The sequence below is a fragment of the Eschrichtius robustus genome, chromosome 10, assembly GCF_028021215.1.
Source record: "Eschrichtius robustus isolate mEscRob2 chromosome 10, mEscRob2.pri, whole genome shotgun sequence".
NCBI classification, from domain to species: domain Eukaryota; kingdom Metazoa; phylum Chordata; class Mammalia; order Artiodactyla; family Eschrichtiidae; genus Eschrichtius; species Eschrichtius robustus.
Genome location: NC_090833.1, coordinates 904124 through 1172969, shown reverse-complemented (window position 1 = coordinate 1172969; position 268846 = coordinate 904124). Strand labels below are relative to the sequence as shown.

The following is a 268846-nucleotide window of genomic DNA, read 5'->3' as shown; positions in this document are numbered from 1 at the left end:
TGAAGTGGACCTCCAGAGGCAGTTCCAGCCTCACCTGTACCCCCGCCATTATACAGTGAGGCCCGAAACCGCTGCCTCTCCCAGGAGCTCAAATAAAACTCTGAGCATTTGATCTCGATTTCAAAGGGGTCTTTGTCCCTTGCCCGCTGGCAAGTAGGCCTGGCCGCTCCTGACTCACCTGTCCCTCCCCGGAGCCAGGCAGGGCAGGCCCGGGAGCAGGTGTGGCCTGGCCCTGGCCCCTCCCCTGGACGGGCAGCCTTGTCCTGGGTTGGGGGGGTGGGGTGCGGCTGGCCGGCCCCTCTCCTGTTCCACTCAGTCTCTCTCCCCCAGCCTCTCTCTCATCCACCCTCTCCCAGCACGGCCTGCTCCCTGGGAAACCAGAAGCCGCGGGGTCTCCTCGGTCGGTCGGGGGCACAAATGCCAAATGGGCCGAGGCTGTCTTCTCGGCGGGGGGCGGGGGGGGGGGTGAGGCCCGACAGCTGGGCAGCAGCCTCAGCAAATGGTGTACGAGGTTAGGCCTCCCCGCCCCCCGTCCCCCGCCCCCCGCCCCACACAAGCTCCTCCTGGGGGGCCGGAAAGGCATGCCGCCGGCTTCCCCTTGGGCTGCAGCGGGCTGCGGGCACGGAGACAGAGTCAGGCCCGGTGCCAGGCAGGCCCGATGGTGCCCCCGCCCTGAGGAGGGGGTCCTGCGGATGGGCGGGTTCGCCACGCCTGGATGGAGCCCATTGCCTGCCCCACTGTGGGAAGCCCAAGGCCTCCCGGGCAGGGCCAGGCCCCTTCCTGCAGCTGCCCTCTCCCCCTACCCTGGGCTGGCCTCGCCCCAGCCCCGCTCCCAGCTCCCCGTCCTCTTGGTGCAGTGGCCCCAAACGCACACGCCCATCCCTTCTTGGAGCCTTCTCCCCTCTGAGGGGCCTTTCTTCGCGGGGCCTCTCGCCACCCACCACCCGGGGCGCCTGAACCGTGTGCTGGCCCTGGGCTTGGGGGTGACGGCACGGGGACCAGCTCCGCCCCAGGGGAACCACCCTCGGGGACACGGCGGGGCTCTGGGGCCCGGGCACCAGGAGGTTGCCCTTCACTCAGCAAGTCTCTTCTGAGCGTCCGCTCTGTTGGGCCTCTCGTGAGGCGCGGGCAAGCCAAGGCGACTGGGCACTCTGTCCCCACGGGGCTCTGAGTTGGGGTGGTGGCCACCCTGACAGGCCTGGAAGCACACAGGGTGCAGGGGGTGACGAACAGCGGTCGGAACCACCAGAAGTCTGCTGTCCCCGCGCACGGGGTCCCGGGGGTCTCCGGTCTCTGCCTTGGGAGGAACAGATGGCATTTGGGGTTTGCACCTCTCCCCCGCAACCCGAGCTGTGGCCTCAGCTGCGCATGCCTCCTCACAAGGCTTCACCCGGGGAACTGTCGAAACCTGACCCCACGGACAGCTGAGGGGCAGGGTGCCATCCTGCCCCGAGCCCGCCAGAAGGCTCAGCTGGTGTGGGCGACTCCACCAGCCCTCGGAGGTTTCCGGGGACCCAGAGGCCAGGGTGCCTGGCATGTCCCTCTGGCCGTTTACCACCTCCCTGGAGACCACCTGGGGCAGGGACGGCGGTTTCTAGGAAGCGAGTGGGCAGACGGTGCTGCCCAAAGGGTCACCGGCGCTTCCTGCGGGGGCGGGGCCACAGCTCAGCCCAGCCAGGGCAGGGCGGCGAGGGTCCCTCCCCGTGAGCGCGGCGTCCGGGCCTGGGCGCCCCCCATCCCGGCGTCCCCAGCACCCGCCAGTGTCATCCAGGGGGCAGCAAGCGGACCGAGTGTGGGCCACCGGGGGCCAGGGCGGGCAGGGGGCTCCCGCAGGACCAGGGAGGCCAGGCAGAAAGGAAGCGGCAGCGGGGGCAGGGGCCTCACCCTGTGCGTGTCCACAGGAGCCTGGGGGGGGAGGGGAGAGCCCAGGGGGCCGTGGACCACAGCCGGGCGGCCACTCACGGGCTGGCCATGGTGACGCAGGGAGCCCTGGGGGCCACGAGGGCCCTCCAGTACCTCATGCCTGAGTGTGCTTTGGTCCCGGGCTCTCTGGCTTCGGGCCCAATGGCCGGCTCGAGCCCGGGCCAGGTGAAGCGTGGGGCTCGGGTACGGGGTGAGTGGTGGGGGAACCAGTGCTCCTCGAACTCCTGCCTCGCCCAGAAGGCTGGAGAACGCTGCCCAGCGAGGGGCGGGCCAGGCGGCCTGCGCCCCCATGCCTGGGGCCCCCACTCGAGGCGGGCCATCTTTCCCAGCCCGTGCGCTCCTGCGAAATGGGGACCCGGCCTTCCTGCCTGCCAGGGCTGACCCTCCTCGGACCAGTCTCACGGGCGTCTAGTGACCGCCGGTGCGTGTGCGTGTCGGGCCCTCCTCGCGCTCACACCAGCCACCAGCTGGGCCGCCCGCGGAAGGAGAGGAGCCCAGATTGTCCAGGGAAGGCTGGTGAGCGGGTGGAGAAATCAGAACCACAGGCACCAGTGCTGGGAATGTGACATGGGGCAGCTGCTCGGAAATCAGGTGGCAGCTCCTCGGGGGATTAAACACAGAGCTGCCAGCTGGCCTGGCAGGTCCACTCCTGGGTGGACACATACCCAGGAGAAATGACAGCATGTCCACACAACACCTGGACACATACGTTCACAGCAGCCAGAAGCCAAGTGTCCGTCAACAGATAAACATGTGGTCCATCCAGACGGTGGAACATCATTCAGCCACGAAGAGGAGTGAGTACAGACACGGGCTCAACCTGGATGAGGCTGGAGACGTCATGCTGAGTGAGAGGCCAGCCTCAAAGACCACGTCGCGTACGATTCCACTCACGGGAAACACCCAGAACTGAGGAGTCCACGGAAGCAGAAAAAGGCTTCCTTAGGGTGGAGGGGGACTTGGCGGGGGTGGGGGGACACGTAAACGATGAGGGGTTTCTCCTGAAGGTGATGAAAATGTTCTAAGATTGATCGTGGTGACGGCCGCCGGTATTTGTGAATGCACTGAAAACCGTTGAATTATACAATTTAAATGGGTAGAGTGGATGGCACGTGAATTCTACCCCAAGCACGCCCTTAAAACAAAGACTTGCCCAGGGTCCCCAGCCGGGCAGGGTGCCAGCCCGGACTCCACACAAAGGAGCAGTGGCTGTGCCTTCTGCCACTGCTGTGTCCCCTGCCGCGGATGAGGGCGGGTAGCCACGGGGGCCAAATGGGATTGGGAAGCGGAGGCCCAGGCCTGGCTCCGGGCTGCCGTGGGTCTAGAGCTGTTTGTTCAGGAGGCCTGGGCCCTGCTCCTGACCTGCCCAGAGCCCTCCTCCCCTCCCACCCCTGTCGGACCTTCCCAGAAGGATGTTTTTCCAGGGACCTGCTGAGCAAATGGCATTTAGTCTCAGGCCTGGAAGCCTCATGGGGACGGATCTCATATCCCACCCCCGTTCAGCAGCCGCCTGTTTCCTCCGGACAACCCAGACCTGGCCAGAACCTGCTCTGCCGCTTCTCAGCCTCTCTGAGCCGGGGGATCCCTGGGGTGCTAGGCTCATCGGCTCTCCTGGGCCTGACGTCCCCCACCCCAAGTGTGTGTGGTCTTTTTTTTTTTTTTTTTTTTATCATTAGGATAAAAATGGCTGCGGAGGCCCGGGCAGCTCAGCCTCAGCATGGCAGCTCGGGGAGCACAGCCCAGTTGCCTAGGAGGGTGGGAGGCGTCCCAACAAGCATCTCATCCCTGTCCCGGGCCCAGTTCCCTTCCCCCAGACCCCGGCCCCTAATCACAACCACATTTCCCACAGCTGGCCCCCGCGCGGCCAAGCCCTGCGCCATCAGATCTGGTGGGGGGGGGGGCAGTTTTCCCAGAAACGGCACCGTGAGTCACCAGCCAGCCCAGGAAGTGGCTGCCTCCTGTCCAGCACCACCAGCTGACCACTGGGCCTCAGCTTGAACCACAGAGCAAGCCGTTCACGCATGACCTCAGCGTTGACCGAGTGCCTCCTGCACCCTGACCTGAGAGGCTCGGGGCTCGGTGGGCGGGGCTCGGTGGGCAGGTCCCCCATCAGCAGCCAACAGAACCCTCACTGAACTGGAGGGGTGACAGGAGCTCTGGGGAGGCGGGGGTCGCTGGGCCTGGGGCAGGAGGAGGGAGGCCCCTTGGGGACCTGTGTGGCAGGAAGGGCCTTCCCAGAGGGAGCAGCTGGTGGGGAGCCCTGAGGTCAGAGCAGACAGACAAGCCTGGAAAGGAGGCTGGGCGGCTGAGCTAGCAGGAGGGGCCAGGCTGGGCCTCGGAGCTCAAAGTGGCCACAGGACTGAGAACAAGGGCTTCCCAGGTGCCAAGGGTGCACCCCAGGAAGCCAAGAGGAGGCAGGGGAGAAGCAGCTTGTAATCCCCTAACCACTCAACTGGCCCCCCACTACGGCCTTGGACGTGAGTGCCAAAGGGACCAGAGAGGGGAAGCAGGTGGCTCAAGGCCACACAGCAACCTAGGATCAGGCCCCATGAATCTAAATCCCATCCAGCAGCTTCCAGGCCCCTCTCCTGCCAGCGTGCTGGAATCTTCCGGGGAGCAGAAGATGCCAGCTGAGGGGTATTTTCAGGAGAGGCAAGCAGGAAAACCCAGGTCCTTGAAAAATGAGGCTCCTCCGCCTTCTGGGGGTTGGCCCAGGCTGTGAGCAGGGCCCGAACACCGCGCTAAGCAGGCCGGATGACACTGGCCCTGCTGATCCCTGTAACGGCTGGGGGTCTGGGGAAGGGGCCTTGGGGACAAGGCTGGGCCTGGCAGGCTTTGTCCTGAGTGGGGAGAGGTGTACCCTGGGTCCAGCATTCTCACCCTCTGGCACCAGCTGCCCAGCCTGAGATGCAGGGGCCACCAGGGCGGAGCCTGGGACCCCTCCCCTGCCAGCAGCTGCTCTTGGCAGACGCAGGGTGTGAGGGGAGTTGAGGGCACTTCGTCGGCTCAGGAGAGTCGAGCAGCGCACAGGCCCTGCCTTCCCGGCATTCCCTCCACTCCTGCCATCTGGCTGAGCTTCCCCAGACCTTCTTCACCCAGTCCCACCTCTGAGCCTTTGTCTCGCCACCCCTCCCTGGGAACACATCCGCCCCGCAGGCCAGTGCCCACCGGCTCCACCTCAGCCCTGGCTTTGTTCTACCTCTCTGTGTCCGCCTCCGCTCTGGGATCCGGGACCGTCTGGGAAGTCGGCCACTGCGGGCTGTGGGACCTTGGAGAAGTTACCCAACCTCTCTGAGCTGAGACGTCCTGTGGTAGGATGGAGCTGTTTGCCTCGAAATGCCACTTAGAGGATGAACAGGGCACGGGCAGCGCCTGCCGTGGTGGGAGCATTAGGGTCACCCACAAGCTCCTCCCTGCCCGGCCACAGCAGGTGCTCAGGAAATGCAGCCCCTGGGCTGTCAGAGCCGGAGGGACCTCAGAGGCTCTTGGAACAAAGCTCCCGTTGAGCCAGGAGAGGCTGGGGCCAGTGGGGGCCGGGGTGCCAGCCTGGCTACCTCCCTCACCTGCCCCTGCGGACGCCCTCCCTGGCAGAGACCCCGCCTCCTCAGCCTACTCCGATCCCACCCACCCCCACCTCCTCCGGGGGCCTGTCCTGCCCCTGCTCAGCCCAGGGACCCCAGTCACCACCACGGCCCCTGCCTCCTCTTGGGAAGGGACATCAAGTCACCTGTCAGCCCTGCCGTGAGCCCGTATCAGGACTGTCCCTGCCCTGAGAAGACAGCGGCTGGTTGGGCTGTGTCTTGTCCGGGGCAGCAGGGGATGCCAGCTTCGGGGTCGCCCCCAGTCAGGGCAGAAGGCATGCCTGGCCTGCATCATACCCGAGGGTGGGCTGCGTGGGCCTTGTCACCAGACCAGGAGACAGAGGTCACACTGCTTACCGTCTCCCCACAGGGACCTGGCCCCACTGGGGCAAGGTGAGCCCTGAGCGCCCACAGAGGTCTCGAGCCTGCAGGGAACTCTGTGTGCCCAGGGGAAACCGAGGCACAGCAGGTCAGAGTGGCTGTCACACGGTGAACGCCCTCCAGCCCTATCGGACTGGCCTCTGCCCGCCTCCCCAGCGCAGGCACAGGCGGGTGCTGGGTCCCGGCTGGGGGGGGGGTAGTGCAGGGTCGTTCACATCTTCCCCTGAGCAGCCCTACTCCCTGCTGCTTTCCAGAGCCCCGGCCTTGGGAAGCGGGGGCGGCCCAGGAGCCCCTCTGTCTGCCCACACCCCGGGGCCAAGAGCAGAAGTTTCCCAGCCACACAGCTGTTGACATGTGTCCGTCCCGGCTCTCCTGCCGGGGGAAGGGCGGTGAGGAAGATGCGGGGGGGGGGGGGGGAGCGTTCGTTCTTGGGTCACAGAAACGTTGCCTCCTGCCAGCATCTTCCTGTGGAGGGAGTGCTCCTGGATCCTGGCTGACAGCCAACTCCAGAGCCTTCTCCGGAGCCCGTCCATCCCCCCAACCCCACCGCGGCCCCGGGGGTGCTCCTCCACCTCCAGCTGAGTGATGCTTCCCTGACGGAGGTGACTTCCTCTGCTTGGCCTCCTCCCATGTTCGCTTCCAAAAAGACTAATTAAAAATGAAATGGGGCCAGGCCGCGGGCTGGCTCTGGCCCTCCCAGCTGTCTAAACACCCCGTGCCTGCAGGGTGACCTGGACGGGGGAGGCTGCTTGACCCAGCTCCCAAACTGGGGGCTCAGGGACCCATCCTGCCCGGGAGCCCCCGCCAGTCCTGTTGTTTCAGGGGTTTGTCACCGCTGTTGGACTTTAAGAGGTAGCCGGAGAGGGTGGTCTGGGGAGACCCTCAGGGTTGCCAGGGTGGTGGACGCTGAGAGACGTCAGGGAGCCGTGGGCCACCACGGGGGTGCGGGGGAAGGGGAAGGATGGGAGGGTTTGGGAGTGAGTCTCAGCCTTGAGGTCCAACAGGCTCTGAGGGTGGGGACCTAGCCGAGCCCTGGGTCTGGGCCCAGACAGGTCCAGGAGACACAACTGCCAGAGCGGGGAGGCCAGAAGTGGTGAGGGGGGCGTGGCTCTGAGCTCAGGACGGTCCCTGAGGCGGAGAGTACACGTGGCCCGGGGCTGTGGATCTGGGTGGGGAATGGAGTCCTCACCAAGGCGAATTGGTGCAGAAGTACGTCAGCAGGCACCTGGGCCAGAGGGCTTGTCCTGTCTGGGAGGGGTAGGCTTGGGGCAAGGAGTGGGGGAACCCAAGGTGCCAGGACAGGAGGTTCCTGAGCCAAAGGCCAGGGAGGGGACAGGGCAGCTGGGACGTTCGGGGGTGGGGTGGCAGGGAGAGGTCGCCCCAGGGCAGCCCGGCTGGCCAGGTTCCCAGCCCGTGGCATCGGGCCCCGCTGCAGGCCTGCTGTGGGATGGCCCTGCGCCCGACGGCCCAGCTGCAAGGGGCGAGCCCAAGGGCCCAGTGCGTCTGTCAAGGTGCTTTTCGGGGAGGTGGGGCCCCCGCTGGACCGTAGGGCTTTGGTGTGAGTCTCAGTGCAGAGGCGCCGGTGGGGAGGGCTCCCGAGAGGAGGCAGCCCCGCCCAGCCAGGGGATCTCAGGCAAGTCTCTGCCTCGCTGGTGCTGAGAGCCTCGCCTGGGAGCTGGAAAGGAAAGGAGACTGTGGATGAGAAGAGGCACCTTGGGAGCGGCTGCGAGGGAGTTACCAGATTTGGGGTGATCAGGAGCCTGGGCCCCGGCACTCACCTGCTCCGTGGGTGCCCTGGGTGGGGAGGGCGGCAGAGGCCTCCTGGACAGCTGCAGAGACAGGCAGGCCAGGGCTAGAACCTGTACTTCAGGGCAATAAACTCCCCACCAGCCGAAACCAGGAGAGAGGGATGAGAGAGAGGAGATACGACGCCCAGGCCTGCTCGGCCCCGAGCGATGCCATTATGGGGCAGCCCCGCCCACCCTGGAGCCCACAGGCGGCGTGGGGGGTCGGGGGGTGGGGGGTGGTTGCTGTCGGGGCTCCCAGGTAGGACAGGGCAGGCGGGAGGGCAGAGAGCATGGGGGCACTGGCGCTGCCTGGCCAATTACTCCAGGGAGAAGCCTGAGTAGGGCCTGGTTTGAACGAGGATTCAACCTTCTAAAGGACAAGATGATGTGAACCCAGTTTTATTGTCAGGCAAGATGTGCAGGACCTGCCATAGGATGGGGAAAAGGCAGCGGGCTGTGAAGTGTCCCTTCCAGGGTGGCTCTGGCTCTGTGAGAACCGTCTGGGTTGGGGGGAGGAGGGGGCCCGAGCGGCCATCAGTGCCCACAGAGCGGAGCTCCAGGCCCGCCCGCCCGACCACGTTTTTTCCTTTCTTGCCTACCCGTGCATCTGCCAGTCTGTCTGCATTGAGCAGTACGGCCTGCCTGTTTTGTAAACAAGGCACCCTTTGCTGGAGGGCAGGCCGAGCCCCACCCAGCACTACCTGTCCTGCTTCAGCCGCAGGCCGGCGCCAGCCACCCCTCCCCTTGAGGGCTCAGGGCTCAACAAGCCTTGGCTCCTGGACCAGAGCCTTCCCCCTGCACCCCAGCCTGGCTGGGGCCTGGCCTCAGTGGGCGCCCATGGCTCACAGACGGGCATAGCCCTTGAGGGAAGCCATCACCCCTTCCACAGGTAAAGAAACTGAGGCAATCAGCAAACATTTAGGGACCACTTAATGTGTGCTGAGGCCAGTGGAGGAAAAAGAGAAAGAGCTGGACGAACACACTGTCCCTGAGCAGCCCGAAAGGGGCCACTGCTGGACACGGGAGGGCCCAGGGGTGGCTGTGAGTTGGGTGGGGGGGGGGGGGTAGCAGCAGGTAGGGCAGGACTCCCTGTTGCCTAAGGAGGCTGAGACCCCTTCTAGGTGCAGTAGTCCAGGAAGACTTCCTGGAGGAGGAAGAAGAATTTCAGGGGCCCTTGGAGGCTAGGCACTTCTCTTGACATCAGTTTCCCCTGCTTGGTGAAATGGAGAGAAGATGCTTGTCTCGTTGGCTGAACAGATTTTTGTTTGTTTGTTTTTCTCAGAAAAGAGCAGATGAGCTCACGGACAAGAAGATATTAGGGCTTCTGCTCCCTCTGTGTGCCTCTGTTTCCTGTTTGCACAATGGGCCCAAGAGTCGTCGTGTTCCCGGGTTCACTGGTAAGCCCTGGTGACCTGGATGCTGAGCCCTGGGTGGACCGAGGCCGGTCCGTGCTCTGCACGCTCCCCCCACTCCCGTCTCAGGAGCCCAGGAAGCAGCTTCTGGGACCTGCCAAGGGCTCGGAGGTCCACACCCTCCCGGCCAGGAGAGCCGCTGACCCTCTGGGTGGCTGTCAGCAGAGCAAAGAGGAAGCCAGGCTGGGAACCTAGTGGTGCAACCCGTCCGTGGTGCCGACGACCTCGTGAGCTTGTGCAATGGACCTGGGGTCCGGAAAGCTGGCTGCCTGTGGCCGCACGCAACGGGTAGGCCAAGGGGTCACCCAGGAGGCGGCCCTCTAGCCCAGGTGGCCCGGGCAAGCCACGACCACAGGTCACCCCCGCCTGAGCCGGCCAATGGGACCCCAGCCGCCACTGCCCTTCCGGACACTGAGGCCCACACTTAACGTCCCCCCGACGACCCAGCTCCAGTGCCTTCTCCCTGGGGGCTCCCAGGGGCAAGGCCACCCTCCCCCCCCCCACGCATACGTGGCCACTGTCCTCCCTCCAAGGGTGCCTGTCCAAGCCCAGTCCCTGTCCTGTTGCCCTTTGGGCCCTCGATCCCCCGGGACAGAGCAGGAGGCCTGGCCCTCAGTCGGAGCCAGGCCCTGGTCTCTGAGCGGCCCTAGGTTGGAGTCCTGCAGCCCCGGGACTGCCCTAGGGGCTGCGTCCGGAGAGGAGGGCCGGGAGGGGGTCAGGCGTGTCTCTGGGTGGACCGGGCATGGGAGGAGCCACAGGGGCCACTGCAGGCCAAGGGGGCCACGGGCAAAGGCCAGGGCAGCAGGAGACGGGCCCAGGTGAGGAATCGGCCTGCCTCGGCCCAGCGTGTGCCGGGGAAGGCCGGGCTGCGGGAGGCCCGGGGGTGGCGATGTGGGGATGACAGGGCGGCTCTTCCCACAGCTCCTGGCGGCAGCCCGCCCCCCAGCACACGCAGGCCCAGGCCGGCTCGGATCCGGGGTTGGGAGGGGCTGGTCGGACCCTGGCTATCTCGGCTCCCCTGACAGGGCGCTGGACACAGAGCCCAGGGCCCCCAGCCAGGCCGGTTATCAGGGGCCACGGAGAAGGGAGTGGGGAGGTGGCCCCGGACCCGGTGGGTCGGCTCAGCGCAGCGAGCGCTGTTGGGTCCCGCTGGAGAGGAAACTGAGGGCGCGGACTGCCTGGCGCCCACGTGTGTCTGAGCAGAGCCTAGACTGGGGCTCGGGCTCCGGCCTCCCGCCCACAGTGCCCTCCTCCTGGGACCCTCAGATGGCCTCTGCCATGCAGGCCACGCGGTCTGCAGGCCTGGCCGCGTGCTCTCCACTCGGGAGGGAGCTGAGGGACCGAGGGGATGTGCTCGCCGCCACGGGCGCGCCCTGCACAGGGCTCCCGGGGCTGCACGGCCCCGCCAGGGACCTGCCGGCCCGAGCCCGTGCCCCAGGCAGGGGCTACCCTGTGCCAGGCCCAGCGCGTGGCTTGTGGCCTGGGGCGGGGGGCGGAAGGAGACACCTGTTCACGCCCGCCCGGGGCCCTGGGGCCCGGCCTGGGCCTCGCGAGGGCAGAGGGGTTCCTGGGAGAACGGGATCCCAGAAAGCCCCTCTTCCCACACGAAGGGCCTTCCAGGGCCCCCACCCCAGGCCCACCCAGCGCCCGCGGCCAGCCTTCCTGCCAGCTCTTGCAACACTGCGTGAGGGCTGCGCAGAAACCCGATCTCGGGCTCAGGCCCTGACGTGCCCCTGCCGCCCGTCCCACTAAGCTCTTCTCCGTGGCGGGGCCACCGGTCCCAGACCCCGTGGAGACCCATGGCTCGTGCCTGCGGGTTCTCAGGAGGGCAGCGGTGGGCACTGTCCCGGCCCTGCCTCCCAGGTAAGGGGACTCCGAGACGGGACCCCCTGCACGGAGCCGTCCAGCAAAGGCCTCTGTCCCACCAGCCGGCCAGGGCTGCGGAAGAAACCAGCCCCTGGCCCTCTGGCAGCTGGGCAAGTCCGCCCACTCCCCGCACCTCAGTTTCCCCATCCGGGAATGGGACGCCTGCCCAAGACCCTCGTCAGATGCACCCCCAGCCCGGCCTCCTGCAGGAGAATGGGTGCCACGCTGCTCTCCAGGCGAGAGGGGCGAGCTCTCCTGATTCTGCCGGGAGCCCAGGGCTGCCCCGGGGCCGGGCGGGTGTTCGGGTCCTGCCTTCTCCAGCGCTGGCCCCACTCTTGTCTCCTGGGAGGAGGGGTTCCGTGAGGTCTGTGGGAAGGGAACCCTGGGTGCCACGGGGAGATGGTGGGTCCTGCTCAGGCACGCCCAGGCCTCAGGAAGCCTCTCCAGGACTGGCGTGGTCAGAGCTGGGAAGAAGCAGCAGGTCTGGGTGGGTGAGTGGGCACTGGGGGCCCCTAGATTCTAGCTGGACACCCCCAGGACTCGTCCAGCCTCAGGCCCAGCCTTCTTCCCCCCCTGCTCCTCTTGGGTGGTGGAGGGGTAGGCAGGCCGAGGGCAGGTGGGCAGGTGGCCTGATAGCCTTGGCTTCCTGTTCCCAGCACTGGCCACCGCAGTTGGGGCCTTCCTTCCTCTGCAGCAGATGGTGAAGGAGCAGTGGTGACGGGGGATAAACAAGCCATGGGCCTCCTCCCTGCGGGGAGCTGCCAGAGCAGGGTCCTCACAGGTGGGCTCAGTGGAGGAGGGGGCTGGCCCTGTGGCCAGAAGCCTCCTAGAGGCAGGCAATCTCCTCTCTGCACCAGGACCAGGCCCCTCTGGCTGCTCTCTACTCTGAAGCTGGCAGGGCCGCCCTGCCTGGGTGTGCAGGTTGGGCACTGCTCAAGGGGCTGTGAATCGTCAGGGCAGTGGTCCTGCTACACGAGGCATCTTCCTAAAGCTCGAATCGGAGCCCCTCCTCAAGTGCTGGCTTAAACCTGGAGCAACGCACCCTCTCATGCCCCCCCCCACCCCAAGGGATGAAGCTTGACTCCTCTGCCCCCGGCCCCCACCACGGCTCTCAGCTTGGGTCTCACTTTCCCTGCGAGCTCTGTGCTCCTGCTGCCTCTGCCCTCCCCATCGGCACCCTGGTCACACCATGCTGACACTTCCTGGTCCCTGGGACACCTTTCTCTCCACCATCCCGGCCCGTTGGTCTGTGGGTACTGCCAGGGCCGGAATCAAACCACTTTGGAATCCCACCGAGGTCTGTAGAAGGCAGGGGGGCGGGAGGGGCCTGGGGCCGTGGGAGATAGGCTTTCCTGGTAAGGCAACCCAGGACTGGGGCAGAGAGTACGCTGGCGGTAGGGAGCAGGTGGGTGCAGGGGAGCCTCTGGTCAGGGGCACGGTGCCAGGGCCAGCGAACTGAGGGAACCGTGTCCCTCTGTCAGCCCCCAGGACCCTTGCAGCCCCCAGTTGCCCCGCAGCCCTGAACCCCCTCCTTCCTGCCTCACACAAAGCCCAGGCTTTCCGGGCCTTACCCCTCCCTCTGTACAGGAGCCCAAGCCCCTCCACATCCCCCCGCCCAGGTAGCACCCCCAGCCGCTGGTGCAGCTGTGCCCCGTCCCTCAGGTGCGTCTCTGCTCCCGCGGCAGCTCAGTCCCCTTTGAAAGTCATGCTGGCATTCAAGGGCCACCCCCAGAGGTCCTGGGAAGATGGGAAGAGCCCGCATCTCCCCCTGCCTTGAGGGAGCCTTGAGGGGCCTCTGTGGGGCCCGGCTGGACCCTCGGGACATTTGAAACCCGGGACACTCAGGAGGCCCGTTAGGGGGGCCCACGCTCGCTGACCCCGCTGGGCATTTGGGTCTCCCCCATCCTGTTCCCACCAGGCAGCCCAAGGTGCTGAGAACCGGCACATGCCCGGGCAGGGCCCACTGCAGTTGGCGGCTCAGAGGATGGCACTCCTGCCCCGCCGCTGGCTCATGCCCCCTTGGGAGTCAGGGTCAGGGAGGTGCCCATCCACAGGTCACACCCTCCTGGCTCTGGGCCCCCGCTTCCTTCCTCCCTCCTTTCTCTCCGGCAAAGTAGAGACCCAGAAACCAGACCTCCATGAGCCCAGTGGACTGCTGGGGAGCCTGGTGACTCTGTCCTCCCCCATGCTGGGGAGCAATAGTCTCTCGAAGGGCCTCTGGGCGTCTCTCAGGCCTGTCCCCAAGGGCCGGCGCGGCTCGGGCTTCAGTGACCCTGAAGCAAGTGTTCCGGCAGCTCTCCTCTCTGCGGACCCCCACTGGCCACATGGCCAAGCTGCCCAACTGAGGCTCCTGCTAGAGACAACCGATGGGGCGGGAGGGAGCGGCAGCCAGGGGTCAGCCCTGGAGGGGCCAGTGGTGGGTGTGGTCTCCAGGCCAGTCCCGGGAAGGGCCAGGGAAGGGGCCAGAGGTGGCCTGGCCTCCTCTCGGGCAGCAGAAGGGTGGACACCAGCTGACACCCACACCCCGCTGCCTGCCACACCTTCCTCCTCGGCCCAGCGTTTTCTCACGCTCGGAGCTGGCATGGCGAACCCTGCTGTGCTGGGACTTGTCACCCCATCCCGGGAAGGTGGGCGAGGCTTTTCCTCTGGGCCTGGGGGCAGGGGCCACCGCAAGTCAAGACATGGCCTGGAGTGGCGGAGCCGGGTTGCGACACCGGCTGAGCAGCTGCAGGGGGCCCGGCCCACACCTGGCCCGTGTCCCAGTCCGTCCGCCTACCGTGGCACCTACCCTCCACTGGGGAGGGCAGAGAGCATGGGTGGGCTTGGGGAGGCGGGTTCCCATCCTTCCTAGAGGTGGGCCCAGGGGCTTGGGCCAAGGCCCTGCCCCGCTCTGGTCCCCAGTTGGAAACTGAGGAAACTGAGGATCATAACGGTCCGTCGGGACACCTATGTGCACCCACACGCTCGGCACCTTGTCGGAGCCTGGGGGTGTGGTCAGCAGTGTGACCTCAGTTTTCCCCTCTGGAGAGTGGGATGACAGGACAGCTACCTCAGGGCTGCTGGGAGGCTCCAACAAGAAATGCACACTTTGGGAGTCTTGGGTCTTGCAGCATCACGGCTGTGACTTCGGGACAGAAGGCCAGGAATTCCTAAGGGCCCCTGAGGCTGGTGCACTGCGGGGTCAGGGGCCTGATGGCCCCCGACTCCCAGGCCTCGCTCAGTCCCCGGACAAGACCTCGGATCTCTCTGGCCAGAGCTGGTGGGGCTCACTCTCCAGCTGAGAGCTGGGTGGAGGCCCCCCTCCAGCAGGGCCCCCACCTCCAGCCAGTTCCTTCAGGGGCTAAGCCTCTGGTGACAGACTCTGGCCCCTGAGCAAATCCATGTCATCTGAGGTCAGGTCGGCCTGTGGGTCTCCTCAACCCACCAGGCCCTGGAGTGGGCCTCTGGTTGTAAAGAAAAAACCGGATCTTCTCTGGGCACCACCCCTGTAGGGCTAGTGGGGACCCAGGCTGAGGGTGGTCCCCAGGAGGGTGGCATGAGTACCTGGCCTGTCCCATTTGCCTCAGCGAAATGGGGGGCGGGGGGTAGAGTGGGACATGGGACAGGCTGGAATGGCGCCCTGGACAGACCCTCCTCAGTTCTGTTGTCACATGGAGAAACTGAGGCCCAGGGAAGTGCAAGCCCACGGCTGGGTCCGTGAGCCAAGCTGGGCCCCCGGAGGCCCTGGGCCTTCCTGGCCTTGATGTGCAGGCCTTTCACTGGGCAGGAAGGAGGGCATGGGGCGCGGGGCTCTGGGGAAAGGGCCCCACAGCTTAAGAGCTCCTTCTGCAAGAGTCACCAGCTGCCGTTGGAGGCTGGGGAGATGGAGAGGCAGGCCCCCTGGGAGGCAGCCCCTCGACACCCTGGCAACCCCCCAGGCAGGCGTGGGAATGGGACTGGCGGGAACAGGGCCTCTCCCCCAGGAATCAGCAGCTGGGTGCCGGCCAAGGCCGGCCTGATCCAAAGAGGAAGCGAAGTTCAGCTGCTGCGGAGCAGATGAGCTGCTGGGGGCAGGCGCGCAGGCTGTGCGGACGGGGCTCCGGCCCCGGCACTGGCTGAGCCCTGATCCCAGGTGCAGATGCCCCAGACTGAGCCCTGACCCCAGGCCAAGCTGAGTCCTGAGCCCTGACACAGGCGTGAACTGAGCCCGCACCCCAGCCTTGGACCAACCCCCGACCCCAACCAGACCAGCCCCTGATCCAGGCACAGACCACCCCAGCTCCAAACAGACCAGCCTCATCTCTGCTGACCCCAAACTGCAGCTTTGCCCACCTCTGGCTCTTTGCTTCCTCAGCCCCCAGACCGAGAGCATCCTGGGTTGCATTAGCAGAGGCCAACCGCCAGGATCGGGAAGGTGACGGTCCACTCTGCTGGATGCTGTGTCCCTTCCTGGTCCTGCACTTTCAAAGGTCCACAGACCAGCTGGAGGGGATGCAGGAGGGAGACCAGAGTGCAGGCCTGGGGGCGCCGAGGGGGCCAAGGCTGGCTGGTGTGGAGGCAGGAGGCCTGGTCAGCCTGGTGGGACCCATGTCACCTCCGGCATGTGAGCCAGCGTGTCACCTCCACCACCTTGTCTTCCAGCCAGCCCTGAAAGGTGGAGCGTGCCCGCCCTGCTTTGTGGACGAGGAACCGGGCCGGACAGGGTCAGTGATACCCAAACGTACACAGCACGATCCGAGTCAGTCTGACCCGAAGCCCAGTCAGCTGTGCTGGGGACAGACCTCAGCCTGATCCCAACACCACCAGCCTATGGGGCGGGGGGAGACGTCAGGGGAGACGCAGGGGACCACCGAGCTGGGGTGTCGGAGCCGGATCTGGGCCCCCAGGTGGGAGGGGGGCCAGCCTGGGCTCTTGGGCCCCTGCAGCCACCAACTCGGGCTCCCTGAGCCTCCCAGGAGCTGAGGCTGGGCATCCCGAGCTTGGGGGAAAAGAAGCTGTGTTTATTCGGAGCTCTAATCTCTGGGCCTTATCGCCGCCTGTTTGCCCATTGAGAGTTCAAACATGGCTGGAGGTCACAACGGGGTGGGGAGGGGTTGACAATATTTGCCCGCTTCTCCCGGTGGTGTTATAAATAGTACGGAGCCTCTCAGCTCGGAGGGGTCTCCCGCGGGCACCAGATGCCAGCTGGTGCGCCTGTGGTGTTGACATTCCCCAGCTCCGAGTTTGGCTTCCGATAGCGGCGCACGAGGGCGTGGCCGGAGAAGCCCTTTCTCATAGGAAAGCCCGAGAAACAGCTGCGCAGCCCCCCGCGGGGCTTGGTTGCCCCCATGCTGTCCCAGCCCACACCTGGGACGTGGGAAAGTCCACCTGGAGTGTCCAGGGGCCGTGCTGGGGCTGGGGACAGCAAAGCCCCGCAGGAGGCCGGGCCCAGCCCCACGTCAGGGCCCACGGCGTGGTGCCCAGACCCTGCCCAAAGGAGGCAGTGTGGCCTAGTGGTTAAGGCACACGAAGGTTCCGTGCGCTTGGGCAGTGTGTGACTTGGGGAGCCCCAGTTTCCAGCTATTAAACGGGGTGCTCGTGAGTCCCACACCATAGAGTTGTGGGGAGACGGATGAGATGCTCAGCCCCACACACACACCACCGCCCGCCTCCGCACTGGGCCCAGTAGGGCCATCGGCCCCCCCTCACCCCACAGGCTGACCAGGCCCCAGGGAAGGCGGGCTTGGGCATGCCCTCCCACCCAGGTCCCAGGCCGTGAGCCTGGGGGACTGCTGGCCAGCAGGAGCCTCCCCAGCTCCCTCAGCCGCTCCCCGGTTGCTTCCAATGAGGGCCCGTTTCCTTTCTGGGTTTATTGGGGGCTAATCATCCTCATCACCCAGTTTACGGGACCTCTGGTTGCTTCAAAGCCCGCCTGGTACCAGCAGCCTGGATAATCCTCCAGCCCAGCCCCTGAGGATGGGAACCCACCTGCTGCTCCTGGGGGCCCTCGCGGGCTTTAGGGGGACGGGCCAGGAGGTGGCTGGTAGCCTTGGCCGCCTCGAGGGCCTCAGCGGGACAGCAGCACCCGGACGGTGCCGTCACCGTGTCCAGCCCAGGGGAGCCCGGGTCTAGGCAGGCAGGCTGGTCCCAGGCAAGGGTGCCAGCATGGCCGGCCCGGGGTCAGGTGGCTCCGGGACCAGGTTGCGGTGTGACCTGGGTGAGCCCAGGCCCTTTGTCTTCCCAAGTCCCTTCCTCCATAAAAAACAAAAAGAGTGAAAATTAGATCTTATGGCTGTGTTGGTCTAAAGACAAATACATTAATATTATATATGAAAGCATTTTCTTGTTCTTAAAAATTCAGTTTTTTCTCCTGATTTTAAAAGACATTAAAATACTTCCCTGAGCCTCTGAAAGTCTCCTGGTTCCTGGTCTCTGGGCCTGAAAGGGGAGTCGGTCTCTGGGGATTCAGGAGCCCAGAGAAGGGGCCTGACCTGGGCTGGGGGTCGGGGATGCGACTCAGAAAATGTGACACCAGAGCCCGGAACAGGACACAGGAGGAGCCAGCCAGAGAGGAGGGGCGGGGGAAGAGGCAGGAAGAGTCTGGGGCTCCTGGAGGTTGATGGAGCCAGGGTTCCAGCAGCCTCCAAGCGTGGAGGCGGGGCCTCCTGGAGGCGGGTGGGCGGGGCCTCTGGTGGGCGAGGGCTTGTCCTGAGCACCAAGAGGAACCACAGGAGGTTTACGCAGGAGTGGGGGGTGGGGGTAAGGTGCGGGGGGAGGGGCTGGAGCTGCAGCCCGGAATGTGGGGGAGACGCTGCTGCAGGTGTGGGGGGAGTCCCAGCAGGGAGCGATCCCAGCCTGGAGAGGTCCCAGCAGGGAGCGATCAGGAGGCTGGTTGGCCCTGGGCCTCGTTTCCCCACGTGCACAATGAAGGGTTGGGCTAAATGGTCTCCAGGGAAGTTCCTGAAGGCCAACGGAAGGCTTGGGGGAAAGGGGGCGTTCTACGGGTTGAGGGGTCCTCACCCAGCGCTCCAGGAGGGGAATAGGGTGGGGTGGGGCCGGGGCAGCTCCCTCCGCCGCCCTGCACTGCGGCCTCCCAGCTACAGAGCTCTGCCCATTGTCTGCCCCCCACTTCCCTCCTGGGACCACCTGCCTGGGGACCAGCAGCCCTTGCGGTCCCCCACCTGCGTGCAAGCGCCTCCCCTGCCCTCCGTCCGTCCCTCCATTGGTGGCTAAACTGCCATCAATCAGGGCAGCCACACCTGCTGCTTTCGAGTTCCCTCCTCCCTCCGCTGGCCCTGACAGCCCCTGCCACCCTCCTCTGGGCTTGAGGGGGGCCCAGGCACCCAGCGGCCCCTCAAGGACCCCGAGGCAGGACTGCTCAGACCTGAAGGCTGCAGCCCTCTGTCCTGTGAACCCCAAGAGAGCCCCCGACCAGAATACCTGCCAGGAGGAGCAAGGTCCTGCACAGCCTTCTCACCATCCAACAGGTGAGAAAACCGGGGCCCCCTCCCCTTAGCTTTGCACCGGAGAGGGGAGAGGGGCACAGGCGGGGACGGGGAGGGGGAACCAGGAACGGAGCCCCTCAGCTGCCTCCCCCATCACTCAGAAGACCCCCCCCCCCACCGTCATCTGTGTCAGGGATAGAGACCAGGGTCCTCCCCTGGCACTGCCCTGACCAGCGTCCTGCCCTGCAGCTCAGGCTCCCCAGGAGCACTTGGACCTGTGGCTCTGCACCAGGGATGGGACAGGCGCTGGGATGGGACAGGCCCTGGGGTGGGACAGGCGCTGGGGTGGGACAGGCGCTGGGGTGGGACAGGCCCTGGGGTGGGACAGGCCCTGGGGTGGGACAGGCGCTGGGATGGGACAGGCGCTGGGGTGGGACCTCCACAGCATCCCAGCCCTTTCTTGGCAAACAAAGGCCCTGCTGACCATATGCTGCTGCTCTGATTTGTCTGGGCTGGGGGGGGCCTGGGGGGCCTGGGGGGCCTGGCACACCCCACCCAGCCACCTTGGCACCACAGAAATGCCTCTTAGCCTGCCGGGCCCCTCCCTAATCAGGGGTCCCCCAGCCCCCCAACGCCCCCTCCCCCAACTCCGTCCCCACAGCTCTGGGACGGATGCCTCCGCTGCCCCAGCTGGGGCAGGCTGCCCATGTGTGGCGGTCCGCACGGGGCACCACAGCTCAGTCCCCAGAGGGCGGGAGAGGACTGGGGGGTCGCTGGGACAGACCAGAGGCCTGAGGGGATCCTACCCAGCTCCATACCAGGAGGTAGGGGGGAAGGGTCACCTCCTCCCCAGTGCCAAAGCCCCAGGCCCGTCCTGCTGCCCAACAGGCGCTGGCAGAGTGGGGTCCCGCCTGCTGTGCCCTGCCTCTCCTGAGCCCGAAGCCCCAGACTCCTCCCAGTTCCCCTCCCCCACGCCTCCCGCCACCCCCCCCACCCCACCCCCCGTTGGGCGGCATCCCACCGCTTCCCTCTGCGGGACCTCCGGGAAGGCCCGGTGCTCTGCCCCCACCTGCGGGACCACGCAGCTCACGGGGCTCAGCCCAGCATCCCCACCCCCAGGCCCCCCCCCCTCCCAGCCTCCCCTAGCCCCAGCGGCGATTAATAAATGAGGTGAACACTGAGCTCCGTGAGGCCTGGCAGTGCCCCCGCACTCCAGTGCAGCGCTTGGGGCTCAGCCGCAGCCCCGCGAGCCAGTCCAGCCTCACCCAGCAGAGCCCTCCCCCCTCCCCCCTCCCCCCCCCCACCCCCCACCTGCCCGCCCGGGTCAGTTCCCCAAGCTCCTGGCGCCACCTGCTGGGCCGAGTGGACGCTTGCGGTGCTTGACCGGCTCAACCACAGAGGCCCAGGTGGGAACTCAGACGGGGAGTGGCTCAGATGGGGAGGGGGCTCAGATAGGGAGGGTCAGAGAAGTCCTGTGAGACCTTGGGTGGCTTGAGGAGGGTTGGCGCGGGCACACACACACATTGTCTCTCTCTCTCTCTCTTTCTGTCGTTCACGCTGGCCGTTCCTGGGGCCGCACTGCCCCCCTGTGGCAGCAGGAGGCGCTGCAGGGAGCCCAGTCTCTGAGACCCTGGCAGGAATGCTGGTCCCTCAGCCACGTGTTGTACGGGGACCCTGAGGCCTGGGTGAGGGCAGAACCTGGCGAGCCGTGGACCCCTTGCTCTGCCCCCCAAGTCTCCGGGGACAGTCTGAGTCTGGTACTTGGAGCCCTGGGTTCCAGACCTAACAATCACCCACCCCTTCCCTAGTGCAGGAGGAAGGGGCTCCAAGACCGTTCTCCCTAGAGAACCGGGTCCAAAGTTAGGACACATGTCCCGGCACAGCCCTGCCCTTCCTGGGGACCCAGACTGCCTGGGCAGCCAAGCAGAGCTGCCAGACCCTGCCAAGGACTGCGGAAGAGGAAATTAAACCCCAAAGAAGTAGAAGAAATAATAAAGATAAGAGTAGATATGGATGAAATAGAAAATGTACAAATAATGGAGAAAATCAGTGAAACCCAAAGCTGGTTATTTGAAAAGATCAATCAAGTGGATAAATTTCCTGTTGGTGTGATCAAGAAAAATAAAAGGAAGAGACAAATGACCAATATCAGGAGTGAAAGAGAAGGTATCACTTCGTACCCTAAAGACATTACAAGAATAATATTTCAGTATTATCAATTGATGACCAAAAATTGGACAATTTAGGGCTTCCCTGGTGGCGCAGTGGTTAAGAATCCACCTGCCAACGCAGGGGACATGGGTTCGAGCCCTGGTCGGGGAAGATCCCACTTGCCGCAGGATAACTAAGCCCGTGTGCCACAACTACTGAGCCCACGTACCACAACTACTGAAGCCCGCACGCCTAGAGCCCGTGCTCTGCAACAAGAGAAGCCACCGCAATAAGCCTGTGCACCACAACAAAGAGTAGCCCCCTCTCACCACAACTAGAGAAAGCCTGCGTGCAACAATGAAGACCCAATGCAGCCAAAAATAAATTAATTAATTTTTAAAAAATTGGACAATTTAGATGAAATAGAAAAATTCCTTGAAAGACACAAATGATCAAAATAGGCACAAGAAGAAGTATGTAATCAGAATATTAAAGAAATTCCATTTATAATTTAAATTTTGCCACAAAGAAAGTTCCTGGCCCACACAGTTTCACTGGCAAATGCAACCAAACATTCAGGGAAAAAATGTCAATTCTACACAGACTCTTCCATAAAATAAGATTTTATGAGGCCACCATTATCTTGAGACCAAAATCAGACAAGATATCACAAAAGAAAATTATAGACCAATATCCCTCATAAACAAGGACACAAAAATCTTTTAACAAAATATTAGTAAATCCGGGCTTCCCCGGTGGCGCAGTGGTTGAGAATCTGCCTGCCAATGCAGGGGACACGGGTTCGAGCCCTGGTCTGGGAAGATCCCACATGCCGCGGAGCAACTAGGCCCGTGAGCCACAATTACTGAGCCTGCGCGTCTGGAGCCTGCGCTCCGCAACGGGAGAGGCCGCGATAGTGAAGAGGCCCGCGCACCGCGATGAAGAGTGGTCCCCGCTTGCGGCAACTAGAGAAAGCCCTCGCACAGAAACGAAGACCCAACACAGCCAAAAATAAATAAATACATACATAAATAAATAAATAAATAAAAGATTATTATTAAAAAATATATATATATTAGTAAATCCAATTGAGCAAAATGTAAGAGGAGACTACACCATGACCACGGGGAGTTTATCCCAGGAATGCAAGGCTGGTTTAACATTCTAAAATCAATCAACATAACACACCATATTAGCAGAGTGAACAAGAAAATCCATGTGATGACCTCAATAGAAGAAGCAAGGGGACTTCCCTGGTGATCCAGTGGGTAAGACTCCACGCTCCCAATGCAGGGGGCCCGGGTTCAATCCCTGGTTGGGGGACTAGATCCTGCATGCATGCTGCAACAAAGAGTTCACGTGCCACAACTAAGAAGCCTGCATGCCGCAACTAAGACACAGCCAAAATAAATAAATAAATAAATAAATATTTTTTGAAAAAATAGATGAGGCAAAAGCATTTGACAAAATTCAACCGCATTCATGATAAGAATGCTCAGCAAAGTGGGAATGGAATGGAACTCAACTTGATGTGAGCGTCTATATACAAAACCTATAGCTGAAGTCACGCATAACGGGGAAAAACTGAATGCTGCCCCCAATGGCAGGAGCAAGGCCAGGATGTCCAGTCTTGCTGCCTCCATTTAACCTTGTCCTGGAGGTCCTAGCCAGAGCAGGAAGGCAAGAAATAGAAATAGAAGACATACAGATTTAAAAGGGCAACATGGTCCTATGGTAGAAAATCCTTTTAAAATTTCAAAAGTAACTTCTAGAACTAATAAGTAAATTTAGCAAAGTTGAGGGATAAAGGGTAAATTTAGAAAAATCAACTATATTTCTATATGCTAGTATTGAAGCATTGGAGAAAAAAGCATTTTTTTTTGGCCACACTGCACGGCTTGCGGGATCTTATTTCCCCAACTAGGGATTGAATCCAGCCCATGCCAGAGTCCTAACCACTGGACCACCAAGGAATTCCCAGAAAATAAAATTCTTAAAAATTTACAATAGCATTAAAAACATCAAATAATCAAAATAATGAATAAAATATTAAGGAATCAAAATAATGAAAAAAATACAGAAGACTTTCAAAAAAAAGACTAGAAAACTTTGCTGAGAGTAACTAGGGAAGGTCTAAATAACGGGAGAGATATACTGTATTTGTAGACTAGAAAACTCAATATTTCTAAGGCACTCATTCTCTCCAAAATAATGTAGAGGTTCATTGCAAATTCTATCGAAATTCCATGAGGCTTTTTAAAAGGTTTTGACAAGATGATTCTAATTTGAGGGAATTCCCTGGTGGTCCAGTGATTAGGACTCCGTGCTTCCACTGCAGGGGGCTCAGGTTCCATCTCTGGTAGAGGAACTAAGATCCTGCATGCTGCGCAGCAAGGCCAAAAAAAAAAGGATGATTTTAATTTGAAATTGAATTGCAAAGGATCTAGAATAGCCAAGAGAATTTTGGAAAAGTTGAAGGGCCTACACTCTAAAGACTTACTATGAAGCTGTAGTAATTAAGACAGCATGGTACTGGCAGAAGGATAGACAAATGGGTTAATGGAAAACAGAACAGGAATCCAAGAATAGACTCCCAAACATATGGTCAATTGATTTTCAACTAAGATGCCAAATCAATTCAATAGGGAAAAAAATCTTTAATAGATGATGCTGAAACAACTGGATACACATAGAGAAAAAAATTGAACCTCAACATTTATTTCACTCTCTCCACAAAAATGAAATCTGAATGGATCAGAGGCCTAAACATAAAACCCAGAACTGGGCTTCCCTGGTGGCGTAGTGGTTAAGAATCCGCCTGACAATGCAGGGAACACAGGTTCGAGCCCTGCTCGGGGAAGATCCCACATGCCGTGGAGCAACTAAGCCCGTGTGCCGCAACTACTGAGCCCTGGCGCCACAACTACTGAAGCCTGCGTGCCTAGAGCCCGTGCTTTTCAACAAGACAAGCCACCGCAATGAGAAGCCCGCGCACCACAATGAAAAATAGTCCCCTCTCGCAGCAACTAGAGAAAGCCTGCGTGCAGCAACGAAGACCCAATGCAGCCAAAAAAAAGAAAAAAAACAAACAAACCCAGAACCTTCGGGAAGAAAACATAAGACAAAATCTTCATGACCTTGGAGTAGGCAAAGATTTCTTTCAGGTCACAAAAGCACCAGCCATACAAGAAAAAAATTGCCAAATTAGCTTTCATCAAAATCAAAATTTTCTTGTCGTGAAAAGACACCATTAACATAACTGAATCACTTTGCTGTACACCTGAAACTAACACAACATTGTAAATCAACTATACTTCAATTTTTTAAAATAAATTTATTTATTTATTTTTGGCTGTGTTGGGTCTTTGTTGCTGCGTGCAGGCTTTCTCTAGTTGCAGCAAGTGGGGGCTACTCTTCGTTGCGGCTCGCGGGCTTCTCATTGTGGTGGCTTCTCTTGTCGTAGAGCATGGACTCTAGGTGCGCAGGCTTCAGTAGTTGTGGCTTGCGGGCTCTAGAGCGCAGGCTCAATAGTTGTGGTGCATGGGCTTAGTGGTTCCAAGGCATGTGGGATCTTCCGTGACCAGGGCTCGAACCTGTGTCCCCTGCATTGTCAAGTGGATTCTTAATCACTGCGCCACCAAGGAAGTCCTACTTCAATTTTTTTTAAGAAGACACCATTAAGAAAATGAATAGGCAATCCACAAGCTGGAGAAAAAGTTCGCAGTACAATCTCTGATGAAGGATTTGTGTTCAGAATATGTAAAGAGCACCAATAAACAATGAAAATACAGACAACTCAATTTTTAAAATGGGCAAGATATTTGGAAAGGCATTTCACAAAAGAAGATGGACAAATGACCGATAACCCTGGAGAGGTACCCAACATCTGCAGACATCAGGGAAATGCAAGTTAAAATCACAGTGAGATACCAGTACACACCCATTGGAATGGCTACAATCCAAAGACTGATGACACCAAGTGTTATTAAGAACATTTAGCAACTGAAACTCTCCTACTTTGCCAGTGGGAATGTAAAACGATATAACCATTCAGAGAACTCTTGGGGAGTTTCTTATTAAGTTAAATACGCATCTGCCCTAAACCCCAGCAATTTGACTCTCAGGGATTTACCTGAAGGAAATGAAAACACATCACTGTATCAGTCATCTGTGGCTGTGTAACAAATCCCCACAAGCTTGGTGGCTTAAGAGAACACCCACTGATTAAATCATGAGTCTATAGGTCAGAAGTCTCTTGTGGCGTGGGTCTCATGATGCTGTGATCAAAGGTCAGTCAGACTGGGCTTGTCTGGAGGCTCAGGGACAAATCCAGTTCTTCATGTTGTAAGATCTGGTCCCCACTTCCTGCTGGCTGTCCCTCTGCTCCTAAAGTTACCCCTCATGCCCCCTCCATCTTTAAAGCAATAGCACAGTGTTCTTCTCCGACTCCCTCCCCACCTCCACTGGGGAAAACCCTCGCTTTTATTTTATTTTACTTTATTTTTATTTTTTAAATATGTATTTATTTATTTATTTGCCTGTGCCGGGTCTTAGTTGCGGCTCGCGAGATCTTAGTTGCGGCATACGGGATCTAGTTCCCTGACCAGGGATCAAACCCGGGCCCCCCTGCATTGGGAGCTTGGAGTCTTAACCACTGGACCACCAAGGAAGTCCCCCAAACCCTCTGCTTTTCAAGGATCATGTGATTAGGTCCTTCTCACCGCATGGTCTCCTGTTGCCAGACAACGTAACTTGATCTCAGGAGTAATAGCTGGCCATGTTCACAGGTCCCACTTGCTCGAAATGGAAGGGTAAAGTCATTAGGGCAGTCTTAGAATCTGCCTACCTCATTCACCGAAAAACCTGTATAGGAATGTTCCAGGTAGCCTCATTTGTAAGAGCCAAAACGCAGAAGCCAATCAGATGTCCATCAGCAGGTGAGTGGATCAGCCTCTTGTGCTGTAGCCATATGGTGGACATACTCTGCACTGAAAAGGAGCTACAGATGCGCATAACATGGATGATATCAAAACATTACAGTGATAAGATTGTTTCCCACAGGAGTGCAGGGTAGCAGTTCTGAACCCACTGTGCATGCATCTTGGAATGGCACATTTAAGTAAATGGATGGTGGGAACCAGTGTGTCACTGTTGGAGTGGGCGTTGCAGGTAAGCAGGGGAGGTGCTAGAATGGTCCTTGTGGTGGTGGATTCGAGTTGGAGGCATCAGTATGAACCCGTGATTAGCTTCACATAAATACAGAGGCTACATAGAGAAATATTTATGGATATGTGTGCATACATAGGTTCCAATATGCACATATGTTTCCTTGCTCTGACTGTGAGAGGGCTTAGACGCTATGACACCCCAAGGGCAATGAGCACCCCAGCACCCAGATCTTGGTTTCTAACACCATCCTCCAATGAAAGGATCCAGGGCTCTTTGGAGAAATAGCTGATTCTAGGGCTGGGGCAGGAAATACAGATGATGAGCCTGGAGCGTCTTGTGGTGCCAGAAAGTAAGGAACTGTTCAACCCCTTTCCCAGAAATAAACAAACCCACAGTGGTGGGGTGTATATCAAAGGGACACAAAAACCAACCCAAAAAAGCCCCATGGGCCAAAGCTGGAGAAATTTAAGCAACAAAATAATTTCTTATTGGATTCTAACCCACGGTGTAAAATAAATATCCAGGAGTCCATAGTGATACAAATAAATGATTGGCTCAGTAAGTAGAGGTAGTAGACAAACCTCTCATGCAGAAGAACTCCAAATGGTTTATGTAGATACCCCCTGGAGGGGGGGCATTATCCCCTCTCTTCAGGTGTATATGGGGATGTCCTTCCAGAGGACAGCAGGGAAGGTGTGGGGAGTAGCTTTACCGAGAACACCTGGAAGCACACCTCAGCCAGGTGGTCAAGGTCCACATCCTCGGTGATAAGTCATGTTGACAGCAAATGCCCCTGATACGATGTGATGAGAAGGGCACCTCGCCTCTGTGGTCTTCCCCCAAAACCCATCACTCCAGTCCTGAGGAAAAACATCAGACAAATCCCAATAGAGGGACATTCTATGAAATCCCTGGCCAGTCCTCCTTAAAACCATCAAGGTGCTCAAAAACCAGGAAGTCTGAGAAACTGTCACCGCCCAGAGGAGCCCCAGGAGACACGGCGACCAACTGTCTTGTGGGTCCTGGGACAGGAAAGGGACTTAGGGAAAAGCTAAGGAAATCTGAATAAGGTTCGGACCCCTAGTTAATGATCAATATTGTATCAATGTTGGGTCATTAGTTGTGACTCTCCTGAAGTAAGATGTTACTAATGCGGAAATGGGTGTGGGGTGTACGGCTACTTTCTGTACTATCTTTGATGTTTTGTGTAAGTCTGAATCTATCCTACAATTAAAAGTTTACTTAAAAACCCTTAAAATGTGGGCTGCAGACACATGGCAGGCAGAGAAGGGGGCAGATTGGTAAATCCAAACTCCATTCCTGGTAACTCAAAGCATATGCTATGGACAGAAACATCGAAATGAAACACAGTGGATGCCAAGGCCTGGTCTCACTTTCTAAAAATGCCCAGGACAGGATTCCAATCTGTTTTTAAAAACTGACCTTGTGCATCTGATCCCTGCTGGGGCCCGAGAAGCTGTCGGGTGTGTGGACATGGTCATCTGGTCCAGGAGGAGCCCACCTCCTCCCACGAACCTACCCTGCTGTCAGATCTCTGTCCCAATTCTTTCTTTCCCTCTACTAATTTATCTAAGTTTATCGGCTTAATCAAGTATAACTACCTCTTAATGGTATAAAACCCCTTTTTCAAAGTTTGAAATGGAGCACCTGAGAATAGTCCAGACGTCCATGTATTTTAAACAAGCTGTGATAGTAAAATTCAATATGTGATTTTCAATTTAAAAAAATTATGCTAAGCTACAGAAGTCAGATAAGGACAAGAACGGGCTGTCTGATTCCATTTACACGATGTCCAAAGCGCAAGCGCTGTCACAGCTGGTCTGTGGCAACAGGAATCAGAAAGTGATTGTGGGGCAGAGGTGGGGGGAGGGAGGGGATGTGGGAAGGGGCCTGAGGGAACTTGTTAGTGTAATGCCTTCCTGGTCTCTACTTTTTAAAAAATTATTATTTTTAATTGTAAAATACACATAAAATAAATCTACTATCTTAACCATTTTTTTTTTCCTTTGGCCATGCCCCACGGCTTGTGGGATCTTAGTTTCCCAACTAGGGATGGAACCTGTGCCCCCTGCAGTGGAAGCATGGAGTCTTAACCACTGGACCACCAGGGAAGTCCCTTAACAATTTTTAAGTGTAAATTTCAGGGGCATTAAGTACATTCACACTGTTGTGCAACTATCATCATCATGCATCCCCAGAACTTTTCATCTGGCAAGTAGAAAATTCTACAACCATTAAACACTAACTCCCCTTTCTGTTTCTGTGGATTTGACTACTCTAGGTCCCTTATGTAAATGGAATCATACAATATTTGTCCTTTTGTGTCTGGCTTATTTCACTCAACATAATGCCCTCAAGGTTCACCCATGTTGTAGCATGTGTCAGGATTCCTTCCTTTTTGAGGCTGAATAATATTCAATTGTATGGATAGAGGACATTTTCTTTATCCATTCATCCATCAGTGGACATCTGAGGTGCTTCTACCTCTTGGCTGCTGTGAAAGATGTTGGAGTAAATGTGGATGTGCAAATATCTCTTCTAAACCCTGCTTTCAGTTCTTTTGGGTATACAACTAGGAGTGAGATTGCTGGATCATATGGTAATTCTATTTTTTAAAATTTATTTAATATTTATGTATTTACTTATCTGGCTGCGTAGGGTCTTAGTTGTGGCACTCAGGATCTTTTGTTGTGATGCTCAGGCCCTTCACTGGAGCGCACGGGCTTCTCTAGTTGTAGCGCGCAGGCTTAGCTGCCCCGCGGCATGTGGGATCTTAGCTCCCCGACCAGGGATCGAACCCGCGTCCCCTGCATTGGAAGGCAGATTCTTAACCACTGGACCACCAGGGAAGTCCCTATTTTTAATTTTTTGAGAAAACTTCATACTATTTTCCACAGCAGCTGCACCATTTTACATTCCCACCAACAATGCACAAAGGTTGCAATTTCTCCACATCCTCACCAACACTTATTTTCTGTTTTTCTGATAGTGGTACCTCATCATGGTTCTACTTAACTTTTGAACATACAGAATTCAGCTATAATAACTGTTTCAATGTCTTCCTCTGCTGATTTGTGATAACATCTCTATCAACACTGGGGAGGTTTGGGGGGATTGGTTACTCTCATCATAGGTCGCGTTTCCGTGCTTCCTTGCATGTCTGGTAATTTCTGCTAGCATGCCAGTCATTGTGAGTTTTACCTCATTGAGTGCTGGATATTTTATATTCCTGCAAATCCTCTTGAACTTTGTTCTAGAATGCAGTTACATTACTTGGGAACAGTGTGATCCTTTTGATCCTCGACTTTATGATTTGTTAAGTGGGTCCAGAGCAGGGCTCAGTCTAGGACTAATTATTCTCCAACACAGAGGCAAGTCTGTCCAGAGGTCTGGCTGATGAGAGCAGCAGTCCCATGGGGCACTGTAGCTTCTAATCTTTCCAGATGACTCTTCACATGCCCCTTCCAAGGTAGGCATGGGCCAATCCTCCACTGGAAACTCCAGGGACCCTCTCAGCTCGCCTGGGTTCCCTGGGCAGCTCCCCCCTCTCTGACACTCTGTGTCATGTTGCTAGCGGCCTGACCTCCCCAGACTCTCACCCAGGGGATCCACTGGGACCATCTCGCCCCACTTCTCATGTCACAGCCTGGAAACTCCCTCAAGGCAGTGAGCTGGGGCAGGTCTAGGGCTCGCCTCACTTGCCCCCATCTCTCAGGGATCATTGTCCCATTTTGCCTCATATCCGGTGCCTTCAGAGCCATTGTTTCACGCATTTTGTCTGTTTTTTTTTTTTTTTAACGAAGCATTTTTATTTTATTTATTTATTTTTTGGCTGTGTTGGGTCTTCGTTTCTGTGCGAGGGCTTTCTCTAGTTGCGGCAAGCGGGGGCCACTCTTCATCGCGGTGCGCGGGCCTTTCACTGTCGCAGTCTCTCTTGTTGAGGGGCACAGGCTCCAGACGTGCAGGCTCAGTAGTTGTGGCTCATGGGCCTAGTTGCTCCACGGCATGTGGGATCTTCCCAGACCAGGGCTCGAACCCATGTCCCCTGCATTGGCAGGCAGATTCTCAACCACTGCGCCACCAGGGAAACCCTTGTCTGGTTTTGTGTTGTTTTTTGGTTGTTTCAAGTGGGAGGGTAAATTCTGCATCACATCTGGAAGGGGAAGTTTTTCCTACTGGAAATGTCCTAAGTCTGGTTTTGGATGGTGGCCACATAGGTGTATCCAACGGACAAAACTTATTGAACTCACTTGATCCGGCAGGTCCCCCTCTGAGCATAACCCTGGAAAACTGAAAGTAGGAATGCAGAGATTTGCTCAGAGGTGTTCACAGCTGCATCGTTCATGGTAGCCAAAGGTGGAAACAGCCCAAGTGTCCACAGACCAATGAAGGGTAAACAAGATGTGCTGTATCCATTCAACAGAATATTATTCAGCCTTAAAAAGGAAGGAAATGATGACACAGGCTACAACATGGATGAATCTTGAGGACATCATACTGAGTGAAATATGCCAGGTACCAAAGGACAAATCCTGTAGGATTCCACTTATATAAGTGTGATGGTTAATTTTATGTGTCCCCTTGACTGGGGCAAGGAGTACCCAATATTTGGTCAAACATTATTCTGCATGTTTCTGTGAGGGTTTTTTTTTTTTTTGTCTGAGATTAACATTTAAATCAGTAGACTGAGTAATGCAGATTTCCCTCCCTAATGTGGACGGGCCTCATCCAATCAGTTGATGACCTGAAAAGAACAAAACGCTGATCCTCCCCACCCCCCCCAATAAGAGAGAATTCTTCCTGCCTGAGGGCCTTCAAACTGAGACATTGATCTTTTTCTACCTTCAGACTCCAAATAAAGCCTTGGTTCCCCTGCATGTCGTGCCTGTGGACTCATCCTGCCAACCTTGGGACGTGTCAGCCTCCATAATCGCATGAGTCAATTCCTTGTAATAAATCTCTCTAAGACACACACACACACACCCTACTGGTTCTGTTTGTCTGGAGAACCCTGACTAATACAATGAGGGCCCTAGAGGAGTCAAATCCGTAGAGACAGAAAGTAGATGGCGGGGGCCTGGGGCTGGGGGAGGGGAGAAGGAGTGCGTGTCTAGTGGGAACAGCCGCTCAGTTTGGGACAAGGCAGGAGTTCTGTGGGTGATGGTGGTGATTGTGGCACAACAATGGAATGTGCTTAATGCCACTGAGCTGTGCACTTAAACATAAGGTTAGGATGGCAAATTTTATGTCATGTATATTTTACGACAAACATTGAACTGAACACCTCAGCTCTGTGCAGAGAGGGATGCCACCCAGAGCCACAGCCACACACCAGGGACCCGGAAGTCACTGCCACCACAGCCACAGCGCCGGTTGACCAGACTGAAGCCGGCAGCCGAGATAAGAGAGCCTCCGTGGCCTTCCCCGCCAGCAGCAGCCGTGACATGGCCTGGCCTCCTGAAGTTTGAACAAGATTTGCGAGCTGCATCCAACACAGTCTTTCAGTGTGGTTATAAAAATGGGGTTTGGGCTTCCCCGGTGGTGCAGTGGTTAAGAATCCACCTGCCAATGCAGGGGACATGGGTTCGAGCCCTGGTCTGGGAAGATCCCACGTGCCACACAGCAAATAAGCCCATGCGCCAGAGCTACTGAGCCTACGCTCCAGAGCCCGTGCTCTGCAACAAGAGAAGCCACCGCGATGAGAAGCTCGCGCACTGCAATGAAGAGTAGCCCCTGCTCGCTGCAACTAGAGAAAAGCCTGCACGCAGCAACAAAGACCCAATGCAACAATAAATAAATAAATAAATAAATAAATTTTTAAAAACAAACAAAACATGGGGTTTGCTCGAGTCCACTTTTTTCTCAAATGCCTGCCTCCTGGAGCCCTCTGTGCCCTGGAGCCCTCCGTGCCCCGTCCGCTCTCCACCGGCCACTCCTTAAGCCTGTGGCTCAGCTGTGATCCTGGTACCTCATCGTCACAGGAATGCCCCTGCGGGTCCCAGAGACTCCGGAGCCAGTCTGCCCCTACAAGGCTGTGCGCATCTGTCGCCCGTGAGGAATCTCCTCTCCAGCGGCAGAGCCAGGAGGCCAGGAGACCAGCTGCCTCACCAAGCGTTCAGCCCACAGCGCACCGGGCACCTCGGGGGAGCCCAGAAGAACACAAGCATCCAGGTGCCCGTCCAGCTCCTGCCCCTCCTGTTCCTACTGTGCCCCGAGGCCAGGCCTGGCACAGACCCAGCGGGATTCACCGCCCTGAGCGCTGCCACAGAGTGAGCGGACTGAAGGATGTGAGGAGCTCTGAGGGGCCAGCGCCAAGGGGCCCGGGGCGCGAGCCGGCGGCCCTGGCACCGCCCCCGCCCCCCACCTCCCACGCTGGGCTCCGGCTCCCGGCCCCGCTGGCCCCTTGCAGGCGGTGGGACCCTGGGCAGAGACACCTAGAGCGGGTCGGGGTCTGGCACGGGCGCTCGGGGGTGAAGCCTCTGCGTCGAAGCCTGGGGGCCGGAAGGTTCTCGCGGACGGAAGGAACGGCTTCATCACCGCTTGGTCTACTGACCCCTGTGCACCTGAAGCACCTTCGGGAGGAAACTATGCGCGGGTCGCCCTGGACATCTACCCACGTGGTCCGGGGAGTGTGCCCGCCCAAGCGGTCCACTCAGGGCCCCGCTGCCCAAAGCCCCGCCCAGGGTTTCCCCGGCGACTGGGGCCGGGCCACGCGGTGAACACTGCCGCCCGGTGGCCAGTGGGTGAACTGAACGGGGCCGGTGCCCTGCTCCTCTCCAAGCCAGTCTGCTGCCCGGAGGGAGGGGCGGTGGAACTGGTGGGGCTGAGGACCCTCGGCCGGCCTCGGGGCTCCCCCGTCCTGAGAGGCTTCCCCAGGCCTCCCTGCCCCACCCCTTCCTCCGGGCCTGGAGGGGACAGGGATGGGCGACAGATGTGCTGACCTCTCGCCAAGTAGGCCTTGGTGCCCCCCCCGTGCTAGGCCCTGTGTCTGGGGTGCGGGACACAGAGATGACCCCTGCCCCCAGGGAGCCCCCCAACCTGGAGGTGGGAGCCAGGTGTCACGGAGAGCAAGGCATCGGGGGCCATGCCTCAGAGGTGACAGGCATCAGGGGGCTGGCTGCAGGGCCCCAGTGCACCCCGGTGCTCCTGAAGCAGCCCAGGTGGGTGGGTCAACGAGGAAAGAGGCCATCAGGGACTTCCTCCGTCCTCTCTGGTCAGCAGAGGCAGGGCCTCCGGCCAGGCTGGGCCAGGGCCGAGTGTGGACGTGCTCTGGACACGACTGCTGACCCTCCTGTGGCCCCGAGCACGTCCCGTCCTGCAGCTCAGCAGGGCTGCCTCCAGGGCTGGGCCAAGCACTGCTCACGCTCCAAGCCTGGCCCCCTGTGACGGGGGCAACTGAGGCACGGCCAAGCCCAGCGTGACGATGGAGCTGGCAGCAGGATCCTGGCTGGGGCCTCGCCCTCTCGTCCTGTGAGCCACAGGCCCCAGCCAGGACCCATGGGAAGGACTCTCACAGCCAGACGCTGTGCCAGCACTGCCCACGGGGCACGGCCGTCACCCGATCTCAGGCGAGGACGCGGAGGCCACGTCCCACGGCAGACTCAGGACCTGAACCCTGGGCTGGGAGACTGGGCTCCCCATGTTTCCCAGAGATGCAAACAGGAACATTTGACCAGCCCCTCCCCACCCGCCTGCCCAACCACCCAGAGGAGAGCCCTTGGGTTATAGGGGCGAAGCATCTGGGGGCCTCTTCCATGGCCTTTCCTGCTCTCTGCAGAAACGGGGGCCCTGCGGAGGGCCCTGGGTGCCTTCCTGCACCCGGTGTCATCAAGGTAGACTGCATGACCACAAATGCCCCGTGGGGGGGGCGCGGGCACCAGGATACCGCTGCCCCGTCTGTGTCCTGCAGTTTGTCAGGGTCTCCCCCAGCCCCAGTGCCCTGTTCCACCCAAGAAAGGGTGGAACCCTGACCTCACACCAGCATCCCCGGGGGACGCTCTCAAAGTCTCCACTGCCCGGGCCCTGACCCCAGGGTCGAGAGGGGCCCACACAGGGGACTTGTAAGGGTTCCCCAGGTGCCAGGACTGAGAACCATTCCCCTTCTCTGTACCTCGTTCTCTTCATTTGGGAAATGGGAATAATCAAGCCAGTGGCAGTGGAGGTGGAGGCCATAAGCACCTGAGGGCCCTTTCAGATCAGGCCTCAGCCCGGGCAGCAGGGGGCATCCGGGAGAGACCCCTGCCCATTTTACAGAGGGGAAGCCTGAGGCTCAAGAGAGACCTGTCCAAAGTCTGTAGGGCAGAGCCCGGGACCTGGGGCCACTGTGGCCCAGGCTGGTGTGCTGGGGGGAGGGGCAGAGCGGTCATCACCCCCAACCCTGGGCTTAGTGCTGGGGTAAATAGTCACCCCAACTTTGGGTTTAATATGCTGGGGGGACAGTTGTACCCCCAGTACTGACAACCCCCAGAGGGCTGGCTGTGTTCCCCAGTGTCCCCACCTCCTCCCGTGTCCTCCCAAGGCTGGGAGGGAACAAATGTTGGAGCCCTGCTGGGAAAGCTGCCGGGCCAGGTCGCCCGCACGGGGCCCACGCTGAGGCCAATCCGCTCATGTGGCCTGGGGCTGGAGGTGCCCCTGGCCGCCCCTCCTCACAGCGGGGCAGCCCTCAGGCGGACCTCATGCCACAACCGATGGGCAGAAGGTGAGCACGAAGGGCCGCTGACCTGGCGGCTCTGGGTCCGCCGCCCCCACCAGCCCAGTCCTGCGAGCCTGCGCCTGCGGCCCCGCCCCGCCCACCAGGGGGCGGGGCCTGGAGGCGGGGCCTGCAGGGGCCGGGTGGTGGGAGGGGACAGGACCCCCACCGCCACGACCGACCGTTCCCTTGTAGGAAACCCACGGAGCCCCCCGCACCCACTGCCTGCGGCCACCTCCTCGTGTCTGTCCATCGAGACGCACTTTCTGTACACGGAATAACACGAGCGGCTCCTAAGTGTACAGTGTGGTTGTGACACGTGTGCTCCCCCGGGTCGTCCCCTCCCCTTCCAGCGTACTCCCAGCGGGCCCTGCAGAGCTCCGGGCGCCTGCCCCTCGCCCCCTCCCGGCGCTGCTGCTCTGGGCCTCAGTTTCCTCATCTGACAGATGGGGGAGAATTTTAGCTTCCACTTCCCAGCAGCAGAGTGAATAATGCTAATGCGTTACTCGAATTACAGCCCCAAACCCAGGCCAGGTGCCCCCCCCACCGCTGCCCCTCCCCCCCGGCTCCCCTGCCCTGCACAGTGCCTGGCCTGCGGTGTGGCCCGGCAATGGGCAGGAAGGCGGGCGGAGAGCAGTGTTTCCGCCGAGGCCCCGGGCCCAGCGAGTGCAGACCCTGATAAGGGCGCACATGGCCAGCCGCACGTCCGCCTTTTGTCCCCAGCTCCGGTCATTCTTTCCTGCCAGGACAGAAGGACTGAGCGCCTGGCGGTGGCCTTCCTCCCCTCCGCCTCCTCTCTGCCCCGGGCTCCGAGGTCCAGGGTCTGGGGGAGTTTGAGGCCCCAGGTGGCAGGGGCCCCAGGACCAGGCAGGAATCTGGACTGAGCTGACCAGGCTTCCTTCCTGCTGGGTCCCCTCCAGGGCCAGCACTCTGCTGGCTCAGTTCAGGGCAGTGGGGAAGCGGGGAGCGTTTGGCCAGGGAGACTCCAGGGGCTCAGGCCCGGCTCAGGCTCCCTCGGGAGCAGACACTGCCCCCTTCCCTGCCTGAGGTCCCAGGGAAGCACGGGCCTAGCTCAGCCGGACTCAGAACCCACCTCCTAGGCGGCTCATCTGTCCTAAAACGACCCGGTCCGCGTGAGCCCGACATCAAGCAGAGAGAGGGCTGTCCCCCCACCCCCACTGCCGACGTGCCCACAGGGATCTCTCCCACCCAGTGAACTCCAGGAGCTGCCCTTGGCTGAGGAAAGCGTGCCTAGCTCTAAGGGTGGGCGGTGGGCTGCAGCCAGAGCCCAGGAAGGCTGGGCTGGGTGTCTGTTTCCGGAACTCCCAAGAGAGTGGGAGAGAGGGCCTGGGACCCCTGGGGTGCTGCCTCCCCACTGGCTCCCTGGTCCCCCAAAAACATGTCCCCATACCTTGTGGGGTTGGTAGCAGGGCCTGGTGGGCAGACACTCGGGCTACCTGCTCGAGAAGCACTCTGGGGCATTTCTTTTTCTTTTACAACAGCTTCTTGAGGTGTAGTTCACATACCATGCAATTCACCCATTCAAAGTGTACAATTCAGTGAGTTTGGATATATTACACTATTAATTCTTTTACGTTGTGGTAACATATATCAATATATGACATAAAATTTGCCATTTTGACCGTTTTCAAGTGTACCATTCAGTGGAATTAATCACATCCACATTTGTATAACCACCACTGCTGTCTCTTCCCAGAACTTTTTCATTTTCCCAAACTGAAATTCTACATCCGTTAAACAGTAACTCCCCATTCCCTGCCCCCATCAGTCTAGTTTCTGTCTGTCTGGATTTGTCCATGCGGGACATTTCATACACATGAAATCATATGACATTTGCCTTTTTGAGCCTGGCCTCCTTCACTCAGCTTCACGTTTCCAAGGTTCATCCATGTTGTAACATGTGTCAGTGCTTCATTCCTTTTTATGGCTGGATAATGTTCCGTTGCCTGGCTGGACCACATGTGTGCTTCATGCATCATTCATCGGTGAATGGACATTCGGGTTGTTCCCCTCTTTTGGTTATTGTGAGTAATAATAGTCACGGGCTGTGGTGTCCCTGCTTTCAGGTCCTTTGTGTGCACACCTAGGAGCGGAATGGCTGGAGGTAGTTCTATGTTTACTTTTTGAGAAATGACGGGCCCCTTCATTTAAAATGTATTTGCGGGGCTTCCCTGGTGGCACAGTGGTTAAGAATCCGCCTGCCAATGCAGGGGACACAGGTTCCAGCCCTGGTCCGGGAAGATCCCACATGCCGCGGAGCGACTAAGCCCGTGCGCCACAACTACTGAGCCCGCGAGCCACAACTACTGAAGCCCGTGCGCCTAGAGCCTGTGCTCCACAACAAGAGAAGCCACCGCAATGAGAAGCCCGTGCGCCGCAACGAAGAGTAGCCCCCGCTCACTGCAACTAGAGAAAGCCCACGCGCAGCAACAAAGACCCAACGCAGCCAAAAATAAATTAAAATAAAATAGATTTTTAAAAGTAAATAAATAAAATAAAATGTATTTGCTATGAACTGTGGTCCACCCACACCGAGGGGTCCCGCTCAGCCACGGGCAGGAACATCACGGACCCACTCACAGCCAAGACCGTCTCTGAGGCCCGGAGCTGAGCGCAGGGCACTGCTGTGTGGTTCCAGGATGGCAGGGGCCAGCCGAGGGCATAGTCACCACAGGGGGGTGTGGGTGCGTCGGGGGATGGGTGGCCCCTCGGTCGATTGTGGTGGGGATTACAGGGGGATTACCTCTACCAAAATCATGAAACCATCCACGTAGAATGCGTGCATCTCAGAGGGTGTTTAGGGCAGTGAGGCTGCCCACATGAGCCCATATGGTGGGCACGCATCTTTACACCCCTGTCCATGTCCAAACCCAGGGGATGCACCATGCCAAGAGTGACCCCGGGCCGCACGATGGACTCTGCGTGGTCAGTGTGGCTTCGCCCCTGTAACAAGCGCACGGCTGGGAGGCATGTGGACGGCAGGGGCGGCTGCACGTTGGGGCGGGGGTCTGCGGGAACTCTCCCTACCTTCCTCTCAATATTGCCATGAACCCAAAGCTGTGCTAAAAATAGTCTATCTTTTATCCTGGCGCCCTCCGCCTGTAAGTGGCGGGCGGGGTGTTGCGGGAACACAGGGGCCCCCAGGACCCCAGGTGATGTGATGGAGGCATGGCGGTTTCTCTTTTATGCTTTTGGGCATCAAATCCAACTGGCTCTTTCAAAACGAGCACTTATTACTTCGTGGGCTGGACAACACGCACAAAAAATTGATTTTCATTTTGGAATCGTAAAATACAATATAAATAAGCAATCTTGGGCCCAGAGGGCCCTTCCTGTCCTGCCCCAGACACAGGCCCCTGGCGTCCCTGCCCCTGGAGGACTCGTGTCCTATCTGGCTCTGGGGTTGGTGGGGGGAGCGGGGGTACTCCTCCCCTTGCCCGTGTCCCTCTGTCCCTCCACAGCACAGCCCACAAGTTCCAGGGAGCCAGCCCAGCGAGGGGAGGCGGCTCTTTCCCTTCTGAATGTTGTTCCTTCAAATGGTGGGGGAGCCGAATGGGGTGAGGGCTGGGGCACCCCTGTGCCCCCCGAGTCAGACCCAATAAAACAGTCATGGTCGTCCGGATCGCATTCCTGAGCCCTCGAGCCGCTTTGCCCCATTAACCCAGCGGAGCCTGGAGCTGGGACTCGGTGGTGGTGGAGGTGAGCATCCTTCTCTGAAGCCTGGGGCGGGAGGGGGGGCCCGGGTACGACAGCCACCTGTACCCGCCTCCTGAGCCCTCCACCAGCCCGGGGCTCCGTGGGCAGCTGTCCACAGTCGGCCCCGAGACGACGGGCCCTCGGGGCTCCCAGTTCCACCTAGGGGGCCTGGGGCTCGTGCAGAGCAGCCTTCCCGCCTGTCCCAGGGCCGCTGGTGGCCTGCCTGGCCCGCAGCCTGAGCCTGGGGTTTCCGGCCATTGTCGGGGGTGGGGTGGGGGAGGGGTTTGGCTCAGGAAGCTGTGATCCCCAGGCGGGCCTGGCGGTGCTGGGTGGGAGGGGGAGGGGACATCCTGGCTGAGAGTCCAGCTGGCGTCCTCTGGGCCGGGATGGCAGCCCGTGGCAGCAGCACCAATACCCTAGATGTGGGGGTGATTCTCACACCTGGGTGCCTGCCGGGCCTGGGGAGGGGCCTGACCCGCATCCCCTCCCTCCCCGGGAAAGGACGCAGGGCCCCCTTCACAGGTCACACTCTGGCGCAAGTGGGGAATGCAGAGCCGTTCCCCAGAGCAGGATGTTTGGTGGAGAACTCACAGGGAGTCAGGAGACTCCAAGCACCGCTCACCTGGGACGTCTGGAATCCTAGACACAGGGCGGGGGAGGACGGGGGCAGGAAGGGGCAGCGAGAAAGCACTGGGTGGCCCGGATTCTAATCCTGGCTCTGCCACATGCCAGGTGGCCTGGAGGGGCAGTCGGCCTCTCTGAGCCTCAGTTCACTCCTGGCGCGGTGGGGGGGGGGCCGAGGAGGAAACCCAAGGTTTAGCCAAGGGGTCCTGAGTAATCATTGCCACGGAGGACACTGGGGCCCAGAGAAGATGGGGCTTGCCCAGGATCGCCCTGGACCCCGGGGGTCCTGAACACACAGCCCAGATCAGACCCCAGACTGCTGCTCTCCCCAAGCTGCTGGGGGCCCAGCCTTCCTGATCCTGGTCCCACATCCCTGGACTGGGGGCCAGGGAGGCGAGAACGGGGTCGGGCTGGGCCTGTAGGTGCTCCCCAGGCATCAGGGTGAGTGCCGGGGACCCCCTGCAACTCCCAGGGGCTCCAGTGGCTGAGTCCAGCACATCCAGGGGAGGGACAGGCTCCTGAGGGGTCCAATGTGACCCCTGGCTCACAGTTTGCAAGGAGGGGATGGCTCACGGGCCACGTGACGTCCCGTGAGCTTCAAGGGGCCTTGGTTCAGCTCCGAGCCCGGCCCAGAAAAGGCCACAAACTCTGGGTCCCACGTGTGCATTTCCTACTCCATCCGGGGGTCCCGGCAGGATCCGGCAGCAGCGCCTCCAGCCCTCCTGGGGTTAGCAGGGAGAGTGTGACCAACCACCACCAGCTTGGGCAGCTCCTCAGATGATAAAGCACAGAGGGACCTCTCGGCCCAGAAATCCCACTTCCAGATACGTTCCCGAGAGAAGGGAATACAGGCGTCCACACAAGAACTTGCACGTGCGTGCTCACAGCAGCCCGAATGCACATCAGCTGAGGAATGGACAACACATGTCCATCTGCATGGCGGAACGTTATTCGGCCGTAAAGAGGGACGAAGCACTGACTCACGTTACAATATGCGTGAATCTCAAAAACATGATGCTGGCGGGGGGATGGGATGAACTGGGAGATTGGGATTGACACGTATACACTAATATGCATAAACAGATAACTAATAAGAACCTGCTGTATAAAAATAAATAAATAAAATTTTTAAAAAACAAAGAAACAGGATGCTGAGTGAAAGAAGTCACACACACAAGCCCCCACATCGTAGGATTCCTGCTGTAGGAAACGTCCAGAACAGGCAAGTCCACAGAGACAGAAAGTAGATCGCTGGTTGCCCAGGGCTGGGAGGTGCGGGCCATGAGGGCTATGGGGAAGAGACAGCATAAGGACGCAGGTTTCTTTCAGGTGATGAAAATGTTCTAAAATTGACCGTGATGATGGCCACTCAAGTGACCGTACTGAAAGCCGTCGACTTGTGCGCTTTGAGCTGGTGGCTTGTGGGGTACGTCAATTACATCTCAATGGAGCTGTTATATTAACAAAAGAAACCACTGGCTGGCCCTCGGCTCTCACGGAGTGCCGGCCCGTCCCGGAGCTCTGGCTAAGGTCACACAGCTCTCGGGGCAGAGCCTGCTTGTTTGGAGCAGAGTTGCCTGCCGTGGGCAGGGGGGCTGAGCAGCTGGGGGCCGGGGGAGGCTTTCTCCTCCTCTCCTGGGCCTGGTGGGGGGGGGTCTCTGTCCCTGCACACGTGGGCCTCTCTGGAGACCTGTAGCCGCAACGGGATGGCCACGGCGCTCCAGCCCCACACCCCGCAGCCCCTGGGCCAGGCTCTGCTCTTCTCTGGGCCTCAGTTTACCCCGGTGTTCCCTAAGACCCCAGGAGCCCCGCACCCAGGGACGGAGGAGGGCCCTGCACCCCCTCGCCCAACCACGGGGCACGGGAGCTTTTCACCGGGAAAAGAACCCAGACTAAATTTACGCCCAGGCCCGTGCACAGCGGGGAGAGGTCAGGAGGTCCCCACCCCGGCCCCTTGACGCAGTTCCCTTTCCCCTCTGGAGGGGGTTTCTATTGTTCTCGAAGCCTGGCTCCCAATCTCCCGCACACTCACTTCCTGTTTCCTGGCTGAGAGGAAACAGAGATTTCTGGCCGGGTAGCCACCCCCACCCCACCCCTGCCTGTCTCTTTACATTTTTAAGGATATTAAATTGCAATGATCACAGGCGGTTTGGGAGCTGACTGTGAGGCCAGGGGGACCTCAGGGCCACCCACGGGGAGCTCTGCACTTGGGGGGCACGGGCCCCTTTGAGAACCTGGTGGAAGCTGTGAGCCCCTCCGCCCCCTCCCCCAGAAAGGGCTTGGGCGCAAGCTGTCCACCGTGACAGTGTTTAGAGACCCCCAGACCCCCCCCAGGGCTCCCCATCTGATCTGACAAGCGGGGAAACTGAGGCAGGACAGCTTCCAGCCTCTAACCTCCCTGACCTTTCCGGAGCCCACGGCCGCCCCACGGAGAGGCAGACCCTCCTGGCCACACGGTCTCCCTGCGGAGGGGACCCCCCCACTGCTCCCAGCAGCCCCCCTGGCCCCCCAGACGGATGGGATGATGGGCGGTCCGGACGTGGGGCCCGAGACCTGCCTGGGGGTGGGGGCCACCGTGCCCACCGCCCTGCAGACTGCTGGAGGTTGGAGGTCAGACTGCCCGTGACGGTCTTCGTGACCCTGAGAGGTCAGCCGTCCTCCACAAACGGGGTCAGATGGCAGAGTGAACCCCGCAGGGTGGGCCTGAGAGCCTGCGGGAGCCACATACACGCAGCACAGCAGCCCCAAGCTTCAGCCGTCCCTCTTGTTATTTTCTTCCCCGAAGGCCTCGGAGAGCCTGGCTCCTGGCTCTCCCTGAGTGGGCAGGGCGGGGAGGAGACAGGATGGCCCAAAATGGGGGCGCTGAACCGTGGCCCACCTCCATTAGCCTGCTCCCCCCTCCACATACACACGTCGGTTCTCTGGAACTTCCCTTTCCCTCCCGGGAGATAAAGTGTTTTTTCCCCTCCACGTTAACGGCCGCCCCATCCGTCAGGCTTGGCAAATTGCAGCCTGACCGTGAGTGGGGCTTCCGTCCAGGGTGCCAGGCAGGGAGCGCAAGCCTCCCTCCCTCAACCCCCACGACAGGGGGAGCTCTGAGGGGCTGGGGGCAGCGTGGGTTCCAGGCAAAGCCGGGCACTGGGACAAGCCCGGGCCATGGGGCTGAGGACCCGAGGATCAGGGCCTGGCCACAGCCCCAGGAGGGAGGGTGTCAGGCTCTGTCCTCGGCTCTCCCTGCTCAGCGAGGCTCCTGCAGGGGTCAGCCCGGACCACCACTGCCCACCTGCCAGCTTCCAGGCGGGACTGGGTGCCCAGCTCCTGGCCATAGTCAGCACCTTGACCTTGACCTTGACCCCGACCTGGCCAACAGCTCTAGAAACAAACATTTCATGGAGGCTCCTGGGAGCCGGGGATGCACTGCACACCCACAGCAGAAATTACGCCAGGGGACCCCCAAGCTTACTGCCCAGGGGTGGTCTCTCCTCTCTCCACTGCCCAGACCACTGGTGCCCTGGGACATTCACTGTGCCTGCATTTTACAGACCGTTCAGCAAAGCAGAGGCTCGGAGCTCGGCCCCCTCAGAGCTGCCCTGCTCCCCAAGTGCCCCCTGCCCGGCCCTCACCCGCACCCCGGTGTCTCCCCCATAAAATGAATCTGTCCCCAGGGAGGAAATCTGTTGTTCAAAAAATAAGATTTTCTCCATCTCCCTGTATTAAAGAAATAACAACACAGCAATACCCCTGCAAAATCATCAGAGTGGCTAAAGTGAAAGAGTGGAGAGCAATTAAGAGCTGACGAGGCTGCCAGGCACTGCGGGTGGGGGAGACCTGGAGAAACGTTGGGCAGTGGTTGGTTTCATGCCTCTCCTGGAAGCAGCGACTCTCCCAGGAGGTGTGGTGACCAGGATGGGTCAGTGGCAGAGCCCATGGAGACCCTCTGGGAACCGAGGTCGGGGGGCGGTGAAGGACATGTTCTGGGCCTCCGCCTGAGCAGCAGAAAGGTTGTGACAGCTGCGTGGGTGGTCCCCAGGGAGGGAGGACGGGGAGCAGCAAGGAGAAGAGGCCAAGGGTCCCCTGAGGGTCTCCTGCTGCCCAGGCACCCCTGGGCTCCACGACCAGAGCTTCCATTTCCCGCCAGCCGACCCTAGATGGTCATCTTGCCTTGCGAGCCTCAGCTACATCAGCTCAAGGGTAAGACGTGAGCCCTGCACACGCCGCACGGCCGTGGGCACTTCTAACAGATGTGCAAGGCAGGAGTCAGTGGGGGTTGGGGGGGAGGTGAAGACCCCCAGCTGCTGGACAGACCCCATTCTCCCTGTGGGACCTCTGGCTCCCTTTGGGGCCTGGCCCGGCACTGGAGACAGCTCACTGGACCCAGGGGAAGGCGAGCTCCCTTCCAGCCCCACTGGGGACGGGTCACTGGGCCAAGCGCCCGCGTCCCTTGATGAAGGGTCAGCCGCATCTGGCGTGAATCTGGCTGACAGAGCCATTCTGTCCCCGAGGCCAGCGGGCCACTCCGGGGGATAAACAGGAAGCCCCATCTCTCCCCTGCTCTGTCCGCTGGTCCTTCCCTCCTGCAGCCCGGCTCACACGCCGCGCCCGGCGCCCCTCAAGCCACCTCAGATGCCCACGCTGGCCTCTGCTGGGGGCTTGGTCCATCCACTCCTGGGCCTGTGGAGGCCAAAAGCCCGGCGGTGAGGGCTCCCAGGAAGGTCCCAGGAGGACCAGGAGACCCCGGCCGCCCCCGCCATGCCCCCGGCCTGACCAGCACGCTCTGGGAAGGTAAGGCAGCACGACTCACCTGCAGTCAACCTCAGCACGCCTGTAGACAGGCTGGGAGGCAGCTCCATCTCACCTACTGACCATGGAGCAGATGGGGAAACTGAGGCCCGCTGTGGCCAGAGGCTCCAGCCGTGCGAACCAAAGCTGGGACCAGAACACCAGCTTCCCGACCCCACTGGGGCCCTGCCTTGGACGCCACACCCAAGGCCAGCAAGGCTCCGGACCCGGGTCTCTGAGCCACCCAGGTGTGGACGGCCTGGACGGCCTGGAGGTCGCTGACCAATCCCACCAGGTGGCCACCTCCACGCTGGGCCTGTGGGGTGGGGGTAGCCGGCCAGAGGGGGGCCTGCCCTGCCCTCAGGGGAGGCACCAACTCCTTCCCGAACTGACTCCTGCTGTGTTGGTGTGCTGGATGATCTCGAACAGACTCCAGGGTCGGGCGGGTTGGGGGCGGCAGGGGGGCCTCCTTGAGGATGGGGGTAGTCCTGGCCCACCCCAGGTAGACTCCCCCTCCAGCCTGGACCACAGAGTGAGCTCCACCCACCCCAGCACCCGGGAAGGGGGCCCATGGGGCAGGAAGCACACCTGACCCCTCTGCCAGCCCCCAGGACCCTCCTGGAGTCTGAGAAGGTGCCAGCCAGCACCAGCCCACCCTCCTGTGCAGCCCCTCCCCGTCCCGGACCTGCCGCAGGTTAGAGCCGGACCCTAGCCCATCTCCCGCGTCTGTCTCTGAGGCTCTGGGACCTGAGAGTGGAGGGCACCGTGGGGTTTTAGGCGACAGGCCGGGCCAGGCTGGCGTGTGGAGCCAAAGCCTCCTTTCCTTGCCCTGGTTCTGGTCTCGGCCCAGGAGGGGCTGCGGGAGGGCAGAGCTTGTTGGGAGGGGGTCACAGAGCAGTGGGGGTCCCAGAACCAGTGGGCAGCAGCGGGGGAGCCAGGGCAGGGAAGACTGGGATGTGGAGGACCCGGGACTCCACCCTCCCCATACCTGTAATTCCACCATTCAACCCACCATTCTATCTCTGTGCTCTGGGCATCCTTCCAGAAAGTTCCCTAACAGGCTCATGCTTTAGAGGGAGGGGTGGCCCATTAACCGTTACACAAAGTTGGCTAATTAGCTACTCCCAGCCTCAGCCCGTCCCCTGGCAGGGATAGACCTGCCCCTGGAGTGGGGGCGCAGGAGGAACTGGGGGCTCACTGAGAAAAGAGAGAAAGGGGACAGCTTCTGTCCTGATCCGTCCCTGCTCACCTGAGGTGAGTCTCTTTCCTCCCTGGGCCTCAGTCTCCGCAGCCACACACAGAAGGCGCGGGGCCCAGCCAACACTGATGTCTGCTGTTTCTTCCACCCAGGGGCACAGAGCAGATCCCTGGGCCTAGAGCTAGGGTTAGGCTTAGGGTTAGGGTTAGGGTTAAGGGTTAGGGTTAAGGGTTAGGGTTAGGGTTAGGGTTACGGTTAGGGTTAGGGATAGGGTTAGGGTTAGAGTCTAGGTGATGTGGGCAGAGGGTCACCTCCTTGGTGGGAGCAAAGCCCAACCTGGCCCCTACACTCTCGAAAATACACTCAGCGGACATACTTAGTGTATGGTTAGGGAACCCTAACCCTTCTGGACAGATGTGCCCTCGGGTGGGAGAGCCAGGGGGGCGAGAGTGGGCCACGTGGGTTGGAGGGGAAGAGATGGGGGGATGCGTACCCCCCAGACCTCCTCCCGCTCAAACCAGCAACGTTTGACAGCCCGGAGCCTCCTCAGCCGTCACTACCACCTCACTGGCTGGCAGCTCTCTTGGCCCCATGGGACAGATGGGGAAACTGAGGCCCGGAGAAAAGAAGGCCCTGGGCTGACCCCAGCCTCATGCCTGCAAGAGACCCTCCCATGGCGGGGGGGAAGGGAGCAGTTCCTGCTGACCACTGAGACCCGCCAGAAAGGTGGGCAGACTTCCCTCCTGCTCTCAGCAGCATTCGGGGGGGGGCGGTGCGGGTTGGAATTTCCCAAGCTGCTCCGGCCTCCCTCTTGGCCCGGACATCCAGTTGGGTGGGGCCGGAGGGAGGTAGGGCTGAGCAGAGATGCTCAAGGCCAGAGAGTCGGAGAAGGTCCCACCTGTGGGTGGGTGAGTGCTGACCCCAGAGCAGGGCTTGGACCCGAGGACAATGGGGTTTGGGGGGCGCTGCTCACTCAGAGCCCTCAGCCAGGTGTGTCCTCAGTAGCTGCCCAGTTCCTTTGGGCACCCAGCCAACCAGCATCGCAGCAGCAGGTGTTCGGCCTGCGGGTCCCCAGCACCGCCTCAGTGAGGAAATTGAGGGTCCGAGCTGGGGACTGGACCACCTGGAGGAGCTGAAGGAGCGCCCCCTTTGGCCACCTAGAGGCTCCTGCCTCCCTCCCGCAATGCCCCCCTCAGCCTCTGGAAGCCAAGGGAGGAGGGGGGCCTGGGAACACGCTTTGCCCTCCTCCGAAGAGGACCCTGGAAGTAGGACTGGGGGCTTTCGCCCCTGCTCGCACACGCCCAGGAGTAGGGGGCCCACCGCCCCACTCCTAGAGAAGGCCTGAGCCTCTGAGCTGACGTCTGCCCCTCTCCGTCACCCCCACCATGGCCACTCTAGGCCCCAGGGCCTCACAGAGCAGGCTGTCCTCAGACCACCCAGCCTCCGGCCCCATCCCCAGCTCTCTTCTGGCCGCTCCCACCCCCGGGCCCTGGCACACACATCCGAGGGTGCCGGTGCACGCCCTGGGGGTCACAGGAAGAACGGGCCCCTCTGTGGAGCCGCGCTAATGTGGTCCCACCAGCTTGGTGGACCCATGGCCCTGGGAGGGCCCTGTGTGCCAGCCACGTCCTCTGTCACACACTGGGCCCAGCTGGGTCCCAGGGTCACCAGCCAGGCTGCAGCTGGGCCCAAGCACGGTCTCTGGCTGCTTCAGGGTTAGACTCTGAAGTCCCCGGGGACAGCTCCCCCACCCCTGCCCCAGCCGCTGGGCCCGGCCCCTCCCTCGGCGGCCCCCCACCGCCCCTCGGCCTCCTGTTTGTTCACTGACAGATCCCCGTTATCAGCGGACAGCACACACAGGAAGTCCGGCTGGGAAGGGCCCATCCCAATCCCGATTTACACGGGGACGGAGCATAAAAAGCCGCCCTTCCTCGCTCCGGGAGGAACCTCCCTGCCCCAAGTCCACCGTCCCCACGGCCGAGACGAGTCCACCGTCCCCATGGCCGAGACGGAGGCTCCAGCCGACGGGACAGGCAGGCGGCCTCGGGAGTTGCCTCAAGGCGGCCGGCGAGGGGTAGGGCCCAACCCTGGCCTGAGGGGGCAGCAGTGGTGGCCATGGCCGAGCCCGGCCCGCGGCGGCACCAGGTACGGCAGGGGCGGCCTTGGAGGGCAGGGAACGGGAAGAGCAGGACGAGCGCCCCTCTGCGGGCCCTGTGGACCGCGGGCCCCTGCGGGCTGAGCTCTGAGGGTCTGCACTCCGCTAGCTGGGGCCACCGCATCACCCCCCACTGGTGCCATCCTCACCTTGGCCAAGGGCACCCACTGGGGGTGGCACAGTCTGGATGCCAGTCTGGCCTGCCCGACCCTGACACTTACGCTGGGTGGCCCAGCCGCTGCTGTGACCCCTGGACGGAGAAGCCAGTGCAGCGGCCTCCCTGCCCCTCGCACGCCCTCCCGAGCCCACTCTGCTTTCCCGGGGAGGCCCCCGGGTTGGCAGTAAGGCCACCTCAGCTGGCCCCTCTTCTCTGCGACCTGCGTGTCCCGAGGGCATCATCCCCCAAGGGTGGGGGAGCACCCCGAGGGTGTCGGGGAGGGGCGCCGGTGGGGGGTGGGAACCCCAAAGCCAAATCTAGAGCCAGGAGGAGCCATGCAAGTGGGGGGCACTGAGCACAGCCCCAGGAGGAGCCCCCGTCTTCTGCCGCACCGGCTGGGGGGCGGGCAGAGGCACAGCTTGGGGCGGCGCAGCGTGGGCGCTCTCTTGGTTCCCCTTGCGCCCTAGGGGAGCCCCCCACCCAGAGCAGCCCAGGTCCCCGAGCGGGGGGGCCCTTCCTGGCCCCTGACGGTCTTGTTGTCACGTCCACCCCAGCAGTCTGTGTGACAAACACCCGCTTTCCAGATGAGAAAGCAGGTGCTAACGGGCCGCCCAGCTTAGCCGCGGAGTGAGGACCAGCCACCCAGCTCGCCAGGCTGCCCCTTCCTCTCAGGCCTGAGGTCAAAGGGTCAAGTGACCAGCTTCAGGGCCTGGATGGGGGCAGGGAAGAGGGCAGGGCAGCTCTCCCTCCAGTCCCCCTATGCCTGGCCCGTAACTCTTTACTGCCTGGGGCTGCCTGCTTGGGTTGCGGGGGGAAGAGACACCGCCACGCCAGGGACCCCCCCCCCCTTTCACAGTCACAGGCATCCCAGCCCCAGCCACCCCAGCCACCCTCAGGTCATCTTCCAGGGGCTGCCAGGGGCCCCCGGGCCAGGAAGGGGCTCCTGTCCAGCCTCCTGTGTCCCCTCCCTTCCTTTACCTCCTGTGCACCAAAGTAGGCCTGATCCGGATGCCCCCCGAGCTGAAGGCCCCCCTCCCCATGAACCTGCAGGATGCCCACCCAGCACCCCAGGCTTTGCAGAGCTTTCCATCCGGGGTCTCAGGACCCCCGGGCAACAGACACACCGAGGCTGAGGGTGTGGGCAGGCCTGAGAGGCCCGTTCGGCTCTGGCCGTCAGAGGGGTGGGGGTCTGTAGGCCAAGTGCAGGCCGAGCTCCCACAGCCGCATGGAGGCTGGCCCCGTCCCCCTCCCCAGCCCCTGGATGTCACGGTGACCAAGGCTGTGCGCTAACCCACACTGTGTCTCTGATCAGCAGACCCCGGCACAGGGGAGGAATGGGCGGCCCCCACCGCTCAGAAGAGCAGCTGCCACCAGTGTCCGGGGCATGAGGGAAGACTGCTTCTCCAGGTGAGTGCCACAGGTGGTGCTCTGGGCAGCAGCAGGGGGGCCTGGCTGGGCCTGGGCACGTTTTACACACGTGCACACACACACACACACACACACACACACGCACTTAGGCGAACAGGGCCTGGGCTCCAGTTCCAGGGCAGAAACTGCCAAGAGGTGCAGGCCCAGGGTCTCATGCACACTAATGGCTGTAACAACGCCGGTGCAGAAATGACGGAGCTCCCCAGGGGAGGAGGTGGTGGGGCACGGGGCACCTGGTTCCAGCTGTGCCGGCTGCTGTCTCTCAGTGGGCACTGCTGGCCACTCCACCACATGGGGCTGCTTTAGCCCATGTTGCAAATGTGGAGAGGGAGCCTGGAGACAGAGGAGAGGTGACTGGCCCAGGAGCCCCCAGTGGGGGACTCCTTGGAGGCCTGAGGAGCACTTAGGGGTGGTCCCAACTGTCCTGAACAAAGGGGGCACCAGGTGGGAGCGTGGCAGGCACCCCTAACCTGGCACACTGGCTGGGAGGGAGGCTTGGTGTCACATCTAGGACCCAGCTGGGCTCTGCCGAGCCCCGCCGCCACCTGTGTGATCTCTGGAAGTACCGCCTATGAGCCTGGGGATCACTGCCGTCCACCACACGTGTGGCCGCAGGGCAGCGGTCAGCTTTAGCCAGCCCCTAGTGCCTGGGGAGCTGGCCACCCGGTTGCTATGGCCATCCCCGGGAGTCGGTGCTCAGCCTGGGGGAGTCGAGAGCTAGCTACCCGCGGCCAGCGCGGGCTCCCCGTGCGGCCTCCGGGCACCTGGCTGCTGGCTCAGCCCTGCGTCCCCGCGAGCCGGCTGGGAGGGGCGGCAGCGCTCGGAGGCGGGTAGTGCGTCAGGAGACCCGGTTCCAGCTGACTCACTGCTCGGCCCCGGGGACGCCGTCCGCCGCGGGGCCTCAGTTTCCCAACCTGCGCAATGGGGGTGGGCGGGGGTTCGGAGCCCACCCAGGGTGAGGGCGGGCCGGGAGCGGGCCGGGAGGGGCGGGGCCGGGGTTGGCGGGCGGGCGGGGCCGGGGCCCCTCTGCGCGGTGGCGACAGCGGCGCGTGCGCGCCCCGGATCGGGCGGTGAGTGCGGAGGGAGCGGGGCGCCTGGCTGGGGGCGCGGGGACGGCCGCGGGCGGGGGGGCGTTCGCCGTTCGGGCTGGGGGCGGGGGCCTCGCCGCGCGCGGAGCTGGGGGGCGACGCAGCGCGACCGCGGGGAGCCCAAAGGTGAGCGGGCCGGGAGCGCCGGGCTCTGCCGCGCGGGCACCCGACCCCCAGCCCGGCCCCGGATCTCGCGGCTGGGTCCGGAGAATGGGCCCAGCGGCCTTGGGAAAGGGCGCCCCCTGCTGGTGACAGGTGACCCGGGCCGGGCCGCGCGGGGGGTCCGGGCGGGGACCCGGGCGGGGGAGGGGGGGGCGCCGCAGCCCCTCATCCCCCTATCCGGGCCCTGCGGCTCCCCCAGGGCCTGACTCAGAGCCTCGCGGGCCCCGGACCCCGCAGCCCAGGCCAGCCGTACCCTGCGGTGGCGGAGGGGGGGGAGGTGTCACCCCACCCTCGCTCCCACTCCCCACGGAGCCGGCCGTGCAGGGGGAAGGGGAGACATGGGGTGGGCGGTGGAGAGGGCGCACCCCCAGGGAATCAGTCTTGTAATCTCACTCCACCTCTCCGCATCCACCCCCGCCCATCCTAACGTCCAAAACACCCCTCACGGTGGAAGGGGGGAACCCAGGGCTATCGCCCTGCGGTGGAGTCTGGCCCCTCCCTCTGCCGACTGTCTCCCCGGGTGGGGGCAGCGAGGCGGCAGCCCGGGTCAGGTGGGAAGGAAGGTGGTGGCAGGGCTCGTGCAGACACTCAGAGGGGATGGGACATTATTGCTTATCATTCTGGAGGTACCACAGACCACCCTGCCCTGGCTCCCCCGCCCCAGCAGGGCTGTAACACCAAAGGGAAATGAGATTCTGCCAGCCCAGCACAGGCTGGTCAGCGCCATCGGCTTCCTCTGGCTTAGGGGGAAAAGCGTGACTTTCAAAAATCAACTCTCTTCTTTTAAAAAGCACATTTCCTTTCTAACCAGCTTCCGATAGGTAGGGGAGGTGCTTGGGGTGGGTGTTTGTGGAGGACAGTTACATTTGCATGAGATGCACCGCCCTCCAGGTGCCCGGTGTGGGAGAGCTCAGGGTTTGCGGAACCCCGGAGGCCCCTGCCCAGCCCTGCCAGCCCCCCGGCCCACCTCTGCCTTCCTGGGGCCCACTCCGCAGGGCCACCTGTCCCCACCATTTCACTTCTTGCCTGGACCACCACCAGGCCCTCTGCCTAACAGTGTGCCCCCCGCAGAGTTCATCTGCCGAGCCAGCTCTGACTGGCAGGACATGTCCCTGCTCAGAAACAGCTAGGAAGCACCCCCCCCACCCCAAAACTAAGTCCAACACCTCAGCTGCCCGCTGCAGCCTCTGCCTGCTCCGCCACCCAGCCCTCCCCTGTCAGGCCCGTGACAGAGAACAGGAGGTGCAGGAAAGCCCTCGTGCAGCTGCCTTCCTGCCCAGCCCAGGGCCACGTGGTGCCGTGGGAAGAGCACGGACCGAACACCCAGCTGAATCCCCGCATGGACCACGCGTGGCATCGCCTCCCTCTGGGTCGGCCTGGGCGGGCATCTAGGGTTCAGTAATGCTCATGGTGGTTTATGGGACTGACCATAAACCAGAGGAGCCAGAGGAGGGGCCTCCAAGACCCTAGTGGTGTCTTTGAGGAAACTGAGTCCCAGAGTCCCAGAGAGGGAGGTGACTGTACCCAGCCTCTGCTCCCCGCCCCCACCATACACACCAGTTCATCTCCTTCCTGTGCCCTTTCCTTCACGGGCGGGGGGAGGGGTCCCCTGCAGGGCCGGGCTCAGCCCACCTAGGGGAAACCTCTGATGGGGCGCCCGGAGCATGGGAGCAGAGAGCTCCCAGCTCCCCAGACCCTTGGCTGTGCACACGGATAGCAGCCCCGCCCCCGTCCCCTCTGCTTGTTGCAGACCATCAGTTCCCGGCTGGGGCTTCCCGGGAATCCCTCTCTGGGCCTCCCCAGCTCCCATCCACAGCCAGGGCAGGGACGGTGACCGGCTCCACCGGCGTGTGGGGCGGCTGCTCCAGTCCCCCCACCATCTGGGTGCCCAGTAGGGCCACTGTCTTGGGAGCCCTGGAGGCTGTCTGCACTACCGGTTTAGTCCCGGCAGGGGAGTGACCCCCCTCTTAAGTGCAGACCCCGGCCCCACCCTGAGGAGGACCATGGTGGCCCCTGCCCGCTGGGCACCTGCACCCCAGTGGACCCCCAAGCCACCACGGCTGGCTCCCCGTCTGGCATGTGAGGTCACTGAAGGCCTCAAGGGCCAAGCCAGCTGGGATGGGTTCCCGCCCTGCCACTAACACCCCAGTTGCAGACTGAGGTGGGGAGTACAAGCCCTGCCCTGTGGGAAGGGCACCAAACCCAGCCAGGGGACGGAGACGTGGTCCAGATGCCCGCCCTGGGCCCCCACCTTCCCCAGTGAACTTGACCAAGCCCAGCGCTGTCCAGGTGTCCCTCTCCCCAGGCGAGGGCTTCAGCGTCTGTTCCCAGACCCCGGATGTCGTGGCCCTTCTGTGGTCCCTGGGCGGGCTGTATACGGCTGGTGAGGGGCTGGCCTCCTTGTCCAGGTGGGATGGGGGTGGGGAGAGCTGGCACCGCCCGTGGAGGCTCTGCCGCGGCGGTGAGAGGTCCCAACAAAGTGGACGAGCTGGGCAGGTGTCACAGAGCCAAGAGGCCAGTCCCCACGAGGGGCACGGGCTCGAGGCGGGATCTGCAGAGGGACTTACAGGGTTGTGCTGTGTGCTCCAGGCCATCCTGAGGAGAAGGCCGTTCCATCCGGAAACACAGGCCATGTGGGGCTCCCAGGAGCTGCTTCTGCTTTGGTTCTTGGTGCTGGCGGCGGGCGGCACCGAGCACGTCTACCGGCCTGGGTGAGCCGGGGCTCGGGCCTCTGGGTGCTCGGGAAGTGGGGGTGTGCGGCCGGGAGCCCTCGGCCCCTCCCCAGGGCAGCCCCAATGTTTGAGGAGCCGTGGCTTCCCTGGGCTCCTGCTGACTGTCCTTCCCATGGTGACACTGGGAAATCCCTTCCCCACTTTCCGGCTCCCTTGGGTTCTGGGGCTGGGAGGGTCACAGCCCTGGGAGCCCCCCACTGACTTTCTGGCCCCCATCACCCCATAGCCGCAGGGTGTGTGTCATCGGGGCTCCCAGGGGCCCCGTGTCCGAGTCTTTTGTGCAGCGTGTGTACCAGCCCTTCCTCACCACCTGCGATGGGTACCGAGCCTGCAGCACCTACCGGTGAGCGCCGCCTGCCGCCGCAGGGCCCCATCTGCCATGCGAAAGCCCTGGGGCCGGGAGGGCAGTGCGCCCCAGAAGGGAAACCGAGGCCCAGAGCAGTGAAAGGACTCGCCGAGGCCACGTCTGAGTGGGTGGCGGAGACTGACACCTGTTGTAACCTGGGCAGTCCCGACTCGGGAAGTTACCGCCGTGACCTCAAGTATCAGCTACTACAAGGGCATCTGGCGCATCCGCTCCCCACCCTCATTTTAGAGGGGTCCCCCACCCTGTCTGCTCCCCTCCACTTTGGGGGCACTCCCACCCCCACCCAACATCGCTGGCTACAATCTCTCACCCGCTTGGCTGCCTGAAACCTTCCTCGTCCTGGCCCTGCCCTTGGGGCTCCAGAGGGCACCCCTCTCCCCATGGCAGCCCCCGACAGTTACAGATGGAGATCCTACCGCCCCCAGCACCTAAGATGTCCCAGTCTGTGCCAGTGAGAGGGGCGTGCATCTCTGGTTCTCTGCTGTGGGAATGTGGCTTTAAAAGATTTTATTTTCTGTGAGGTTCTTGAAGACCTCCCTGGTGGGGGATGGGAGATGGTGTGGCAAGCCCCTTCCCCTCAGGGCCTAGATCCCCGTCCCTAGAATAGGAGGCTGTCCCCCGGGGTGCCACCTCTGCTCCACGCCAGGCTCAGCCAGGCTTCCTTCCAAGCCTCGGGGTCCTGCTCAACACGGCAGGTTGGGCCGGGGAGGTGGCTTGTGCCGTACCCTGAGGGTGCCATCCCTGGGGGAGAGGATCTCTGGGGGAACACCTGGGTGACCTTGTCCACACTGGGGGAGACGGCTCATGTGGTTCTGGAGGGCATGGGGACGGAGCCAGCCTGGAAGGCAAGCGGATGGGGAAACCTTGGCTGGGCCCCTCTGAGCTGCCCCCACCCATCCCGCAGGACCGTCTACAGGACTGCCTACCGCCGCAGCCCTGGGCCGGCCCCCGCCCGGCCTCGCTATGCCTGCTGCCCCGGCTGGAAGAGGACCAGCGGGCTGCCCGGGTCCTGTGGAGCAGGTGAGGGCCCCTAGCGCCTGGGGTCAGTTAAAGTAGAACCCAGCGAGGGAGCGGTCCACCCCGCTCTCCAGACCCGGGGCCAAGCACCAGCTGCTTGTCTCTCAAAACCTGAGTGAGCATCTCCGGCACGGCACCCCTTCCCTGGCTGCCACCCCTGCGGGGCCCTGGGGACTCTCCTGAGTTGGTGACAGGCCTCCCCACCCACCCACAGCAGTATGCCAGCCACCATGCCAGAACGGAGGGAGCTGTGTCCAGCCCGGCCGCTGTCACTGCCCTGCAGGATGGCGGGGCGACACCTGCCAGACAGGTGAGGCTGGTTCCGCCCTCCCAGAGGGGGAGGGGCCTCCGGGCACCTCCTGTGTGTCCTGGGTAGCCCACCGATGGGTGGGTCTCGAGGGGGCTCAGGGTGGGCCCCCCTGCCTGACAACCCTTTCCCGCAGACGTGGATGAGTGCAGGGCTGGAGGGGGCGGCTGTCCCCAGCGCTGTGTCAATACCGCGGGCAGTTACTGGTGTCAGTGCCGGGAGGGGCACAGCCCATCTGTGGACGGGGCACTCTGCCTGCCCGAGAGAGGGGCCCCCAGGGTGGCCCCGAACCCCGCGACAGGTAAACGCCCCGCTTGCCCCCCTTGCTGATGCGCCTGGGGGGTGGGCAGGGAGGGCCCGGGGTGGTGGGGGTGACGGGCGCACTGGAGGGTGGATGGGTGATGGCTTCCCACGGGGACCGCGGGGAGGGCCTCAACTCAGCCCCGAGTGGAAGGAGGCGCCCACGCCGGGGTCCCGTTCGTGTCCCTGCCCAGGCAGCCTGGAGACACAGCACCTCCCTCCGCTGGTGACGGGACATTATTACTTTTGGTACGCGCTGTGACACTTCAAACTCGTACCGTGAGTAATAATGCGCCGTTGGCAGCCCGGCACCGAGAGCGAGAGCGCGGCACGGACCTCAGCCCGGACCACCTCAGCCCGGACCCCCTCAGCATGACGGGGACCCCAGCACCGAGGGGCGGGCGGGGTGAGGCTGCGTCTGCCCAGAGCCACCTCCCGGACCTGGAGGATGGCCTTGGTGGACGGCCAGCACCCAAGGTCGGGGGAGGACTCGCCACGACAGCTGGGGCGGGAACCCGGTGCCCAGGGCTGCGCCCCGCACCTGGAGCAGAGGCTGGAGGCCCCGCGTCGGGAGGCGAGGCCAGCCGCGGTGGGGTGCAGGGTGGGGAGCCCGGCGCCCCTGACTCAGCACCTGGCTCTCCCCAGGGGCGGACAGTGAGGTGAAGGCGGAAGTGCAGAGGCTTCAGTCCAGGATGGACGTGCTGGAGCAGGTGAGGGCTGGGCTGGGGCCCGGGGGCCTCGGCCTGGGGGCGAGGTTCAGTGGGGGATGGGAGATGGTGTGGGAGCCACAGCCTCCTGGGCGGGAGGCTTCCCGGCTGCTGACAGCCTAGGGTGCCCTTGGCCTGGGCGCCGTGCTGGGCAGGGGCAGCAGCCGGTGTCTGGGATGCCAGGACAAGAGGGGCGGGGCCACAGAGAGCGAGGACTTGGCCCAGCCCACCCCCGCCTTTGTCCCTGCAGGGACAGAGTGCCCCTGCGGCCTTTCCGCAGGGTCCTTGACCTGAGACCCCTCAGCCGCCCTGTCCACCCCTCCTAGCTCCTCCAACCAGGGGTCCCAGGCCTCAGGGACCATTGGCCAGGCTGGCCTGTGTGACATCCGTCTGTGCCGCCCCCTGCCCCGTCTCCTGGCGCAGAAGCTCCCTCTGGTGGACGTCCAGGGCCCTGCAGCTAGAACTGAGTCTGGGGGTTGGCGGTGCCCTTGCTGGCCACCCTATTATCCTTAAATCCTTGTGGAACAGAGAGGGTAAGGGGCTGGCCCAGGGTCACACAGGCCCTTCCCCACCGGGCCCTCTGCCTGCCCCGTAGAAGCTGCAGCTCGTGCTGACCCCGCTTCACAGCCTGGCCTCGCGGGCCCTGGAGCACGGGCTCCCGGACCCGGGCAGCCTCCTGGCCCACTCCCTCCAGCAGCTGGACCGCATTGACTCTCTGAGCGAGCAGATCTCCTTCCTGGAGGAGCAGCTGGGTTCCTGTGAGTGCCGTGGTCCCTGTGACCTCCCCACCCACAGAGTCCCCCTCTGGTAGCCTAGGACCCCCGAGGCTGGGGCCGGCTCCTGCCCAGAGAGGCCAGAGGGTGCAGGGGGCGGCAGCCACAGGCCGAGTGGGCAGATCTGGCTGGGCCGGAGGGTGGTGGGGAATGGAGACTGCTGACCCCAGCCCTGCCCCTTCCACCCATAGGTTCTTGCAAGAAGGAGGTGTGACAGTCTGACCCAGGCCCCCCGCTCTGGCTACCAAGAGCCCGAGGACACCGGCCCCACCCCGCCACCTCTCCGACCAGGAAGGCCCCCCTGCCCCACATGGGGAGGTGGGAGTGTGGGCCCTCCTGTGCGAATCCAGCCCCAGCCCAGCCAGCACTCTGGCCTTGTGAGCAGAGCCCGGCCAGACCCCTGCGCCCCCCGGCCGGCTCTGCAGGCCTGGTGGGCCCACGGCTGAGGAAGGTACAAGGGCTTCCTGCCCAGGGCCTGGCGCCTGTGCTGCTCACCAGGCAGCCCTGATCATTGTCAGAATAAAATGAGACTTGAGCCGCTGTGTCCGTGGATGGATTGCAGGAACATTCTGAACCTGACGGGCTTCCCCCTGGCCGACCACCACGTGCTGGGAGGGAGGAGGCTGCCAGCGTGCCCCCTGGGCCCTCCTAGGCAGGGTCGGGGTGCCCCCTCTCCAAAAGGGGCTGGAGCAGGTGGTTTCGTGAAGGTGACGCTGGCCACAGGGACAGCCCCCGCCTCCCCGCCCCCCCCCCAAGCTGGCCCCACCCCTAGCCAGCAGCCAAAGAGCAAATCTTCAGCCTCCTTCCCAAGTGCCTGCCTGACCCCTGGGCATGCCTGCCACCCCCAGTGGAAGAAAGTATTATAGGATGACCGTGGGCCCAGGCCCTGGCAGGGGGCACCACCAAGGGCGGAGGATGGCGCTCCCACACTCCTCCCGGGGGGGACGAGGCGAGGGCAGCCCTGCCCGCCCTGAGTGACCACAACTCACCAGGTACTTCCCAGAGTTCGTTTATAAAAAACAATGACGAGCGCAGTACCAATTCAGCAGACTTGCTCCCCAAGGCCGGTGGGAGCCACAGACCCTGCTTTCTGGGCCCCCTGAGGCCCAGGTGGCATGAGACCAGGCGTCCTGGCCCCCCAGAGCCCCGCCTCTCCCTGAGAGCCTGATGCAGGCCATGGCTGGGACCCCGGATCCAGCCTCTGCGCCCCCCAAGCCCAGGCAGGAGGGTGGGGGCCGGGCAGATTGGCCCCGCCCCATCAACCCATCGGGGCCCAGGCCCACTCCCACACCGGACCCCGGAGGCACAAGGGTGGGTGAGGCCCTGCCCTCAGAGCTTGGGGGGGCTCCAGGTGACTCTCCTTTGCAGGGACATCAGGGGCCTGGACCCGAGGCCAGTGACAGGAAGGGGTCCCTTGCTTCCAGGGCCTGAGGAAAGCTGGGGGAGTCGCGGGAGGGGACACAGTGATATTTGGTGGGCAGAGGTCCCTCTGTCCATCGTCTAGCCAGGTCCTGCCCCGCCCCAGGCCTCGGCTACTGGGATGCCTGGGCATCGGGCCCTGCGGGGGCCCCATTCTCCTGGCAGAGCTGGGATATGTGGAAGAAGGTGGTCCTCATGGCCTGCTGGCAGGTGTCCAAGAGCTCGGGGACGTCGGCGATAGTGAGGCCAGCGGTGGGGATGGCGTCCAGCACCTCCACCTTGATGGTTCCTGGTGGGGTGGGGGGGCGTCAGCAGCCTGAGGGGCTCTCCGGGGGGGCCCCTCCTCTCCTCGGCTGACCACCAGCCTCCCCCGCAGAGCCTCCCAAGGGGCTGGGCCGGGCTCTTCCCCGGACACCCTGGTCCCGGGTGGTTGGCTTTTAATTGAGAATAACCGACACACTCGTACACACGAGTCCCAAGTATGTTCTCAGTGGGTGTGGGCAAGTGTGTGCTCCCCCGTGAGGACCACCCAGGGTCCAGACGTTTCCTCCCCCAGAAGGTACCCACCCTCCCTTCCACTCCCACCCTCCACAGTGGTTCAGGCGGCCTCGGGGTCTCAGATGTGGGCGGAGGCAGCTTCTATCTTGGACCCCACTTCCCACCTGGGCACCAGGTGCCCTTGTGCAGGGTCTGGAGGGAAGGGCGGAGGGAGGTCCCAAGCTCCATGGCCGGGGGGCACGGGGGTGCCCGGGAGGCTGCTGCCCCTGAGAGTTAGGCCTGGATGCACTGGCTCAGAAGCCCACCCTGGCACAGGAAGGGGCCACCTCAAGGCCCCCGAGCCGTGTGCACGGCCCGGGCCTGTGTGTGTGAACTTGGGCACCCAGCCTACCTTCTGGGCACCTCGGCCTCCCCACAGCCCAAGGCGGAGACTCTAGACCCTTCCCTCCCTCCCTTCTTCCTTCCCCAAGCGGTCTCTGAGTAGCAGGGGTCTGTAGTGACCACCCAGAAACGGGAACTGTTCTCTTAGGAGCGCGGGTGTCGCAGTGACTGAGAACAGGCGGGCCGGCGGGTGCACAGGTTGGGGGTACCTGGGGTGAAGAGCTTCGTCTTGTAGTTGTAGAAGGAGGAGAAGCTGGAGTAAACCACGGGGATGATGGGCACCTGGGGACGGCAGACGTGGCAGCCTGAGGATGGACCGGAGCCCTCCCCCAGCCCAGCCTGATCCCCAAGGATGAGCTCTGGGGAGAGGCCTGCCTGGCCGCCAGCCTGCCCCCACCTTGGGGCTGTTCCCAGGAGTCCCTGTGGCCACATCCTGCCCCAGGGTGCTTCCACACACTGACCCCTGGGCCTCCACGCCCTGGGTGGCCCAGAGTCCATAAACTCATCCTGCACATCACCATTCAAGCATTCCCTTCTCCAGGAGGACTTCCTGGGTTGGCACGTATCCATCTGATGCACATCTGCATTCCCCACGGGGTCCTAAGATTACCCAGGGCCCTGTCCCGTTTAGCCAGAGGAGGTAACTGAGGTCTTTCTGCCCACCCCTCCCTTCCCAACCCCTCCCCCATCCCAGGGAAGATGGGGGCAGCTCCAGCCAGGGGAGGGGGCAGGGTATTCCTGGAAGACACCAGCCATCAAGTCCAATGGTGACTCCAATGGTGATGCCAATGTCGGAAATGGCACCTGGGGGTAATCATCAACCCGGGGCAGGGGAGAGGGGTGACAGCAAATGATGTCTGGTCTCCTGGCTGACACTCGCTGCCCCCGGCCCCCCAAAGCTCCTTCGGTATCTCATCTCTCCTCTTCCACGACCCCTTCTCCACCGGCGAAGGGAAGTGACCTCAGTCCCAGGCCTGTGGCGGGGGTGTCCTCCTCCTCTTGCTTGGGCAGGGCTGGGGTCAGAGCCCAGGCTCACGCCCCCATCCCCAAACGCCCACCGCCAGCTCGGGGCCCCTCCACCCCACGCTCCAGCTCCCACACCCGCCTGGCGCTGGCTGGGAGCTTCTGGAAGGAGTGCTCTCCCGTCCTTGCTCAGGACCACCAGGGGGTGCTAGAGGCCACCTGTCACAGGTGAAGGACAGGAGAAAAGCAAACCCCTGCCCAGCTGCCCCCCTGCCTTCCCCTACACAAGTCCCCCAGCACAGGAGACCCCACCCCATGGATGGATGTGCCCCAGCCTCTCCTGCCATCACCCCAGACCCCAGGACACCTCTAGGACAAACTGCATCCCTAGAAGTCAAGGACCAGAAAAACATCAAGCCCCGTGGAGGGCTCCCAGCTCACCTATCCTGGCCCATCGCCAGCTCCGGCCCGACCCTGCCTCATGCCGCAGGCCCCGCTCCCCCTGAGCCACTGCCCACTCCCCCGCCCAGCTGGGGGTGCTGGGGGCCTGAGCCTGGCACAGCCTTCCCAAGACAGCTCAGCCAGCAGGCCTCCTGCCTCCGCCTTGATGCCAACCCCAGCCTCCCTCCGCAGGTCCCTCGCCTGGCCAGCTAGAAAGCGGGGTGCTGGGGCTCCAGGCACAGGTACGGTGGTGGCGAGCATCACTCGAGCTGGCGCTGGGCCTGATCAGGTGCCAGCCTTAGCGCTCAGCGCGGGTAAAGCGGCCCTGCCCTCCTTAGCGGGTCAGGGCCAGGTGCTGGGGGCGGGGAGGCTCCGCCGCCTGCCCAGCGGGAGGCGGTCCGTGAGCGCCAGTGGCCTCGGCCTGGCCAGGAGCTCACCTTCAGCCTTAAGCCAACCTGGACGCGCTTCCCACCCCTGGCTGCGGCCCTGCCGTACCTGGGCCTGGATGGCCAGGTAGAAGGCACCTTTCTTGAAAGGCAGCAGATCCCCATTGTCATTCCGCGTGCCCTCGGGGTAGATCCACACTTTGAGCTGTTGGAGAGACAGGAGGCGGGTAGGGGGGCTGCCCCTGGGGGGCCACCCAGCCCCAAGGAGCCCCACTGCTCAGCGGAGAACACCACTGCTACCACCACTGACAGCCGAGGCACCGCGCCTGGCTTTTCTGTCTGCGGTTTACGGACACGCACCGATGATGCGTTTTCTTCTGCCAAAGGGAGTCACACGCGCGGGCTGTCCTGACAGCACAGAAGCGTTCACACCGCCAAGCAGGCCCCGGGCCCCAGGCGCTCACCTTCTCCCTGACCATGCGCTCGCCCACATCAGAGATCACGGTCATGGCCATCCTGGAGCGCTGCCGGTTGATGAAGAGAACGCCGCCCAGATACATGATAAGGCCCACGGGCCCCAGGAAGAGCAGCTCGCGCTTGGCAATCTGCACGCAGCGATCAGGGAGTACCTCCATGAGGCCTGAGCCCAGGTCGGGGGCCGGGGGAGACAGAGACAGAGCCCAGCCTCAGAGCCTCCCCGAGGAGGAGCGAGCTGACCCTCGGCCTCGGCCGCCAAGAGGCCTGGGCCAAGTCACGCCTTCCCGCTGGCTACCTGGGCATCACCTGGCCTCTGAGCCTCAGTTTCCCCTGCAGAGGGAAGGTGCTGAAGCAGGGCTCCCGTGCCCGGCGCCTTGTCTCCTGTTACCAGCCGGAGGCCTGTGTCTGCAGCGGGGCACAGGTCCCCGGTCCGCATCTGCCCCCTCACCTGCCAGCTCTTCCGGTCCCAGCCCCCACCAACTGAAGCAGCAATACCCCTCCTCCCCCTCCCCTCCAGGCAACTGGGAAGGGCCGGCCCTCCCGCCAAACCCTCCGCAGCCGGCCTACCCATCATGTCCAGGATGCTCTGGTGGTTGGAAATGATGACACAGGGGCGGTCCTCCTCCAGCTTCTGGCGGCCCTTTACCTCAAAGCGAAGGCCGTATAAGTACTTGAAGGACCGGATGAACCAACTGATGATGCTGAGGGGGGAGACGGGCCGTGAGCAGAGGCCACCCGCCCACCTTGTAACTCAGGCTCCGCCCGCAGACCTGGCCAGGGTCATCCCGGTGCAGAACCAGAGACAGACACAGCACGGGGACCCCCTGCCCGCCCTGGCAGGCTGGCCGCTGACCCTGAGCTCGCCTTCCCCTCGGAGAACCTTCAGGTCCTGTCCCTCAACCCCTCAACGGGATGGCGAGTGCCTCCCTGCCCCCCTGCTACCCCAGCCAGCGAGGGTAAGGTCACACAGGAGCAAGGCCTCGGGGGCCCGGACGCCCGGCAGGGGGGAGGGCGCCTCCTTCCGCGTCTGCGTTCCCAGGCCTGCACCTGCCACCCAGCCCTCACCCCACACCCCTGATCGTCAGCACAAGCGGGGCGGGGGCGGGTGGCCCAGCTGGACGGGGCTGAAGGCCGAGAGCCCCGGGGGCCGGGCTGGCTCCGTTTTCAGACGTGTCAGCGACCGAAGGACCCGACACGGAGAGGCCCCTGCAGAGGAGGCTGGGCCCCCACCCACGGGAAGTGACCGTCCCCTCAAGGCAGAGCCACACCGGGAAGAAAGCGTGGGTACCAAGCGGAGACCTTGTAAAGGAGCTGAAGGTTGCTTCCAGTCTCCACCGCTGGGGAGACCGGTCCGGCCAGGCATCACTCCTCCCCTGCGTCCTACAGAGCAGCGCCCCAGCCCCTTTCACAGACACACCCACGGTCACATGAGGATGGCAGTGGAGCCAGGATGTGTGTGCGCCCCGCTCCCAGCAGGAGGCTGCCCTGGGCACTCGTGACCTTGAGGGGCCTGGCCCAGCAGCACTCGACAGGCAGGCACGACCAGGCATGTCCCTGGGAACGGTGTCTGCAGGTGGCTGGCCGGCAGGGAGAAGGGTGACCCTGGCCCCCTGCTCTGTGGGAACACTGTACACACTTGGCAAGGGACAGGTGCCCGTGAGGGGTCAGCCTGCTCGGGGTGATGGAGCCCGAGGCTTGAGGTCACTCCTCTGCAACTCAGGCAGGTCCCCTGGGTCCTTCCCATCTGTGGGTGGCAGGGGGCTGAGGGTGGGCCCCAGTGACCCAAGGGTTCCTGACCCAGAACTGTTCCGCTTCTCCCAGAAGATTTGTGTGCGCGCGCACACACACACACCCACACCAGGGTCATTTGATCTCCCCACAGTCCTGACCGGAAGGGAGGGATTTCCCACTTTATCCAGAAGGGCCTGGGCTCAGAGCTGGCCCTCAATAGAGCAGAGACTCAGAGCTGGGCCCTTGACCCAAAGCCACACTCAGGTCTTTAAAACTGTGGTAAAATACACACGACATAAAATTTACCATCTTAACTCGTTTTAAGTTCAGTGGCATTAAGTGTACTCACATTGTTGTGCAACCGTCCCCCCCATCTGGGACTCTTTCATCTTCTCAGACTGCCACTCTGTCCCCATTAAACACTCACTTCCCCCGCCCCCCTTCCCCAGCCCCGGGCCCCACTGTCCACTTTCTGTCTCTATGGATCTGTCTCCACCAGGCCCTCACATGAGTGGACCCTGTCGGATTTTCCTCTTTGTGTCTGAAAGGCAGACTCGTATCCAGCTCACAAAGCCTAACTCCCCACGTTATCTCGTGGTGCAGATGGGGAAACTGAGGCTCCAGGAAGCAGCTGACCCTGAGCTGCTCTCACAATCAGACCGGCCTGCCTTCCCCGGATCTGGAAGCCAGGCCTTCTTCCTTAGCTTTGTAAGCCTCAGCCAGCTCGAGCCAGACCTTCCCGTTTGTCCCCATCCGGCTCAGGGGTTGCCAGGCTGGACACTCTCGGGAGAGCTGACTGGCGGTCTCAGCTGGGGAGCCTCGGGCATCTCAGCTGCAAAACACAGCTTCTCGGGTCATCTTGAGGGTTGAAGGGCACAGGGAGAGGGCCTGTGTGTCCAATAACACGGGGAAAACCCAATCTCACTGGCAAAGAAATGCAGGCTGAAACAAGAAACCCCGTCTTCATCCTTCAGATCGGCAGATGAAAGCCTGATAACAGGTGTTGGCCTGGTGTTAGGAAATGGCCCAAGGGCTGCTGGCAGAAGTCGGAGGCCACAGAGGTTTCTGGAGGGCAGGTTAGCAGCACTTGGCAAAAGCCCTTAACAAGACTATTCCCTTTGAGCTGCAATCCTCTTCCGGCCATGGATCCTAAAGCAGTTGTGAGGCAGGCATAGGCATGGTCTGAATTAGGAAAATCTGAAAACACCTCAACGTCCCCCGTGGGGAGAGGTAAAATAAACGGGGCTGCAGCAGAGGAAAATAGCAAAGATCTGTATTTATTTGCTGCCAGGGCTGTTCCCTTGACTTCTAATAACTACATATTGTTTCCATTTCCCTCCCAGGCCACATCTGGAAAGGACAGTGTTTCTCTCTGGTAGTGGCATCTGCTGGCTCCATTTTTCTTCTTTCTTAAAAATTGGGGTGAAATACACATAAAATTTATCATTTTAAACCATTTGTCAGTGTCCGGTTCAGTGGCACAGGTACATTCACATTGCTATGCAGCCATCCCCAACCATCCGTCTCCAGAACTTTTCTATATTTTCTTTTTGTATCTAATTTAAGGGATCAGTTGTATATGGGTAGGTTTTTTATTTTGTTTTGTTTGAACTATGAAAGATGCTGTGTATAAGACTCAGCTGAGAAGGGGCTCTCTGCAGCTGCTCTGCTGCTTGTTTCCCGCCTCGCCCACTCCGGCTGGGAGCCCAGGCCAAGGCAGAGCCCCCGCACCAAAGGCTCCAGGACGGACGGACAGGCCCAGGGCTGCCCCACAAGCTGCAGCAGACGGAGGCGCCCATGGCAACTCTCCACACATTTACAAATAATTGCTCTCAGACAAACTAAAAGATACAGCCGCCGGGTGAGTACAGGAAGCTGGGAAAGAAAGGTGCATCTCGGGAGTGGAAAGAGGCAACGGATGTTCCTCAAGGGGAGGGGACCGGTCACTCCCAGCAGGTGGCGTGCACGTGGGTGCCCACTTTTCCTTCTCCTAATGTCCCATATTTTCAAGGTTTTCTGTAAAAGTGGTGGGAAAGTACCTATTATCATTTTAACAGTGCTTCCTTGAAGAAGGAAGCAGACCGAGCTTTGCAGAGGCCCCTCCAGTGCCCAGGCAGGGAGAGCCGGTCTGTCCTGGCCTGGAGCGCAGCACGCTTCCAACCACGGGGACAGACACCCCACAGCCACGCCCAGCATCTCCTGAACGCTGCATGCCACGCCTGCGCCTAGAACAGACATGAACTGTCCTGTTTCGGCCAGACAATAACCCCACAAGGTCGTACACTCATTACACCCAGGTGAGGAAGTCAAGGCTCAGCAGAGCTAAGTGACTTGCCCAAAGTCACACAGCAGGGAGGCCAGGATGGGCCGGAGCCCACCTCGAAACCTGACTTTTGAAAAATGTGTGAAAAATGTCAAGCAGAGGGCCTGCTGGAGGTGGAGTGACGGCTCCAGGGTTGCCAGGTAGAGTCTCGAGCTCCTTTTGAGGCCTCCCCCTCCTCCCCTGGGGGGCTCTATGGCCCCCACCCCACCCCCAGCAGGGCTGCAAGTGGCTCTGTCATCCTCTCCCAGCAGGAAACTCAAAGCAGCCACCCTCCCCAGGCTGCCCTGCCTGCCCAGCCCAGGCCTCATCCTGAGCGCCGACACCCCCTGTGCCCCAACACCCACCTGACCCCAGCGCCCCACCCCTCGGCCGCAGGAGGCCCGGAGCTGCTCCCTCCTCTCCCCTACGGGGAGCAGGGCAGGAGTCACGGGTGCACGCCAGGGATGTGCCCGTCCCACACCCTCCAGCCCTGAACCCCACGTCCTGCCTCCCCTGGGGGTGGAGCTAAGGTTGCCTGAAGCCCAGGTGGCCCAGGGCTGGGTTGAGTGCATGGCACAAGGTTTCAGAAGCACTGCTGACAGCTGCCAGGTAGGTGATTGGTGCCAGCTTTCCATAGCAAGGCAGGTGGCCCCCAGGACAGGTTCCTTCCAAGTGCCCTTAAGCAGAGGGGATCTCCTGGCCCTTCCTGGGTCTTTCTCAGAAGCCCTCCACTTAACCCTGACCGGGGCCGCCGGCCTAGAAGTGAGCGTCATAAACGCTGCAGATTTTGGGGGGCCTGAGGCCGACCTCCTGTGCTCGCCCGAGGACACCTGGGCCCGGCCCAAGCTCAGGGTCAGACAGACCCTGACTCCCTCTCACCAGCTGTGACCTTGGGCAATGGACTTGACCTCCCTAAACTTCCATTTCCACTCGTGAAATGGGAAGGGTGTGGAGGGACTGAGCGAAATGAGGCTGGAACACCCGAGGGAGCCCTCCCCAAACAGCAGCTGTGTCGGCGGCGACAACACAGAACAGAAGAATCCAAAGTAAATGAAAGCAAGAGGATCCTCCCCCGGCCGGCACCTGCTCCAGGCGGCTGGGAAGCAGTTCAAGGTCAGGTCTGAGCTACCTGCTGACCTCTGCCCTCAGCCCCTGGACTCGGCGTAGGTGGCTCTGGGGAGACCTGGCAGCTGTTTCGGCCAAGAGGCGCCAGACCTCAGCCAGACCCCACGGGCTTTGCCCCGGAAAGGGAAGGGCTTGATGGGGTTTGTTCAGGGCGGCCCTGCCAGGAGGGCAGCACACACAGCCATTGATCTGCTCAGGGGACGGGAGGTCCTGGGAGGGCCACCTAGCAGAGCAGCAGTGTTTTCCAAGTGTCATGTGAGCTGGAGCACAGAGGGGGCCTGGAGCTGGGGGCTCCAGCCTGTTCAGGTGCCCAGAGGTGTTAAGAGGGGCCTGGAGGGAGGCGGGGCCGTGAGCAGAGTGTCCAGGGCTCTCGGGAGCTCTGCTTCCTGGGCCCGCAGCAGTACACCCAGAGGGGAGGCTCTGCCCCTCACTATCCCACCGCAAGCAAAGCCAGGGCAGACCTTCCTGCGAGACCAGGGCCCCAGGCCGGCCCCCAGGTGCTGCGGCTCCCCGACAGCGCTGTGTCTGCCTCCACGCATACCCCAGGGCCACGCAGTGGCTGGCAGTGCTGGGTTCAAACCCTGACCGGCATCGACAAACCACCCGCCCCTGGCTGCAGTGATGCCCGTCTTCGATGTTTCGAGCGGGGTCGGGGGTGGGGGGCGGCGGCTCCACCTGCCCTGCCCCCCACCCCACCCCGCAGCCTAGCTATGCCCCCCAGGTCCCGGCCACTAGGATGGACACAGAAGTGGGCAGTTCAGTCCCCAGAGGTCCTGCCTTAACAGTGGCATGCTGGACCCCGAGAACGGGGCGGCCACAGGCCAGAGGAGCCGGCAGCTTTCTGTGGCCCCAGGCTGCCCACCCTGGTCGCCTGTGATGCATGAAAAAGTAAACTCTCCGGGTTAAGCCGCTGTTGTTAGGTTTCCTGATCCTGCAGGGAACCCAATTCTAACACACACCGCTTCCCTGGGCCTCGCTCTCTTCTCTGTCGAATGGGTGTAATAAGGGCATGTGCCCCTGGGACGAGGAAACAGGACCTGCTACTCCAGCCTCACCCTGAACACGGGACCCTGCCACTCTGGGAGGGGTCCCTGGCCTCAGCCCACAGCCTGGTCAGAACAGAGCGTGCCTCTGCTTCTCAGTTCCCAGCACCATCATGGGGAGGGGCAGCTGCTCACGGGGAACATGGGAAAGTGAGGGGGGTGGGCGGAGTGGGGCTGCCCCTCCTGGAACTCAGGGATTCCCCCGAGCCTGGCCTCCAGCCCCAAAGCAGCCATGGCGCTGCCCCCAGCCCCTAATGCTGTGAGAGACAGAGGAAAAATGAAAAGCGTGCACTGTGGAGTCACTCTCAGTGGGTCTGCAGCCCGGGGCCCCCGTGTCCTAGCTCTGGGATCCCGCCAGCCATCTCCCCACTCCCCGCCTTGGAGGCCTGAGTTTCAAGCTGCTGCTCTGCAGACTCATCTGTAAAATGGAACACGTAATAATCCCTGTCCCCAAGCTTGAGGCATCCGCGGCGCACGGTGCGTGCTCAGGAGATGGAAGCAGAGGCTGGTGTCGAGGATGGTGGGCAGAGTGCTTCCGGAAGTTAGGGTGGGACTGGAGCGGGGAGCCAGCCAGGCACCCACGGTGCTCAGTGGTCCCAGCCCAGGAGGGGCCTGAAGCCTGTCCACACAGCACCCCAACCTCCACTTCCGTCCTCCTGGGCCCTGTCCCTGGACCTGCTACCTAGAGGTACAGGGCACCTCCTCATCCTCTGCATTTCCCAGGCCCCCACAGATGCACGCCTTGGGGAACTCGTGTTCACAAGGCACCCTGTCCCTACCCCCTCTCTTGGCCATCACTGGGGAGCCTTGGGGGTCATCACTGTGACCCACCTCGTGGGACCTGGGGGTGCAGGGGAAGGAGGCTGTGGGCTCCCAGGCCCACCCCTCTCTGGGGAGGACACAGCACCTCTGCTATGTCCTGGACTGGTCCCTCTGCAGAGCCTGAGTCGGGGGCTGCCCTGGGGAGGGAAGGGCAGCAGGAAGCTCCCTCCTGAGCACCATCAGGGCCTCCAGGGTCCTGAAGAGGATGCCCCAGTTGGCCAGAATCTTGGGGGAGGCTGGGGGCCAAGCCCGGCTCTGGGCTGAGGGGAGCGGGCCAGCAGACGCTGGAGGGCCGGGCTGGGCAGGGTGGGGCCGGAGCGCCAAGTGCTGGTCAGGCTGGCCTGCCAATCCAGCCACCGCGTCACAAAGGGCAGCTGGTGACTTCTGATCTGACGCCAGGAAGCAGCTTTGAAGCCCAGGCCTGGAAGAGCAAGTTGGGCCTTTGAAAGACAAGGAAGCGCCTTTGAAAGACAAGAGGCCACCTGATAATCCGGAGCCAGGGAGGGGGAGGGTCACCTCCAGGAACGCCTGTCACCTGCTGAAAACCTGCTCCAGCCTTGCTTCCCACCCGAGCCCAGGACAGCACCCCCTCCAGGGAGCCCACCAGCCCTTGCTACCTGAAGCCACCCCCTCCCCCTGCCCCTCCAGGCCGGTCCCCAGCAGGTGCTGAATGGAGACTCTGGCTGTGAGCCCACTGCCTGCAGGGGATCCTCAATCTCAGGCCAGGCCCTCAGAGATATATTTCTGGAAACAGGCCCTCCCCACCCCAGAGGGTTGGCTGCTTGAGAAGACAGCTGGAAGGGCAACAAGTGGGCCACCCCTGGGATCTGGGCTCCCTGGGACGCTGGCCTGGGCCATTTTGGGGGGGTACTAGAGACCCATGGCCCACCCACCAGGCTCCCCCGCTCCTACTCCACACTCCCACTCCTGGTGCCACAGGAGCCACAAACCCCTGAAAACAGGGCCCGGAGGACCCACTGAGTGTGGGCCAGTCCCGGCAGGATCAGCCCGCCCAGATGAACAAGGACAGGGACGGCAGAAAGCCAGGAACCCTCACCCACTGCCCTGTAAGCACGTGGGTGGCGAGGGCCTCGGGGACCACAGTATGCCCACACCAGGCCACAGCCAAGGGCCATCATTGCAAAAGCCGGTGAGGAACGCCAGCAACAGCCCCTCCCAATCGGAAACTGGGAGAAAGGGCAAGGAGCCCCCTCTCAGGCCACCGTGCCCCCGCCCAGCCTCTGACCCAGAGAGGCACCCCGACTCTTCTGCTCAGCCCAGCCTGACCCCTTACCCCAGCAACTCCAAGCTCCCCAGCTCTGGAGGGCGTCCCAGCCGCCACCCGTTCTTCCCGCCCAGAAGCCGGACCCCAAGGACTCCCGGCCCACCCTCCCCCGCGGAGCCACCACACCTTCCTAAGCGGAAGGAAAGGGAAGGGGAACCGGCCTGGTGCGCGAGCACCGGTGCGCTCATCGCCCGCGGCAGGTGGGCGCGAGGGGGTGGCGCAGAGAAGACGAGGAACGCCCCAGGCCCCGAGCGGAGGCGGGTCCGGGCGGGGCGGGGCGGGGCGGGGCACGGCGGGCGGCCCACCCTCCCCGCGGGGAAGCAGGACCGAGCCTCTGCCCGCTTGGCTCGGCCGCGTTCCTCTCGGGGCCGCCCGCACCCCGCACTCCCTGCGCGGCGCCGAGGGCGAGACCTGTTTAAACCCCTCCGTGCCTGCCCCTGGCCGGGGCCCCGGGGCAAGGGCGCGGGGACACTGTGACGCCGGCTCCGGGGACCCCGGCCCACCCTCGGCCGCCTCCCCAGCCGCGCTCTCCGACCCGCTCTCCCCTCGGCCGCTCCGAGAGCCCGGGAGAGGCGCGGGCAGGGCAAGAAGGAGGGAAAGGACACGGGAAAGTTAGGGAAGCGGAAGCGGGCGGCGGCGCGGCGCTGCCCCCGCCTCGGTGTCTCTCCCCACCCCGCCCGGCCCCCTTGCCTCATGTTCTCCACCGTCCGGCCGCCGTGGCGCAGCAGGCAGACGACCACGGCCACCGCGGAGACCGTGAAGCAGAGCACGCAGTACAGGCCGATCTTGGCGTAGAACTTGGCGGAGCGGCTCAGCTGCAGCAGCAGCAGCGCCAGCAGCAGCGCCGCGGTCAGCCACGGCCAGAGCTCCATGGCCGCGCCCCGAGCCCCGACGGCGCGGGCCTCCGGCTCCCTGCCCGGGCTCCGGCCGCGTGCTGGCGGCGGCGGCCCCTCCTCCTCGCCCTGACCCGCCCGCGCCCCTTATTGCGAGGGCGGGGGGCGGGGGGGGAGCGAGGGGGCGGGGCGGCCGGGGTGGCGAGCGGAGCTCGAGTGAGGAAGAGGCTAGGTGCGCCCCGCCCGCGACGTCCACACCCGCCGCTCGGTCACCGGCCCGGCGCCGCCCCCGCCCCGCCCCGCCCGCGACACTGCCCGTGCCCTGCCGCCAGGTCTCTGGCCCTGCGCCCCTCCCCAGCCCCCGCATCCCCGCAGCGGGTCGCCTGGGCCGTGGCACCCCGCAGGTCCCCACCGCCGGGCCGCCTTCCCCCCACCCGCGGGCACCGCCCCCGAGCCCTAGACCGCGGCTCCAAAGGCGGCCGAGGACGCGGCTGCCCTTGCCAGCCCGGTTGCCACACAAAGGGCCCTTGAACCGCGCCCGGTGACCGATGGGTAGCCTGCCGCTTCGGGTCCGCTCCAGCAATTGAGGGGAGACCCAGCCTTGTGCGGCCCAGTGGGCGCAAGGACTGAGGGGAGGGGGCTCTGAGTAGGCATGAGGCGTGTTTCTGGGCGGGGCTGGGAGCAACGGCTTTGGGTGCCAGGGCCTGCGTGTTATCTCCAGCGCTCCCGGTGCCAGGCCAGGGCCGGTATCAGGCGACTGTTCACCACATCAGCGGATGGGCCTGCGCTGGCCTTGGGGAGGAGCAGGGACCCTGCCCGGTGCTCCAGGTCACCCCCTGTGGGCACAGCCAACAGGCCTCAGAGCAGATCGAGGCTGTAAAACCAAGTTTCCTTTCTGCACAAGTGCCCTCCACCTGTGGCCTGGGTCCCGGGTTTGCTGCAACTTACCCATGGCCGCACGTGTGGAGCCCCAGGGGCCTTAAGAATGCTGTTATTGGCCTCTTCCCTTTTTCAGATGCTGAGGTGATCTGTTACTGAAATACTTCACTGAAGCCTCCCCCCTCCCCAAACTGCTATTTTGGCTGACAAGTACAAAATCTTCCATCATGGAGTGAATGGGGGTCTCAGGCCCAAAGGGAAGAGTGGTTTCCCTGCTGTGGGTGGAGCACCCCATTCACAGGTGTTCTTAGCTTTTCACAAAAGTGGAGCGTCCTTTCCTCTGCATTACACCTGTGGGCGATTTACAGTAAAACCTATGAGAGCATTCTCTAGTTCAGTCTTGCTCCAAATCCGTCTGGCCATCATTCTGCATCAGATAGAACAGCTTGTCTCTTTTTCCACTCTTGGAACAGGATACTGCTGCCCCCTCTAGAGGAGGCCTGAGAGCCCCCCGGGGAGGGGGTGCTCCTCCTCCCCCGGGGAGGGGGTGCTGTGTCAGGGCTGGCTGCAGGATTTGGGGCTCCCTGGACAGACCACAGCGAGACTCCAGAAAAGGCTCGTGGGTCAGGTGGGTGCACGACAGCCAGCAGTGCTGCAAGGAGCTGGGCATTGGGGCAGGAGGCCGGGTTCCAGGAGGGCTTCTCGGAGGGGGTGTAGAAATACGTTGAGCTGGAGGCCCCAGAGGGTCCTTACAGAGGAACGGAATCCCACGCTCACGACCACCACGGGCAGACAGAGTTGCTTTACCCAAGGGCTCCTTCTGGTCCTTTAGCTCCCAGCCCACCACCCTTGCCAAGGCAGCCCCACCCACCGCTCACATCCCTTCCCGGGCTTCACTCTTCCGAGCGCTTCCCAGGACTCAGTTACGCGTTCGTGGGTTTTCGTGTTCGTGGCCGTTCTCCCCCACCTCCCAGGGCTGCTCCACTGAGCCATGCCTGCTCTGGCATCTGACACCCAAGAGAATAATGCCTGACACACAGTAGGTGCTCCACAAATACTCCCCAGAGCAAACACCTCCCCATTTTACAGAGGTGACGGGGAGAAGCCGGCCCCCGTCCCCATATCCCACACCCACTGCCCCGGGAAGGCCGCTAGCGCCTGCTGCGCTGCCCTGTCTTCCTGCTCCCAGGGGCAGTGGTTCTGGACGCCGCTGTTTTGTCCTCAGACAGACAGACAGGCTGTTGCTCAATTTTGCCTCCTTTCCCAGTTCCTTCCTCCTCTGGGGAAGTGTTGAAAGAAAACGTCCACTTTTCCCCTGACAGGGAGGGGGAGGAGGAGGGGCCTCAGACTCCGCTGGGTCTGAAACAAATATTCAATATTCTCCTGTAATGCCCCATTTGGAAGGCTAACAATAACTCTTTTTGTTTCTTGAAAGTGAATCACCAGAGAATCTTCTGGGTTGGTGGAGATACCGAGACATGAAATTTTCCTCTAAAATGAGTGATTCATGACGAAGCAAGGCCTGGCGTGGGCTCTCTCCGGGCTCCTCCCACGTGGAGAATGCTACTTTAACAGGCAGGGATGTACCGGCGTCCTGCCTGACCCTCTTGGGTGCCCCGAGTCCCCACAAGCACCCAGGGAAGGTGCTGGGTGAGTTTGTTGCTAAGTCAGTCCCATCCCCTGCTGGACGACAGCTGAGAGCCCTCCTGGGCATTAGCTGGGACCTGCCCAGCCAGACAGCACCTGACAGCAGGTGACACAATCAGGGCTGAACCGGCACCGCCTCCTGAGGCCACAGGAGCCCGCAGCAGCCGAGGGGAGGGGCCCTGAGGTCCTTGTGTTTATCTGGGGTTGGGTGGGGTATCTGGAAGGAAGGGCCAAGCCTCTGCATTTCTGGAGGCCCAGATAAAGCACCCCTCCTCGCCATGTGGCTTTAGGGGCAGGGGCGGGATGCCCAGCCTTTGAACTCCAGAGAAATGGCTAAGCTCCAATATCCCCGAGCCTCAGTTTCCCTGTGGCCTGTTTCCAGGAGGCCAGCGGGAAGCAAGGCCACTCCTGACTTTGCCTCTGGCATCAGGAGGTGGATTCCTCTCCCTTCAAACCTGCCCAGGTAAAAGGCCAGGACGAGAAAGCCAGGGAGGGGACAAAGTCTCAGCAGTCGCTGGAGATCAGGGACCATTTAGATGGAGAGCAGCCAGTTGCATAGCTGGTCAGGGGCGCAGGGAGGAGCCCTACTCCCTCTGGGGAGGCATCTCCAGGAGTCTCATCTCCTGGGGAGAAGCTCCTTGGGAGGAAGGAAGGTGGGGAGAGCAGAGCAGGGCCCTGCAGAGGGAGGCACCTGGGCTGCCCCGGGGCACTCAGGTGAGCTTGCTGGGACCTGTGTTCTGGGACCTCTTGGTGGGTGTGCCACTAGGCACCAGTGCCATCCCACCACCAGTAAATAAAGTAGCCTGTGAATCTTTCATGGACTTGTGCTTAAAAATAGATGAGGTGACGCCTCTGGGCCTGATTCCCAGGCCTCTGCAGGGGGCGGTGCTGGGGCCACAAACTCCCCAGGGAGTGGCGAGAGGACTGTACGGCCGGGCTCCAGGGGTGCTGGCCAGGGCACAGGGAGCCAGTGACACGGAGCCCGGGCTCCGGGGTCAACAGGAAATCGCCATCTGGCTGTAATGTCAGGAGCTCCTGGGTCACAAGACCGGGGGGAGGGGCTGGGAGGGCAGAGCAGCTTTTCCTCCCAGAGAGGGTGTCTGGGCTGGGAGACAGAGGGCCGTAGGAGCGCAGGGAGCGACGGGGGAGTGGGGCAGATGCCGCTGGACAGAGCAGGGGAGACAAAAGCCCCAAGAGGAGCCAGAGCTGAAGGCCCCGGGGTGAGGCCCTTTCCGCAGCAGCCCCTCCCATCGCTGGAGAGCTGGGCCCCCCCGTCCCAGGTGGCGGCCCCCTCGCACAGCCCCTCGTGGCCACGACACACGTGTCTGAGTGCCAGGCTTGGGTGGGAGGGGGAGCAGGGGCAAGAGGGGCTGAAGGCAGAAAGCATCCAAGCAGAGGCCAAGCTGAGGCCCTGGAGCCGGCGCCCTAAGGGCCCCACCGGCCTCCCTGCCTCTGACATCAGCCGGTACCCCAGGTCTCCGATGGGTCCTCAGAGATGGCCTCACTCAGCCCCGCACTGGACAGACAGGGGCCCAGAAGGGCGAGAGGGCTCCCCCAGGGTCCCCGGCCAGCAAGATGGAGCAGGAGACAGGGTTTGGTGCCCAGGGTCGGACCCAGGCGTCCCTGTCCAGCCCCCTGGATAACCTCGGACCAGCCCTTCCTCTCTGGGCCTCAGTTTCCTCAGCTGTGTGTGGGGCCTGTGAGCTGAAGGGGGACAGGCTGGGTGGCGTGCCAGGCCTATCCTTGGGCAGCTGCCCTCAGCCGCCTCACCCCTGGCCCAGCTGGCATCAGACTCCGTCAGCTGCCCCGGCGCTCCGCAGGCCAGCCCGTGGTGCTGGACAGGCCTGGAGGCCAGACAGGTGGCCCGCTGCCTTACGCCACCCACTCCTGGCCTCGGCTGCTGCCCAAGGGGCTGCATCTCGGGCCATGGGGCCTCGGAGGTGCCCTGGTCCCTTCTGTCCTGCCTCACCACCGCAGAGGGAGGAGGCCACAGATACTAGGGAAGCCCCCCGCCCCAGGGCGGGTGGGGGCGTCCTCTCCACCGTGAAGGGGGAGGGAGGGGGAGGCAGGGGGAGGGAGGGGCCAGGGCTCTGCCCCACTGACCAGGCCTCCTTCACCCTCCCCTGCATGTGCTGAATTGAAATCCCAAATCGGCCTGCTCCCCTCACGCCCGCCACCCTGAGCTGACTGAGGTCAGGTGGGACGTCTGTCTGGTCCATTATGTGGTCGGGAAGGGCCTTTGGTGGCAGCTCTGCAAACCCACCCCGGAGACTCAGACTCTCCAGTTCAGGGAGCGGCTCTTCACTCTTCCTCAGGCGGCCCCTTGACCAGAGGAGGCGGAAGGTGGGAGGCTGGGCGCTCCACTCTGCAGAGACCCGGGCCTGGGTTCCGCCTGCCATCGCTGGCCGGTGGCCTTCCCCTGTGTGGGCCATCGTCCCTCCTGGTCCAGTGGGAATAACGGACCGGGGGAGGCAAGGCCCTCCCCGTGGGTTCCTTCTGCCACGTTTCCTCTCTGTCCCCGAGCTGCGCTGGGTGACCCATGGCTGCCACCCAGGGCCTCCAGGGAGCCCCCAATCCCCCTGCAGCCAGGCCAGGCCTGGGCCGTGGGGTGCTGTGTGCATGGGAAGGAGCCGGTGTCCCTGGGTCCCGCTGGCCCTGGGGCTCCGTGGGCAGAGGTAGGCGGCTTCCTGCCCCACCTCGCCACCGCCCGTTGGCTCAGTCCGGCTGTCCGGCCCCTGAGACCTCTCCACGCAGCTCCCTGCTCCATGGCCGGGGCCTCAACAGTTCACTGGTCAATGAACGAATGAGCGCGAGAGTGAGTGAGTGAAGGACTCCTCCCTTACAAGTCCAGAGAGGAGCACGCCTGCTGCCTGCAGCCTGCCAGCTCCCGGGCGGTCAGGGGACACTCGAGGCCCTGAACTGCTGAGCTGGGTCCACCACCCACAGAAAGGGACCGAGGGACTCGATCATCGGGGAAAAGCCACTGGCGGGAACGGCTGGCTTGCTTCTGTGCCAGGGATGGCCCTCCGGATAAGCAGACACAAGAAGGCACTGGTCATTGAAATGACCTGCACACAGGCCTCAGGTGCTGTTGCCGTTTCTGTCTGTCCTGCCCTCTCCGCCTTTCCCCGTGGAGACCCAGTCCCAGGAAGCGGGGTATCTGAGCTCTGGCTTCTGCCCCTCTGCGGCACTCACACACACCCACTCAAGCGAGCTGTGGAATGCTGGCCACGTGACACTAGGGCAGAGCAGCCCCAGGCGGATGGGAGAGTGAGTCAGAGCCCTTATCTCCGTTCATAAACCCAGTGAAACTCCAGGTGAATTCATGACCTAAATATGACCAAGGAAACTCCTGTGGGAGCACAGGGACCGTGGTGGGAGCAGAAGCCTGGCAGGTGGAGATGAGGGAGAGCCCCTGGGTGAAGAGGGAAACAGAGACACGGCCCAGGACCACCTGGCACAGTTACGCAGGTTGTGCACTGCACAAGTCTAGAGAGTTCCAACAACATGAACTACAGCAGCCGTCCCTTTCAGAGTGAGCAGACCCAGTTCTCTGGCCTTTGACCCTCACCACACCCTTCACCATTCAGAGGCCTAGATAAATGAGTCCCACGTCAAAGTCAATGGGTCCTGCTACCTCTGGGTAAGAGGTCAGAGGCAAGGTTCCAGAGCTCAGTCTAAGCCACCCGGCCCCGCCCAGCTCTGCCTGGATGTCAGCCAGCACCACTGCCAACATTCACCTGAGTCACCATGCAGGGCAGGTGCGGCCTCCTGGTGACCCATCCGGACATCAGTCACTGAGCTGATAAACTTGGAGCCGGGGCTGCAGCCCCACCCTGGACTCCTTCCCTGCACTTGCCTGTGCTGTCCCAGGAATGGTCAGCAGACCTAGCAAATAAAATAATAAAATACAGGGCACTCTGACTTCCCTGGTGGCACAGTGGTTAAGAATCTGCCTGCCAATGCAGGGGACACGGGTTCGAGCCCTGGTCCGAGAAGATCCCACATGCCACAGAGCAACTAAGCCCGCACACCATAACTATTTTTTTTTAAATAAATTTATTTATTTATTTATTTATTTATTTTTGGCTGCTTTGGGTCTTCATTGCTGCGCACAGGTTTTCTCTGGTTGTGGTGAGCAGGGGCTACTCTTTGTTGCAGTGTGCAGGCTTCTCATTGCGGTGGCTTCTCTTGTTGCGGAGCACGGCCTCTAGGCATGCGGGCTTCAGTAGTTGCAGCATACAGGCTCAGTAGTTGTGGCTCACGGGCTCTAGAGCGCAGGCTCAGTAGTTGTGGTGCACGGGCTTAGTTGCTCCACGGCATGTGGGATCTTCCCGGACCAGGGCTCAAACCCGTGTCCCCTGCATTGGCAGGCGGATTCTTAACCACTGCGCCACCAGGGAAGTCCCACCATAACTATTGAAGCCCCCGTGCCTAGAGCCCATGCTCAGCAACAAGAGAAGCCACAGCAATGAGAAGCCTGCGCACCGCAATGAAGAGTAGCCCCCGCTCGCCACAGCTACAGAGAAAGCTCGTGTGAGGAACGAAGACCCAGTGAAGCCAAAAAATAAATAAATAAAGTAAAATTACTTTAACAAAATAAATATCAGTAATAAAATATTTTTTAAAAATACAGGGCACTGGGCTTGCCTGTGGCTCAGTGTTCAGGAATCCGCCTGCCAGTGCAGGGGACACGGGTTCGATCCCTGGTCTGGGAAGATCCCACATGCCGCGGAGCAGCTAGGCCCGTGCGCCACAACTATTGAAGGCCGCGTGCCTAGAACACATGCTCCGCAACAAGAGAAGACACTGCAATGAGAGGCCTGCGCGCCGCAACTAGAGAAAGCCCGTACACAGCAACAAAGACCCAACGCAGCCAAAAATAAATAATAAATAAATAAATTTAAAAAAAAATACAGGGCACTGGGTAAGATCTGAATGGCAGATAAACAAGGAATACTTTTTTAGAACAAGTATGTCCCATACTAAAAAATGTCATTCGTTGTTTATCTGAAATGGAAATGTCACCAGGTGTCCTGTATTTTATCCGGTGACCCCTTCCCCAGAGTAGCGCCCCATCCTGTACCCCAGCCCCAATTCTCATCCTGGGCTGCACCTGCCAAGCCGGCCCGGCCTCCACCGACGGCTAAGCAGCACTGCCTTCTAGTGGAAGCAGCCCTGGCCGCAGGGCGGAGGAACGGAGGGAGGAGCTCCGGATTCCCGGGCCCGCCCCCCCCTTCCCGGGCCCCTCCGCTCCCCAGCGGGGCACAACCCCCTGAGAGTCAACCTGGCCCAGGGCTGGCTGCCCCGGCGCTGCACACAGTGGTTGGCCCTGGACGGCCGGCACTCTCGAGCTCTTGTTGGTGCCCACCCTATGGCCGAGATGGTGTCGGGGGTTGTGCAGGGTTTGGGGGGACTTCTCTCCTCCCACCCGCTGGAGCTCCGTTTGAGCTCCGTTCCCTTCCTCCGAACCCCGCCCACCTGTGCACCCGGCACAGGGTCGGAGCCCGGCGCAGGCCGTCTTCCCCTGTCTCCTCGGTGCGCACAGAGCGGGAGTGGCAGCGCCGGCCCACGCGCCCCTGCAGGCTGGGGGCAGCAGAGCTTGCCACCCGCCACCAAGGCTGTGGGCTCCCAGCTCTGGCTCCATGACTGTCCTCCCCCATCTCTCCCTCCCTCTCCTTCCCTCTCGCTCCCTAACCCTTCTCACCTTCGCCTCCCTGCTTTCCTCCCTAGCTCGGCACTGACAGGCCTCCGTCTCCGGTCCAGCGCCCCTGGTCCTCCCCACTGGGCCCAGGGTGGGTCCTCGACCCTTGGCCTCCGTGGGCTCCTTCCTCTGTGAAAACATTGAAGATTTGTTTTATGCCTGTGTTGTTATAAAAAGAACCCTAGGAGTTCTTCAGTATTTTTTCCTTCTGTTTCCTTTCTGATCTGAAAAGAGGTGAAAGCACTTCTGTGGGCCCCTAAAAGCCCGTGGGCCCAGGGTCCTGAGCTATGGGCCTGGCAGACAATGGCCCTGCTCGGGCTCCGTGTAGGGGTCCTGGGGGGTCACAGCAGCCATGAGCAGATGTGTGCGGCCCCGGACGTCCTGCAGCCTCTCCGTGCCCTGGGCCGTCCTAGCCGGCAGGTGGCTTTTCCTAGTTACCCTTGGGGGTCCTGACCCATGGGAGACCCCGGGCCTGGTCACCAGCTCTGCTTCCAGGTGGACCCAGCAATGCGGCAGCCACGACCCCTACGCGGACGGGCGCCGTGAGGGGGCAGGGGCTCCCGGGCAGATCCGCTCACCTCTGCCTGGCCCTGGGCCCCCCCACACCTGCCTCAGCCCCCAAAATCCCTCTAAGGCCAGCATCGGGGAGGCCCCGCCTGCTCTGTTGGGGCTGATGGCCCTGCCATCTGAATAGAATCCCCACTGAAGGCAGTGGCCGCTGTGGAGTGCTGGCTGGCTCGCTCCTGGCGCCACGGGCTCCCGGTGCACGGGCTGCGTGGGGTCAGTGGGGCACTGCCGCCCCAGACGGGAGGGATGTGTGCGGGGTCCACCCTGGCCAGGGCCTCCCCAGGGCATACGCGGAGTCCTCCCACCGCACTGTGCTGCCAGACGCAGCCAAGCCCAGCCGGTGTGGGGCCAGATCCTGGGCTCTGTCTCACCCCGAGTGTCCGTGAGAGCTCGGTCCCTGCCCCACGGCAGCCCAGGCAGCGCTGAAGGTGGATCTGTTTTCACACCACCCTCTTAATGCCTGGGCAGAAGCTCAGGCCTGCCCAGGGAAAATGGCCTGGCTGGCGAGACAGAGCGTAAAGAGGCCTGGCAGGCGCTCAGCGCCTGGCCCAGTGAGACCACAGCATCACAGGAGCCCGTCTTGAAGGCCACAGGGGTCCTGCAGGGTGCTGCCCACATGCTGCCCTCTGAGGAGGACCTGCCTTCAGAAGACTGAGCCCCGCAGGGCAGCCTCGAGGGAGAGGCCTCGCCCCCCAGGGCATGGCTTGTGGGTTCTGATCTGCTGTGGTCGTCCCGCAGAGCTGCCTCTAGGTAAACTCTTCCCTTCCTGTGCCCACCGGGCCCTGTCCCACAGAGAAAAAGTTGGGCAAGCTTCCCCTCCGTGTTTCTCTTAGAGGAGCACTGCACAAAGCGAGGCCAAGATGCCCTCACCGGGAGTCCACCCCAGCCCCCTTTGCCCTTTGGAGACCGGATCGAGCTGGCGTCCCACGGCGGGGCTGGCTGACGCCTTCTCCAGACCCTCAACGTGCGTGAACAGTCCCTGTATGTTTACACACGCACCTACACATGTGCACAGCTCCCCTTTCTTAGGGCCATGACATTTGTCCTTCTGTGACTGGAGTGGCACTGCGGGGTGTCTTCAAGTGTTGTAGACGTGAAAGAGCCCAGAGTGGAACACGAGCCGTTTTCATGATCTGTGTTGATAACAGTCCGAACTTTACCTCTTGCAGATCCTGACTGTCAGGTGAGCTGAAGCCCAAAAGCAGGTGGGGGTGGAGGAGAAAGGGAAGCAGGACGGGAGAGGGGAAGGAATTGGGAGAGAAAGTGGGGAAATGGCCCCTGCGGCTGACTCATTCCTTCTCACGGAAGGTCTTAGATGATCTTTGTAAAAGATACAGGTAAATGTGCATCCACTGATGAATGTATGTTTCTGTTCATGAATGGAATAATAGTCCATTGTACGTGGTCCATCCATACAATAGGATACTGTTCAGCCATGAGCAGGAACGAAGTTCTGACACATGCTACCACACAGATGAACATCAAAAGGTAATTTTAAGTGAAAGAAGCCAGACACAGAAAGGCATATATGGTACGATTCCACTTATATGAAATATCCAGAATAGAAAAATCTTTAGAGGCAGAATTCAGATTGGTGGGTGCCAGGGGCTGGAGGGAGGGAGGATGGGGAGTGATTGCTTATGAGGTCCGGGAATTTCCTTCTGGGGGGATGAAAATGTTCTGGGATTAGATAGAGATGCTGATTGCACAACATTGTGAATGTGCCAAATGCCACTGAATTCTGCGATTTAAAATGGCTAATTTTATGTTATGTGAATTTCACCTCAGTAAAAAAGATACAGGTGGGCAAGAATAAACAAAAGTCACCTGTACCCTCAACATCTAACCAGTGTTATCACTGTAGCATCTAAGTGTGTGGCTTTCCAGATTTTAGGATTTTTTATTATACGCACCCATCAGTATACCCCTGCATACCTGTGTGTAGTTCCCACAAATGGGGTCACACTCCCCCGACTTTTCTTTGCTCTGCTTTTCTCAGCAGAATTAGAGTCCTCAGCTATATTCTTGGGGATCCACAAATTCCAAGTGAAGTTTTTAAATGTTGTTTTTTCATTTGGATGACACGTAAAAGAACTTGTCTAAACGTCATCATAAAAATAAGCTTCCTTTTGGCATCAGAAAGACTTGTTTCTCCCCCAGATCGTGGACTTTTGAAGGCATTGAAGCAGGCTGTCGCCTCCCTGTGGGCGTGGGGCAGGCCCCCGGGCCCTGGAGAACGTGCATCGCTTGAGAAGCGCCCAGCGTTTGAGGGCCCAGGGCTGTAGCTCTGTTTTAAGGTTTGCACGATACTCTGTTGCCTGAACAGACCTCCATTTACGTAACCAGTCACCTCGACGGGGGCGTTTAGGGTGTTCTGAACTTTTCTCTTAGCAAGGCTGGTTGAGTGACCGGCGAAATCTGTGCCCCTTCCTTAATGATTAACTTAGGACGGGTTCCAGCAGGTGACATTTCTGGGTCAAAGGCTTTTAACCTGCTGCTTTCCACGGTAACACTGCATGGACCCCCCCACCCCGGGGTGGCTGAGGAAGAGACTCCACCGTCCCCTGTCCCCGGGCTGCTGCTGGGGGAGGGGGCAGGCCCTGGGCAGCGCTAGCTAACCGTGAGAACGTGGGGCCGCATTCCGGGGGGATTCAGCCTCCTACCTGCTTCCCTCGCTCCCTTCCGGGCAGCAGACTGTCCTTCCCGGTGATCCCACCCTCAGCACCCCCTCCCATTCTTCTTTCAGCCCCCGGAATGCGTCTGCTCTTTCCTGCCTCAGAGCCTTTTCCAATGCTGTTCCCTCTGCCGGGAGTTCCACCCATGCCACCTCCCCTCCACAGCAGGCCCCTTTGGGTGGGTCCCAGCCCAAACGACCCTCTCACAGAGGCCCTCCTGATCTGCCAGTCACTCAGGCCCCCTTAATGCTGGGCTTCCCCGTGGGACCCCCCTTCCATTCTCCCGGCAGTGTCAGGCTCTCCTCTGACCCTGAGGCCCCCGCAGCCGGGGCCGAGTCTGTCTCTGTCCGGCCCCGATCACTGGTGGATTCCTCATCCCAGCCCAGGGCTGGGCGTGCAGGCACCTGTGAACCTGCACGCGTGCACACACACACACGCGCACACACACACACATAAACACACACACACATACACACACACACACTCATACACACACACACAAACACAGACTCATACACACACACAGCAGGGCCCGGCCCAGGGCTGGGCATGCAGGCACCTGTGAGCCTGCACGCGCACACGCACACACACACGCACACTCACACGCACACTCATACACACGCACATACATAAACACACACACTCATACACACACACAAACACACACATAAACACACACTCATACACACACATAAACACACACTCATACACACACACACACACACATAAACACACACACACAGACTCATACACACACACAGCAGGGCCCGGCCCAGGGCTGGCTGACAGACGCGTGGCCCTGGGAACGCTCGTCAGGAGGGTGCAGGCTCGGGCCACTGAGACTGCGGCCCTTGCGCTGCCGAGTCCACGGTGCCCTCTGTCTCCCCGAGGCCGGCTGGACCTCGGCCTGGACCAAGACCTTGAAGGACAGTGACCTCTGCCTCCCTCCAGAAACAGCAAGGGGGTCAGGGTGGGGATGGAGGAGGTGGGGGGAGGGGGGATAGAGGGAGGGAGCGACAGAGAGGGGAGAGAGGACACCGGAGGGAGGGCGAGGGGGCCACACAATCTAAGGGCGTCAGGGGGCCTCACCCGGACAACAGGCCTGTGGCATAGGCCAAGACAGCAGGGGTGTCGGGGGGGAGGGGAAGGCTGAGGCAGAATCAGCGGATGGGATCCAATCCTGGCCCCATCACCGCAGCGCCTGGCTTCTCGACCCAGCTTGGCCATCTGTAGAGCGTGCAGGAACAGTCCTCCGTCTCAGGGCTCCTGTGAGAACCCTCTGGGAAATATACTGCATTGTTTGGTGTCACGCTAAGAAAGTTCTGTGCTGGGTCTAACCTCAGGGTCTCCTGCTGTGGCTTAATCCCCTTGTAGCCTCCCTGTAGACCTGACTCGTCCTTGGGGATGTGTAGTGTAGGCCCCCAGGAAACCCCAGGGACCCTCACTCCCGGCATAGGGAGGAGTGCTGGTGTGCAACTTCCAGGGACCGCGGCTCTGGCCTGGAGCTCAGATCGCTGGCCACCACGTTGTGAGGCTGCTCAGGCAGCCCCGCTGAGAGGTCAGCATGGCCGGGAACTGACCTCCAGCCAGCACCAACCTGGCCAGCATGTGGTCCTCCAGTCCCACTTAAGCCTTCAAAGGACCGAGAGGCCCGGCTGACGTTTTGACATCGATGTCATAGAGATCCTGGGTCAGAATCACATGGCTGAGCTGCTCCGGGATTCCTGACACACAGCACTGCTCGCTGTTCTGAGCTGCTGGGTTTGAGGTGCTTTGTTATACCGCAGTGGATCACTGATACGGGATGCTTTTGCAACTGGATGCGTGGAAAAGAATCCAAAAAAAGAATCCATAGGGAGAATATTCTGGAAAGAAGAAGAGCAAGGAGGAGCCCAAAAGGCATTTTGAAAAGAATCCCTGAGCGTCTGGAAAATAAGATCAGTCCAGACTCCGGGGCAGGAGCTGGAAGCCTCACAGGACCAGGCCCACCAGCCCCATCTGTTCAGGGCCCCTGCTGCAAGCCACATTCCAGACACGGAACTTTCTGGTTCTTGAAAGCACCGTCCGTAACAAATTACCACGAAGGGTGACTTAAAATGACAGAAATTTAGTCTCCCAGTTGTGGAGCCCAGAAGTCCAACATCCTGGTGTGGAGGGCCGCACTTCCTCGGAGGCTCCAGGGGAGGGCCCTCCCCTCTCCCAGCTCCTGCTGGCCAGCTGTTCCTCAGCTTGCAAGCCCGGCTCCTGCCTCTGCCCCGTCTTCTCCCCTGTGTCTGTCTCTCCTCTGCGAGTCTCCGATAAGGACACAGGTCATTGGATTTGCCCCCCACCCCCAAGGGTGGTCTCCTCTTCTCAAGATCTTAACTTAATGACATCTGCAAAGATCATTTTTCCAAATAAGGCCCCATTCACAGGGTCCAGGGGTGAGGATGTGAACACATCTCTTTTGGGGGCAACTATTCAGCTCACGGCAGGCAGTGCACTAGACACCCAAGGGACCCTCCCACTGCAAAAAAAAAAAAAAAACTTGGATTCTGGGATCTGAGAAGCGGAAGTCTCCCAAGACCTCTGACCTCTGTGGAGCAGGTGAGCGGTGAGCGGGCAGGAAGACCCCGGCCCCGAGGGCAGATGCCCGCAGCTGTGCCCTGAGCCCTGCACCTCCAGCTCTGCGGGGCCCCCACCTGCATAGGCGCAATCCCTCCCAGCACCCCGGATTTAGAGCTACGGGATTCCCATGGGTTAAAGTCAAGCAAACATGAGTTCAAGATCAGACTGACAAGCACGTGGTGGAGACGCAGCGCGAGTGAGAGAACGGGCCAACACACGTCGGATTGAGACCCCCAGGACCCTCAGACACCTGCCTAGACAGAACAGCGAAGTGTAAGTGCAGAGAGAGGCACGAGGGACTCACAGCCCCGCTGCTGCGTCACCTGAATCTGCCAACATCCATCGTGCAAAGTGCAGGTTCCATGTCTGCCCAGGGTCCACTGCCTCTGGGCCTCTGCAGGTTCTGTCCCTCTGCCTGGACTCCATCCTCCCCTTCCCTCCCCCTGCCCCCATCCTTTGGGTCTTAATGCAGACATCACATTCCCCAGGCCTGGGCTGGGCCTGAAGGCATCCACACCTCCCAAAACACCTGTCTGAAGGGAACTGCGTGACCCCTGACCTCAGTCCTAGGTCATCGGGGCCTGCGGCAGTGGGATGAGCTATGTCTGGAAGGGCAATGTGCCCAGGGCCCAAGTCTCCATTTCTCCATTTTCCCCGTGACATACTTGCGCCCGAGGCTGAGGGGTACCAGAAAAACCTGGAGTTTAGTTGAACACGTGGCTGCCCAGGAAAAAAAAGACTACATTTCCCTGCATGCTTTGCAGCAAGAAAGGTCATATGACTAATCTCTGGCCAATGGGATGTGAGCAGAAGAGAGATGCTTTTCTAGGTCTTGTCTTTAAAGGGAAAGTCATGCTCTTCACGTCCCTTTTGCTCTTCCTCCTTGCTGGAGTGTGGAGGTGATGTTTGGAACTGGAGCAGCCTTTCTGGACTGCCAGACAGAAACCAGGTGTTGAGGAAGTCCCTGAGAAAGTGCAGTCTCCATATCAGCCCTCGGACGCTTACACTCAGGGTGCGCCATGAAAGAGAAATACACTTTCCTCCTGATTAAGCCATTTCTATTTTGGGGTCCCTTGATAAAGCGTGTTATATTTTCACTGACTCTTGGGCCGTTTCCAATGATGTATCTGTGTGGTCTGTGTATTGGGTTGGATAGTGGCCCCCCCACCCCCGCCGGGTTCATGGTCACCCAGAACTTCAATTAGCAATAATTGCGCCTCGGATAAACCTCACTGGCTACCATACTGCCACTGCGCAAAGCTACACCCAGAACTTCAGAATGTGGCCCCTTGGGAAATAGGGTCTCTGAAGGTCATGTGAGGACACAAAGACAGAGAAGGCACAACATGGCTCTGAGCAGTGTCGTGCGTTTGGCTTCATTTGCAGCCTGATATGGTGCTTCTTTGTCACAAAAGCCGCCCCACAGTGGGCTGGCAGTCAAGGTGTCAGAGGCCCTTCCCCGCTTCCCAGTGCCCACAGCCGCTGGTGTCACAGAGCATTGGAATGGCCTCTCCAAAGTTCGCTTAGGAGATGTCTGCCTCTACCTCCATCCCCTCCTCCTGGCCCACACACCTTAGCCAGGCAGCTTGGTCTCTGAATGTGGCTGTCCCCAGAGAGGAGCACCTCTGTTTGGTCACCTTGGCAATGACCAGCATGAAAGGGTGGGGGTGGGGCTATGCAGATCCTTTGGAGATAATCAGGATTCTACCCCAACCCCCCTGAGCAGATGCTTCTCCCTTCTCCTAAGGGGACACTTTGGCCAGCCTGGATGGTCCACAAGGGGATCGAGGGGATGCAAACTTAATTCTGGTCCAGCCACCTGGACTCTCTTATGGGACCATCCTGGTCATCAATCCAAGTATAACGATCATTTGGTTGAGGACATTGGGTGCCTGCGGGTGGGCCACATGGTCCAAAGTGTGGGGTGTAGTGGGTCTCCATAAGTTTTATAAAAATGTCTATGTCAGGAATTCTCTGGTAGTCCAGTGGTTAGGACTCTGCGCTTTCACTGCCGAGGGCCCGGGTTCAAGCCCTGGTTGGGGAACTAGGATCCCGCAAGCCGTGCGGTGTGGCAAAAAAAATAAATAAAAATAAAAATGCCCATGTCCCTTTTGCACCGGACCTGTGTCAGTTGGGGTCCCATCAGGAGACAGAAGGCACATGGCAATCTCAACCGGGAAAGTTTGCTACAAGAATTACTAACTGTAACGGAGGATTGGAGTGAAGAACAGACACAAGAAGTAACCTGTAGGGAATTCCCTGGTGGTCCAGTGGTTAGGACTCCACGCTTTCACTGCCGAGGGCCCGGGTTGGATCCCTGGTCAGGGAATTAAGATCCCACAAGCTGTGCAGCAGAGCCAAAAAAAGAAGTAACCTGTAGGGCTGAGCTGGAACCCCTGCACCCAGGCTGAGATCTTGTTGGCAGAGCTCAGCTGTGGCTCTCGGGACAGCAAAGAAGTCACTGTGGTGTTGGCAGAATTGCAGGAAATCTGTCCTCCGGAACTTGCTGGAAAACCACTATCTGGGAGCTGGGGACGCTGCTTGCAGGGCAGTGTCTTGTTGGAGGCACTCCGCTACAAAACCATCCCAGGGCTCATCTGTTCAACAAATGTTCTGGAACGATTGGATATCCACGCAAAAAACCCCACAAACAAAAACCCCCAAACCCCAAACCAAAACACTGTCTTGACCCATACCTTGCACCATGTACAAAAATTAGCTCAAATTGAGTCACTGACCCAAATGTAAAACCTAATACTGTAAAACTTCTAGAAGAAAAACACAGAAGGAAATCTTTGTGCCCCTGGGTTGGGTTAAGCAAAGATAAGATTTCTTAGGGCTTCCCTGGTGGCGCAGTGGTTGAGAATCTGCCTGCCAATGCAGGGGACATGGGTTCGAGCCCTGGTCTGGGAAGATCCCACATGCCACGGAGCAACTGGGCCCGTGAGCCACAACTACTGAGCTTGCGCGTCTGGAGCCTGTGCTCCGCAACAAGAGAGGCCGCAATAGTGAGAGGCCCGCGCACTGCGATGAAGAGTGGCCCTCGCTCGCCGCAACTGGAGAAAGCCCTCGCACAGAAACGAAGACCCAACACAGTAAAAAATAAACAAATAAATTTATAAAAAAGCAAGCAAACAAACAAACAAAAAGATTTCTTAGACTGGACACGTGCAAATGAATAAAAGGAAAAAATGGACAAATTGGACCTCATCAAAATTAAGAACTTGTGCTCTTTGAAAAGCACTGTTAAGAAAAGAAAAGACAACCCGCAGACTGGGAGAAAATCTTTGCGAATCACATATTTGATAATGTACTGGTTTCCAGAAGATATAAAAGAATTCTCAAAACTCAACAACAAGGAAACAATACAAAAAAAGAAAAAGATGCGCAAAATTTTTGAATAGACTCTTTGCCAAAGATTATATACAGGTCGCAACTAAGTACATAAAAAATATTCAACATCGGGCTTCCCTGGTGGCACAGTGGTTAAGAATCTGCCTGCCAATGCAGGGGACATGGGTTCGAGCCCTGGTCTGGGAGGATCCCACATGCCGCGGAGCAACTAAGCCCTTGCGCCACAACTACTGAGCCCGCGCTCTAGAGCCCACGAGCCACAACTACTGAGCCCATTCACCTAGAGCCCATGCTCCACAACAAGAGAAGCCACAGCAATGAGAAGCCCGTGTGCCACAACGAAGAGTGGCCCCCACTCACTGCAACTGGAGAAAGTCCGCGCGCAGCAACAGACCCAACGCAGCCAAATAAATAAATAAATAAATAAATAAATTTATATAAAAAATATTCAACATCATTAGTTGTTAAGGAAATGCAAATAACAACCACAAAGAAACACCATTGCACACTCAGTAGAATGGCCAGAATTTTTTTTTTTAAGATTTTTTTTTTTTTTTGATGTGGACCGTTTTTAAAGTCTTTATTAAACTTGTTACAATATTGCTTCTGTTTTATGCTTTGGTTTTTTGACTGCGAGGCATGTGGGATCTTATCTCCCTGACGAGGGATCAAACCCGCACCCCCTACATTGGAAGGCGAAGTCTTAACCACAGAACCACCAGGGAAGTCCCGAATGGCCAGAATTTAAAAACGGACAATACCAAGTGCTACTGAGGATGTGGAGCAACCAGAACTCCCATACCCTGCGGTGGGATGTGAACGTGCAGCCAGAAAGCGTCCTGGCAACTCTGGAGGAAGTTAAACCTACCCTGACCACACCGCTCAGCATCCCTGCTCCGTATCACCCCAGTGAAAATGAATTTCCTTCACACAGAAACTCGAATGCAGACTTGATGGCCGCTCTGCTCCTGATCCCCCGAAGCCAGAACCAACTCTGAGGGCCTTCAGGTGGTGACTGGCTGATCAAGCTGGTGCCTGGTGCCGGGAGTGCCCCTGGCAAAGAGGGGGTGCTGAATTTCCAGGGCCCTCTGCCTAACGACAGAGGCCAGACCTGAAGGCTGTGGCTGCTTTATTCCATTTATGTGACGTGCAGGGGAAGAGCCCGAGCTCCCCAGGGCTGGGCCACGGGAGGGCTGGAAGGAAGAGGGGCCCCGGGGTCTTTCGGGAGGGGGGGGAAATGTTCTGTAGCCTGAAAGCGCTGGTGCCCACAGGGCTGTCTGTGTAAACACCGGCAGAGATGCACAGTGAAAGGGCGCATTTTCCTGTATTTCTTTACACAGTGGGAGAAAGAGGCAAACGCTGCCGCAGTGTCCACGGCCCCTCCAGGCCGGGTGGTTGGCGCGGGACCCCACTAGGGACCTAGCCGCGACACGCCCCGGTCCCTGGGCTCACCGCCCCTCCCGCGTCCCCGACCCTGCCCCGTGGGACCTCCTCAGGCCGCCCGGCTCCACCACCTGTCTCTTCTCTGCAGGGGCGTGCGCGACAGACCCGCCCGTGACAGTCCCCTCCCGTGACGGCCCCGCCGCTCAAGGGTGCGGGCTGGGGGCGCGGGTGGGCGGGGCCTCGGCGCCCTCCCCTTTCTCTCCGGGGCGGGGCGCTGGGAGGGGGGCGGTGGGGTGGAGGCGGGGCCGCGGGCACCTCCCACCAGCAGCGCCGCCGCGCCCCCGGCCCTCCCTCCCCCTCCCCTCCTCCCCCTCCCCTCCTCCCCCTCCCTTCCTCCCCCTCCCCTCTTCCCCCCTCCCCGCCGCGCGCCCCCGCACCGCCCCCTCGCGGCCACGCGCCCTCTCCCGCCTTCTGCTCCCCGCCCCCACCCCGCGCGCGTCCCCGCCGCGCCTCCCCTCCGCGCGCGCCCGCCCGGCCGTCAGAGGCCAGCGCTCCGGCGCGGACGCGGGGCGGGGAGGAGGCGCGGCGGCCGTTGCGGGCCGGCCCGCGGGGCTGAGGCCGAGCCGAGCCGAGCCGGGCCGGTGCACGGCCCGCGCCCACCATGCGGCGGCTGCGGCGCCTGGCGCACCTGGTGCTCTTCTGCCCCTTCTCCAAGGGCCTGCAGGTAGGCGCGCCCCCGCCCCGGCCCCGCCCCGCCCGCCGTGGGGCCCGGGCCTCGGCGGGGGCGCGCGGCGTCCAGCCTGGGGCCCGGGGCGGGTTCGGGACTCGAGGCCGATGAGCGCTGCGGTGCGTGGCCCCCGGGGAGGCTGGGGACAGGGAGGGCACTGGGGACTGGGGTGAGGGTTGACCATGCGGTGAGCGGAGCGGCCGGGCCCCGCGGATGCTGCAGGGTGGCACCCCTGCCTCTGGGGCTGAAGGAGGCCCCACCCCGCCGCGGGCTGGACCTGCTCCCGCAGGCCCAGAAGCCACACCAAGTCCGCTCCGCTTCCCTCGACTTAAAAGACCAGGTTTGTTTTTCTGTGATGGAAAACTTGGGACACACAGAACCACCCTAAGAAGGACATACCCTCCCCCCGGGCCATCCCCCAGCCAGCCCGAGATTAGGAGTGTGCCCTGACCCCACAGTGACCTTGGACGAATCACTGCCCCTCTCAGGACCCTGCCGTCTGCAGGGGAGGCCCAGGCTGCCTCAGGTGCCAGCTGTCAGGAACCCTGTCACCTCTGCTTTGGGTGACCTGAGCCAGGCCCACATCAGAGTCTCAGATCATCCAGGCCACAACTACGACCTCAGTGCCCTCCAGGACCCCAGCCCCTGGGCGGAAGGAGACAGCCCTGATCAGAGCCCAGGCCACGGTGTTCCCCTCTGGGGAGAAGGGTGGGAGCCAGGTAACCCGGTGCTTGTCTGCGCCAGAAGCCCTCCCTGCCCGCCTGGGGCCTTGGGTTCGTGGTGGTCCCCACCCAGCGCTGGGCAAGGTGGGAGCTGAGGGTCTGTGTCCACCCCCATGCTGGGAGGCAGGGGGTGCAGCAGCCCCCGTCCTGAGGGAAAGGCCTTGACCGAGCTGCCTCAGGGGAGGCCAGAGTCGCGGGTCCCGGACCCTGGGTGTCAGGCCTCTGAGCTCAGCCCGGGAACGGCAGACGGGCATGGACAGGAGAGGGGTTCTGGTGGGTTCCCAGTGGCTTGAGCCCAGGACCCCCCTTAATGTCAGGACACACCCTGAGCCTGAGCCTCAGTTTCCCTGCCTGTGAAGCACACTTCTGGGTTGGTAGTGAGGGTTGGAGGTCGTGGCGCATGTGGGTCCCTGGCCCCGAGTGACCCCCCCCCCCCCCAAGCGGCCTCACGAGGAGCCGGGCAGGCCCCAGTGGGGGAGCAGCTGCACAGGACCCACTGAGGAGCAAGGCCCTCCCTGTCCTGGGGGCGCACTCGCCCATGGGTGACAGGACCCACGGGGCCAGGGCAGGGACTACTCCTGGAGGAGGTGCCCACCTAAGATAAGGGCCCGGGGCTCGGTCACAGCTAGCCAAGTGCGGACGGTGTCCTGGGAGCGGGGCCGCCACGCAAAGGCCCGAGCTGGAGGGCGTCCGGCGGGACAGTGGGCAGTGTCCAGGGTGGGCCCTGCAGTCAGTCTGGGAAGATTGGGTCCGGCCCAGGGCAGCCCCTGGGTCCAGTGCAGGCTACAGCCTGCCCTCCTCCTGGCCATCCCCCCAGGACTCCCAGCGCTGGCCCCCCCCAGAGGCCCTGCCCACCTCCGCCTCGGGGCTTGGTTCACCAGCGGCTGGAAGTCCTCTGACCTCGTCCTGCCAGACAACAGCCCCAGCTCCCCGGCCCCCCACCCACTGTTCCTCTGCTTTCCTGTTTTTCCCTTTGAACAAAACTGGAGGAAACAGATGCAGTGGCAGGGACTAGTGGGCCTGAGAGCCAACCCTCTCCCTCTGCCCCAGGGCCACCCCAGGCCCCTGGAGCTCTCAGAGGTCCTCCTGCCTGCAGCCCCTCCCCGGCTGGCCAGCCGCGTGAGTCGGTGCTAGGGAAGCAGGAGGTGAGGACCCCGCCTCTCCTGGAAGAACCGTAAAAATGAGCACAGATGCCTGGGCTGGGCCTGCAGGCCCCTGCCCTGTCCTCAGTGGGGACCCGTTGGCCCCATTTCTGGGCCCCAGCCCCCAGGTGACTAGGACCCAGGACTAACCAGGACTGGAGCCGCTCCCTGGCCTGCGGGTGGCCGGGTGCGTGACCAGGGCTGGCAGTGGTTCTCCTCTGGGGCAGGCTGGCCTGAAGCCCCAGGCCCTCCTGCCCTCCTGCCCTCCTGGTCCCTGGGCCCGGGCCCTGTTCTCTGGGGCTCAGCTGCCTGGTCAAGGTGTCTGAGCTCTTGCACGGGACAGCGCCTGGTAACCCCATCCCATCAGCTGGCCGCCCCTGGACAGCAGCCAGTGAGGCCTGTGAATTACCAGGGTAGGGGTAGGGAAGGAAGTTGATGCCCCTGCAATCCCGGCTTGGGGGCTGGATGGGAGACAGTGCCCCCAGCTCCTGCAGGGCTCTGGGACCTTCCCACCCTGTGATTCTACCCGTCAGCTGGGGAAACCTGGCAGAGGGGCTGAGCCCTCCATAGAAGCAGTTCCCGGCCCACCCCAGACTTCTGGGAAAGAGCCTCTGGCAGCAGGGCCAGGGGCTGCATGTCTTAGTTATCTATTCTGTATCGTGGTAAATTATACATCACATAAATTTAGCATCTTAACCATTTTGAAATGCACGGTTCAGGGGCATTAAGCACATTCACATTGTTGTGCAGCCGTCACCATCTGTCTCTAGAACCCGTCTCATCTTCCCAAACTCAAACTCCGTCCCCCCCCTTTAAACACTCACTCCCCATCCTCCCCAGCCCCTGGCCCCCCCAACCCTTCCTGTCTCTGTGGATCTGACTCCTCGGGGCCCTCGCCTGGGTGGAATCACAGGATCTGTCTCGTGTCTGGCTCATTTCACTGGACATGATGTTCTCCAGAGTCACCGATGCTGTAGCCTGGGTCGGGATTCTCTGCCTTTTCGTGGCTGAATAATATTCCGTCGTGTGGATGGACCACATTTGGTTTATCCACTCATCTGTCAATAGACAAGCGGGCTGTATCCACCCTTTGGCTTCTGTGATCGTGGGTGGGTGAGGCCGTGTCTCTTAAAGGCTCACAGGGTGACCGTGCCTCCAACCCCACGCCACGTGCTAGCCCGGGTCCAGCCCGAAATCTCCACCAGCCAGGGGGACAGTGCGCGGGGGTGTGGGTGCTTCTCCCGCCTGACCTTGTGCAGAGGTTACATGTCACTATGAAATGCGGGCAGGACAGGAGGGAAAATTGTTCAAAATCTCTTTATTCAGCAAAATAAAGAGCGTCCACCCCATATCTCCCTCATTTTGGAATTTATTTTTACCTGCCCGTGAGATTTAAAGGTCTGGGAGACACCAGGCCCCGGCCCCACCCATAGTGGGTAGGCGGAGGGGGAGGGAGACGTTGGGCTGGGCGGGTGCTGGCCCTCGGAGGGGGGGCACCCCTCGGGAAGGCTGGGGTCTGGGACGTGGGGTCAGCACCCCAAATGCGGCGCTTCCTTATGGCCCCCTCCCCCGCAGGGCCGGCTCCCGGGCCTCAGGGTCAAGTACGTCTTCCTGGTCTGGCTGGGCGTCTTCGCGGGCAGCTGGCTGGCCTACGTGCACTACTCGTCCTACGCTGAGCTCTGCCGCGGGCACATCTGCCAGGTGGTCATCGTAAGTGTCACCTCGGGCCAGGCCTGTGGGCTCCTGGGCCAGTGCTTCTGCCGTGGCAGCTTAGAGATGTGGCTCAGAGGCGCCGGCTCAGCGGGTTTTAAGACACATCTGACTGTGCCGACTGCAGAGCTGCCCCCGGCGGGCCATGGGGGAGGCCAGAGAGGAATGCGGAGGCCAAGGGGAGGCTGCGCAGATGCGGGCGGCCGGGGACGGACAGATGGACGGAGCCAGCTGTAGAGGTGTCCGGGAGGGAGACACTTTAGCCCAGACGGGGACAGGCAGGCACTGGGGGCCTTGAGGGCCCCTCCTGGGGCCAGGAGTCCAGCAAAGGAGGCTGCAGGGCATGGTCTTCGGGGCCTCAGACGGGAGACAGCGCTAAGTCGCCACCGTGGCCTCTACAGCAAGGCCGTGCACGTGCACGTGAGGGCGCGTGAGCCTGCATGTGCTTGTCCACACGAGTGCTTGTGTGCCCACGAGCGTGCACACGGGGTGGCTCACTGCTCCTGCTGATGCCCTGTGACTGGCTGGAGGGCGAGGTGACGCCAGCCGAAGGGGCCCTGGCAAACCTCAGACTCTGATCCCCCGGCCGCCCTGCCTGGCCTCCCCGGGCAGGTTGGAGCCCTTGGCGAGCCGACCAGGGTTCTGAGGCCTCCATGCCACTTGGGGACGGACCTGGGAGGACCTGCCCTGCCCCAGCAGAGCTCCTGGGGTCTCGAAGGGGGAGCCGTGGGAGACGCCCGGCCTTGAACCCGTCTCCATTTGCCTCGCACCAGCCGGCGGCCTGGAGTTTCTCCTCCTCTGCAGGATGAGGGCATTCCTCCTGGGGGTCTGTGTGGCGCCCTGGAAGGGCTCAGCAGGCCTGTTCTGGGCAAGGTCCCGGGGGGGCCACACTTGGGAAAGTCCAGAGGTGGCGGTGGGAGGGGCACGGGGGTCCAGAGCGGGAGAGCCCATGCGTCGGGACTTGTAAGGGGCCCATTGATGGTTGGCTCAGGCCTCCTGGGGGCGGGGCTGCCACCAGGCACCGAGGGCACAGTCCCAGCTCAGAGGAGGCCTCGGGCCTCCCGGCCATTCTCAGGCAAGCAATGGCAAGCTCGTTTATTCCAGAAAGGCTCACTGGGGCCCTCCAGGGGCCGGCCCGAGCTGGGGGGCTGGGGAGACCCAGGGGCAGGCGTGTGTGGGGATGGAGCCCGTCCTCTGGGTTGGGGCGGGGAAAGGCCCTGCTCTGGGGACCCCTCGGGGGTCCGCCTGGTGCTGGCAGTGGGTGGAGGGGCCTTTGCGGGCAGCAAGACCTGGGAGGAGACGTGAGATGGGGTCTGGCCAGTGGCATGCAGTGAGCAGACGCTCAGAGCTGGCGGGTGTTTTCTGAGTACCTCCTGTGTGCCCCCAGCAGCCCCCCAACATGCAGAGGACTGGGGGGCCCTGGGGGAGCAGAGGAGGAACCTGCCCCTCCCAGCCAGAGGAGCTGCAGCTTCCGTTTTCCCAGTGCCCTGGCTGCTGGGCCCCACGCTCCTGAGGCCCGTCCCTGGCGCCGTGGGGACACCCTCTCCTTTCCAGAGGAGACCTGCCCGCCTCATGGGGGTATCAGCTGTCTCCGAGATATTCCACAGCTTGTCCAAGGCCACCCAGTGTGTGTGTGGGGAAGGCAGGACCAGGGGTCGCGGAGCCGGTGCCCATGGACCTCTGGGTGCTCGGCCGGGTCCCCACCACCGCCCAGTCTGCACACAGTAAACAGGCTGGGAGGGGAGATGTCTGATGGGTCGCAGGAACCCTGAGGCTGATGGACACACTGCCCACCTCAGCTTCCGTGGAAGCCCCTCCCCACACTGGTGGGCAGTGTGGCAGACAGGTCCCTTCCCCCGCCCTGGCCCAGCCCTGCCGCCCACGCTCCCTGGCAGACCGCCCCACGAAGGCCCTGTGGCCCTGGGGCTTTTCAGGGGTCAGAACAGACCCCTGTGGCGGAGGGCCTCCCTCCAAGGTGGCAGAATGAGTGTGTGGTCTCTTGGTTTTCCTCTTGAACGGCTGTCGTGGCCTCCTCCCTGGTTCCCATAGGTGAGTCCAGGGCCTCTGGCGCCTCCCGCCCCTCAGCACACTCTCTGCACCGCCCTTCCCTCTCCTTCCTCCAGGCCACCGAGGGCCTGGGCACCATGGCAAGGGTGATGCACATCCAGGAGTTCACCCCACACTCGCTCCAGACTCCACGGCTCCCCCCACCCCGGCCTCACCTTCCTGCTCAGGTCAGCCCAGACCCCCAGGGCTCAGGGGGCTGCAAGGCCTCCTCTAGAGCCGAGAAGGGGCCAGCGGGGGGCGGCAGCTGCTCCAGAGCCTGACCTAATTACTGCAGAAAGCTTCTCCCTGTGCATCTGGCTGAAGAAGGGGCCGGCGGGCGGGCAGGGCGAGCCCCCGCCCCCCAGGCCACTTCCTGCGTCTTCCTCTCCTCAGTGTGACCAGTACCGCAAGGGCATCATCTCAGGCTCCATCTGCCAGGACCTGTGCAACCTGCGCCAGGTAGAGTGGAGGACCTGCCTCTCCTCTGTCCCGGGCCAGCAGGTAAGCCCAGCAGGGTCGGGCCAGGGTCAGCCCCAGGGCTCAGACGCCCTCGGTGCAGCCAGAGGGGCACATCTGCACGGAGGGTCCCTGTGGTCCTGTGCAGGTGTACAGCGGGCTCTGGCAGGGCAAGGAGGTGACCATCAAGTGTGGCATTGAGGAGAGCCTGGACTCGAAGGCTGGGGCAGACATGGCCCCCCGGCGGGAGCTGGTGCTCTTTGACAAGCCCACCCGGGGCACCTCGATTAAGGAGTTCCAGGAGATGACCCTCAGCTTTCTCAAGGTCAGTTGGCCCTCCTGGGGCCAGTCAAGTTCATGCCCAGGGACGTGTGACAGGGCAGGAGGCAGGCCGGGTGGAGGCCACACAGGCCAGCCAGGTGCCTGGCTAGCCCCCCAGCTCCAAGCAGACCCTCCCTCAGGGAGCACCCACAGGCTTGAGGCCCCGCCCCAGGGGCATCTTTGGGGAGAGCAGGAGGAGGAGGAGGGGCAGATGAGAGGTGAATGGGCCCCACCCAGTGCTTCCACCTCTGTGCCGAGGGCCCCAGGCTCCGAGAGCGCTGGGGCAGAGACGACGCAGGTGGGCTTCCAGGAGTGGCGAGGGGGCCTCGCAGGTCCCCGGTTGTCCCCTCCGTCCTGTCGGCTGGAGGCGGGGCTCCCCCTGCCTGGCAGATGCGCGGGGTCCGGAGCGCAGCCTGCTGGCCGGCTGCCCGACGCCCTGGCCTCCTCTCTCCTGCTCCCAAACCTCAGGCAAACCTGGGAGACCTGCCCTCCCTGCCCGCGCTGGTCGGACAGGTCCTGCTCATGGCCGACTTCAACAAGGACCACAGGGTGTCCCTGGCCGAGGCCAAGTCAGTGTGGGCCCTGCTGCAGCGGAACGAGTTCCTGCTGCTGCTGTCGCTGCAGGAGAAGGAGCACGCCGCCCGCCTGCTGGGCTACTGCGGGGACCTGTACATCACCGAGGGGGTCCCGCACAGCTCCTGGCCCGGGGCTGCGCTCCCGCCCCTGCTGCGCCCGCTGCTGCCACCCGCCCTGCACGGGGCCCTGCAGCAGTGGCTGGGGCCCGCTTGGCCCTGGCGCGCCAAGATTGCCATCGGCCTGCTGGAGTTCGTGGAGGAGCTCTTCCACGGCGCCTACGGGACCTTCTACATGTGCGAGACCACGCTAGCCAACGTGGGCTACACAGCCAAGTACGACTTCAGGATGGCTGACCTGCAGCAGGTGGCGCCCGAGGCTGCCGTGCGCCGCTTCCTGCGGGGCCGCCACTGCGAGCACAGCGCGGACTGCACCTACGGGCGCGACTGCAGGGCGCCCTGCGACACGCTCCTGCGGCAGTGCAAGGGCGACCTGGTGCAGCCCAACCTGGCCAAGGTGTGCGAGCTGCTGCGGGACTACCTGCTGCCCGGCGCCCCTGCCGGCCTGCGCGCCGAGCTGGGCAAGCAGCTGCGCACGTGCACCACGCTGAGCGGGCTGGCCAGCCAGGTGGAGGCGCACCATTCGCTGGTGCTGAGCCACCTCAAGACCCTGCTCTGGAAGCAGATCTCCAACACCAAGTACGCCTGATGGCCGGCCGGGCCCTCCCGCTCTGCCCAAGAACCACTCCTGCCCTTGGCCCCCTCCCCCTTCCCGCCACCAAAGGACGGGGCTGCTCCAGGGTCCAGAGCCTGAGGGTCCCCAGAGCTCGGGCAGCCGTGGGGCTCCTGCCCCTAACCCCGACACCCCCAGGGTTTTCTAGGCTCCCAGACAGGACTGTTCAGCTGGAACAGGAGAGGGAAGGACCTAGAGCCTGAGCACCAAGGGCTGGCCGAGGGACCTGCCCAGACCAAGGTTTTGTTACTTTGGAGAACATGTGTGTAAATAAATAGATTTTCCGTGAGCACCCCGAGTCCCCACAGCCCACTCCAGACCCCAGCCTGACGGTCTGCTGGAGGGCGAGGGCAAGGTGGGGGGCAGCTACATCCTGGCAGTTGGTTGGTTGGGGTTACGGCTGGAGCCAAGGGCAAGGGCGCTGGAAGCTGAGCCCCCAAGCCGGATCCGGTGTGGTTCAGACGGGGATGTAAGGGTGGGCTGACAGAGGTTTCTTCTCCAGTTCTTCTCTCGTAAGAGCTTCTACACTAACTTCTCCCTGTACTGCTTGCTGCACAGAACAGTGCGGCCCAGCCTAGGAAGGCTTCTCCACTGATGCCAATGAGCCACGAGGTGTAACACCCACTGTCCAGGAAAAAGTCAAGGGTCCCCTTTTCCCTGTGCCCGCCTCCCCCCAAAACAGAAGCTGTGAGCCCAGGAGCCTGACCCTCTCACGCCCTCAACTCCTGCTGGGGCCTCAGCTGATCAGACAGAGAAACGCAAGTCAAGACAGTTTATTCAAGACCCATTTATTCTCTAGTTCTGCCCACATGGAGACACCCTCCTTGAAAAGGGGTTGAATCCTTCCGTTCACTTTAACACCCTGTGCTGAAAACATGTCTTCCGAGGTTTCAACCCCGAGATCCACAGTCTTAAAGCACTGATTCTTAAACCTCATCTAGATTTCTCCCCTTGGATGGGGGGAGATGACCCAAACACAGAGAAGAACAGCTCAGGACTGTGGGCTCTGCTCGCCCAGAAGACCTTGCAGCTCCCCTGACCAGCCGGCTGGAGCCAGGATTAGGGCCCTGAGACGAGGGGCGCCTGCTGGGCTGCTGCCACCGCAGATGGGCCACGCTGCCGTTGGGCGCCTTCCTGCCCCACCGCCTCCGGCCCCCAACTCCTGTCCTCTTCACTAGGCTGGCTGTCACCTTTAGTTTCCCTGGAGTCTGGGGATTCCAGACGGTCTCTGCTCACACTTCTGGATCACGACTGCTGCCTCAGAACTGCTGATTCACACTAGGGGGGAAAAGCACACAGAACTGCTTTTCAGCACACCAATGTTCCACACCAAAGTTATTTCATAAGCCCGCAGGTTCTTTTTCATCACAGGAGACTCCCAAGGCCATGACTTGCCCCGGCTGCCCACTGCCCTTGCCAGCAGACTGGATGTGCGTGGCCACGGTGCTGAGTTGGGCACACCCCCTGGCTCCCCTCCCGCGCTCTCCTGGAGAACTGAGGGCGGTGCCCTAGGCGCATCCGCAGGATTTGCAGACAGAAAACCGAGATGACCCACTAGCCGCGCCTCCCCGTGCTGGATGGACTGGACCACAGTCAAGCCTCCTCAGCAGAGCAACTGCTTCTGGAATGCAAGGTCACAGCTGCTTAAGCCTCTTCAGCCTCTCCTGCCAGACATGCCAAGCCCTGCTCCCCTCCTTCTGAACATTCCACCCAGTTTCTAGGGGAATTCAGCCAGGGAGGTTCTACCAAGTAGGATGGGACAGGAAACCCAGCTGCTGCCGGGCTCAAAGGTGGACCTACGGAGGTACCGCCACCTGCCACCCTCTCTGCTCAGCAAGTCTGCTTGCTTCCGGCAATTACACTGTCACCCCAACCCCACTCCAGTTGACAAGCCACAGCGCACGATACGAGGAAGCGGGCAAAAACTCTGGTAGCTGCTTAGTAGCGGCCAAGAGTAGCCAAATGTTCAAGATTCTCAAAAAAACAAAAAACAAAACACAACAAAATAAAGAGCACACTCCCAAAACTTGGATTAAGAGCCAACCAGACACATGCTGTGCAGGCAGCTCCCGCCCGCCCTATGGTCCCTCCCAAGGGCATCAGCATGAGGGCTGGCTCTGAGGCTGGGTCACACTAGCTCTGGAGGGAGCCAGCTGTCATGTCGTGAGGAGCCCCGGGCCCCTGCTAGCAGCCAGAGCACGCCGTTTTGGAAGTGCTTCTTCAGATGCTGCAGCCACAGCCACCCAGCCAGGCCGCCTGAGCCACAGGCCTGGCAATCTGCTGCCAACACGCCGTCTAACGGGGAGGTGGCCGAGGTCAGGCCACTGTCCTGCCTCACCACCAGTTCTGCCCACGGTGGCTTTCACTGTCAGCTACTTGGACATTCTCACCTCTCCTCAAAGCACACCCACAACTCATACCATGTGCTTGTATTAAAGGGTCCAAAAATTCTGTCAGACCCCCAGCCAGGCACCCCGCTCCCAACTTACCTGTCCTGAAGCCAGTCCTAGAGTGACAAGAGCCACACCTGCAGGTCTATTCCACTGACCAGACGCACAGGACCGAGCTGGGCCCACGGACCTGAGAAATGGAATCCAATCTGTGAATCCCTCCCAAATTATTTTCTGTAACAGCGTTTGTCAACCTCGACCCTATCAGCATTTGGGACCCTGTAGCTTTACTGTGGGGCCGTCCTGGGCACCACAGGACATGTAGCCACAGCCCTGGCCCCCACCAACTAGATGCCAGCAGCACCCCATCCCTTCCCTGCCCTGCAAGTTGCCACGTGCCCTGGGAGGGGGACAAACTGCCCTTAGTCGAGAGCCACTAACCTACAGCTTTTGTTCAACCCTCCAACTTAAAACATTTCAGGAAACAGCAAAATGCACTCTCCACCTGCAAGGAGACCAAGACACCCCTGGTTTGGGTGATCATTTTTTATAGGGTTACGGTCGGCCCGTCGAGGGGCTCCACAAAGGGGCCGGACTTCTGCCTCACCGAAAGGACAAAAGCCAGGAGCAAACCTCTGGCCTTCCTTCCAGAGTGACTCGTCTCAAGGTCCTCAGAGTACGCGCGCTCGTGGACCAGTGGCTCTGGGCCCCCCTCACCCCCACCTAGGGTCCTACTCTGAACAGGGCCTGGAAGCCCCACAGGGCCTTGATACCAGCTCAGTGGCCCTCAGCCAGGGATGCAGGTCAAACTTGCCCAAGGATTCCTAAAAACTCCTCGCCAGACAGACCAACAGAACAATCATTTCCAGTAAGGAGACGCTCTCCTGGTCAATCCCATTGTGCCCAAAGCTTGCCATACACCTGTACACGTATCTCATTTAATTCTCACAACGAGCTTTATTTTATAAAGAAAAAGAACATCACTGTCTTCAAGGGCCTGCGCACAGCTCCCACTGCAAGCGCACGTGGAAACAAGGTGCTCCCTCACGCAGCTTTTGGGGATGTCCGGCTACAAACCATTCTTAGTGCCCACTGTTCTGAGCACTGAGCGTAGAAATAGCCGCTTCCTCTCCGCCCCAACGTCACAGGTGCAGCAGGGCAGCCGCACCCGTGGTGCCGGCAAGTCCGGCATCTGCAGGGCAGTGTCCCCCCACACCCGCCCAGCAGGCCTCCAGGAGGAGCTCAGAAAAGCACTGCCTCTCACCTTGGTCTGGACTGTGTCGGCTGGTCATTCTTGCCTAGCTTCACAGGCCAACAGCCGCTGTCCTTCCTGTACTGAACAAAAGTGGTTGGCCCAGAATCAGAGTGCAAGAAAAGCTGGCTGCCGTTATCACTGTTGCCAGTATTTAAAACTAGTGAAGGCTGGGCTTCCCTGGTGGTGCAGTGGTTGAGAATCCGCCTGCCAATGCAGGGGACACGGGTTCGAGCCCTGGTCTGGGAAGATCCCACATGCCGCGGAGCAACTAAGCCCATGTGCCACAACTACTGAGCCTGCGCTCTAGAGCCCGCGAGCCACAACTACTGAAGCCCGTGCGCCTAGAGCCCCCGCTCGCCGCACCTAGAGAAAGCCCATGTGCAGCAACGCAGCCAAAAATAAATAAAATAAATAAACTTATATATAAAAAAGAACTAGTGAAGGCTGCTACTGACACATGAACCCTTCACCTTACACTGTCACCTTTCAGACCCGCAATGGGCAGCCCGAGGCAAAAATTAAAAAGGGCTGCCTATGCTGGCACCTGGCAGTAGGCTGGTGTGTGACAAACCCAGGGGATCACAGTGCAGCCAGGAGGGCCCTCCTTAGAAATCTCTGCACCCTCTCCCAGGGAGCTACTAGTGAGGTCCTAGATAGATCAACAGATCAAAGAAGTACACTAAACAAGGCAACACAGGAAACAGTTCTCTAGAATTTAGAAAAACCTCACATAAGGTAGCACAGCTGGCCTTCGGAATTGTCTCTGTAACGTTTAAACCTGGCAACTTTATTTCTAGAGTTTCTGGCTGCACAACCCATCATAAAATTTCTTTTAAGAGAGAGTAACTACCCATGGATCCACCCAAAATAAGTCAAATTATTTCAGATTCTTAGATGGTATTATTGAGCTCACGCTGGAAACGAAAATTCTAGTGCCACCCTTTTTTAATCCAATGTGACAAATCTTCAGCAAGTCAGCCTTACTGAAACCCACTCACCTTTCTTGCTCATCACTGCACCAGCGGGTCACTCCTACCTGCTGCCGTCACACACCTGGCAACCTTGTGTTCCGCGGCCAGCCAAGAACTAGGAGGGAATTAAAGTGCTTTTACATGATAGGCTTCAGGCTGCCAGTAAACACACACCCCTCCCCCCACCGTCAGCACACCGTCAAGTGTCAGACTATCAATCATCCAGATGTCCACGGGCCAGAACGCTGGGCAGAGTCAAGCCTCGCTTCTCTCCGCCCCCTAATGACACAAATGCGGCACAGCAGCCACATCTGCAACGCCTCTAGGGGCAGTGCCTACAGAAGATTAACTCAAGTTTTTATTCCCTGACCACATGGATGCCCTGGCCCCGTGCTTAGGATGTAACAAAAAAGGCATTCCACTAGCACAAAAATTCTTCTTCAGCGCAAACCTGTCCCAGCCCACGTGTCAACTCACCTGAGACCCCAGCAGGCCCCTAGTTCCCAGCAGGCAAACTCCCTAGAGAAAAAAAGAAACCCACGCTTTATAACAACCTTACAAGCCCACAAAAAGGCCCTTCACCCAGGCTTTGTTTTGCTGCATTTGACCTCCAGGCCTACACGTGTCTACATACCAAACCCAGATACCCTCCGTGTTTTACTCCCTGTGTAATTTGGGGGTGTGTGGAAATTGGAGGTTACAATACAGTGGTGCAGACCGCAGGTGATCAAGGGACCAGGCTATGAATGCAGCCACCCCTTCCACAAGGAGGCCACCGCATTCACACCCACTGTACTACACACACACACACTATAATTCGGAAACCGCCTCACTGTTAGAGCCCAGTAGCAGTGACAACCAGTCCGTTTAAAGACAAAACAGATGGCTAGGAGTATAAAGTGACTTCCTCAAGGTCGCAAGCAGGGAAAGCAGTGGCGCTGAAGGGGGGGGGTGGGCAATTTCTGAATGAAATGTCCCGACTCACCCATTAAACTACTGCTGCCTAGCCGTGTTCTCGAGGCTTCAGAGCCGGGAAAGTGCGGAGAGGATAGCAATCCGCGGCGCCCACAGCCCCAGACCCACGATGCTCCGCGAAGGCGCCGGAACCTCGCCGCACCCACCCGCGCCAACACAAAGGAGCTCTGCGCCCGCCTGTCCCGCGGACCCGGGCGCACACCCGACCATCGCGACCCACGATGGAGACGCGGAGGGCGGGGCTCGGCCGGCGGCGGGCGCTGGGGCGGGCGGGAACCCGGGCTCCGGCCCCGAGGCCGCGCAGACCCAGCGAGCCGCCCGCCCTCCCTCCCTCCCCACCCGCCGCCCGGAAAGGACGCGCGACTGCGCGCCGCGCCTTTTATAGCGCGGACGGCGGCCCGCGAGGCCCAACCCGCGCCCGCCCCGGGTTCGCCGCCGCCGCAGCGCCCTCTAGCGGACCCTCCAGGCTGCACCGCGCACGTGGCGCCTCCGGACCTCGGCCGAGCTCCCCGGCCGGGCCTCCTGGGCTCACCTATCGCGTCCACGGGCCCTTCCCGAGCCAGCCCCTCCCAGCTGTAAGAAAGTCCCGCCTTCCCGCCCGCGCGTATGGCCCGGACCCGTGGCCGGCGGGACAGCACCAGTCAGCTTCTGCGAAGCACTTAGAACAGGGCCAGGCACAGAGGCACTTGATAACGTCTCCCATAGTTACTGCCCCGACCCCACGAGCGTCCCTGAAGCTGGGGCCATCTCTTTGTTCCCTGCAGAAGGGCCTCCCGCTTTCTGGGGAGGCTTGGCTGAGCTGCTGTCTCTGCCGCAGCCCCCCTGGAGCCCCTGCCCCTCGGGCTGGGTCTGAGGCCCTGCTAAAGCCTTCACCTTTCCTACAGCGTAGGGAACTCTGCCTTCGCTCTCTCAGGAGGGCTCTCCTGGGTCCCATCTCTGACACGGGATAGGGGCTGCCAGGGGGCGCTGGGGAGCGACACTTTGCCCCCTTTGACAGGGAGACCTCTGAGGTGGGGTCAGGAAGGACCCACCATGAATTCATTAGTCCCCTGAGATTTCTCACACGCTAACAAGTTATTGCTGACTTGGGCTACACCCAGGGTAAGGTGTTGCCAACGAGGCAACAATCCTACAGGATTCTCTGTGGTTAGCAGCACCTGTCCTCGGAGCAGAGTGGGGAACCCCAGACCTGCCCCTCTGGGCAGCCCCTTTGGCCCCTTAGCCAAGAGCATTCCCAGCAGCACCCTGTCCCTGGGCAGGGGGGGTGCCCTCCGCTTGAAGCACGGTGCAGACAGAAGGAGCAATGGGGCGTGGTTTTGCGGGCACAGGCTTAGCTGGTTTGGGGAAGGAAGGACCCGTCCCCAACCACCCACCCACCCACCCAACAGCCTGGAGGAAGCTAAGTCCCAGCCAGAGGGACCAGCTGGCAAGCCAGAGACCCAATTCTCCAAGAACAAGAAGTTTCCAAAACCGGAGAGGGATTTCCCCTGCCCCTCTCACAGCATCCCTCGGCCACCCCCGGATCGAGTGCTCCACCACCCTGGCCCTGGCGCGGGCTGTCATGCTCCGGTCCCCGAGGCAGGTGGTGATGACGCAGTTGGCCACGCTGTTGAACTGGGCGACGGTGGCACGGACGGTGGGAGCCAGGTGCTCCTTGCCCCTCTCGTCCCGCTGGGACCAGATGGAGCCCAGGCAGTGGTAGGGCACCACCTTCTTGAACAGCTCCTGGGGGCAGGGGGAAGGTCACCCAGCTCTGCCTCACCCCAGCTCAACACCCACAGTCCTCCCCAGGCCCAGGCAGGGTCACTGGTCGGAGCTGGAGCTCTGGAAGCTGGGGATGTAGGGGGCGACCATCTTTGCTCCCGGCCCAACCCCAGCCTCTGGGGACTGCTCCCTGTGTGTCCAGCACAAACCTTGTCTCATACGCTCACGCCCACCCCCCACACAGCCCCGCCTCTGCTGCCCTTCCGGGGGTCTCAGCCCCAGAGTGTGGACCCCTGCTTTCCCAAACAAGGCTCAGAGTGGTCAAGGAGATCTCAGATGTTGGAAACTGTGACCAACGTTAAAATCATGTTTGCATTAGACCGAGTCTCTCCACTTCCAGGGATCTGTTCTAAACAAATGAAGATGTATGGATGCAGATGTTCCCTTCTGAAGGTGATGGGGGAGAAAAATAGGAAATGGACCCAACATCCACAGTAGGGGCTCTTCGGAAATTCTGATTCAGGGCCCCAGAAAATGCAAAAGAGGAAGAGGATGGACTGACCAGTGTCCACCAGGGGAAACCGGGTTCTGGAAGAGCACATGCCCCAGAATCCTCCCTGCCCGATTCCCGCAAAGGCACAGGCACACACAGAGGGGGAGGGCGGGAAATGGGGCACCACCTGCTAGAGTGGGAGGACTTTGTTCTTTACTTAATTCTTAAATCCTTTAGAATTCATTATTTCACATTTATTGTCCTTGGAGTAAAAACCTTTAAAAAATAAAAATGAAATAATGTACTTTACTCCATAGATGATTGCTAGATAACATACAACCCTCCAGGTCCTCCCGTCCTGTCTCACCTCGGCCTGTGGGTGGGCCGCCCCACAACGGCTCCCAGCCTCCCTGCCTCTGCCACACATGCCTGTGTCGTCCCTCCCCTGAGGGTGGGTGGGCTTTGGGACTGGGTTCAAACGAATAGATTTGGGCAAAAGGGATGGGCGGTTGTTTCCAAGACTGGTTTATGAAAAGTCTGTGAGTTTCTGCCTGGTTCCCTCCCTCCTGTGTTCATTCTCTCTCCCTGTCTCTGTCTCTCTGTCTCTGGTCCAATGTTCTAGAGAAGCAAGATCAGGTATTAACGAGCTGCCCTAAGAGGCTCCAGTGCAAAGAACCGACACTGGGTCCCGGCCCACAGACAGGAAAGACCCGAGCCCCCGTCCAAACTGAATCCCGCCAATAACCCGAGAATGATCTCAGAGACAGACCCCACCCTGACTGAGCCTCAGCTGAGACCACAGCCCAGCCTCCTGGGGGACCGCGGGGCAGAGGCTCCCAGCTGAGCTGAGCCTGCCTCCTGGTCACAGGCACTGAGAGGGGCAGTGTTTGTCCTTGTAAGCGCTAAGTTAGGGGATGCTGTCGCATGGCACAGACACCAGGACGTCCTTCCAGCCCCGGGTCTGGCCCTGCCTCCCCATCCCCCCACCTCCACTCCTCCCCGCTCTCTCCAGCCACACTGGCTCCTGTCTCACCTGCTCTCCGGCCAAATTCTCTTCTGCCTCCGAGTCTCTGCACCTTTGAGCTCCCCCCCAACTCACTGCTCACAGAGTGTGCAGGGCTGGCTGCTCTTGTCTTTCTGGTCCTGGCATCAGTGTCACCGTGGAGGCCTTTTAGACCCCCAGGGGCTCCCGGCCCTTCCTCCGGGGCCCTGACTCATTTCCCTAGAGCACTTGTTCTTCTCTCTCACGTGGATTTGCTTTCCTGCTCTTGTCCATCAGCCCCTCCAGGCCGTGAGCTCCTGCAGGGCAGGGACCATCTGTCATGTCAGCACCGCCCCCGGGCCTAACACAGCCCCTGCTCAGGGTGAGTGCAGGCGGGACAGTAGCTGAATGATCTATAGGGGGTCTCAGAGCCCCCTCCCGCCTCTGAGCAGCTCCCACTGTGTGTGGGCCTGGAGGCTAACAATAAAAGGTGCATGTTGGATCCCCGGCAGGGGGACGCCCAGAATGACCCCGGGTGTCCCTTCCCTGCTCCAGTTGCTCCATCCAGTAGAGTGTGCACAGCCCGCCCCCTGGTGGTCAGCCCCGGAACTGCAGCACCAGGCAGGAGACCAGAAAACTAACCACAGAACTTGTTGGGGGTCCTCAAGGCAGTGGTTCCACCGGGGCCGAGGGGGCAAAGGAGCAGGACCTGCCGGCTCCTGGGGGATGAGAGGGACCTCAGAGCCTCTCTTGCTTCCCTCGTTCCCTCCACTGTCCTGGTGTCCAGTTCACTCCGGAGGCCTCCTCATCCCAACCAGGGCAGTGACTCCACCCACTTCCAAATGAGGACCCCCCGGGCACCAACAAGGAGGGTCTTGACCCTGGTCCCCGATGGGTGGTCCAGTCTCTGCCACCTTCTGCAGCCCACGTCCCCAGTCCCCCAAGTCCCCAGGCTGTCCCCTGCTCAGAAGGGCCTCAGGGGATAGAAAGCACTTTCCAAGGACTCAGAGCACAGTGGGTCAGGGATGGAGAACCAAGGCCAGCAGACTCCTCTGCAAGCTTATGCGACCTTAGGGATCACCCCGTCTGTGCACCCACTTTACAGAGAAGTAAGCTGAGGCCTCCTCTCCTGTAGCCCCTCCACAGTAGGGAGGGGGTCTCCTCCAAGTGCCCGGTGCCCAGAGTAGTGGACACAGGGCCCAGACCCTGTCTTCTCCAGGCAGCTCTAGGGGTGGCCCAAGCTGGGAAGCCCCCTGGGCATCCTGGGGACCCACTGCCATCAGCCTGGCATCTCTCCCCTCCCCGTGCTATGGGACCAGGCATGTTGCTAGAGGGTCATTATCCCTGCCCCGTGGCAGAGCTGCCCCCAACCTCCTTCTCACCCCTCTCACCTTCCCCATATGCACTCCCCTCTGACCCCCAGCAGGGCAGTCCGTGTGTGAGTGTGTGTGTGTGTGTGTGCACCTGTGCCCTTGTGGGGAGGCCCAGAGGGATGGGCTCCGCATGGGAAGGGTGGGCAGGGGTCCTCCAGGATCTGAGGGACTCTTATCTCAGAGTAAACCCCATGGGAGGGTTGAAGTTGGCCAGGGATCAAATCTAGGACATGGCTGTTAAAGTGCAGACAGGCAACAAAACTCAATCCTGGCGCCACAGTGAGACACGTCCTCAGGGTACAGACCAAATCAAGATTGGGGTGCGATGTTTTTGTTGGACCTCTGGAAGAATTAAGGTGCCAGGGAGGTCCTCGAGGTGCACACAAGGGCCTCTAGGATGCTCGAGGCTGAGGGCCCCCAAATTCTAATCATCAAACCTGGAGAAAGAGGCACATTTCCTAAGGGACCCTGGGTGTGGCCCTGGGCACCTGGAGTACATTGGAGTCAAATGTACAGAAAACCCTCCAAGTGTCGGAAGCCCCGCGTGGCTGAGATGGGGGTGCGGCTGCCACGGGGCGACTTCTCCAGGCAGGAGACGGGCTGAACGCCTTGCACACATGGCGTATGTCCCGACGCCTCCTTCAGACGTGGCCGGAGCAAGTGAACACGTGAAACGGAAGCGTCTCAGAGGACAGAGCCAAGAGGACAACACACCGGAGCCGCAGAGCCAGTGCTTCAGGGACACCCACCCCCAGAGGGGGCCGCCCCTCCTCCTTCCTGGACAGGAGCTCCCGGGCAGCCATCCGCTCTTGGTCCACTGGGGATGCTGACCCCCGGGCTGGGGCCACTTCTCGTTTAGCTGGAAGGTGTGTGATGTAGCGGAGCCCCTGCAGGATGCAGACCACAGGGGTCCACGTTCCAGCGCCCCGGTTACAGGAGACTCGGGGGACCTGAGACACAAGGTGGAATGAAGACCCCTGACATGAGCTGTTGTGGCCGAAGTGAGGACCAGGCAGCGACTCAGAGGATGAGGCAAAGTGACGCTGTGCCCATTCTGAGCCTTCAAAGGGCCCCTGTTCCTTCCCGGCCTGTGTGCCTTCGTCACGGCCACGAGACAAGCGCCACAGCTGAAGCACAAGGAGAGCAGAGCCGGCCCAAATCAACCCACCTCCCGCCGACCCAAAACTGCCAGAACAAATGCAGCTGAGCTCCACAGCTGAGCCCAGCCTACATCAGCCAATCCCAAGCTGAGCCCCAGGCAGGGAAGCTAAATGCATTTGTAGGGGGGAGTTCCCTGGTGGTCCAGTGGTTAGGGCTCGGCACTTTCACTGCCCAGGTGGTTAGGACCAGTGGTTAGGACGTGGCACTTTCACTGCCCAGGTGAATCCCGGGTTCAATACCTGGTTGGGGTACTAAGAGCCCACAAGCCACATGGCATGGCCAAAAAAATAAAAATAAAAATACATTTGTGTGGTTGGTTGTTAAGCAGCAGGAGCTGACTGATTCAATCCTGTTGTTTTCTCCTTAGGTGATCTCATCCATGTGCAACCTCTGTCACCAAATAAATATCAGTCACTCCAAAATATCTGTCTCCCACCTTGACCTCTGCTCTAGACTCCCACTCCCTCAGGACACCTGCATCTGGGCAAACCCGAGCTGCTCCAAGCTCAGCCCCGGCCCTGCACCCATGCCCTCCCCTCCATCTCCACCACTCTGGGCTTTTTCAGACTGTTTCCTCTTCCAGGGAGGGCCTGCTCCCTCCCAGCCTCACCATAACTTTCTCAACCAGCACCGTCTTTCATTTCTCAGCTCAAACGTCACTTCCTCCAAGAAGCCCTCCCTGACCCCTCCTCCCGACCTGGAATAAGCCAGGCCCGCCGTGGTGCGCACTTGGCACCTCTGGACGTATTCCTGAGGGTCTGTGACTGTGTGCTTGGGTGACTGAGTCCGCGTCCGCCTCTCCTAAAGAGAGAACCACGGCTGCCCGTGGTCCCACTGCTCTCTCCCCAGCAGCCAGCACGATGCCCGCGACATGCATGTGGTGCGTATAAGCGCACGGCTTCCTGAGACAGTGTAGGGTGTCACGGGACGCAGAGGACAGTGGCAGAGACTCACTGCAGAGAAAGCACGTGGCACATTACACGGGACCTGTGGTCTATTTTGCAGCAGAAAAGGCCCAGCCGCATCTTTTTGGCGTGTAATCCAGAGGACACAGGCCGAAGGGGCCTGGCTTCTCATCCCCCGCCCGGTCAGCATGTGCCCCTCACCCCATCCCTCAGTGATCGTAAAGGACCCTGCTGGGCTACAGTCACGGGCCCCGGGTTCCACACCATCAGAGGCCTGGGATCCCCAAACCCCTCTCAACAACCAGTTGGATGTGAAGGCTTGCAATTTGGAACAACACTCCTGCGGTCTAGGTGGACCACAAGTCGAGCCTCAAAGGGAAGAGCAGGTGGGTGGCAGCTCTCTCTCATGGCAGGATGGTGTGTGCACAGGAAGCTGCGGGAGAGGAAAGAGACAGTGAAGGGGTGGAGGGCTGGCTCTCCTGGGGGCCTCGGGCACCGCAGAGGGCAAAGCCGTGCAGCCCCGGCGCCCAGCCACACGGCAGAGACCTGGCCAAGGCAGCATTTGTGCTCTGGGTGCCGCGGGCTCGCACACTTGGCCGTGCCTTCAAGGTGGCTTCAGATCTTTAACAAGTGCCCTTGTCACCGCTCCACCTCTCCGTCCCCCACGGGAGTCAGCGCCCCAGCGGGACGGGCATGGGGCCGGGAGCGGTGCTGCCCGAGCCCGAGCGCTTGCGGCCGCACTTTACCATCTTTCGGGAGAACTGTCACACTGCGGGTGAGCTCCAAAGCCTCACACACGTCTATGAACTTTCTCATACTCAGGAAGCTGGCCGTGCTCTGTCTGCCTGCGGTGGGGAAGCAGAGTCGTGGCATCAGCCGTGCGAGGTTGCACCTGCCCCCCAGCACGGGAACGCCCCCAGGCTTCGGGACAGACAAGCAAGGTGCGTGCGCTCAGGGGCAGGCGGCTACTGGTGGGTGACAGGAAGCGTCGGCCAGGGCGGGTCCCCAGAGAGCCTTGGGAGGTGGGGTCACCACACAGGGTCACCACGCAGGGCCCTCTAGTTCCTTCTGGCCAGTCTGGCCGCTGCCCCTCCCGCTGCATCCCTGGACGGGCCCACCCCGACGGAAACGCCCCAGGACCTCCTCCCGCCCTCTGTGTACCACCCACCCAACCCGGGGCAGAACCTCTTCCTGGTTCACCTCCTGCCCCCCAATCCTGCTGTCAGCCTGGGGGCCTCTGCATCCACATGGACAGCCCGCCCCCTCCTGGCCTCTGGCTTTCTGACCCCCCTCTGCAATGGCCTCCCCACTTGCCCCTGGGGGTACCTCCCAGACCCTCCCGCATGGTCTCCACGCAAAGGGTCCCGCGCTCTGCCCACCCACCCTCCCTCCCTCCACTCACATCGTCGGCCAGCCCTACCTCCCCACTTCACCCCTCCTGCCACGCTGCACCCCACAGGCCGTGACCGACCACTGTGGGCTACGTGTGTGTCCCCCAAATTCACGTGTTGAGTCCCCAACGGGGTGGTCATAGGAGGCCTTGGGAGGTGATCGGGGTAGCTGAGGTCGTGAGCGTGGGGCCCTCATGATGGAATTGGTGCCCTTACGAGAAGAGGACGAGACCAGAGCACCGCCTCAACCCCTGTGCGAGGACACAGCGAGAAGGCGGCCGTCTGCAAACCACCAGACCCCACAGGCTGGCACCCTGGACTGAGGGGTGAGTGCCCATCGTGTGGCCGCTGGTCTGGGTGTCCGTCACGACGCCCGCCCGGCCCCCACTCTCTGCCCCGCACGCCAGGCCGCTGGACTCACTGAGGAGCAGCAGGGTGTTGGTGGTCTGGCCCGCCCGGCGCAGGCGCAGGTAGACCACGCTGTCGCTGTAGTCAGTGGTCAGCACGTGGAAGCCCGCCACCCCCTTCACTGGACGGGAAGAGAAGCATGGAGTCGCCTGCTCACGCCTGGACGGTGGGCCCCGAACCCCTGACCCCGTCCGCCTGCACGGCGGGGGCGTCTGGAAGGGCCGCAGAGTCCCCTCCACCCGGGCCCCCGGGCACACGCCTGCCACGTCGGCTCTGGGCCATGGTGGCCTGACTGCGTGTCCTGGGCGTTCATTCCCACCGGCCCATGTTCTCGGGGGAGGACAGCTGGGGCCGGTGCGGTCGGTAGCCCAACCCTGGGTCCCGGTGGCCAGGAAGCCCTGGCCACCCCTCCCCCTGCTCTCCCGAGGGCCCAGCAGTTACGCACAGGTGTTCCTGAACACAGCCCTCTTCCTGTCTTTCCGCAGGATCAGCGAGTGTGCCTGGCACCCCTGTGACCTGGGGGGAGGTGGGCTGTGAGCTCGGGGCCAGGGAGCCCCTTCTGAGCTCTGCTGCCCTGGGACTTTCCAGCGTGGACCCGGGCCGGTCCCACAGCTCAGAGGAAATACTCCAAACACCCTCTGCCCGCTGAGCCCCTGGTGGACTGTGGGAGCCTCTCCCAAAAGCAGCCGTTTGAGTTTTAGGGGCAGAGAGTGATGGGTATTGGGGTTTCGGGGACAGTCCTTGTGGGATTTCCAGACTGACCCACGGGCCTGGTCTCCGCCCCCATCCCCCGGCTCCCTTTCCCCTCCCTGGGCTCAGGGGTTTGCAAAGGATGTGCTGGGACCCCTGCCCTGGTCCACTCACCGGTTAAAGACGAGGACCACCTTCAGCTGGCCCATTTTGTGAACCTTCACTACAGACGCCCCCAGCTTCCTCTTGTCTCTGGCCGGCAATAACCCCTGGGTGTCAGAGGCGATGGCAAGGATGTACCAGAACCCTGAAAACTGTGGAGAGGGTACTGGGGGCATGGGGTCTGGGCTGCCACACGGGTTCGGCCCCCAACCCAGGTCCCAGAGACCCCACAGGACAGGTGACCCTAGCCTGAGGCCCAGGGCACGTCCAGCACCCACAGGCTGGCACGGCCCCTGCCTTGGGGCCCCCACTGCCACCCCAGGCTGAGGATGCAGATGCCTGGCTGCTCTAGGGCCCGAGGCGGCACCAGGCAGGGCCCTGGGCACCGGCTGTCAGAGCTTCCTGCCCACGTGGGCCTCGTGGGGGCCCCTTCCCTCCCAGCTGGCCCCTGCACCCCATCCCACTGCTCTCCCTGCAGCAAAGCCCCTCCCAGACGCCCCCCAGTCTGCTCAGCCTGTGCCCATGGCCGCCCCCACAGGAACCTTCCACCCGGCCGGCGGCCTCATTATTCCAGGACGTGTCCTGCTCGTGCTGCCTCCCCTCTGCCCACCTGGCACCTCCGGGCCACCTCAGGCCACGCCTGTCTGGGGGCCTCTGCTACGGCCCCTCCTCGGGGCTCCTGGCATGTGGCCCACGGCCGTCAGCTGAGTTTTGAAGCCCCAGCCTGTCCCCAAAAGAGGCCATCGGCTGCCCCACGGGGCCAGCAGAAGCCTGTGCCAGAGCCCCCTGAAAGCCCGTCCAGCGGATTCTGGTGGCTCTAGGAAGATTTCCAGGGACCCCTCTTCCTGCTGCCCCTGCCCACCCTGGCCCCGGCGCCCGGCCAGTGGGCTGGGGGCACGAGACTCACCTTGACCCAGTTGAGGTTTTGAGACTCCCTGGGGAGCTGCTTCTGCGCCGGGGACCCCCCAGGCAGCTCCGGCACCAGGACCAGCACGGGCAACAGCCAGCCTGGCCCCATCCTGTCCCTCCCCCCAGCCGCCCGCCAGACGCCGCGCTTAAATGTCCCAGGCCACCAGCCCTGCGTGGGTGTCCGGCCAGCCTGCAGCCGCGAGCCAGCCTGGCGGGCCAATGGCGGGGAGGGAGCTTGGGGCCCTCCCTCCCCGCACGGAGGGCCAGCCCTACCCTCGGCCCTCGGAGCGGCACAGCTGCTGTCCCGGGATGCCCAAAAGATGGAGACCATGATGTTCCCGAGGTCACCTCCTGGGCCTCCGGTCACCACACGTCCCCTGGAGCCATTGCACCTGGCAGGCAGGCTCCTGGACCTCCTGTCCTAGCCCCCCGGGGAGAGAGGCAAAGGTCGGGACGTGGCATTGAGTCACTTCACAGGGACGAAAGTGAAGGACGTGAAGACGGGGCTCAGATGGTGCCGGCGCTGACGCGGGGGCTGCCTTCTCGATGCCCTTAGCAGGTACTGACGTGTTTGCATATGTGCACGTGCGTGTGCGTGAAGAGCGTGGCAGCCTGTGTGCACCTGACCTCACCTCAAGTGAGAGGCAGTCCCCACCCTGCTCCCAGCCCACCTCCCCTGACGACCTGTGCTCTGCCAGGACTTCAGGACACAGGAGGACCGACAGGCTCGAGCCCTCTGGGGTCCCTGCTCCCCCGCCCCCCCATCCGAGAGCTCCAGCCAGGAAAAGCCAATCTTTCACACCCTGGGCATCCCAGCCCAGCGCCCTGCCCACACTTCATCCAGATCACAGGGTCTTCTTCCAAATTGAGCGGACCAGCCTCCTGCCTGCCCGGGGCCGTCGTGAGCCCTGCGGGAGGAGCAGCTGCCTCCAGCCCAGCTCCCACCTCCGGGCCAGAGGGACCCTGCGGAGGGACGGGGCGGCAGGCCTGCACTCTCGTCCCCAAGCTGGCTCTGTGCTCTGTGCTCAGCCCTTGACAAGCCCACCCCGCCCATCCTCCTCTCCCTGCAGCCGCCCGGCCCCGAGGAGGCAGCTCCCTGTCGGCTCTTCTGTCTGCTCTCAGCCCAGGGCCCTGCTTGGACACAGGCGAGAGGCATGGCACAGGTTTGTGGAACCGCTTTATTTGAATCTGCATCGAGAGCCCCTGGGAGCAGCCGGCCCAAAGCCCAGCACCCGGGAGGCTGAGCAGGGAGGGTGGCGTCTGGCCAGCCTCCTCCGGTCCCCTGGGGGCTGCAGCATTCACTGGAAACCAAGAGGAACATTGGGGGACCCCGGGCTCGCCCGGAGAGGCAGCAGCTCCCCCAAGCCCCCAGCCCTGCACGGCGGAAGTAGAGCCACTGGGATGGAGGGGCCCCCAGGGCCCCCAGACTCCTCCCACCACACAGGAGCTCAGGGACGCTCACTCGGGAAGGCCGCTTACCTGGAAGACCTTGTGTGCACAGGTGACTGGGGGGGGAAAGCAAGACGGCGGTGAGGACGGGGCGGGGCTCCCTGCCCAGCCGGGCGCCTGGGACAGACTGTGGCCGCAGAGCACCCAGGGCCCTGCTGGGCCCTGCACACAGCCCCCCACCCCCCAGACGGGGGCCGTCCCCACAGGTCTGACTTTGGGCGGGGACTAGGTGACTCCTTGAAGACCCCCGAGCCCTGCCTGACTCCCTGAGGCCTGGAGGGTCCCCCAGTGCAGTGGAAGCCAGCCAATGGCCACCCGGTCCGTGCCCCTCAGCGCACGGTGGCGTCAGGCACGGCGACACTCACGGTCCTTCTGCAGCTTGGCCTGCTGCTGGGACCGGAAGCCCAGGCTCCTGCTCCACTTGGTGAAGAGGCCCATGGCCTCCTGGCTGGCCAGCTCCGTCCGGCCTGCAGGGGAGGTGCCCCCGAGAGCCGGTCTGGGGGACGGGGGCGGGCAGGGGGTCCACAGCAGGAATCAGACAGACGCCTGGGACCCTGCGCTCTTCTGACCCCAAGGCCCTTTACCACGTGCAGCTCCCACCCCGTCCCTCCCTCCAGGCAGGGTCACGTCTCCCACGGAGGACAAGTGCGGGGAGGGGGCGACAGGGAAAGAAGGCTCGGGGCCCCGGTGGGGACTTCATGCAGGGATGAGTGAGGAGCAGAGCGGCCGCCAGCCCGCTGGGCTCTTTCAAGGCCGGGACCCTGGGAGGACGGAGGCCCAGCCCGGCAGGGAGGCCACCGCGCCCGCAGCCGCACTCACTGTACAGCTCCACGGTGCTGAAGGCCTCGTCCTGGAGCTCCAGCTGCGTGAGCACTATGGCGTAGTCCCTGAAGTTGGTGCCCAGCACCCGGTACTCCAGCACACCCAGGGCTAGGAGACAGGTGCCGCCGGGGTGGGGTCAGACCTCGTGGGGGGCCCCCCAGCAGTCCGAGAGCCGCCCAGCTCTGCCCCCCCCGGTCCCTGACCCCCACCCGGCTCCGGCACACAGAGGCTTGCCGTAGCTGATGGACAGCAGGCGAGTCCCAGCTCCTCCTGGGGCGCCCTCCCACGATCCTGTCCCCACGGGGCAAGAGTGCCAGCTGCCCCACCCCCGCGCACTACAGTGGGAGGCCTGGGGTCCCAGCTGAGCCTGCCTGACACAGTCGAGTCCTCTGTCCTCAGGACTGGCACCAAACCTCTGACAAAATGAGGACCTTTCACTTCCCGGGGGAGAGCGCCACTGAAACCTGGGGTGGAGTCACCCCCTCCCCTTCCCTTCCTGCGTGCTGACCCTGCCTGCAGGGGCAGGGGGCCCAGGGCTGCCAGGGGCAGAACCCGGCCCCGAGGACGGTCAGGGAAATGGAGCCGCCCACACTGCCCGGAAGGACCACCGTGGCCGTCATCCTTACAGGGATTCCCGAACACCCATCTGGAATTTTGTTTCACCAGTTCCACAGCATGCAGGTGGCATCTCTCCAGCCTGGAAAAGAAAAGGATCTGTCATCACGCAGGGTCTGTATGCAGGGCAAGAGAAGACAGGTTTGGCCACCCAGACCCGGCCAGGGGCCAGCGTGGCTGCAGGGGGGATTCTGCCTCCCCCTCGGTGGCCCAAGTTACCCAGAAACCCTGCTCTTGACCAAAGCGAACCCCTCAGGGAAACGGGCCAGCTTGGGACCTGCAGAATGTGAATTTGCTCCGCCACCTCCCCAGAGACCCGCTCTGCCAGATCCGCACGGAGAAAACTGAGAAGTTTTGTATTGCTGCTGAGGGCACAAGAGGAGCATGAGACAAACAGGGGGTCTGCAGTTTTGTTTCTGTTGTTGTTGTTGTTAATTAATTAATTTATTTTTTAAATGTTTGGCTGCATTGGGTCTATCATTGCTGCGTGCGGGCTTTCTCTAGTTGTGTCAAGTGGGGGCTACTCTTCGTTGCGGTGCGCGGGCTTCTCATTGAGGTGGCTTCTCTTGTTGCGGAGCACGGGCTCTAGGCGTGTGGGCTTCAGTAGTTGTGGCACACGGGCTCCGTAGTTGTGGCTCGCGGGCTCTAGAGCGCAGGCTCAGTAGTTGTGGCTCACGGGCTTAGTTGCTCCGCGGCATGTGGGCTCCTCCCGGACCAGGACTCGAACCCGTGTCCCCTGCATTGGCAGGCGGATTCTTAACTACTGTGCCACCAGGGAAGCCCCAGGTCTGCAGTTTTGGATAAAGAGACTCAACACCAAAAGGGGCCAAATCCCCTAAGCCGCCAGTCCGTAGAATGAGCAGACCCACTTCTGTAAGTGCAGCAAGACCAGCTCACGGCCCAGTTCCGTGCAAGACACAGGAATAGCGAGGAAAAGCCTAAAAGGAAGTGTAACCAGCAAAAACAAGCCAGTAAACTGACAAGGCGTATTGTGGGGCCCTGAGAAGGAAAACAGTGGGACTTTTAGCACAGAAATAGACAAATCAAAGGAACAGAATAGAAAGCCCGAAAATAAAGCAAAACGCAGAGGAGGTTAGTGTGAGACAAAGTAGCATCTCAGTCAGTGGAGGAAGAGGGACCACTGGGTGAGTGGAGCTGGGCAACTGGGCCCTCCAGTGAGGGTCACAGCTCGCACATCCCCAGGCTCAGCCCCGAGCAGGTCAGAGGTCAGAGGCCCTCTCAGCTCCAGGGAGACAGAAAGACTTCTGAACACAAAACCCAGAAGCCCTGAAAGAAGCCAGGTGTTTACACCTGCACACAAACTAAAAGAGCCCTTCCTATCAACAACTCCTCGGTGGTATAAGAAAAATGACAAACTGGGAAATATATTTGCATCTAACTTTATCGCAGACAGTGGCTAAAATCCCTAATACTTAAGGGTTCTTGCACGTCAATAATAACCCACCCGAGGGAAAAATATGCAAAAGATATGAACAGACGTTGGGCTGGGAAGGAAACACAGAAGGAACAGGTACCGAGATGTCTCACTCCCTCGTGATCAGAGGAAGAAGCAAAAACTAACGTGGGGCAGTCTGTCGCCTATCAGAGCACAGAGGGAGCAACCTCTCCAGAAGGACAGACGCACTTCAGCTCCTAGGGATTTATCCCTCTGAGGCCAGTTCACCAGGGTCTACACCCCAAAGTGTGTTTCCAGTTGCAAAAGACTGGAGACCACTGTCTGCCCATCAGCAGAGCCCTGGAAGACAGCCCGGTAGAGCATTACCCAGCTATAAAAAATAGTTCCTCAAAAAATGTCACATAGAGTCACCATATGACCCAACAATCCCACACCTGGGTGTGTCCCCAAAAGAGTTGAAAGCAGGATCTCAAAGAGATATTCGCACACCCGTGTTTACAGCCATGTTATTCACAGTAGCCAAAAGCTGGAAGCAGCCCAAGTGTCCACTGACAGATGAACGGGAACAAGATGTGGTCCATCCATACAACGGGATATTTCTCAGCCTTAAAAAAGAAGGAAATTCCGACACAGGCTGCAAACTGGATGAACCTGGAGCCCGTTATGTTTCATGAAATAAGTCAGATGCAAGACAAATGTAGGACTCCCCCAGGTGAGGCCCTAGAAAAGTCAAATCCACAGGAAGTAGGTGGTAGGGCCTGGGGCTGGGGGAGGGGAGGAGGAGTGAGTATTTAGTGGGGACAGAGCTTCAGTTTAGGAAGATGAGAAGGTCCTGGAGGGACTTCCCTGGTGGCCCACTGGTTAAGAATCTACCTCCCAATGCAGGGGACGCGGGTTTGATCCCTGGTCGGGGAACTAAGATCCCACATGCCGCAGGGCAACTAAGCCCACATGCCTCAACGAAGAGTCCCGCGTGCCGCAACAAAGACCTGACGCAGCCAAAAATAAATAAATTAATTAAAAAAAAAAAAAAAAAAGAAAGTCCTGGAGATGGATGTGGTGATGGTTGCACAACGATGTGAATGGACTTAATGCCCCTGAACTGTACACTTAAAATGGTAAATTTTATGTTATGTTTATTTTACCACAGTCTTTTAAAACTTTAATAAAGACAAAAGAGAATAAAATTTTAAATGTTTCAAAAGAGGGCAGATTGCCTGGTGACGCAGTGGTTAAGAATCTGCCTGCCAATGCAGGGGACATGGGTTCGAGCCCTGGTCCGGGAAGATCCCACATGCCGCGGAGCAACTAAGCCCGTGCGCCACAACTACTGAGCCTGTGCTCTAGAGCCCACGAGCCACAACGACGGAGGCCGCGTGCCACAACTACTGAAGCCCGCGCGCCTAGAGCCCATGCTCTGCAGCAAGAGAAGACACCACAATAAGAAGCCCGTGCACTGCAACGAAGACCCAACTCAGCCAAAAATAAAATAAATGAAATAAATAAATTTATTAAAAAAAAAGAGGGCAGAGACCCCAGGGACTGACACAGAACGGCATTCGGCCCTCGTGTTTAAATGACGTGCGTGGGCCTGCACGTCCCTGAGGAGCTGCAGCAGATCAAAACCGTGGGCCACCTGTGGGGAGGGGGCCACTGGCTGAGGTGGGGGAGGAAGGACCCCGGCTTTCCACCCCTGGGGATTCTGAGTTTTCTTTTGGCTGTGCCACGCGGCTTACAAAATCTTAGTTCCCCAACCAGGGATCGAACCCATGCCCTCGGCAGTGAAAGCGCCGAGTGCCAACCACTGGACCGCCAGGGAATTCCCAGGGCACTCTGATTTTTTGAAACACGCAAATGTGTTTCCTGTTCAAATCCGGCAAATGAAGTTCACGTTAAATGACAAAATGAAACGGCTGCTTGCCTGTCCTGTAAGCCCTGGTCTGAGTGTGAGTCCTGCAGAGGGTCTGGCCGAGGTCCTCAGGCAGAGGCACCTTGACAGGGCTCAGAGCAAGGCCACTCACCAGCCACTACCACAAGCAGATGCCAGAAAGAGTGTCGGAGACCCCCCTCCCCCGCGATCGCCGTGGTCCTCTCCCCATCCACGGCTGTTGCACAGGGCCCAGGGCTCTGCAGAGGCCAAGTTTCCATATTCGGATTGTTTTCCCACCAGCCTCATCAGGACTCACCGAGCCATGTGGCTTTGGGGCTGCCACCCACGCCACGTGTGATCCCATGTCCACCCAACAGAGAGGGGCCCCCACCCCAGCACAGACCTCCTCTGTCCTTGCTTGTCCTCGGCCAGGCCGGCCCAGGTGGACGGCAGCCCCGCCATTTCCTGAAGGGCGTGAGGGCGCCTCGGGGAGCAGGGGAGAGAGTTCTCCTCTCAGGCCGCACGATGGCTCCAGATACAGGGTGGAAATGCCCGTGGTGCACCACCAGCTGGTGACTGCCTGGCCTTCCCCACGTGAAAGGTGGGTACGCTAAAACGACACCTCCCCCAGCACGCCATGCCCCCCGCCCCCTGCCTGGCTCCCCCCAGGTGTCCCAGTCAGCAAGGTCCCCCAGCAGCACGACCCCTCCTTCCAGCATCCCTTCCCCCAAGGTGTGCGTGGGGTCTGCTCCACTGGCCAAAATCAGCCAAGGCTCAGCCTGACACCACAAGTCCTGTCTGATAAATGACCTCAGTGACCACGTCTTCTGGGGGATTCATTTTCCGAGAGAACCAGGGGCTCGAAGCCACAGATGCACGGACCCACCTTAAGTAGCAGCTCAGAAGGGCCTTAAGCAAATAAGAGGCCTTTCCCGCTGACCAGAGACCCTGCCAAGCTAACCAAGGGCCTGGAACAGCAGGCGGGGCGGTCAGAAGCTGTGCCCGGCCCCGGTGGAGAAGGCTGAGTCCCACCCAGGGGTGCCCCAGCCGGCAGTCCAGGGATGCAGACCCCAGACGCCAGGCAGAGGGTGGCGCTCAGAGCAGAGCCCAGCGCGGAGGGAGGTGAGGGCGGGGCCCGCCGTCCAGACCCCAGCCCCACGCACCTGTGCCGGGAGGACAGCATCTTCAGGGTGTTATCTGGCGTGAGGGTCACCACGACCCCCTCGATGTTCTTTGTGGCCTTCTCCACCACAAAGTCCTTCTCCCCCGAGGCCACGGCGAGAATGTACCAGGACCCCAGGAGCTGACCGAGGAGGAGCAGGTGAGGGGGCCTGTCCCTCCAGCCCTGGCCCATCCTCTTGATCTGGGGGCCCTGACGCAGGTCAGCCCATCCACCCACAGCCCCCGTGGTCTGGGCTGGCACTGGGGGAGCCCAGAGGCTGTGCGGTCCCAAGGCATGTGCTGGCACCAGAGGGCTGTCACCTGCCGAGGGTCCAGCCTCCCCAGCCACGCGGCCCGGGCCGTGGGCACCAAGACCAAAGCCAGAAGGGCGGCGAGCAGCACACCCCTCATCCTCTCAGAGCTCTGCACACCAGCACACCTGCGCGGGGGCCCAAGGGTGAGCGAGCCCTCCAGCCCCTGGAAGCCTGTTTATATGGCTCTGAATGCACTGCTGTGGGCGGCCGCTAACCGCCGGGGCACCATCCTGGCCTCTCCTCTCACAAGGTGGCAAAAGTACCGGGTGGTGGGGGGGGCGGGGGAATTAATCCTCCAGACGCGCCGGAGAGTGGGCAGTGGGCCCTGGGGAGCGTGTGCGAAGCCCCTCCTACGTAGACACCTTCGCGCCATCCCCGCTTCTCTCACTTGGAAGGTTCCAGAAGGAGCATTCAGCCCTCAGCGGCACCATCCCCTCCCCCCCCACTCCTGGGAGCCAACAGTCTCTGGCTCAGTCTGGGCGGGCCAGGGACCCTGCCCTTGAACCCAGGCCAAGGTCATGTCTGAGGAGAGGAGCAAGAACAAGCAGCCCCTCCAGAAGCTGCAGCTTTGCGTATCTTTTGTTTTCATCCTTAAAAGTACAAAAAGTCCCCGCACAGTTTTTTGGAAAGCTCCCACCTCCTCCCAGCCCAGCAACCCTCCTGCTCTGCGGACGCGGGCTCCTGCCCCATCATGGCAACACCCAGCGGAATGCCCTGTTCCTTCCGCCTGCCGCCCACCCATCCAGACCTGCCCACTCTCTGGGCAGCCTCACCCTGCTGCCTCCTGCCCCTACTCACCATGACCCTGGCCAGGCCCCCAAGGCCGCATGGGAGCTCTGCCTGGGCCTGGGCTGCTCGCCCTGGGTCATCGGAGACCCTGCCTGGGAATGAAGGGCAGGGGGCTCGGCAGGATCTGTCTGAGGCCCCGAAACCCAGGCGGAAGTAACTGGGAAGATGCCTTGCCGGGGTGGGGGACCCTGCACGCCACAGCTCCCAGACCCCTCTGCTGGTTGGCTTCCAGGGGTGCTGCGGACACAGGACAGGCAGGGTTTGGAAGGTGAGGACAGATGAAGCCATCTGTCCTGCCGGGCCTTCCCAGGAGAGGAAAGCCACTCTGACTGCAAAACTCCAGTGGACACGGAGCGTCTGCCAGGACGGGACCATAGGGCAGCACCAGGCTCAGGAGGAAGCTTCAGAAAAGCGTCACTTCTGGGAGGGAGGAGTGCTAGAAAGGGCAAGGGTGCCTTTCCTCACTGGGTAGCAGGAGTTAAAAAAACGCCTGTAAACATAAGACCCTTCAAGGACTTCCCTGGTGGCACAGAGGTTAAGAATCCGCCTGCCAATGCAGGGGACACAGGTTCGGGCCCTGGTCCAGGAAGATACCACGTGCCATGGAGCAACTAAGCCCGTGCACCACAACTACTGAGCCTGCATGCCACAACTACTGAAGCCCGCACATCTGGAGCCTGTGCTCCGCAACAAGAGAAGCCACCGCAATGAGAAGCCCGCAAACCAGGACGAAGGGTAGCCCCCGCTCGCCGCAACTAGAGAAAGCCCACGTGCAGCAACGAAGACCCAATGCAGCCATAAATAAATAAATAAATAAATAAAATTTAAATAAACAAACAAAGACCCTTCAAGACAAAAGAGAACCAAACTTCACACACACACACACGCACACACACAACCCGGTACCCAAAATGCCATCCATTAAAGAGAATTTTCTGCACTCACGTTAGCAGATGCATATGAATTAGGAATCTTGTTAGTCACCCAAACTGCCAGCCCCATGCAGGAAATGAATAGACTTCAGTAGTCTTTATACTTTGCTCCTAGAAGAAGAAATCAAAATAAGAATGAAAACACTTCCTCTAATGGAAATCCCACCGAGGGGAAAGGGGGGTGCGTGGAAAGCAGAATAAAACTGTAACATAACGTTCCAAACGGAATTAAATATGCTGAAGGTTTGAAGGGCATTAAAGGAACATCTTGAATGAAGAATTTTTTTAATTAACTAAGAGCAGAAATGAGCAAAAACAGGAAAGAATTAAGTAAGAGCTAATTGTGTTCAGGAAACAATTTGACTATTAGACTTTACTGATAAAGAAAAATTCTTCAGGGTCTCCAGGCAAAATGATCAAATTACTTTCAAGGGTGAGAGACATAAGCTGGCATCAAACTTCCAAGAGCAAACTACCAGGCAAGGCAAACAGAATTACACTCACAGCAGATGTGCACACACCACTTCAACAAAGGCAGGGCTAATGGACCCACTGCAGGTGAGGATAAAGAAGCCCTAAAAAATCTAGGACAGGTCTTGAGGGTTTAACATATAATTGTACTCTTGATAACAGAGAATAAAACATGCACAAAATTTATTGGTCACAAAGAAAGCATCGATGAGTTCCACAAAGTAGAAATATTACAAACAATGTTCTCTGACCAAAACACAGTAAAACTGGGACTTTCCTGGCAGTCCCAGGGTTAAGACTCTGTGCTTCCAATGCAGGGCATGTGGGTTTGATCCCTGGTCGGGGAACTAAGATCCCACATGCCGTGCAGCACGGCCAAAAAAACCCCAGAAACATAACAAAATACAATAAAACTAGATTTTTTTTAACTTTCTATTTTAACAAATACTATTGGATGAAAGGAAAAATACAAACTGAAATTACAGGATTTATTTAAAATAAATATAATAAAAATACCATGTAATTCAGGGTCAGAGGAAACGTCATAACCTTAAACACACCATTAAAAATAAAAGAATGAAACTAAATGCATTAAATTCCCAACTCTAAGAGCTAGACAAAGAACAAGATAAACCGTAGGATGTCACGAGGAAGGAAATAATAGTGATAAAAGTGGGAAATAATAAATAGAGTATAGAGAACAGCAGATATAATTAATGAACCAAAGTCCTCATCCTTGGAAAAATGAACAGAATTTTTCTGTTAATTTGCAGAATTATTAACAAAATCATTAGTATTCTTTTTAAAAATAACAGAATTAACGAACATGAATAAGAAAAAACGGAGAGACCATAAATACATGAAGTAAGAAGTGACAAAAGGGTGGGAAATGACCTTTGGGACAGAAGAAAAAAGTGTTGCATCAACACAAAGTACTTTGCTGACCTCTAAGCAAATCACTTTGAAGTCCTCAATGAGATGGATAATTTTACAGGAAAATTCAGTTTGCCAAAATTTACCCTATTAGACAAAGAGCTAGATCTATAGATAGTAGATAGATGATAGATAGGTAGATAGATAGATAGATAGATAGATAGATAGATAGATAGATAGATAGATAGATATAGATAGATAGATAGATATAGATAGATAAAAGAGAAGCTATGAGGAAGGACTAGATTAATGGATGGCAGAATGGTACCCACGCGTGAGTAGACGGGACAGTGGAGCAGAGTAAAAGTTCAGAATGTAAAGGCTGCTTTAGACCTTCATCTTCCAAACTCAACTCTGGCTCTTCTCAGGATCACTTTTTATTAGCTTCTTTTTTTAACCATAGGTCGTATTTTCCTGTTTCTTTGTATGTGTAGTAACTTCTGTTACATCTGCTAGACGTTACTGATGCTGCATGGTAGAAGCCCTGGTCTCCATTATCACCCTCTGATTTGTGTCCCCCCCCCTCCAAGTTCCTGTGCTAAAGCCCTCATGACCCGATGTGGCCAAATTTGGCGTTAGGGCCTTTTAGGGGGTGATAAGCTTAAGTGAGGTCATAAGGGTAGGACCCTGATCCAGTAGGGCTAGCGTCCTCAGAAGAGGGAAGGGCACCAAAGATCTATCTCCGCGTGTGTGCAGAGAAGAGGCCAGCGGGGGACGCAGTGGGAAGGCCACCGTCCACAAGCCAACAAGGGGGTCTCATCAGACACCAGCCCTCTCAGCACCCTGATCTCAGGCTTCCAGCCTCCAGAAACCTGAGAAAGTAAACTCCTGTTGTTTCTGCACCACGCCCAGCAGGGTTCTGTGTTACGGAACCAAGCAGCCCAAGCCCAAGCAGACATCCTAGAATCTTCTATGGGGAAGTCCAGCTGAGGCAGACGACCATGCTCCCTCGAGCTCTGGCCTGACAGATCTGGGGAAAAGTGCAAGTATTCCCCAAGCACCTCGAATGTGTCAGAATTCGGTCTCCAAACATCTGCCCTGTGGGTCTGTTGGGACTCGGTTCAGGATTTGCTAAGGCGAGTCCCAGGTAGGTCCTCCCTCAGGGCTGGTCCTTACTCCTGCAGGGCTTACTGGTGGCTGGCTGGACACCTGAGGGTCAGCAGGGTCTCTCCTCCCTGGCTGGACCAGCACCCCAGCCCCCCAGCCGTGCTTGGAACCCGGTCACGCTGCTCTGCACGTGGGTAGGGGGCTGACACCCGCCCACATTCTCTACCCTGCCCCAGCCGATGGAAGGAGAGGCGGGGGATCACACATCACAGTGCAGGTCCTGGGGTGAGAGAATGCAGGGTGCCCCCAGGCACTGACGAAGGCTGGGCTGACCTGCGGGTGCGAGCCAGTGGGGGGCCAGAGGGCAGCCGTGGCTGAGGGCCTTGGACCCAATGCCCATGGATTTGAGTTCGGGGCAGTAGGGAGCCATGGGCGAAGGTAGACAGGCGCCGGCTGTGGTCACCTTTCATTTGAGAGGAGCTCTGCTCAGGGAGCCCAGCCTGGGGCTGCCTCTGGCTCTCAGGGACCAGAGAAGACCCTAGGAGTGTGGCAGATGGCTCCCCGTCCCCCTACCCCCTCACCGCCCCCAGGGCAGCCTGGCCTGCGGCTGACTGAGCCCCCTGCAGCGGGAGGTCCAGCCAGGGGTGGGACAGACGTGGTCACAGTAAACCCAGGCCATCTGGGAGTTGGGTTTGCTGTCCTTTTTAGGGCAGTCACAGAAAACACACCCTGCCACCCCCACCTGTCACCCCTCGGCCCCAGGAAAGACTCGGGGCAGCGGGTTTGGCAGTAGAGTTTATTCAGAGCAGGTGCAGGAGGGCCCCCCAGGGCTGGGCAGTCAGGGGAGGCCGGGTGGGCGGGGCTCTGAGCATCCTGGATGGGGGCGGGGGCTCCTCTAGATCAGCTCCTGTGACACAGAAGGCCAGGGCCTCAGGGCGCCGCCCGGCCTCCGAGGACCCCGGGGGGCAGCGGTTGTAGCCACGGCCAGAGTGGGTGTCCTAGCTGTGTGGCCTGGGCCTCAGTTTCTCTACCTGCAAAGCGGGGTAATAGTCCCAACCTCTCGGGGCCGTTGAGACAGAGGGGGTCGTGCAGCTGACGTGTTAGCACAGTGGGGGACCTGGGGATCCCGAGAAGGGGCCCACAGGGCCTGCGCCCAACCCCCTCCCCCCGGCAGGACCCTGCTGGATGGAAGTGGGGGACGAGGGCCAGCCTCCTCCCCTCCCCCGTCCAGCCCTGCCCTCCCCCCCCAGCCTCCAGGGTCCCCTCCTGGCAGCCTGATGTCACCACCCTGGAGGCCCAGGAACTAGAGGGAGCCGGGGCTCCCCTCAGGCTGGGACTCGGGTGGGGCTCAGACCGGGGCAACGGCTTACCTCCCGGTAGGACGAGACAGCGTGAGGGGCTGCAGGACAGGTGCCCGACCGCACTCTCAGCCCAGCCTCTGTGACCAGAGAAGGAGCTGGCCCAGAACAGACAGCTGACGGCCTCGACCCTCAGGCAGCCCCTCACGGCTCGGCCCACGGTCTGGACCTCGGCTCTGTCTGCCCCAGACAGCCCCACTGCCCCTCGGACCCCAGACTCCTCTTCCAGGCGTGATGGGAAGGCCTGGTGGGCGGAGCCCCAGCCTCAGAGTGGGGGCAGGACCTCACCACCTAGGGCAGCAAGTTCACGCAGGTCACTGTGGAGAAGAGAAGACGGTGACGCGGGGAGATGGGTGCCGGGAGAGAGGCCTGCCCGGGGCCCGGACACTCACGGTCCTTGGAGAGCAGCTGCACGCCCACTGCTGACAGCCCGTGCTCCAGGGCCTTTACGAGGAACCTGTCCATGGCTTTTTCGTTGTGTTCCACCATCCGGCCTGCGAGGAAGGGTTGCCGCTGGCTGGGGGGGCACAGGCGGAGACTGGAGCCACAGACACCCTCCCTGCCCTGTTCTGTGCCCCTTCCTGCCCTACCCCATCCCCCTCCCTGTCCTGTCCCTTTCCCTGCCTGTCCCGCCCATCCCATCCACCTCCGAGCCCTCTCCTGCCCCCTCTCTGGGCTGGGACAGGGCAGAGGTAGAGATTCCCCTCGTGGGCTCACTATAAAGTTTCAGGACACTTTGGGCCTTCCCTCCTTTGCGGAAGACAACGTTCATGATGGCATACGTCTTTCATTCCGTGGCCACCACAGTGACCTCTTTGCCTCCTGGGAAATGAACCAAACACAGGCCTGCCAGGCTCTGGGTGGGGACCTCCCACAGGCCACGCCCCTGGGCGCACCCCCACCTCGTAAATGACACACACACACGGTGGGCAGGGAACCCTGCTGACCAGGACAGGGAGACGCCCGATCAACACTGTCAGGGATTTCAGAGAGGAGGTCCTGCTCCACCATTACGGCCCCCATCTTCTTCGTCCAGGGCGAGCCCTGGGGCTCCAGGTTGGGAGCGAAGGCAATCTCGTACCAGATACCTGAAAACTGGGGGGATGGAGAGCTGGAGGGGGGCTGCCCCGGGGGAGCCGCAGCCAGGATCAAGGGCCACCCCTAACCACAGAGCAGGACAGTGGTCTGGGAAATTCCAGGGCCCCGCACGCTGTGGAGCTGGCAGGGGCTCCAGAGGCAGCAGGTCCTGCAGGGTCTCCCAGGCACGCCGGGGCGGGCCTGTCCCCCACGGCAGGCGCCCTGACCCGGCCACCTGGGCAAAGTCGAAGTCCTTCAGGCTCAGGTCCTCCACACCGGCCGCCAGCGCCACGAACAGCCCCAGCAGGGCTGCGAGCACCTCGCCCCTCATGTCTGGGAGGCAGGGGCTGGGGCCAGCTCCCCAAAGCCGCAGGACACGGGCCTCGGCACCAGTCCAGGCTTATACCCTTCCCTGTGGGCGTCGGGGAAGGCACAGGCTGGCTTCATTACGCGGTCTGGCAGCTCGCGGCTGCCCACCAGCCGGCGGGGCCAGGCCCGAGGGGGACCCGCCCACGGGGCGCGGGTGTCGCCCAGGCTCCCTCCTGTGTTCATTCGCCTGATCCGCTCGCCTGCAGGCTGGGCCCAGGCCGCCCAGGTGCTCAGACCTCGTCCCGTGGCCAGAGGGGCCTCCAGGGTCCCCAGTCTCCAGGGTGAGGGGATGGGGACATGAAAGGGCACGAGGTGCCCTGGGAAGCACTTTGGGAATGTGTGCTGAGGGAGTTCGGCGGGCAGGGCCCCTCACAGCACCAGGGCCCAGCAGCTGCCCAGAAGGCTCCAGCAGGAGCCCTCAGCAGCACCCAGGTGGCTGGCTTGGGGCCCAGTACACGGCCCACCTGGGAGCCCCGGGCATGCTCAGGACGCGGGTCCGTGCCCCCCAGGGCCTGCCAGCTGAGCAGGCACGGGCCCGGTCAGCGGGGCAGGACCAAGGACATGGGTGCCCACGCGACGCTGACTCTGTGTAGCCCAGCCCACCCCGGGCTGCGGGCAGCGAGGAGCGGGCCAGGACGTCCTGACGCCTCCAGCCCTGCTGGCCAACTGAGTCCTTCGAAGAAGCCACACGCTCAGCGATTGGCCAATCAGCAGCAACCTGCCGACCAGACAGCGGCCAAAGGCAGCCCCACCTGCTGGTACCCGCTTTTCACCCACAGGATCGTTCCCCCAGGCGGGGACAGCGTCTCCCCATCTTACGGGTGAAGAGCTTCACGGGCAGAGGGCGGAAGGCACTCGCCCGAGTCCACGCAGCAGACACGCGGCGGCTCTTGTAATCCCAGCTGCCCTCTTTGCTCTTGACCCCACCCCACCTCCAAGTGCCACAGCCATCCTCACAGGCAGACAGGCCGGGTGAGGGCTTCCCAGCACACAGCAGACAGTAGCCAAGCCAGAGGGGTGGGGGAGAGACAGAGGAACAGAGACAGAGAGAGAGGTAGACACAGAGAGGCAGAGACAGAGAGACCGAGAGAGAATACGAGGGGGGCAGGGTGGGAGAGCTGCACACGGAATGCGGAAATGACTCCTGGGGTCCCTGCTCCAAGGAGAGCTGAGCGGTTGTGCCCCTGCAGATGGAGCAGGGCCTCACGGGTGCTCGACTCAACCCACCTCCTCATGGCAGAAGCTCCAGGGCAGCTGGTTTCACCTCTGTTGACCCCGCCACCTCCACCTGTCACCCCTCGGCCCCAGGAAAGACTCGAGGCAGCGGGTTTGGCAGTAGAGTTTATTCAGAGCAGGTGCAGGCGGGCCCCCCAGGGCTGGGCGGTCAGGGGAGGCCGGGTGGGCGGAGCTCCGAGCATCCCGGATGGGGGCGGGGGCTCCTCTAGATCAGCTCCTGTGACACAGAAGGCCAGGGCCTCAGGGTGCCGCCCGGCCTCCGAGGACCCCGGGGGGCAGCGGTTGGAGCCACGGCCAGGAGTGGGTGTCCTAGCTGTGTGACCTGGGCCTCAGTTTCTCTACCTGCAAAGTGGGGTGATAGTCCCAACCTCTTGGGGCCGTTGAGACAGAGGGGGTCGTGCAGCAGACGTGTTAGCACAGTGGGGGACCCGGGGAGCCCGAGAAGGGGCCCACAGGGCCTGCGCCCACCCCACCGCCCCCAGCAGGACCCTGCTGGATGGAAACGGGGGACGAGGGCCAGCCTCCTCCCCTCCCCGGCCCAGCCCTGCCCTCCCCACCGCTCCAGCCTCCAGGGTCCCCTTCTGGCAGCCTGGTGTCACCACCCCGGAGGCCTAGGGGCTCCCCTCAGGCCGGGACTCGGGCGGGGCTCAGCGCAGACAGGGGCAAAGGCTCACCTCCTTCAGGAGCTTGGCACACCTCCCTGTGGGACGGGACAGTGTGAGGGGCTGCGGGACAGGTGCCCGGACCCCACCCTGGGGGCCCCTAGCCCAGCACCCACCCCAAGGTCTGGGGCTCACCGTGCCGGGCCACCAGGTACAGCCCCGTGTCTGCGGTCAACTCCCGGAACTTCCAGAAGCCTGGTTCATACTCGCCCTCAAGGCTCCGAGCTGTGGGAGCACAGGGGCCTGGGCTGGGTGGTCCCCAGAAGGACCACAGCGGCCCCGCACCCCCCCAGGGGCAGCTTACTGAAATACTTGAGCACGTGGAACTCCTTGTCCCGCCAGTGGAGGGACACCCTCAGGATGGCGAACTGTTCGTAGTCTGTGTCTATCACCTGGATCTCCCTGTGGCCTGTGCAAGCAAGTGGGAGAGACAGGCCTGGGCGGACCGGGCACCCTCGGGGTGGGCGGACCTCAGAGGCCAGGGTCGGCAGGGCCGGACTCCATCCTCTCCCCACCCAGCCAGGACACTCTCGGGATGCCAGGGTGGGGTAGGGGAGGACTAGAACGGCCCTGGCAGGATGACCAGTCTCTTGATGGGAGAACGGGCGTCTGGGGCACGAGGAGGAGTGCAGGGAACAGCATGGGGAACAGCAAGGCCAAGCATAGCCGGTGCGCAGGGCCAGAGGGCTGTGAGCGCAGCAACAAGGGAACGGCTCTTACCAGGAAAAACAAATTTCCCCGAAACATTTACTTCTGAGCTCACTATTTGTTCAGTCTCACAACTTCCTGAGCTGAGAGGCAGGAAAGTGCTCATTAGGAAAACGCCAGCCTGCATTCCTTCTGCTGGGCACACTTCCAGGGGTGGGGGGTGCTGGGGGTGGGTGGGTGCGTGTCTTCAGGAAGGGCTCTGGCAGTGTGTCCATCCCCAGGAGAGCCTGGAGCAGGACAAGGAGGGCAGAGGCACAGGATGGGACAGTGCCAGCCTCTCACCCAAGGATTCTGTGACCTCCAGAGAGCCACCTACCCCTAAGTGCATTTTCCTTTCTTGTAAACCGGTGGGGCTTCATTAAGACCCCGTGCTTTTATTTGGGAGAAGATGCAGCTCTAGGAGCCTGGGGGGTCTGGTCTCAGGGGAGGGTCAAGATAGACACAGGGAGGCCTGGTCCACCCAAGTGACAATAAAGTCCGCATCCACAGCTGCAGCCGGTACAGCCGGGCTATGCCCAGGCCCCTTACCTATTATACGCAGCCTTCACGGTCAGCTCCTCCCCACTCAAGGTCAGGAACAAGGCCTCCAGCCTCTTTGGGGTCTGCAGTGCCAGGTTTTGGCTGGAGGCCACCCCAACTTCCCGCCAGAACCCTGCAATCTAGAGAAAGGGGCCGGAGCCAAGCCCGTCTCGGGCAGACGGACAGAGACCCCACCCCTGGGCCCCAGGAGGCAGACCCCTCTCCCCGGACCTCCCAGGCAGGGATCTGGCAGGCTCTGAAGCAGCAAGTCGTCGGCCTTCTGAGGGGTCCCTTGGGGGGCGACAGGGCGAGCCCCTCCCCGCACAGGCCTGTCTGCGGTTGCCACAGGGCTGGATCTCAGTCCCCAAGGGGAACCAGCCTCGCTGCCGCCTGTCCTCGGGGACGGGACGCCAGGGGCACTGGTGGTTAGAGCCTGAGAGAGGGGGGCTGGAGAGGGCCAGCCGAATGTGGCAGCCGCCGGGGAGCGCTGGCCAGCAGCCCTGCCCCCGCGGAAGAGGCCCGGCTCTGCCTGACCAGGCTGGGGGACCGAGCGCCTGCCGCAGAAACGGCCACCCGGAGCCCAGACCTTCCATCTGAAACTTTTGAATATTGATAATTTTTGCAAGAGAAACGAATCCGTGTCCGACATTTGTCACTTCTGAGCCTGCTGACATGCTCCTGGCCCAGCAGCCGACACAGAACCGGCGAAGAAGGAACTTGGGCAAAGAAGCATCGGGTTGGAAACCAAAGCCCACAGCCGAGGTCTCCGCACCAGGAAAGCCTCCTCTGGCTCCTACACTGTGCGGGGTCAGAGGGTACAGGGGGGACCCCACACCCTGGAGACCCCAGAGGACCAGCCAGCCGGGCTGAGGACACAGGCCTGCCCACAGGAGGCCCTGAGGGAGGGCGCCGCCCCTGCCCGGCCCTGGGCACTTGCCTCACACCCACTCGCTAGGAGAGGGGAGACCAGGCGCGGCTGAGCTCAGACACCCCACCACCTGCCCTCACAGGGCTGGCCTGGGTGAGTCCTGGGGCCCCGACGCAGCTGCCCAGCATCAGCTGGGGCGCAGGCGGGGCCTGGAGTAGCTGCACACGCGGGCCCCTCCCCGCCCCACCTCCTCCCGGGGCCCAGAAAGAAAGCCACCTTCTGCAGGTCCAGGTCCTGCGCGGTCATTTCCACCTGCAGCAGGATAATGCCCAGGACGGCGCTCAGCAGCCCGGCCTCCATCGAGGGTCTGTGCTCCCCGCTCCTGTGGCCCCCGCACCCGGGTTTATATCGGGAGGGAGAGCTGGCAGGTGGCGCAATCACCCAAGAGTGTCCTCGGCGAACTTGGCCTCCAAATGCTCAGGGGGCGTGCATCCGGCCCCTGGCCCCGTGACACCCACAGCCCCGGGGAGGGGCTGGGGGTGTGGCCTGTACTAGAGCAGCCGGCGCCACCCCCTGCCTGGCCTGGGGCTGATGGTGGACACTGCGGCGGGGCCCACCTGGGGGCCTGAGAGCAGGACAAGGCCCCCCCCCCCCTGCACCGGGGCGACCCAGGACCACATCTCCCACCCTGGGGGCGCTGACAGTATGGATACACCAAGCCCAGACCCCCAGGGGCTCAGAGCTCCACACGCACACCCGGGCCCTCCTCCCAGGACACATGGTGGTTTTCAGGCTCTTTCTGATGGCTCTTGGGACAAGTGGGCGTACGCTCCACGGGCCTGGACCGCAGAGCCGAGTGGGGGGTCCTCCCCCGGGTGGGGGAAACGATGGCGGGGGGTGCAAAGCTTGCATGGGAAAGGTCGTTCCCTGCAGAGGGAGCAGCGCCTGAAAGGCACAGAGGTCCAGTGGGAGGGGAGGGCCCACGGGAGGTGGCAGTGGGGCGCAGTGGGATCGCACCAGCCCCGTGAGCCTCTGCAGGCGCCAGGGAGCCAGCAGTTGCTCTGCCTCCTTCTTGTGCCGGGGGCCTCCTCCACCCGGACAGTACCCACCCCACCCCATGCGTCCACACCGCACAGCGCAGTGGGGCCCACAGCCCAGAAGGCCGGCCCCAGGGACACCCTGTCCGGCTTGCGCTCCACGGCCCATGAGCTGCCAGCGTCCACCTCCTCCCCTCCATGCCCCAGGCCCCCGACCGCCCCCAAAGCGTTTCTCCTGGGCTTAGGACCAGATGACAAGCACGTCAAGGTGAAGATGGAGTCAGGCTTCCTGGGCACCAGCCCCGGCCCTCCAGCCATGTAACCCCGGGCGAGCTGCTCTGCCTCAGTTTCCCCACCCGTCATGACAGTGAAGCAGAGCAGCAGGGGTCAGGTGCCCAAGAGGGGTTCCAGGGTGCCCAAAGCAACCACTACCCAGATCAGCACCCCTGGTCCCTGGCCGGTGGGGGGCAGCCTTCCCACCTTCAAGGCCAAAAAAGCCCACCCGGGAACGGCTCCAGGCTTGGTCAGCTCAAAGGGGAGGCCTGCTCACCAGTGGCAGGGGTACTGGCCAGCTTGACCCCGGACGCAGCACTACCTCCAACAAAGCCTGTGGGGTTGGGTCACAGGTATGGGGGTCAAGCTAGGACAGGGCAGCTCAGAGACCAGGGGGACCATCCAACAAGCAGGAGCAGCAGGGGCCCCCGAGGAGGCTGAGCGCCAGCTGACCCAGGCCCCGGGCTGAGCCCAGAACCGGGCTGAGGAGCCAGGGCCCCCCCGGGGGCTCGGCCAGGCAGGAGAGGGAGGGCAGGAAGCGTGGGGGACACCCACTGTCTCGGGGTGGCCAGGGCCAGGATGAGGACAGATGCACTCAGGGCTAATGGCTTCCAGCTCCGGCCCCGCGAGGGCTGCAAGACGCCGGCGAGCAATGAAGCGGGACGTCCAGCGCCCTCCTGCCCCACCGCAGGCCTGGCCCTTTGAAGTGTGTGCACCGGACAGAACTGAACGCTCTGAGCTCCACTGGGCACGACGTTGGGGGGGGTGGGCAACGGTCCCCGGGCGGGGGGCTCCCCTGGCCCCACACCTCGTGGGGGGGGGGTCAGCACATAGCCCAGGCCCTGGAACCTGGTCACCGGCCGTGGATCCCAGCCTGGTCTCTTGCTGGGCAAGTGGCCGTCCTCTCTGTGCCTCAGTTTCCTCATCTGGGCCCAGGGGTCCATCAAGGAGCGCTCAGGCGGGGCCGGAGGGCGGGGCTTGGACTGCACTGGCCATGACCGTGACCCATTCCCAAGCCTCACAGAGGTTCACATGACTTGCCCAAGGCCACGGTCACACCAATACCAAGAGGGAAACCCCGACAAGCGCCACCCCGCAGCCCCCCTGCCTCCGGGCCTGTGGAGGGGAATCTGTGCACCTCGAGGAGATCCAGCCGCAGGGCTGGGCTGCACAGGGCACCTCGGTTTCCCCATAGGTGCCATGAACCCACGGGGGCTGGGTGGGGGCACCGGACGCTGCCTGTGGTTGCCGCCCCCACAGGTGCCACCCTTGGCTGGCGCCTCCTGCCCTCAGCCAGGAGCCCAGCAGCCAGAGTCCCTGTCCTCAGCCCCCGAGCCTCCCTGCCTCAGTCGCCCCAGGAGCCCGGGTCAAGGCAGGGCCTGCTGTGCCCTCCCTGACAGTCTCTCCAAAGAGGCAAGGGGCCTTAAAACTGCAGAATCTGTTTATTGAGTGCCAGGGGGAGGCCCAAGGAGCTGCCTGCGGAGCACAGGGGATGGGGAGGCCGGGAGGGCCTTGGGTCCAGACGACTCCGGGTGACAAGGCCTGTTGCTCCGGTTCACCCTGCACAGACAGGAAAGGTCTGGTCACTCCTGGAACACCCCGAGCTGCCCCCCTCATGCAGCAGGGCCCCCCAATTTACTCATCACCAGAAAGGCCAGTGCGAGTGGATCCTGCCGCCAAAACTTCTGCAAATGTGGAAACGCACCCCCAGTGCCGCCCCCGCCCCCCGAGGGCCCAGGCTGGAGGCCACCCAAGCACCAGCACTGCCCCTGCCCTGGGCTCCTGGGGACCTAGCCACTCTCCCCAGGGCCTCGCTCACTCCCTAGTTAGCAGTGAGGGGCTTGCGTGGCAAGAAAGCCCCAGAATGGCCACTAAACCATGCCGGACCCCACAGACTCAGCACCTGAGAGGGGGTCCACATGGGGCACTTTACTCCGAAAGCTGCTTTTTCTAAGATAATCCTGGAGGGTGGGGCACAGAGCAGGAAGACAGGTTCACACTTTCCGCAGCTAGAACCTTCCTGAGAGTGATGTGACACGATCCCTAATCGCCCTCCTCCCACCCAGTAACATTGCCGAAACAAGCTCTCATGTGACAGAAGACAGGGCTGGGATCCTGGGCAGGGTCATCCAGACCCGTGGAAAGACGCAGCAGCCCCGGCGTCCCCAGCACAGCACTGGGTATACCCAGCCCGGTCAGGGAGGCAGAATGCGGTGAAGGCCTGTGAAGGCCGGAGGGACACTGCCCGCAGGCCACTCAGGAAGCCCCCACCGAGCAACATCTAATCCTGCCAGGAGAGGCTGCAGGGGCGCCTCCCAATGCTGGCGACTGTCACGTCGCGTCCGTTATTTATTGTTTTACATAGGTTCCCATATTCTTCACGATGAACACGGGTGAGGGGCCCGATGGTTTCCTGGTGTCCACTTTGGGAGAAGGTGTCCCCAAGAGCCCACCTGCATCCGTGTCCCAAGGGCTCCCGGGGACCCAGCCCTGTGATTGCAGCAACCCAGAAGGCTGCCTCGTGGGACCCTCAGGAAGTGAACGAGGACAGGGGATTCCAAGGCAGGACCCAGTGTCCCAGGGGTAAGCCAGGGGCTATGGGGACACAGAATGTACTGGGTTGGACCGTGTCCCCCCAAATTCAAGTCCACTTGGAACTCTGAAAGCGATCTTATTTGGAAATAAGGTCTTTGCAGATGTAATTAGTTCAGGATCTCGAGATGAGATAACCCTAGATTTAGGGTGGGCCCTACATCCAATGACTGATGTCCTTACAAGAAGAGGGAAATCTGGCCAGGTAACAACGGACGCAGAGGTGGGGGTGATGGGTCTACAGGTCAAGGAACACCAAGGATTACCAGCACCACTAGAAGCTGGAAGAGGCCGGGATTCTCCCCTATGGCCTCCAGACGGAACGAGCCCTGCCCACAACCTGATTCCGGACGTCTGGCCTCTAGACTGTGAGAGAGTAAATTTCTGTTGTTTTAAGCCACCCAGTTTGTGGTAGTTTGTTATGGCAGCCCTAGGTAAGCAGGAGAGGCTCCCTGGAAGAGGCGATGAGTCAGCTGAGGCCTGGAGCACACAGGTGAGTGTCCAGGCAGAACAATGGATGTTGGCAGGGGTCTGCACCTGCAGACCTCAGAAGGTGAGAGGGCAGGAGGCATGGAGAGAAGGGGCAGCCCACACGCACAGGCCCTGGAGAACGGGAGGGAGGAGTTACCCTGGCCCCAACCTGGGAAGGGCCACGGTGGGTCTCCCGAGCTGTCAGGGTGCTTCCTTGCCCCCGAGGAGCACACATCTGTAGAAAGGCAGAGGGTCTGTGAGAGGCTGGGCTGGCTGGGAATGCCCACTTGCTCCTGGGACCTGCCCGGGACAGCCCCCCACAGAGCGTGGGGCCCCCGGCCCCCGACTGCCCCAAACATCTCCCTCATGCGTGTTACGGGGAAGGGCGGGGTGTGAAGAAGAGTGGCTGGAACGGCTGCCAACCCATCCTTAGAAGAGAAGGCCACCTCCTGCCTGTACCTCCCAGGACTCCGGAAAGGGGGCGGGGCAGGGCTTGGTGGGGCGGGGTTTCCCACAGGGCGGGGCTCGGCGGTACCTGACTTGGGCAGCGTGACCACCATGTCATCTGGCAGCCCCACCGTCGAGTAGAAGTCCTGGAAGGCCTTCAAGGCCTGGGGGCTCGCTTCCTGGGTCCGGCCTGGGGCCGAACAGGGGTCCCTGTGAACCCCTGTGGCTCACAGAGGTGACAGAGAAGGGCAGATGAGGGTCTCCTGGCCTCACTGCACTTTCTTGAAGGCTGACAACAGGTCCGCCGCCCGAGGTTGGGCAGGTTGTGCACTGCATGAAAGTGCCTGCCTGGCCAAGGGACCAGCAGGGACGGGCAGCTGCCCAGAGGAGTGCCCTTTCCTAATGCACACGGCGGCATCTGGGAGGTTGGGGCGGCCTCACTGTTCTCCGGGACCAGGTTCCCCTGGGCCCACCCCCTTCAGGCATCCTTACCTGCAGCTCCCAATGCCAGCCTCCAGCCCTCACCCCAGCCTCTCTCCTTGGGGACCCCCCCCCCGGTTCACTGTACCAAGCCCCCCAGAAATGAAAGCAAAATAGTATCTCAGCCCCCGCTCAGGGTGTGAGGCAGTGGGCCAAGCAGGGGAGGGTGGGTCCCCAGCCAGAGAGAGGCATGAGTTTTGGCCTGAGTGCCCAGCCCTCGGAGGCCCCTCCAGTCAATCCCTACCCAACCAACGTGCTGTGGGGTTCGACCACCCCCACCTTGACCTGGTCCCTGCAGACCCAGACCTGGGAGTGTGTGATGAGGGGGGGCAGGAGAAGAGATGGGGACAGGGCCTGAAAAGGCAGCCAGGTGAGGAGGGGAGTTGGTGGGGTGCACCGGGACCCTGGGCCACAAGGACACAGATTTGTCTGAAGCCACACAGCCGGGGGTCTCCGGAGTGTCCATCTCTTGGGTCTGGGTCCCTGTTCTCCCACTCACCTGGGGCAGGTCTCATGGCCACTGTGAGCCTCAGTTCTCCCAACCGTGAAGTGGGTCGGTAATTACTCTCACACATGATTGTTTCAGGATTAAATGGAGAGGGGCTCTAAAGGGTGTGCGGGCCCAAGGCACCGAACAACTGCTCCATGGAAGGCAGTAGGTACTATTATCACGTCGTCGCTATTGTTTCCAGTGAGGGCTCAGCCTGGACCCCCACCCGCGTGGCACAGCTCGGAGGCCTCCGATACCTTTTTGGCATCAAAATCTGGCTGTGCCAGGACCTCAGCCTGTGCCGAGGTCGCTCAGAGCAGCGCCAGGACGCAGCTCAGCAGGGGGGCCTCCATCCCCAGGCCAGTCCTCTGGCCCCTGGCGCCCGCCGGCCCAGCTTGGCAGCCCAGCCCGGCAGTGGGGCTCGGCCGATGAGCAGCTTGGGGAGCGAAAGGCACCTTGGCTCCGCAAACTCCAGGCCCTCTTTGCTCACTGTCTGGCACGATCGCTCGAGTGTCCGCACCTGCTCCGGGAGTCGTTTCCTGGAGGCTCCAGAGAGCCTGGCCCTCACCTGCCTCGTGTCCCGGCCACCTCCATGACCGCGGCTCGGCTGGTCGGGTTGCCCCCACCAGCGAGCTCCCCTCAGAGCCCCCAGAGTCCCCACCTCTCGCCTCCTCACACGGGAGTGGAGCCACCATTGGCCAGGCCTCCTGACCTCGTCTTGGGGTGACAGAGGTGACGTCAGAGGCCTGGGCACCCCTCACTTCCAGACCCCCAGCTGGGCCTCCAGCAGCCCAAGAGGAGGGTGGGTCTGGGCTGCCACTTAGGGTGGATTAGGGTGTCCGGCCACCTTATCCCTGGTTGCATAAGCGTGTGGACCAGAGTGTCGCCCGGGTGGCTCCACGGGCTGGAGGGGGCTCGAGTTGCCGAGGCCTCTCCAGGTGACCTCTCATGTCCACTCAGACAGAGGGCCCCAGAGACACTCTGAGGAACAGCGTGTGACCTCGGGACACACCACCCAGAGGCCTCGGGTCAGAGGCAGCGGTGCCCAGGGAAGGCCAGCACTGCGCTCTGGAGTGGAAGTGGGTTCAGAGTCAGAGGAAGACCCCATCGGCCAGCGGGGAGGGAGGGGCAGAGCCGAGGGCTCCCGCTCGCAGCCTCCACTGGGTTTCCGGCCACGCCAGCTCTCAGTCAGGTCCCAGAGTCGTTGGACAGAATGCAGTGAAAGCCTTCCCGTGAAAATATTTACAAAACACACATCTATCTGATAAAGGACTTAAATCCTGAACCTGTAGAGAACTCTGAAGACTCAATTAAAAAAAAAATTTTTTTTTAAAAACAGACAAAAGATTTGAAAAGATTCCCAGACAGAAAGCAAGCCCACGCAGAGAGGCTCACGGGCGTTTGTCCTAAGGAGACGCAGGTACACACCAGCAGGATGGCGATTCTGTTTCTAAATCAAGGCTGTCACCACTGGGATGGGGAAAACGAGAGGGTGCAACACCCTGGGAAATGGTTTAGCAGATTCTTATGAAGGTAAACATTCATTACCATATGGCTCCACACTCGCACGCCTAGGTATTTACCCAAGAGAAATGAGACACACACAAAACCTGCCGGTGGCTGGTCATGTGATTTTACTGACAATCCCTAAAAAATGGAAATGACCAAATGCCGTTCGCGGGGCCGGATGAACAACCTGCAGACCCCTCCGGGGACCCCTCTGAGCCTCAAAGGTGCAGGGCAGCCTCCCAGGCTGTGGAGAACCTGCCACCGGTGTGTCCCCGGCCGTGGTTTGGGGACTCTCCATCACGAGTCTTCGATGCCTGGTCATCTCCTGGCCTCCCCACTCACCCTCACCCCCCAAGTCCACCCTCCACAAAGTGGTCGGAGCAAAGCCTGTAAAGCATCGATCTGATGCGTCCCTGCTTGAGATGCTCCTGAGTCATCGTGGCCCTGAGCACAGAACCCGCACGCAGCCCAGCCCTGTGCCCAGCCCTGTGCCCAGCCCAGCTCCCCAGCGGCCAGCCCATCCCTGTGCCCAGCCCTGTGCCCAGCCCAGCTCCCCAGCGGCCAGCCCAGCCCTGTGCCCAGCCCTGTGCCCAGCCCAGCTCCCCAGCGGCCAGCCCAGCCCTGTGCCCAGCCCAGCTCCCCAGCGGCCAACCCAGCCCTGTGCCCAGCCCAGCTCCCCAGCGGCCAACCCAGCCCTGTGCCCAGCCCAGCTCCCCAGCGGGCAGCCCAGCCCTGTGCCCAGCCCAGCTCCCCAGCGGCCAGCCCAGCCCTGTGCCCAGCCCTGTGCCCAGCCCAGCTCCCCAGCGGCCAGCCCAGCCCTGTGCCCAGCCCTGTGCCCAGCCCAGCTCCCCAGCGGCCAACCCAGCCCTGTGCCCAGCCCAGCTCCCCAGCGGGCAGCCCAGCCCTGTGCCCAGCCCAGCTCCCCAGCGGGCAGCCCAGCCCTGTGACCAGCCCAGCTCCCCAGCAGCCAGCCCAGCCCTGTGCCCAGCCCAGCTCCCCAGCGGGCAGCCCAGCCAGCCCCCGCCCCACCCCAGGCCTCTTGCTTGCACCCTCCCACCCAGCGGCCCTCTGGAGGTCCCTTCCAGCCCCCTCACCGGAGCCCCCTGCTCCCTGGGCTACTTTTCACCCTCTGCATCCTCCAAGCAGCCTTCCTCAAACCCCAGCCTTCACCTGCCGGTCGTTTTTCTGGCGGCTTTAGCATCATCCGAATTCTCTGCTGTGTTTATTTGTTGTCTGCTCTCCCGCACACACTGTAAACCCCGTGACAACAGGAGTTGTACCAGCCTGCTGGCAGCCTGTTGGTGTCTGTTTCCCCAGCCTGGAGCGCAGGGCCTGGCGGTGGAAGGGGCTAGTTAATGCTTGTGAATGAATAGAGGACAGGGGCCAAGTCGCTTTGACCCGCAGGTCTGCTAAACTGGGATCTTCACAGCACACATTTGCTGCCGGGGCAGGGTTTGTGTGGCCACATCTGGCCTGCATGGTCCATGGGTGCAGCTGGCACTGCAGGCCCAGATAGCAGCGGGTCAGTGGGAGCCCCGCACCCCTCCCCGCAGTGCAGGGGCGCCTCTGCCAGGGCCTCCATCGCTTCCTGCCGGCCTCAGCTCCCTGGAGGAGACTAGGAGGAGGGCACAGGAGGCTTGCGGGGGCTCAGGACGTGGACGGGGGCACTGGCAGGAGAGGTGTGGGCAGTGGTCAGACCAGAGCTGGCAAGGCTCTGGACCCAAGCACAGCAGGTGCGGTCCCAGCAATGGCCACAGGGCAGCAGCAAAGGGACCCTGCTTGCTGGGCTGGCAGAAGGGCTTACATGGGGCTTCGTGCCTGCTGGGGCTAGGGAGGAGTCCCCGAGCAGGAAGGTCACCTTATATTGAAGTGGGGTCCGTTGCAGGGTTTCCAAGCTTCAAAACTGCTACCAATGAATGGATAAACAAACAGGGTCTATCCACACGTCAGAAAGTTGTCCGTGTGAGAAGGAACAGGATGAACCGTGAAGACGGTGCTGGGTGAGAGACCAGGCCCCAAAGGCCATGTGGTGTAGGAACCCCCCTGTATGCAACGTGCAGAGAGGCAAGTGCATGGAGACAGAAAGGAGATTAGTGGTTACCAGGTCCTGGGGCAGTGGGGAGCAGCCGTTTAATGGGCACAGGCTCTCCCTTTGGGTCAGGGAAATGTTCTAGAGTTGATGGTGGTGATGGTTGCACAACTCTATGAATGCACTAAACCCCACTGAATTGTACACTTATATGGGCGAACTATACGGTCCCTGAATTAAATGTCAATAAGGCTGCTGGAAATAAAGCCCACTGCCAACTGCTATTCCACTTTTCATTGAGGACGGAAGTTGTGATGCTGCCAATGCCAAAGACTTAATTTCAGGAAAAAAAAAAAGTACACGTGACGCCCTCCACCCCACCCCACCCTGTTCCAGCTCAGGTCACAAGGGCCCGCAAAGCGGACAAACCCAGGGGCCAGGGCCTCAGGCACAGATAGCCCACGAGGGGCAGGGGTGACTCCCCACACCCTCCATAGAAGAGGCCCAGGGCACCAGAGGGCAGGGGCTGAAGGACGGCTGCCTAGGAGGCAGGAACCAGAGCCCCTCCCAGCACTCTTCGCTGGGGAGGTTGGACTGACAGGGTGGACGCCAGGCCAGCGAGGGCCCCTCAGGGCAGGAGCTGCACTCAGGGCACTGGCAACGGTCAGCCTGGTGCTGGCATAAGGGGTGAGCTGGGATTGACCTGGCTGCCCCGCGCCTCCCCGCTGCCCGCCCCCTCCCCTCCCCCTCCCCTCCCCCTCCCCCTCCCCTCCCCCTCCCCTCCCCCTCCCCTCCCCCTCCCCCTCCCCCTCCCCTCCCCCTCTCCCTCCCCCTCCTCCCCCTCCCCCTCCTCCCCCTCCCCAGCAGCAGGCAGCCTGCTGTGAAGACTGGCGGGCGCTAGGGGGCGCTCCTGGGGGCTGAGCCTCGTGGGAAGCTGGTGGGGACGCCGCTGGTCGGAGCTCAGTGCCCCCCGCGTGGCCTCGGACCCAAGGCTCCCCTGGACGTTCCTGTTGGTTCCTGCTCAGCGCCTGGAGCGGCCCCAGTTCCCGCCACTCGGTTCTCCAGCCTCCCGCTAATCCGGGAGCCCGACATCCCTCCTGTGACCCGCCCTGGCTCCAGTTGTCCAGGGCTGCCGTCGTCCCCCCAGGCCGGGCCCTGTCCCCCTGACGTGGGGCCCAGCTCAAAGCCAGATGTCGGCTTCCTGGCACGGCTGGGCCACTTCTCGGTCCCAGCCCTCCGCCCTCAGAGGAGGACCTTCTGGCCGTGCCTCACTCCACCCTGCTGACCACGGAGGGACCCAACCTGAACGGACGGCGTCAAGGACCCCCGTCCCCTGCCCTGCTGGGCTCAGCCAGGGAGCCCGACGGGAGATGGGGAGGAGGGGGATCGAGGCCACCAGGTGCTGGCCGAGCCCCCCACCCTCAGGTCGCTGGTCTCGCGGCTTGGGGAGCCTCATCCACACGGTTCTCCTCCGCATTCTGGATGCTGCCCTCCCCTCCACCCTTACGCCTGGGGACCGTCAGCTCTGCTGCTCTGGGCTCCCCTACGCCCCACCCATGTGTGGATAGATCGTTTCTTTGTAAACAAACTCCCCGCTTTCTCCTAATTAGAGTCTGCCTCCTTGTCCCCGCAGGAAATGGGTCAGGGCTGAACAGATGCTGGAAAAGCAACTTGTTCCAGGGATGACCCTAAAAAATAAACCACATTATCATAAAGACACCAGTTCTCCCTGAATCATCATCTATACATTTTTTAGAATTCCAAGTTTTAAAAAATTTCAACCAGAAAAAAAAATTTTTTTTCTAATTTCATATGAAAAAGTAAACATGGAATAAAAACTTAAAAAATTCTACAAAGGAAAAATAAACCCAGGCAACTAGTTCTACAAGACATGAAAACCTGTTATAAAATCATGAGCAGTAAGAGCATGATTGTAAATAGAATAACAGAAGAATCTAGAAAAAATGGGAAGAGACATAAATGACAGGGGAATTCAGCATACGACGAAGGACATGTTTCCGTCTGTGGAGAAAAGCTTGACTACGCAGTCAACAGAACTGTCACCACTAGGGACCATTTAGAAAATACATACGTAGCTAGATCACCACCTCACTCCTTACATCAAAATAAATTCCAGATGGATCAGATTTCCACATAAAAATGAAATTTAACAGTGCTGGTAGGAAAAAAATTTTTTAATTTGGTATGGACCAAGTCTACGAAAATCAGAAAAGGTAAACCTGATAAAGATTAACCAGTTTTCTATAGGAATATTTAGAATTTCTTTTTTAATAACAAAAAAGATGAAAAACATAAAAGACCGATTACAACAGTGGAAATAAATGAAGACCACCCAAATGAGAACAGGTAGGCATCCCCTGTGGTTGTTTAGGGGGCATATTTGTCTTTCTCCAGTTGGTCCTGAGTTGAAGATGCGGACAGAAATTATTGTTCGTTATCGTTCAAGTCCTGGCCTTTTGGGCCAATTGTCACAGGGCACGTGTCCAGCTGCCCGTGATTCTCGGAAGCACCTTGGATGGGGTTGGGCGAGGTGCCTGCCCTCCTGTTGGAGAAGGGTCTTGGGGCACAGATGAGTGAAGCTGGCCAAGGTCGGGGAAGTGGTGTGTTTGCACATGACTTGGGTTCCATTTCTGTGGAGAAAAGCTGAGCTGTGAGGAATGGGAGGCCCAGCCAGGCAGGGGAGGGGTCATCCCTGCACCTCGTTAGTGAGCAGGGCCCCTTGGTGGGGGTGGGAGGTCCAGGTCTGGCACCAGGGAGCTGCAGCATTCTCAGAGGCATGGGGTGGTTTCCCTCTGGACCCTCAGGCCTCTCCTTTATGTGAAAATTAATAAAGGGAACCCTCACTAAAGTGAAGTCAGGAGGCCAGAAGGGGGAGCCCTCACACCCTACCATGCAGCCTCAATTGCAGACCCAACAGGAAGGTTACTGCTTTCTACCCAGCAGGAGGAAGGAAGATTTTCTCCCAGCCCAGCAACAGCCCAGCCAATGAGAGACCATCACAGTTCAGCCAATGAAAAGTCACTATACTGCGAACTCCCAGTTTCCTCCAACGGACATTTTGTTTAGAACAGCCCCTCTCAACTCCCCCTTCTCCTCTATAAAAGAGTTTCCTCTCCTTTGTTCTCTGCACTTGCTGTGGTTTGCCCTAGATTGTTTGTCCTGAATTGCAGTTCTTTACTGTTCCCGAATAAACCCATGTTGCTGTTTTATTAAGGCCAAGGGAGATTATTTTGAAATGTTGAGCCAGTATCACTTTATTGGCTACATTGTTTTTTTTTTTAATTTTTTTTTTTTTTTGACATGAACCATTTTAAAAGTCTTTATTGAATTTGTTACATTATTACTTCGGTTTTATGTTTTGGTTTTTTGGCCCTGAGGCATGTGGGATCTTAGCTCCCTGACCAGGGATCGAACCCGTACCCCCTGCATTGGAAGGTGAAGTCTTAACCACTGGACCGCCAGGAAAGTCCCAGGATACATCATTTTTACAAAAGTTTGACAAGCAACAAAACGCAGAATTTAAAATATTCATACAAAACAGAATTAAGAGTAACATGACAACTCTAAATTGTGTGATGGTTCCAAACATGGATCTTATACCTGAAGGTGGCCAACTGAACAAATCAAAGGACCACAGAGAGGCAGGTGAGACTTGCAACTATGCCTGATTCTATGCAGTTGAGTTTCCACTTTTTTTTTTTTTTTCTGGCCGTGCCACGTGTCTTGTGGGATCTTATTTCCCTGACTAGGGATTGAACCTGGGCTCCCCGGCAGTGAAAGCACTGAATCGTAACCACTGGACCACCAGGGAATTCCCGAGTTTCCACTTTCCTGGTCATTTTTCATTGGTACCTACTCTGACCCAAGGGAACAAGGCTCTCCCCATGGAGGGAAATCTGGAGTCACATATGCCTCCTGGAAGTTCCCACTTAGGCAGCCATGAAGGTTTAGTAAAGTGGATCAATGGGAGGCCTCCGTTTTGTTATGAGGAGGAAATAGAACAGTAAATACAGAAGGAGCACACTCAAACTGAAAGAATTACCTGAGTATGTTGGGAAGAAACAGCACAGAAATAAACGTGAAGCAATAGCTGATGAGCTCTGAAAAAAGAGCAAAACTTCAATTAAATACTATTAAACAATACTATTTACTATTAAAAATAGTATTGTTATCTCAAAAGAACTGTTTGGAACCGATTATATTATGAAAAATACAGCCTGTAAGTTTGCAAATTCAGAGAGTGTAGATAAGAACCCAGAGTCAGTTAATAGTTCAGATGAAATAAACACTGTGAATCCTGAACCGTCTAACGCTTCCCAAAAGGCAAGTAAAAGATTAATTTGTCACGGGATCATGATAAGGCTGTTTCCAAAAGGCCATAATCAAAAGAAGAGGTTTCCCCCTTTCACAAGGGTTTGGGAAATGCGGACAAGGGTGTTGTCTTCCCATGAAAGAGAGAGAGAAGCAGCAACAGTGAGAAAAGGGCGTACAGGCCTGGTCCAGACATCTTGGGAAAGCTGTCTGGTCAGATGTCACCTGCTTTAATTCCTGGAAATCTTTACTTTCAGGTCACCAGATGGTATGCAGCTCCAGTCAGGGGTTGGTGCTTTTTCAGATGTGACGCATGAATCCAAGTGTCTGTTCCTTGGAGCTTGGTGGCACGTGGATAGGTTAGCAATACCTGGGCGGGGCTTCTTCCTGAAGTTGAAGCATTTGGCAGGAACGCTTCTGCAAGGTTCAGCCTGGCCTGAAATGTATCGGTTGTGCCCTTTCCCTGAGAAGTGCAGAGGCCCAGGCCCCAGCCCGCTGACCTATTTGTAAGTCAAAAGAGCTGTTGAAGAAAATGGTAAACTTCAACAACTCAGTCCACCTTCAGATTATGGAGCCAAGAAGAAATGAATGGTACAAAAAGGGAATTTGGGAAAGGCAATGGTTTTTTTGGCTGCGTCGAGTCTTAGTTGCGGCACGCGGGATCTTTGTTGAGGCATGCAGGATCGTTTTTGTTGCGGCGCGTGGGCACTTCGTTGGGGCGCGTGGGCTTCTCTCTAGCTGTGGTGTGCAGGTTTTCTCTCTCTAGTTGTGGCCCATGGGCTCTGCAGTTTGCGGCATGCGAGCTCTGTAGTTGTGGCACGGGCGCTTAGTTGTCCTGCGGCATGTGGGATCTTAGTTCCCCGACCAGGGCTCAAACCCGCTTCCCCTGCGTTGGCAGGCGGATTCCTTACCACTGCCCACCAGGGAACTCCCAAGGCAAAAGATTCTGAAGCAAAAGAATATTTCATATGTCAGTAGAATTTCCACACTGTCTCTTTAACACGAGAGAAGATGAAACGGCTTTCTGAGTTCATGTATTCTAAGACTTCCAAAGCTGATCTACAGGAGTCTGTAGGTGGCTTGCCTGAGAAACTAAATACTAAGATTATCAAAGCATCAGCCAAGGGTGGAAAATAGCTGCCAGTCAGTCCTAATGACTCTGTACTAAGATAGCATTGCACCCTCTGTTTAGGCTTGAAAGCCAATTTCCTCAAGTGACTTCAACAGTAAATTGTTGACCCACTTCGTGGTGATATTTCCAAAGACACACACTAACAAGTAGCAACTTTGGGTTTAACTGGAGTAGAAGTGAACCAGCCACACCTTGTCACAGAGGCAGTGGTGACTTCGATCACACTGCACCTGGTGAAATCGCCCTGCCCCCCTCCAGCCCACCCTGAGGGCGCCCCGGGCACTTCTCTCCAGAGCCCTGGGAAGGAGCAGGCGCTGGCAACGGCTGCACCCTCTGTCTCTTCATCACCCCACGTCTCCCCCCATCCCCCCATCGCCCACCCCCATCACCCACTTGCACAGGGAATGTCCCGGCCAGCGCCCACACTGGTGGTGGGGGACGTGCATTTTACTTCAGGAGCATCTGCACAGCTTTAATTTTTATATGGAATATACACTATTTTCATTAACAAGCAATAATAAATTTTTCTTTAGAGAAAGCATTTTTAACTACAACCTTGACCTCCCCACTGGGTTCCAGATTCACACATCCCAGTCTCCTGTCTCCAGACATCTCAGACCCGACAGAGCCCGAACCGCCTCCCAGTGTGCCCCACACCATCAGCTCCCCTCAGCCCCCACTGCTGTGCCCACCTATGCTCAGGGCAAGCCCTGGAGGCCGGCCTGGGTCCCCTTCCTTCCTCACTGGCACCTCCAACACAATGCCGAGGCCTGTTAGTGCAGCCTCCAAACACACCCCAAGAGCACCCTGACAGCACTCTTGCACCCCAGTAGCCCCCTATATCCTGACAGCACGCTGCACCATGACAGCACCCCTGCCTGCTCCACTGCTGAAACACTCTCTAAACCTTAGCAGATGCACTCCTGGAAGGCTGGCCCCCCGCCGTGCAGGGACAGCGAGGTGTCCACTGAGCTGACATCCCTGGCTGTGCCTGGCTGTGTGCAATCAGAGGAACTGAAGTTCCCACCAGGCTTCAAGGCCCAGCCCAACCCTCGCCTCTCGCCCTCAGATCCAGCCACGTGGGCCTCCTGAAGCTTCTGCAAATAGGCCACGCTTAGTCCCACACAGCAGCTCAAGGTTGAGGGTCCTCTGCCTGACCCTCCCACGCAGGTCTCTCCTTGAGGGCGGGCGCGCACACACACAGACGTACACACAGGCCCTGGCCTCTCTCCATACCCTGACCCATTTTGTTTTCCTGGCCTCCTCCCAGGTCTGTTTACCTGTCTGCTCTATGAGGGCTAGGAGCTCTGACTCCTCCGTGGGACCCCCAACTCCTAGCACACGAACTGGCACCAAGTACGCGCTTACGGTATTTTTGGAATTAACTCGCTATGTCATCTTTGGATACACTATTCCGTGGTCGTTTTCAGTAGATGTAATCCCGTAAGCAAAGCCCCACCCCCACAAATAATACTAACAGTAATCATTATGTCTCTGAGAGCTTGGAAATGAGGCGGACGACCCAGGCCGGGCCCGCGGGGAGGAGCGCGCGCCGGCGCCCACGTTCGCGCCGCCGCCTCGCCGCCCACCGTCACAGAGCTGGGCCTGGGGAGCGCGCGGCCGGCTCCGCCCCCTGCCCTCCGCCCGGCCCTGCGCAGGCCCCGCCCCGCCCCGCCCCATCCGGCCCCGCCCCTCCGCCCGGTCCGGCGCCGCTCTGCCCCGCCGGCTCCCCGCGCCCCGCCAGCCATGGTGAACCTGGGCCTGTCCCGGGTGGACGACGCCGTGGCCAGCAAGCACCCGGTGAGAAGGCTGGCCTGGGACGCGGGCCCCTGACCTCAGAAGCTGACCTGAGCGGGGCGGGGGCCTCGGTGGGAGTGCCCTTATCAGGGAAGAGAAGAGGGACAGAGGTGGGGGACCCTCTTGCTGTGGAGATCGAGGCATCCTGGGTGGGCATGGGGGCAGGTGGGATGTGTCCAGGCCCCCAGGGCCTCACGATGAGTGGTCCCCTCCCCCCGGAGTGTGCCCAAAGGAGGGACGGGGAACTGAGCCTTCAACCCCCTCCCCCATCCCAGGGACTGGGGGAGTATGCCGCGTGCCAGTCGAACGCCTTCATGAAGGGCATTTTCACCTTTGTCACAGGTAGGCTGGGTCCAGGTGTCTGTCCTTGGGGTGGGAAGAGACCTCACCCTCCTGTCTCACCCTGACTCCCCAGCAGGTGGCGCCAGGTCGCCAGCCCCCAGTGCTCGGAGCCTGGCAGGTGCCGCGAGCACTTAGGCCGAGAGCCCCGGTGGTCCCCTGGCCAGCCCCGTGGACGGGCTGGCTGACGTGGACCATGGCTCTTGTCAGGCACCGGTGCGACCGTCGGCCTGCAGATGCTCGTTCAGAGGAAGTTTCCGTACCCCTTTCAGTGGAACATGCTGGTGGCCGTGGGTGGGTACTCCAGGGCTGGTGCCTGGCGCCCCTGAAATGCACCCCCGTTGCCGCTGGCTCTTCAGCAGAAGTGGATCCCACTAGGGGTGGGGGGGCTGTGGTCCCGGGCATCCCTGCCTCCGGGGACGAGGCTCCAGTTCTCAGTGGGAGCCCTGCTGGACCCCACCACTCCCATCTGCCCGGAACAAGCCTGCACCCTGCTCCCTTCCCCTGACAAGTGCAGAGGCCCCGCCCCCCTGCCCACTGGCCCCTGCCCCCCACTCCCCAGTCGCAGGCTCAGTGGCCAGCTACTGGGTGACCCGAGTGGAGTCGCAGAAATGCAGCAACCTCTGGCTCTTCCTGGAGACAGGGCAGCTCCCCAAAGACACGGACACAGGTGAGGGTCCCGGGGGCAGCAGGACGCGGAACCGAGGCTCCAGTGTAGGCGGGACAGGCCTGTCCCCTTGACACGCGTGTGGGGGTGGGGGCTGGAGGGAGGGGGCCTGCGGCAGACAGAACTTCCAGGCCCTTGTGCAGGAGGAAGACCCAGGAGGGGCTGGGTGGCCCTGGGCGAGTGCAGAGTGAGGAGGGCGGGCACCCCAAGAAGAGCGGCCGGATTGAGAGGCCCCGCATTGGACACCAAGCTGATTGATCTCAAGCCTGGCCTCCACTGCCTGCATCCCTCCTGTTACGGGCCTCAGTTTTTGCCCCGGTAAAATGGGCACAGGGCCCGGGAGCAGCTTTGGGGTGTGGTTCTAGCTGTCTCCCTTTGCCTCTTACAGATCGGCACAGCTAGGAGAGCTCCAGCCAGGGCACAGAGGACCTGGGGCCGGAGAGTTCTAGAACACAGCCCTCAGCACCTCTGCACCCCAGGCTGGCCTCCCCACACCCATGTCCCCTGCACACATGCATGGCCAGCTCTGTCAGACCTGAGCAAACTGCTCCTGCCCAGCCTGGACGCCCAGAAGGTCAGACCAGGAGGTGCTGCCCCTGGGGTGGCTGGCCTCCTTCAGGGCAGCGAGAAGCGTGGTGGACACAGAGCTGGAGAAGAGCAGGCCTGTCTCATGCATGTTTGGGGGCGGCAGCTCTGGGGTGGGGGGTTGGGCCTTCTGCACTTCCTGCTGCTGATATGCCCTTTCTGACCCCTGCATCCCCCCGCCCACCCCAGTCAGAGCTGACAGCTTCTGCTGGGGGTTGTGGGACTAATAAACGCTTTCCCGCTTCCCGCCTGAGTTCTAAAGCAGTTGGGAAACAAGTCAGAGCAGTAAGAAGATGAGAGAAATGTCACCTCGGTACCATACAGCTGACTGGAGGAGGTGCCAGGGCAGTTCCTAACACTGAACCCCAGAATTCGACACTCTGGGCAGCCCATGGGCCCTCCACGCGGGGCTGTGCTTCTGCACCACCTGGCGCAGAGAAGCAGAGCAGACGGTGTGCAGCCAGGCAGCACCCGGCTTCCAGGAGACAAGGGACAGGAAGTGGTTGTGCCCACCTGCCTATCATTCCAACCCACCTATCAGATTAAGTCACTTCTCCCCCGGGGAGGAGGAAGTGAGGGGTTCAGGGAACCAGAGTCAGCTTACTGGAGCTCTGTCCACATGGAGGAGTGTTCCTGGGTGGGCAAGACTGCCCACCTCACCCACCCGCAACAGAGGAAGAGGCAGAGATTATATAAATCTGGGCAAATCCATCGTCCTTTATAAGCAGGCTTCCCGGTAACACTGAAGGCACACAGGGCCGCGCTGTTCCAGCCCCAGCTCCGCCCCTGCGCCTGCTGACCTAGTCAGTCATGCAAAAGAACATCTACTGCACACTCACTATGCACCAGGGAATCTGTTCGTGGGAAGGCAAAATGACAGGAAGCCCAAGATAACCATGGCATAAGCAAGCTAGAGTTTTCATTTTCTTTCATGGAAAAGTTCAAGTGGGTGGTCTGGGGCTGTATGGAGTCAGGGACCCAGGCTTCTTTTAGCGTGTTCCGTGCTGTAACGGCCCTCATTCCAAATCCACCTCATGGTCCCAGGCAGCTGTGCTGGCTCCGGCCATCAGGTCTTCATCCCTGTCAACAGGAAAGAGAAAGGGGGAGGAGGAGGGCAGTTCACTCACTTCTCTGAACACTCCATTGGCTAGAACTAAGTCACGTGGGACGCCTAGTGCAAAGGCACCTGGGAGGGCAGCTTGCTCTGGGCAGCCACGTGCCCACTAAAATTCAGGGGTTCTCCATCGGAGGAAAGGAGAACCAGTATTGGGGGACAGGCTCTGCCTCACACCCTGGGAGAACACGGGCATCAGGGGAATAGACCCTGCCCACGGCAGGCCCTCCCAACCCCCTGAGGGAAAGACCTGGGCTCAGAGGGAGGGCAGAGGGTGAACTTGGAGTTTCAGAGGGGACTGGACTCACCTTTTAAAAACTGAGAGTGACCAGAAAAGTAAAGGATCTGTGTGAGAGGTCACAGAGAAAGATGGCTGCTGTAACAGCACATGGGTGAAGACTGTTGTTAGGGCTGAACTGTGTCTCCCCCAAACTCACAGTTTGCAGCCCTAGCCCCCAGGACCTCAGAATATGACTGCATTTGGAGACAGGACCTTTGAAGGGGTGATTAAGTTAAAATGGGGATGGGCCCTCATCCAGTCTGACTGGTGCGCTTATAAGAGAAGGCGATTAGGACACAGATGAGTACAGGGGAAAGACCCCATGAGGACATGGCCGTCTACAAGCCTGGGAGAGATGCCTCAGGAGAAACCAGCCCTGCCGACACCTTGATCTCAGACTTCCAGCCTCCAGGATGCGAGACAATAAATTTCTGTTGTTCAAGCTGCCCAGTCTGTGGTGCTTTTTAGCAAACTCATGCAGGTTGGAAGAAGTAACCCATCTGATGTGCACCCCTGGAACCCCAGGCTTGGGCCACATGGCTGTAAGGGAAGCTTGTGCTGGGGGTGCAGAGGGAGGGGACTAACTCCTCCTGGAGTAAGTGACAGCTAAAGCTGGACCCAGGACTTCCCCAGGGAAGTGGGGGTGGAGCAGGGAAGGTCAGGGAGAGATGGGGTAGTCAGGGCCGAGGCTGGGGGTCTCACGAGCCAGGTCACCAGGGTTGGAGTTTGAACTTGGGGTGGGGTAAAGGAATGGAGACCCTGTAGGCAGTGAGCAGTCAGAAGTTTTAGGAGGCTCAGTGGAGGACACTGGGGGTGTGGGGGGATGGGGAGGGTGCAGTGGGGCCACTGGGGTGCAGTGTCGCCACCGTGGGGTGCAGTGCCACCGCCAATCACCTCCCTGTGGAAGAAAGCTGCCTTGACCAAGGCATCACACTTGAGCGGAGAGCAGCCACGAGACTCGTATCCAGGAGAGCAACCCCAAGGCTGGCTGGGGGCAGAGGGTGGGGTCGTGGGGTGGGCCAGGAATTACTGGGTTCCCTGGGCGTTGAGAACCTCAGCCCCCGTCACAATGGGCCAAGATTCCAGGGACAATCTGAACTGTGGTTCTGCGGGGCAGGCTCAGCACAGAGAGGGTGGGAGGTGCGGACGGGCCCTGGAGGACCCAGTGGGCCACCATGAGGATTCGTAGTGAGGCAGAGATGGAGGAGCAGATCCAGGAGCTGAAGACCATCACTCGGCTCCAGGGTGCGGCTGCCACTGGGGTGACCCAGGGGCTCCGGGGATCCTGGGTGCAGGACTTACGATCTTAACACAGGGACAGTCCAGGGCATATGGACTGGGGGCCGCTCGACTGTTCACCCCCAAACAGAGCTGGGGGGAAGGGATCGGAGGGGTCTGCCATGCAGGGGGCAGGGGGAGGAGAAGCTGGGGGCTTCAAGGAGATTTGTGAGCATAGTGGCCTCAAAGCCAGAGGCGACAGGAGAGGATCCACCCACTTCTGTGGCTAGAGGGTCTGGAAGCAATCACAGGCCTGCCCGTCCCTGGTTTGCATCCCGCCCTCCCCACCTCCCAGCACTGCCGTCCACTGAGAGCCGTCCAGATGAGCACTGCTGAGCAGTGAAGCGGGCCCCCATGCAGGCTGGGAGGAAGGAGCGCGGCCTTGGAGACAGCAAACTCATGCCCCCACCTCTGTGCTCCCCGGCGTGGAGCCTACCCCACCCGGGAATCCCGGCCAGGCCCTTGGCCCTTGGCCTACGTCCTGGCTGCCCTGTCCCTCCACACAGAGCAATGTCGGGCGCTGCAGATCCAGGCGGTGAAGGAGACCACGGTCAAGAACAAGGCCACGCTGGCTGTCCTGCGCGGTAACATTCGCCGCGGGTCCCACGAGTGGGCTTTGGCCAAGAAGGTGGACAGCGGGACCCTCCCTGTACCTGCTGGCTGGGGGGGGGGGGGGCCGGGCCCGTGCTGAAACAGCCCCTCCCCCAACACAGGTGGACAGCAGGCACCTCCTCTCCTTTCCCCACTCTAACCCCAACCATTCTGAAGCGGGGGGTGGGGGGGGCCAGTTTCCCCACCACCCACCTCAGAGGGCAGGGCCAGGGGCCCGACAGGGGTCCCTTTCCTGGGCTACCCCCTGCAGCAGCCATATAGGGGAGCCAGGGACCCGCCTCTCTGGACCCCCATCACATCGGAGCAGGGATGGCCGGGATGGGGTCCTTCAGCACTCTGCCCCTTGTGGCCCCAGGAGCTGGGGTCTTGCTGCTGGGCTAGCACATGGCAGAGGAGACCCGGGGAGAATCCCTGGAGGGGCCGGCGGCCGGGGGGCTCGCAGAGGGGCCGGGACCCCAGCTCAGCCGCCGCGTCCCACAGTACGACCAGCAGACCATCTCCAAGGCCTGCGGGAAGGACGTGCCCATGAGGCTGGCGCACAGCCGCTGCACCATGGAGGTAAGGCAGGAGGCGGGGCCCCTCAGCCCCGCCCAGCCAGTGCACCCCCAACTAAACTACGATGTGGAGCCGGTGGGGAGCAGAGCGAGTTCCCAGCCCCAGCGTCCCTGTGGCGTTGCCACGGGTCCCTCCCCGCCCGCCCGGCGGCAGGAGCGCTCCGTGGCCCCTGAGCACCCACGCGCGGGGAGTGTCCTCCCAGACCCAGGTGGCGCGGGAGAAGCTGCGCAAGTACGTCTTCGACCGCGTGAATATGCACAACGTGCTGACCCACCTGGCGCGGCGGCGCGAGCAGAAGCTGGAGAGCATGCAGCTGGAGCTGGCCAGCCTTAAGAACCAGCCCGAGGCCACCAAGGAGGAGCTGCGCATGCTGCAGGTGGCGGCGGGGAGCGGGGCGGGGCCTCCAGGGTGATGGGGCGGGGCCGCAGGAGGAGAGGGGGCGGGGCCCTGTGGAGGGGCGGGGCTAGATGAATGAGGCCCCCTTGGAAGAAAGCCCAGCCCCGCCCCCGCCGGCCTCTGCACTCCCAGGTGGCCTGTCCCCACGCACTCTCAACGTGCCTTTCCTCTCCGCCCAGGTCATCCGTCAGCTGGAGAACAACATAGAAAAGACGATGGTCAAGATCACCACAAGCCAGAATATCCACCTGCTGTACGTGGACCTGCTGGACCACCTGAAAAAAGTGAGCCCCCTCACCCCACGCCCTGAGACCGAGACCGCATCCCGGTCCCAGGGAGCCCAGCTGGCCAGGAGGGGCAGGAATCTCAGGCCCCAGCCTGTTCGCCGGGCTGGAATCTCGGTGGGGGCGTGCCCTCTGGGTTAGGCCGCCCCGCAGGCGTGCAGCTCTCCTCCAGGCCGGGTGACCCCGAGAAAGGCTGAGCCCTGCTTTGGGCGCCAAGCTGAGCAGCGGCACCTTGTAGGTGGGAAACGTTCTTTCAAGAATTTATTTGCTACTCCAAAAAGGCATATCATGTGCTACATCAGAATTGTTTGTTTTTTGGTTTTTGGTTTTTTATAAATTTAGTGATTTATTGACTTATTTATTTTTGGGTGCTTGGGTCTTCATCGCTGCGTGCAGGCTTTCTCTAGTTGTGGCGAGCGGGGGCTACTCTTCGTTGCAGTGCGCAGGCTTCCCGTTGCAGTGGCTTCTCTTGTTGCGGAGCACAGGCTCTAGGTGTGCGGGCCTCAGTAGTTGTGGCTTGTGAGCTTCAGTAGTCGTGGCTCGCGGGCTCAGTAGTTGTGGCTCGCAGGGTCCAGAGTGCAGGCTCAGTAGCTGTGCTGCATGGGCTGAGTTGCTTCGCAGAATGTGGGATCTTCCTAGACCAGGACTCAAACCCGTGTCCCCTGCATGGGCAGGTGGTGGAAGTCCTGTTTGGGTTCTTTACTTTTTTTTTTTTTTTTAATTTATTTTTTATTTTTGGTTGCGTTGGGTTTTCGTTGCTGTGCACCGGCTTTCTCTAGTTGCGGCGAGAGGGCGCTACTCTGTGTTGCGGTGCGCGGGTTTCTCATTGCGGTGGCTTCTCTTGTTGTGGACCACGGCCTCTAGGTGCACGGGCTCAGTAGTTGTGGCACATGGGCTTAGTTGCTCCACGGCATGTGGGATCTTCCCAGACCAGGGCTCGAACCCATGTCCCCTGCGTTGGCAGGCGGATTCTTAAGCACTGCGCCACCAGGGAAGCCCCCCTGTTTGGGTTCTTATTTGATGGTTTAGTGTTGTTTTTACTTTGCCCCATCGTTTCTTATCCCCTGGCTTCTGAGGCCAAGAGATGGGTCCTGAACCCTCAGAAGTCCCCTAACATCATCCAGGGCAAGCTGCCTCTGAGCAGGTCAGTAACCTCTGCTTGCTGCCCACCTCTTCCAAGCCAGCCACCCTGCTCCCTGCCGAGAAGGCCAGGGGGAAGCCCCCAGGGGCCGTGAGCCCTGCTGTGAGGCAACCCCCCTTCACTGGAGGCCCCCCTTGGCCCCCACACAGAAGAGCACAGGCACCTGCCACAGGCCAGGTGGTGGAAGATGGGGAGGACGAGCACAGTCGGAGAGGAGGGCTGGAGGGTGGGTGCCAGGGTGCAAAGAGGAGCAGCTTGGCAGGTGGGGCCCGGAGAGAGAGGGAAGACCCCACCTTCATCCTGGGGCTGGGGGAGGGGAAGCCCTGGCGGGCAGTGTGGCCGGGAGGGTGACAGGTAGAAATGCGTTTGGAGGAGGGTGTGGGATGGGTGGGCATTGCAGCTCTTCGCAGCTGGGGTCATGCCCCCCAAATCCTGCCCAGCAGCACGCTGCTTTGTCCTCCAGCCTGTCCCTCTTGCCTCAGGCCCCGCGTCCTGGAGACTCACCTTGTGGCCCTGCCCACGTCTCCTTCCTGGGCCCACTCCGCCTCCCCACACCCCTTCCCACTCCGACTGCACTCTGGGGTCCAGCCCCTCCTTCGCCTGTATGCATTATGTCCTCCCAGTGGTACTTGCTTATCTTTTCAGAACATATGCACTAAAAAAAAATAACTCCTGTGGTCATCTGCTTTTTTTTGGCCGCACGGCACGGCATGTGTGTTCTTAGTTCCCTGACCAGGGATCGAACCTGTACCCCCTGCAGTGGAAGCGCCAAGTCTTAACCACTGGAACACCAGGGAAGTCCCCCTTGCATTAAAAAAAAAAAAAAAAAAAAAGTGAAGATTCTACGTTGTAGTTATCAACAACAAAATACTAAGAGCCAAGATATATTGGACATTTATGAACCTGACCCTGTGCTAAATATACATCATTATACCTTCTCAATCCATCCTGACAGCGACCTCCTGAAAGAGCCATTATTACCTTACCTTTACACATGGCAAAACCCAGGTTAAGTGGCTTTCCTAAGGTCCCACGCTAGCTGGTCAGGTTACAGACTTGGCCTTGAGTCCTGAGTCTCTGACCCCACACCAGTGTTTTGAGCCTCTCTGCTTCACTTCAGACAGCAGCCAGCCTCCCGGGGTTTCACAGTCACCTCTCCCACGTGGTGGGACATCCCATCACAACTTCTTTGGAAGTGTCTCTGGACTCTGGCCCTGGGCAGTAAGAGAATCCACCAGGAAGATGCTGTTTTCCCTCCCAAAACATTTCCTTTCACCTGCTTTGGGCCCGGCTGGGGCCATAGGCCAGGCTATACTTGTCCTCTGGGCTCGCACAGTCCGGGGTGAGGGGTGGGGAGTAGGCGTGGTCCACTTTGGGGGCCAGAAGAGAATGAGGGAGGGGCCAGGGGAGCCTGTGGTTGGCCCGCAGCCCCTGGACTGTCAGGCTCTGTGCCCACCTGCCCTTGCCCTTCTGCTGCAGAAGCTGGCAGGATACCCCACAGAGCTGGACAAGCTGCAGAATCTCGTGGTTGACTACTGCTCGGAACTGTCGGACATGGCAATCATGTCCCAAGATGCCATGATGATTACGGATGAGGTCAAGGTGAGAGCAGGTCCCAGGCTGGGGGCCCTGCAGGGCTATCTCTTGAACCTGTCTGGCCCAGGGTCCGTCGGGACACCCCCATGCCCACACCCCCTGTCATCACTGGAGGAGTCCAGTGGCTGCCCTGCCAGCCTGCTTGCCTTACCACCTGTGAGCCTAGGCAGAGGGGGTCCCACCAGGCACAGAAGCCACGAGGTAGACAGAGAAGGCAGAGAATTGACCTGGACGGGGCAGGTGCCACCCCTTCACCCACTCTGTGCCGAGGCCCTTGCCAGGCCAGCCTGCCCCCTCCTCATGAAGTGCGGCCGCCCTGGGGTTCAGACCTTCTCAGGAAGGCAGTGAATGGCGGATTCTGGGGGTTGGAGGTTGGGCAACACAGTCTTGGGGTGTAACAGGGCCAAAAGGAGGCGTGTGGGCTGGAGCCTGTGTGGGCAGCAGGTGGCGGGGCTGCAGTGGCGGCCCTCCTAACCTGGAGCCCTGGGAGGAGATGGGGGGAGACGGGATCAGGTTCGTGTCTCCAAACGGGTGTGCTCTGGCTGCAGAGACTGGAGGGGACCAGGGCCAAGACACTGGTCACTTGGGCCAGCCCAGTGGTGGAGATGGGTGGCCGAACTCGGACGGAGCCGAGAAGCCTTTAAGAGGTCAGCCCGATGAGGGGTGGGGCGAGTGAGACGTGCAGGCAAGGGCAGAGCGTGGCATCCAGGATGCGTGAGCAGGCACAGACAGACCGTGGATTTAGCCACCACAGCGGGATGTGCTGGGAGACAGGAGGTCTGGGGGAAGATGATGAGTTTGTGTTTAGACACGTGGAATCCACTCTAGTGAGTTCTAAGGGGAGCCGGCAGAGGCAGCGGAGGACCGGGGCTGGAGAGAGAAATCTGTGAGGCACGTCCCAGGCGGTCCCTGAGCCTATGGCTGCAGCCGGAGTGACCCCAGCTGGAGGGGTGTAACGCCAGGGAAGGCTCAGAGGCCAGGCAGGAGGGGGGCGTCCCAGAGGAGGGCAGAACGCAAGGGGGAGGGTGATGGTCGCAGGCGGAGTATCCCAGAACAGGAAGACGGGGCCTGACACTGACGCTGGCTCAGCACCCCGCGTGGCCTTGGTGGGACAGACCCCTGCCCCGCTTCCTGTGTCCCCAGATGAACATGAGGCAAGGGGAGGCCACCTTCATCAAGGAACGCCAGGCACGGGAGAACCGGCTGAACCAGCAGAAGAAGCTCATTGACAAGATCCACACCAAGGAGACCAGCGAGAAATACCGCCGGGTGAGTCTGGGCCACGCCAGCCACAGCAGCCCCTGCCCCAAGAGGACCCCCCTCACCTCCTCCTCCCCCTCCTCAGGGCCGGCAGGACTTGCACTTCCCCTCCAACCTGATGGGTCCCGAAACTCTGAAAGGTAAGCGCTCAGCTCCCGCCGCCCCAGCCGGGGTCCCGAGAGGTGGGTCACCGTGAGGTGGGGGTAACCTGCGGGGGCCGGGGTGAGGGAGACCGACGAGCCCCGGCCCCGCCCTGGCTAGACCTGCACCGGTGCACACCAGCGGTCACAGCGCACGCTTCAAGGTGCTGCTGCCGGCTCTGGGCTCTTGGCCAGGGGTGGCTGAGCCCCCGGCTTCTCAGCTGTAAAATGCACTCGGCGATGCCCCGGCACCCCCGAGCCGCCTCTGAGAAGCCCCCCTAAGCCCCCCTGTGCCAGGCCGCTTTTGGTCCTCCTCTGGATGGAGCTGCCTTGGGGCATCCCTCGAGGGCTGGCCGAGGGCGGAGCCAGTTAAGGCGAAGGCGACTCTGACGGGTACCCAGCTCTTGCGTGGCCTCCCCTGACGACGTATGGGGGCATCCGACGGCCCCGCGCAGAGCTCCCACAGCATTCCTGCATGCCGGCTGACCTTCCCTCTGCTGTGCCCAGTGAGGAGAAGGGAGACCTCCAAGGCTGATATCGAATACCAGACGGACGTGACGGCTTTGGTGGAGAAAGTCAAGACTGCTGTGCGGTGCTCTCACCTCTGGGTACTGCTCCCTGGCACTTCTGGGGTGTGGGCAGAAGGACGGGTGGGGACCCTGCCCAAGCCCAAGGCCCAGCTGAGCTGGGCCAGGCTCTGCAGACACCTTCTGCGTGAATGGACACACAAAGCAGCGGCCCCACAGCTCAGCGTAGCGGGCACTCCAGGGACGCAGCTGGCAAATCCGAGCCGTGCTCCAGGGGCTGCACAGAGCCTGCTGGAATTTGAGGATCAAACCCCGAGGAGGTGGCCTTCACCTCTTAACTCCTTCCCCTTCCCAAACCAACAGCATCGTGACGAGCAGCTGCCTCTCCGCCCCACCCGCTTTATTTTAATCCGCCCTGGGTTTATTATTAGTAAGCCTTCAGCTCCTGTCCATGGTCCTGACGTAAGCTTGTCCACCCTCGGACGAGTGACTCAAAGCCACGCAGTCTCTTGGCGGTGGTCTCTCTGGCTCTTCCTTGGGGTCAGCTGGCCCCTCTGCCTGTCACGAGGGTGACACACACAGAGGGCCTCACAGGTCCTCAACACCCAGCCACGGTCAATGTTACTGACCACTGGGAGCCAGAAGAACAAGCTCCCTCCTGGCTTACACCGGCTCCTCGCCCCACTGGCCCCGCCAGGACATCGCCGGCCGGTTCCTGGCTCAGAGCAACACGGAGGAGAACCTGGAGCTGCAGATGGCAGACTGTGAGGGGAGGCGGGCGCAGCTGGAGGCCGTGATGAAGGAGCTGGAGATGAAGGAGGTGATGCTCAAGTTCCACCAGACGCCCAGCTCCATCAGGTACCCGGGGGCCCCTGACTTTCTCCTCACTAACGGCCCCGTGGCTGGCACCAGGCTCGGAGCTGAGCGCACCCGCCGCCGAGGGGCCCCAAGTGCCCGCCTCTGAGCTCCTGAGCCCGAATTAGCACAGCGCCCTCTCGGGGCTCCGCTACCTTGCCCTCGGTCCGCTACCCACCTCCCTCATCCTCAACAGCGTGAAGTCTGTTGAGAAGAAAATGAAGGACATGCTGAAGGAGGAGGAAGACCGGCTGCAGCTGGCCCGCGCCAACATGGCCAAGAGCCAGAAGCTGCTGCTGACCATTCAAACCGGCATCGACAACCTCCACATCCGCCTGGTCGGCGTCCCCCTGCCCGCGGCCCAGGTACCGGGGGAGCGTGGAGGAGCCGCCGGTACACAGGGTCCCCTGGAGGGGCCAGAGGGAGACGACTTGTTCCTCCTGGCCACAGAAAGAAGCGCTGCCCTCCGACACCCTGGATGTGCACAGCAAGCTGGCACACTGCGAGGAGAAGCTGCTGTACCTGGCTGACCGAGTGCAGATGCTGGCCAGGACAGAGGAGGTAGCCCTGGCCCGGGGGGTGCCCACACGCCCCGTGTGCCCTCGGAGCTGACAGTCCCCATGCCCTGCAGGTCCTCACGAAGGTGAGGGATGCCCTGGAGTCCTCGGCCCTGAAGGAGAAGCAGAACACCAGGATCAGCTTTGAGGAGATGGAGGAGGATGTCATAGGTACAGGCCGCCCAGCAGCTGGTGCTGGGCCTGAGCTGTGCAGAGGCAGAGGTTGGGGATGGCGCTTGCTGCATCTGACCAGGGCGGCCTGGAGGGACAGTGGGGGCTAAAGGGATGGAAGGGGTGTGTCAGTTGCACCCACAGGATTTTTAATTTATGGTGGTGACTTGGTGAAGTTAATGCCATTGAAAGAACTTACCACCTTTTGTGACACAGGGAGGCACCAGTGCCGGTAGGCAGGCAGGGGGAAGGCCTTGGCCAGGGCCCTTATTGGGGTTTCTGTGGGAAGGGCAAGGCAGGGCAGGGCACACAGCTTAAGATCTGCCCGTTCGAATAATTCCAGCAGGTTTGGGGCACAGGGGCTGTCCCCAGTTGCCTGGCAGCTGGCCCTGGGTGATTCAGGCTTGGGGTGTGGGTTAGACAGAGGTGGTCGGGTGTGGGCTCTGGAAGGACTGGGCGAGCCCTGGTCTGTCTCTCTCCCTGGCTGCGCGAGACCCCAAATGCCAGAGCATCAGGGACACAGAAAGTAAGAAATATACGTCGTTGGTACAATTGGCCCTGCGGTGAACGGACGCCAGGGGACAATCCAGGATCTGGGGACCCTCGCGGGGCAGACGGGCTCCGGGCGCGGCTGCCCTCCCGCCCTCCTTTGCAGAGACCTTCCAGTTTGCCGACGTGGACCACAGTTACGTGCCCTCGCGGGCCGAGATCAAGAGGCAGGGCCAGCGGCTGATCGAGGGGAAGCTCAAAGTGGCCAAGAAGAAGAAGTGACCGGAAGAGGAAGAACCCGCCTCGCCAGCACACCCCGCCTCCATGCTGTCATTGGTTACACAAATAAACTTTTTTCCAGGACTGCGGGGCACCTGAGGGGACGCAGATGTGGGGGACAGCGTTGGGAAGTCTGCGGGGAAGTGGGGTGTTCGGTGTGGATCTGGGCCCGAGGGTTCAGGGGTAAGAGTGAGTAGTGGGTACGGGCGGGGATGCGGACGGGGGTCTGGGCTGAGCTGAAACCGTGGAGGCAGTTCGTAAGGCGGGACTGCGGACTCCGCAGCCCCGCACCTGCACCGCCCCGCGCAAGAGCGCACCTCCGCGCGCCACCCGCCCGTGGCCCTCGCGGCGCCCCGTAGCCGCACGCCCCGAGACCGCAGCGCTCTGCGCACGCGCTCCTCTCCGCGCGCCGCACTCCCGTGGCCCTCGCGGAGCCCCGTAGCCGCGCGCCCCGCCGAGCCGGCGCCAAGATGGCGGCGCTGACGAGCGCAGAGCGGCCGCGCCGGGGGCCGCGGGGGCCGAAGCCGAGCCTCCGCGGCTGAGCCCCTGAGCCGCCCTCGAGGCAGGCGCCCGGTCGCCGGGGCCCGGGACATGGTGCGATCCGTGCCGCGCCGCCGCCGCCGCTGCCGCTGAACTCGGGAGCCGCGCCGCGCTCGGACGTGGGAGCGGGAAGATGTTTTCCGCGCTCAAGAAGCTGGTGGGGTCGGAGCAGGCTCCGGGCCGCGACAAGAACATCCCGGCCGGGCTGCAGTCCATGAACCAGGCGCTGCAGAGGCGCTTCGCCAAGGGGGTGCAGTACAACAGTGAGTGTGGCCCGGCGTGGGGTTCCTGCGGGGGCACGTGGAAAGTGGGGGCACGGGTGCAGGGGGCGCCGTCCCGCGGGGTCCGCAGGCCCCGGCCGCGCCGTCCAGGACTTGTGGTAACCGGGGCGGGCCTCGCCCGGGAAGCGCTGGGGGGCCCGTCGCGCTCCGAGGGCCTCGCCGTCTGTGTGCAGGTGAGCTGAGCCCTTACCTGTGCCGGGCACGTTGCGGGTGCCCCAGGGGCGTTCCCTTGGGGTTGGGAGGTGATGCGGGCCGGAGAGGAGGTCCTAGAGGACCCCAGGGCCAGAAGGTGGGCTCCTCGGCCCGCGGCGCTCCCCTCTGACCTGTGGGTCATTCCCGAGGAATGCTGGCATGATGGGACATTCGAGTGAAATTGGTCCAGGCGGTTCCTGGTGCGTCTGCGGTACCCTCATTGGCCCAGGTGACCTCGTCTAAGAGAGATTCTTACATAACGTGGGGAGAGTCTGTGGTGTATGACGCTTCTTAAAGGGGGTGGTGGAGCTCTCCATCCATGAACCGTGGGGTCACCCGCAAGAGAAGAGAGCGGAGGACTCGCTGGCTCTGGTAGTTTGAGCTATGGGATTTTTCTTTGTAGGCTTCGTACCCCGTTTGAAGACGGAATGTCAGCTACGCCGCACGTTCTTGCCCCCCTTTTTTTTTTAAAAAAAAAAAAAAAAAGCGTTTGTAAGGGATATATTTAGAAAAGCTCCAGAAGGCACAGGCTCTTACTTGTTATCGTAGAGATTTCTTTTCTCCTACGGGAAAGAGGAGTTATTTACCAGATGCCCTGAAAGCCCAGGTCGTTTCCAGTCCTCAGTTATAAATTATGTAAATTGTGTAGCTCCTAGAGGCTGACCGTCCTCTTGACCTCTTTAAAGTTTTTCCATCTTGCTGGCTTTTTGCTAGGAGCATTTAAAAGATTTTTTAATGTTGTTCTCTGCTTTTAAATCGTTTCCCTCTTTAAGTATTTCCATATATTGCTACAAGATACCGGCCATTGCTCCCTTTGCTGCTTTCAGGGGAGCCTTTTAGTCTCTGTGATGGCCCATATTTCAGTAACAATGTACCATATTAAGAAACTGATTGGAAAGACTTTGGGTTTAAAAGAGGGATCGTTTTGCATGTATTTTACCCAATTTTGTGTGTATTTCTCTCACATTCCAAGAAGAGAATAGTAAGTCAAAATACGCATTTACACAAGTCTTTACAACCCACCTTTGGTTCCCTTATTTAATTTTATTATTTATGGTATTATTTTTTAAAACTTAATCTTAGTCCTTTGGAAACTGGACCTGAAAAAATGTTCACCTTTGGAAAAGCACTCCCTGGTGGGCACACCCCCTGGCCCTGGGTGGGCGGGAGTAAAAAGTAGACAGGACATTGGAGTCCTTCCAGAGAAGAGACCCGCCTCAGGAAGTTGGGGGGAGGGGGGGTAGATTCTGATCTGGAACAAAATGAATGAAAGGTGGTGCAGTCGAGAGAAACGGGGTGCTGTGCCCACAGGACATCTCAGGGTGGTGCTTCCCCTGTAGTTGGCTAATACTGCAATTTTGAAACTTTTAAATTTATTAGTCAGTAGAATAGAACATTTCTAATATTTATTTCCCAAAACATCTTACTTAGGGGAGCAAACCAGCAATATGATAGTTATAGACTCAGGACTTTTATGGGTAAGAATTAATGATTGTCTCTTACAGAACCTTGTCCTCCTGGGGCAGATAAGTCGTTTTCTTTTAAATTGCTATGACGATGAGAAGTGACACCCATGCAGTGTCCCAGCATACACATCCCGTTTAGAATCAAAACCCAAATGAGCCATTGGAGGCGTCCATGGTTTGGAAGTCATTCGCGTGTGAAGTGGAAGGACGCTGCCTGTGTGTGTTGGGTCCGGTGGGGAAGCACCGGTCTTGTGCATTTCGTCCAGACTGCCCTTGCTCCAGGCTGCGTTGCTTACTGAGAAAGCCTCCAGACGCTGGACAGCCAGAGTCCTGGCCAGTCGGATTTCAGTGCTAGAACTTAAAATGGAGTTAAACACTTCCTTACCAAGAAACCTTTGAAAGGTTGGTTTCTGGGTAAGAGAGCTTTTTCTCTCGGAAATAAACAGCTGTGTTTGAAAAGCTATTTGACCTGCCCCAGCAGGGCCGATTTGCAAATTCCCGAGCCTTTGCTGCCCGTGATCTGCCACGTTTTCATTTATAGGTTTTCCTTCCCTAGCGTTCCTTTACTTAGCAAATATTTACTGAGCGTAGATCAGTGAAAACCCAGACAGCAGTCTCTGCCTTGTGGAGCTTCCATTCTAGTGGGGGTAGAAAGGCAGACTGTGGGCACTAAACATGATCAGGAGGTAACCATATAACCTATCTGAAGGGTGGAGGAATGGAGCGGGGGGGGGGGGGCTGGGGTTGGGACTTTAAGTAGAAGGTCAGAGCGGGCCTTGTGGAGAAGGGCCGAGGGGGTCACAGTGGAGCGAGGTCAGGAGAGAAGCACGGGGGGCCAAGCCGCAGAAGTGCGGCCCTCACACCATCCTGGGGACTCTGTGAACGGGACACCTTAGAGGGCCCTGAGCAGAGGAGCCACTGCTGCGGTGGGGTGAGGGGCTGCCCAGGAGGAGGTGGCCAGCTGGGCATCTGTCTAGTGATCCTGCTGCTGGTACGGAGAAAGGGCATCGTTGGATTTCAGTTGTGCCTCCTGCAGAGTGGTTGATTGCATCATTTGCATCCAAGATAGACCATACTTTTTTTTTTTTTTTTTTGTATGAAAATACAAAGAAAAGATTCCCTATCTTGCAGGAAATGTGTGGCAGTGTGAGTGAATTACTGTTGAATCAGGGAGTAGAAGAGATTCTTGGGTCCTGTAGTAGATCCCTGTGTCTTCTGCGTTGTATCTTTACTTAGAATAAAAGAAAAGACGTAGAATAGAAATAGAGAGTTATTCTGTTTAGTAAAACGTCTTGCATGCCGCATGCTTCTTAAGTAAAGGGCTCCTCATCACTTCTTGGCTGAACCTTAATTAAAGGTTCTTCAGTGAATCACTTATTTAGCTTATCTGAGCCAATGTCTAAGGTTCTGAGATTGATTTGAATTTTTAATTTAAAAGTAGAGGCCAATTCCTTTTTTTAATGGATGAAACCAGATCATTTTATTTATTTCTGACATTATATGGTTTCTTCTAATTAACTTTTTTGAAGAGTAAATTTCAAATTTTAAAAGGATTTCAGTTGAAGAGAGAGAAAATTAAGACTTTTCATTCTCAAAACAGAATAGAAAACAAATATCAATATACGTTAAAATTGGTAAAGATATAAAAGAAGGAAACAGTTCTAAGATTATACCAAGACTCTGGACAGACAAGCCGTGTTTGAAAAAAGAACCAAAGAGACCCTCCAGAAATGAAAGAGCACGGTCACGAAAACAAAAAGCCGGCAGGCAGGCGAAGCAGCATAATAGCTGAAGGTGGAGTTGGCACCTGGCAGGGAGATGCGGGCCCAGAACTGAGCGATGCCCACACACGTGTGATCTGAGGCTCAGAAGGAAAGAATAGCAGGGATGGAGAAGAGGCAGTTACTGCAGAAATGCAGGCTAGGACTTTCTGGAGTTCCCGGAGTACATGAAACTCCAAGAAACCCAAGGCCAGGGCTTTCAAACTCCCAGAGTTGGACACATCATGGGAATTTCAGGACAGCAAAATCAAAGAGGAGAATTGTAGAAGCGACCAGTGCAAGCAGAGGGACAGCCAAGAGCCTGACAGCACGCTGGCAGTGATGGTGGTGGAGGCGTTCCTGAGGGGAAAGCCTGTTCGGCCTAGAAATCTACACCAAGTAAGCGAGTGCGATTAAACCCCTCTCCAGTCTAAGATGGACAGTTTCTGTGCGAAGGTTCCTGCTGAAATAAATCCTGGAGGAGGTACTCCAGACAGATGGAGGGGGAGCTCGGGAGACGGAGGAGGTTTGCAAGGCACGGGTCAGCACGGAAATGGGTGAACAAGCATCGTGACCCCCGTGGGGGACGCAGAAGGAGAAGCCAGAACGCTAGCAACCAGCGTGTAACTCACGATGGCGCTGACCAGAGCTGTGTTTAAGTGGGAGCCAAGGACATGTATTAACTTCAGACTTTACTGCAGCAAAGGTGTGTGTTAAAAATTTAAGAATAGAAATAGATCTCAAATCTTCCAAATAAATACCAGGCAAAAGAGGAATAAAAAAAAAAAAAAACCTCGCCCAACATGAAAGAAGGCAGAAAAGAGGGGAGGGAACCCTGGCAGTGACTGGAAATGATCACACGTGGCGGAGGGGGTTACCCGCCTCTGTTGGCAACCAGGGAATGTGAACAGGCAGACGCACCAGTGAAAGAAAGACTGCAATTTGATTTCTTTCTGGCTGTGTGGTGTGTAAGAGACACGTCCACCACACGATGGCATAGAAAGGTTGAAAGCAGGCTTGTGGAACCAAGCAGTGGGTCAATATCAGCCACAAGGAAGCTGCACCCGTGGGGTCCTCGTGCTAGAGCTGTGGGGATTCACACTGGCTGCAGGTCAGACAGCCGGCCGGATGAGAGGAAGACTCAGGAAGGAGCAGGTGTCTGCACCCAGCCCCGCTCAAAGCAAGGCGCGTTCCTGAAAGCGACAGTCCGAACAGACACCCAAGAATATGTACCATGCAGACCACATTCTGTGGCCACAATGAGTAAAACTGGATAGGAATAACAAAAAAGTACAACTTTTGGGGGGAAACTTAAAACTATTTCTAAGTAATTTATGGGTCAAGGAAGTATTTGTAATCCAGTGATAATGAACACCCCACATACTTGTGGTGGTCATCGACCTGAGAATACAAGGTGAAAACCCAGAAGAACAGGGTAAACCTCAAGAAAGTAAAAGGAAGTAAGTGACAAAGAAAAAAGCAGAAGCAAGTGGTTTTTAAGAAGGATCAGTGGAGGCATCCAGCAAAACACACGGGGTGTGTGTACGCGAGTGGTCAAGTAGACGAACCTCTGGGAAGATTAATTAAAAAGACAAAACAAATATCCGGAAGGACGAAGAGTACACAGCAGCAACCACGAAGTCTAGAACATAAAATGTCATGGATGACTTTGTGCCACTACATTGAAAACTTAGAAGACGGCGCCCTGGAGGATGACCGGGTGAGAAACACGGAGTCCACGCCGGCCCTGCCAGGCGCTCGGTGCCAGCGGGGGAGGCACTGCCCCCAGCCTTCCACGTGCACGCTCCTAAGTACTGGTTGAGCAAGCAAAGCAGAGTCCAGGCTTCCTGCTGTCACCCCGAGTGTGGTCTTGAGGAGCCCTGCGTCCTGCAGAACCCTGCACCGAAGATGCCAGGGCTCTGGGAAGGTAGGGTGAGAGCCGACGTGCGAATCGTGCGGCCTGCAGAGGTGAGCACAGCCTGCCCCACGGGCACCCGGCTCTGGAGCACTGCGTTCCTGAGAGCAGAGTCCCGGGGTCGCCCACCTGCCCCGGAGGAAGTCCGTCGGGGGCCTGGGGGAGAGCAGGGCTGCCGGTGCCCCGAGTGAGCGAACGTGTGCCCACGGCCTCGTCCCTCCGGGGGCCCCCGGCCAGCCCACCTCACTCAGCTCTCGGGGCTCGCCAGCCACACTGGCCACGTCTGTGCACAAGAAGCCGTGCATGCACTCCCTCGGCGGAGTGAAAGTTTGTCTTTGCCGGGACTGTTTGCCTGATCTGTGCTTTCTCCCCCGCAGTGAAGATCGTGATCCGAGGGGACAGGAACACGGGCAAGACAGCCTTGTGGCACCGGCTGCAGGGCAAGAAGTTCGTGGAGGAGTACATCCCTACACAGGAGATCCAGGTCACCAGCATCCACTGGAGCTACAAAAGTGAGGGCGGCGGTGGGTGGGGGGCTTCCCGGGGGTCTGGGTGGGCACCGGCCTGCTGGGTAGGGGTTTTCCTCCCGTCGCCCTCCCCCAGCCTGGGGTCGTCACAGGAACGCCACACACGCGTGAACTCGGGGGCTCATCAAAGCCGCTTTGGGGTTGCCCTGAAGTCCCCTGTCCCGCGGGAGACTCGGTCCACTTGGGGAGCGGGGCCAGAGGCCCGGACCTTCGGATGTCCCAGGCCAGAGCCTCCGGGCAGGGACCATCCCGGCCACAGGACGTGCTGGGCCCCAGCAGACAGAGGCCCCCAGGGCCTTGGAGCCCAGCTCTCAGCGGCAGTTGTGAAGTGCCAGTCCCCACAGGGTCCTGGGAGGGGGTTTGTTGGCGAGATTGCCTGATGGGCAGAACACACCTGGCGGCCACCCGGCCGTAGCCAGAACGGCGGGCACCTCCGCTCCGCTCCTGGGGGACAGCGACCACGGGGCGCCCTGCTGGGAGGGAGAGAATCCACTCTGCGTGCTCAGGAGCCAGAGAGCACAAGACCTTTGAGCCATTTTAAACATCCCTTTTCGGGGCTTCCCTGGTGGCGCAGCGGTTGAGAATCTGCCTGCCAATGCGGGGGACACGGGTTCAGGCCCTGGTCTGGGAAGATCCCACATGCCCCAGAGCAACTAAAGCCCGTGAGCCACAACTACTGAGCCTGCGCGTCTGGAGCCTGTGCCCCGCAACAAGAGAGGCCGCGATAGTGAGAGGCCCGCGCACCGCGATGAAGAGTGGCCCCCGCTTGCCACAACTGGAGAAAGCCCTCGCACAGAAATGAAGACCCAACACAGCCAAAAATAAATAAATAAAAATTTTTAAAAAAAAGAACTGATCTAGAATTTAAAAAAAAAACCAAAACATTCCTTTTCGTTGAAAAAAAAATCCAGCGGGCCAACAGCAGGACACATGGGCCTTTGTAGACGTTCCAACTCCCTCATAGGGACGGCCAGGCCGCGAAGTAGGACAGCTGTGTGGACTCAGTGTTGCCCTGCCCGCCAGCTGCAGAGGGAAGCCTCACCCCCTAGGGCACCCCTTCCCGGTTTGGGGTGAAGTTGGCGGGGACAGTGCACTTCTTGTGCCCTGCAGCTTGGTGGCAGGCGCCCGGCAGTTCCCCGCCTCTCCCCTTTCCCCACGGAATCCCTGGGGTGGCGGGTGGACCCACTGACGGCCCGGGCATGTGCACAGGCCCTGACGCCAGACTGGCTGATCCCAGAGCCTGCTCCCCTGGCCCCCCGCACGCAGCAGACCAGAGACCTCTGCCAAGGAGCAGGGGCAGAGTCACTGGAACCGGGCCTTCCCGCAGAAGCCAGGGGGCCTGCGGGGGCCTGGGTTCTGGCTGGGCACGAGCCCGCCCCAGGGACCCTTCAGGACACGCGGTCGTGTCAGCTGAGGAGGTGTCCAGATTGTTCCCTGCCTTCCAGGGAGGGGGTGTCCTGGGCACAGCACCCGCCAGCCTGGGCGGGAGCAGGGGCCCTTGGGGAGGCGCCGAGTGGGGACAGTGACATCCGCACGGCCCCTGAAGGTGGTCCATTGAAACCGGAAGTTCACACTGGGTGGTGATCTTACTGTTTTCCCCCTATTTTAGCCACTGATGATATCGTGAAAGTTGAAGTCTGGGATGTGGTTGACAAAGGTAAGTCAGATCCTTCTATGAGCGTGCTTTTCTCTTTCAAGCTTTGCTTGTGCTGTGGAGAACAGCTGTCCTCTCTCCCTCGCTGGCGGCCCCTCCTCTGCCGCCTCCTGGTGCCTCGGTCCCTTGACTCTGGCTCCTGGGCACAGGGGCCATCGGAGGCCTAGCTCTGTGCTGACCGTGCCGTCGGGCTCCGGGTGTGTGGTCCAGGATGGAGCGCCCGGTGCTGACCAGTCAGGGCACCATGGTCTTTGCTCTTGAAACACCTGTTCCACCCGCTTGAGCTGAGCACGTGGCCATGGAGGGCGGACACGGACCACAGCCAGAGGCTCTGGGGGGCTGTTCAGGGAGCCCTTCCTGCAGCACCGTGGGTGTGGCAGCCCACTTGTTCCTGCCCCTGTGCCCAGAGCCAAGGGTCCTTGGCTTCTGAAGTGGCTTGAGCTTTCGGGGAGCCCAGCACGCACACAGACCCCAAATAGCCGTGCCCTGTGTGCAGCAGGCAGGCCGGGGCGGGGGGCGTGGGCACGTTCGCCCCCAGCGTTCCATCTCATTCATTTCCTCCTTGCACCCAGGCCATCGGCCCCTCCTCTGTGATGCTCGTGCTCCTCCCTGGGGCCGGTGCCCTGTGCGCACCATGGTCTGACCTCGCAGGTTTGACCTCCGACCCCCAGGCCCGGCCTCGGACCCCGCAGGCCTGCTATAGCTCCTCCCGTCCTTCAGGGACAAAGGGACGTTGTCTTCTACGAGCCTGTGATTTCTGGTGCAGGACACGCGCGCTCTCCTACACCACGTTCTGTGGAGGCGGGTTTGGGTTCCGAGGACCCATTGAGCCGGGTGAGGATACTGCTGTCCCCAGGATGCTTTAAACCCCACGGGGCCTGGAGGGGCCTTGTGCTGCAAGCCGTGCTTGCACGGCGTCCTGTGTGCGTGCGGCCGGGTAGCACTAGGAAGCAGCCCCTTGCGGCCCAGCCGCCAGCCCGGATGTGAGGGGGAGCCGTCGCCCGGGCCAGGCTGCCCTCCATGCCCCGGCACATCCCGCACCCCTGCCCCCGCGTGCCTGGCTCCGACTCCCTGGGTCTGCACTCATTCAGGACGGGATGCCCATGTCCAGAATGGGCTCTGTCTTTGGCGACGGGACCCCTTCCATGCGGCAGCATGTCGTGTCCTCAGTGGGGGGGGGAACAGCCTCGTGGTACAGAGGCAGACGCTGCCCTGTTCTGGGAACCTCTGAGCACCCCGCTTCCCGCCCGTGGAAGGGCAGTGATGGGCTGGCCACAGTTCCCTGGGTGGCTGTTCTCCACAGAGCTCCTTGCAGTGTGGAGAGGAGGCTTGCTCACGTGCTGGCAGCCAGAGGCAGGGGCAGCATTCCGTATGAGCGCTCAGCATCCCCAGAGCTCTGTCATCTGGTCCCCCTCGGGTGGGAATCTTCAGAGTGGGAAGGAAAAGTGCCTTCTCTACCACCCTAACTGGTCCCCTGTTGGACACGTCCGAGGCTCGTCCACAGCAGCAAAGGGCATCGAGTTGGAGGGGGGTGGCAGCGGCTGAGAGGTGGTGCCCCTCATGGTGGGAGCGGGCGCGGCATAACTCTGGCTGCCCGGCCCTCCTCCCAGGAGCACTGGCCCAGTTTCCGCTCTGCTTGCAGCCGGGCGGTGGTGGCACGTCCTGGGCTTCGGCCACACCTGTCGGCAGTCGCGGTGCTCAGGCCTCGACCCTGTAGCCCCAGGCGTCCACTGGGAGGGTGCGAGGTGGCCAGCGTCTGTTGAGCTGGGGGCGCCTCCAGAGACGGGATCAGAGGGTGGTGAGAGGTTCTGGGAGAGGCTGCGGAAGAGGCAGAGGGCGGCCTTCTAATAAACGAACCCCGGTTTGTTGGTTTCGCCCAGCCCGCTGCTCTGAGACTGAGGGCCCCAGGACCCTAGGGTGACGAGTGGTCCTTCCTCCCCTGTCAGAAATGTCTGAGGTGGAGGGAAGGGAGGCTGGGCATGGGAGCTGTTGCTGCTCAGGTGGTTCCACGGCTTCCTGGCCCCAAGCCCAGCTCGTCCACCCTCAGCACCGGCTCAGGGAGCCTCCGTGGCCTCCCTGGGGTCCTGGCCGTGTCCTGCCCTAGGGTCCCGGGGGCTCCAACCCCAGCCCGTAAGGCACCTACTGGAGGTGGGGGCAGGGGCATGGGGGGCAGTGGGACACGAGGAGGGGCTGCTACCCCCTCAGGGCATCCTTGGGCCCAGCGTTTCCACCCCGTGACTTTGTGTCTTTTCTTAAGGAAAATGCAAGAAGCGAGGCGATGCCTTGAAGATGGAGAATGACCCCCAGGAGGTGAGCTGCGTCTCTTCCCACGTGGCCCACTACTTCGGGTGGGGGCTTGTGAGCAGGCATCTGTTTTTCAGACCTCTCTGCCCCCTGACTGCCTGGCCCTCCTGAGGACTCCATCTGTGCTGGTGGACTCAGGTGGCTCAGTGGCCACTCCCATGCTGCCCTTGGTCGCGTTGGGGTGGCTGGGGTCCCCTGAGCTGCTGCTCTGTGTCAGGGATGCCCGCCAGACCCTACTCGGAGTTGGGGTGACCTGAGAGGTATTTAGGTGAAGTGGCCAAATTTTATATCGGTGTTACAAAGGCCTCAGCTGTTAAAAGCATAGGCATACCTTCAGGTGTGGCCCTGGGTACACGTGGGCATGAGTGTGGCTCCAAGAGAGCTCTCACCACGGTCGCCACCTCGACACAAAGAAGTCAGGGGCCAGCTAGCACTCCTTCCGGTCTGCAAAGCTTTCTGATGGCTTCTAAGGGCCCTTCTCTCCATGTCCTCCTGTCCGTAGACGGCCTCCTGACAGCGGGCAGCCTTTAGGATTCCCTTTTAGGACAGGAAGATTCAGTGACCGCCTGGCCCAGGTCTGTGTGGTCTTTGTGGGCATGTTGCCACCGCCCCCAGCACTGCAGCCTCCCTGGTGTGTGTGCTCTGGAAGGTTCTCTGGGACATGCATCCTCAGCTCTGCGACGCACCTCTTCAGCTCAGTTGTCCCAGCAGTGGAGCGTCCGTGAGCCCCAAGGGCAGGACACTGCCGACGGCCAGTGCGGGAGACCCTCAGCTGAGGGCAGGCACGATGTGGCCTCCGCTCCAGATAACCTTGCGTCTACGTTTTTTTTTCCCAAAATGAAAATAGCCGTTGTCTTTTCAGTTGTAAAAGTCCCGTTCAGCCTGTCCCAGGAGATGGTGGGTGCTCACCTGTGGGACCTGGCCCGGGGCACCGTCTCTGAGGCCCGATTTCCCCATCCCTAGGCGGAGTCCGAGATGGCCCTGGATGCCGAGTTCCTGGACGTGTACAAGAACTGCAACGGGGTGGTCATGATGTTCGACATCACCAAGCAGTGGTAAGGGCGCTGGCCCGCGAGGGCGTCCAGCAGGGCACTCAGTGCTTCTTGAGGGCTGGCCGTGGGCAGTGTGCACGCTGCCCATTCAGCCACGCTCTTCCCCGGGGGCGGGTCTCTCCCCACACGCGCCTCCCAAGGACCTTCAACTACATCCTCCGGGAGCTTCCCAAAGTGCCGACGCACGTGCCTGTGTGCGTGCTGGGGAACTACCGAGACATGGGCGAGCACCGCGTCATCCTGCCCGACGACGTGCGAGACTTCATTGACAACCTGGACAGGTGGGTGCCAGCCCGCGGGCGTGGCTGCTGCGGGTCGGCCTAGCCGCCCGGGACGCTCCCGCTCGCGCCCTCCTCCGCATCGAGCCCTGGCCGCCCACCCAGCGGCACGGCCCCGGGGCCCCAGGTGCGCCAGCTCCCCCGGCTTCCCTGCCCCGCCGGGAGGGGGACGCGGACCTGGAGGGTGGGGTGTGGGTGGGCAGGACCGAGGGTGGGCAGCTGGCAGTCCCAGGTGCCAGGTGGGGGTGGCCTCCCTCCATCTCCGAGGCCGGGGCCGGGCGCTGGGGATGGTGTGTCGAGGTCCTGCCGGGGCAGGCAGGCAGCACCTTCCTGGTGCAGGCATCCCCTGGTGGGCGCCCGGCCAAGCAGAGCCCTCTGAACTTCAGGTCTCCGCCTGGCAACTGTGAGCCCGTCACCCACAGGAGGCGACTCAGCCCTGCAAGGGGTGCTGGCGCCAAGGGTGGCCCGGCCCAGAGGGGCCACGTCACGCTGCCCGCTGCCACCACCATCCCTCACGTCTCCGTGCTTTTCACGAACAGGCCCCCAGGGTCTTCTTACTTCCGCTACGCCGAGTCCTCCATGAAGAACAGCTTCGGTCTCAAGTACCTGCACAGGTTCTTCAATATCCCATTCCTGCAGCTTCAGGTGAGCCCTGCCGGCAGGGTGCAGGGGGTGGGGCTTGGATCTGCCAGGGCCGCTGTGGCGCAGGGGTGGGGCCCCAGCGGGCAGGCAGCTTGGTGGCCTGGTTGGAGCGAGGCCATCAGTTCGGACGCCGCGTGCGGGTGCTGGCGGCCGCTGGATGGCCCGCCCTGTCCCCTCCCCTTGCTGGGGGGTCCGGGACCTGGGCCTTTCTGGAACCACGGACCCAGCTGCGGGAGAACGTGGGTGTCCTTACACGTTCCTCCCGGGAGCTGCAACCCTCTGTGCTGACCCCTGCTGGGGCCCTCGTGTGTCTGTCCTCGCTGTGGAGGTGCCCTTGGCCCCGACACCCAGATCAGGACGCCTCGGATCCTCCCTGTGGCCGTGCCGCTGTGTCCCCGTGGTGGACCTGGCCCCTCTCTGGCGACAGGTGCCGGGATGGGCCTGAGAAGCCCCTGCCCTCCTCCCCCTGCTGTGCAGCCCTTTGCTGTTGGCGTTATTGACCCTCGTATTTGGGAACAGTTGTAGGTTTGCAGAGAGCGCAGAGGGTTCCCGTGCCCCGGTTCAGTTCCCCGATTGCAGCCTTGTGTCTCCACGGTGTTCCCGTCAAGACCACAGAACCAGGCTTTGTTGGCACCTCCTGCCGGCCCTCTGTCCTGGGCCCCACCCAGCCCACCCCACACGTAGTGGTCACTTCCGCGGCTGCGCTGGGCTGTGACAGTTCCTCAGACGTGCCTGGCTCAGGGTCTGTCTGACCTCAGATGGGTGATGGGCTTTTGTGCGCGAGACCCCAGAGGTGACTGCCCTGCTCATCACATAGCGGGGACACGTGCCACCCACACGGCTTGTCACTGGGACGTTGACCCGTGGCCCTTGCAGCCACAGTGGCTTCTGTTCTTTCTCCAAAAGGATGTAGAACTTACTCAGGCGAGCGGCTGTCTTTCCTTTTCTCTCACCGCCTTTTGAAGAGACAAGGCCTCTGCAGGCCAGGGCGGCGGGCATTTTCAGGGTGTCCAGACCTCGCAGACGTGCCGGCCGCCCTATCCTGGGTGTTGATCCATGTCGCCTGTAGGGGTCCCTTTAACTTTCTGTCCAAGTAAAACGTGCACACAAATCGCAGGAAAACACCCGCAGCCTGGGTTGGGGGGGTGGCATCGGGCAGGATGGAAGCTGGAAGCCGCTGCTGACGCTGAGCCTGGGGCCGGCAGCAAGCGCGTGGTTTTCAGCAGGTGCTGGGGCTTCTTACACCTCGGGGCACCTCGCGTGAACAGGGCGCCGTCTCTCTGGGTGGTTCGCTCACGTCACGACCTCTGCCCCTGGAGCCTGCAGGGCAGCCGAGGCATCACGCCCCCCGGGCGAGGCCGTGCGGGCTCCCGGCTCCAGGCACTCCGCTTGAGGCGGTCTTGTCCCTCAAGGGCCAGCCGGGAGGGGCGCCAGGCGGAAGGGGTGGCTCACCGCAGTGACGGTCCCAGCTCAGGTGTCTGCTTCCTCTCTGTAGAGAGAGACGCTGCTGCGGCAGCTGGAGACGAACCAGCTGGACATCGATGCCACGCTGGAGGAGTTGTCCGTGCAGCAGGAGACCGAGGACCAGAACTACGACATGTAGGTCCAGCCGCGGCTGCCCTCAGCGCTTAGACCCTGCAGGCAGGGCTCTGCGGGCAGGTGACACGTGTGCCCTGTGGGCCAGGCCTCCCTCTGAGCTCGGGGTGCGCTTGGCGGGGCCGCAGCACGAGTGCCACCCACGCGGGTAGATCTGTCCGCGTGGAGTTGTGTTGCTCAAAGAAATCGAGTCATTTCAGCTTTGAATGTGGTCCAGGCCCCGTGGGAAGGGGGCGAGGGTGGCGTTCTCCGTGCTGTCAGGCCTCGGCTCTTCCTTGGGAAGCAGATAGCGGGCTCCTCCTGACCCTGAGGACGTGACGTTGGACACCCCAGGGCCCTGCTGCCCCCTGCCCACTGAGCACTTTGGGCCGGGCCTGCTTTAACCGGGTGTGACGGGCACACAGTGTGGCCGTCAGTTCACGGAGGTGCTTCTGCAGCTGCTGCCCCCAGACAGCTGCCTGCCTTGCGGGGGTGGAGGGAACACGGCGTGCAGGCCCAGTGCGGCTGTAGGCGCTCTAGCTGCCTGGCCCCAGCCTGCCTCTGTCCAGACCGGCCCACCTGTCGGCCACCTGGCACGCAGAACGGGGAGCCGCTGACCCGGCCACGTGTCCACCCCAGGCCCCGGCAAGACCGGCCACCCTGACGTTTTCCAGCCAAGGCCCCGTCCCTGTTTTGACGTAGGTTTCCCAGATTGATGCCAGTGGAGAGAGCTCCTTGACCTTGGGAGGGCGTGTGGGGTGGGAACCAAATCTCCTGGTCCTTGATAGTGGAGGAAGGGGCGTTGTCCTGGCACTTCCAGCAGGACGGCCGAGCGGGTGGGGAGCAGCCCCCAGGCAGGCCCTCCTCTGCCCTCGCAGGGTCTTGGGGCACCCAGAGCAGGTAGCAGGCCCATCCGCCTTCCACAGCTCGTGGGGGAAGGCCTAACCCTGAACCACCCCTAAAAACAGGTGCTTCCTTTGTTTTGTTGAATTATCCGAATGTCGGGGCTGGGGGGTAGGAAGAAGGCTGCTTCCCCGCCTGTGCGCACGGCCTGGAGCACGGGCTCTGGCTGCGGCCCGGGCAGGACCCTCGCGCCTCCCAGCTCCCCCAGATGGACTCGAGCAAGGGCCTTTGGGTCTCCCAGAGAAAGATCCAGCTGCTGCTTCTGGAACAGCAAGAGGGGGAGAAGCAGGAGTCATTCTAGGGTGGGGGGAGGTGTTCTCACCTGCTCCGGCTGCCAGGCCGGCCTCACCGTGGACGCCACCCTGGGGCTGACCAGCTCCTGCAAGGTGTCCTCTGACTGAGAGCTTGGGCGCCCGGCGTCACCAAGCACAGGGTCCCTGGGGAGGTGGCAGCTGGAGCCTCCCCACAGCGCCCGTCCCCAGCCAGCCCCCGGGACCAGGCCATTGGAAGAAGGTGGTGCCATGGGGGGGCTCGGCAGTGGTGTCCCCGTGACCTCCCCTGAGCAGCCGGGGGACCGGACGAGGTCTGGGGCGGATCCCGCTCCCGGCCTGCGCCAGGACCCAGTCCCTTGCCCGTCCTTCCTCCCACCCCCCACCCCCTCCCCCAAATACCAACCTAGAGGTGAGGGCGGCCGGCCCAGACACCCCAGGCCCCCGGGACCCCAGCCCACAAGCACAGGCCGGCTCTCCATTCCACACCTTCTGTTTGAAAGCCCACCCCACGGGAGGAGGGCCCTGCTACAGGCCTAGGTGACACCAGGGTCCTCAGCCAGTGGGACGGTCGGGCCCAGGCCACCCGGGTCTAGGCTCCTCCCTATCTGGGAGGCTTGCAGCCTGTCCCTGTAGGTGGGTCCTAGAAACAGGGTCAGGGGGCATAGGGCGGGGGCACAGCAAAGCCCGCCTGTCCGCACACGTGCACGTGCACACGCGCACAAACACAGGCACACACGCACGCACCCTTCCCCTCGCGGGAAGAGACTCCCAGCCAGCGTTGGTGTCCACACCTGTCACCCGCCGCCCTGGGGGCGCTGTCAGTGTTTGCCACCAGCCCGCGCTGGGAAACCTCCTGGAAAGGCAGGTGGGGGCTCTGAGCCTGAGCGCGGGGACACCCCGTCACCACCGGCACAGCAGCAGCAGCCTCTGAGGAGCCTGAGAGCAAGAGACGCGGGAGGTGGCTTTCTCACTCCTTGCCCTGTTTGCCCGCAGCTTCCTCGAGATGATGGAGGCACGCAGCCGTGGCCACGCGTCCCCACTGGCCACCAACGGGCAGAGTCCGTCCTCGGGCTCCCCGTCTCCTGTGGTGCCTCTGAGCGCGGTGCCCACGGCGAGCTCCAGCCCCGGCACGCCCCAGCCGGCTCCGCAGCCACCCCTCCAGGCCCCCTCGGCTTGCCCGGGGCCTCCCTCCACCTCGGAGGCGCCGCCAGCCCCTGCGCAGCCCCTGGTCCCCGCCGCACCCCCGCGGCGCAGCGTCATCTCGCGGCTGTTCGGGATCTCGCCGGCGGCCGAGGTGGCCCCTTCACCCCCAGGTAGGCCCCAGGAGCAGCCCTCGGGAGGTGGGCACAGGCATCCCAAGGGGGGCGCGGCCCTGTCTCGCTGGCCCCGGGAGCCCTTGCTGACCAGGACGGGGTCCCCCTTCTTCTTCCTGCGGGGCAGGCAGCCCCACAGCCTAGCCACGCGGCATCCCGCTTGTGGCCCAGCCTGGGGTGGACCCGGCTGGGCTGGGCGCTGGGCAAGAGTTGGTGCCTGCTGTCCACAGAGCCGGCCCCAGCTTCAGAGGCCCCGGCAAGAGTCCAGAACGTGGAGGACTTTGTTCCTGACGACAGTCTTGACCGCAGCTTCCTGGAGGACGCAGCCCCCCCGAAGGATGAAAAGGAAGTTGGAGCCACGGCCCCGCAGGACAGCGACAGGTTAGGGCCGGGCCTGGAAGGCAGGCGGGTGTCGGCTGCCGCCCTCAGCCTTGGCCCTCGGCCCGTCAGGTGTGGACTCTGCTGCCGCCCTGGCACTGGGCGGGCGGAGGGGACAGGCACCCCGCCTGCATCTGGGCGCTGGGGACAAAAGCAGAGCTGGGCCTGAGGAGCTGAGGGAAGGGCAGCCTCACACCTGCAGGGAGGGAGCAGGGCTCCCCGACTGCCGGTGACCTGCCTGTCGGCGGCATCTTCCTGTCAGTGACCTCCTCGGGCTGATGCCACTTGAGAGCATTGGCCGGTGGAAGGAGGAACCCTGGGGCCAAAGAGCCGCTGTCAGCTTCTCCCCCAGGGGGTGGCCGGTCAGGGCCGCATGGGGGAGGCTCGAGGCCCGGCGCACACTCTCCCTTCCCGGTGTGACCCGAGTGAGACCCACCTCCACCTCCACCGTCACTGTGTGTCCCAAAGTGCAAAATACCAGACTGAAGCCAGCACTGTGCTCCTGCCAAGGCAGGGCCCCGGCATCACTGAGCCCCCCATCACCCTGGGCCCCACACCCCTCACCCCGCCACCCCCCGGGAGGGCACCCACCTCAGATGTCCACCCGCGGGCCCCGCCGTGGCTTCCCGCCGCACGGGGGCATCTCTGTCCTCTCCTCAGCCCACCTCACACCTGCTCTCCTGTCGACCTCTGCCACAGCTCTGCTGCAATGTGGTGGGTCCCCTACACAGAACAGCCCCCAAGGCCACCCTCGAAGTGGGTCCCCCTTTGCTGCGTCCACGCAAGGGTGGACAACCCCGCCGTCAGGGCCCTTGCCTGGCACAGAGGGGCCTGGAGATCAGGGTGGGTGCTCCGTACCCACCTCGTGACCTCTGACTGCCCTGCCTGTCCTTTGCAGTGATGGGGAGGCCCCACGAGGGAACCCAATGGTGGCGGGTTTCCAGGACGACGTGGACCTTGAAGATAAGCCGCCTAATAGGCCCCTGCCACCCACGGGCCCCATCCCCAGGGAGCACATCACTCTGTCCAGCGAGGAGGAAGAAGAGGAGGCGGCAGGGCACCATGAGGCCACCGTCCTGGTCCCCCAGAAGTGCTCTGAACCAGGGACCAAACGGTATGTTGGGGGTGGGAGGGAAGGGCTATCCTGGTGGGGAGGGCAGCCTCAGGCTCCGTGACCCTCCTGTGTGTCCTGCAGTTCCTCCACGAAGGCCTCGAGGCCACACCAGGATGCAGCTCCCAGGGCCACGGAGCCCCACTGGCCAGGCGGCACCAAGCGCCCCGCTGAGGGCTCCTCTCCGGGGCTGGAGGAGGGGGAGGACAAGCAGGTGTCGTCAGAGAGTGACCCCGAGGGGCCTATTGCCGCCCAGATGCTGTCCTTCGTCATGGACGACCCTGACTTTGAGAGTGACCCAGATGCTCAGAGGAGAGCGGTGAGGACCGACCTTGGCACCCACGCTGCCTCCGAGTCCAGGGCGAGTGGTGGGTGGGGAATGGCGGAAAGGCACCGAAGGCACGAGAACGTGGCAGGGGTCTCGTGGGGCGTGAGTCAGGGCAGCCTGGGTGAGCCGGGAGTGCTGCCCCGCAGGGGGCTGCGTGTGCCAGGCCCAGGCTGCCCCTGTTCTGGGGAGGATGTGGTGGGGGACCTCGGCGTCACGGCTGCCCCGCTCGGGCCGTCGTCACTCTGGGTGAGCCCATGGTGCGGGGCCGGTGCAGGAGCCTCCTTACGGAGTCACGTGACAGGGAACTGGGGAGGGGCTCGGCGGCCCACCTGCCCGCTCCTTCTCCAGGGTGAGTTCCCGGTGCGAGAGGACCTCTCGGACGTGACGGACGAGGAAGCCGGCCCTGTCCAGCCGCCCCCGCCCCCCAAACCCCCCGCCCCCTCCTTCAGACTGAAGAACGACTCGGATCTCTTCGGGTTGGGGCTGGAGGACACGGGCCGCAAGGAGAGCAGCGAGGAAGGTAGCTGCGGGGCGACACGCCTGCCCCTCCCTCCCCATCCAGCTGCGTCGGCACTGGTGACTTGTACTGTGTCCCAGCCAGGGGCCATGTTTCTGACCCCCTCACCCGTGCCTTTGAGCCTGGGGGCCCCAGAGCACAGGAGCAAGGTCAGGAGCACAGGGGCGCAAGCAGCGAGGCCGTCCCGCGGGGCCGGAAGCCCAGTCCCTTTCTCTGTCCTGCTCGGGGTCCGGCTGTGTTGAGACGACATCCCAGGCTTTCAGGCCAGGACCAGGCTGGAAGGATGGGCAGCTGAGGCATCTGACCGAGTGGCCACGCAGGAGGCATTTGGCGGCGTGGGCAGCGCTGCTGCGAGCTCTTCTGGACCCTCCGTCCGGCCCTGCATTGCTGGCCCTCCGTGGAAAAAGCTGGCATGGTCTCCAGTCTGCTGAGCCCCCGTGCTCCAAGACGACCCTGGCCAGCTCCACGGCTCCCTGCCCCATCCCCAGCCCCCACCCTGGGCAGCTTGAGCCCAGCAGCGTCACCTGGGCCGGTCCTGGAACTGCCTCGTCCCCAAAGTGGAGAGGAAAGGACCTTCCCGGGCCTGTCCTGGTGCTGAAGTGTCGGCCCGTCCACAGGAGTGGCTCCTGTTGCCTTTGTAGCCAGGGCCCCACCCAGACGCAGGGCAGAGGCTTGAGGTGCTGGGTGTTCACTCTGGGCTGTGCTCACACTGGGACCCCGGCTCAGGGCCTCTGCTGGACCCACCCACTCCCAGGCTCACACCAGTCCGGGAGGCCCGGGGAGGGCCTGGCCTCTGGTCCACGGGGAGCTGACACTGCATCTTATCCGTGCAGATAAGGAGGGCAAGCCTCCCTCGAAGGAGAAGAAAAAGAAAAAGAAGAAGAGCAGAGAGGTACACACGCTCCCTGAGCCCTCCTGGGGTGCCGCTGGGCAGCGTGGGCCCCAGGGCGGGCCCTGCTCTCCCAGTCCCCGGCTGACGCTGCACCTGCCTCTCCAGGAGGAAGAGAAGGCCGCGAAGAAGAAGAGCAGGCGTAATAAGAAGAGCAGGGACCAGGCGGAGGACAAGGGCCGGGAGGAGCGGCGGCGGCGGCGGGGCCCGGAGAGGACTGCGGTCCACGAGCTGGAGGCCTTCCTGGGGGGCGGGGCCCCGGGCGGCCACCTCCGCGGGGGCGGCGATTACGAGGAGCTCTAGGCCTGGCCGCCACAGACCGCAGGGCACTCCGCGTGTGCTGGGGGCGCTGGGCCTGCCCTGCAGGGAGGGGCAGCAGGCTCTGTGGGCAGCCGGCCCCCAGCGCTTCTCAGGGATGGGACTGAGGCCGAGGAAGCCCGTGAGGCTGTTTGCAGGGGTGGGGCGCTGTTCCCGTCGCCTGCCCGGCCCCCTGCTTGCCCTCGGCCCGCCGCACGCACTCACCCAGGCCCGCTGCATGCAGCGGCCTCCGCTTCAGCTGCACCGGCGCTGCAGACCTCGGGTCCCCAGACCCTCGGGGCACCTGTGCGCAGAGGGCAGGCAGCGCTGGCGCCTCTCTGGGGGCAGCTCTTCCCAGGCACAGTGGCCGGCTTTGCACCTGCACCTGAGCTCGGGCGTGCGGGGAGGCCCTCAACACTCATGTCCTTTCGCTGTCCTTCCACACCACTCGGACCATAAAGCTCTCCTGTCTTAACTGCGCATCTGTGTATGCGGCTCCTGCCCAACTGGGACGCGTCCACCACCCCCCAGCCCGCGGTCGGCGTGGGTGGGCAGGAAGTTCCTGAGCTCCCTACCTTCAGGCCACAGAGCCCTTTTTCCCTGAGAGATGACTGTCTTTGGGGGTAGGAAGCCTCAAGCAGGCCCAGCCCTACGCGTGCCATGCCCTATCCAGGTGGGACCAGCACGGCCACCATCCTGTGTGCCCGGTCCAGCCCTCTGAGGGCAGCTGTGTGTCCCTGCTCCCACCTGACACCCAACCCCAACCCCACAGGGCGCTCCCCGCCAGCTGTCAGCAGGGCCCTGCCCCGCCCCCACCCCCACAGGTGCCCTGAGCACTGCTCCCTCTGGGGGCATGCAGGCTAGGCCTTTGCAGGCGGAAGCGGGGCCTGGTGGCCGGGCCTCCCCCTCCCCAGTTCCTGTGCCTAGAGAGCTTCGCACCCAGGAGGCAGCGGGCCATCGGTCACTGGGCAGGTGTTGGGGGCTGGGCCCCAGATACCTTAGGGGCTCCCTTTAGCCCAGAGTTTGTGAGGTCGACTGTCCCTGTAGTACCCGCTAACGCAGGGACCACACTGACCTGAAGCTTGCCCAGGGTCCCTCATCCAATGGACCCACAGTGTGGCAGGTCCCGGCCTTCGGGGCCAAGGGCATCGGTGGCCTGCCCCTCTGCCAAGCTAGAATATTTCCTGCTCAGCATCTTGTGTGGTAGGGGCCTGGAGGGAGGATGTCACCATGCAGTTCATGGGTGTGCCGAGCTGCCCAGGGCAGCGGCAGCCTCTGGACATTGGAGGCGGGGAGCACGAGAGCGTGCCTTTGCCTGGGGAAGCTGGACATCCTGGGGACAGGAGGCTGCGGGCACTCAGGTGGTGCCCATCTGGCCCCAGGTACCTGGGGAGGGATTGGCACCTCCAGCACCGCAGCACAGAGGACAGCAGGGCGGGGAGCCGCCCATCTGCTCCTGCCCGGGCTGAACCGAGGCATGAGTTCCGGGAGCTGTCCGCTGTGTGGGCCAGGGCTTGGGCCTCCTCCAGGCTTCCGCTCCAAGGCCTGCCAGGCCACCAGCTGCCCTTGGGCAGGTGTCCTGGAGATGGGGGCTGGCAGGACCGGCCAGGTGCTCCCTGGACCCGGGTCCCCTAGTTAGACCCCAGGCCTGCCCTTGAGGCTGCAGAGAGCCTGTCACCCCACGCCCAGCCACAGCCCCAACCTGGAGCCAGCAGGGCACACGCGTCCCAGGCCCACGGCGTGGCCCCTTTAAGTGCAGTCCTGCCAGCCGCCATCGGGGGCAGCACTGAGCGGCCCGGCGGCCTCGCGCCGCTGCCTGGAAGCTTCTGCTGGTGCCGGGGACGCGGCGGCAGCGCGGGGGACAGCAGAGCTCGCCGGGCCTGCGCAGCCCACCGGGCAAGGTGGGGGAGCACCGCCCAGGTAAGGGGTCGAGGCCGCTGCCCCGCGGGTCTTTCGCAGGTGCGGCACCCGCAAGGATGGGGGTGCCGCCCCTGGAGGACGCCGGTCCCCACCCGGGCGCTCGGGGCAGGGGCCGGGCTGCTTGGCGGGGAGGCCACCCGCCGGGCTCATTAGGCCTAGGACCCCGGCGAGGGCGGGCTATCCCATCCCCACGGGCAGGGGTGTCGCCCAGTCTAGCTCATCACAGCAGCACCAAGGCCGGGCTGTCACCTCCCTGGGGCGGAGCCTCACGCCCCGTCATCCAGCCCCCAATTCCGGCCTAGCTTTAAGATGGAAGGGAGTGGGAAGGGGTGGTCCTGCAAACCAGGGGCAGTTGGGGTGCGCCTGAGGCTGAGATGGGGGCAGGCACTGGGCCCGGGTGGCCTTGACCCAGGAGGGCAGCCCTACCAGCAGGAAGCCCCTGGCACACCCAGGACACAGAGGGTCAACCAGACCAGAGGTCCTACCAGGTGAGGACCCAGCTCCCCGCTTTCCCCAGCTCACCCTGGAGCGTGCTCCCCCAGACTGTGTGAGGAAGTGGGTCCCTGTACCACTAAGCTCCTCCCAGCCTGTCCAGGCTCTGGGTACCCAGTGAAGCCGGTGGCTCAGGTCTGAACGTGAGCCTGGTACAGAGGGCTGGACCCCAGCTCAGCCTGCATGCGGGGGCATGGAACCTCAGGTTTCCATGGAGCCTTCCCGAGCTGCTGTGGGGAGGGCCTGCCTGAGAATCGGGGGCGGCGGGGGCTTTACCCACCCACTGCCCTGCTTCCCCGGCTGGCAGCCTCCTGGCCTGGTGCTTTGCTCAGGGACCCAGGGGCAGCCTTGAGCTCCTGGCTCACAAGCCCCCACGTGGTCCTGCAACCAGGGCCCGGTTTCCGGCTGCAATGCACTCACTGCAAAGATGGGGGGTCGCTCTCCTGGGCTTTTCACGACAGCCCCAAAGATCTTAGTGGGTTTCGCCACCCCAAGATGAGGGAGAGTCAGAGAATGTTTCTGCAAAGGAAAGGGAGCTTTAGGGTCCACTATGATCTTTGGAAGCATTACTCGGGCCTGGGCCACACGGAGAGTTGAGGGTGGGGCCGGCAAGTCCACGAGCTGAGATGCCATGCCTGGACCCGATGGGGCCACTTCAGGACCTGGGGCCTGACACAGCGCTGGGGGAAGACTGCACGTCCAGCCTAGCCAGCAGGTGGGGCGGGAGGCTCAGGTGACTGTGAGCGGAGCTGCTTAAGGCTGGGGCCGGGACCTCAGACTGCAGCAGCGGAGGGCTCGCTCTGCACTGGGTCTTAAGGAAGGGGCTTCAGCCACCTGCTCTGTGGAGCCAACATCTATAAAGAAGTCTGTGAAGGCCCCAAATGAGTACACAGTTGCTCCAGCAGTGGGCACCACGGTGGTGGTCCTGGGATCACACCCCCACTCTTCCTACCCCGCTGCTGGCCTGTCCCAGGAAAGGGGTCTACCCAAGCCTGCCCAGTGGTCACTAGTGGGCGCAGACGTTCGGGAACCACTGCAATGACATCCCCGTTCTGGTTGACCCGCCTCATCCCAACAGAAAGTGGCCCAGAAAGGATGGTCTGGATGAGGGGGCAGGACCTGCGTGGCTGGACAGCTGGGTTCCCCCTGCAGGTGCTTCTGACGCCAGCATGGAGCAAGTGCCTGCGGCCTCGGCCAAGGCCCGCGGCCAGGGCTGCCCCGCCCACTGTGCCCCAGGTAAGCCGGGCCAGCGCTGGGGGTTAGCGGGGCCTGGGCTACAGAGGGGCTGCCCTGACCCGCGTCTCCCCTCAGGGCGAAAGCCCCGAAAGGCCGAGTGAGCTGCAGCCTGGAGACCGCTTTTAAGATGACCCGCACGGACCCGCCGGACCTGCTGGTGTCGACCGTGTACCAGGACATCAAGGTGGCGGCCCCGGGGCCCGTGTCGAGGCCCCCGCCATGTGAGCGCCCAATGGCCCGGCCTGCTGCGCCCGCGCCTTTCAACAAGCGCCACTGCCGCAGTTTCGATTTCCTGGAGACACTGGACGGGGAGGCCATGGAGGCCCGTCCGGAGCCGCCGCCTCCGGAGCCCGCCGCGCCGCGCGCCCGATCCCGCGACGGCGAGCCCCGGCGCCGCGCCCGCTCGAAGAGCGCACCCCGTGCGGCCCTGGGCATGGCGGCCGCGCCCGCCTCGCCGCCTGTGCCGCCGCGCCGAGGCCGGGAGGCCCAGCGGGCGGCGCCGGCCGACGCATCGCCCCGCCGGGAGCCCGCGTACCCCGCGCTGCGCGCGCTCGCCAACGAGCTGCACCCCATCAAGCTGCAGCCTCAGCGGGGCGGCCCGGGCCGCATGGCGCCCCTGTGCGCCGCCGCCAACCGCTGTGCGCCGGCCGAGCCACCCGCGGGGCCGGCCCCCCACGTCCGCTGCCGCCTGGACGTCAAGCCCGACGACGCGGTGCTGCAGCATGCCGCCCGGGGCTCGAGACCCTGCGGGCCCACCGAGACCGCTCCCTGGCCCCGCGCCGCCCCGCAGCTCCACGGCCTCACGGTGCCCGGGCCTCGCCACGTGGGGCTCTCGCTCACCCCCACCCCCAGTGACTCGTACTGCGTCGACCCCCGGGCGCTGTACTGCGATGGGCCGCTTCCCGGGTCCCGGGACCACGCGGAGCGCCGGAGTCTGCCCTTCACCACCCCGCCGGGCCCCACCCAATTCTTCTACACCGAGGAACCCGAGGGCCACCCCGGTGGCTTCATGGCCAGCCCTGGACCGCCCTTCGACAGCTACTACCCCAGGCCCTTTCTGTCCGAAGAGCCACCCGGGCCCAGTCCAAGACGCGGGGGCGTCTACTATGCGGGGGAAGTTCGCACCTTCCCCGTCCAAGAACCACCCTCCCGTTCCTACTACGGGGAGGCCCCGCGAGCCTACGGCCCGCCCTGCGGCCCCCGCTACGCCCCCGAGGAGCCCCGGGCTCACCCCGCCGCCCGCCCCTTTTACACTGAGGACTTCGGGCGGTACCGCAGTCGAGACGCCCTGACGCGGACTTACCCACACCCGCGCGGCAGCCCGGCCTGGGGCGACTGGGGCCCGAGGCCTTACCGCACCCTGCAGGTGGCGCCTCCCCCGGACCCCGGCCCGTTGCTCGCCTCGTGGCACGGCGGCACCAGCACCAGCCCACCCCGGCTAGCGACCGACAGCCGCCACTACTCGCGCTCCTGGGACAACATCCTGGCGCCCGCGCCGCGCCGCGAAGACCCACTGGGCCGCGGCCGTAGCTACGAGAACCTGCTGGGGCGCGAGGCACAGGACCCGCGGGGCACATCCCCCGAAGGCCGGCGCCCGCCCGTCATAGTGAACCTGTCCACCTCGCCCAGACGCTACGCGGCGCTGTCGCTGTCCGAGACGTCGCTGTCGGAGAAGGGCCGTATGGGCGAGGGCCTGGCCCGAAACTGGTACGTCACGCCGGAGATCACCATCACCGACAACGACCTGCGCGCGGCTGAGCGCCCGAGCGCCAGGAGCTGGGAGCTGCCGGGGAGCCGCCCGCGGCCGCCTCCGCCCGCCGCCCCCGATGGCCCCGCCTCTGGCCGCCAGCGCAGCCTCGAACAGCTGGACGAGCTCATCACTGACCTGGTCATCGACTCGCGGCCCCCAGCCGGCCAAGCGCCCGAGCCCGCGTCCGACGGCCTGGGCCGCCAGCTGCGGCGCCTGCTAGACTCGCGGCCCTCGGGCGCCGGGGTCCCGACGCGGGCGCCGCGCTCGCCTCCCCTGTCTGCCGGCAGCGCTGAGGAGCCCGCGGACCCGGGGCAGGCGGCCGACGCGTCCCCCGAGCCCAGCGCCGACGAGGACGACCTGATGACGTGCTCCAACGTGCGCTGCGGGCGCACCGAGACCATGTTCAACGCCTGCCTCTACTTCAAGTCCTGCCACAGCTGCTACACCTACTACTGCTCGCGCCTCTGCCGCCGCGAGGACTGGGGCGCGCACAAGGCGCGCTGCGTGTACGGCCGCGTGGGCAGCGTGTGCCGCCACGTGTTGCAGTTCTGCCGCGACAGCGGCCCAGTGCACCGCGCCTTCTCGCGCATCGCGCGCGTCGGCTTCTTGTCGCGCGGCCGCGGCGTGCTCTTCCTGGGCTTCCCGAGTCCCGGCTCCGCAGACAACTTCCTGCGCTTCGGCCTCGAGGGGCTGCTGCTGTCGCCCACCTACCTGTCGCTGCGCGAGCTGGCCACACACGCGGCGCCACTGGGCAGCTATGCTCGGGAGCTGGCGGCCGCCGGGCGCCTCTACGAGCCGGCGGAGTGCTTCCTGCTCAGCGTATCCGTGGCCGTGGGCCCCGGCGCTGCGCTACCCGGCGCCCCTGCCAGGCCAGCTCCCGCGCCGCGCAGCCCTGGACCCACGGTGCGCAAGTTCGCCAAAGTGGCTCTGGCGGCCGGCAGCCCGGCACGGCCGCCCCCGGCACGGGGCCGCGAACCCGACATGGAGACGTTGATCCTGACGCCGCCGCCCGGCACCGCGGGCCTGGACCAGGACGGCGAGGCGGGCCGGCGAGCACGCGAGGTGGCCTTCATCCACATCCAGCGAGAGCTGCGGCTGCGCGGCGTCTTCCTACGCCACGAGTTCCCGCGCGTCTACGAGCAGCTCTGCGAGTTCGTCGAAGCCAACCGGCGCTTCACACCCACCACCATCTACCCCACGGACCGGCGCACAGGCCGCCCCTTCATGTGCATGATCATGGCCGCCTCCGAGCCACGCGCGCTAGACTGGGTGGCCAGTGCCAACCTGTTGGATGACATTATGTGAGCCGCGGGGGCGCGCCCGGGGCCCGCCCAGTCCACTCAGGCCCCGCCCCGAGCTCACCAGTCCCCGCCCAGCTCGCCAAAAGCTCCGCCCCATTGCATTCTCCACAGGCTCCGCCTTTCCCTCCGCCTTCCTGCGAACCCCCTTCCCCCCCACCCTCAGACCAGTCCCGCCCGGCTCCCTCTCCCCCAGCTCGCCGTCGGGCGTCTCCAGAGGCCGGTCCTCGGCCGCTTGGTGCTCCCCGCTGGGAGGCGGGGTGGGTCTGAGGAACAGCCCGCCCTGCCTTTACGCGGAGGGGTCACTGCTGCAGATCCCACCGCGCATATCCGGTTCGTCCGACCCCTGTCCGTCTGCAGGGCCTCCCTGGAACCTCTCCAACCCCGGCTCGCCCTGGTCCAGGAGCCCGAGTCGACCAAAGCCTAGTCCCGTCCCTTTAAACACCCTCCCCACCCGCCTCCTGTGGTCTGGGATGCGTCCTGCTCAGAGGCCTTTCCTCTCTAGAGGACACCCTGATTGGCCTCGGTGTGTCCGCATCCCTAGCACGTCCTGGCCTGATGGGCAGGGCCGGCGGGGACCTGCGCGTGGCGTCTCCGCCGGCCCCCGCCCCCGCTGTGCCGGACCTTGGCAAACTGACGGCGCTGCCCGCCCTGCTGCAAGGGTTGGGCAAGCAGCAGTGAAGGGGTACTCGGGGGTCCTCAGCCAAGGCGCAAGACACCCAGCCAGAGGGAAGGGAGTCCTGGGCGGGGGAAGCAGAGGGGACGTATGGGTAGGGGCGCTGGCCAGACCTGAGACCTGGCTGGGCGTGAGTCGGGCTGCCTGCCGTCACCCGACAGGATGGCCCTAGGCGTGTGCCAGGGCAGACCCGGGGTGCAAACGGCAGCGCAGGCCCTAACCACATAGGGAGGCAGGAAGCAGGTACACAGGATGGATTTGCGGGAGGGGCCGAGGAGGCCGTCCAGCAGGGACCCTATCCCTTGGCGCAGGGAGGATCAAAGAAGAGGGGCGTTCCCAGTTTGGAGCAGGGTGGGGAAAGCGTGGATGGGAGCAGGTTCGCCAGGGCGGTGGTCCACCGGAGGGGTGGGGGCGCGATTAAACAAATGCCCCCGAGCGCTCGCTCTAGCCGTGCCCTGTGGTGCGGCCAGGGGGCCCGGCTTCGGCCCTCGGGAGCGCACGTTCGAGTGTCCTTCGTTCCCCGCCCTCCCCCGGCGTGCCCGCTGGCCCTGGCCCGGGCTCCAAGGATGGCGAGTGACCTGGAGAGGGGGTGAGGCCGGGAGCCCGGAAGGGCCCTCCTGTAGCCCCCACCCCCCACCGGGGCCAGGTGGGGCCCTCCTGGGGGCCCATTGTGGACCCCCCCCAACCCCCGCCTCTCTTCCCGGCCCTCGCCCCTGACCGTGCACCCGCGCCCATCTCCCCTCATTCCTCCCTCCCCTAAATGCCTGTGCGCCTGCCTCGGCTCCGCGCATTTGCACCGGCCACGCGCCCCGCTTGCCACACCCGCCTTCGCGGCCTCCCAAACTGGCCGCCGCGCCCCCCGCCTGGGTGCCTCCGCCTTCTGCCCCACGCCTGAGGGCCGGCCCTCCAGGAAGGACCCTGGACCGGGATTATTTCCAGAGGGCGAGCGCTTTCGAACCAAGGAAAATAAAACTCGAATGTAGCCATTGCTGCCTCAGTTTTTGTGCGGGGGAGTGGGTAGCACGCGGGACGGTGACTTTCGGAGGCGTGGGGGGGACGGCCTTCGGAAACCGGGGAGGGACACCATGGAGCAACGCGGGGTGGGAAGCAGGAGAGAGAGGCCCTCGGACTCGGTGGGGAACGGGGGAGGGAGGCCCTCGGGCACAGGGGGGGAAACCCGGAGGGAAGCCAAGGGACAGCGGGAGCGGACAGCGGGAGCGGTGTGGGGGAGGGAGGCCTTCGGTCACAGTGGGGGAGGGGGTCAGGGCCGGCGCGCGTCCCTTGGGCCTCATGGGCCTCCTAACCCCCACCAAAGGGGCCTGTCACCCCGCCCCCTGGAAAGGAACTTTTCCGTGGGCTGGATTGAGTCACCACCTACTCCCGGGTTCCAAGTTCCCCTTTAAGCGGAGCCGGCGTGGTGTCCGGGCTGCAAGGAGCTGGATCGCGATTGGCCAGTCTGTGCCGCGGGTTGGCCGCGTGGTTGGCTGAGGCACTGGGCTCGGGCAGCATGACCCCGCGGGATTGGTCAGGGGCTCCCAGGCCCCGCCTCCCGCACTGTTGCCGCAGCCCTGGGTCGCGTGGGGGAAGGGCCGCGGGCCGCAGGGGGTGAGCGCGGTCCGGGAACATGACGGCGGCGGACCTCCCCCAGATCCCCGACGTGGACATCGACTCCGACGGCGTCTTCAAGTATGTGCTGATTCGAGTCCACGCGGTGCCGCCCTCCGGGGCCCCGGCCGGGGAGAGCAAAGAGATCGTGCGTGGCTACAAGTGGGCTGAGTACCACGGTGAGGGCGGGGCGGAGGGCCAGGGGGCGGGGGTCTCCGGCGTCTGTGGGCGGGGTCTCCGGCGTCTGTGGGCGGGACTAGCCACGGCTGTGGGCGGGGCCGAGGGGCGTAGTGGGAGGTGATCCTGTACCCGGTTTCATCTCTGGCTGGCCCAGAGGAGCGTGGAGTACCCAGAGTCTGGAGTATCCAGATGGTCCTGGAGACAAGGAACTGCCATGGCCCGACTCCTCCCTCCTAGTCCCAGCGCCCCTGCCTGGGTGCACCCCCTCCTGCCTTTCATCCCGTCCCAGAGGGTCTCCTCTCCTGGGGAGGGAGCTGCTCAGAGCGAGGCTTCAGACCCCTTCAGCCTCCAAAGGCAGCCAGGGCTCGTGCTGAGCCCCCCTTCCTATCCCAGCGGACATCTACGACAAGGTATCAGCCGAGATGCAGAAGAAGGGCTATGACTGCGAGTGCCTGGGGGGCGGGCGCATCTCCCACCAGAGCCAGGACAAGAAGATCCACGTGTACGGCTACTCCATGGTGAGCCCACAGCCTCGGGCCTGGGTGGGCCGAGGGCCCCAGTCCTAGCTTGGGGAGACCTGGCCCTCCAAGCTGCCTGACCTGGGGTGCTCAGAGTTTTCCGGCCCTTCTCAGCGGCAGAACCCTCCATCCAGGGCCTGTAGGCTCCCCATTTCTCATGTGGCATGACACAAGAAACACACAGGGTGGGAGGGAGCCACCCCCTGCTCCTCTGCTCTGGCGGGCTGCGTGCTGTTCCTGGTCCAAAAGGCCTGACTGGCTGTCATCCTTTAGTGCTTTGAGGCCATCAGTGCTGGGGTGAAACTGAGAGGCCCCTGCCCCTCCCTTCACCAAGCTACCAGCAGATACACGGGGGCACCTAGAGGGGTCTGGGCCTCCAGCTAGAGGAACCTCCCTCAAGATCTGCTCACCCTGGTGGCCACGCTTCCACAGGAGAGCGCCCTGGGGTGGTCGGAGGGGATGACAGCCCCCTCCCGAGCTGTCCCCTGGTGTCCCTGCTGACCGGGCGCCCAGAGCCAGGACCGGGCTGTGAGAGCTGCCTTCTCCCTTCAGGGTTACGGTCGCGCCCAGCACTCCATCTCCACTGAGAAGATCAAAGCCAGGTACCCTGACTACGAGGTCACCTGGGCCGACGACGGCTACTGAGGCCCACCCGAGGCCAGCCACCTCCAGCAGCCCACTCGGAACTCTGCTCTCCAGGCCGCCTCCCAAGAGGCTGGGCTGCACCCCCTGGCGCTTTGCCACCCTGGCTAGGCCTCGGTGCCCGGGGTTACCTCTCTGGGGAGAATTAAAAGCATCGTCCCTCCGCTGGTCCCTGAATGCTGTGTGTCTTGGCTTCTTTGTTCCTAGGTCACCTCTCTGTACCCCCGACTAGAGTGGGGGCAGCGGGTCACTCCTGGCTGCCCCTCACCCCGCTCCACCCCTGGGGGCCCAGGGAGTGGCAGTGCACACTCAGCCCTTTGGGGCCTGATAAGGGGGCCCCTGGGCTGATGCCCCCGTTTATGGCCTGATTGCTTCTCCACGCACCTGCTATCCCCAAGGACATCTGGGAGGAGGCCTGATGAGCCCTTACGCAAGGAGCTAGGGCTGAGTCCCTCGGGCCTGCCGAGGTGGGGACCCATCCCAGTGTGCGGGGAGGGCAGGCGCCAGCAACCACCCTCCTGGCCGGCTGCCAACTGAGGTCACGAGTCAGGCAGTCTACGACCCCTCGACTCCAAGGTCAGGTCCCACGGCACTGCGCCGCAGCCACAGGCTCCGCTCCAAGTAAACAGGCAGGGCTTCAGACTCGGAGCTGGGAGCCCCTCTCCCAGGACCCTTCTCTCGCACAGGGCTGTGGGGAGCGGAGGTGCCCCTCGCCGAGGCTGTGGTCCTGCTGTGCCAGCCTCCTGTGGGCCTCCAGCACCCTCACGGGAGCCTCTCCAGGCAGGCGCCATTGCGACCGCGTGTGAAAACGAAAGACTTCCCTGGTGGTCCAGTGGTTAAGAATCCGTCTTGCAATGCAGGGAATGCGGGTTCGACCAGGGGTTAGGGAACTAAGATCCCACGTGCCGCAGGACAGCTAAGCCCACGCACCGCAACTACTGAGCCCGCGCACCACAACAAAAGATCCCACGTGCCGCAACTAAGACCTGACACGGCCAATAAATAAATTTTAAAATAAAGATGAGGAAACTGAGGATCAGGTGAGACAAGCTCCCCAGGCCGCATGGTAGTAAACTGTGGGTGGAGCCTGGCTCCAAATCCTCCACAGGAGTCGGTGCCACAAGCCCCAGAGTCTCTAGGCTCCTCTGGACCCTGTGCCTGGCAGCGTCCAGCCCACACTGTTCAGGACACTTGTTGACGAATAGTCTGGTCATCGTTTGTAAGTGAGCAAGCGAAGAGGAACCCACAGGCTGAGTTATGGAGAAGGCCAACGTCCCGGGTTGTTGGGGCTGCCCCCTCCCCATGCAGGGAACTCATGGGCTGGGTGTGGGGTTTGCACAAGCTGGTTTCCTACTGGCAACCTGGGCCAGGCTGAGTTGAATTCCCAGCAGGTGTGGGGACAGAGACCCCAGGAGAAGCGGCCGAGGCCGGTGTCACTCGGTGCTGTCTCCAGTGGGGCCTCCACCCGGCAGGGCTGGGCAGCAGTGGGCATGATGGTCGGAGCCTGACCTTTGGCCTGAAGGAGCCAGGCAGGTGGGAGCCCACCTAGGCCAGGGGCCCCTCTCCTGGATGCTTTTACAGCCGGGCGCCCGTCCTTGTCAGCGCAGGGCGGGGCCAGGTGAGGGGCCGCAGGTACAGATGGGGCTGAGCCCCGCTCTCCAATTAAAGTAGAGTCAGCCTGTGGGGCCTCGGGCTGAGAACCAGGCAGAGTCCGCACCAGGCTGGCCGGTGTACACACTGCCCCTTGGTCTCCCTCCCTCTGGCCTGACCATGTCTCTGCCCGGCCACCTCCTGCCCGCCTTGGTCCTGCTCCTGGGTGAGTCGTCGGGCCTGGTTCCCGAAGCAGCAATGTCCGGGGGCTCGGGTGCTGGGCCTACAGAGAAGGAGGGCTGCAGGCCCTGGACGGCCTGCGGTGGGGAACGCAGGCGAGCCCTTGGGGTCCTGGGGATGGCCCCGCCGGGGAAGCGTGCTGCTCTCCCTAGCCTCAGTCTCCACCTGGGCTCCAAGGTGAGAGGGCCCTGCAAGCAGATCGTAGTCAGCCACTCTTGACCTGGACAGAGCTTTGGGGGGCCTGGGCCACCCGTTGATGCATCCCCTTGAGGGGGCTCCCTGCTGGCAGCCCCTCCGGTTTCTTGCTGGGCTCCTGTTCTCTTCCCCAGGGAGTGTCCCACATCAGGGGTCCTTGGTCCCTCGCTCGCCCACGCACCACCCCCCATCCTGACACGCAGCCAGCCTCTCCAAGTTCAGTCATTCTCTGCTTGGCCCTGACAGGGACCCCCCAGGTGGCAGTTCTCTGGGTTCCAGGCCCCCAGACACAGACCCAGCCCCCTCCCTGCATGACTTCCTGGCCTGGACCCCAAAGCAGGGTGACCTATGTCCTGGGATGCCCGAGTCTGAGCAGTTTCTGGGCCATGGAACAGTCCCAGGCAAACTGGGATGTGGGGTCTCCCTACCCCAGGCCACCTGGCTGTCTCCCTGCTGGCAGCAAGGTCCCCGGGCTGGGCCTGGGTCCCCAGCCGCTGCAGAGCCCCCCGCGAGGCCGTGTGCAACTTCGTGTGTGACTGCAGGGGCTGCCCTGACGAGGCCCAGTGCGGTGAGCCGGGGCCGGGCAGGGAGCGGGCAGGGCCGGCGCTTGCAGGCGCCCCACCTGACCACCTGCCCTCCAGGTTACCACGGGGCCTCACCCACCCTGGGCGCCCCCTTCGCCTGCGACTTCGAGCAGGACTCCTGTGGCTGGCGGGACATCAGCACCTCAGGCTACAGCTGGCTCCGAGACAGGGCAGGGGCCGCGCCGGAGGGTCCAGGGCCGCGCTCGGACCACACTCTGGGCACTGACCTCGGTGAGGCCTGGGCGGGTCTCCACACCAGCCCTCCCCTCTGTGCTTCCCGCCCGGTCTCCTGACCTCTTGGCCCGGCCAGGCTGGTACGCGGCTGCTGGCACACACCGTGGGAGACAGGCAGCCACTGCAGCGCTGCGCTCCCCCACCCTGCACGAGGCAGCCCCCTCCTGCGAGCTGAGCCTCTGGTACCACGTGGCTTCTGGAGGTGCGGGCCCAGGACCGTGCGCCCCGCGTGCGGGTCCCAAGGGGAGGGACCGGGAAAGGAAGGGGAGCTGCCGCAGAGACGGGAGGGCGCCCCCAGGACGGGACGGGCAGGGGCCTTGGGGCAGGGGCCACCAGGCTGGGGGAGGTCCCGGGGCCTGAGATGCCTGGGACGCCCCACTGCAGGTGTGGCCGAGCTGCGGCTGGAGCTGACCCACGGTGCGGAGACACTGACCCTGTGGCAGAGCTCGGGGCCCTGGGTCCCAGGCTGGCAGGAGCTGGTGGTGCCCACCGGCCGCATCCAGGGTGACTTCAGGGTGAGATGGGGACGGTCCGGATGGTGGGGGCAGCGGGGAGGGTCTGAGCTCTGCCTGAGATCCCAGGGACCTCGCTCTCTTCAGGTGACCTTTTCTGCCACCCGAAACGCCACCCGCAGGGGTGCTGTGGCCTTGGACGACGTGGCCTTCTGGAGCTGTGGGCTGCCCAGTAAGGTCCCCAGGCCGCGAACGCACACCTGGGTGGGGGAGGGGTTAGCAGGAGCCCGTGGTCCCCTCATTCCGGCCTTGAGCCTCTCCCCAAGCTGCCCTGCCCTGGAGCCTTGGGGTGGGGTGATGGGTTAACCCTCCCCCACCCTAGCCCCGCAGGCGCACTGCCCCCTGGGGCATCACCATTGCCAGAACAAGGCCTGCGTGGAGCCCCACCAGCTGTGCGACGGAGAGGACAACTGCGGGGACCGTTCAGATGAGGACATGCCCACCTGCAGTGAGCCGGGGCTGGCGGGGCCAGGGGCGGGGGCTGTCCCTTGGCACGGTCCTTCTGGGGGTGAGGCAACTCGTGTCCACCTGGAGCTGGGGCCATCAGCGCAGGCCCGGGGAGGCGGGGGGCCCAGGGAGGAGGCCCCGCCTGGTAGCCGGAGCCCCGCTTCCCGCCCTAGACCACCACACGGCCACCGATTTTGAGAGGGGCCTGGGCCTGTGGAACCACTCAGAGGGCTGGGCCCGGAACCGCAGTGCGGGCGGCCTGCAGCACCCCGCCTGGCCGCACCGTGACCACAGCCGGAACAGCGCACAGGGTGAGGCCCCCCGGGGACCCCATCTGCCACCCGGGCCACGCTCGGCCACAGCACCCCGGCTCACGCCTGCTGTCTCCCCAGGCTCCTTCCTGGTGTCCGTGGCCGAGCCCAGCGCCCCAGCCATCCTCTCCAGCCCCGAGTTCCAGGCCTCGGCCCCCCGGAACTGCTCGGTGAGGCGGGTGGGGGACACAGGTGGCCACCCTGATCGCCTGGGCCCTGGAGAGCCTCCCCTGACATGCTCGCTCCCCTTCCAGCTCACCTTCTATCACTACCTGCACGGGTCCGAGGCCGGCTGCCTCCAGGTGTTCCTGCAGACGCGGAGCCCTGGCGCCCCCCAGGCCGCTGTCCTGCTGCGCAGGCGCCACGGGGAACTGGGGGCCGCCTGGGTCCGAGACCGCGTTGACATCCAGAGCAAGCACCCCTTTCGGGTGAGGGTGGCAAGGGCAGCATCATGCAGGGACGTGGGGAGGTCCAGGGGCCCCTCAGGGAGTCCGGTCTGGGCCCCTCCGCTGTCTCAGCAGGAAGGCAAGCCAGAGCGGAGGAGGGGCTGCCTGCCGAGGCCCCTCCTGCAGAGCTGGGGTGGTGGTGGGAGGGGGCGTCCAGCGATAGACAAGTACGAGGTGTGGGTCGTGGGGAGAGGGCTCGAGGGAGCAGACCCAGGGATGACAGAGCCACCTCTGCCCTCAGATCCTCCTGGCCGGGCAGACGGGCCCAGGGGGCGTCGTGGGCCTGGATGACCTCATCCTGTCTGACCACTGCAAACCAGTCCCAGGTGAGCCTGCTGGGCGCCCCCCTGCCCCCCCCAGGCCCCCCCGTGAGGAGAAGCACAGGCCCCGCCCGCCTGCCTGATTCCTGCTCTGCCCCCACAGAGGTGGCTGGCCCACCTCCTGGGCTCTGGGCTCCAGGTCCCCGGTCCCAGCTGTCCAGCCTGCAGCCCTGGAATTTCTGCGAGCCCGGACATCTCTTTTGTGGGGACCTGTGTGTCCCCCCCGAGCAGCTGTGTGACTTCCAGCAGCAGTGCCCCGGGGGCGAGGACGAGCAGGAATGCGGTAAGAGGCGGAGCTGGGTCGGGGGAGCCCTCACCTCCCTTCCCCCAGACCCGCCCCGCTCGCAGCGGTGGGCGGGGCCGTTCACACTGGCTGCCATTGCAGGCACCACGGACTTCGAGTCCCCCTCGGCCGGGGGCTGGGAGGATGCCAGCGTGGGGCGGCTGCAGTGGGTGCGTCTCCCGGCCCAGGACAGCGGGAGCCCTGGCACGGACGCCAGCGGGGCCGCTGGTGAGGCCCGAGTGCCCCGCCCAGGGCAGCCTGCAGCCTGCCTTGCAACTGCACCCGCACAAGGGTCCCCGCTCTGCCTCTTTTCACCGGGGAGGGTCTCTGAATTGGGGGGTGTCCCCGGTTCTCAGAGATCAGCTCTGAGAGGCCCACTCTTCCCCAGGGCACTTCCTGTCTGTGCAGAGGGCCTGGGGGCAGCTGGCAGAGCAGGCCCGCGTCCTCACACCCACCCTGGGCCCCTCTGGCCCCCGCTGTGAACTCCACATGGCTTACTATTTTCAGAGTCACCCCCAAGGTACCGCTGTCCCTGCAGGCCCTCTGCCCAGCCCTGGGGCGGGGGCGGGGCGGGCTGGCCCACAGTGACCCTTTACCAGGCTTCCTGGAGCTGGTCGTGGTGGAGGGCAGCAGCCGTGAGCTGGTGTGGCAGGCCGCGGGCAGCAGCTCCGGGGGCTGGAAGGTGGACACGGTCCTTCTCGGGGCTCGCCACCGGCCCTTCCGGGTGAGGAGGGCAGCCTGGGGCGGGGGGTGGGCACGCGGAGCCGGCCCTGACTTACCGGCCCGTCCCCCACGCCCCCGTGAAGCTGGAGTTCGTTGGGCTGCTGGACCTGGACGGCCCTGGCCAGCAGGGCGCGGGGGTGGACAGCGTGACCCTGAAGGACTGCAGCCCTGCGACGGTCACCGAGAAAGGTGACCACCGTGGCCCAGTCCCCACCCAGGGGCCTCCCACCCAGGCCTCCTCGAGGGGGACCCCCGGGAGTCCCCAGTCCGGGAGCAAGTCTCTCCCACCCTCTCGGGGCTCAGGAGGGGTGCAGGGGCTGCTGACCCCCCAGTGCCTCACCCCCAGAGATCTCCTGTAACTTTGAGCGGGGCACCTGCGGCTGGCACACCGGCCACCTCACAGATGCCCACTGGCACCGGGTCGAGAGCCGTGGCCCTGGGTACGACCACACCACGGGCCAAGGTGAGGCGGGGCGCCCCGACCCGGGGGCAGCTCTCAGACTCGGAGCGGCCTCTCATACCCTGGGGGGCTCCCAGACCGGACTCCCAGGGGGCAGAGGGGAGCGCTGGGCTGAGTGTCCCCAGCCTGGCGTCTCTGCGGCTCAGCCCCATGGCCCGCCTGCAGGCCACTTCATGCTCCTAGACCCCACGGAACCCCCAGCCCAGGGCCCCGGTGCCCACCTGCTCACCTGGCCCCAGACACCCGCGGCCGCTCAGGAGTGCCTCTCCTTCTGGTACCACCTCTACGGGCCCCAGACCGGTGAGACCCCGTGCTGGGCGGGGCCACAGTGGAGGCCCACGGGGGGCCCCGAGTTCTGTCTCCGGGACCCTCGGGGCTCTAGAGGGGGTGAGAAGCAGGAGTCGGGCTCTTGTCCCCTCCAAACCCCGCCTCCCCCTAGGGACTCTGCGCCTGGCGATGAGGCGAGAAGGAGAGAGAGAAAGGCACCTGTGGTCGCGGTCTGGCACCCACGGCAACCGCTGGCATGAGGCCCGGGCCACCCTCCACCACCCGCAGGACTCCAGCGCCAAGTATCAGGTGAGGCCCGGTGCCCGGCAGTGGTGGGCAGGGCAAGGCCCCAGCCAGCTGACCCCCCGCTGCCCCCCAGCTGCTGTTCGAGGGCCTCCGGGACGGGTACCACGGCACCATGGCGCTGGACGACGTGGCTGTGCGGCCCGGGCCCTGCTGGGCCCCCAAGCGCTGCTCCTTCGAGGACTCGGCCTGCGGCTTCTCCACGGGGGGCCGGGGCCTGTGGACACGCCAGGCCAACGCCACGGGCCAGGCGGCCTGGGGCCCCCCTGCAGACCACACCACAGAGACGGCTCAGGGTGCCGGCAGGGGGTGGGGCAGAGGCGTGGGGTGGGGGTGGGGAGCTGGGGGGCAGGGGCGGGGCGAGGGGGGCCGGCAGGCTGACGCTGGCACCCCCCAGGGCACTACATGGTGGTGGACATGAGCCCGCAGGCCCTGCCCCGTGGCCACGTGGCTTCCCTGATCTCGGAGGAGCACAGGCCCCTGGCCCAGGCCGCCTGCCTGACCTTCTGGTACCACCTGAGCCTCCGCAACCCAGGTGAGGGGCTGCCGGGCGCAGGGGCCGTGGGTCCCCTCAGGCCCCTACGTGGAGGCCGTTGGGGAGCCGCCCCGCTGCTGCTGACCGGGGCTGGCTGCTCGGGCGGCAGGCACCCTGAGGGTCCACGTGGAGGAGGCTGAGAGGAGGCAGGTACTCAGCATCAGCACCCACGGAGGGTTTGCCTGGCGCCTGGGCAGCGTGGACTTGCAGGCCGAGCAGGCCTGGAGGGTGAGAGGGGTGGAGGCCTTCCTCACCCCCACGGGCCGTCCAGTGCCGACCAGACGCGAGCCCCCCCCGCCCTGTGCCCGTCCAGGTGGTGTTTGAGGCCGTGGCCGCCGGCGTGGAGCGCTCCTACATCGCGCTGGACGACCTGCTCCTCCAGGACGGGCCCTGCCCTCGGCCAGGTGGGAGCCCGTGACCTGGCCCTGGGACCTGCTTGGCTCCTGGTGGTACCGGCTCCGTGCCTCCCCCAGGACGCCTGGCCTGACCTCTACCCCCCGCAGTGGTGGTGCCCCGGGGATGGGGGCAGCGCCGCTTATTGCCCAAGTCCCTTGCAGCTTCCTGTGACTTTGAGGCTAGTCTGTGTGGCTGGAACCATCTGCCCTGGCCTGGCCTGGGCGGGTACAGCTGGGACTGGAGCAGTGGAGCCACGCCCTCCCGCTACCTCCAGCCCCCTGTGGACCACACCCTGGGCACAGAGGCAGGTGGGTCTGAGTCGGGAAGGGACCCCAGAGCCATACACACCCCCGGGCACACACCTCACTCACCCCAGCCCAGGCCCACCGGCCCAGCCCAGCCAGGCTCCCGCCAGGGTCAGAGGCCGAAGGTCGGGGGGGGGGGGCCGGCTCCATCGGGTCCGCGGGGCACCGCGCCCTCTCTCGTTCCCAGGCCACTTTGCTCTCTTCGAAACGGGCGTGCTGGGCCCGGGGGGCCGAGCGGCCTGGCTGCGCAGCCAGCCACTGCCCGCCACCGAGGCCTCCTGCCTCCGCTTCTGGTACCACATGGGCTTTCCTGAGCATTTCTGTGAGTCGGGCCGGCAGCACGGGGTGCTGGGGGAACCGGGCACGGGGGCAGCCCCGCCTCCCGCCAGGTCGGGGGCCTGACACCCCTGGCCCCCTGCTCTCAGACAAGGGCGAGCTGAGGGTACTCCTGAGCAGCGCCCGGGGTCAGCTGGCCGTGTGGGGCGCGGGCGGGCGCCTGCGGCACCAGTGGCTGGAAGGCCAGGTGGAAGTGGCCAGCACCGAGGAGTTCCAGGTGAGGCCGGGCCGCCCAGAGCCGGGAGACCTCAGGGGACTCAGGAGCTCAGGAGGGGCCATCCTCCTCCTCGGGTCCACCCAGCCTCTTCTCCCTCCCGGTTAGATCGTGTTTGAAGCCACTCTGGGCGGCCAGCCGGCCCTGGGGCCCATTGCCCTGGATGATGTTGAGTACCTGGCCGGGCAACGCTGCCAGCTGCCTACACCCAGCCAGGGTAAGCCCTGCTCCGGGTCTGGGCCTCCACCAGCTTCGGTGGTTCACGGCCCACATGGCTGCCAGCGGCCTGCTCCTGGCCCAAGAGACCAGGAGAGCCACCGGGCCGGGCCCTGCACCATCCCCTCCCTCGCCCGCTGTGCCCCACCCCGGGCTGGGCCGCCCCTGGTCCCTGTTCCCTCAGGACTGGGGTGCCCCTCCCCGGCCTCTGCACTCCGTGCTCCCGCTCCCAGTCAGGCCAGAGACCACAGCCAGCCTTTTGCTGGAGCACTTGCGGTTGCTGCTGATTCGTGACAAAGGCGGGGTGGGGCTCTAGCCTGGGGCCACGACTCCCCCGGCTCTGCAGCCGGCAGCCGCCTGCCCGCCAGGGCCCGGCCTCAGCTGGGAGCCTTGTGTGGGCACGACTGGCGCCCCTCCTTTAGCGGGGGGCCCAGAAGTCCTCAGGGCTGTGGGGACGGCCGTGCCCGGGCATGGGGCTGACAGGGAGGGCGCGGATCCCGGGTCACGTGCCCTGCGCCCACAGGAGACACAGCAGTGGCCACGTCGGTGCCAGCTGCGGTTGGCGGCACCCTCCTCCTCCTCGTGCTGCTGGTGCTGCTTGGACTTGCGGGACGGCGCTGGCTGCAGAAGAAGGGGGGCTGCCCCTCCTGGGGCGAGACGGACGCCGTGGCCCCCAGCTTTGACAACATTCTCTTCAACGCGGTAGGAGCCCTGGGGGGGCGGCGGGCAGGAGCCCCTGAGCCCTGCACTCGGCTGGACGGTGAACAGGACCCTCCCGCACGCGGGGCCACCGCCGCCCGGTGGTCACAGAGCTCCTCCTTCCTCCTAGGACCATGTCACCCTGCCAGCATCGGTCACCAACGACCAGTAGATGACGCGGAGAAGACCCTGGCTCCTCACCTGAGCTCCCCCCCTTCCTCAGCAACCTGGCCCAGGGACCAACACCTTCCCCACCCCCCCAGGACACGTCGAGTCCCTGCATCCCTCACCCTCACAGGGGCTGCACCTACATACCCCAGCGATAAGTGCCCCGGCCCACGAGGGACACCCCCGCTGGCCAGCCAAGGTTGAGGTCTGCACGTCCTGCTCTGCCTGTCAGCAGGAAGCGGGGGCTCCTCGGGCTCCCCAGACCCAACCCGACCTGCCCAAGAGTATGTGCTTGGGGGCCCCTCCCACGTGCCTCAGTGACTCAGGAGACTGGAAACAGGCAGGCCACGGAGACGGCGCCAGGGGCTAGAGGCACCAGGAGGCAGGCGCAGCAGGACCCTGAGAAGCTCCTGCCCCAGGCCAAGCGAGCCTCCGGCCAACCTAGTGGAACTCTGACCCAGGGCCCATCAGGGGCCCTGCCTCACTGGGCGATTCTGCATCTGATTAAGACAGAGAGAAATCCCCAGAGGTGCTGGTGACAGACTTAGGAGCAGACACTTCACTGGGTCCAAGGTGGCATGGAGCTGAACTTGTAGGAGGAATGCCCTGTGTCCCCTGTCCCAAATAAAGGTCGCCGTGTCCACCCTCCCATGGTCAAGGTCCCCGCCCACATGCCACCCTCATCTAATAAAATGGAGCCGAGTCTTTCTGACCTAGGGACAGTCCCAGGCTCTGATCTTCCACGAGGGAGATTCAGACACCACCCGACAGGTCTGGAAGACCCCCCGGGCATGGCTGTCCTGGGGCAGGGGGTGACGGCCACACGTGCACGGCCAGGTGCTCCCTGGACTCCAGCCCAGGTGGCTCCACCTTGCCACCCCGGCCCACTGGACTCTGCACGGAATGATGTGACCAGGGACTCAGTGCCAGGGGAGGGCCAGGGTCTGGTGCCAAGAAGCTGATGGACGCCCACTAACTGTCCCAGCAGAGGTGACAAGAATAGCCTGCAGAGCGGCCTTCCTGGCCCTCAGACTCCCCCCACACTGCTTCATGAAAACAGCCCTTCGCCACACCGTGGGCCAGAGGGAGGGGGAGCTGCGGGCGCATGAGACGAGACTGGACAGCAAGGATTCAGCACCAGCAGGAAGGGCGACACGTGTTTACTAGCTTCTCTACGGGCCGGGCTGGAGACGCAGCTTCTCTCCCAGACGGCGGCCGCCCACCCTGTGCGCGGTGGTCCCCCTCCGAGCTCCCTGGAGCCGCACCCGTGCCGGGGCAGACCGCGGGGGAGAGGAAGGCAGCGCTCTGCACCCCACGCGAGGGACGGGGACAGGGAGGAAAATAATCAGGAGAAGCAAACACTCCGCAAGGTTTTGTTAGTTTGACAGCGGGTACGGGTAGAGGGGGTTCCCGGGCAGGGCTATCGCCCTGTGTTCCGCACAGCCACGTGAGGAGACCCACGCTGGCGCTGGTGGTCAAGGGGAACCAGCCAGACGAGATCAGCCGGAACGCACTGATTTCGAGGCTTTGTGTTCATTTCGCCCTCGGCCCCTTCTCGATCGGCTTCCCAATGTCTCTCCCCCGGAGCTTGAGGCCTGAAAGAGCCACCGGCCCATGACCACTGCAGCTCGCCCCCCGGATCTTCAAGGCACAGGGCAGCGCCGCAGCACCCCCACCCGCTGGCCCGGAGCGGGCAGCGGCACCCTCACCGACCCTGAGCGCGGGCTGCCAGGCTGCACTGGAGGCGGGGAGGGGGGGCGCGGGGCGAGGGGCGGGACGCCGATGAGCACGGTGCCCACCACACTAGATTCCACGCCTGACCCTGAAGAGCACGTGCCTGCCCACCTTCGCGGGGACAGAGGACGCCCCTTCCCAGAACTAGGCCTCCTCGCTCTGGGAGCCCCGCGGCCGCCAATGCTGGGGGCGGGGCAGGGAGAGCGAGGCCCACAGCACAGGGGGCTCGAGGAGATGCCAAAGGGGGAGGCGCCCAGACACTACTCGCTCGTGGGAATTTTCTTCAGGCTCCAGAGGATTCCGGGGCCCCAGGGGCCTTCCTGCGCCCCTCCTCACCAACCCCACCCAGGAGGGGCGGCCGTGCTGCGCCCGGTCAGGCAGCGGCAGCCGAGACCCACTGAAGGATGGCAGGACACTCACCGATGGCTCTCTCGATCTTGCCCAGAACCTGGTTGTTAGGAATGGCCCGGCCACTCTCATAGTCCGCGATGACCTGTGGCTTTTCGTTGATTTTCTAAAGAGAACGTGTATTTGCACACATCAGTTCCAGAAGGAGATGCTGGGGGACTAGAACACAGCCAGGTGAGACGCCTCGGGCGCCGCCCCCCCGGGACAGTGTGCAGGCCGAGGGCCTGAGCGGACAGCAGCTCAGGACGTTACAGCTGACTCGTGTGGCCCCCCCAGAGGCCTCAGGGTTCCCAGGGCAAGAGCGAACTGAAGCCCTCAAGTCACCAGGCAAGCGGAGCCCACGCCTCCCGCCTGCCCGGCCACGGCCTGGGAGGGGGGGACCCGCTGCGCTCACCGTGGCCAGGTCCTTCTGCGTCAGCCCTTTGCTCTGCCGGCCCTGCTGGATCACCTTGCCCACCTCCAGGGTCACCCGGTCGTGGTGCAGCTCCTCCGTCTCCCGGTCCAGCTTGGCTGTGTTCTTGGTGATCGAATGCTGTTTGTTCTGGCCGGCGGCCCCTGGACCGGTGCGAGGCAAGAGCAGAGGAGAGGGTTTGCAACAAAGCCGAAGGAGAGCCGTTTCAGAACGGGAACCAGGCCCGAGAGGCGCCCTGTGCCCCGGGTGACGTGCTAAGCCAGGCCACCCAAAGTGGGGCCAAGAGCACAAAGTCCAGAATCCGTGGACTAAGGAGGGAGAACAATCCCTCCTGACCTGTGCCAGCCACAGCTGCCCTGACAAGATCTCTGACAGCTCCCAGCTCTGCAGCGGCTTCAGCTGCCAGCAGCCACGCTGACAGCCCGGGGGCAGCACTCACGCATCTGCAGATACGAACCCCAAGAGCACCCCCTGGTTTCGCGAGTGGACGCACGAGTACCTACATTTCTTGGAAGTCTCCACATCTTCTCCTCGTCTCTGAGCTGCTAAGATGGCCTAGAAAATTAGCAAGTGTTTTTCGGTCAAAATTAGCGTTGCAGTATCTGGCAAACACCAGTTTAGGCTGCTGTCAGCCAGTCAGCGCACTGCTAACGCCTGGTGCTTTTTGAGCCCGTGAGCTCCGAGCTCATGCCCCTAAGCGCCGTGCTACGTGCCTAGTACCTGATGCTTTTTCAAGGACTGACAAGTAAATGCTGGGTTTAAACCAAAGCTTGTTATACAAATCCCTCTACAACCAAATATCCAGGCAACTCTCAATAAACTCCTGCTAAGGAAAACAGAAAGAGCTCACATCTTTGCTGCTGAAAAAAATGTGCTAATGGATTCCTTTCAGAAACCCACACTTGAAATAGATCTACCTCTCTACTACACTCTCCTGCAAAAGCAGGAAGGAACGTCAAGTGAGGACCTGGTCTGGCCTTCCTCAGCCAATCCGGCTCCTAATAAAAGACAGTACGTCGTGCAAAGCCTGCAGCCCCCGTCCCAAACATCAGCAAAGACAGCGACACCCCTTGATCTACAGTCACCGAATATTAACGTAATGTATTTCTTGAAGCTTCTGACACCTCAGAGACATGACTGTGCGACATTCTCAGTGTGACATGTTCACAGATGCTTTCTAGAGCTGTTCACACGATTCCTAGCTTGTGGCTATTAAGTTTCCTTTGGAAAAAAAAAAAAAGAGAGTGAGTTTGGTTTTGACTAACTGAGAAGTCCTGGGCAGGTCAATGAACGCTGGTCACCAGGGCCAAAGCTAGTCCTGGCCCAGACCTGGCACTGCGTGTCTAAGGCTGGCCCAAGGCGGCCTGAGAGTAGAAACAAGCAGGGGTGGGGACTGAACTGCCCTTCCCCTCTTCCCTCACACCGACTCACAGACGAACCCCTGATGGACTAGCCAGGGAACCTTCTGCCCCACGTACCCCTCAGGGCATGCCGGCTACCCTTGCAAGTTGGGGACGCAAGATCCACCCGCATGCTGGGTCCTAGGCCACCTCAGCCTGGGGCCAGGGACCCCCTACGACCGGCAATGTGCTTCAGTGGGCTCCACAGGCGGCAGCAGACTGGCCAGGCACCCGGCAGCCCGCAGAAGCGGGAAGGAGACCCTGGGGCGGGGGTGCCAGGCAACCGTGCCCCTGTCCCATCCCTTCCCTGGACCCACCACCTATCTGCGCTCCATCCCCCATCTCCGCCCCGAGGTCCACCCCGCTAACCTCGCCCCGCTCCCCTCCAGTCCCTATGTACCTGTCCCCACCAAGAGGTCCAGCGCCTCGCCCGCAGGCCTGTATCAGTGCCCTAAGACCATCCGGACCCTTCCACCCCCACCCCGCCCCTGTCTCCCACTCCTGCCCCTGGCCCCCGCCCCGTCGCCGCCCCCTGTCCCCGCTCCGCTCCCACCCGGTCCCCGCTCCAGTCCCCACTCCCCGCCCCCAGCCCCGCGTCCTCCCCGCCCCCGGCCCCGCGTCCGCCCCACCCGCCCGGCCGCTCCTGGGCCCCGAGGCCCGCGCTGCGCCCGCACCTGCTTGGACTTGGCCTGGGCGGCCGTGGGGCCCTTTTTGCGCAGCACCGTCACCGTGTCCCAGTCACTCTCAGCCATGGCGGGGCAGGCGGGGCTGGCAGTCCGTCCGGCGGCTCCGCGGCAGCTGCTCGAGACCCGGCGTCGCGACGTACCCTAGTCGCTCGGCCGCTTCCGGCGCCCGCCTCGGGCCCGCCCCCTCCTCCCATTGGCCGGCGGCTCGGGGGGCGGGCACTTCCCGCGGCTCGGGGCCAATCCTCGCCCGGCTCGTCTGTGGAAACGCCGGAGGTGCGCGAAGTGGGGCGGGAGAAGTCGCGGCCGAGGCGCGTGGCTCCTGGGGGGGCGTTGTGTGTGTGTTGGGGGGGTGGGGGGGTTGGCCAGGGGCAGCTGGAAGGGCGCTTGGGAGCGCTGGGGGGTGATGAGGGGCATGTGGGGCAATGAGAGGTACAGGGGCCGTGGGCGGGGAGGCGAGAGGATGAGTGGGTGGGAAGGAAGGGGAACCCGGCTTGGGGAGGCGGCGCAGGGTGGCTCTGGAACGGGGTCGGGGCGCAGGACGTGAAGAGGAGTACTGGGAGGGGAAGGGGAAATGTGAGTAGCGGGTGCTGTGCGCCGGGGCGAGAAGGGGAGAAGAAGGGACTCGGGGGTGGGGCAGGTAGGGGGAGGGAGACTGGGGTCCACACCTGGTGTCCTGGTCGCACCTTTGGGGATGGGGATCGACCAGCCTCGGCCTGGCCTGGCCCCTCGCGGGCAAGGTGGGCGCGCAAACTGGATGCAAGGGAAAGCTAGCCTCATCGATTTTCCTGCAGTTGAGGTTAGTTTCTGTTTCATGCCTTTTTTGGTCACCTTGCACGCAAATGGAAGTTCTTCTGTTTCTCTGGAGTTCTGCTCACGTGATGCAAAAATGATGGGGGCCAGGGTGCAGGTTAGGTGGGGCCCGAAGCAAATATGTTTTGTGGGAGGACTCCAAGGAAATATATAAAATTATAAAAACAAAATTTGTTACAAAAGAGAATGTTTTTGTATAACATGTATATTTTGAATAATATGATGTATACATAACTTTACAGTATGTAATATAATGTATACCTAATATAACGAATGAGTTATTTTACAATAACTTTGTAATATTTTATAGTTATTTTGTGAAAATCTTATATAATGAGAAAATAAGTCAATAAATTATAAATTTTTAAAAACTGGCAAATGCCACATATCACAAAATTCAGAAAAATAACGTTTGTATGAATTAATGAATGCATCTCTAATGCTTTTGCTTTCATTTTTGACTGTATCCTCATTGAATGCCACATCATGACTTTGCAGAATTGTTTTATGGAAAGAACAGAAAGACAATTCAGACATTTTTCTAACTTGTGTGATCAAATTTGTCTCTGATTGTTAGCGTTGACCTTGGTTTGGGTAATACTTGCGCTTTGCATAGATGTGCTCACTTTTTGTAGCATTCTTATAGGTTTATGCTCCACAACACAGGAATTCTGATAAATGTGCACACTTTAATAATATAATATCCAGTTATCTTACCAGCAAAAGCAAGTATATTTAGGAATGCAGAGGAATTACAGTTCAGAATATTAAAACTGTGGCAGACCATAGGCAAATCGGGAGAACAGGAAGAACTTGCTTTTATAGGGAGAAGGGGGAGTTGGGACGGGCTGTGATAACCAAAGAGTTCGGGGAGCTGGGGGCCCAATGGAGGCTTCCTGTTGGCTGGACTGCTGTAGTCTCTGATTGGCTGGGCTGTTGGGGTGTTGCGGGGTGGAGGGAAGTTTCCTTCCTCCTGCCTGACGGTAAGTAGAGGCACCTTCCTGCCCAAGATGTAGGCAGAGATCTCTTCCTGTTTGGGGTAATTGACATGCATGGCAGGCGTGAGGGCGCACCGTACAGGCCAGTCCCGAGTCGACTCCAACTTTGGCTGAGTTTTCCGTAATTAAATCCACACATTCTATCCAGGAGTCAGGACAGCCGAGTCCTCTGCTAACAATTTTGCACAGACTCCCGTTTGGTTCATACGACAAACCTTGTTTCTCCTTTGCTCCGCGTACTTCCAGCTCCGGGCGCTGTGCGGGTAGGTAGTTGGCAGCTGTAGAAGACGTACCTGCCCCAGGACAGGCCAGCAAGACTGTGAACAGCATAAAAATATCCCATATACCCCAACTCAGGCTCCTCTTAGTGGGGTCCCAAAAATGCCTGTGGTCACTGCAGCGGGCCCAGGAAGAGTGTGAAGAGAGAGGGGGCTGCTTGGAAAGAGACAGCGGTCTTAACCTATTTCAGTCAAGATATCCTACTCCTGGAACTTAAGCAACACCCGGCCATGGGAACCCTCGAGTGAGGCCCTCTCTTGAGGGCTGTGATCCCCAAAGGAGAAGTTACATCAGCTCTGTGGTGTTGCACCTGCCCTGGTTGGCTCAGCCCAGAGAGGGGGCATCCTAGACCTTGGTGTCTTCTGTCCATGCAGGTGTCTGCCAGGATAGCCATCATCACATCTGGCCCTTGGTCAGGAGTCCAGGTCTGATGCCACAGAGACCTCTGCAGCCTCTGTCCTTGTGGCATGAGCTACCACCAGGGCACAGGTGGTACAGGTGTCTGTGCCCCTCCCCCCGACCCATTCCCTGTCGGGTCACCCATGCTCACCCCCTCCTGGCTCTGGGTGCTCCTGATTTACTCAGGGTCCATGGGAGAGTAGCTTTGGGGGCGAAGCTGCAGCAGGTGGCGTGGAGAATCAGCTTCAAGAGGCCTGGTGAGCAGCTCACATCTCCCCTGAGGTGCCACACCACTGCTGTTTAATGAATCTCCTGCCTGCCTTGTTTAAAGTAACCAGTGTCACACATCTTCATTCATGGAGAAGAGAAAAGAGAATTCTGTAGCCTTCTGGAAAACAAAGATAAAACATGGCTATTTCTATATTTCCAAAATAAAGATATTAACTTGAATATTGTATCCCTGATGAAAATTAGATATTTTTTTTGATGTGGCCCATTTTTTAAAGTCTTTATTGAATTTGTTACAATATTGCTTCTGTTTTATGTTTTGGTTTTTTGGACGCGAGGCATGTGGGATCTTAGCTCCCTGAGCAGGGCGCGAACCCACACCCCCTGCATTGGAAGGCGAAGTCTTAACCACTGGACCGCCAGGGAAGTCCCTCCCTGATGAAAATTAGCATTAAAAGTTATCAACTAAATACTATCCAGTAAAATCTAGTAAATGTGAAGGTCTGTACACCTCATGAAGGAGGGGTTACTCACACATTTAAAGGTAGTTCATGATCACCATGGCCAACAGCCCTTGAGGTGGCCCCATGATCCCACTTCCTGGCAGCCCAGCTTTTGTGTAATCCCTTTCCCCTCTGTAAACAAACATTTTTTATTGTGATAAAATACTCTTAACGTAAAAATTACCATCTTAACCATTTTTAAAGTGTAGAGTTCAGTGGCATTAAATACATTTATGATACTGTGAAACCATCACCCATAATCCATCTCCAGACTTCTTTATTTTGTAAAACTGAAACTCTGTTCCCATGAAGCACTAATTCCCTATTCTTCCTCTCCCCCAGCCCTCGGCACCCACCACTCTACTTTCGGACTTTCTGACTTTAACTATTCTAGGAACCTCATATAAATGGAATCCTACAATATTTGTCCTTCTGTGACTGGCTTATTTCACTCAGCATAACGTCCTCAAGGTTCATCCATGTTGCAGCCTATGTCAGAACTTCTTTCTTTTTCAAGGCTAATAGTCCATTGCATGTACATACCACATTTTGCTTATCCATTCAGCCATTGATGAACACAGGTTGCTTCCATATCTAGCTATTGTGAGTAGTGCTACTGTGAACATGGATGTACATATATCTTTTTGAGACCCTGATTTCAGTTATTTGGATATGTATCCAGAAATGGAATTGCTGATCATATGGTGACTTTTTAATTTTTTGAGGAATTGCCGTGTTTATTTTTGAAGGATATATTTTATAAATATTGTCCCATTGTGTTCTGATCTCCATTGTTTCCAATGATAAATCATCTGTCATTCATATCTATTTTGATCATTGTCCCCTGCACGTAATGTGACATGTTCTCTGGCTGCTTCAAGATTTTCTCTTTTTTTGGGGGGGAGGGGGTTCCTATTATGTGCCCAATTATACCTTTCTTCATATTTATCCTGCTTGGGTTTGCTGAGCTTCTTGGATCTATATATTAATGTTTTTCATCAAATTGGGAAAAATTTCACTAGTAGTCAAATATTTTATTTATTTATTTATGGCTGCATTGGTTCTTCGTTGCTGTGTGCACAGGCTTTCTCTAGTTGCGGCGAGCAGGGGCTACTCTTTGTTGCAGTGTGGAGGCTTCTCATCGCGGTGGCTTCTCTCGTTGCAGAGCACGGGCTCTAGGTACGTGGGCTTCAGTAGTTGTGGCATGCAGGCTTAGTAGTTGTGGCTTGCAGGCTTAGTAGTTGTGGCTTGCGGCTCTAGAGCGCAGGCTCAGTAGTTGTGGTGCACGGGCTTAGTTGCTCTGCAGTATGTGGGATCTTCCCAGACCAGGGCTCGAACCCGTGTCCCCTGCATTGGCAGGCGGATTCTTAACCACTGCACCACCAGGGAAGTCCCTAGACAGACACTTTGTGAAAAGAAGTAGCCTTTGGGGATTAGGAGTAACCCACTGAGGTTTTCCTTTGGGGAAGAGCCCTCTGGCCAGTGTGGAGGATGGGGGTGTGAACATGGGGTGCAGGCAGTGCTCAGGGAAGCACGGGTAGTGAATTGGACTGAGCAGGGCAAAAGGAGTGGTCTGAGGGGGCTGAGAGGGCTGAACACCCTATGGAAACTAACTATGTCAGGTTGGATCAACAGACCAACAAGCTACTTGTTACTCATTGTTAACTTAAAAGTGATTGGTTACATCCTTTGTTAGTATTTTGATGAATATGACTGTACAAGTATTGTTCACAGCAGATCTACATAATGCATTATGATTCTACTTCCTTTCCCCTATCACTTTTTCCTTGTGTTGACAAGTGTCTCTAATTTTTTTGGTTAGCTGCATGTTAATTCACTTCATTTTTATTTACCCCCATTAATTCATCCCCAGACTGTCTGTCAGGGCTGTAAATCTCCTCTCCACCCATCAGGTGACTGGCCATCCCTGTGTTTCCCAAGCCTCATCCTCTGCAGCCTGTTCTCCCCAGCAAAGTTGGGTGGGCTTCTTCCAGACCCAAGCCTGGAACTGTCTTTTGAGGAGTTTCTCCTCTCTCCTGGAGCCAATGCCAGCATCTTCTTTCCTTTCACTCTTATCTTGGTGGACAGGCTCTAGAAGCTTTCAGACCAAGACTACATGGGAGGAAAATTTTTTGAGACACAGCATGTTTGAAAATGTCTTTATCCCGTCATCAACTCTCAGGGTGATTGATTGATAATTTGAGCAACAAATTACAGGTTGGAATATGTTTTCTCTTAGAATTTCAAAGTCAGGCTCTATTGTCTTCTAGTTTCCATATTACTGTTGAGAAGTCCCATGTCTTTCTTGTTGTCAGTCCTTTATTTACGACCTGCTTTGTGTGGGCTTCCTCCTCTCTCTCCCTTCTCACTCTCTCTCTTTGCCTCTGTCTCTGTCTCTCCCTCCTTGTCCTCTCCCTTCCCTCCCCCCTCCCCCCATCTGGAAGTTTTAGGATCTTCTACTTGCCCTCCTTTCTATGCAACCTCAGGGTGATGGCCTTGGAGTGCTTCCCCACCATGTGCTCCACACTCTAGACCCCCCTAAATTTGGATAATAAGGCCCTTCAGTTTGGGAATGTTTTCTTGTGCTCTTTCCTCAATAACTTCCTCCCTTCATTGCTTGTTTCCACTTTCTGGAATTCCTATCACTAAGATCTTAGATTCCCTCCTGGGGCTGTGAATGTCCTTATCTTTTCTATTTTTAACTCCTTTTCTTTCTGCTCCACTTTTGGGAGATTTCCTCAACTTACAACCCTTTCACTGACTTTCCTCTTTAATTTGATCTCACATTTTTATTTTCTAAGTGCTCCCTGCTCTAGTCTATCTGTTCCTTCTACAGCACTGAAATTTATAGCACCCTGTTCCACATATTCTTCTCTCTGTCCCTCTGAGGTTACCAAGTTTAGTTCTGGTCACATTTTTTTTCAGGTACCTGCACCCTCCCTCCCCCTCCTTTCATCTGTTTTGATCTCTGTCTTTCATGCAACTGTCCCAACCCTTGGCTGTCTCTCTCATCCAAGAGGGTGGCCCTTGGGAGCAGCTGGGAGCCTCGTGTGCATGGCAGGACTTGCCAGGGTGGGCTCCTCTTTGGGGCGATCAGGGTGGGACAGAGCCATTTCGTCTGAGGGTCCCAAAGAGCAACATCTGGCCAACCCACTGTTTCCTGCTTAGCCTGACTGCCAGCCTGGTGGCCGCCGTGGGGAAGAACTGAGCCCGGCGTCCCTAGGCTAGAGAGCCCTTGGACTCATCACCTCCTGCCTTCCATAGCAGTGACGAGAGGGAAGGTGCCTGGCTGTGTGGGCTGGAGAGAGGATCTGGGGTCCAGCTGTCCCTACACAGTGTTCAGCCCCTCCCTGCAGCCCAGCCTGCTCTGGGGCCGGGACCTCTGGGTTTGCCTGGAGCCAGCGCAGCTAGCCTCTGATGACCCCCCTCACTCTGGGACCCAAAGGGTAGATCGTACATGATGCAATTAGCTAAAGGTTCATTTAGTAATCCTAAATCATGTCAGTGATAAAATACAAATACTCCTCCTCAAAATGTCTCCTGTCGGCCGCTGGCACCGGCAAACTCCAGCACACTTTGTATCCTACGTGGAAGTCAGCTACACCCTGTGTTTCGGGGGGACGTTCCTAACATTTGGGTGTCATGTGTACTTCCAGCCCTGGCAGAACTCTGCGCTCCTGCATTTAAACAGCAAAGCAGGTGACATTAGCACCGCCACTACGCCCGACTTACTTCAACACTGTCGTTCTAGACAGCCACTCAGAGTTTTCATTGGAATTTACAATCTTTCAACTGCGGAGAAGTCTGAAAGGCACCAGGAACGGCTTTGACCAAAGACACTGACAGAACCACAATTTGCAGGACGTACATATGGTTCTTCCTAACTTGGTGCATCTGTGGTTTCAAGTGAAAGAAAATTACCACAAGTTTATTAAGGTCAATAAAAAGTATTCTTTGATCAAGTACGAGTGAAAATAGATGGACAAATATGGCTGGACTGTCTATTGAACACGACAAGAAGGAAAAAGACTGATTGTGACAAAAGCCCTGTGAAATTTGCAGATACTAAGACTCAAAAACAGAAACTGGTCTATAATGTTATTCATTAATGTGAAAAATGGATATGTTGGTGTAAGTATTCCCCTTGTTTTTGAGAAAATACATAATGTAAAGAAAGTTTTGATCCATCACTTTCCCCTTTTTTGTACTGTTTATTGAATGTATTTACTTTTTATTCACACGATTGTGTACGTGAAGTTCAGCAAGAAAACATTTTCACAACTTGCTTTTCTTTTCAGCCATTGTCGTTGTCACCGAATACACTTGGTCCCATGGAGAAGCGGAGTTAAAAGATCCATTGGGCGTCCCCAGCGAGCACTGGAAAGGCCAGGTGTGCGGGAGGAGAGGATGGGCTATGGTCCAGGAGAGGATGGGCTGTGGTCCGGGAGGGTGAGGGGCTGGACTGGGCAGTGGAGGAGGCTGCCAGCTTCCCCTGCGCACTGGTGGCCACTTCCTTCAGCTGCAGAAGGCAGGACCACTTGGACTGAGCCGGGTGCACGGCCTCTCCAGATGGCCAGGGGAGGGGAGGGGGCCAGCTGGAGAGGGTGGGCTGCCAAGGATGGGCCCGGGGTCTGGGGAAGCAAGGAGGTACGGTTGACAGCTGGCAGAACCAGGGTCAGAGGTCCCAGCTGGGCTGAAGAATGCTGGGTCCTGGACAGGTGGGAGCCCCGTGGAAGAGGGTGGCAGTGGTGGGGCGGGGAATGCCTGCTGCGGTGGGGTGCCGGGAGACCCCTGAGGGCCACCCCGAGCCTCTCTGACACAGAGCTGCGGACCTTGGCCAGGTGATCACTTGCTGGGTCCGAGTGTGAGCAGAGCCATCTTACGGTTTGCGGGTCCGAAGTGAGGCGGTGTAGCAAGGTCCCCACAGGGAGCAGGGGCGCGGTGCCTGGGCGGGAGTTCCGGCCGGAGTCAAGGGGCCAGAGCGGCAGTTCCGGATGCGGCCGGCAGAGGGCGCGCGCGGACCCGCCGCTGCTCCCCAATGAGGCCGAAGAGGCCGCTGCCCTCCAGGGACCCAGCTGACGGAGGACACGCGCACACAGACCGAGTCTAGTCCCACGGGGTGTGGGGGAGGGGACCCACTTAACACAGGGCCACCAGGAGAGAGACCTTCTCTAGCTGAGACCCTAGGACCTGCAGAGGGCCCAGGCTGAGCCCCTCGCCCGGGGAGGGAGGGAGCTGGTCCCGGCAAGGCACTGGCTGGTGTAAAGGCCCTGGGGTCGGGTCGGCCTGGCGATCGGAGGCCGGGGTTGGCCGGGGCAGCCCGGGCACCTGTGATTCTGCATGCGAGTTTGTCCCCCAGGCCTTCGGTTCTGGGTGTGGGGTGGCATCCGTTTTCTGAGATCGGCTGAAGGGAGGTGGGTGTTGAGTGGGGAATGTGGGCAGGGTGGGGGAATTTGGGGTGATCTTTGCCTTCTTCTTGGTACTTTTCTGTGTTTTCCAGAGCTTCCAAAATGACCTTCTGTTGCTTAAAACCAAATGCTTTTGAATCGGTGGTACCATCAGATGGTTTAAAAACTGTGGGATGGTGTACAGTGACCACGGCCCGCTCCTTGGCCCCCATCACGTTGATTACTTTCTCCTGCACCCTTCCCAAGTCTACAGAGAGTACAAACGGACACGAAAACCATTCTTTTCCACCTTTGCTTACAGAGGACGCAGCGCTATGTGCACGCTGTCACCACCATGCTCTCTGCACCTCATTAGGGCCTGGGCGTGGGCGGTCCTGGTCCCAGAGCGCTGGCTGCTGCAGTGAAGCCAGCTGCGGGGCCTCACCAGCCTGGTCTTTCTCCTTTTCTTGGGGAGGGGCGGTGCTGGCTGTGCACTTCCAGGAGGGGGAGCGGGGGAGCCCCTTGTGGCTGGCTCCCGGGCAGGGGAATTCTGGGCAGAGCTGGAGGCCGGCCTTTCTGGAAACTCGTCCATCAGGTGATTACACAGTGAGAGTGAAAACAGCTCCTTTCAGAAGCTGCAGCCCCCGGTTGACCTTCAAATGTCTGAAAAAACGAGAAAAGAAGCGGGGCCGAGCTCTCAGGACGGGAAGTGGGCCGTACTGGGAGGCTGGCTCTGCTCTGCACCGGCCTCTGCTCTGGGGACAGCACCGGGCACAGGAGGGGCAGCCCACGTCCAGGGTCCTAAGTGCGGGCCCATGGCGGCCTTCCTGCCTCCTGGCCCTGAGTGCTGTTCTCCCAGAGGCCTGGGAGAGTAAAGGATGGGAGGTGAGATGTCCAAGGGGACTGGCCACACCAGTGGGGAGCGGAGGTGCCACCAGCATTCAGAAATGTCCTGGGCGCAGACCAGGACCCGAGGGAGGAAAGCCAAGGGGGCAGGCCCCCCCCCCCGGGAAGGGGGCCTTGGGGCAGAGTGGGTGGCCGCGGCAGAACCCTACCCCGGGGTCTGCAGGCCCAGTGGGCAGCTGATGGGGCCTCTCCTGCCTGGCCGGCGAGCTGTGCAAAGCCAGCGTCCACCGCAGCATCGACCCGGATCTGTAGCCAGGCCCACGCCTCTCTCTGGGGGGCACTGAGGCACAGGACAGAGGCCCTAGACCCCAGCCCTCAGGGGGCAGGTGGACGACGCAGGCCCCCTCTAGGGTCTGCTCGGGGCTGTCCCAGCCACCTCCCCGCATGGCTGCCTCAGAGGCTGAGTTTTGCTTTCTTTTTGGCAGGAAGGAACCCGCGTGGGAATCCCCTGAGTTGCCCGACGACCAGAGTGAGTCATCCCTTCTCCAGCCCGCCTGGATCGAGGTGTCACCCTTCTGAGCTGGCAGGCGGGGGTGGGCTGGCTGCTTCTCAGTCAGCAGCCCCTCCCTGCCGAGGCTCGCTCTACCCAATCTCAACTCGGGGGCCTGTCGTCAGAATCTCTCTCACACACACACATACACACACACACACACACACACACACACACACACACAGTGTATTCAGGAAAATCCTCTGAAACTGGCAGTCTGAGAGATATGAAATCATTTTCATGCTGGAAGCATCGCCCGGTCCTTCGAGTGGGGCTCAGCCCTGTCCGTGCCGAGGGCTGCAGGCAGCCTCCTTCCCAGGAAGCAAGACCTTCGTCCAGGAAATCTCTTCGGGATGCAGGGTGGGCTGAGGGGGCCCTGAGCCCAGCGCTTCTGTGCTGACCCCGATGCTGGAAGGGTGAGTGAGGTCTGACCCCCCCAGGGAGTCACTGCACAAGGCAGGCGAACGACTTCCACTTCACCCTGAAGAAAGAGGTGTGCTGCTGAGCGGGGACCTCCTCTCTGCAGCAAGAGCCATTTCCTTCTGTGCTGCCAGTGGGTTCACAGGACGGCCTCGGCTCCCCAGACCCTGGGAGGAGAAATCTCCTTACAACTGAGAGCTCGGTTAGTTATGGGCCTTGAGGGAAACCTCATGGAACGCGTAGGTGAGGACTGGGGAGGTTTCCACGGCTGCTCGTGGCAAACTCAGCCTTGAAGTTCACGGAACTCGTAATGGAGGCCTGGTGGCCTTGCTGCTGTATCCCGGGGATGTGGCGTTTGGGATCGGGGAATTCCGACTCCAAACCAAGTAATGATTTATGCAGTGTGATGCGAGTACTTCTGGACACAGCGTGGACCGTTTACATCATGTGGCTTCACAGCCTGCCTATGTCGTTTACTCTGTCCTTGAACAGTTTGCGTGGCTTCAGACGCTCCCCCTGGAGCGGGGGCGCCCACTGTGCTGTGTGACCTGGGTAAGGAATCTTGCCTCTCGTAATCTTTCCTCTTCTGCAAAATGGGGAGAGTCGTCCCCATTTCCGGGTGCTGGTATCAGATGAGACGCTGTTCTCAGGTATTTAGAAAGCCGTATTCCACAGGAGAGAATCCAAATTGTCCCCACTCTCCTTTAGCAGATGAGAAACGTCTTGTCCTCAGGTCACACACTTAGCGGCAGTGTGCTGCCCCTTTTTTCTGGTCAAGACCACCGCTTCCTTTCTAAATATTTCCACTCGTGTGTGTCCATGTGCCATAGGCTGTGCGTATTGTTTCGTTTGGTGGTGAAATTCACATAAGATAAAATTCACCGTTTAAACCATTTTAACGCTTACAATTCAGTGTCATTTGTACTTTGTAATGTCGGGCAACCGTCGCCACTACCTAGATCTAGAACATTTCACTACTCCGAAAGGAGACCTCGCAAGCCTTTCTACCCTTTAGGTGAGCGGCGTCTGTTTGTACTTTTTCTCATAAATGTAACCCACACTGGGGTCCAGCCCTGCGCTGGGTATCGCCGTGGTGTCCTGCGCGTGGAGCTAACCCTCTGCGGGAAGCGCGTAACACACCCTCATAGGAGAGAGCCGCGGCAGCGCAGACGGACTCTACCTCGAAAGAGTCCGCGGGCGCCTTAAGTACCCTAGCCGCGTCAGCTCCGCCCAATCGGCGCCCGCTGCGGCTCCCTGCGCGCTTCTGGTAGGCTGTTGTGTCAGTCGGTCAGGAGTGAGGGCCCGAGGCGGGAGGGGCGGGGGAGAAAGCTGGCCAATCGGTGCCCGCTGTGGCTCTCTGCGGGCACTTGGTAGGCTTTTGTGTCAGTCCGTCAGGAGGGAGGGCCCGAGGCAGGGGGCGGGGGAGAAAGCTGACCAATCGGCGCCCTGTGTGGCTCCTGCGCGCTCCTGGTAGGTCCCCACATCAGTCCATCAGGCGGGCTCGTGGGCGGGGCGGCGGCGGCGGCGGCGGCGGCGGCGGCAGGCGGGCAGGCGAGCAGGCAGTTCCGGGCGCGCGGCGGAGGTTGGTGAGTCGTGCCGCGGGGGTTGGGTTCGGGGGTCGGGGTCGAGGTCGAGGGGCGGGGGCGGGGGCGGGGGCGGCGGGGCGCGCGGCGCCAGGAGGCCCGGCGGGGGGCACGGCCGCCGCCGCGCGCGGGTCTGAGGGGATTTCTCGGAGCCGGAAACTGAAAGTCGGAGCGGGCCCCTCACAGGAAAGTTCGCGAACGGCGGGGCGTCCACGGCGGCCGGCCCGGGTCCGCACGGGGTCCACGCCCCCCGAGCCGCCCCCGAGCCTCGGCTGCGGCCCGCGGCGCCCCACCCCTTCTTGCCGCCGAGGGGCTTCCTGCCCCGCTCGGGGTCCGGACGGGCTCCGCGGGCGGCCTGGACCTCGGGGGTCGCCGCTTGTCGCTTGCTGCCCCGGGCCCTCTCCCCGTGCCCCCGACCCCCCTGAGCTTGGGCCTTGTCCGACGGTGACACCGAGCCCCGAGGTGGATGGGGAGGATGCAGGGGTCTAGGGAGCTGCCGGGGCGGACGGAGCCTGGCGTGGGGACTCACAAAACTGCTGTGTGTGCGGGGCCAGACGCTCCCTGGAGGCAGAGCGGGCTCCTCGTGGACCGGACGGTGGGGACGGGGGAGAGCTGGGGACAGCTGCGCCTGTGACAGCAGCCGCTCCGCCCGGCCTTGAATCTAGCAGAGCGGGGGGCGTGCCAGGCCTGACGCTGGGCCCTGCGTGACTCAGGGGCCACATGTCCCCGGCGAGGACGGCAGCGTTTAGCAACTCAGTTACTGGCTTTAGGTGGAGGTCCCAAGCAGCCCAGAATTGTTGTTTGAGTTTTTTTTAACAGCTTTATTGCAGTGTAATTTACGTACCGCAAAACTCACTGTTGCTTGAATTTCAAACAAGCAAAATCGTAAGCAGTGCTTTTTTGAAAGCCTTTTCTGAGGAGCAGAAGCTTTCAGTGCTTTCAGCAGTAGCATCTTCACACACTCGAGCGGCCGCTCTCTCTGATTCCAGGCCCCAGCCTGGCCGGTCCCCAACCTCAGCCCCACGCCTGGGGACACAGCCCAGCCCCCGTGAGGCTGCAGCTCCCAGAGGCCGGAGCCGTGAGTTGGGCCTCTGTGCTCTCTGGTCCTTTGGCCTGGGACAGCCCTGAGCGCACCTCCTGACACACCCAGGCCGTGCCGTGGGCCCTTCCGGTGTCCCCCCTGCGTCCCAGACCTCTGCCACCTGAGGTGGCATTGTGCCCTGTGGCCCTGGCCTGCTGACTGCATCGGTAGTGGCGCTGCCCAGTCTCCCCAGCTCCACGCGTGATGCACAGCAGGAGCCTGGAAACATCCATGCGGAGCGACAAATAGAGTGAAGGTCACGTATGTACATCACTGGCTCGCTCACTCTGGGGAGACAAACACGCATGTCCTTCCTCTGGGGACCTGAAGAAATGGGTTGTTTCAACAGTGGTCGTAAACTGCGGACTAGAGCGCAGAATTTACAGCCATCACTTGGTGCTGGAGAAAATGTTTTCTCCGGGAAGAAAAGGCCTTCTGACTTAGTTCTGAGCCAGGTGTGGGCCCCCTTCTGGCAGTGGGAGATGCCAGCCTGCCCGCCCGCATGGCCAGCACACCAGCGCGGACCGGGCACGGTCCAGCAGGTGGGTTTCCACCGCAGGGCAGCGCACACATGGGCAAGGGGAGGAAGGTCCAGAGAAGAAAACCCAGAAAAAATGACCCACAGGTTCCACAGGTCATGCCGAGAATGGGGTGCACGCCTTCCGTCTGTTCCTGAGTCCCCACCTGGGCTTGATGCCCTGCCCCCACTGCGTCCTGGGCCTGCTCCTTCACGGAGATGGGTGAGGACCGCTCCCTCAAGGCCTGGGCTGTGTTAGCAGAGGAAGGACGTGTCCCCGTTCCACAGTGCGGCTGAGCCTCGGGGGGTGAGGGGGGCAGGCTCCGCGGAAGCTGTCCCCTGGCTCCAGGCAGGACCAGAGTGGCCACCGCGTTCCCTGCAGGACCAGCAGGCGGTGGAGATGGCGTTTGGGGCAGGTGTTCCTGGGGACTGGCTGTGATTTAGGGAGGCGAGTACACAGCAGCGGTGGGGGTAGGAGGTGAGTAGTGGAGGTGACTACAGTGCGGGCTCCAGGATTGGGGTGCCCTGCTTTGTGGCGGGGTGGCGCCCGGCAGGGCCAGTGGTGCGGCACGGAGGAAGGGTCAGACACAGGGGTATAGGAGCCAGTGGCCGGCGGGAGCCTTGGGAGCAGGGAGGGCACCCCCGCACCCCCCCATGGGCCCGGGTCCCTCCTCCCTGCCTCCAGGCCCGCGATGCTGCCGGGCCAAGGAACGGTGCGGGGAGGCGAGGGTTGTTCAGGAAGCCGAGCAGCAGAGGCCCTGGAAGCCTGGGGGTCTGAGGGAGGAGCCCAAATCCCCAGCTCATATTTAAGGGCCTCGGGAGGCTGTTGCGGTGAGTCAGGTCACAGTGGACGGTGGCCGGGCCCAGTGGTAGCAGTGTGGTCAGGTCCTGGATGTTTGTAGCAGGTAGAGCCAGTGGATTTCCTGGCCCGTTTGAGGTGGGCGTGAGGCGGGGCTGAGGCCTCAAAGGGGCAGAATCGCTGCATCGTCATTGATCAACGTCTCCCTGTTGATGGCCCCAGTTTTTCATAAGAATCTGGGTGTGTTGATGGCTCGAGTAGCTGCGAGTGGGCGCGGGCGGGAAGGGACGGCGCAGCGTTTGCTGTGTGCTTTAGTGTAAACGGTTGTTGGGCGCTAAGTTGGTACCAGACCACTTGGCATCACGTTGAGCTTGAACGAAGATGAAAGTAGTGTCAACGATAACGTTCACGTGGACCTGAGGTCCTGGGGGCCGCACTCGCACGCTGTGTGCGGTCACAGGTCCCTGAGAGTTGCTTCAGGAGGCTTGGACCTGGGGGGCCCAGCGTGGCACGCAGCAGGGGCAGCTGTCAGTGGAGCGTGGATTTGGGGGAGTTTGGTCCTTGCGTTGGGGCATCCCAGAGGGAAGCTCCTGGGTTGAACCCGTGTGTCTGCTGGCAACAGGTGGCCCCCAGCAGCCGAGTGCTCCGTCACCTGATGTGATGTTGGTTTGGGCAGCAACGTCCCTTCTGAGAATTAGTCCCTGACCCCCACACACCGGGCTGAGGACGGAGGAGCCCAGCTGCCCAGCGGCCTCCGGCTCCGTCGGGGTCTCGGCTCTTTCCCTGGGTCCTCCTGCTCTGTACCCAGGCGGGACCTGGGCTTGGGAAGGGGGCCTGCAGCACAGAAAATGGCAGAACAGCGGTGGGGTGCCAGATGCCCCCCACTCTCCTGGGGGTGGGGAGGCAAGAGGGAGCTGCAACCCCACCTGGGGGGGGGCTTCTTTTGTGTTAAAACCGGTTTTTGAGGTTATTCTGCCATTGTTAATATTATGAAGCAGGGTTATTCTGGATAAACGTGCATGGGTGTACCATAATTAGGGATTTCACCATCTTTTTTTCGACTCTCCGGGAATAGAAACTCCGTCTCTTGCTTTTTAAAATGGGGTATACATACAGTAAAATGCACAAGTCCTAAACGTACAGCCAGATGCACCTGTGTCCACGTATACAGTCATTCCTCGCCTTCCAGAAGCCCTCACGTCCCTCAGGCAACACTGACCCTCCCGCACGGAAGGCTTCTGTGTTTCGCTTCTCACAGGGTTTCTGACTCCAAATGTGTGGGTTTCCCCACACCAAGCAGTTCTGCCTTTCTAGATAGATGCCGACGGGGCATCCTGCAGTTTAATTCAGTTCTGACACTGGCCGCCTGGAGTTAGCACACACCCCTTGTGTTAAGGGTTTGGTCGCTCAAGGCTGCCCCCACCCCACTTCAGATGCCAGTGGGGAGGCGGGGCCTCCCATACTTCTCACTGACCGACTGTAAATTGAGGGTCCCCATGACCCCCTCCTTGGGGTCAGTAATTTGCTAGAAGGGCTCAGAGAAACATGCGTAACAGCCCGCTGGGAGAGACACACAGGGCCAGGTACAGGGAGGGACGCGGAGCCTCCACGCCCTCTCCAGCCCCCCCTTCCCAGCACCTCCACACGTTCAACCCAGAAGCTCTCCAAACCCGGTCGGTCGTTTAGGGTTTTCACCGGGGCTCCATTCTGAAGGCAGAATTGATTGAATCACTGGTGATTAAGTCAATGGCCAGTGTCGCTGCCGCGGAGATGGGGGTGGTGGTGAAGGGGCTTCTGAGCAGACAAAGGTGCTCCTCTGTCCCCATGGCTCAGGAAGCCCCAGGGGTTCTGGGTGCTTTGTGCCAAGAACCGGGATGAAGACCCAGCGTCTGTTGTGTCCCAGTTCCCAGCCCCAAGGGTAACTGCTGTTCTAACTTCTATCGTCGTAGGTTAGTTTCGCCTGTCCTCGAACTTCATGTAACTGGAATTATCCTGTAAATAATGTTTTGTATCTAGTAGAAATGCCGTTTCAACAAAATTCAAGTTTGTTGTATGAAGTTAGTGCGTTCACGTCTGGAGCATGTTTGGGGAGTGAATTAAGTGTGAGACCAGGGCCGGGCCGTGTGGGAATACTTGTTCACACTCCCAGGTGAGTCGTGTGAATGGATGTAGTTCTTGTCTTTTACCACGTCGCCTGAAAGTCAGGATTTGGAAAATAAACTGGAAGCTTGGAAGGACCGGTAGGGGGTTTTGGTTCCATATTGGAGGCTTGTAACATCTGACCCCTAAGTACAAAGGCTGCCGGTCGCCCAGCCCCCAGCCCCGTGTGACTGCAGGTGGGTGGAGTGTGCGGCGCCAGGAGGGTCCGAAAGGGCCAGAGACTCGGAGTTTTCTTCTAATGTTTGGGCAGGTGGCACGGCAGCAGCGGGTGGCTCTCAGCGCTGAGTGTGGGCACGGCGCTTTAGAGTCTGTATGATGTTTTCCATTACAGTTCTCGAGGGTTCAAGTGTATAACTGTGACTTGAATAAGACATTTAAGGCCTTAAGCACTGAGACCTCCTAGGGCGTGGCGGGGGCGCCCTCTGACCGCGTAGCGCCAGGTAGCCGTGACCGCTGAGCGGGGAAGACGAGGCCCACTGTGTGTTGGGGCCTTTTTCCTCTTTACTGCTCAGAAAAGAGACCGTTTGTGGTTCTTTTATGTCCAACAGGAGTAAAGGTCCATGGATTAATAAAATGGGCTCAATCTGCCACAGAAGGTGTGGTCAGTCGGCCAAAAAGTGTTTCCCCCAGGCCGGCCACATTCGGGCGGAAAGTCATCGCAAAAGAAGAAAGTCTCTCCTGACAGGTCCCCTGGAGACTGTTTTTGAGATTGGCAACGAGAAAAGCGTCACCCTCATCCTCGCGCCTTGCACGAGCTTCATTTTTTATTTTGGTTTCTGGCCCTGCCTGTGTAAAACATGGCTGCAGTCATAGAGGTCTTTGCGTTTAATCTTGCTTATTTTGTTTGTCTATTTATTTATTTATGGCCGCGCTGCGGCTCCCGGGATCTTAGTTTCCCCAACCAGGGATTGAACCCGCGCCCTCGGCAATGAAGGTGCGGAGCCCTAACGACTGGACCGCCAGGGAATTCCCACATTTCATTTAACACCTTATAATGAATACAGAGTTTCGACCTAAAGAAGATGGTTTTTTTTTTTTTTCTAGTTATATTCAAAAATAAAAACTCGTCTTACGTAGTTTGGAGCCATGGTATTTTAAACCATCAAGGTTACGAAATCAATTTAGTAGCATGACCAGAAAAAGAGGGAAGCTAGGAACGTGATCCCTGTCACGCGGGAGGGAGTGCACCTTCACGGGCCTGTGTTCCAGACGTGCACACGTGTGTGGCCGCCACAGCCTGACCTTGAGCTGCCCTGGCCCACACTGGGGGCGCGTCCGTGAGCTCTTGGGACTTTTTGTTCACATCGTCCACCAAAAGGTTTTACTAATAAAGGCACCTCTCATGCTTGCACATCTGTGTTGTGAGGGCTTGAAGGAATGAGATCCCCCAGCTGTCGAATGGACAGATGGACCCTCCAGGGGCCAGGCCTGTCAGTGTGAGGAGAGCACGAGAGAGGCAGAGCTGTGCCCTCCTGAGGTGCCTGGGCACAGCGTCCCTTCTGTTGGTGGCTGGAGGCAAGAATGTCGGTTGTGAAACGTCCTGGGAGCTGCGGAGGGCCCTCCGAGTAAGGCCTCCTGTGTTACAGACCCCACAGCTGACTGAGAGTGGCTTTGCCCAGCAGCTAGGGGACGACACCGTCTGTGCTGTCCCCTCGGTGTCAGGCCAGCGTAGGACAGTGCACGTGGCCTCCTGTGCACGGTCGCTGCCCAAGCAGACACGCCCCCCCCCCCACCCACCCACCGGAAAGGGGCAGAGTTTCATAGCATCCTGACTTGACCATGCCCAGACCCCAGAGCAGACGGGGTGTGTGCTGGGGGCGTGCGGGGGCAGGGGGAGCTCTTTGGGGGTTTGCACAAAGGACTGGGGCAGCCTGCCGGAGTAGTGGACGATGAGCAGGTCTCTGAGCGCTGTGGGGGACCCTCCCCCCGCTCGCCCATCCCGGTTACCTTGCCTTGGCGGCCTTACCAAGGCCTGGTGGACGGCAGAGGGCAGCTCTGAAGTGAGGGGGACCCTGGCTGTGGGGACGGGAGCAGAGCAGCAGCTGCACACAGGCCGCACCCACATCTTGGGGCTGAGGGTTGGTACGGCCGTCTCCTGGGCCTGCCCGGGGGCGTCGCCTGCCAGGCTGTCCTGTGTTCTAAGGACACATTCACACCTGGAGCCTTGGGGAGATGGCCAGGCGCAAGGATTGGGGTCCGCGATCACGGTCAGATGGGAGCCCGGCCAGCTGGCCTGGGAGCAGAGGCCCCGGCCGGGTGGCCACAAGGACAGCCCGCTGGGCCCAGGGCTGCGGCGGGTGTGCAGGTGCCCGCTGTCTCAGCCTTAGCCCCGCCTGCGCAGGGCTCCCCGGAGCACTGACGTCCTCCCTCTCAGAGGTCCAATGGCCCAGGCCTTGCATGTCCCCGGACCCGCCGTGACACGCTGTGCTCTCCCTTAGGGCTTGGCCTTGGTGGGGCTGCGGTGCTCATGGCTGCGGCCAGCGCGACCCCTCCCGGCTCTCTGGACCTGCTGCAGCCTGGCTTCTCCACGACCCTCCTGGGGACCAAGCTAGAGGACAAGTACCTGTGCTCGGCCTGCAGGAACGTCCTGCGCAGGCCCTTCCAGGCTCAGTGTGGCCACCGCTACTGTTCCTTCTGCCTGAGCAGCATCCTGAGGTAGGGGCACCGGGAGCAGCCAGGAGCGGATGCGGATGCCCGCGTGGCCCAGGGCTGCTTTGGTGTGGGCTGAAGTCAAGCATCTCCTTAGAGTCTGTTTTCCCTGCTTCTCCTTGTCTCTGGTGGGAACCGGACAGTTTAAGATTGCCTGGAGGCTCCCGCTCCCTTTGTGCTGGGCGCCCGAGTCCCTGCGGGGTCGGGAGGTGGGGCCTCTGGCCCGTCAGCAGGAGGACAGCGGCCCTTGGTCCTGGCATCTGTCTGCGCGGGTCGCGTTCAGGCGGGCCGGGGTTTGGGGCTGGGCTCCGAGTGTCTCGCACGGTGCGCCGTGTCCGCTGGCTGCCCCGGTGGCCGACGGAAGCTCCGGAGCCCGAGCCGTGGCGTGGGCCTGTGTTGGTGAGGCCGTGGGCCTCCCACCCTCCGCGGCGGGTTTCACAGTGCGGCCTCCCCCTCTCCCCACCAGCTCCGGGCCCCAGAACTGTGCCGCCTGCGTGAACGAGGGCATTTACGAGGAAGGCGTCTCTATCCTGGAGAGCAGCTCGGTGAGTGAGCCGTCCACGCTGACGGTGTCGAGGGGAGAGGGAACCTGGGAACGGCTGCGGGAGAGGCGCCCCGGTCCCGAGCCTCCCCCAAGGCTCGTGGTGTGGGGCGCCAGGCGGGTGGGCGGCTGGGAGGGGGCTTACCCGAGGGACGCTCTCTCCCCAGGCTTTCCCGGACAATGCTGCCCGCAGGGAGGTGGAGAGCCTGCCGGCCGTCTGTTCCAGCGAGGGCTGCACCTGGAAGGGGACCCTGAAGGAGTACGAGGTAGGGGCTGCCCTGCGCTGGCGGAAGCCCCTCCCGCAGAGCAGCTTCAAGCCCGCCTGACTCCCGCGGAAGGGGGTGCAGCTGCTGCTCTGGACGTGCCCACTAGACTCTGGAGCCGGGGAGCCGGGCGTGTGGCCCGGGGTGGGGTGCCCACCCTGTCTGGGCTGTTTCCTGGTGTGTCCGTGGACGCGGTCCTGCGGCCGCAGTGCGGTGGCGGCGAGCAGCGGTGTGCGCGGGGACCCTGGTCCGGCCCTGAGAGTGCCGCGCAGGCAGGAAATTAGCTTTCTCGCCGACGGGACTTTGTTGTCTTTCCTCACTTTGGATAGTGCTGACTCTGGAAGACGCAGGAATAGCCTGCACGTCCGTTCTGGGGTCACAGGAAGGCATCTGGCCAGTGACAAGGGCAGTGGCTGGGTGCATATCTTGCCGGCCTGTCTCTGCCGCGTGAGGCTGGCCTGTCGGGGTCCCTGTGTGCTGGGCCTCCGGCAGCTGAACCTGCGGCTGTGAGCCCGGCCGGACGCTCTTCCTGGTGATCAAACGCCCTTAAAAACTTACGTCTCCAAGGTACCTGCGCACGAGTGTTCCCAGCAGCCAAGTGTCCCCGGCAGAGGGCGGGACACACAAGGTGGGGGCTGGTCGTGCCGTGGAATAGTGTCCAGTCGTGAAAGGAAGGGAACCCCGCCCCAGCCTACAGCGGGGACGGACCTTGGGGACATCATGCTGAGGCCACTCTCAATCAGCTTTGGGGTCTGAGTGAGATGAGCCCAGCACAGGAGGACAGAACCTGCGGGACCAGCCCTGTGAGACAGGAGGTGGAGTGGAGGCTGCCCGGGCCGGGAGGTCGTGTGCAGTGGTGCAGAGTAACGGGCTGGGTCCTCAAGGTGGGGAGGCCTTGGTGCTGTCCCACGCGGCCCCGGCTGGCGAGGCTGGAGGGGCTGTTTGCGGGGGACCCGGCTCGCCTACGCCCAGGGCTGCCCAGGCTGCAGAGCAGCCTCCCTGCCACGGGGTGGGCGCCAGGCTGCGGCTGAGTCACGACACGGGGGAGAGCCCGTCAGCTCTGGAACTGGGGTCCTGGGTTCCTGGTGGGCTCCTCCCTCCTGCTCCCGTCCCGGGCGCTGCGTGGCGGCGTCCTCTGGTCCTCTTGACCGACTCGACTTCGTGGGCTTCAGGCTCTCGGTTGCGTTTTGCCAGAGGAGCAGCTTGGCCGTGTCCGGGGAGGAGCCGGTGGTCGGGTGGACGGAAGCTGGGCTTTCCTCTGACGGGCGCCTGGCCTGGAAGCGGAGGCCTCTCTGTGCCCTTCCGGGGAGCCGGACTGCAGTCCGTGGACAGAGGCCCCCGACGCCCAGGGGCCACCGTGGGGTGGGGGCGCAGGCAGGGGGTGCTGCCACCGGGCCCTGCTCGGCAGACGGGCCTGAGCTGTTGTTGGCCAGTGCTGTCCGGAGAGCCGGCCTCGGGGCAGGGTCTCTCCTGGGGGGGGTGGTGGGGAGCCCCAGCAGGGAGTGCAGTGGGTACTCTGTGTCACCTTTTGAAGGGACCAAAGAGCCCTGGGGACAGGCGGAATAGCCCCAGCTCCCGAGTCCTTTGGGGTTTCTGCCGCCTCCAGGCCACCGGTGCGGGTGGCGGCTTCGCAGGCCCCTGGCCGAGGGCCTGGGACCGCAGCCAGCCCGTGGGCCCTGCGCCGGCCCTGCAGGCATGCGGGCTGGAAAGTCCCTGGCTGCACCCGGGGAGCTCAGGAAAGTCCCTGGGGGTTGGTCACGTGGGAGACGGGCACTGCTCTGGGTCTCTCGGCACAGCCTTTGACGTAGGGTAAACCTGTCTCTAGCTGGGGTGAGACCCCACCTCGGGGCGTGGGCGGCCACCTTGCTGCAGCGGTGGCCCCGCTGCCAGCCTGGAGCCAAAACGTTTGCCCTTTGGGCTGCTCAAAATTGGGGCGGTGCTGGGAAATGCTGAGACTGCGGCTGAGCTCCTGAGAGTGTGGAAAGATGGGGAAAATCCTGGTCAGCCTTTGAATAAGTTTTTCCTTTGCAATGATGTCTAGTATTTTCTAAAAACTCAGTGAATTAAGACTCCAGTTCAGTTAGAAGGTGTTTGTGGAGTGCCTGCCAAGCACACACAGAGCCCTGGGGACTGCTCTTCTGGAAGCGAGAAGCAGGGGCTGCGTGGAAGCAACAGCAGGGAGAAGGGGCCTCGGGCTTCAGAGGAGGGGTCCGGGCGGCCCTGAGGGAGGACCAGCTTACGGGGACATTTTGCAGCTGAAAGGTGAGCAGAGTCGGATGTGCTCGCGTGTCAGGGAATCCAAAGCTGAAATGCCTGAGTGTTTAGCTGGAACTCTGGTTGAATGAATACTGATTTCTCTGAGCCATCTGGTGGGAGTGGGAGCCGACGGAGCCCGTCCCAGCCTGTGAGGGTGCTGGTGCCCCTGCTCCAGGTACGGGCTTCGGGGGCACTGAATCCCGGGGGGTGCCTGCTGAGTGGTGAGCGGTGTGGGGCCGGGTGGTCAGCGCTGGCCGCGCATGACCCTCTCCAGTTGTCCGGTGGCCCCGGGGCTCACCCTTGAGCATTTTCTTTTGCTTTGATCAGATCCAAGTGCCCTCTGGGTGCTGTCGTTTTTGTTTCACGAGTGTGGTTGTTTCCGAGGCTCCCCTGTGGCTCGGTGTGATGGTTTGTGCTGTGCTCAGTGTGGCCAGACCAGGGCCCTGTCTGGGGAAGCTGGGGGTGCCCTGGCGGTCGAGGGAAGTTCCTCCCGGGTGTGGCCGCCGTGGAGCCTTTGAGGAGCTGTCGCCGGAGCGGGAGCCCTCGGGGAAGGTGTCCCCTCTGCTCTGCTTCCTGTACCTAGTGGCGTCCTGCCCACCCGCACGGCCGGTCTGTGTCCTGGGGCCGGGCCTCTGCAGCAGCGTCCACGGAGCCCCGTCGGGTTGAGTGGGGTCACCGGGGAGGCTTGCTGAGAAGGCCGAGTTCCATCTGATGTGTGTCCCTGCGGGAGACGTGGAGCCCAGGGTCCCGTGAGGAGGCGGGAGTGCCACGGGCACCACGTCTGAAGTCTCCGCGCCCCGGCTGCTGGGAGAGTGCCACGCGTGCCGTGTCTCTGGGGTTCACCTGGCACCACTTCTCACTCCCCGAATGGTGAGCTTTGGCCCCGGCAGCCGAGCCTGCCACATGGGGTGGAGACTCGGCCGGCCTGTTTGCTCGGCCTCGGACTGTGGGCCACGTGGAGACAGAGCCCGCGTGAGGCACCTCCTTCCTCAAGGTCACTGCGGCTGAGCTGCCCCAGCTTGTCAGGCGCCCAGCCTGAATCTTGGTGGAGGTGCTGACCCCACGGCGTGGATGTGCTCGGTGCCCAGGCTGCGTACTTACCAGGGGTCGATTTTGTGTGATGCGTATTTGATCACAGTTTTTAAAAAACAACAGCAAACAAACCATCATCTCCCGTTCTCTGCTTACCGGCCCGCCGTCTGTGCCCCTTCCTGGCCGGCGTTTCCTGAGAGCTGCGCACAGCTTCTGTCTGTCCCCTAGGCTCGCGGCCCCGTTTCCAGGTCCCACCCTTTCTCACCTCTTCAGCCACCGCCACCTCCGCTCAGCCCGCTGCCGCGGCTGCCCCAGTGCTGCGCTGCTCAGGGCCACACCTGTCCGGGTCAGGCCCCCGCTCTGCGCAGTGAAGCGGTAGCTGCAGCTCGCCTGCCCTCCTCCCTCCGCATCCCTCCCCGCGCTGCTGGCTTTACCGGGCCCCGCCTGACCCTTCGGAGGCCCAGGCTGGGACCCTGCCTCCCTGGCCACATCACCCTGCGTGTCCTCAGCTCCAGGAGGGCGGGGACGGGAGCTCTCAGCCTGGGCGTCGGGGCGAGTGGGCAGCTGCGTTTCCGTCTGCTTCTCGCTCTGGTCCCCACGGCGTCACTTCTCTGCCCTCCGTCCACTTAGAACCTGTTCCCGCAGCCCCTCTCACTGTCCCCTCTGTGTCCCGAGGGTGGGGTGCCGCCGGCTGGATCTGGGTCCTGATCTCTGCGCTGGAGCAGGGGTAGTGGAGCGAACGCGGTGGCCCCCGTGGCCCAGTGCCGAGAACGAACCCAGCCCGGGCCGCGGCCGGTGGGGCAGTGGCCCAGAACCCCACGGGCGCTCCGCCGACGCCTCGCTCCCTTCGTTGCCAGAGCTGCCACGAAGGACACTGCCCGTTCATGCTGACCGAGTGCCCGGCGTGTAAAGGCCCGGTGCGCCTGGGCGAGAAGGGGCACCACCTGGAGCACGAGTGCCCGGAGAGAAGCCTCAGCTGCCGGCACTGCAGGGCGCCCTGCTGCCTGGCTGACATGAAGGTGAGGGCACGCCCGGCGGGGTCGGGGGTGAGCTCACACGGGGGGACGGCAGCGTGCGGCCACGTCCCCCTCGCTCGGCCAGCAGCCTCCCTGGGTTCACGCTGAACAGGCCCCGAACACCGTGTGGCTTTATCTGAAAGTTGTCGCGTGTTTGTGAAGGGCGGCCACCTTCCCGTGGGTTACATCACGGCTGGTGCTTCTCAGGGTTCCTGAGGTCACGAGCGAGCTCGGTGCCCACGTTTCCGGAGTCTGTCCGTGTGGGTCACGTGGATCTGCTGGGTCGGGACGCAGACGCCCCCTGCTGTCTGCAGGTCTCTTCACCTTCCGCCTTTCCCTGTGGGCGTCTTTTTCTCTCTGCCGGCCGTCCGTCTGCGTTTGGCTGGTCGGGCCCCTGCGGTGTTTTCCACGCCCGGGAAGCCCAGCCCTGGAGGCAGCCCAGGGCCCGAGACTTCGGGCGCCCACCCTGCGCATCTCGTCGGGGGTCTCGGAGGTGTTCTGGCCGCTTGGCTCCCCCGCCACCAGGAAGTCCGCCAGCCTGGCACCCGGGGCGCTGGGGCGCTCCTGCTCCTGGTGTTACCCCAGCAGCTGCCGGTCGAGGGCAGGCCCGGAATCTGCAGACCTCCGTGTCGCACGCCGTCTCAACCTCGGGGCTCAGGAGCGATGCTGGCCTGGCCCCAGCTCTGACGGCTGCCACGTCTCTTCCAGGCGCACCACCAGGTCTGCCCCAAGTTCCCTTTGACCTGCGAGGGCTGCGGCAAGAAGAAGATCACACGTGAGAAAGTAAGCACTCCCCTGGCGCCCCTGAGCGCTGGCCAGCTTGGTGCTCAAAGGACAGGCCGCACCTCGGCTCTGGGGGGCGGGGTTCCTCTTCCTGCCACCCCCTCCCGCTGCGCAGCCTTGCATCATCTGAGCCACTTGGCCCCAGGGAGCGGGGATCTGGGCAGTTGGACTGTTTACCGGCCGTGTGTGTTGATGGCTCTTCTCGCTGCGGGAGGTCTGTGTCCCTGAGGACGGGGCGGTGGCTTGTCTGTGCTCCTGCTGTGGCGATGGTTCCACGGGCAGGCCCCCAGGCCCGCCCTGGCTGTGCTGGGAGCTGACTCGGGGCGGCCAGGCGGCCCCCATGCTCTGGGAGGGAGGGCACACGCTCACATGCCTGTGGGAAGCCTGCGCTTGGTCCCCGGGGAGGCAGCTGCAGTTTGTTCGATGAGGCCCCTTTGTCTCTGTTTGAGCTTCTGAGGTTGCTCTTCGGAGATGACGCATCTCGTGGATTTGCCCAGCGGTTATAGCGCTCCAGGGCAAGAGCCGGGAAGAGTGATTCCGGAAGCTGGTGGGGCTCGGATCCCTCCCGAGCTGTCCTGGTCGCGCACGCCTCGCCCACACGATGGGCGAAGACAGCATCCAGGCTAGCTTAGGTGGCATTTCTCAGGTTGTGAGCGCGACCGAGAGCTTTTTGCCTGAATTTCACCTGCGTTTCTCTTCCTGGGGAGCATTTGTGACTCCCGTGCGTTTCTTGGCGGGGCATTTGTCCTCTTTTTTCCTCTGTTTTTTGGAGCTCTTTGTGTATCAGAGCTGTAAGTTGCAGTTATTTGTCCTTTTATTTTAGTTAATGGTATTTTTGGTTTGTTTTTGTTTTGAGGGGCACTTTTCAAGGTTTTTCTCATTGTTTCTGGATTTTGATCCAGAGTTGGGATTGTTTTCCGCTCCCAGGTACAGAGGAAATTCTCTGTTTCCTGCAGGTGTAAGTCTGATTTCTCACGTTTTGGGTCCCTGGCAGGTGGAGGCCAGTGGCTGCCCCTGCCCCTCCCCCCACTTCTGGCAATGTCGGTCTGGCTGTGTCTCCCTCAGCCCAGGCACTGCCCGGCTCAGTTGGCCACCCTCTGGGTCTTGGGTTCTGCTCTGCTCTGAGTGTGGCCGTGGGCCAGCGCCACGCCGGGTCAGCGCTGGGGCTCTGATCCCTGGTCAGGCTGGTGCTCCTCACTCTTGGCTCGGTTTGGAACCCAGGCTGTCGGCCCCCAGGCCCCAGGGCCTCAGACCGGCCTGTGAGGGGGAGGAGGTGGGCAGGGCTGCTCTCTGGGACGCAGAGGCCCACGCACGGGACGGGCTCTGCGGGCGATTCCAGACGGCCCACGCGCCTCAAGCACACACGTGCACGCGTTTGCGTGTGTGCGCGAGGGTGCACTGCAGCTTTGGGAGCAGGTTGTTGGGTTTTGTCCGGCCCGAGCGTGCAGAGGCCAGTGGGGCGGGTGCGAGGGTCCTTTGATGAGACTGACCCAGTCGGTGCAGACGTGGCTGAAGCAGAGGGGGACCGGTGTCTGATGTCAGGCCTGTCAGTTTCAGGACCACGTGAGGACATGTGGCAGATGCCGAGTCCCCTGCAGGTTCCACGCTGTCGGCTGCCCCGAGATGGTGAGTCCAGGTCTGCGGCGGGAGCGCCGGGAGCTCCTGGTTCCCAAGCAGAGGCCGGCGGACGTGACCGCGCCCTGCGGACACTGTCTCCACTCCACCTCCAATCCGGCCCTCAGGTGTCCCGGCTCTGTCCACTCGTCCCCCAGGTGATCCCTGGTGCCCGGCCTTGACCGCCCAGGTGCTGGGAACCCCCAGCGTGTCGCAGCCCCCCGAGCTCTAGCGATGCCCCCTCTGCCCGTCCTCTCACCTCACCCAAAAAGCTCACCTTGCTCCACCCGGCTCTTCTGGCCAAAAGCCCAGTGGTCGTTCTGGACCCGCTTCCTGTCTCTCCCACCACGTCCAGTCTCCCAGAAGAGCCTCCGTTCTGCCTGCAGAGGGGTCCTGGAGCCTCTCTGCCTCCCCGTCTCACCTCTGTGGCCTGCGTGGCCCTCCTGCGTGATCGCACCCTGGTCACTGGCCTGGCTGTCCTCCAGCACGCTGACTTTCCCCGGGCCCTGACCCACCTCCTGTCTGCCCGCCGCACCTGCCAGCTTCTGTGCGGCTCCCTCGGGCCTGGGCAGCTCCCTGCTCACATGGCCCTCGCCCTCCTTTCCCACCTGTTCTGTGCCCCCGAGGGCTGGGCGTGTGCAGGCCCTGCAAGCGGAGGCTGGCTCCATAGATACGGGCACACCAACCCTCTGCTCTCAGCGACACCCCAGCAGCATTTCCGGTGGCAGCAGTCCTGGCGGTGTTGTCGCTTGGTGACTGGACGACACTTGGTCTCCGTGTCCTGCTTTGTTTTTTCTAACGAGGGTGAACAAGGGCAGCGCCTCTTCCGTTCGCTTGGTTTGTGTGTGACATCCTGCTTCTGGGCAACGCGGTGCTGGTCATTTCCCACTCGGGCCCGGGGATCCCTGGCGTGGGGGCCGTTAGAGGCCAGAGGAAGGGCCTAGGGCACACGCTGCCACGGCCTCTTCACGTCCCACTGAGGACGAGTGTCCTATTGACCCTGTGGATCCAGCCGGCCTCGGCCCAGCTTCTGGAAGCCTCAGGTGCCCGGCCATCCCAGGGTGCTCCAGGCACTGGACCTCACGCGGAGGTTCATCCCTTTCTTTCCATTTTAGGCTTTTTGAGGCTGTCTGACCCTCCAAACTCGTTGTGGAGCTTTGGAAGGGATGTGGCTGCAAAGCCAGATCTGTAGGGACTATTGAAGATGCGTTTTATCCCCCTCCCCCCGCCCAGCCGCGGCCGCTTCTTTTGCGGTGTTTCTCCCGTCACCTGAGTCACGGGTGAGTCACGTAGGGCGGTCTGTGATGCGCAGACGTGGTTGAGTGCAGATAGCGGCAGACGCGGCGCTGGCAGGTGAGCGAGAGGGCAGGTCACCCTCGTGTCGCCGCCGCGCGCCGGGCGCCGGTGCTCCGTCGAGGTGTGTGGCCGCGGGGCCCCGCTGGGGCTGAGCGCGGGCGTCGTGCCTCGGCAGGTGGAGGGCGAGAGGCGGCAGGAGCACGAGGCGCAGCGGCTCCGGGAGCACCTGGCCCTGCTGCTGGGCGTCCTGCAGGCCGGGCCCCCCCCAGGCGACGGCCGCCCCCTCCTCGGCCAGGGCGAGCGGGGCTGGGGGGCCAGCCCGCCGGGCCCGGGGGCAGCGCCCGCCACGGCGGCGGAGCTGCTGCAGCGGTGCGAGGCCCTGGAGCGGAAGACGGCCACCTTCGAGAACATCGTCTGCGTGCTGAACCGGGAGGTGGAGCGGGTGGCCATGACTGCCGAGGCGTGCGGCCGGCAGCACCGGCTGGACCAAGACAGGATCGAAGCCCTGAGTAATAAGGTTCGTGCCCGGGGTGCCCAGGCCTCGTCGGGCGGGTGCCAGGGGCTCAGGGGGCTGCAGAGCCAGGAGTTTGAGGGCAGCGCCTGCATTTCCAGCGGGCGCTCGGCTCTCCGCGCTGTGCCTGAACAGAGCTCCTCTCTGAGCCCCTTCCCCGCAGGGTCCGACGCGAGGCTCAGAGAGGCCGAGGGTGGAGCCTCTTCTCCGATTGGGGGGCAGAGGTAGCCGTGGGGGACGTGCCTGGTGCTTCCTGCGGGTCCCACGAGCGCGTTTCCTACTGGGGTCGGGGGTCTCGTGGGCATGGAGCCCATCCGAGAGCAGCTGACCCAGCAAGGCTGAGGCACTGGGCACGGGGGCCGTCCTCCTGGAAACGGGGGGAGACAGGCGTGGGGGTCGTTTCATAGCGCGTTCCTGCCAGACGGAAGCTGGTCTCTGTGGAGGCGGGTGAGCCCCAGGCCCCTCTGGCCCGGCGCCCCAGGGGCGCGTCCTGACGGGCCCCGTGCCCCCAGGTGCAGCAGCTGGAGAGGAGCATCGGCCTGAAAGACCTGGCCATGGCCGACCTGGAGCAGAAGGTCCACGAGATGGAGGCGTCCACCTTCGACGGGGTGTTCATCTGGAAGATCCCGGACTTCGCCAGGAAGCGCCAGGAAGCCGTGGCCGGCCGCACGCCCGCCATCTTCTCCCCAGGTGCTCTTCTGGAACTTGCCCTCCCCCTGAGCTGCTGCCACCCTGGGCCCCCACATCCCCGGGCTGGGGTCCGCCCCCTGCCGCGGCCGGGAGCCGCAGGGTCCCCCCGGCGGAGCCTGCCCGGTGAGCCGGCTCGTCACCCCGCAGTCACCAGCCTCGTGTCAGGGTCACGTCTCGTTCCTTAAGCGGCAGCCCCACCACGTCCGCGGTCGCCCCTCTGCTCCCCGTTGGACATGAGGCTCGTCCAGCCGCAGCCCCTCTGCCCAGAGCCCCTGCCTGGTGCTCGAGCCTCAGTCCAGCCCCTGAGGTTCCTTCCCGGTGGGTAGCAGGGCCGGTGCAGGGTCGCATTTAGGGTCTCTTAAAAGTGCCGTGTCTGACGAGTGCTTCCATTTTCAAGAGAAGTCTGTTTGCACGAGCAGCTGACCGCGTGCCTGGAGGAGCACATTCCCTCCTGTGCCCTCCACCCTGAGTGGCGTGTGTGTGTTTCCTGGGGAGGTGGCCGCGTGGGCTGAGCCCTGGGCGCTCACCAGCACCTCCCCACAGCCTTCTACACCAGCAGGTACGGCTACAAGATGTGTCTGCGCGCCTACCTGAACGGAGATGGCACCGGGCGCGGGACGCACCTGTCCCTCTTCTTCGTTCTGATGAAGGGCCCCCACGACGCCCTCCTGCGCTGGCCCTTCAACCAGAAGGTGCGCGAGGCCCTGCCCCGGCTGTGCTGGCACGCGGGAGCCCCTGGGTGACAGGTGTCGGCGTCACCACGCCTCAGTGCTCGGGCAGTGTCCATTGTCTCCTGGGCCATGCCGCTGGTCAGCCACTCGGGACCAGCAGTTAGTGGTGGTGCTGCTTCAGAGAGTTTGTCGCAAGGAAGGAGGGCCGCCAGGGGGCCGTGATCTGAGGGCATGGCCCAACCCTTGGGAAGCCAGAGCCCACGCGGGGGAGGAATTGGAGACCCGGGCACTAGTCAGGACAGACGCCATGATGACGCTGGGCAGCCCCGTGGCCCTCGTGGAGGAGGTGGCGTCACTGAGCGCAGGGCCGACTCGTGCTTCTCCCTGAGGGGTGCTGTTCCTGGGGGTGGGGACAGCTGCGTGAGCTCTTTGGTGAGAAAACGTCCCTTAGACAAGTGTTGTCAGAAAAAAGCACAAATGGACGTGGCGCGGGGTGCTGGGCTTCAGCCTCGGATCCTGGTGTCAGTGGACAGAAAACGCCGGGATGGGCACAGATGGACAGACCGGGCTGACCCGTGGCGGCCGTGCTCCCGGCACTCGACTGCAGACCGGGCTCCTGGCGGCTGGGCAGGCTGTGACTCACGTGCTGTCCCCTGGGCGCTCTCCTCCCAGGTGACCCTGATGTTGCTGGACCAGAACAACCGGGAGCACGTGATTGACGCGTTCAGGCCTGACGTGACCTCGTCCTCTTTCCAGAGGCCGGTCAGCGACATGAACATCGCGAGCGGCTGCCCGCTCTTCTGCCCCGTCTCCAAGATGGAGGCCAAGAATTCCTACGTGCGTGACGACGCCATCTTCATCAAGGCCATAGTGGACCTGACAGGGCTCTAGCTGCTGCTCACGGGAGCGGGGCCACCGCGCTGGGCGGGCACCTGCGAGCTCACAGGCAGGGGCCGCCTCCCGAGAAGGGGTTCAGCCCAAGGCCATCGGCGTGGGCTGTGGGCCGTGCAGGTGTGGAGCCCTCAGCCTGCAGCGGGGCGGCCGGGGCCACAGTGAGGAGCTGCTGGAGAGGAGGGACGGTCTCAGGCCCAGCTGCCGCTCCAGGGAGAGCCCTGCTGGGCTGGTCTGACCAGGCCGGCAGGTGGGGAGGGCGTCCCGTGTCCCCTGCCCTGTGGTGCGTGCAGGGCGCATGTCCAGCGCCCGCCCCCCCCCGCCCCCCCCGCCCAGCTCCCGCAAGACACGTTGGCTTCCCTGTTGGGTGTGGAGAAGTCGCTGTTAAACCCTTGAATCTCTGCGGTGAGTGGTGTCCATCTGGCTCTCGTCCTGGCCATCAGTGACTCTGGCCGGGGCCTGCTGGCCTCCACGCCCCGTGTGTCGCCAGCTCCTTGAGCGGTTCCGTGGGCTCCCTGACACTGCAGGCTGGCTCGGGCGGGCCTCGGTGAAGCCAGCCATTCTCTCTTCTGCGATGTTACTAGCTGGGCAGCTCCTCGTCCCTCAGGCCTCCCCAGGGGCTGCCCTGGAGAGCAGGGCCACGTGCGTGCCCCCGATTCTGGGCCTGCCCCGCCCCTCCGTGCAGGGCCCCCGGGCCTGGAAGAGTGGCCGATGGCTTCGGCTGAGTTTGGGACCTGACGGGTGGCGTCTCCCCAGGACCAGGACTTGCCCGGCCTCCAGGTGTTTCCTCAACAGCGGCAGAGCCCGGGCAGCCTGAGCACAGGCTTGCACCTCGGCTGGACCCGGTCAGGGCCTCAGCCTGGGGGCTGCAGGATGGGCACGGCGTCCTGGCCGGCGGCTGGCCACACCCAGGTGCGCTAGTGACCAGGACTGGGTGCTCAAGAGCCGGGGTCCTTCCAGAGAACCTGTGACAACATTGTCACTTAACTTCTCTATTTTGAGAGGTTAAAGAATTGAAAGGCACAGAGAATAATAAGCTCCGTGTGTCCAGACTTAACAAATGTACACGTTTTGAATTACGTATTTTAATTAAAAAGAAACATTGCAGAAAAGTTGAAGTCCTTCTGCTTCCTTTCCCTCTCACCACCACCTTCACTGGCCAAGGCACCGGCCTCATGGATTTGGATCCTTTTCAGTTTTAATTTTTGTCTCTGTGTGTGGTCACCCACAAGTAAGGCTCGTGTACCGAGTCCCCTGCAGACCCCTCTTCCCCTCCCCCAGGGAATGCCTGGTGTGCTGAGCACCGCACGGTGGGCTGGGCGCAGACACAGACGGTATCCCTCCTCCCCGTTCCCTCAGGCACGTGCCTCCCCGCGCTGCCCTCCTGACCTGGACAGAGCATCCCCGCTGCTGCCCGTCCCATCCTGTCCAGCCCTTGCTGCCTGTGCGTGCAGGCTTGTTGCTCCTCCAGGGTCCCTGCCTGCCGCCCGCCTGCCTGCCTACTGGGGTGTTGGTCCTGTTTTCCTCCTGGTCGGAGAGAGCTCCCAATATTCCCGGAACCTGGCCCTGGAGCACGTGCGGGCTGTGTGTGCAGGTGTGTACAGAAATGGAGCGCTCGGACACACTCGGGTCATGGACAGTGCCGCTGGCCACTTAGTCCCAGCCCCCCGCCCCCACCGGGCTGACAAATAACTGTTTTCTTCTGATGGGTTTTTTTTTTTAAATTAATTAATTTATTTATTTATTTTTGGCTGCGTTGGGTCGTCATTGCTGCACGCCGGCTTTCCCTAGTTGTGGTGAGCGGGGGCTACTCTTCGTTGCAGTGCGCGGGCTTCTCATCGTGGTGGCTTCTCTTGTTGTGGAGCACGGGCTCTAGGCGCGTGGGCTTCAGTAGTTGTGGCACACAGGCTCAGTAGTTGTGGCTCACGGGCTCTAGAGCGCTGGCTCAGTAGTTGTGGCGCACGGGCTTAGTTGCTCCGCGGCATGTGGGATCTTCCTGGACCAGGGCTTGAACCCGTGTCCCCTGCATTGGCAGGCAGTTCTTAACCACTGTGCCACCAGGGAAGCCCTCTTCTGATAGTTCTAAAGTTTTGTTTTTAACATACTGGGTTTTTACGTTTGAAGTTTGTCTATACGTGGTGTTTGTGTATGTGTTTCCATCAGGTCAGTTCAGGTTAAACCAAGTAGATTAGTGAGTTTGTTTCCTTACCCTTAAAATGAATCAGAACAGTAAAACGAGAGGCGTAGAAAGGTACTCTTCACCCACAAGGACAAAGAGCGGGAAGAAGGTGACAGCAGAAGGAAGACTTGAGCCCGCTGGGAAGGTGGGACGTGGGCATGGGAGTGGCTGCCCCGAGGTGCCCAGGGTCCGGAGCAGGCAGCGCTGGAAGGGCGTGGGCTCGGAGACTGCAGCGGGAGGGGTCTCCATCTGGGGGACTTGCCAGAGGAGCTCGGGACAGGTGCCCGCCCTGCGATGGAGCGAGGAGTGGACGTCTGCAGTCAGGACTGCAGGCGCCGGCCCTGCCCTTGAGGAGTGTGAGCTGCTGTGGGGTCACTTTTGCCAGGAAACCAGGGTTCCGGGGGGAAACTGAGCTCCAGAGGAGGAACCCGGGGGCGGGCCGCTGCCTTGTAACCTGGTTTAGGACGTTCCCGTCACCCGCCCCCTGCCCCTGGCAACCACTGACTCACCAGTCTCCCCCAATTTGCCTGTGCTGGACATTCGTATAAGCAGAGTCGCACAAGCTGGCCTTTGATGCCTGCCTCTTGGAGCATAAGGTTTTCAAGGTTCTGCAGCCTCAAGCTGAGTGAGCCTCTCGGTGTGGTGGACGGACACGCAGTGGTGGACTCGTGGGTGGGCCCGCCTTTGGCTGCTGTGAGCGTGTGTACGAGTCTCAGCGTGGACGTGTGTTTCGGACACGCAGTGGTGGACTCGTGGGTGGGCCCGCCTTTGGCTGCTGTGAGCGTGTGTACGAGTCTCAGCGTGGACGTGTGTTTCCCCCTCTCCTGGAAGATGCCTCCGAGGGAAGCTGTGGGGCGTGTGTTTAACTATGGGAGGAGCTGTCACGTTACCTTCCGAAGTGGCTGCACCATCTGGCATTCCTACTGGGATGTGAGTTTTAATTTATGCCTTTATTTGACCTCCTACTCCCTTGCCTTCCATGTTATCTAGAATTTTAGTTCCATCTTATTTTTTCAACGCACAAAATAATCATCTAGAAACATCGAGTAGGGACTTCCCTGGTGGTCCAATGGTTAAGACTCTGCGCTTCCACTGAAGGGGGCACGACGAGTTCGATCCCTGGTTGGGGACCTAAGATCCCACATGCCATGCAGCGAGGCCAAAAAAAAAAAAAAAAAAAGCTTCAAGTAGAGGGACAGCATCATGTGTGCTGTCTGCTCACAGCTGACTTGTGCCCCCTTGTCTTCCTGTGTCTCAGGCTCGTTTTGTGATGCAGGCTGTGGTCCACGTTGGTGGCTGTTTCATGTGCACTTGAAAAGAACATGTCAGGGCTTCCCTGGTGGCGTGGTGGTTAAGAATCCGCCTGCCAATGCAGGGGACACGGGTTCGAGCCCTGGTCCGGGAAGATCCCACATGCTGTGGAGCAACTAAGCCCGTGAGCCACAACTACTGAACCCGCGTGCCGCAACTAATGAAGCCCACGTGCCTGGAGCCTGTGCTCCTCAACAAGAGAAGTCACCGCAATGAGCAGCCCGCGCACCGCAACGAAGAGTAGCCCCCGCTTGCAGCAACTAGAGAAAGCCCACACGCAGCAACAAAGACCCAACACAGCCAAAAATAATAAATAAATAAGTAAATAAAAAGAGAAAAGAACATGTCTTCTGCTGCCGGTGAGGGGAGTATTCCGTACGTATCGATTAGATTCAGTTAGCTGATAGTTGTCATGGATTGAATTGTGACTCCCCCAAGGATAATGAAGTACTAACCCTCAGTAACTCAGACTGTGACCTTATTTGGAAATACGGTCTTTACAGAGATAAGTTAAAATGAGGTCATTAGGGTGGGCTCAATCCAATATGACCAGTGTCCTTCTGAAAAGGGGAAATGTGGACATAGACGTGCACAGAGGGAAAGGACGTGAACAGGCCCAGGGAGAAGGATGCCACGTGAAGACAGAAGGTCGCAGTGATGCGTCTACAGGTCAGGAGCACCTGATGTCTGGCAAACGCCAGAACCTAGGAAGAGGCCAGGAAGGGCTTCCCCCAGAGAGAGTGGCCCTGCCAGCACCTTGACCTTGGACTTTCATCCTCCAGAACTTTGAGACAATAAATTTCTGTTGTTTTAAACTTCCCAGTTTGTGGTACTTTGTTACAGCCACCCAGGAAGCTAACCCAGGAGAGGGGCTCAGTTCTCCTGCATGTTGCCGCCTCTGTGACTAGTTTGACCTTTACTGAGAGAGGAGCACCTGGTCTCCAACTGTAACTTCAGATGCATCTATTTCTCCTCTCATTCTGTCACTTCTTGCTTTGTGTATTCTGAGGCTCTGTTGTTAGGTGCACACACGTAGGATTGTTATATCTTCTTGGTGAATTTACTCTTGTATCAGTGTGTAATGTCCCTCTTTTTTCTTGGTAACAGACTTTTTCTGAAATGTGCTTTACTTTGTCTGATATTAAACATCCTGTTTCTTTTCATTGGTATTTTTGTGGTATACATTTTTCCATCCTTTTACTTTTAACTAACCTACACTATATTTGAGTGAGTTTCTTAGAGATGGCATAGTTGGGTTGTAGGTATTTTTGTTTTTAAGTTTCACGTTGACAATAATGTAATTATGGATATGCTAGATATAAGTTGACCATTTTGTGTTTGTTTTCTGTGGTTCTCTCTGGGTTTTTTGTTTGCTTGGTTTGTTTTTTGACCGTGCCATGCAGCATGCAGGATCTTAGTTCCCCAACCAGGGATCGAACCCGTGCCCCCTGCGTTGGGAGTGCGGAGTCCTAACCACTGGACCGCCAGGGAAGTCCCAGTATTCAATTGGAGTTTATCTGTTGTGATGCTGACTCTCTTTATGGTTTTAGTGGTTGTTCCAATCTACTTGGAATCAGGAGTTTGCTCTTTAATTGGGATGTAGAAACCTTACCACCCTGGAGGCCCCTTTGTGGTTCCCCCGTTACCTCTGCGTGTGCTGGACATGTCACGAGACGACATCATAACAAACTTCCTTTCAGCGGCCGAACGTGTTTGAAGAACTCGAGGAGAGAGTTTACCGTTTCTGTTGCTGCCCCTCCCTGCTGACCGCCCAGGTTTCCTGACACCATCTCCTTCCTGCCGGAAGAACTCCCATCGGCATTTCTGTTAGAGCAGATCATTTTCACTGGATATAGAACTCCCGGCTGACTCTTTCCTTTCCCCCAGCACTTAAAAAATGTGCTACTTCTGGGAGTTCCCTGGTGGCCTAGTGGGTAGGACGCCAGGCTTTCACTGCCGGGGCCCGGGTTCAATCCCTGGTCAGGGAACTAAGGTCCCTCAGCGCACCCAAAAAAAAAAAAAAAAAAGTGCTACTTCCTGTGGCCTCCGTGGTTTCTAATGAGGAATCTGTAGTCACCACAGGCTGCTCCCCTGGGGCCGAGGTGCATCTTCTCACTGCTTTCAGGTTTCTCTTGTCTTCAGTTTTCAGCACTGATTTAGATGTGCCCGGGTGTGGATGTCCTTGAGTTTGTCCTTTTGCTCAACCTCTTGAATCTGTAGGTTTGTATCTATAGGTTTATACCCAAATCTGGGGACGTTTTCAGCCATCATTTCTTCAAATCGCTTCCTCCTCTCCTTTTGCGCTTAGACCTTTGCTTGCCGTCCCACAGGTTCTTGAGGCTCTGATTTTCCTTTACCTGATCTTTTTTCTCTCTGTTCAGGTTGGACAATCTCTGTTGTCCTGTCTTCAGTCAAGTTCACTGACTCTTTTCTCTGACTTCTCCACCCTGCTATTAAGTCTGTCTGGAGTTTTAAATTTTTGGTTATTTCCCTTTTTTGTTTCTTTGCTGAGATGTTTATATCTTAATATCCACTGCAGAATGTGTTTGACTGCTCACTCAGGCATTTTATAATAGCCACTCTGTCTCTGTCAGGTAACTTCAACATCCTTGGCTTCCCTTGAGTTGAACGTTTCCCAGCTCTTCGTGTGCTGGGTAACTGTAGGTTAGATTCTGGACGTTGACTTCATCAGGTCTGGGTCTGGTTAGGCTCAGGCTCACGTTCCCACTGCCACCCGTGGGCTGGATCCCCCGTCAGCCCAGCCCCCAAAGCCATGCTCTTTCGGCCGGTCCTGCCTGCTGCTCTGCAAGCTCACCAAGCCTTGGGTCTGATCCTTAGGAGCAGACCGGCAGCTCAAGGGTGGTCCTGGGCGTCACAACCACTTCACGGGCTGTTTCTCAAGCTGCTCCCTCTGGTCTGGCTGCTGGCTCCCCGTCTGGCCTCCAGCCTGAAACCTGGCACTCCTGTTAACCCTGCCCTGTCGTGCCCCTCCTTAGTCTGGCCGTGCCTGGGGCCACACCTGGGGCCACACAGCCCCCGGCGATCACCCGGCCTCTCCGCACTCACTCAGCTTCCCGAGTCCCCTTTCCCGACCCCAGGGCAGGCTGGCGGCTGTGCGGTGTGCAGGCCCAGGAACTGAGGGTGGGCACTGGTGAGAGGTGCCGGTACTGGGGGCCCCAGTGCTGCCGCCGCCCCTGCCCCGCCTGCCATGGCTCCCTTTTCAGAGCCCTCGGCTGCCCCGTGCCTCTGCTCAGGTTTCTGGCCACACCTCCGGAGGAGCAGGGCCTCGAGCCAGCTCCCCACCTGCACCCACCTCCCACGGAGCTTGGAGGCTCAGGCGTGCTTGCTTTGCTGCCCTCCGTCAGACCTCAGCTCGCGTGCTCTGGGGATGGGGCTCCTCTTCCAACCCCCGTCTCCACGCGCTCTCCCTCCGCCTCCCGGGCCTCCCCATTCCTCTGGCACGTTTGTTTCTCTGCTTTTTGTCATCCGCTTCCCAGTTCTCACACCAGCTGGGCCTGGTCCAGCCTTCTTTCCGTGGGTTAAGCATTTAGTTCCAATCACCCTATCTCTTCTCTGTTGGCTCCCTTCTAATTTTTTGATTTCTGCACGTTCTTGACTCCGATTCCGCTGCTTTTGTTTTATAGATTTTGTAGGTTTCCTTGATGGCTTTAAATTAAACATATCTCCAGTCTTTTCCAGAAACCGCATCACCTTGCAGCTACCCCAGAGCAGTGGTGTCCGTGGGGTTTCCTGGCTCCTGTCTGAGGCCGAGCCTGGGCTCCTGGCTGCGGTTCCAGGCGGGTTCCGGGCAGAGTGCTTGGGCTCCGCTGCTGTCGGGCTCCTTTCCCTGTTCTCACCCGTCCAGTGGTTTGGAGACAGACCCAGGGGCCCAAGCTTCCCCGCTGCAGCAGTGGGGCTGGGGCTCTGTCCTCGGGGCGCAGCTGTGCCACTATCTGGCTCCTCCGGGGACTTTGCCCTCCAGTCCGAACTCCTCCTGGGTCAGCTTCCTCGAGCTCGTGTCTGTACCCGGCCCTGCCCAGCCCGTCTGCCTGCGGCCAGCTTGGCTCCGACCCCGCAGGCGACCGGGGCAGCCTCTGCTCACCGCTGCCTCTGGCCTGGAGGAACATGCTGCCCCCCAAGGCCCGTCCACGTCTGTCTTCTCGACCGTCACGTTGGCGCGTGCCGAGCGTGGAGCCGATGGCAGTTCAGCACCATCACTCCAAGTGCAGCCGAGCTGCATTTCCACCCTGGGGTGTCCCGAGATGAACAAGTGGGCCAGGTGAGCCCCCAGGATGGGCCTGGGCCAGGCCTGAGGGTACAGCTGGGGCCACCCCCGCCCCTCTGCTGCCACCTCTGCTCTGTGTCCACACTGTCACGTGCCAGGCCCCAGAGGTCTGCCCCTGCCCCTGCCCCAGCCAGGGCACCCCCTTGAGGACTCAAAGCCCTGAAACTGGCCCCCCCGCCGCCTGCCCCGCCACACGCCCCGCCTGCCGTCCCTGGTGCCTGGCAGCACTTGCCAAGCCGTGTGTCCCTCCGTGCCCCCTGCTGGCGGGGAGCGCACACGTGCCGGACGTGCTCCGGAGTCTCTGCGCTCAGGGACTTGTCCACAGAGGCAGCAGGGGCGGCGGCTGGGGACGCAGACTCACGTCCCGCTGCCCAGTTCAGGGCAGCTCCAGCGTGTGGCCTGGGACACCTGCCCCGTCCAGCAGGCACGACGAGGGCCCGTATAGATGCCATGCCCCTCCCTGCACACACTGGATGCCACGCCCCTCCCCGCACAGACTGGTCGGCACTGTGCTGTTGCCAACTGTTTATTCAGACCCTGAACAGGTGACCAGTGACATGCAGGTGCCCTGGGCCCATGGCAGCCTGGCCTGCAGCAGCCTGACCCACATCTCGACCCTGACGCTGGGAAGTTCCCAGAGGAGGGAGCCTGGGCTCCCTGGGCAAGGCTGGGCCCAGCAAACACCGCCAGGGCCCCACAGGGCTGGCCGAGGAGAAGGTGTTGTGCAGACTGTCCCAGAGCCCAGGCCCAGGGGAAGGGGGTGGGTGAAGAGCGGGGGCCCAGTGTCCTGTGCAGCCCAAGCCAGCCAGAGACGGCCCCGGCTGCCCAGGGCTGAGTGCCACAGCTGTGGGAGGCGGTGTGCGTGCACGAGCGTGGTGGGGGCTGGGCCGTCCCCCCCCCGTGGCCCCCGTCCTAAGGCATTTCTGCAGCAAGCTTCTCTGCCCCCGTGCGCTCTGGGCAGCAGCTCAACCCCCGGAAAAGGGCCATGGGCCTCTGTAGCCTCCTCGGTGGGTCCCAGCGCCCCTCAGCGCCTCTGGCTGGCGAACCAGGAGAAGAAGGGGCGAAGGCGCGGGCGCGGACGCGGGGCTTGGCAGACACGCACCGTGCGTGGCGAGCGCCAGGCTTTGATGGTGGCGTCGTCGCTGGCCGTCAGCAGGAGCTCCTGCTCCTGGGGGCTGAAGACCACTGAGTTGACCACGTCCTGGTGCCGCAGCTTGGCCAGGCAGATGTTGTAGTGGCGGTCCCAGATGTAGCCGTGCCGATCCTCCGCCCCACTGCGAGAGCGCCTGGGATGAGCCCCCGCCCGCCCACTGGGGCCCCTCCCCACCCGGCTCCGCCCCCGGACCTGGCCACGAAGTCCCTGCTGACGTCCAGGAAGATGAAGAAGCACTCATCGTTGGGCGTGTAGGCGCGGTGGGCGCGCAGGGCCCGCTTCACCTCCCGCATGGTCTTGAGGTCAAACACCAGCAGGTCGATCTCCTCCGCGATCGGCGGTGGCTGCATGGGGTCGGCCACCACCGAGCCGCTGGGCCAGGCGCGGCTGTTTACGTACAGGTACCTGCGTGGGCACGCTGCTCAGTAGGGGCCTGCGGACGCCCCCACCCAGGCTGCCAACAGAGGCCCACCTGTTGTCGGGGGACAGGCCCATGCCGATGATGTGTCCGTGCACGTCGATGACGTGGTCAAGCGCGTCGAAAAAGGCGTCGGAGCCCCGGCCCTCGCCCAGCACGGGCCCCGCCGTGGTCATCTGGTGCGGCAGGATCTGCTTGATGCCTGTGGGGGCCAGGCGGGCAGCGCCTCGGTGCCTGGGAGCGCCCAGATGCCCGTGGCGCCGCCGGCCCTGTGCCCCCGGATCTGAATGTGCGCCCCGGGGGGCTGCACAAGTGCTCACCCCCAGGGCAAACGGAGGAAGGGACTCTGCGCACAGCCTGGCCCCGCCCCGCCCTGGGAAGCCTCGCCCGGGCCCCTCACCGATCTGGTGCGGCGAGTAGGTGAAGCAGCCCGTGGTGAAGATGAGGAGTTTGCTGCCGGCGGCGGCCGAGCTGCTCTCGGGGGGCTTGGTGTGGCCCTGGGCCAGCAGCTCGGCCGCCTTGGTCTCCAGCGCGCACTCTGACGGCTGGGGCTGGGCCCGGCCCTCCAGGAGGCGCCGCAAACCCTTGGTGCGGGCCGGGCCCGGGTCGACCGCCGGCTCCTCGCTGTCGCTGCTCAGGTCGAAAACACAGCCGGGATCCGCGCCAGGGGCGCCGGCGTCCAGCAGGAGCTCCGGGCTGTCAAAGCGGCTGCAGTCGGCCACCATGACGGTGCGGATGGTGCTCGCGTTGAGGTTCTGGATCTTGAAAAGCCGCTTCACCACGTTCACGTTCTCCGACTCCACGTCCTGGGGGCAGGAGCGCGGCGGTGGGCACGGGCTGCTGGGGGCCGCCGCCGGCCGCAGGGCCCCCCCGCGCGCACCTGGAAGGCGTTGTTGAGCCAGAGCACAGAGCACGACGTGATGTCCCCAATGCGGTGCAGGTTTCCCGAGATCAGGCTGGTGTCCGTGAGCCAGCAACCGAACACGTCGTAGGGCTTGTTGCGCACGCGGGACAGCAGGGCGAAGGTGTCTGGGGGGAGCAGCAGGATGGGGCGAGGGGGGGTGGGGGTGTGGGGGAGGAGGAGCAGGAGGGATGGGGTGGGGTTGTCCAGGCAGGGGGCGGGGCTGGGCATTAGGGGCGGGGTTGTCCGGGCAGAGATGGAGCAGGGGCCTGGGTGGGACGGCCCCGGTGGGAGGGCCGCCCAGCCTCGGCCCAGTCTCACCTAGGCTGATGACAGCGATCTCGCCCGAGGAGGAGTTGTGGGGCCCCAGGAACACCCCGGATGCCAGCAGCAGAGAATCATCCTGGTTGAACTGGGAGAACTGGGTGTAGCTCCAATTGTAGGGCCGCATGTCTGCGCTGTGCAGCAGCGAGATGGTCAGGTCGTTGTTCCAGATCTGCATGGGGGGGCCAAGCAGGCGTGCCTCGTGATCCCGCCCTGCACGGGGCCCCTCTCCTGGTTGGCTCGGCTGAGCCGGTGCTTGGAAACCGCCATCCGGTGGGGGCCCCTTGTCTTTGGCTGTCAGACCGCCGGAGGGATGTGAGTACGCGGGGCTTGGGGCCGGCTCTGGAGCAGCTGCGAGCAGGACCCTCTCTTCTCTGTAGGCAGGTAGGGCCACCCAGCCCCAGCCTCCCAGCCCGGGTGATCCAGGTCCCGGGCCTCCCCATGCGGACGCAGCACACGGGCCGGCTGTCACTCGTGGCCTGGCCCTCTCTTCCTACAGGGTTAGACGCTCTCACCTTCACGGTGCAGTCCTTGGAGCAGGAAGCAAACTGGTAGCCCGAGTGGGAGAAGCTAAGGTGCAGGACCTGGTCGGTGTGCTCCTTGAGAGTCTGCACCTCCACGCAGGGCACTGTGTCATAGAGCCGCCGAAACTCCTCGTACCAGGATGTGGCCGCTGTGTGTGTGTGGGCGTGTCACACTGGGGCCCCACGCCTCAGAGCCAGGGCCCTGACAGCCAGGGGCCAGCCCTGCCCACCCTTTGGCCTCCCTCCCAGGCCCTGCGTTTTGAGGCACAGCCTGGCTGTCCTCGACCAGCATGAGGACCAGTGGGCTTCACGGCGGAGTGCAGGTGCTGACCTGGGTGTCGGGGCACGTTGCGGGCCACCTGGTAGTAGCGGTAGAACTGCTCCCTCCACAGGAACTCGTCCCGGGACACGGCCTGCCATTGGTGGCACACCAGCCCCGCGGCCAGCACGTCGGCCGGGCCCAAGTTCAGGAAGATCTGGTAGACGAGGCTGTCGGGGAGCAGGGGTGTGCCCCCCTCGTCCATCGTGACATTCTGCCCAGGCGGCCCTGAAACCCATGCATGGTCCCCTTAGCCGCCAGTTGGACCAGGGAGGACACCAGCCCCCAGGCCCAAGGAGAGGCGCAGGGGCCAGGGGCTGAGCTGAGGCAGCCCACCAACTGCCCCGCTGGGAATTCCATTGGACTAAGCATGTGCGGAGAACCCCCCTGGCCAAGGATCCAAGAGCTTCATCAAGCCTCCTGGACAGCCATGCTCCTCGGACCCCACACTCCTGAGGGTCCCCCCCGGAAAGGCCAAGTGATCCCCGGAACAGGCAGCTTCCCGGCCTGGTCCAGCCTGAGGTGGAGCTGGCAGCGGGCCCTGAGACCCCAGACCCACCCTCACCCCAAAAGGCCCCCTCCTCAGGACAGGCCTTCTGGGTGGGGCCCTCTGACCCCCCCCCCCACAGGATCCCAGGGAGTCATCTGGCTGGCAGGGCTGGTGACCGCTCGGAGGCCGAGAAACGAAGGGTCGGTGAAGCCTGTGCACCCTGCCTCTCTGACCTTGCTGCCCCAGGCTTCGGAGCTGTCAACATGGGACAGAGATCCTTCTCAGGAGAGACTTGGGGCCGGCGGGACGAGGGCCAGCCCGCCCGCCCCAGACGCCGCCAGGGACACCAGCCGGCCCTGGCCTCTGCCCTCTGGCCTAGGGGAGCCCTGCCAGGTGGGCGACGAGCCAGTGCGGCCACTACCGGGTGAGCTGGGGCCGGGGGCCGGGGGGCCGGGCCGGGGATCGGGGCGGGGTGACGACGCTCCCCGGGGCCAGGGCGCTGGGGTCCGGGCCGGGGTTCGGACATGGCTGGTGTCGACGCTCCCCGGGCCGGGCGCACTCACCGCGGCCGCCTCCGCCCGGCTGCGCTGCCCCCGCCCCGGCGTCAGGCCTCTGCCCGCTGACCCGCTTCCGCCCTCCGTCGCCGCTCCGGCCGCCGCGTCTCTATGACCGAGGCCGCCAGGCCAACGCCACGAGCCCCGAGGCATCGATGGCCGTCGAGGGCCGAGCCCGGCAGCCCGCGTTGGCTGTTACTGCGCCTGCGCCTCAGTCCCCGCGGCCCGGGCGGTACTTCTTTGTGCGCCTGTGTTTGCTCGGTCTCTCCAGAAACAGCGCCCCTGGCGGCCGGGAGGGGCGGCGGCCGAGCGCCGTGGGTCGTGGGCGGGGCTGCGGGCGAGGCTCGAGATCTCCGGTTCGAGACTTGGCTCCGGCGCTTCCCAGTGTCGGGCGCAAGTGTTCTTCGCTGTGGGGATAAGACTAGTTCGTACCTCAAGGAGCTGTTGGCAGCTTAAGGGAGATGAATGTGCAAAGGGATGAGCACCAGCCACACTGGAAGTCACGTGGGGGCTTGTGGCCAAGAAGCCAGAGGTCAACTCGGACTTTGTACACAGGACATGGCGACAGGGCCCTGCCGAGAAGTGCAGGGTCGAGGTCAGATGTCCAGGGTGAGGCTGAGTTCGTGAGGAGGCTGGGGCAGGGGCCGGGGCCGGGGCCGGGGCCGGGGGTGGGGGTGGGGGGGCGGTCCGTTGGCTTGGCCCAGGGCCGGGGAGGTGGGAGGATGGACACAGACAGCACTGGACAGCGGACTCCGACCCGGGACTTGACCATCCTGCCCTGCGCCTCCCCCAGGCCTGTCACTGTCGCTGCCGTCGCCATGCTGACCCCCAGGACGGCATCCCTCTTGACTCTGCTCCTGGCCGTCGGCTCCTTGGGTCAGAGGGCTCAGAGACCCCGTCGGCCCCCGTCCCCCATCAGCACCATCCAGCCCAAGGCCAACTTCGACACTCAGCAGGTAGACTTGGAGGAGCTGGAGCAGGGGCTCGCCCAGCTTGGCAGCCCCCGTCCCCGCATGCCCTCACGTGGCCTGTTCCCAGTTTTCAGGGATCTGGTTCCTTGTGGCCGTGGCCTCCTCGTGCCGCTCCCTGCAGGAGCAGGGCCACCGGGCTGAGGCCACCACACTGCATGTGACTCCTCAGGGTGCAGCCATGGCTGTCAGCACCTTCCGAAAGCTGTGAGTCCCGGCACAGAGCCCCGCCCCCACCCAGCCCCCCGACTCCCACCCCAGCCCCCAGCCCTACCCCTGCTGCGGCCTGCGTCCCTGCGACCAGTGTCCCGGGAGGCCCCACCCAGTTTGGGGTCCCCAAGCCTGCTGTGCCTCCTCCCACCCCGAACCCCCAGGGATGGGATCTGCTGGCAGGTGCGGCAGCTCTACGGTGACACGGGGCTCCCAGGTCGCTTCCTGCTTCAAGGTGAGGCGCGGGCCACTGGGACAAGGGTGCAGGGCTGGGGCTGAGGCTGACCGCCCACCTGGCTCTGCCCAGCCCGAGGCGCCCGAGGGGCGGTGGACGTGGTCGCTGGGGAGACGGACTACCGGGGCTTCGCCATCGTGTACCTGGAGCGGGCGCGGCAGCTGTCGGTGAAGCTGTACGGTACGTCCCCGCGGGACCGGGTCTGCACACCCGCAGGGCCGTCTGGGTGGGCCTGATGGGCACATGGACCCTCCCCTCCCTTTCCCCTGCCCTTGCCGTTAGGCCCAGATGTGGGGACAGAGAGGAGACCAGTGGGGGGTGGGCAGGGGTCAGATCGCAGCCCCCGGCACACAGCCCAGCTCCCAGAGCGCCCTGCCCGCCCAGCCCGCACCCACCCAGCGGGCGCCCAGGAGCCCTGTGTGTCCCGCACGCAGCCCGCTCGCTCCCCGTGAGCGAATCATTCCTGAGTGTGTTTGAGCAGCGGGTCCAGGGTGCCAACCTGACCGAGGACCACATCCTGTTCTTCCCCAAGTATGGTGAGTGTCTCTGCGTCTCCCCGCGGTCCACCTCGCCCTCCCCCGTGCCCCATCCCTGCCACCCTGACCCCGGCCCCGGCCCCCAGGTTTCTGCGAGGCCGCGGACCAGTTTCACATCCTGGACGGTGAGCGGGCAGCGCCGGCGGGGCGGTGTGGCAGGGGGCTGGCAGCCCGCGGCTCCCTCCTGGTTGAGTCTCATCTGTGCTGCAGAAGTGAAGAGGTGAGGCCGGCGGCAGCCCTGCACCGAGAAGCAGCCAAGGCCCTGGAGGTGGCGGCACCCGCCGCCCCCCTTGCTGAGTGGGGACTCTCTCCCGTCCGCCCCCGAAGCTGCGCCTCACCCCCAGGAGCTCGGGGCGCTGCCTTCATTAAACGCTGTCAGTCTCAGCCCCTGACTTCTTCCTTTCCACGCTGGACCCGGCCGGGGTCTCTGCCCACCCGTCATCTCACGGACACATGGGGCTGCTTCCCGGGTGGGCCAGGAGGGCATCGGCTTGTCTCCTGGTGAAGAGCCCTCCCCAGGGGGGTGGGGGTGGGGAGTGGCTCCTTCTCAAGGCCTAGAGTGCCCAGACTCCCCGACCCCAGTGTCCCCTCCTCTGGCCATCGCGCTGTGGTCACCCTTGTCTTTCCTGCTCCCTGACTCTGTGCACGCCTGCCCTGCTGGCCTCGCTGGGCTGCCCCGGGTGGGCCCAGGACCTGAACTCGCCTTGTCCAGACACGTTGGCCTTTCCCAGAGGGATGCGGAACCCGCCCCTCAGGTCCTTTTTGTCGCCTGCTGACCACTGAGCGCCCTCCTGGGAGGCAGGGGCCCAGAGTCCCAGGGGGCCCTGTGGCCAAGGCAGGACAGGCCCTTGGGGAGGGTAGGCAGTTTCAAGGGAACGGGCAGGGAGGCTCCACTCCAGTTCCTGGGTGGTGCCTGGGTCTGGGGGGAGCTGGCATCTGTCTTAGGAGGATGGGAGGCTGGGCTGCCCCTCAGCTACCCCAGGGGCTGGCAGGGCCAGACAGGGCACAAGACTGGCCCACGATCGGGACTGACCACCCCGGCGCTGAGTCCACTCCTGGCATCGGGCATCGGGTGCCCCTGAGGGGAGATCATGTGGGTGGGCGGCCAGGGGGCACAAAGAGAGGTGGGGGGTCTGTACCCCAATCTGGGGGAAGCAGGCCTGCCAGTATTGGGGTGAGCACGGGGGCCCTGGGTGCAGAGGGAGGGAACCCTGGACAGACGGGGTTGCCCCCAGGAGCCCACACCCAGTGTCAGCCCAAGGTCACCAGCCATGAGGGCCCACAAGATGACCTCTGGCCCATAGAGAAGACCCTTCTGGAACGTGGGAGCTCCGAGGCCCAGGGAGAGGCAGGCGGGGACTGGAAACGGTGTCCTTGCCCCCCCAGCCGCTGCCTGGAGGGGCCCTTCCGAGTGACTGTGGACCGTTGGGAGGGGGTCGAGTGCCGGGACAGGGCCAGCCCCCTGCAGACTGCACGTCCCTTCCACACACCAATGTCCCTGCCAACCCGCCCATCCCTCGCCAAGGGTCCCCCGACAGTGGAAGAAATGCCAGAGAGAAAATCCGCGGTTGTAAACATTTGATGCCCGAGAAACAGAGACCAAAGGGCGCGAGTACAGAACAAATCACTCTGGGATCCAGCTGTCCTTCCGTCCCTCCAGCCAGGGTCTGCCCGGGGCTCCCACCGGCAGGGACAGCTGCCGGGGGCGGTAGGGAGGGAAGTGCTCCCGCCCGCGGTGCCAGGGTCCACGTGGGCTCAGCTCCGGCCTCTGCCCATGAGAGCTCGCCTGTCCAGACCCATCCTGTTAAACAGCTGAGGACGTCGGCCAATTCCCACAGCGCTGGGGACGTGGGAGGCTGCTGCCCCCCACGCACGCCCACCCCGCTCCCCGTGGGAGGCTGGCGCTCTCTCCCGTCGCCCCACCCCACTCCCTCCCTCACCCCGCACCCGCCCCTGCTGGGCGAGAGCCACGCCAGTCAGCGCCATCCCCGGGGCGTTGTGGACGCCTGTGCCTGGCACACACTGCCCGGCCAGAGCATCGTGTGCCTGCCTGGCCCCCTCCCACTGTGCCCTTCCCCCAGTCGGGAGAACCTGGGGAGAGTTTCAGGGCAAATGGCAGCCCCAGGCTTGGGCCGGACCGGGGCTGGAGGGTCAGGGAGCTGGTCATCGGCTTGGCCAAAGCCGGGCCTGGGAAAAGGGCCCAAGTCGCCCTGTTTGGGGAGCCTTAGGGTCTGTCTGATGAGCATTCCTGAAATGCCCACTGCATGCCAGGCTCTGGGCACACAGGTGGCCGGTCCCTGCCCCTGGGAGCTTGAGGTCCAGTGCTCACCATTCCCTGACGATGGCGAGGCTGAGGGGGCACCTGGGAGCTGGACCCCCACCCCAGCCCCATGTCATGCCCCCCAGCAGCCTCTTTCCCTGGGTGAGCTGTAGGCCACAGAACAAGAGGGACCACTGCCTGGTCCCTGGAGAGCAGGTTCAGAGGCCCCTGGTCCCACCTCTGCGTGCCCACCCGCTGGCCCGGTCCAGACCAGGAGGCCTGGCGTGGCGGTTGCTGGAGGGCTCGGTGTCCACAGCGGGCAGGGACTGTGCCCGACACCCCAGTCTGGGCCGTGCCCACCCAGTGTCCCTCGGCGCTGGCCTCCCAGAAGGGCAGACAGGGCTGGTGGGAAGAGGGGGGGACAAAGACCCCAAAGAGCAGAGCTGGAGGCCACACGGGCACCTGTGTCACATGGGCCGCAGCTCAGAGCTGGCAGGGCCCCAGAGAGCCCCCTGCACGCCTGGCCCCGCGTCCCCCAGATGGAAAGGAGGGCCTCTGCTCTGGGGTGTGGGCAGGCCGGGCTCCTTAGAGGCCCCGTCTCAGGGCTTCTGGGGAAGAAAGGGTCCTTCCAGCAGAGCTGAGCATCCCAGGGACCACGCCAGGACCTCTCAAGGGATCAAAGGGCCGAGGCCACAGAGCAGGCCAGCCCCACCCCCGGCTGGCTCCTTACGCGGGAGAGGGCGGTGGGGAACGGAGGGCTACCGTCTCGACGCACTTGGTTTTGCTAAAATGTTTAACAAGCTCTAGTTAAATTTTCAAAAACTGGGTGAAACAATTGTAGCTCTAGATGAATCGTTTTTGTTTTAAATTTATTTATTTATTTGTTTTTATTTTTGGCTGCATTGGGTCCTCGTTGCTGCGCGCGGGTTTTCTCTAGCTGCCGCCAGCAGGGGCTGCTCTTCCTTGTCATGTGTGGGCTTCTCACTGCGGTGGCTTCTCTTGTTGCGGAGCAGGGGCTCTAGGCGCATGGGCTTCAGTAGTTGTGGCACGCGGGCTCAGTAGTTGTGGCTGGCGGGCTCTAGAGCGCAGGCTCAGTAGTTGTGGTGCACGGGCTCAGTTGCTCCGCGGCATGTGGGATCTTCCCGGACCAGGGGTTGAACCCGTGCCCCCTGCATCATCAGGCGGATTCTTAACCACTGCGCCACCAGAGAAGCCCCAGATGAATCGTTTTTATGTAAAGGTATTTATTAATTACAATTTGTTTGGGCCTTTTAATTATGAGAGGTGGTTTTTAATATCTTAGAAGAAAGAAAAACCTTGAAAAATCTATGGAAACTACCCCCTAACCGGCAGTCTTAGTTGGGGAACGTGGAGGGGCCGCTCACGCCCAAGGAGCACTGACCTGGAGCGCACTGGCCTCGCCCGGACCTGAGGCTGCCGTGTCCCAGGCCCCCGGCGCCGTGGTCCCACAGCAGGTACATCGCTGGCCCCGTCACGGGACCGCCAGGTGCTCTGTGCTTAGCCCTTCTCTCTCTCTCTCTCTTTTTTTTCTTGCCTCGTGGCTCGCGGGAGGTCCCAGTCCAGGGACTGAACCTGAGCCACGCAGTGAAAGCCCCGAATCCTAACCACTAGGCCACCGGGGAACTCCCTGTGCTTGGCCCTTCTTTCTGGGTGCCTGCCCTCCCCGTCCACACAGGAGCTCCGGTGGGCAGGTGGGCCAGGCCCCTGAATGTGCGGACAGGGCCAGACTTCCCTCACTGCAGAGGGGCCCTCCAGCTCCCCCAGCGCGTGGGGGGCCTTCAGGGGGGTCATCCCACACTGCCTGCGCTCACCCAGCACTGCTCCTCCTCTGCTGGCTCCACCCCAGGGAGATGAACAGGGCCTGGAGGTGGGATCCCTGGGCCTAGGGCACCACTCAGGCCTGGGGTGGCGTGGGGACCCACGCCTGGCCTCCGCTGCTGCAGGGCTTTGTGCCGTGGCCTGTGCTGACCAGGGAAGGCCAGGTGGTCGCAAGGGTGGGCGTACTTGTGGAGGGGCCGACGGCTGCCCCCGAAGAGCTCCCCAGAGCGCCCACTGGGAGGGCACCACCTGGGGGGGCAGAGCGCCCCCAGCCCGGGAGGGGTGCAGAGGGACGGGTTTTAGGCACGATCTCGGGTGGGTTTAGGATCAGGTTGGGGTCAGCGGGGTCGGGTTGGGGCCTGGAGGGTGGGAGGTGGAGGCCAGGTCTTGGGGGAGCTGCCGTCCCAGCTTCTGTTGGAGCGTGATGGGTCCTTTGGGAAGTTCCAGGAAAACCACCTTGTTGTCTGCAGCTTCTCTCGCTGTGGCCAGAGTCTGGAAGCAGGTGAGTTGTGCTAACCGGCCAGGCCAGGGGAGGTCAAGGCATGGGGGCTCGGCTCCCCAGACACCCCCCGCCCCTTCCCCGCCCGGGGCCTGCAGCTGACCTGGAGAGGCCTCGGCGGCCGTCCAGCTGGCAACGGGAGACACTCCCAGGGGAGGAAGGGCCCCAGCGAGGGCCAGGCCCTTCCCAGAGGAGAGGGGGCCTGGGACAGAGCCAAGGCCTGAAGCCCTGGGCCTTGGGCTCTCTCAGTGGCCTGGCTGGGGCTCCTGCTCAGGACAGGCTGCCCCAGGCCAAGGGCGGGAGGAAGTGGCTCAGGATGAGCTCACGGGTCAAGTACAGGTCCTTCCCGCTATCCGATGGAGCCCAGGACCCACGCACTCTGCTGCCAGTGGGGAGGAGGGGCTCTTTGGGGGCTGCCCGCGCCCTCCCCAACTACCCCCCAGCCCCCAGGACCAGCGTGTGGGTGCCCCACCCCGCCAGGCTGGCCTGCCCTGCCCCCTGCCCTCCCTCTGGGTCGTGACCGCTGGGCCCCCCACTTTGGCTTCAGGGACTGTGGAGCAGCGTGGAGGCTGGCGGGCCCAGGCTCTGCGCCGTGTTCCTGCAGCGAGAATGCCCCAGCCCTGACCCGCCGGGCAAGGAAACGTCATGCCCCGGCCTGGGACGGAGCATTCTGTCCACCGGTGGTGGAGTGCAGCTGGGGTGAGGCTGCAGGCGAGACACTGCCGGCCTCAGGTCCCCAGCGTGGGGCAGCCGGGATGGGGGCCAAAGCGGTGCAGAGCCTGGCTCTCAGGAATCTGAATGGGAAGGTCGGGGCCCTCCCTGGGAGCTGCTGGACCCAGCGGGCACCCCACCTCCTCAGGCTGGGACCCAGATGCCCACCCCCGAGGTGGGCCCCGCCCCTGCCCAGCCCACCCCCAAACCCTCTGCACCCACCTCTCTTCCCGCCGGGGTCCTGAGGAGGAAAGCGCAGGAGACACACCCCCAGAGAGGGGCGCCTGCCAAGCAGGCCCATAAGGAGGTGAGTCCCTGCGTCGGCAGCACCGATGGCCACTTCTCTCCCCTCCATCCCTGCCGGGATGGGGCCGTGGTGTGCCCTGTGGGTACTACTCTCCCTGCCGAGGGCCCTGAAGGGCCAGACCTCACCCCCACAGACAGTCCGCAGCTCAGTTTTGCAGAGCTTCCAGGAAACTCAGGTCAGGGGCTGGGAGGGAGGGGGAGGGGGCCGGCCAATTGCGGGTGCAGGGAATCCAGCCTGGCCAGCCCTGCTCTCAGCACCCCCATGGACCCCGAATCCAACAGAAGAGGACCCTAGATTCCCTCCGTAATCCCCGCCCGTCCCTGAGAGGTGGAGACATCTCAGTCCCTCTGCGCAAGTGAGGAAACCGAGGCCCAGAGAGGCCAGCCACGGGCCAGGATCACCGTCCCCCCAGGCCCAGGGCAGCCTCGGGCTCCTGCCCATGTGACCGGGGCAGGCCCAGCCTGGGAGCCGTTGCCTAGTGCAACGGGGGGTCCTGGGCCATCCTGGACTCTGCCTACCCCCAGCCCCTTGAAGTTTCAGGGCGAGCGGTTTGTCCTTGGCCTAGCGGGCAGCACCCACAAGCCAGCAGACAGGTCCCTGCTGAGCCCTTTCACAGCAACGTTCACGCTAAATGAAAACAACCTTTTGGAAGTGGCATATGCCATGATCCGGTGAGTGAGGATCAGGGGCCTGTACCCCCAGAAGCCAATGGCTCTGACTCAGGTCCTCCATAGGTCCAGGCCACACTCTCCCAAGGCCTTCCTCCTAATGTGATGTCCAGCATAGGCTGCTAATGACCTAACCCAGCTCCGGGGGTGTCCACAAAAGAGGGGAGGCACTCGCTAGATCTGGGGGTGGATGTCAGGTATAGCTGGATCCAGGAGCTCAAACACTGTGATGAGGGACCCATCATCCCCTCCCTTTCCTCCTCTCAGCTCTGCGTGCCCTAGACTTCTGTTCAGGCAGGTTCTCACCTCACGGGGATAGAACGGTGGCTTACGCTGATGTCCTTCTCAGGGTCCCAATTCCAGAAAACAGGGAGCATCCAGGCTGGCCTGGCCATGGTGTCTGATTGGCTCTTCTGGAGTCCCGTGCTCCCCCTGGACCAGTCCTCGTGTCGTCCAGGGTGATAGGTGCTCTGGTGGGCCAGCCTGGATGACCATTTGGGGAGAAGTGGGGAGCCTTGATGGACTGCCCTGGGAATCCCCTGGGGGGTGGCACAGCCCTCTTTGGGGGATGCTGAGGCCCTGTGGCCTTCCTTGCTCACCCGCCCAGAGACCCCTTTGCTTAGGGCTCTTTGGCTCCAAGTAACATGAAAAAGGAAGCTCCAGCAAGGCAGTTTGTTGACAGGGGTAGCTCTTGGAGGCCAAGAGTGGGACGCAGTCCAGCCCCTGAGGGTCTACACTCAGCCCCCTGCCCCAGCCCTCTGTGTAGGCTCGGCCATGCCAGACCCCCACCGGGGAGTCTCCGAGTCCTGGGGGTGTCTGACTCGCCTGCTCCCCATCCCTCAGGAGGCTGATTAACTGGGGGTCAGGGACCGAGTGCAAATGCAGCCACCGGACGCCTTCTCTGTTGCTCTTCAGACAAGTGTGTTCACCTGGCCAGGTCACCGAGCGCCGAGGAGAGCGGGGAGGGCTGCAAGCCCAGCTCCCACCCTCTCGCTTCCCCCGGCCAAATGCAGGGCTGCTGGCAGGGCGCCGGCCCACCCAGCGCTCCCACAGGGGACATCACGGCCCAGAAAATGCCCTCTCTCTCGGGCTTGCATATCGGGTGCATTTCGGGTCCAGTTCCAGGCTGAGGAGTGGCCAGCGGGTGGGCTGGACAGACGCCACGAATGGGTGGGCCACGCTGATGGGAGAGATCATAGGCCCGAGTCCCCGCCCCATCCCCGGGAGGCAAAGCCCCCAGCCTGCCCGGCCCTGTGCGGGGCTCGTGACCAGGGGCCCTCCCTGTGGGCCCACCTTGGGGCTGCCCCTGGGAAAGGCCCAGCCAGGTTCTGGAACCTTCTTCCTGTGCCCGTCCCCCCTCCCACAGGGGCCAGCGCTGTGTCACCTGGTCTTACGTGCTGATTTTGGGGACCCAGCCTGGGAAGTTCTCGGTGGACCACAGTGGCGGTGAGAGGGAGGGAGGTGGGGAGGACGGCCTGGGGGCACTGGTGCGAGGACCCTGACTGTGGCTGTACCACCCCCAGTGCGCGGGCCGGACCCCGAGGAGCTCCAGGTGCACGACACGGACTACGCGTCCTGGGAGTATGCGTGTGAGTGCGTGAGTGTGTGGCTTTGCATGGCGTGGTGGGTGGCACGACGTCGTTCCGGGACACGGCCCCTCCTCCTCCCTCCCAGCCCCCTGCTGGGTGACTTTGCAGACCCACCTCCACCCCCAGAACAGAGGAGGACCCGGCACAGATGCCCCCGTCTGGGGAGGGAGGGGGAGATGGGCTTCCCGCCCCTGGGGATGTGTGGACAAGGGGCCCACGTGCAACCCTCAGTGGGTGTAAGGACACTTCGGGAACAGAGACCCCAGTCTGAGCACGTAGACACTGCCCTACCCGCCGCCAGGAGCAGCGAACCCCTCCTCAGCACCCCCTTCGAGACCCCCATGGAGCTCCCTGCAGGGGATGAGTAGGGTGCCCCCAGAGCCTGTGTAGAACTGGCCCCACTAGAGGGCAGAGGGCATCCAGAGAGACCCCTGCTCTGTGTCTGACCTTCACCTCCAGGAACACCCACCCTCAGGAGTGTGCCGGGGTGGGGCCTCATTAGCACCCGCCTGAAGGCAGACCTTCCTGTATCCCGCCCTGGGCGATGGCACCTGGTCTACAGACACTTCCACTGACTGTATCCCGCCCTGGGCGATGGCACCTGGTCAACAGACACTTCCACGGAGCAGGTTATAGCAGAGACCAGGCAGGTTCTGGGCCGGAAGCCCTCCCGGATAACCCCATAATAGACCCAAGCGACACCACGTATGGCGCTTGCACAGTCATGGTTTAAGGTCCATCGTGTATCTGACTACAACAGCACAAGCTGCCCAAGCACAGGTCTGTTTTGATCATCACTCTGTCCCAAACAGCAAATGACACCTGTCACAGGGGATGCTGTGAACACCTGTCAGCTGGGCGGAGGGGGGTGGACGGTGAGTGTATGGATGGATGGAGGGTGGGTGGAGGGATGGAGGGATGGGTGGATGGATGGATGGAGGGATGGAGGGATGGAGGGATGGAGGGATGGGTGGATGGATGGATGGAGGGATGGAGGGATGGGTGGATGGATGGAGGGATGGAGGGATGGAGGGATGGAGGGATGGGTGGATGGATGGATGGAGGGATTGAGGGATGGGTGGATGGAGAGATGGAAGGATGGGTGGGTGGAGGGATGGGTGGGTGGAGGGTGGGATGGATGGCTGGATGGATGGATGGAGGGTGGGTGGAGGGATGGACGGAGGGATGGAGGGATGGGTGGATGGATGGATGGAGGGATGGAGGGATGGAGGGATGGGTGGATGGATGGATGGATGGAGGGTGGGTGGAGGGATGGACGGAGGGATGGAGGGATGGAGGGTGGGTGGAGGGATGGACGGAGGGATGGAGGGATGGGTGGATGGATGGATGGAGGGATGGAGGGATGGAGGGATGGAGGGATGGGTGGATGGATGGATGGATGGAGGGTGGGTGGAGGGATGGATGGATGGATGGAGGGATGGAGGGATGGGTGGATGGAGGGTGGGATGGATGGACGGTTGGAGGGTGGGATGGAGGTGGGTGGGTGGTTAGATAATGGGAGGATGGAGAGGTGGAGGTAGGTGTGAAGGTGGCTGTGTCTTTGACAGAAGGGGCTCTGGTTGTGAGGGTGACCTTCCCGAATGAGCCAAGGATCAGCCACTCCCCTGTGACGGGCCGGCTGCCAGGTGGTGGTACACAGGGATCCCCACGGCCGCGGTCTCTCTCCCTCCTGCCTCGCTCCTTCCCCGGTCCTTCCCCCGCTGACCCATGGTGTTCTCCGTGAGTCAGGTCTAAGCCCTTGCCAGCCTGGGGCCTGGACCAGGCAGGAGACAGCAGCTGGGTGGGGTCCGGGCACAGGAAGCAGGCAGAGAAGAGGAGGTACCCCACCCAGCCCCCGCCCCGTGAGTGGGACCTCACAGGCCACATTCCCCCCTTAACCCTGAACAGCCCTGCAGGGGGTGGGTTCCTCTGACAGATGGGGAAACTGAGGTTCAGGGGTGCTGGCCAGCCCCTTGGCAGGGTCACCGGATGCCTGGCCTCAAGGCAGCCTCCCTGCCCTGCACGCCCCTCCTGGGTCTGGCCAGTCGCCACCCTCCAGGCCTCCCCACGGTGGCGGGTCTGCGGTTCACTCTCAGCTGGGCCGGAACCACCGCCTTGGCTGCAAGGTTACGACCCGCCATGTGCAGGTGGGAGCCGCCTCCTTCCAGGCACTCGGCTGCACCCTCGGGTGGTGGCCAGCTCCCTAGTCACCGGCACAAGCGGAGAGTGACACCTGGGTCACAGGGCTGCTGGCGTTCCCCAGTCCTTGTCACTGTGGGGCACAGGGAGGACGGCCTTCAGGCCCTGCTGGGTCCGGGCCCTGACTGCCGTCAGCCGTTCTGCCAGCCTTGGCTCCAGCCGTGCGTTCCCATGGGCCCGCCTGGTTCCCTGAAATAGGTTTTAGGGGCCTCTCTCTCCTGGCCGCGCCCGGCACTGGGCAGGGGCCTCAGTGACTGGACAGCCCCTCCGCGCAGCCCTGGGGAGCCCTCAGGCTCCAGCACCGGAACCTCGCTCGCCCTCCTGCCAGGGTGCTGCGGCTCCCTCCAGCCATGGGCCCCGGGGCCTGCCCCCTCTCCCTGCTCCACTCGGAGGGCCCCCTCTGTTCCTGGAATAAAGACCCCTCCTCATACGCCCACCTGGGGAAGGGGCTGCGAGAGGCGCTGAGACCAGGCAGGGCAGGACCAGGAATGTCTGCCCACCACAGAGGCCCAGCCCAGAGGCTGACGGCTGGACACGGAGCCGCGGAGGGCAGCCCTGCCCGCTGCCCGCCTGTCTGCCTGCCGGGGCCTCCTGCTTGTCCTGACCCCGGCAGCTGGATTGAGGGTCTTTACCTTGGCCTCAGTAAAGGCCCTTCAGGGCCTCCCCTCCTTCAGGGCAGGGTCAGTGGGGGACGATGGGGGCAGCTGGATTGTGTGTGGCCCTGGGCCGGCCTTCGTCCCTTTGGTGCCCACCCGGGCCTCCAGCAGGTGCAGGGAGGGGACCTGCATTCCCGCCAGCCGCGGTCCGGCACACACCAAGGCCACACAGAGCCCTGTGTCTGGGACAGCGACATTGAGGGGCCACCTAAGGCTTCCCCCGGTCCAGGGAGGGCAGGGCCTCATTCAGGAGAGTGGTGGCAAGCTGCCCTCGTCCACCTGCCCAGGACAGAGGCCAAGGTGACTCGTACATCTGACGGCCGGGCCACATGGGGGCTGGGATCGGCTGGGAGCTGCCCCGGCCCTGTGGCAAGGAGGCCCCTCTGGCCCTTATTCGGCCACACACTTTCCCACTGATGTCCCTGCCCGTGGGGCACTTTCTCTGGACCTGTGTCCACCTGCAGGCTGAGAGCCAGCCAAGGATGGCTGGGGGGCGGGGGACAGGTGCTCAGGTCCTGAGGGGCGTAGCCGGGGCTGGGCAGAAAGGGACGCTGGAAGTGTGCGACCGGGCCTGCGGCTGCTGTATTTGTCATGGTGGGAGGACAGAGGTGCCTTGTTTAATAGTCTGAAGATCGAATTCTGACGCTGAGCTGCCCACGCCTGCGGGCAGGGGGAGGAGGGCCCCGGCCCTCGGTGACAAGCAGCACAGGGACCCTGCAGGACGTTCCTGCCCCTGCACCCTCCTACCTGGACCTGTCCTCGAGGGCAGGGGCCCTGCCTTTCCCAGTGGCTTGACTTTGGCCAAGTCAAGGCGTAGCTGTTCAGGGTCAGTACAGCCTGAACAGTCACCGTGAACAGTACGCCGGCTACCCAGGACACCCCCTCGCCCATCCCACCTGCAGCCTCTCTCTGAGCCTGGCTGGACGTCCCTCCCCATGCTCTGGGCAGCCTGGTTACCAGCCTGTCCCCAGGATGGGTCAGTGTCGCCTGGAACCCCACCTTCTGCCCTTCGACAAGCAGAGACCCTTGAGGGGCCCTGAGGCCAGGGACACGGGTGGTCCAGCCAAGCCCTGGACGCAGACTCGCCGGCACCTGGATCTTTAGAGGCACGAAGACGTCAGAAGACCCAAACCCCCAGATGGGCTCAGCCCCTCATCTCTCTCAACCAAGCCCTCCCTGCAGACCAGCAAGTGTGGCAGCTGTGGGCCAGGCAGGGGCAGACGTGGGCAAGGGCCACAGACCGTGTCCTACCCCCCCGCGGGGGGATTCTAGCCCAGCTGGCCTGGGCCCAGCCCGAGCTGTGCCCATGACATTGGTGGGGACACTGAGTCCAGGAACCTGCGAGCTAGCGCAGTTCTGGTTCCTTCTAGGTCTCTGAGGTCCCTGAGGGCGGTGACATGGGCAGGAAGACGGAGCTGCATCTGGGTGGACGCAGTGACTGCCACCTGGGGGACCATTTCAAGGGGAGCAGCCCCGCCCCAGGGAGGGAGGGCCCTTGAGGTCTCAGGAGCTTGCTGGGGTTTAACCGTGCATGGTGGGGACAAGCTAGGGCAGCCAGAGGACGGCTGCAGAACTGTGGGAGCTCAGAGAGAGAGGGGACACGGGCTCCGGCCACCTTGGGACCAGCCTGGGTGTGGGAGAGGGCGGGACCACAGGAGGGTCAGACCCCCCCCTCCCTTCCCTGGTGAGGAAGCCACAGCTTTCCAGACTGTTGCGGAGAGGAGTGGGGGTGATGCTGAAACACGGCCTCCACCTCCTCGGCCTTGCCGGGGCCTCCCGCACACGTGCCACACGCACACGTGCCACACGCACACCACACACAGAGACACCACGTGCACACGCAAACCGCACAGAGACACCACGTGCACACGCACACCGCACACAGAGACACCACGTGCACACGCAAACCGCACAGAGACACCACGTGCACACGCACACCGCACACAGAGACACCACGTGCACACGCAAACCGCACAGAGACACCACGTGCACACGCACACCGCACACAGAGACACCACGTGCACACGCACACCGCACACAGAGACACCACGTGCACACGCACACCGCACACAGAGACACCACGTGCACACGCACACCGCACAGAGACACCACGTGCACACGCACACCGCACACAGAGACACCACGTGCACACGCACACCGCACAGAGACACCACGTGCACACGCACACCGCACACAGAGACACCACGTGCACACGCACACCGCACACAGAGACACCACGTGCACACGCACACCGCACACAGAGACACCACGTGCACACGCACACCGCACAGAGACACCACGTGCACACGCACACCGCACACAGAGACACCACGTGCACACGCACACCGCACAGAGACACCACGTGCACACGCACACCGCACACAGAGACACCACGTGCACACGCACAGGCACACACAGCACACGTGCTCACACAGCCTTTGCTCCTGGTAACTTCGGCGCACCTGCTGTGAGTGACCGAGGTCCGCAGCAGCCATACACGGGGGACAGCCGAGTGTCCGCCCACGGGTGAATGGACACACAGGGTCCCGGCCATCCATCAACAGAGGACGTGACCGCCGCTGACCAGGGCGATCGAGGCTCCTCACGCCTCCCCCAGTTCCTGCACGCGGAGCTGTTTCCAGGACGCAGCCCGGAGGCAGCCCTGTGTGGCTGGGCCACCTGGGCTGCACACGCGCCCGCCTAAGCCCCTAAGGCCCCCGAATGAACTGTTCGGATTCGTTGGGTGCGGAGAGCTACTCGTTTTGCGGCCCAGGACAAGCCTCGTGAGGACGTTCCCTGTTCCCTTACTCACGACGCCTGCCGACCTGCAGGGTCCGCCTCTTCTTCTGTCTCTCGTCGCCCTCCACGTGCGGGGGCCGGTTCCCGGTTTCGGCAGGAGAGCTCCGGGGGCTGTGAACCTGCACTGCAGTGTGGATCTCTCTCAGCCACAGAAAGGAAGAGAATTCTGACACGCGCTGCACGATGGCTGAACCCTGAGGACACAGAGTGAAAGAAGCCAGACACAAAAGGCCACAAATTGTGTGGTTCCGTCTGTATGCAAGGTCCAGAACAGGCAAATGCACGGAGACGGAAGGTAGAGCAGCGGTTCCGGGGGTGTGTGGTTAGGAACCCCTACGAAGCTCGAGGGTGGGGACTGGTCTCCAGCAAGGCCAAGGGGCTCTTCCAGCCCCACGCTCGACCTCCAGGGGGTTAATCACCTACGGGCAATGATTTCATCAACCACGCCTGCGTGATGCAGCCTCCACCAAACTCCCCAGCTGTGCGGGCCCAAGAGGTTCCGGCTTGGTGAGCACGTGCCGCCGGGGGGAGGGCGGCGCCACAGAGGGTGCGAAGGATGTGCTCCCCAACCCTGCTCGGCGCATCTCCGCCACTCGGCTCTTTCTGCCTTGTGTCCTTAGTAATAAACCGGAAATAGCAAGTAAACTGTTTTCCTGAGTTCTGTGAGCTGCTCTAGCAAATTCTGAGCCTGAGGAGGGTTCACGGGAGCCCCTGACCCATAGTGGGTGGAGAAGCAGTGGCGTCTGGTGTGAGGACAGTCCTGTGGGATCGAGCCCTTCATCTGCGGGGTCTGCACTGACTCCAGGCAGTTAGTGTCAAAATTGAGTCGTAGGCCCCCAGCGGGTGCCGGAGAACCAGAGGGCTGGCTGGCGTGGAAACCCTCACATTCGCTGTCGGCGTGTTGCCGGTAAAAACGGCTCAGAGCTGTACGCTCAAATGGGGCTGCTGAGTCACAGGAAATCCCGTGTCTAGTGTTTCTGTGATTTTTTAAAAATTTATTTTATTTTGACTGCGTTGGGTCTTCGTTGCTGCGCGTGGGTTTTCTCTAGTTGCGGTGAGCGGGGGCTACTCTTCGTTGTAGTATGAGGGCTTCTTATCGCGGTGGCTTCTCTTGTTGCGGAGCACGGGCTCTAGGCACGTGGGCTTCAGTAGTTGTGGCGCGTGGGCTTCAGTAGTTGTGGCTCGTGGGCTCTAGAGGGCAGGCTCAGTAGCTGTGGCACGCGGGCTTAGTTGCTCTGCGGCATGTGGGATCTTCCCAGACCAGGACTCGAACCCATGTCCCCTGTGTTGGCAGGCGGATTCTTAACCACTGCGCCACCAGGGAAGTCCCCATGTCTAGTGTTAATAGACTCTGCTGACACACATATATACACACACACATACACACACACATAGTATATATATACATGTATACATACATGCATACACTCACACATACACATATGCATATATGCACACAATTATATACATATATACACACATATATACACATGTACGTATATATACATATATTTATTACGCATTAGTAGAAAGAAAATGATGAATTAAAAAATAATCCAAGGGGCTTCCCTGGTGGCGCAGTGGTTGAGAATCTGCCTGCCAACACAGGGGACACGGGTTCGAGTCCTGGTCTGGGAAGATCCCACATGCCGCGGAGCAACTAGGCCCATGAGCCACAATTACTGAGCCTGCGCATCTGGAGCCTGTGCTCCGCAACAAGAGAAGCTGCAATAGTGAGGGGCCCGCGCACCGCGATGAAGAGTGACCCCCACTTGCCGCAACTAGAGAAAGCCCTCGCACAGAAACAAAGACCCAACACAGACATAAATAAATAAACCCAAAGTTTAAAAAAAAAAAAAAATAATAATAATCCAAGGAAGTGTCAGGAAGGTAAAAACAGGTGGGGAAAATATAAAGCACAAAATAAGATGGTACATTTAAACCCCAATACATTAGTTATTACATTAAATAAAGTTAACTAAATGCGCCTCTTAAAATAACAAGCTGATCAGACAGGATTTTTAAAAAATCCATCATACGCTGTTTTATGAGAGAAATATTTAAGACAAAAGGGTAAAGAAATGTTAGGAGGTAAGAAAAGAAAAAGATTCCCTGGGTAACACTAATCCAATAAAAGTTATAATAATATCAGACAAAACAGACTTGAAGACATAAGAATTACTAGTGATTAAAAGATTATTTGATAATGATAGTAGAATCAATCCATCAAGAACATAAAAGAATTTTAAATTTGTATGTGACTAATACCATGGCCTTGAAACAACCAAACCAAAAATAACAGAACCACAAGAGCCACAAACCCACAATCCCTGTGGGATTACTTTACACACCTCCCTCAGTAGATAACAGTACAAGCTGGGGTGCTGATCGACAAGGACAGCGGGATTTGAATAACGTGGGTATGGAGAGGGCACTGCATTCAACAGCCTTAGGACGGACGTTTCTCACCAAGCACACAAGGAAATCCTTTCCAACAGCTCTACTGAGGCAAAACTGACATACAACAAACTGAACACATTTAATGCGGACACTTTGTTAAGGTTTTAAATATGTCTATGTCCATGAAACCATCACGATGGAGGTAAATAAGCGTGTTTGTCACCCAAAAAGTTTCTTTGGACCCCTCTCCCCACAAGGACTGCTGTCACTACAGATAAGTTTGCACTTTCCAGAGTTTCACGTAAGTGGAAACATACAGAACCTACACTTCTACTGGCTTCTTCCACTCAGAAAAAATGATCTTGCGATGCATCCGTATTGTTGCTTGAATTGGTGGTTCACTCCTTTTTGTTGCTGAGTAGTATCCAAGCAAAGATGTACCGCAAGCTGTTTGTCCGTCTGCCCGCTGATGGACATTTCGAGTGTTTGCAGTTTTTGACTATTACACATAAAGGTAGCCCACGTGGGTATTTACAAAAATTGATGAACTACTAGACCACAAAGCAAAAAGATTAAAGAGAAAGGGAAAGATTAAAATGGAGGAATATATTATCTGACGACAAAACAAGCATATTGTACATCAAATCTTCTAAAAAAATCTTTGCAGGCCTGGCAATTAAGAAATGTTCTTCTAGCAATACTGTAAATTAACCATACTTCAATTTAAAAAAAGAAAGAAAAGGAAAAAAGGAAAAGAAATGCTCTTCTAAGCAGCTGATGAGCCAGAGAGGAAATCACAACGGAAATCAGAAAATATTTTGAACTAAACAAATTAAAAACACTTTACATCAAAGCTCGTGAAACATACCTGCAGCTGGAGAGGGGGGCCCGTGGCCTCGTCTGCGTGTGTTCACGGCGGAGACCGAAGAAGGGTTAACCCTCTCGGTCAGGAAATGTAGGAGCAGCAGCGCGAACCCCAAAGGCAGCTCAGGAAGAAATAATGCAGCGCGGCCACGACTGAAACGGAAAAAGCGACAGGGCAGGTGAGCATAGTCACAGGTGGTTTCTGAAAAGGCTAATCAAGCAGACAGATCTTGGGCAAGTCTGCTTACGGGAAAGAAATGAGGAAATAAGGGAAGAAGGAAAGGAAGCAGGACGGGGAGAGAGAGAGAGAGAGACAGAAGGTACAAATAAACAGTGTTGCAAATAGAAGACACAGCGTCACAACACAGCCTGAGGCAAGTGAAGGGGTCACAGGAAGATGTCATGGACACCTTTACACGCCCAAGCAGAATATTTCGATGAAACGGGAAAAGTCCAAAACAAAACAAAACACCTCCTAAACTGTCACAAGAAAAAATAGAAAGTCAGGAGGGCAGAGAAGTCGGCTGCGGTGGCGCTGAGGTCAGTAGACAGGACCCACCCGTGTCAGGACTGGGGGCGCGTGACGCCCGCTGTGGGATCGGGAGGAGGAGGGGGCGCGGGAGCCCGCGAGGGGACCCCTACACGAACATCAGGCCAGCGGCAGGGAACTGCCCGCAGCGTGAAGTTCTCATAAATGAAGGGTAACGGAGGGCAGATTTGGGCCGAAAGGCACTGAATTGATGAATGGTGCCCCTGCACGGCGGCCTTCTAACTCCCCTCCAGGCCCACGCGATCTTCCCGGCGACAGGGGGAGAGGATGATTTCCCCCTAAGGAGACCGGGATCCCCCGTGCAGGTGAGGAGGTGCCCGCCTTCTCCTAACCCGAGGGACCGCACCGCCCCTGCAGCTGTCGCCCGGAGGAAGCACCTACTTCCCACACTCGGCCGCAGCCCCACTGAAGGTTCTGCTTCCAAAAAACCACGATTATAAAGTTA

General features: G+C 61.6%; 16 protein-coding genes, 1 long non-coding RNA gene, 2 other non-coding genes and 1 pseudogene across 29 annotated transcripts; 10 read left to right on the top strand and 10 right to left on the bottom strand.

Moving 5' to 3' along the window:
* Window positions 1-46810: 46810 nt before the first annotated feature.
* EGFL7 (EGF like domain multiple 7) lies at window positions 46811-56429 on the top strand. 3 transcript variants are annotated; one of them, XM_068552625.1, is made up of 10 exons: window positions 46811-46846; window positions 48326-48420; window positions 52281-52402; window positions 52650-52766; window positions 53695-53810; window positions 54025-54117; window positions 54251-54415; window positions 55060-55124; window positions 55717-55879; window positions 56086-56429. In XM_068552625.1, exons 3-10 carry the CDS (start codon window positions 52323-52325, stop codon window positions 56106-56108), a joined length of 822 nt encoding a protein of 273 aa, XP_068408726.1. In that variant the 5' UTR covers window positions 46811-46846; window positions 48326-48420; window positions 52281-52322; the 3' UTR covers window positions 56109-56429. The 3 variants fall into 3 exon arrangements, with proteins under 3 accessions (XP_068408726.1, XP_068408724.1, XP_068408725.1); XM_068552623.1 differs by having other exon boundaries at window positions 54022-54117; XM_068552624.1 differs by having other exon boundaries at window positions 46827-46846; window positions 48329-48420; window positions 54022-54117.
* A 466-nt stretch (window positions 56430-56895) lies between these two features.
* On the bottom strand, window positions 56896-69774 carry AGPAT2 (1-acylglycerol-3-phosphate O-acyltransferase 2). 2 transcript variants are annotated; one of them, XM_068553426.1, is made up of 6 exons: window positions 69458-69735; window positions 61027-61160; window positions 60447-60622; window positions 60092-60187; window positions 58402-58474; window positions 56896-57602 (listed from the first exon to the last, which is right to left on the bottom strand). In XM_068553426.1, the coding sequence occupies exons 1-6, from the start codon at window positions 69637-69639 to the stop codon at window positions 57427-57429; spliced, it is 837 nt and encodes a 278-aa protein (XP_068409527.1). In that variant the 5' UTR covers window positions 69640-69735; the 3' UTR covers window positions 56896-57426. The 2 variants fall into 2 exon arrangements, with proteins under 2 accessions (XP_068409527.1, XP_068409528.1); XM_068553427.1 differs by lacking the exon at window positions 60092-60187 and having other exon boundaries at window positions 69458-69774.
* Window positions 69775-84874: 15100 nt separating this feature from the next.
* LOC137771074 (U4 spliceosomal RNA) lies at window positions 84875-84941 on the bottom strand (annotated as a pseudogene).
* Window positions 84942-89029: 4088 nt separating this feature from the next.
* On the top strand, window positions 89030-97124 carry DIPK1B (divergent protein kinase domain 1B). Its single transcript, XM_068552798.1, has 5 exons — window positions 89030-89140; window positions 92583-92717; window positions 95157-95264; window positions 95368-95544; window positions 96009-97124. The coding sequence occupies exons 1-5, from the start codon at window positions 89078-89080 to the stop codon at window positions 96819-96821; spliced, it is 1296 nt and encodes a 431-aa protein (XP_068408899.1). The 5' UTR covers window positions 89030-89077; the 3' UTR covers window positions 96822-97124.
* A 478-nt stretch (window positions 97125-97602) lies between these two features.
* Window positions 97603-102778, bottom strand: LOC137770367 (uncharacterized). 2 transcript variants are annotated; one of them, XR_011075170.1, is made up of 6 exons: window positions 102447-102778; window positions 101939-101980; window positions 101489-101576; window positions 100500-100570; window positions 99335-99425; window positions 97603-98123 (listed from the first exon to the last, which is right to left on the bottom strand). It is a non-coding gene; the product is annotated as an uncharacterized lncRNA (long non-coding RNA). The 2 variants fall into 2 exon arrangements; XR_011075171.1 differs by having other exon boundaries at window positions 100500-100565.
* On the bottom strand, window positions 100295-100428 carry LOC137771062 (small nucleolar RNA SNORA43). The gene has a single exon (XR_011075281.1). It is a non-coding gene; the product is annotated as a small nucleolar RNA SNORA43 (small nucleolar RNA).
* On the bottom strand, window positions 101664-101794 carry LOC137771065 (small nucleolar RNA SNORA17). Its single transcript, XR_011075284.1, has one exon. It is a non-coding gene; the product is annotated as a small nucleolar RNA SNORA17 (small nucleolar RNA).
* Window positions 102779-112760: 9982 nt separating the features above from the next.
* LCN6 (lipocalin 6) lies at window positions 112761-120359 on the bottom strand. The gene is made up of 8 exons (XM_068553201.1): window positions 120270-120359; window positions 119951-120090; window positions 115512-115582; window positions 114883-114993; window positions 114429-114530; window positions 114094-114119; window positions 113448-113577; window positions 112761-112822 (listed from the first exon to the last, which is right to left on the bottom strand). The coding sequence occupies exons 1-8, from the start codon at window positions 120357-120359 to the stop codon at window positions 112761-112763; spliced, it is 732 nt and encodes a 243-aa protein (XP_068409302.1).
* A 5724-nt stretch (window positions 120360-126083) lies between these two features.
* On the bottom strand, window positions 126084-127200 carry LOC137770492 (epididymal-specific lipocalin-5-like). The gene is given in 5 exon segments (XM_068553199.1): window positions 126084-126109; window positions 126185-126286; window positions 126510-126611; window positions 126689-126887; window positions 127105-127200. Coding segments are annotated over 5 exon segments (525 nt in total).
* Window positions 127201-128584: 1384 nt separating this feature from the next.
* Window positions 128585-131591, bottom strand: LCN8 (lipocalin 8). The gene is made up of 8 exons (XM_068553197.1): window positions 131508-131591; window positions 130373-130503; window positions 129857-129927; window positions 129441-129545; window positions 129272-129361; window positions 129149-129174; window positions 128817-128844; window positions 128585-128691 (listed from the first exon to the last, which is right to left on the bottom strand). Exons 1-8 carry the CDS (start codon window positions 131589-131591, stop codon window positions 128585-128587), a joined length of 642 nt encoding a protein of 213 aa, XP_068409298.1.
* Window positions 131592-147717: 16126 nt separating this feature from the next.
* Window positions 147718-149657, top strand: TMEM141 (transmembrane protein 141). The gene is made up of 5 exons (XM_068553027.1): window positions 147718-147823; window positions 148096-148162; window positions 148370-148453; window positions 148722-148829; window positions 149215-149657. The coding sequence occupies exons 1-5, from the start codon at window positions 147770-147772 to the stop codon at window positions 149226-149228; spliced, it is 327 nt and encodes a 108-aa protein (XP_068409128.1). The 5' UTR covers window positions 147718-147769; the 3' UTR covers window positions 149229-149657.
* Window positions 149658-151980: 2323 nt separating this feature from the next.
* Window positions 151981-160948, top strand: CCDC183 (coiled-coil domain containing 183). The gene is made up of 14 exons (XM_068553026.1): window positions 151981-152050; window positions 152590-152711; window positions 153176-153253; window positions 153459-153626; window positions 153826-153930; window positions 156551-156673; window positions 157811-157936; window positions 158013-158067; window positions 158575-158675; window positions 159292-159452; window positions 159646-159814; window positions 159900-160010; window positions 160081-160177; window positions 160833-160948. Exons 1-14 carry the CDS (start codon window positions 151981-151983, stop codon window positions 160946-160948), a joined length of 1602 nt encoding a protein of 533 aa, XP_068409127.1.
* A 450-nt stretch (window positions 160949-161398) lies between these two features.
* On the top strand, window positions 161399-181614 carry RABL6 (RAB, member RAS oncogene family like 6). Of its 2 annotated transcripts, none has more exons than XM_068553020.1 (15): window positions 161399-161748; window positions 167477-167611; window positions 169236-169283; window positions 171538-171590; window positions 172548-172639; window positions 172777-172917; window positions 173454-173559; window positions 175052-175155; window positions 177300-177619; window positions 177850-178069; window positions 178896-179111; window positions 179193-179427; window positions 179785-179956; window positions 180787-180845; window positions 180951-181614. In XM_068553020.1, the coding sequence occupies exons 1-15, from the start codon at window positions 161619-161621 to the stop codon at window positions 181143-181145; spliced, it is 2226 nt and encodes a 741-aa protein (XP_068409121.1). In that variant the 5' UTR covers window positions 161399-161618; the 3' UTR covers window positions 181146-181614. The 2 variants fall into 2 exon arrangements, with proteins under 2 accessions (XP_068409121.1, XP_068409122.1); XM_068553021.1 differs by having other exon boundaries at window positions 161400-161748; window positions 177850-178000.
* A 575-nt stretch (window positions 181615-182189) lies between these two features.
* On the top strand, window positions 182190-189478 carry AJM1 (apical junction component 1 homolog). 2 transcript variants are annotated; one of them, XM_068553019.1, is made up of 3 exons: window positions 182190-183059; window positions 184704-184787; window positions 184863-189478. In XM_068553019.1, exon 3 carries the CDS (start codon window positions 184915-184917, stop codon window positions 187840-187842), a length of 2928 nt encoding a protein of 975 aa, XP_068409120.1. In that variant the 5' UTR covers window positions 182190-183059; window positions 184704-184787; window positions 184863-184914; the 3' UTR covers window positions 187843-189478. The 2 variants fall into 2 exon arrangements, with proteins under 2 accessions (XP_068409120.1, XP_068409119.1); XM_068553018.1 differs by having other exon boundaries at window positions 184630-184787.
* A 580-nt stretch (window positions 189479-190058) lies between these two features.
* Window positions 190059-191633, top strand: PHPT1 (phosphohistidine phosphatase 1). The gene is made up of 3 exons (XM_068552583.1): window positions 190059-190295; window positions 190690-190814; window positions 191367-191633. Exons 1-3 carry the CDS (start codon window positions 190136-190138, stop codon window positions 191457-191459), a joined length of 378 nt encoding a protein of 125 aa, XP_068408684.1. The 5' UTR covers window positions 190059-190135; the 3' UTR covers window positions 191460-191633.
* A 1593-nt stretch (window positions 191634-193226) lies between these two features.
* Window positions 193227-201871, top strand: MAMDC4 (MAM domain containing 4). The gene is made up of 27 exons (XM_068552628.1): window positions 193227-193272; window positions 193942-194049; window positions 194123-194296; window positions 194376-194501; window positions 194684-194814; window positions 194899-194983; window positions 195134-195259; window positions 195432-195569; window positions 195651-195739; window positions 195824-195997; window positions 196257-196412; window positions 196489-196618; window positions 196721-196846; window positions 197007-197138; window positions 197688-197804; window positions 197967-198101; window positions 198241-198377; window positions 198448-198667; window positions 198769-198906; window positions 199016-199134; window positions 199220-199310; window positions 199464-199610; window positions 199795-199929; window positions 200033-200160; window positions 200266-200374; window positions 200897-201075; window positions 201203-201871. Exons 1-27 carry the CDS (start codon window positions 193227-193229, stop codon window positions 201242-201244), a joined length of 3438 nt encoding a protein of 1145 aa, XP_068408729.1. The 3' UTR covers window positions 201245-201871.
* Window positions 201872-202384: 513 nt separating this feature from the next.
* On the bottom strand, window positions 202385-206047 carry EDF1 (endothelial differentiation related factor 1). Its single transcript, XM_068553496.1, has 5 exons — window positions 205869-206047; window positions 204298-204349; window positions 203777-203937; window positions 203395-203488; window positions 202385-202835 (listed from the first exon to the last, which is right to left on the bottom strand). The coding sequence occupies exons 1-5, from the start codon at window positions 205944-205946 to the stop codon at window positions 202774-202776; spliced, it is 447 nt and encodes a 148-aa protein (XP_068409597.1). The 5' UTR covers window positions 205947-206047; the 3' UTR covers window positions 202385-202773.
* A 10194-nt stretch (window positions 206048-216241) lies between these two features.
* TRAF2 (TNF receptor associated factor 2) lies at window positions 216242-237765 on the top strand. 3 transcript variants are annotated; one of them, XM_068553024.1, is made up of 11 exons: window positions 216242-216296; window positions 224879-225095; window positions 225556-225634; window positions 225798-225896; window positions 230039-230200; window positions 230906-230980; window positions 232532-232606; window positions 234066-234407; window positions 234914-235091; window positions 235635-235783; window positions 236435-237765. In XM_068553024.1, the coding sequence occupies exons 2-11, from the start codon at window positions 224908-224910 to the stop codon at window positions 236651-236653; spliced, it is 1566 nt and encodes a 521-aa protein (XP_068409125.1). In that variant the 5' UTR covers window positions 216242-216296; window positions 224879-224907; the 3' UTR covers window positions 236654-237765. The 3 variants fall into 3 exon arrangements, with proteins under 3 accessions (XP_068409125.1, XP_068409124.1, XP_068409126.1); XM_068553023.1 differs by lacking the exon at window positions 216242-216296 and adding an exon at window positions 217839-217886; XM_068553025.1 differs by lacking the exon at window positions 216242-216296 and adding an exon at window positions 217844-217882.
* Window positions 237766-244938: 7173 nt separating this feature from the next.
* FBXW5 (F-box and WD repeat domain containing 5) lies at window positions 244939-249273 on the bottom strand. 3 transcript variants are annotated; one of them, XM_068552796.1, is made up of 9 exons: window positions 249121-249273; window positions 248080-248295; window positions 247740-247897; window positions 247222-247396; window positions 246880-247028; window positions 246400-246805; window positions 246054-246201; window positions 245774-245968; window positions 244939-245702 (listed from the first exon to the last, which is right to left on the bottom strand). In XM_068552796.1, exons 2-9 carry the CDS (start codon window positions 248270-248272, stop codon window positions 245453-245455), a joined length of 1674 nt encoding a protein of 557 aa, XP_068408897.1. In that variant the 5' UTR covers window positions 248273-248295; window positions 249121-249273; the 3' UTR covers window positions 244939-245452. The 3 variants fall into 3 exon arrangements, with proteins under 3 accessions (XP_068408897.1, XP_068408895.1, XP_068408896.1); XM_068552794.1 differs by having other exon boundaries at window positions 245774-245986; window positions 249121-249272; XM_068552795.1 differs by lacking the exon at window positions 249121-249273 and adding an exon at window positions 248791-249113 and having other exon boundaries at window positions 245774-245986.
* Window positions 249274-249696: 423 nt separating this feature from the next.
* Window positions 249697-251444, top strand: C8G (complement C8 gamma chain). Its single transcript, XM_068552797.1, has 8 exons — window positions 249697-249720; window positions 249905-250067; window positions 250150-250286; window positions 250454-250524; window positions 250597-250704; window positions 250959-251060; window positions 251147-251185; window positions 251271-251444. Exons 2-8 carry the CDS (start codon window positions 249930-249932, stop codon window positions 251282-251284), a joined length of 609 nt encoding a protein of 202 aa, XP_068408898.1. The 5' UTR covers window positions 249697-249720; window positions 249905-249929; the 3' UTR covers window positions 251285-251444.
* Window positions 251445-268846: the final 17402 nt, after the last annotated feature.

Bases quoted from the DNA above. Each gene is read 5' to 3' on its own strand.
- RABL6 (XM_068553020.1), top strand. From the start codon at position 161,619: ATGTTTTCCGCGCTCAAGAAGCTGGTGGGGTCGGAGCAGGCTCCGGGC. The intron at 161,749-167,476 runs GTGAGTGTGGCC...TCTCCCCCGCAG, and splicing joins CAAGGGGGTGCAGTACAACA to TGAAGATCGTGATCCGAGGG. The intron at 172,918-173,453 runs GTGGGTGCCAGC...TTTCACGAACAG, and splicing joins TTCATTGACAACCTGGACAG to GCCCCCAGGGTCTTCTTACT.
- FBXW5 (XM_068552794.1), bottom strand. From the start codon at position 248,272: ATGGACGAGGGGGGCACACCCCTGCTCCCCGACAGCCTCGTCTACCAG. The intron at 247,397-247,739 runs GTGAGAGCGTCT...CCCCCCATGCAG, and splicing joins CCAAGGACTGCACCGTGAAG to ATCTGGAACAACGACCTGAC. The intron at 246,806-246,879 runs GTGCGCGCGGGG...TCCTGCCCCCAG, and splicing joins GGCTCAACAACGCCTTCCAG to GACGTGGAGTCGGAGAACGT.
- PHPT1 (XM_068552583.1), top strand. From the start codon at position 190,136: ATGACGGCGGCGGACCTCCCCCAGATCCCCGACGTGGACATCGACTCC. The intron at 190,296-190,689 runs GTGAGGGCGGGG...TTCCTATCCCAG, and splicing joins CAAGTGGGCTGAGTACCACG to CGGACATCTACGACAAGGTA. The intron at 190,815-191,366 runs GTGAGCCCACAG...TTCTCCCTTCAG, and splicing joins ACGTGTACGGCTACTCCATG to GGTTACGGTCGCGCCCAGCA.
- LCN8 (XM_068553197.1), bottom strand. From the start codon at position 131,591: ATGGAGGCCGGGCTGCTGAGCGCCGTCCTGGGCATTATCCTGCTGCAG. The intron at 129,175-129,271 runs GTGAGCCCCAGA...CCCGTCCCACAG, and splicing joins GTACCTGGTGGCCCGGCACG to GGAGGTGTGCCAAGCTCCTG. The intron at 128,845-129,148 runs GTGAGCCTTTGC...AACGGCCCCAAG, and splicing joins GTGCCAAGCTCCTGAAGGAG to AGGTTGGGACTATCACCCCA.
- EDF1 (XM_068553496.1), bottom strand. From the start codon at position 205,946: ATGGCTGAGAGTGACTGGGACACGGTGACGGTGCTGCGCAAAAAGGGC. The intron at 203,938-204,297 runs GTAGGTACTCGT...GCACCGGTCCAG, and splicing joins TGTGGAGACTTCCAAGAAAT to GGGCCGCCGGCCAGAACAAA. The intron at 202,836-203,394 runs GTGAGTGTCCTG...TGGCTCTTTCAG, and splicing joins CAAGATCGAGAGAGCCATCG to GCCTCAAGCTCCGGGGGAGA.
- CCDC183 (XM_068553026.1), top strand. From the start codon at position 151,981: ATGAGGATTCGTAGTGAGGCAGAGATGGAGGAGCAGATCCAGGAGCTG. The intron at 153,254-153,458 runs GTAAGGCAGGAG...TCCCAGACCCAG, and splicing joins ACAGCCGCTGCACCATGGAG to GTGGCGCGGGAGAAGCTGCG. The intron at 159,815-159,899 runs GTACCGGGGGAG...TCCTGGCCACAG, and splicing joins TCCCCCTGCCCGCGGCCCAG to AAAGAAGCGCTGCCCTCCGA.
- AGPAT2 (XM_068553426.1), bottom strand. From the start codon at position 69,639: ATGGAGCTCTGGCCGTGGCTGACCGCGGCGCTGCTGCTGGCGCTGCTG. The intron at 61,161-69,457 runs GCAAGGGGGCCG...CTCCCCCCTCAG, and splicing joins CGGACGGTGGAGAACATGAG to CATCATCAGTTGGTTCATCC. The intron at 57,603-58,401 runs GTACCCCCAACC...CCACCCCACCAG, and splicing joins GACGAAGCTCTTCACCCCAG to GAACCATCAAGGTGGAGGTG.
- DIPK1B (XM_068552798.1), top strand. From the start codon at position 89,078: ATGCGGCGGCTGCGGCGCCTGGCGCACCTGGTGCTCTTCTGCCCCTTC. The intron at 92,718-95,156 runs GTAAGTGTCACC...TCCTCTCCTCAG, and splicing joins ACATCTGCCAGGTGGTCATC to TGTGACCAGTACCGCAAGGG. The intron at 95,265-95,367 runs GTAAGCCCAGCA...GGTCCTGTGCAG, and splicing joins CCTCTGTCCCGGGCCAGCAG to GTGTACAGCGGGCTCTGGCA.
- AJM1 (XM_068553019.1), top strand. From the start codon at position 184,915: ATGACCCGCACGGACCCGCCGGACCTGCTGGTGTCGACCGTGTACCAG.
- TRAF2 (XM_068553024.1), top strand. From the start codon at position 224,908: ATGGCTGCGGCCAGCGCGACCCCTCCCGGCTCTCTGGACCTGCTGCAG. The intron at 225,635-225,797 runs GTGAGTGAGCCG...CTCTCTCCCCAG, and splicing joins CTATCCTGGAGAGCAGCTCG to GCTTTCCCGGACAATGCTGC. The intron at 235,092-235,634 runs GTGCTCTTCTGG...ACCTCCCCACAG, and splicing joins GCCCGCCATCTTCTCCCCAG to CCTTCTACACCAGCAGGTAC.
- C8G (XM_068552797.1), top strand. From the start codon at position 249,930: ATGCTGACCCCCAGGACGGCATCCCTCTTGACTCTGCTCCTGGCCGTC. The intron at 250,287-250,453 runs GTGAGTCCCGGC...CCGAACCCCCAG, and splicing joins GTCAGCACCTTCCGAAAGCT to GGATGGGATCTGCTGGCAGG. The intron at 250,705-250,958 runs GTACGTCCCCGC...TCCCGCACGCAG, and splicing joins GCTGTCGGTGAAGCTGTACG to CCCGCTCGCTCCCCGTGAGC.
- MAMDC4 (XM_068552628.1), top strand. From the start codon at position 193,227: ATGTCTCTGCCCGGCCACCTCCTGCCCGCCTTGGTCCTGCTCCTGG. The intron at 194,984-195,133 runs GTAAGGTCCCCA...CCCCCACCCTAG, and splicing joins CTGGAGCTGTGGGCTGCCCA to CCCCGCAGGCGCACTGCCCC. The intron at 197,805-197,966 runs GTGAGGCGGGGC...GCCCGCCTGCAG, and splicing joins CGACCACACCACGGGCCAAG to GCCACTTCATGCTCCTAGAC.
- EGFL7 (XM_068552623.1), top strand. From the start codon at position 52,323: ATGTGGGGCTCCCAGGAGCTGCTTCTGCTTTGGTTCTTGGTGCTGGCG. The intron at 53,811-54,021 runs GTGAGGGCCCCT...ACCCACCCACAG, and splicing joins GCCCGGGTCCTGTGGAGCAG to CAGTATGCCAGCCACCATGC. The intron at 55,880-56,085 runs GTGAGTGCCGTG...TTCCACCCATAG, and splicing joins GGAGGAGCAGCTGGGTTCCT to GTTCTTGCAAGAAGGAGGTG.
- TMEM141 (XM_068553027.1), top strand. From the start codon at position 147,770: ATGGTGAACCTGGGCCTGTCCCGGGTGGACGACGCCGTGGCCAGCAAG. The intron at 148,163-148,369 runs GTAGGCTGGGTC...GGCTCTTGTCAG, and splicing joins CATTTTCACCTTTGTCACAG to GCACCGGTGCGACCGTCGGC. The intron at 148,454-148,721 runs GTGGGTACTCCA...CCCACTCCCCAG, and splicing joins GAACATGCTGGTGGCCGTGG to TCGCAGGCTCAGTGGCCAGC.
- LCN6 (XM_068553201.1), bottom strand. From the start codon at position 120,359: ATGAGGGGTGTGCTGCTCGCCGCCCTTCTGGCTTTGGTCTTGGTGCCC. The intron at 114,994-115,511 runs GTAAGGATGACG...CCTGTCTCCTAG, and splicing joins ATGGGTGTTCGGGAATCCCT to CCCTGGGTGTGCTGGAGTAC. The intron at 112,823-113,447 runs GTGGGCAGGGCG...TTGGCCCGCCAG, and splicing joins CCCTGTGATCTGGATGAAGT to GCTGGCTCGCGGCTGCAGGC.